Below are 288358 nucleotides of genomic sequence, written 5' to 3'. Positions count from 1 at the left end.
GGAACAGACTAGCCTATAAAAGACTGAAATGCTTTACTAAAAGTATATTGCATGTGTTGTATAGCATTAACAACAAACTGTTTCAGCTAATGTCTGCAAAGTAGGCATCATGAAATAACCTGGTGTATGCAATGGTTTTATTTTTGCCTTTTCTACAAGCCAATTAGAGTGGATGTTCTTCACAAATGAATGCAAATTGATATATATTTGATTCTACTTTGCCATGCACTTTCAGTAACAATTTATACCACAAGACAGGAATATTGTTACCATATCTATGATTTATTGCAAGCCTCTCAAAATTTCAGGTTCTTCTTAACATTCCAGGTCTCAGAATCAGATTTTCACCTAAGAATCACAGCCTGAAAATATTTTAGTTTATGTGGTTTCTTGAAAACCCTTGAGAGACAGGGATTTTACATGGTTCATTACCAATAGGCAGGGGGAAAATATATATATTTTTTGGTCATATGATTTTAAAATAAGTCTAAGACATTTAAAATAACAATTCCCATGTCATCAACTTGATTACTCTTAGGGCTCTGATACCACAGGAAAAAGAACACATTTAGGATGTGGAATTCAATGACATCTAACTACTAACTTGTAAAGATAATCAGGAATTTCCCAGTGGTCTTTTTCTCAAGGGAAAGTTTTAGTTCTGCAGTTTCACCTTCCATCATCTCCAGTACCTCCTCTCCAAAAGGCAGTTTTCAAGAAGGGGAAATACAAGTGACTTGGGAGGCGATGGAGAGAGAATATGTAAAACCCTGCAGGTCTCAGGCAGGCCTTCGGTTTTCTTCAGTGTCCACGGTTGACTCTTACTACATTTCAGAGCTGGACTGCTTGGACTGGAGCAGCTAGCCCCTTCCCCTAGCCTAGGGGGGCTCACTAACATATCCCACTTCCTTTCAGGACATAATGCTTAGACAAAGTATGTACTTAAAAAATTGTTTCTCCTACCCATTTTGAATGACTTTTTAAAAATCTCTTCAGTTCTCTTGTTCTTGAGCCCACCGTAGTCACCTCTACTTTTTTCCAGCTAACACACTATCCGATTTTGTGAGCAGCTGTCCCTTTTTCCAGTGTGTCTAATAAAAAAAAAATAGCAAGCTCTAAATTCTCTAGGTCATTAAGAGGCCAGCAGGCAGCCGATGAGCTAATTTTATCTGAATCTTAGCAGCACTTTCTGACATCATACTGAACTATTTGGTATTGAGAGCTCTTGGTGATATTCTGCACCTACTTACGATGCTGAAACATCTGATGAAAGTTACATTTGAAACCTGTTGTGGTTGAGAGGCTTCTTTGGTACATGAGAGTAATCAAAAATGATAATTTGGTACCTAATCTTTGGTATTCTTCATATAAAAAGACTGGCAAAATGAAGAAACAAAGGCATGAGATAACTGTGCTACCAATCATCAGACCAGGCAGGTACAGTTCAGTTTCAAAATGGCCATACCAAAATCCTTTCAGTTTGGGATTTTCAAAATACTAAATTTTTTTATATTTCAACTTTCTATTCTAAAACATTTGCTAAAGCATAAGACGCTTCAGGAGTGCTACAGTTCTGGCTTTCAACCTAACTCCTGTTGGGAATGTCTGCATTTTTACAATTGACATTTTACTTCAAGAAAAGCTGGTTTCACTGCATTGTACACAAAAGAATGAGTACAGAAGGGATAAAGAAATAGACAAAATCACTATACTATAATGTGCAGATTTTTTGAGCTATTCTACATAGATTAGATTCCACCATGAATGTGAAGCAACTGCTATATTGGAAGCAGAAAACAACATTTAGCTTGATCTGTTTAAAACCTACCTGCTTTAAAGGTTGATCAAAAACCCCACCCCTTGTATTCAGCCACTGAAATACAGGATCAGACCATGCACTGCTCCATCTCCTCCACTCTGCACTGAGGAATAGACCCTGCTTTCCTTTTGCACCAGATATAAACACACTGAATGCTATTGCTTTTGAGAAGTTAGGAAAAGCAGAATTTAAAACACCAAATGATTCTTTACAGGAAGGCCAAACATACTAGAACACAACTAGCCAGCAACATAACAATGCACTAATACTTGGAAATGGGAATCTCTTCCAAATGCCAATCACTATCTGCTATAGCCTGAAATACGGAGTTTGTTTACTCCAAATCAGAAATAATGCCTACAAACATTACCAGTCAGAAAATTATCTGGTCACTTGTGCTTGAGCCAGACCCAGTATTACTGGAAAGGGATGAAATTTCAGTTAAGTCAATGGATTTATGCCAGTGCTCAGTTTAGTGAGGTCACCCAGTGCTGTCTTATGCCTGTAAATTTAAAATCTGATGGAAGAATTTATTTCATGCTTTAAGTATGAATATGATTAACTTCATGAAGCCCCCCACGTCCTTTCTCCATTGACTTTGATTCCACAATAATTGCTGACACTAATTCTACAATATTTTTGGTGTGTAGTACAGACACAAAAATGTGTCTGTACTAAAATACTTCACTTTCTCTCTGCAGGGAGTAGTTCATGTCTGAAATGACTGGGTATTCTATACTGATGGAGAAAAATGCTGTTTAAAAGGACATTTCTAAACCCACACAGCACACCACCTGCGGATGTCTCCGAAGCAGCCCACTCCTTGTACAACCTAGTCACGCTGGCTAGCAGCCACCGTGGTACTGCTGGGAGCTTTGCAGTGTGAAGAACAGGCAGCCTGGCAAAACAATCTCTGGTTTTGTTATGCCTGAGACTGCAAAGCACAATTTGCTTCTATCTTGAGCTTCATATACTTCAGTCTTGTTACAGCATTCTCACATGAAACTGATAAACATATGTTAGCACACACTTTTTGAGACAAACCCAGTTCACCCAGAAAAGGTAGAAAATTACAGAAAAGCAAAAAGTGGACTGTACTATTTTGTGCTGACTACAGTGCCCATCAGGTTTTGTTTCACTAGACTGCAAACTTAGCATATGATATGCAAAATCCACCACCATATCCTTAGTGTTTTGCTGTTGACCTAAATTTAACACAGATGAGGATGTTTATTAAAAGTAACATTGAGATTCTGACTTGGCTGTAGAGTTCTCTGTCTAGTATTCTACTTATAACACATTTCTTTAGTGACCAAATTGATAGGGGAGGCTTTTTAGTAAACATGCAACTCAAACTTTGCTCATAGAAAAAACAACACAAGAAATACAGCTTGTAAGTGAGCATGTTACTTTAAATATTCATATGTAAAAGGAATATAAAAGTTTACATATTGCTGCTTAAATCTGGGGGACTGTCCCACTAATTTGGGAATTCCATGGTTTAAGAATTGCACATCAGTGTAGTGCACTGTTTTTCCATTCTAATTCAAGAAGGATAGCTGGTTAAATCAATTAAAATTGAATTGATGAACCATAAGACTAATTTTTTAGCTAATGTAGGACAATACTGTACAAAATGCTATATACTTTGACCATTTAGTTCTCAACGTTGCTGCCTTATGAGCTAATTATCAAATTGGAGAGATCAGCTAAAAATCCAGAACACAGGAACATCACAGCTTCCAAAGGAAGACTGATTGCCATTTATTCACAGGGCAAGGAGCTTTAACCACCCAAAAGAAATGCATTAACTGGAAGCGATAAATAACCTATGTAAAAGTTCAGAACTGGCTGTATCCTTACAAAACAATATTGTGAATATGCTCCCAATGTGAAAATTGCAAGGAGCACAAACTATACAGAAACAGGACACAGCAATCAATACAGGAAGCTAAAATAAATAGTAACAAATACACATCAAGAAAATGGAGAAAACAGTCATGCACAAGATTCCCATCAGGACTACTCCAGTGAATGCTCCATAAAGTCAAGTCATTCACGAAAGTCCTTGCTGGAAGGCACCTCTGAGCTTACGCTACTTGAGCCTTTCGTAATGTTGGCCCTGCTGGAATGCATTCCCAGCAGTTGCCGTGACAAGATCTTTACTCACCACAGCCGCTATGATAAAAAATAGAACTGAAAAACAAGAAAGACATCAAAAGGAAGCAGACAACTGCAATAAAGTATCTTTAAATGCATGCAAATATTACTTGTCTTTCACTTCTAGGTTCAAAGACGATTGCTGCAAGGATAAACTAACAAAATTTCACCTAAAAACATAAGAAAAATAGATATTTCTCACTGTATTATGGATGGAGGTCAAGAGCTAATTTAAAAAATGATAAACTGAATCATGTACTAAAATGATGCTAATGCCATTCTGCAAAAATTTGATATATTCATATATGTTTTTATTGCTTTCAGATATTACCAAATATGCAGGAAATAGATGTATAGAAGCATAAATATATGACCTCTGAAAGTTAAATCTAACAGATCTCTAAAATAATCTAAAAGATCTAAAACTCTAAAAGGATGTGACAATCCCTAAAAGTGGAACATAATCAAAAAATGTTCAGTGTCATATATCCTTGAGTTTATATATTTCAGTTTAAGTAGAACACATAGTCCCCTTACACAGAGATAAGAAAATTGAGCTGCGTAAAACAAAAACTACCAACCATTTTACTTAAGTCTATATTGAGCATTTGCTGCGTTGTGCTTTAATTACTGAAACTGCCTCTATAGAAGCATTAAAATATCACTAGAAAAAATGGTTTGTACTCATCATGTCCATTATGCCACTGGAGGCACATAAAAAGTTCAGGACAAAGCTTCACCTTGCAAGACTCCCAGATCATTTCTCAAGCACAGAAAAAGTTCTAACATTCAAATGAAATATCAACATTTTGTTTCTCTCAGTTGAGCCTCTTGAAGTTCACCATCATAAACAAAAGATGATCTATTACAAATTCAGATTTTGATGAACTGAAAATGTTTTTAGTTCTGTTTCTTCCTGAAAAACATTAGACAAATTAGTAAATGCAGTAGCATCCATTGGGCTAGTACTTAATTTGTCAGCTAAGCAGATCCAACTATCTAGTTTGAGAGACTATGAATTGGATCTCCCTAATATCTAATAAAGTACCTAGTTTTCCCTCACTGGAGTGTTTAATGTAATCTTTCAAATGTCATTTTTATGAAGTATATATAGGTACTTGACGGGCGAGTGAAGTGTTAACAGGACTGAAGTTTGTCAATTGATATGCAGAAGAACTGATAGCACAAGAGCTGATGTGCACAAAGCTGTTGAACAGAGGATTTAACAGGACTAAAGTTGTCTACCAACCGATATGCGCAAGGACTGATATGCACAAGGCTGCGGAATGATTAACAAGACTGGAGAAGTGAAGTCTGCCACCTGGAATCTGCACGGACCCCCGGGGAGGGGAGAAGCAATACGGAGGTGTTGTGGTCTTGCCTTGCTAGCAGGGTCCTCCCAGCAGACAAACAAACAGTCCTGTGGTTGTGAAACTCGCAAAAAGTCAGCAAAAGCAGTGTTTGCCCAGAGCCCCAGCCGTATAAAAAGAGACTTGGGAGCTAGGAGAGTTTGAGCAGGGACGGGAACGTGACCTGACAATCCTCTCCGGCTGGACCGTGAGTATTCCCCCCCACCTCCCCTTTTCCTGGGACGCTGGGTTAAGGTAACTCCTCGAGGTTGAGAGTCCTCTCACTAGGAGAGTGAACAAGAAAGCTTTCAAGTAGGGATAAGCAGTCCTTCCAATTAATAACGCAGTAATCGACGGTTTCAGGTTATCCTTTCTAAATTAGTAACTGATGGTTTTGTGTTATCCTTCCTAAATTAGTAATCGCATTATTTTAATGGATGTTACTAATCCAAGAACTTGTGTGAGGAAATAAACATCTTTTTATTATTATTATATTACTGTCTCAGTCATTGCTATCGAACCTTCATAGCATGACAGCGTGACAGTACTCAAACAGGACCATATGATAAGAGACTAGTTTTGTAAAAACTCGTTCATAAAATACAAACAAGCAGTCCCTGAAACGCCCTCTCCTGCATAGCACTGAGAGCAGTCTTGACCAACGTAATCTGCAGCTCCCCTCAAAACTCCCTTTTGCTCTCCACAGCAGGGATTGCAATAGAGCTTTTTACAGCCCCTAGCCCTCAGCCACTTCAAACATGTCCACGGCGCACAACGGAGGGGGCATATTGCAGATCTTCCCTTCATGATGGTAAATCCATACGGAGCGATACTATATTGACTTACAAGCTCCATGATGCTCTGTGGTCAGATTTACCCAAGAAGGGCAAGAGGCAGGAGTTAGTGGCGCACAACGGCGCAAAGGCTCGGGGCCTGGTGGCCCGGATCTACAGGAAGCTCTGCTGGAGGCACCTGCAGAGTCTCAGAATGCCCTTGAAAGGGCTTGAAAAGTAACCTGTCGCTTGATGTCCCCCAGCCACAACTCTCATGATCATATGTAGGAAGAAGCAGCATGTTAGGACCACAGAACAAACCATCCAATTAGTTGTCCAACTTAATCACATTGTTTACCATTCCAGAAGACCATGTTTTCCAAGGAACTCAGTGTCAGGTTTTCCAAAGTGCTCATCTCCCCATCTGGCAAGCTTTTTGCAAAATCTGCCTGAGAGAGAGTGGGACTGTTTGGCAAAAAGTAAAAGGCAGATTTCTGAGTGTGCTCCTCCTCCCCCATCCATCCTCATCAATTCTATTTTTAAGTACAAAACTAGCTCCATATAATTTCATGAGATTTGACACTCAGTCACGCTGTTACGGATTTAACAAAAGAGTGGCAGACTTGGTTGGGCTTACTTTCCAGTGCAGAAAGGAGACAAAACTGTCCCATCGCTCGGAGCGTGTCACAGCGTCAGACAGTAGCAACTGCTGGATGGGAAGCCAGTGTGGCGCAGGTCTGCTTCAGCTCAGCTGAGTGCAACACAAGCCTTTCATCACGTTTCATCTTTGATGCAGGCACTGGCCACAGCTTCAGTCCTTTTCAACTGCTATAAATGAGGAGTTAACTCATTTAGTGGATTACTAGCCTTTGCAGAAGTAAGCAACTGGCAAAGGCATTATAAGACAGGGTGTTCACAACAACAACTCCATTTAGATGTGTGTGTGTGTGTTGCAGGCTTTCAAAGGGATGGTGTAAAACATCTTCAGGTTTAAGGCTTCCCCGCTGGACTACACTAAATGTACTAATAACCTGTAGAATTGTCTATTCATAGCTTACTAAGCTGAGTTTTTATTAAAAGTTGATTATGCTGTAACAGTGATGTGATTATCACTAATCAGTTTTAAATCTACCACTTAAATTAAATACCTTCAAAATGCACAGGGAGAACCAAAACATTGCAATCACTTCTACACTGTGCGTAGCTATGAGAAAAAGTGACAGTGCACAAAATTTAAAACTGAAGTACTTTTAAAGAGAATCACTGTTTTCATAATACTTTTGAATACTGTTTTCTGAACACTTCAGTACTACATATATACAGTTGGCTAATATGGAAACACCAGAAACATAAGGAAAGAGGCTTTTACTAAAGGTGACTTTAATTATTCAAACACCACAGGTTTTTATTGGCTGGCAGAGTATCAGCTTGCCTGGTGAAAACTGTGTTTTCCCTTGGAAAGAAGAGAAGGGTATAAGATGTACCCAAGGAATGACAATTCCTCTTGGCTGACCTAAGCAGAAGTATTGGCTTATGTCTCTGAAAGGAGCTCTGTATTACTGCAGGGTAAGTTGTTCAGTAGCTGTACAGATGGGTTGTTTTTTTGTTGTGTGTTTTTTTTTTTATTTTTCCAACGAAAAGGAAAGAAAGGAAGTTGAAATTAGTAGTGAGCTCCTAACAGATTTTGAACTCTTAGCAGATGGTAAAAAACAAAGTCATGGGCAATACAGTAAAGAGGGAGATTTTCCACATGTGCAGAATAGGAATGATGGGAATTAAGAAGACAATTCTGAAATAACATTAACTTCCAAACCACAATTAAAGCATAGTTAACTTTTCAGAAATAAGGAACAGGCTCCTGGTAGGAGGCCCTGAATTTTCATTTGCCTCTTAAACAGCACAAAGTGCACTGTTGGTTCCTACTGACTAGCAACCATCAGATAAAATTTGCTGGATGCTTCAAAGAAACATATCTGTAATATCAAGTAATGCCTTTTTAGAAATTTGCTAAGATCAGCTTCTAGAGTTCTGTTCAAAAACTCCTTAGTTCAGGAACTATTCAGGCTTTCTTTGATGTAAAAGTTTTAGGTAGACAAACAAGAAGCAAGTAGACTGATGACCCTTTTGATTCTTATTTTCATGCAGTCAGTACTTAATCCCAACTTGGGGGTCCAATCCTGCTCCAAATTAAGCTGATGACAAAATTGTTAAACTCACAAAAGATCAAAAGGACCATATGCAAAACATACATTTAGATCATGAGTTCTCCTCGCACACTGGGCTTCAGAAAACAGTAAACAAAACATGAAGGTTATTTTTCCCATCCATAAGAATGTAGTGACTTTAGCAAGAAGGGGGGGGGGGGGAAGAGAGGGAAAGAGAGAGAGAGAAAGATCAAGCAAAAGAAGGAAGGAGGGAAGGAAGGAGGGAAGGAGGGAGGGAGGGAAGCAAGCAAGCTCTTTGATAATATGCTGTTTTAGAGAGACAATTTCTTCATTTTGGAGAGGGAGGGGGTAAGTTTGAAGAGTAGCATTATACTGATTCCTATTTGGAATAATTTATAAAATTGTATATGCAGATAAATTGTATACATATAACTAAAATCAGCCCAGACACCACAATAATCAGCAAACTGTAGAGACTCCAGAGGGCTCAGCTGCCCTTGTCTTTCAGAACACATCCTTGCTCAATGCTTTTTCAGTTTGCTTACAAGCTAATGGCTTTTTTGTCACAGTAAACAGACAAAGAGAAATTCAAACCAAGCAGCCCACTCTGATCACTGGCTATACATACAGTTTTCTAAGAAAGACGGAAAACAATCCCTGCTAGTCTGAAAGCAAAAGGACACTGCTTAAAGGCAATTTTTGCCCTCCTCCAACATTACCCTTCCTTGTAGTTGATTCATTGTTGAATGACAGAAAGATACAACAGAAAGCCAGGGAAAAAATGTAATCGACACATTTCCTTCTGGGCATTAAAATAATCATTCAAATAGCTACTTTAGTTATCTTGTTCATTATCTGCCATTGCTTCCATTAGGAAGCCACTTCCAGAGGTTTGCTACTCCAGTGATAGAGTCCCCCTCCATAGTGAAACAGTGTACACACACAATACATAAAATTTATTTTTAAGTGGCTAGATAGTACCTCTCGTTAACATTTTCCTTCTAAAGACCTAGATCCTACAAGTGAGAATCATGTCTTGGCTCTCTGCGTGATTCCATCTAAATTACTGCATGTTGGCATAAGAAACTGCTCACAGGAATAATCTCAGCTAAAATGAATCTCAGCAGAAGAGTAGGAACAAGTTAAGAAGGAGCTGCTTTAGCAGAACTGGATGAAGCTTTTCACTTAGTGATACCCAAGCATTACCTAGCTGTAGCTGAAAAGTTTTGTTATTGAGTTTTGATCCAAGACCCTCCTAAGGACCCTTCTAAGCAAGATGCAATTTGAATTTTTGGAGACTGAAAGCTGGATTCTGAATAAAGTCTAATGCTTCCTAGCGCTGCACCAACTACATCTAGAAAAGTTCAGACACATTGATTTTGATGAGTTTTGTTCAGGTTACTGTAGAAAAAGACAACCTGGTAAAACTGAGATCAGAAACCACATTCAAATTTTAATCTTTCTCATAATTGTCCAAAGCAATTTGGATTTAGAGTCCCTTTATAATTTGAAATAACAGGACAAAATTATCTTGAAGAGGAAGAATCATTAACATTTGCCCCATTGTCTTAGCTTTATTTTTTTCCAGTGACTGACTGTCAGTTCAGTCATAAATGAATGATTTTTTTGCCTTCCTCTTCTATTTTGTGGTGGCACTATACCACATGATGAGGTATCTTCATCTCTCTAGTATATTTACCAATATAAAGAGAACAAATGTTTCTGTTCTCTAGCTGGAGGCCTGTATGGAACAAAGTTTTCTGCGGTAATCCAATCAAGATGACATGTCCTGGTTTCTTAATGTAATGACGCAACACTGAAAGTACTGAACAGCAGTAAAACAAACACTTAGCAGCATTTAGGGTTTAAACACATTTAAACCAAAGATCCCAAAGTGCTTTACAAATATAAACTAAGCTTCATAACTAGCTTGCTAGAATTTTACATAGTGTCCATCACAAAGATTTTCCAGCTATAGATTACTTTTATTTCAAGTTTCAGCTAGGTAAACTAAAGCCTGTACAGAAGCTGAGAGTATATCCATGAAGCAGAGTCACTTAGTTTAAATTCTGTTTAGTATTTTCATGATTCAGGAAGTGATGTATGCGTAGATCTCCAGGGACAGTATGATGGTATTCACATCATCCTATAGATGAACAGTCCCACATGTTTATTCAGTGCAGGACTCGCTTACTTCAGTAGACTAGCACATATTAGCAAACTGAAAAGGAATGCAGCAGCTGATCGCCTATAAACACCACTTGGCTATTTAAGCCTACTCTACATTAGAAATAGACTTATATCTCACAAACACTACGAAATGTCAGAGCGTATCATTTATTCATTGCATGCTATATTATTTTTCAAATCAGATTATAGGTGTCCCTTACTATATAAAGCTGGAAAAATATTCTCATGCACATGAAACACTTCTGCACTCGTGAATTTATATAGCTTTTAAATCAATTTACAGGCTGTACAGCAAAGATCAGACTAGAAGGCAGAAGATTCAAATTTTGATTTGGTTCCACTCCTCCTTCAGTGACTGACCTCAAACACATTGCCTAACATTTCTTTTTAACTCTGCCTTGCATTGAGGCTTTGCTGGCCTCTGCTTTCTTACGTCCTATAGCATCTTCCCTTGCTGCCCCCCACATGCAAATAGTGAGGTAAGGAGGGCTCACAGGTAAAGCCACAGCCCATCTCCTGCTTGCTTAAACGTGATGTCTGGACCTGCTTGCTGAAGCATGATGTCTTGAATATGGTCTGCTCCAGGTTGGATAAGGACAAACAGCCCACTACAGTGGTTTCCCCAATCACTGTTCACTGATGTGAAGACCACATGTAATCAGGTTTGTAATCTGAAAACCTTCCTTCAAATACTGTCTTCTTTCGGTCAAGGAAGGACCATAATCATTTTTAGTGCCTAGACATGTAAAGATGGTTAAGGCAAAAAATAACATCTGCTGCAGGCAGACAATGAAGCCTTAGGATATAACCTTATCTAATCAGCCTATTTTGAATTGCCTGTGTGAGACATATTTTGGACTCTACAGTTTTGCACACAGAGGATGTGATCTGATCTTTTATGCCTCCTCCTCTAATTAAGCTAGGTTTTCACACCGACAGCAGAGCTATTGTGTGCATGACATTTACTGCTGGAAATGGATGCTGTGCCTTGGCAATGAATGGAAAATCTGAGCACAAGCAATGAAAAGATATCTTCACAGCATTCCGTGGTCTCTTGTTAGTTATTCAACGTAGAGGAATTCAGGACAGAGGAAACATACTGGGTGAATGTCAGTGCTCTCAGCTCTGGCTGGAAAAAAAAAAAAAAGCCCACTAAAACTGAGTATGTGCCCTGAGCACAACAGGCCCCAGATTTTCAGTGCCTGCCAATTAACACCTTGGTGACAGCAAATGAAGTCCCAACAAGCCACTTGGGTTTTATTTAGGAAACGTATAGTTTTCTGCATAGGAGAGCAAGCTTATTTTCAGGCTGTCTGGAAAAATCTGACTGCTTTGAGGGACTTGAATTTGGATGCAGATTTGCAGTCTGCAATAAGAAGACACAGCCTACAAGCTAGAAAGTAGAGTATCATCCAGATCAGCAGTTCTCCGACTTTTTGTAACATGACTTGAGAACAGTGACCATGGTCTATGCCTCACTGAATCCCACGGAGCCGACACAGGCTTAGCAAAACTTGTTTGTGCAAGCACAGATCTAAGGTGTTTGCCTTCACTGGTGAGGCTTACCCCTGGCTCAGACTGTGGAGAAGAGTTATGTTTCTGCTTTTATCATTTGCTCTGTATAGGAACTTGGACAAGTAACTAAGGTATTATGGGATGGACACAATTCTACTAGTCAATCAATAACCATGATATTTTTTGTGACAGTTAAATGCAAGAATAATAATCAGCTCCTCTGGTCTCAGTTCTTCCACACTGCAGGACACTGAATTTCATCCAAATGGTTTCTGGGTTTGATATCAGGCTTCTCTTACACTAAAACATCTCAGTCCTCAAAAAACTGACCTACAAAGAAAGAACAGGAGAAATCCTCATCCTAGTCATGACTGGGTCAAAGGCAGTGAATTGGTTAGGCATTTGGGTGATCTCAGATGCTTAAAGGTATCCCAGGTATCCCCTTATGGTACGCAAGATGGTGAAAACCCCCTTGGCACCTTCTTAATCTGGCCTCAGAAATAATTCCTACCTGAGCTCTCAAAATGTTGCGTATGATTCTGAGAGTGTAAGACACACAGCGAAAGGATCTAGGAAAGGTAATCCCAGAGTCACCCCAGAGCAGCAGCCCTCTCTGTCTAGGGTCTTATCTGCTGCCCTTTCCCCTCGCTAACAAATACTGAAAGAAAAAAAAGAGTTTAGCATAGATCTAGACAATTGTCTGTTTGTGAGTGGAGAAAATAAATCCTTCCTGACACTGGCAGATGACTGGCTAAAGCCCAAGATATGATTAGTTAATTATCAGTTAATTCTGATTTTGGTCAAACAGTATGTGTAGTAAAAATGTGGCTATGGTGCAAGCAGCCCTGTTTTCCTCAAGGCCTGTTAAGGAAAGGGACAAACGTGGAAATTCAGATTCAAAGATACCGAGCCCAGAAAGGATGATTACAGCTGTTTTTCTCCTGCCCCTGCAGTACCTATAGACTAAAGATAAATAATCACATCTCTATTAACATTTCTGTTCTTAAAAGAGATCTCACCTTGCCTTGACAAATCTAAGTGTGAGTTTACCACGCTTCCTAGTAAGCTGTTCTGGTGTTTAATTACCTCATAGCTAGGAAGTACATCTCACTTCAATGTTAGATTTGTCTAACAACAGCTTTGAGGCAGTGGTTCAGGTGAAGAAGCTCCCCTTGTCAGATATGTTTCTGCCATGGATGCCTTCATACACAATAGAAAGTCAAATCCTTTCAACCATTTTCAGCTGAGATAGTTGAGTTCCTTAAGCGGCACATTTTAAGGCCTGATATTCAGCTCTCAGACATCTCTGTGGCCCTTTTTTAAACTGTCTCCTGTGTTCACATGTTTCTTCTTGTCTGGCTGCTGGCAGTGGGCCCAACGTTTTTCATGCCATGAGAACTGCAAGGGGCTCTCTTCTACTTGATTTTCCCCTTCCATATATCTAAAATTTGCATCTGCCATTTTTCCTGATTGAGAACTGCACTGGAAACTTATACTGAAGGTATTCTCTGTACTACCAGGATCTCCTAATCTTTCTCAAAGTCCTTGTTTTATAGGCTGTGGTATCTGAGCCTATAGGTCTAACCTGGATATTTTTTCCAGATGTTTTATCTTGTATACAGCTGGACTAAAATACATGGTATTGGATTATGGCCAATTCACCAAGTGATTCTATTACACTGAAGAAGTTAATATATTCTCCAAATCACTATTTCACAAGTCTTTGTGTCACCTATAGACTTCACTAGAAAATGTGTCCTCTCGAGGGAGACAGTGAACCCTTTCCCAGCCGAAGGACCATGTAAACTCCTCACAAGTAATTTGCAGAGCACTTCACATCCCCAATGCTCTGTGTGTGCCCAGCAACTGTGCCTGCAGCCTGGCACTGTGATGAGAGGGGGCCAGTTCCTAGCTACGCCCACCACAGGCTGTCACAATCTGACAAGCCCATAGGAACATGCATATGTAGGGTTTACAGGGTTTTTCTTGAAATGGCTTTACAGATAATCATCTGATGACCTACAGAACATCAATAGTCCATAGTCCACAAGTCCTTTAAAACTAATCTAGATTACTCATAAAGACATGTAATAAATTGAATTTCTAATCCAGAATTTGTACCTCTTTCATGCCAGAGGCCAAATAAAAGGAGAGAAATTGGCCAGGGCACAAGGTGGTTGTTGTAATCTCCCTACCCTTAGCTATGAAGTGAGGATGATAATTTTCTGACTGGTAAGTGTTGTGTAATAATCATTTACATATCATTCCTCATGCAATTAGATGAAAGTTGCTGCATAAAAGATGTCAAGCATTTATTTTCTTATTTTCTTTGTATTTATATAATGAAAAATGGATAATGTAACCAGCCAACTAAGGTGACTAAAGTTTTGTTCTTTTTGCGATACCATCCATTATAAATGTTACTTACAGCCTCCATACCTAACTTTATCCTTGATGGTAAACTAGATTAAAAAAGGAATCACACTTCAGTTGTTTGCAGTTTCTAAAAAATATATATAACTATTTGGCTAGAGAAAAATGATCTGACATGTCTAAAAACTGCTTCATGCATGCTCCTAAGAAATCAGGGAACAGGAGGAAGGTATTTAGTACTTTTTTTTGCAGGTCTTACAGAAAACTGAACTTAAGCAGAAACTATCAAGGATTTGACTTCCAGAAATTGCTACTGTATTTCTTTTCAGAAAGAGGAAAAACTTCTTTCTTTCTTTATGTCATTATTGCTGGTTAGGATTACATATGAGATTTTTGTCTTAATAAAATATGTCTAGTAAATCATGATAGGTGCATCCTTGGTTCTTAAATGAAATCTAATTTTTTTCCATTTCCAAAAAATTTCCATTTTTTCCATTTCCATTACATTTGTACTAAATGTATTCTAGTGGTCACTGGACAATGTGTTTACTACATAATGCAATTTTAAGACATGCATAAAAACACTACTGCACACAAATATTTCTGTGGGAGAGTTAAAGATTCAGTAATTTGGTGTCACAACACCAGGGTGTGATGCACCTGGCAAGTTTTTATATTGGACAAGCATGAAAATGTAGTTATCTGGAAGAAATAACTTAAAGTTAGGGTCGATAAAGTAAAATACTTAAACAACCCCAAATCTAATCAAGCTGCTTGCTTCATGAAGCACTTTTACACCAGGGCTAGTATACTAAAAAGCACAAAGGAACTACATGAACATAAAACTGGACAAATGCATTTACAAATCAGGTTCCAGGTCACCGAACAAAAGTTGTTGCCATTAACATATAATCTCTGGTCTATAAAGAATAATGTATAATCTTAGTCTGATTTGCAGCAGGCAGATGACAGTATTTTGCAAAACCCTTTGCATCACAAGACCTTACCTCAAAATTGACATGTCAGTAAAGTAAGAAATATTTAATAGATAAGAGATGCCAGACTGTGATGGCTTTTTACCCCCAGAACTCTCTCCAAGAGAAGACAAAAGAGTATTAATGGAAAGCCAGCACTACCACCTTTTTTTGGAGAGCGCACTTCTATTCACTTAGCTACCAGTCAAGCGCAGCATGAATAGGCAGCTGCAGTGCAGCCCTCCAGGACATTACAGAGAGGGGGAGAGAGCTATCAGAGAAAATTACATCAGCTGATCTGCAGAGCATAAACGATAGCGGCAGCAGGGCCCAGCTTACCTTCCTTGATACTGTCAGGATGCCATGTGATGGAAACCAGCTGCTCTGTTCACGTTCTTCCCACTACACATGGCCATGCCAACAGAAAGTGCAGACAAGAGCCAAGTGTCTGAAGGTTTTATGAATTATTTTAAGTAAATTTCATATACTATGTAGATTGTGCATCTTACAATTAAAATGACAAACTACTATCAACAAATCTCTTTCACCCAGGAAGCTAATTTACACAAACTACATCAGCATTTCAAGTACAGTGTTAAGTCTAGGAAAATAAAAAGGTTTTTAAAAATATTCCTGCCCATTTCACAGGCTGAATTCACAATGTTGAATACATCTGTAATACATCTAATAAGTGGGTTGTCAAGGTAAGCATTACACACAGCACTAGACCAAGTCCAGAGAAGAGAGGCATGAATGTCAAACTCACATTCCTAGACTGGTGCTACCCCTGTTAGTGCCTAGAGCCAGTGGGAAAAGGGAATGTCAGGATTTTTTCATGGGAAGAATAAATCATGAATAGCTTAGATGTGGGCTTGCTCCCTGGCCAGATAGGCAGATCCCTGGCTGTCCAAACAGCTAACTTGTCCCCTGAGGTGCCCAGTGTCACAGGAAGCCCAGCTCCACAGGGGGTCTCCCAGCAAAGTCCCAGGCTCCGAAACCTCCCCACTGCTGCCTCTCTTGGCCTCACAATTCTGCGGGCAGTTGCCTCCTGGCCTGCCCGGAGAGCCCAAGAAGCTGGAGGTCTGGCAGCCCACCAGGCCACCAGGCAGCTAGCCAGGTCCTGTGTGAAGTCACCTCCGAGCCAGCCTGCCTCTCTGCTTGCTTCTTCCCCAAACTTGTAAGCAAAATGGACATACTGCTGCAGAAAGCCTCGATTCCATTGTAACAAGTGGTTTTCTGCCTAAAAATCCTTCCAAGAAACAGGTGAGCACCTCTCCTGCCACCTGGCAGGGAGCTGCCTCAAAGCAGCAAGGTGTCCTGCTGAAAGAGGTACAGACTGTACTCTGGGAGAGAGCAGGGGGCTTTCTGAAGGGAGACACACTCCCCGCGGGCCTGGAAACGCCCAGGAATGCTGTCCTTTCTTCCTGAGATGACGCAGCTCCACATTATCTTCCAAGCAAGACACAGTCTGCCCCCAAAAGAGGTCTTGGGTCATCACAATAAATTTTCTCCAGAGGAAGGGCATTTTTATTGTTATTTGCTTCAAGCATTAGGAAGAAAAAGCAAGCTTGGAAAGAGATGATATCTGTATGTTGGCCAAAATCAAGACTAGAGAGCAAATGGGAAATATTCAAACGTAAATCTGCAGCAAGCTCACACAACATACAAACAAAAGCTATTTGGCACAAACACATTTATGATTTTTTTTCTACAGCACTTAAAAAAGCTGTTGTATTTGGCAACAACTTTAACAGTCACTTGTGTTGTTCAGCTCTTTACCTTTAAATTAATTAGCTGCCAAGTTTTATCTGTCTTTCCATGATGCTTCTGCAGGAAAAATGACCAGAGGGTATGTTAACCTCCTCACACCATAGAAATTATCATTAGAAAAGAAACAGGAAAGCCCATCCTCTTTAACTTCGTACAGCCTAATACATTCCCCAAAACAGCAGCACTGAACCACACATCTGTCATTTTATCTTCCAGGGCCAGAGTCAGACCACTTTTTGCACACAAATTAAGGAAAAGAGTCTCAGCTGCAGAAAGTGCCCCAGCCCCAGCAGCAGACAATAGCTGCAGTCTGCTCAATAGGTTTCTATATCTATATCTACATCTATATCTATCTAATCAGTTTCTACAGGCCCTGTCTAGGAAAAAAAAAAAAAACAGACAGGAGACCCAGGAGACTTGATTTATTCTTTCAAAAGGACTATGTCTACCTTCCATCAGTATCTTTCTGGGTTTTTCCCCCCTGTTGTCCATTATACATCATTCCTGTTAGAACTGAAACAATGCAAAGCTTAGGATCTAAACCCAGGAAATTTAGTGAAAGTTTCGACCCAGGCCAGCATGTAAACCTTGAACCCAAATGTGATTTCCATTCTATTACTTTCCTTTTTTGTTTTTTCTTCTCTGTGGAAGTGTCTCACCTTTCCTGTAACCTTCCTAAGTAGTTATGCAGAAATGCAAGATTTGCTTTATAGGTTCACACACATTGCTCCACTGAACCTGACGTTTCACTTGATCACTCTCAGCTGCTTCAGAAAATGGGCAGACCAAAGTCTTCTCCACCCTGCTGCCTTTTACTTCCCCAAGACCATTTAATGTTGATTTACATCCTGAAGCAAAGGGCCCTATCAATTCCTCTGTGTGATCTGAGGTTGTGAACATGCTCCCCATTACCTAAGTGCCGAAAGAAACCCAGGAATCTAAACTAACCCAACAGGAACTCGGCAAACCAGACACCTCCTGAGAGCTTCTGGTTCTCCAGAAGATTTATGGCCTTACCTACAGATCCCCAAAAGATACAACACATCAAGCAGATAAACTCCACAAAGTGAGCAAGGTTGTATTTGTAAATCCTGGTCTGAAAGATCCTACATACAAAACTGGTCACTGTAATCCCTACATAAAGTATTCACTAGTTTTATAGTCTGTTTTAAGAAAGGAAACAAAACAAACATTTTGTATATTAAGCAATGTTTAACTTTTCACTTTTTGTCCTATAGCCATTATTTTATGTTTTTGCATACTGAGTCTTTTCTTTAAAATTATTCTGCTCAACTTACACAATTAAAAGCATGGAGCTATGTTCTAAACACACTTACTTGACTGTTAGTCCCAAGTAACTCTGCTGACCTCAATGGATATAAACTGGATTTACAATCAAATACAGAATTTGTCCTGTGGTTCCACTGATTAAGCTTGAGAAGCATTTATTTATGACCTTTTCTGAGTACAAAGACATTTTAAACACTGTGTTACATAACCTTCTTGGTAGCTACAGCATACGTGACTTCATTTAGAAACCAATGATGGCAACAATTACAGTTTCTCCTTCTTTGGTGTTCTTTAATATTGCTGGAAACAGAAGACAGATTTCCTTTTTTAAAAGCTGTAAATTATCATCTTTGTTTCTCATCCTGTTCTCTACTTCAAAGAATCATAAAGGTAGATCTAGAAGAAATTTAGTATGTGACATAGTTCACCTCCCTGCAAAATATCATAATTTTTCTTTATTTAACATTATTTTCTCCAGCATCCTCTCAGAAGTCCTAAACAATACAGTTTCTACCACTCCTCAGGAAACTATTCTACATTCTTGCCATGATCTCAGGAAAAATGAGTATGCTGTTCTTGGGATTGTGAAATAACACCTTACTCCAGAGTAATATCTGATGTGCATAAAAAAAAGTAGGAATGGAAGAAAAAAAAGTAGGAATGGAAGAAAAAAAGTACCCAAGTCAAGACCAGGCTCTTGACATGTACCTGAGATAACACTACCAAATATCTCAGAAATTTTAGCATTTTGTACTTTCCCAAAATTTTTCCCTTTAGAAAGCCCTCTCCATAGCCTCTGCAATGGAATATATACCTCTCACAACATCACTCAGTGACTGCAGCATTCCCAATACGTAAGATGGCTCCTCAAACCTGGCTTATTTTTGACACTATACCTGTACAAATTATTCACAACAGGAAGCAGCTATGATTTGGAGGTTTACAATGTCAACATAATTGTACTGGAATTGAACATTCAGAAAGAAGAAGTTGAGAACCATAGTACAATCTCTGTAACAAGGGTATAGGGAATAGAGGCAAGAAAAATCATGAGATCATATATGTAAATTCTGATTCTCATGTTCACTTTCTGGTCTGTTATCAGTAGCAATGTTCTAATCTGCATGGAGCAGATATTTTGAAGTTAGGAAGTCCTTTTGGCTACACTGAAGAGAAATTACTACCTTTGTTAAGCTTTCATTCATGCTACTTACTAAGTTGACTCACCAGAGTAACAGTAACACAGCTCTTCCATCAAAAAGTAGTCCCTCTAAAGAACAAATAACAGCATTAATTTTACTTAATCAAAGTAAAAGTCTAGATATTTTTGTAGGAAAGCTCCACCTTCCTGCATTAAAAAAGACCTCTATTATGTCTTATGGCACTGATTCTCAGTCTGCTGTACCTATGTAGTTGTTTACTCTATTAATCTTTATCCTATTTTCACATTTTGAAAATGTGAAATTTGAAAATGTGAATTTCACATGCATGTTTTGCACATGCTTTGACTGGATATGAATGACAAGAGAGTGGGGTATCTGACCCTACTTACTGAAGCATCTACACAGCTAGATTTTTAATAAGGCACTGCTTTGGCTTCCTCCCCATCAAATTTTGTAGGACTTTGTAAGATTATATTCATGTCTTATCATTACTCATATACAATGTTTACAGATTCATTGAACAAGAAACTGTGTCCTCACCACAAAGGTGAGGCTAGCACTCACATGTTTAGGAGAAATTCAGCCAAGACTCTTCCACACAAGAGAGTCCATTTAGAGTCAGTGAAGTTCAGTGTTAATTCAGAGAAAGCCAAGAATTGACCTAAAAAGCTTATGTCTCAGCATTTTTTTTCCTATTGAGTGACAGTAAGGCTGAGCATGCTTTCACTGGGCTGCCATGTAGCTTTGTATTGAGGAAGGGAATGAGTGAGTAGGAGTACATCCATTTTTGTCTAGCAATGGACAGGCAGACTGTGTAATGTACATTACAGTCCCATTGTCCCTGTTAGGAACTGGGTCCAAACACCCTCACACTTCCCAGTTTCCTCTCAGGACATCCAGGGAATAAAGCATGGTGTTGGTGGATGCCCAGATTTCACCTCAGAATGGAGCTGTCAGGTTCTCCTGGGTCCCACACTTTAGACATCAGCTCTAAGTGTCTCTTCCATGCAGAGCAACTGAGCCCCTTCCCCAAAGTATCCTTTTTTCACCCCAAAGGCCTGTGACAAGCAGTACCACAGGTAAAGAACAAGTCATCCTTATAAACCTTCTATTGCAAAGAAAAATTAGGCTTCCTGTTAATCTACAGCTAGTCAGAACTACTTATGTATAATGTATCACACATTATCAACTTGATTAAAACTGCATTTGGGACATGTATTACATTACCATCTATCATATTTAAAATCACAGGCAAATAAAAAAAAGTGTTAGATTATGTGATAAAAGCTCATCTCCACAAGCACAAAGGAGCACAGAGGTGGCAACTGGGGGCACCCAAATAATACCCTGCCCCAGCTACTCCCAGCCCCATCACAGGAGAGCCCTCAGCCCACCAAGGGCTCATCCCCACAAGCACAGAGGAGCAGAGGCAGAACAGCAGGCAGGGACCCCAGATCACCTGCTCAGCAAACGGGCACCGTTTCTGGCTCCTCCAGGGCTGTCCTGGGGCAGCATCAACCCCATGGGCCAGGGTGAAACCCAACACCATGGGTCAATAGGAACAGCTCTCCTGAGCCCCTTGCACACTCCTGGAAGTCACTGCCTCAGGGTATGGGACACACTGGGGGATACAGGGGAAGAGCATTTCAGGATTGCACTGGACTTATTATGGGGTGTTTAGGGGAAGAACCAAGGGCAGAGAAAGAGAGGGATCTAGGTGATTTTGGGAGAAACAAATATGAGAAACTAGAGGGATACAGGGATAAAAATGGGCTGGTCACATGTAAATGTGGCTGGTCAGTACACTTGCCTGGCCATGCCCTGTGCCTGGTCAGCAGAGTCTGTCCTATCTTCTCATTAAACTCCTTTTCTCAAGCAGAGAAAAATTGAGCAGACCAGTGAAAAGGACTAGGTCAAACAGAGATGCATTTTCGACAGCGATACAAATTAGAATTGGAAGCCAATACGGGAGCATATACATCAGGAGAAGGTACAGTGGCAGATACACTGTAAGGGATGGTGGTAGCAGGAAATCTGTTGTGTGCAGTTGTTGCCACTGCAGGTACAGAGTTATAAGGAGAGAACAATAGATTAGGTAGGGCAAAGTTCATTGAGGACTACAGCATCTTTAAATTATTCTTCTAGATATCTTTTTATTTTAACCAAACAGAAGAGCATCATTCAGAATGCAGATGGTTTATAGTGGCACAGAAAGCAATCGAGACTCAGCTTCACCAGCAGCTACTATATAAAAGGCCACATCTTCATTTATGCTAAGGTCATTCAGTAGGAGAAAGGAGACTGTATAAATGCAGACTTACCCCTAAGAGCTCAATCATGTATTACTTAAGAAATTATTTGATTATTTGCTCCAAACATAAACATGTTGTCTTTGCCTTGACATATATTCTTCCATAAATGTCTGATCATTTATGTATCTGCAAAGCACCATTGTCCTGTGAAAAGATCCACTTCCCTAATGCTACCTTGCAGTGATACCAAACAGAGTGTCTGCCTGCCTGCCAAGCTGCCAGACAGCTAGCATTACTTGCAAATAAAGTTCTTTTAAGACTAGCTCATTCTTAAACAAAAAAAGTTTTCTACAATTGTGAGGCTATAGAGAAGTAAATAGCCTTTTTCAAAAGAACTCAAAGTGTGGCACTTGAGTAATGATAGGGTGGTCAAGTGTCACCAGCAGAGATTTCTCTCCGATAATACTATTCAACCTCTTTCAGTCTTTTTTCCATGACAAAACCAAAATCATTCTACTACAAGTTCAAATATATTATGTACTGTGTGTTTGTACTCCTTGACCTCAGCATTTGCTTTTATCAAACTAGTTAATTTGGTCTTGGCATTTATACATGACAGGAAACTATTAACCCATGGAACATCCTTTTTCATAGATATGATCTCCTAATTAAACATGGAATTAATTATCTCTGCCTTTATAGCCTTGATTAATTACAACAAGTTAACTTTTTTTTCTCTTGCCTGTCCGATACAAGGAACTGTTTGGGGTGCTTGTTTATTCCATTGAAACTGCTCCTGCTGAACAAGCCTCCCAGTTACAGCTCTCATAGCCTTGGGGAAAGAGGGTCTTCACAGCATTATTCCTGACTTCTCATCTCCTGCATTTGCAAATAGCTCTACAAGTCCTGCAAATACTGGAATTTGGGCTGAACAGAGAATAGACTGAAGAATGATGCCTCTCATCTCATGCACTGGCTTCACAGTTCCTTCCTCAAGCCTCAGCTGCATGAGCCAAACCTGTGTAAAAGCTCTCTGACATGTAAGAAGCAGGCAGGGCTCAGGAAACGTGAATGGCAGATTCCTCCCGCCAAAATGCAAAATACTCCTTGAATGCCATGAAAGAATTGTACCTCACATGTGACAAGTCTGAAGTAAAAGAAATACTCATAACCACTCTCCCATGCATGAGGTTGGAAATTAAAGACTGGTACTGGACTTTTGTGTGTTTCCTTTTAACAGCTTGCAAATTAAGGGAATTCTTTAGCTCATCTGACAGCATGCCTACAATGACAGGACCAATTTATTCCATTTCAATTAGTTGCTATTATTCTGTTTCTATTATAAAACTACTTAGAGGCTCCAGCTGCAATTGATGCCTGATTGTATAGGAGCTACAAGCACAAGCAAATAAACCTCATCTACACAGAGAAGTGATATTGCTTTACACCAGGATTTGTCTATGCTTGGTAAGTTAGTGTGCAGTAGCCACAGTGTGAATTTACAGCTCACAGGCTAGTCTGCACTAGGCTATTGCATGGTCACTTTGAAAGTGGAAAAAGTTACTACAACATTTACTGTATATTAAGAACACCTATAGGGAATATAGCACAAAGTAGCTAATGAGCTGTATATTCACACCCTAGCTAAGTATGCACTAATTTTCATGCAACAGGGCACAAGCTAAGTTAGAAAGCATCTGAGTTGGTGCAACCCATCATTCCTTTTGTGCTTCAGCAAAATTAAAAATAAGAATGCTAAAAACCAAGGTAGGAACAGGAGGAGGGAACTGTATCTCAGAAACTGGTATGAGGATCAGAGTTCAGCTCTTCTCCAGTCTAGTTTCTCCACCTCACTCTCCTCCGCACAAAAACTCTGTGTCCTACCCTGCGGTCTGGTACTGAGCCCACTCCCTAGCCTGGTCTCCCTTTTTCGTACTTCTTCAGGGCTTTCTGCAGCCCAGCAACTGCCCCAGCCCCAGCACAGCAGTCTGTTTTCCATGTGTCCCCTGATTTTCCCTTGATCTGCCCCATGATCACAGTTAGAGAAATAATGGAATTTCCAGTTTAGCGAACTTAATTATCTTTGATTTAAGTCCTGTCAAATACTTTTTCCTCCTGATGTAACTACTGGGAAATTGCAGGAAATCATCAGTTAAAACAGGAGAGTCAGAATGGACCTTTGGTTTGGCTGGAGATACAGAGAGCGACAAGGCAGGACAGTCCTGGAAAACATTCCCAGCATGCTGCTAGAAGTTTTCAGAATATCCCAGCTTTTAACTCAGGCTATGCAATTTTCCCTGTCTCTCCTTACCAAATCATGGCCATGGGATCTGACCCATTCCTGGTGCTGTGGGAGGAGAACGAGGTTGCTGCCCCAGGCCGAGACACCTACCTCTATACAGGGATTAGCCATTGCTTGACGTCACACCGAGGATGTGTGCCCATGCCTGACAGCAGGGCTAGGTCATGGGGCCCAACATGGTGAGTGTGGCCCTCATGACACCAGCTCTGCTTCGCATTTTTTCAAGCAAACATCTTTAGATACAACATTAGATCCAGAGGATAAAAGCAAAAAGACAGCGATAAGAGCTACAATTATCCCGCAGTCTGTATCATGTTTATTTACCCTGCAAGTTTTTCAAAGCAGAATCTCTCTAGTATTCTGTGCTTGTATAACCCCTTGGTTAGGGCAACCTGAGTAGTAGTAACTGGAACACCAGTATAGCATTACTCATCCTCAACATTTCCAACAACAACTGTCATCAGAAAAATGTTTGGTTTATATATGTAAAATAGGTTTCCAAAGCAAATTATTTAAATATATATTGTTTTATTTTATTAATGCCATATCTATAAACTAAACAAAGTTTAGTTTTAAGTAGTAAAAATAATATAATAAATTCACACAGTTATGCTTTCAGAACTATCTGTTAGAAACTAAAGGAAATAACTACTAGAAATATACACATACATACCAGCAGTACTGTCATTCGGGCACACATTGTATGTTTTTTGGAGACTAACTCCCTTTGCTCATATTTTCTCTGCTCAGTTTCTCTGATGAGCCTCACTGTCATTTCCCTGAGCCTTTTCTTCTTCGAATAATCATTCATGTTCTTTTTGCTGCTCCCTTATCCCTTCTCATCCTACTTTTATGTCCTTTGTGGGGGTCATTCCTTCATTTTCTGGCTCACCTGCTCACAGCCCGCCTTGCTCTGGCATTACTCAGAACAGAACTGGCTTTGCTAACGCGCCCCGTTGCTAAGCGATTTCTGTGGTGGCATCGCGGCGTGCAGCCCTGGCGCCCGGCACCTCCCGGCCCCGCGCCCACCCTGCCAGGAAGGGCCTTTCCCTGCCCCCTGCCTCAGACCCGGGCACCGAGCCCCTCTCCCGCCTCGGGAACCCTCCGTACAGGGCTGAGCTGTGCCCACAGGAGCTTTGGGAAGCTGAAATAAGGAATGCGGACGGCATGTTTTTAAAAGGTGCGAGACAGTTTATATAAAATTGGAAGATGCGCGTTGGAAAGATTTCAGCCACCACTGAAATAAAGCCACCTCTCAGCCTGAAAGCAAAGCTCTTTCGAGACATTTTGGTGCCTAGCTGCTTATAATACTTTGTTTTGTAAATTAAAGTAAAAATAAATTCCATTATGTGAAACCGTAACACCCTCTTCATCACACAAGCTTAGAATTATGTGTTGAAAGCTCCAATTGCGACAACTTGAGTGACAGTATGGGACTACAGAGTCAGCTGGCAGCAGTAAGATGACTATTTTCGTTCTTGGAAGCAGCATAGTCATGTTAGCAGAGCGGCTGCCCAAGCTTCCTAGCTTTGCTGCTCAGCAGAGCAGATTAGCCAAGGCAGAGCTCTGCCCCGCGTCCTGGTTCCCACTGCAGAATTAGCTCGAGTATTTCTGGGGCACCTCGGCAGCACGGTACTCTCTGGAGGGGCACCCAGAGCTCACACAGTGATTGTACTTACTGCTAGGAACCTACTGCTAGGATGAGAATAAAAAAAAAAGGTATGAGAGAAAAGTGTATTCAAATAATGTAATTGCTCACACCCACACCAAAGAAAAAAATATTGATAAGCAGTTATTTATATTGTTTCCATGGTGTATTCTATCAGATTCCATCTGCATTTTCCCTAAGGTATTCTATCTCATGCTGCATTTATTCTCCACCTATAATTTTAATTAAATGTAATTTCATTCAGAGACTGAACAAAGTGGAAGTATGAAGAAATGTCACTTATCAAAGAAGACACATTTGGCTAATTTATTACATCAGATATTAGAAGGGATAAAAAAATGCAGAAAAAGTCAACAGTGACACAAAAGACCTTATGTCAATGCCATAATGTCCTGAGGTGCTGTTGTATCTGATAACGTCTCCTACTGGAACTTGACTGGGGCAATGGGGCTACTGTGCAGAAGAAGGTCAGGAAAAGTTAACCTACTTCACTCAATTTCCAAAGGAAATACTGCACTGCATTCCACAAGACTCAAACTGGTCCTATGCAGAAGAGGTTTTAGCTTCCTGCCCCTATTCTTGTACATGACATGCATTTTAGGTATAGGATAGTGCCTCTATCCACCCTTGAATCATAATTTCTACTGATTTGCATTGCTGCTGTGCAGGAAACAGTGACTGCAGTGCAGGGTGCTTTCTGGAGATTAATGGCTGGATGGGAGCAAATGGTCGTCCATAAGCAAGGTGAAGGATATTAACTAAGAACAGTCAATAAATAGGAAATGCCCTGACCTCTCTTGGTTATTGCTATAAAAAATGGAAAAAAAAAGGCATGCATTTTTTCTGTATGACATAGCCATGAATGGTATGTGTAATATATATTTTAGCAAGTCTTTTGGCTCTTTCTGTACTGTAGTCATCATAATTTGTTATTATGAGGGAAAAATGTGTGTATGTGGTGGGAGGAGTGGGTGAAGGAAACCATTTTTTCTTTGAAAGCCACAGTCAGAAATTAAGGTCCAGTTTTTCATTTTCTAAAACATCTTCACTTCCCTGTAGCATCAGTTTTTTTAATTCTTACTGTCATTTAAAGCTTTAGACTCCAATCTTCTGTGCCATTTACTTCATCTCTTCCCTCAGGTAGCTCCTATTCTTTTTTGTCTCAGAGGATTCACCAGAATACAACTCTATGACGCCTTTATGACATACATGTGTGTGCAGAGGAGGAAATGAGAAAGGAAATGCATAATCAGCATTTGAAAAAGGATAGTACAACCCTAAAACCCAAGAAGCAGTTATGAATGTGTGTCGTAATGGACTGAGCAGGCAAAACTAAATCTTTGCTAGAAGAGGGGGTTAAAAAAGGGAAAAGCTTAAAAGGAAGGTATTTATGTCTGCTTATTGCATAGAGCTTTTCCTGAGATCTTTGCCACACAAACTTTTCTCCCCTGTGCATTTCATCGCAGTATATGCTCCTCCTGTCCTTTACAGACACTTTCCTGACATGCTTTTAAGAACCTCTCAGAAAGCACTTTAGCTTATGCGAGGGCTAATAACGTTTCAACACCCTGTGTTCTTGTTCCTCACAAGATATCATCACACAAACTATTCCAAGGAATACTTAGAGGGGACACCATTCTGGTATCCTTTCTGAAAGATTTAATGACTCCTGGAATAGTGCCCAGAAGTCTAGGGAAAGCAGTTGGAAATATTAAACTATGAAAACACTAAGAGATACAAATTAATTAAACAAGGCAGAGGAATTTTTTAACAATTGCAATTCTGCCACACAGCCCACTAATATTTTAAAGATCATATTTCCATCAGAGTCAGCAGTAGATGCATTAATCTTTGGGTAAGACTCCGCCTCCTGGCAGACTGTAGAGGAGGATATGGAGACGTGACCAATGCCTGCAGCAACTGAGAGGATGATGAAGACAGTGTGTAGTCTAACCCCAATTTAGGTACTGATGATGCACACTGAAAAATATCTTCTCTTTAAAAGCTACTTTGGCAGCAACATTTTAGATTAATGGCAAGTGATAGGCCTGTATTATCAGAGCAGCTTTAGTTAAAGACCCAGGGAGAGCCGAAAGTTCTAACAGACCTGGTCCTGTCATTTATAGATGGGCCTAAACTGTAACATATTCCACTCTTTTTTCCTTTTCTCTAATGTTCTTCTCTGCCCCCTTAACATCATTTACAAATGTTAAGTCCACTGATGGTAAAGCTTGCATTTCGGCATTGTCTTGCATGGACTAAGTAGTCCACAGACTCCCAGGGATGTGTAAACCACAGACTAAAAACTATTTATCCCTTGCCTATCTATAGAGAGCTCACATAAGCCAAGACCACCTCTGTCAAGCAACTCCTCATGGTTCCCTTCAAACAGTTGCTGTCCTACATGATGCAACACCCCTGTTAATATCCAAGTAATTCTCTTTCTCTCTGTTGCAGAAAGCCACTGTCATTGCCATGCCTGATACAGACTGACATGCAGTTCAAATAATTCACTAGTCTGAGGAAGCTGTTGACTTCCCTCTTCAAATCTATATTCTCTGTGCTTACAAAATAAAGGAATCTTCTTGCTGTGACCCCTTCTATCATTATAACTCCATTAATCAGTTTCTCCAGGAGGGCTAAGAAAGTGCTGCGAGATAACAGATAGTCTATCTACAACCAGTTATCACCTTGAGCCAGTTGTGTAGCCCGTGCTGTTCACCAAGACCGCTGATCTCATTGCATCTTAGATATTTTTAGGAGCCAACCTTGTCTGTCTCCTGTGACTCCAGAACAGCACTTTGTGAACCACTAGGTAAAGTGCTTTATTAAAGCAGACCAAGCAGCTGATGACTTTCAAGTCTTGTCAGTTCCAGACACCAAGCAGTGGCCTGTTCCTCAGATACACTTCTCTGTACCATTAATCTTTTGAGCAGGACATAATTTCACTGATTATCCGTCTTATGGTGGCTTGTGCAGCTTAGCAGCTTGCCTTTCGTAGACACCATCAGCAGAATTGACTTTCCTCATTCTTTAAGAGTTTTTTTTTCTTTCCACATATTATACAGTACATGTGACTTCCTGAACAGACCATCTCCTCCTCCCATGGCTTATTTCTGCTTGGAGCCATCTACTTTTTGGACCTTGTTTTCCAGTGACTTCTGGTCAGCACTCTAACTTCCTCCAGCAGGATGCCGTCCTCCTCATCATCCTGCTTGTACAAGTCTACATTTTGAATATCATATTGTCTTTAGAATGCATTTTCCTGAGATCATCAAAGTCTCAGCCTTGATGATCTAGAGTCTGCCTGGTAGGTCTTCCTTCTCAGTCCTTATTATTTTGAATACCTCTCTCAACCTGGAAATCTGAAGATAATTCCATAATTTCAAAGTTCCCGGCAGATTGGTTTGTTTCCACCTTAGCTGTTCCCTTGAGTTTTCTGCAGAGTTTTTGATAATCTTCCCATTCATAGTGTATAGGCCTATTCATAGTGTCCCACTGCCTCTGGCTTTCCACAGGCCAGGGTAGCTTCTGATATTGAAGACATCTTAGCTACTTTCCTAGCATATCTAAGGCAGAATTTTTCAGGATTAATTTAATTACCTGTAGATACTTCTCAGTACTTTGTTCTGGATTGAGTCCCAAAAGCTGGTGGCTCACCATCTTTTCACAGTCCAGTTTTATCATAGGTCTTTCTGGTGTCTTGTGTTAATATCTTGTTTTGCCTTCACTGCTGCCGGGAAGCAACAGGAGATTTGCTGCAGGGAAGCTTTGTCACTGAGATAAACAATGGGCAAGTGAGCTTTTAGGGAAGAATCAGTCTTGATCTCGTCAATACCAGGTGGAATATCTTAAGTCAATTTTCTACTTAGCTTGAACACTATAATGCACATGTAGATGCTGCAGAAGCTCGTGAAGAGAAACAATCATTCATTTGTTAGTTTCTGGCTCCATATCTGCACTTACTCCTGACAAACCCTCCTGCAGTGCTATCATCAGTCTTGATATTCCAGTCATCAGTCAATACACAAACATTTCTCTCAAAGTGCTCTCTCGACCCTTGCCCTCATAATAGAATCACCTGATTTCCTGAAGCATACAGAAAATATAAACGGATTTCATGTATATGAAGTACACAATAGACAGAATAACTAGCCTCTGGGCTCCTCTAATATCTTCTGAAGGTCTTTAAAACAAAATTCATATGTCACAAAGTCACCAGCTTTTAGGATGACACTGCCTACCAACTCCAAACTTCACTGACTTGTAGCAATAATAAATTGAACGATAATAATAATATTATATAATATTGATATAACAATATAATAAAATATAATAATAATAAATTGTAACAATAATAAATTAATAACAAATCCACAACTAGAACTGCACAGAGAGCCATGATAAGGCTAAAAATAAAAAATTTGCTCTGTATAATATTCGTCTATATAATCATTTTGCAGAAGCATTCAGCTCAGAACAGTCATGAGTTTTATGAAAGATACAACAAAAAGCCAAATCCTCATTTACATCTCCTATCAGGAAAAAAAAAAAGCATTTTGTAAATTAGATGAACACTGCAGAGAGACAGGCACAGAATTGTATGGCTAACCAAATGCATTATTTATTATTTAGTGGGGCTTCTGTAATACAATTCTGTACATTGATTTATTTATGAAGTGCAGTAAGAAAGAAATGGAATTGGTCTATGAATAAAATAAGATTTTATATTCAGCTAAAATGCTAACTAAAATTGCAACTAACAAATATGAGCTGAAGAGATACCATAATGTTCTTATCCACACCTTGTGAAATATTAAGTACATTAAAGAAAATGAAGGAAGGCACATACAGTATCTATGAAAGATGACACCCAGCTTCTGGTTTCTCAGGCCACCAAAGAGCTTGTGCATTAGAAGCAGTAGGAATGAGAGCTACCCTTTACATGAAATTCATCATCATCCTGAGCATTCATGGCAAACCATTCACACCATTGCCAAGCTTGGCACTGACAGAGGTTTGGCTTGGCACCACCAACACTAAGCTTCAATAATCCTTAAAATAAAAGTTGTCACCAGACACAGGGAAGGTGACTTAGAACGCAAGATCCTGTTCTCCACATTTGTTTGGTCTTTAGACCCTGCTGGCACTGTCAATAGTGATGTCCCTTAGCACCAATGCTTATGGTGGTTTCCCTGACACAAAACCTTTTGCAGACTCATGGGAGGCAACGGAGACAAGGTGAGTAACAGTACTGAAAAACATCCTCTCTTTTCTTTAAATCAGAGTCAGAGTGTTGGTACAGTATCAGTGACTCTCCTGGAGAGCAGCTCTCTGGCTTCCTGCTGTCCGGAGTTGAATTTCTAATTCTGTAACTGAAGTGCGTTAGATTACCTCTCAGTTTACTGAAATCCAGTGTAAAGCCCAGGGGCTTTACTTTTCTCTCTACTTTATCTCAGAAATGGAAATTTATCCCAATTAGTGAGGCCACTGTCATAAGACTTTGGATGCTGTGGTTCTTCACACAAATTCCAGGAATCTTTTTGGGCCTTCACATGTCACTTCATAACCAGTTAATGATGTTTTAAGTTAGCTTAGCTGTATAGGAGAGTATTCTAGTTTGCTTATCCTTAAGCAGAGTTAACTGAATAAACCTATGAAGTGCAGATGCAGACAAAGAAACTGAAAAAGTGTCATTGATGGGCTTACAGGTAAATAATTTAATTTCCATATTATTCATTTCACACACTAAACTATAATAGTTTTTGGTCCCGTTTTTTACATTTACTACTTTTCAAGTTCACAGCTTTCTTTCATTTTCTAAATGGTTTCCCTAATGTTCAGATGCTGAGGAAAACTCAGAGTGCAAAGAAACTGCTAAGGCTTTTTACTGTTATGTGGCCTGAAAAGAACAGTCTTTATGACTTGCTCTACATTGGCTTAGTTCCCGAATTACCAGCAAAACAACTGCCTAGCAACCCAGATTTTCCCACAACATTTCCTCACACGCATAGTATGCCCAGAAAAAAGCATAGCACCTAATATTCTCTCTGGATAATCCCCTTATTTGAGAGCTATACTTAGTCCTCTGTGCACATTTGCGCTCTAACTACAGGGCAATTGCTGTTGTGACAGGAGCGCAGGCGAAGTCAAACCAGTCACGTCTGTGCTGCGAGCCATGCAGTAACTCTGTGCACCCAAAACAGGTTATCTGGGTATCAGACAGACGGCATACTTGCTGTTTCCCTCCACCATATTACCTCTAACAAAGGCAGGAAGCTGTAACTGTTAGCAAAAAGTTACAAATATCCTCTATATTAAAAAAGCTGTCTTGTGAATAGTAAGGGAGGTCTCTAGCTCACACTCCACAAGTGTCGGAAGAGTCTGTCTGAAGGCATAAACAATTCAGTAATTTTTAGAAACATGCTGGTCTGAACACGTGAAATTGCTTTTTCAGTTATTGCCTTTAAGGAACACTTATAGTAAATACAATAGATTTACTAATGACTATATATTCTTATCTGACATCCTAGCTGCAACAATATCTTGCAACTGAATATTTATGCTACTTTCCTCTCAGTTTCAGCATAAGTAAATGAAAAAGTCTCCTCAAATCTTCTGCAGCTGTTTTTGAGCAACATGCTGTGAGGACTACAGAATTTCTGAACCTGCCCATGTGTGTTATAGGGAAGCACAAGCCTTCTCATTGCTCCAAAAGATATCACAGTTTGAGAAGCACTGTAAATAAGCTTTAACTGGCACAATTAAGACAGCACTCTTAATCAAACACACAGAAATTAAGGCAGCAACTTACTTGCCCTCTTCATAGCTTCCTCAGGAACACTGTCTTTTCAAATGAGTGTAACAGGAAATTGTGGTAATTACGGGTAAGCTACGTGTCTGCAGCTCAAACCACTCACTGCAAAGTGCAAAGGCAGTCAGCACTGGCTCGTTAAGCTACGACTGACAGCCCCCTCCCCTTCTTCTTCTGCCTTACATGTAAATCTTCAACAGACGCCATGCAGAGGGAAGTTGCTTTAACTAAGACCCATGTGAAATATGTCTGCAAAAAGGCTTTATTACTCATGATAGTTCTATGCCTAGAATAACAATATTCATGAAAACTTTGAGACCTACAGGTGAAAAGCATCCTAGATGTGCTATCATTTGTTACTGATTTTTTCTGGAGATGTGTTCACTGTCTTTATTAAAGGCAATACTGACCTTCTACTGCCTGCTGGTCATATAGGAATGAACCTAGACCCTTCTTGCCCCGTCTTTTGCTGCAATCTGCTACAGAAGGTATGGAGGAGAGGTGTCTACACTCATGCGTTGAGGTTTATGACTGACAGTGAAGGGCTACAGAGCAGGTTCAAAACCATTTCACAAGCCTTTGCATTCTCAGCATGAGGGAACGCGGACAGATCAGGAGAAAAGGGGCAGGCTGAGGCAAAACTTTGTCCACAGTGAATCAGGATGCTGTTCCTGCTTCTTGCAACAGGGTTTCAGAGTAGGACAGACTGTTAGTTGAAACAATGCCAGTCTCCTACAGCCCTTAAGACAGGAACTACAATCTCTTTTTTTGTCTCTGAATTAGCACCTTACAGATGCAGAAGGCCACCATTAATATCTAGCTCAGAGAAATATGTATGTGTGACTCTGAACCCGTGGAAAAGTTCTGATAATATCAGATACTACAGGCAGTTTGTCATGTCTTTAACAACTGGATTGCCTCACCAAGGTTTAAACTTTCAAATCTGCATTTTTGTCAAACTGCATTAGCACCCACTGGATGGTTAGATAAGGTAGAGACTAGCAGCAGAGCAATGAAATATTCATGCAGGTGAATGAAATACTATTAACTAAGTTCTAGCTGTAAGATCAAATTCTTTCTCTTGTGACACCTGACAACACTTGAGGGGGTGGTGGGGCTGCACAAAATGGTAGAATTAGAGAAAAGAGCATTTGTGCAGGTTTACTGAAGGGCAATTCTTGGCTAAAGAAACTGAGTTTCTGGGCATGAGTCAAGAAACTTGCAGAAAGCCCTTAGGGTCGCAAGCTGACTCTGGAGGGTTAGTGATTAGGAAAAAGTATTTCTGTTTGTAAGCTGAGTCAACACCATGACATAGACCCTGGGAGGCCCTGCTTACGCAGCTACATATCAGACCAAAAAATCACTGGAGAGGCACATGTAAAAGGAAAAATCTGTGCCAGCAGCTAAAGCAAGTTAGCAAAGCCCTGTTGCATAACGCAAATACAAGAACTTAGAGAGTCCCAGAAGGAAAAGTTTTACCTAGCTTCAGTGAAACTGCATCTGGATTCTTCTTATTTCTCTCCATTAAATATTTTCAGTCTTTCCTCACTGCATCTGCAGATAGTCTGAGCAGTAGTAACTGGAAAAAAATAGTTTGAACTTCCCTAGAATACTTGGCTCCACCAAATGCACCTGCCATGCAGGTTATTTGATGCCATAGGTACTTTGCCACTTTTTGAGGAACCGATGAATCTAGACACAGTGGCATGCCCCCCACCTGCTGTCATCCTATCAGCAGGTATATGAGATTTAGGGGCTGTTTTCTCAGAAGAGGGAGGTATGATGCATGAAGCTGTCCTTGACGGTTGTGTGTGCGAACGTGTACACATGGATGTATGAGAGCACGGGAGAGGAGTGGGTGATAACTGCAACAGAAGATCTGACAAGAATGGAGGATGTAACTAGCTGACTGAAGCGAAAAGCCAGTCGCCTGAAAAGTCAGAAGTATTTCTGCAATTGATGTAGCACAAAAGGCCCTTTTGCCCTTAAGTTTCACCTTCTATTTCCTCCCTGGGTTCCTCTTATTGCCCTAACTCTTTTTACTGCTTCCCTATCAGGTGGCTCCTCACTTTTTAGCCTTCTAACTTACCTGTACTCCTCTGTTACTAGAAAGATTTTCTGATAAATAATGATACGAATGAAAACAAAACTAAAAGACCTTTAATGCCTTGATTGTTTCCCTTTCTCCTCCCTTTCCTCCCTTCAGTGCATACGGTTCTATGCAACCCTTTGAGACTGTGCTCTCTCCCTTTTATTTTTTACTCACAGCTTTTTTAGATGTAGCCACCATTTCTCTTCCTTCAGTTTAGTATTGCTAACTCCTTTGTGGAAGTTCATCCAGCCTTCCTGTTCTCTCTCTCCTAGTCCATCTCTCTGGCAAGAATCATAAATTATTTTCAGCCATACTGCATACATGTAACTGAACAACAGTATGAAAAGGAGAAGAGGCCCCATCAGCTACATGCTAGGGACCAGATTCACAAAAGTCTGTGTGTGCTGCAACAGCTACCTTTTAAGTGATCTGCTTTTTATTTGACTTGAGAGCCCTAATCCTTGCATGAAACCCACAACAGCTAGGGCTGGAAGGCATCTGAACTAACTAGTAGTAAATGCTTTAATGGTGAACTCTGTAAGGGACTCAAATGCAGGTTCTGGTGGTTATTTGGTTACCTAGCTGCCTTTGAGAAGCCGGGTGTTATGCACCTAACTCTTCACTACAGGCAAGCACTTCCATCCACTCTAACCTCTCAGACATGAAATCCCTCCTGAAACTAGGCATCTGTGCCAGTCCTTATTCAAAAAGTCATAGTCACTATCGTCAGAAGACTTCCAATTCTTAATAAGCCACTGCTCAGAGCTCCTATTGGTATATGGAAGGTCCAAATTCAATTTCTACCTCCTTGCAAAACATTGCAGACCTGTATTTTCCTATCTAGATGCTATAATTGTCAGACCATCAGACAAAGGTGGCCAATATTGCTGTCCTGAAATGCATATCAAAATTTTCATTTGATTGAAGCCACATATTAAGAACTTCACATAGCCACAAGCCACATATTAAGAACAACTCTGGAATCAGTTCATAGGGAAGAGAGGCCAACACAGCTCCAGAAGACCTATCAGCTTTGGCCTCAGCATCACCTGATGCCTCACTTTGTTCAGCAGCAGATTACCCAGCATCCCCAAAGTCATTTCACTTCTGCAGATACAGGTCACAACTATGTTAAGTGACCTGGAAGCTGCATCCTCTTATGGCTTAGGATTCACTCAGAATTCACTTAGGATTGGCTACTTTTACAACAAAATCTGATGGGATGGGGTTCTCTTGATTCCTCCTGTTGAAAGTATTTCACTTTGCAGTGAATATTTAGATATTCACAAAGTGTCTCTATAATCTTGAGGTTTAAGCATTCATCTAGCTTTGGGGAGACCCATTTATTGGTAGGATGCTTAATTTAATGTTCAGTTTTCACAAGAGTGGAGGGAAGAACCCAAGTCTTCTTTCCCTCCTCCAATCTAGACAAGTGGTCTGGTCAGGAAGTTATTGTCTTTCTCTAATTATTACATGAAGCTGTTCCATTTTGCAATAGAAAAGATTAAAGCTGCCTTATTCTCTAACATCCTATAGCTAATTTAAGCATTCATATGAGAGGTGAATTCAAAAACTCACAAACAGAGGGTGGACTTGGGCAAGTGTTTGAACTATCATTTAATGGGGAAAATATCTTGCCATTGAAGGAGATTCAGTGAACACTAAATGCACCTAGTCTTACACAAGAGCTCAGTGGATATTTGCTTATAATAAAAATCTCAATGTAGTTTAGCTACATAATAGGTAGCAACAGACTATACACAAAACATGCATTTAACTCCTGAGGGAACTTCACTGCTGGAAACTTGGCATACAGAAACTCCCATTTGGGTTGTGCAGAACTACTGCAGGGGATTGGGGTATATGAATTTTTAACTTAGATGCACAAATCTTTTTGTTTTTCTGACACAATACTCTTGAGACTAAATGAAACACTGAAGTTTTTTCCTTGCTAGCAGGTATATCTCCTCATGGGATTAGTGGGATTTACCCACTGCCATTTTCTCTTGGGATACAGACAAATGTTCCGGCATTGGTGAGGCAGATTCTTGCTACCACTGATTGATTGCCTTTGGATAATGCTAGGCCATTATCTGCCTACAGATTAATCCCTTCATTGAATTAATCCAACCTGTTTAACTTGAGTGAGACACCTTACTGTCCTCATCCAAGCAAAGATAACTGTAACTAGTCATTTTCTCTTCAGAACAAATTCTAAGAGTTCTCAGAATGATCAGATCTGCTAAACCAGAGTTCTGCTTTCTGTACTTTAGGCCTGAAAATGAAGACTGTAAAAGTTCACTGGGCTGATGACAAATACCTCTAGGCTAAATAATTATTCTCAACAGTCTGTTCTGATATACACTGCCTGAAAAATATAAAAATCAAGCGACAGTAATTAATATTAAAATCTTGGTTCTCTAGAGCTGATAGTGCCATGTGTAGTAAATATACACTTACATAAGCTTTTTGGGGGGGAATGAATAAAGAGCTATTTGGGAGTTCAGTCTTTTTGCTATGCAAGGCATCTTCACCTTGACTATTGGACACATCTTTGAGTAATATTTCTCAAATATGGTTACTGTTTCTTAATTTGTTTCTTCAGTTCAAATGATATGGCTTCACTGTGTGGGAACAGACAAGGATATGCTTAAAACCAAGAACGGCAGCAAATCCTCCTCTTAAAGAACCTTTTTAAGAGAGGGAAACATTTTCATGTCAAAGCACCCATTTTAAGAAAAAACTTGAAAAATATCTGAATCATGGAAATGTTCGATGGCTGTTCCTCCTCCACTCCGGGTGAAGATTTGTTCTCCACAGTATATTTGTTAGGTCTTTGCAAACTGTATATCTGAAATCAATATTAGACAGTTCCTTTTCAAATTCAAAATGGTGATTGATTTTATCAAATTAAAAGACAGCAATCAAACAATTCCTCATCATCTTTTCAGAAAATTTATTACCACAGCTGGAAATAATCACTCATTCAGCAGGAATCCTGCAGTGCATCTTGAAGAAAAAAAAGAAAAGAATATTCCTGCCCCACGAGATTGACTCAGACCATTGTAAAGAAATGGTTAGCAATCTAAGGTAAGTGTTAGAAATGTAGCAATACTAATATTGTGCATCAAAAATGTATACAATACATATTTTATCCAAGCAGATCCAGTTCCTTGATTTACCTCAATTATAACACAAAATATGTAAGCCCTGTCAAACTGCCATGTTCCCAGCATTTCCAGCTGTGGCCTCACATGGCTGGAATTGCTCTTAACATTCAGATTTTAACTGCAGAACACTTTTCTTTAATTTCACTTTTCCATCTCCATATCAGTTTATCTTGACTTTATGCAGCCTATGCCCAAGTTTAAAATCCATTGATTTAAAATGTATCTTTACTCAGAAAGTGGACAGGAAAGCTTACACTTTTGTGTTTTTTGTGTTTTCTCTTTGGAGGCTTTTTGTTAAGTTCACTGTTTTCACTGACAATATAAATTTTTGTATTCTAAATTCCTTGAGACCAGCAGAGACGACACTCTGAAGACAGAAGGAACTATGAATCCTACTCTGTGTTGGGTATCATGAAAAAATTCTAATTCACTTGCAATTTACAGAAACCAGTGCAAGTGATGGCACTCCACAGGTTTCCTTTGAGTGTAACTCCATTTGAAAAACATTTTTCATTTTTGGTTATGGGCAATTTGTTAAAAACTCAGCTAAAATTCAGATGCCCAATAGATTTTGCAAAGTTGGCAGCCCAACCTTGTTTTTATTCCTATAGGTACACCTAGAATTTCTGGTTCAGTGGAAAGAGCTCCCTTCTAGTGGGAGGCAAATGTAGAATCTAAAAATGAAGAGAATTCAGAGAAGAAATGCATTTTTAGCTGCATACTTTCATTCATGTAAGTGAAATTTTAAAAAGATGGGTCTCTTTAAAGACTTAAGGTACTGCATTGATACAACAAATACAACATCAGGCATCAACATCAACTATTATTTCACTTGGTACATCACGTATATTCACTTTGGTTTATGACAGAATACTACCTGTAAGACATATCTAGGTGCTGGAATCTCTGAACAGCGCAAGATACCACATGAAAATGTACATAAACTCTGTTATCAATATAGGAATAATTCTTTCTAGAAAATGCAGAATTTAATTTACATTCTAAACTGTGAAAAGCTTAGCCTCTTATGAAATCATTTCTCAATCCACTTCTTTTGTCAGAATTTAGGTCACTAAAGAGACATACAAAAATATTCACAATCATAGAGAATCTAAACAACAAGACTTATTTCAAAGTTAAAAAAATACATTTCATATTTTTAAATGCAGGCTTTTTCTATATTTCTCTTTGATATTTAAGGGTTACATGGCCTTTGTAGAATAAGGACTTCAGATACCAGTACCAGTCACAGAGATTTCCCTTTAACTAGTTTGCATTTGTAAGCCAAACCTTCTCCCACTGAAATCTGCAAGAATTTTTCTCTTAATGGGAGGAGGATTGAGCCGTGCACAAAAATGGCTTCTATATTCATGAAATGTTCATTCATGAACTTTAGAGCAGCTTCCTTAGAAAATGACTGTTCTCAGGGTACATGTATCATCCCCAAGTTCCCATGCTGATCTGTTCAATGACAACAGGTTTGCCAGTCAACAGTATCAGATAAAATTTCCTCACCTAAATGATACACTTCTAAACAACTATGACGTTTCTCTTGTTAACTTTAATCCCAGTTTCTCAGCCACAATCTTTTAATCGCTAGTTCTCAAGATTCTACTTAGCATTGGACAATACTGCTTCAGAACTGGGCATTTTGAGTGCTAACAAGTGATCACACCATGTATTTAGAGTACAGAAAATTAGAATTTGGGAATTAATAGGCTGCCTCCCTCATCCACTAACACACAATGGCAGTAATTTCTGATTTTTAAAGGTATACTTTGCATTTCAAACTCATGAAAATATGCTTCCAATGTAGTGAAAGTTATTAATTAAAATGATAAAAGGTTTTAGTAATACTAACCAACATAAAAATGACTGCATAAGTTGCTATGCATATGCACAGTTCTGCAATGACGAAGATGAAGCAATTAACTTAAAAAATAATCTTGCTGCAGACTGAAAGCATCTCTCTGCCAGTATCTCAGTACATGGTATGCCAGTATTGTTCACTGTGTCATTTTTTGCATAAATGAGAGAGTGACTTTTGTAATAATGACTCCCCTGGTATAAATGTAACCAAACACAGAAGCACCTATGCAGGCCAACTAATTTTGGACCCAACAGCTGACGTTGCTAGGTAGAAACCATCCATTCTGAAAGAAACACAGGGTCCTGTGACATCCACCGATAACTCCTATCGCTAGCACTTTGCTGTAGGGTCTTTTTGCAAGTAATGGGAAGGCTCTAGATTGGGAGCACATAAACTTTCTGTTGTCTCAGAGCCAATGTATTTTTTTTTTACCAACTGTAACCTATTGATCAAGTGGGAATGCCAATAAACAGAGAATTACAATAATTGACTGTTTAAGTTAGAGTGTTATTCCCAAACTTCTATTTATGCAGAATTCTCTGCTGGAAGTAAAATCAATTGTTAAGCAACAGGACATTACAAGAAAATAGAAAGTACAGGATATGAACACTATAAGAAATGTGTATGTGCAACTGCTAAATAGAGACCAGACATTCTGCCTGAAAATGGACAATTAAAGTCCTAAGAGACTCATTATACCTAGAAAAAAAGAGAGGAAAACTAACTACTTTCAGCATAGCTGGTATTAAATGGGCATTTTTTCTTGTTTTCTGTAGTCAGATTACTACAATATATTCATTTTTGGCATTTCCAAACAGACCCATTTATATGCTATGTAGCAGACCAAGGTAGACCACCAAACTAAAATGTAAGTAAATCCTAAAATGACAGTTGCCCCCTGATGAGCTCATTTTCTCTTTTACCATCTGGGTTAATAGCCAGAGGATAAAAAGCCCGCACCTATCAGCTAAAACAGCCATACTTACTGCTTAATGAATCAGCTGAGTTTGAGGTCCTTCTCTGTAAAAAGTTTCGCTAGCAGTATTATAAGCAAAATAGTGCCACTGGGAAACTCTTGTTCTACATTGACAAAGATTTGGTGGGACAAGATCTATGAAACAACTTACCAGAGATCATCTAGCAGGACAGTGACAAAAACATCTGTGACAGAGATCAAGTCTGCTGGTTCCTTTCCCTGTTTGTCTCCTAGAGCGCATGCACAGAAAGATTTATTACCAAAGATATTTGCTTGTATGCCAATTATTATCACTTCAGAAACTGGTGAATGAATGTTTACTATTACCTGTTTAACAATCGGTTTATATTAATACACTCTTTATTCCCGTTTAGAGCTCTACAGAACAACTGATAACTTAAATTTTGAAAAACTGCCAGAACCCATTAATTACATATATGGTAATACAGGCACAGCTTTTTTATATATATGTAAATGCTTCCAAATGTTCTCAAAAGATAAGAAACAATGACATACTTTAGTACTTATATGACACTCAAGAGGTATACACATTCTGACAAGCAGTGCTGGCTCTTTTAGAAAATGTATCATCTGTTTGAAATCTATTAACTCTGTACTACAGAAAATAAGAAAATCTGTATGACACAAAATAATACAAGAACATTATCTCCAGAGGCCATGGTAACAACTGCTCAGTTCTGCTCTTGTGTGCTACGTTGTCACTTCATACTATGAAAGGGCTCTGCAGTGCAATACTTCCTGTCCTGGGGGTTTCAGGGTAGGACACAGCTGTTGTACACGCAGAACTCCCCTCATTTACTTATGACAAAGAAGCACATTAAGCCTGCTGCAGTCAAAGGCATACTTTAAGCCAGATTTAGCTTTTGAGGCAAATTGGAGGCATGCACAGGGCATGCATTGGAGTGACTTAAACTAAGCATTGTAACCAGGAGCTTGGTTAAAATCACAGGTAGCCCGAAAAAAAATAGTGAGAGGAAGAGAGAGAAAGAGATGGGAAGGAAAGAAGGAGGGAAGGAAGGAGACAAACGTCAGGGAAAACTGGACATCATAACCCACATCTCTGAGAGTAGAAAACACTGGAGCCAGACATGGAAGCAACCAAAAAGGTAAGCTAGAAGCCAAATGCTCTTCCTGTAAAAAGGAGGAAAATATCCATTTAGAGCTTGGTGTGTTTGGGTCTTGCAGAGGCCAGCCTCCACTCAGGAAGAGCCCACTACCCCACCAACGCATGTAGTGGCAGCGGTTTGGCAGCACTGCTGGCAGGATTACCTACTGTATCAGGCTGCACAGTTTCACAATGGCTACCTTCCACACTTACTCTAGCAGCTCGAGATCAATGCTTCATTTCCACTTCAATATGGAGTGAGGGATTTCACTGAAACTATTCCAAGTACTTAAAGACATGAGGATAGCAGGATTTACCGTGAACAGCCTGGAAAGACCAAAACAACATTTGCTGTGTTTCTTTTAAAATGCTGTTGGTTTTTTTAGTTCCAAGAAAATTAAAGCCATGGCAAGGAATGTGATTGTACAGATTGCCTGAACTGGTGTTAATTACTTTTTAATCACTGAAAATTAAATTAGACTTGAAATATACATTATTTATGTCTTGTCTGTGTTTTCCAAAGATGGTGTAACACGCTAACAGATATTGAATTATAATTACAAGAATATATAATTATATCATTATTAGAGACTATAAGAAGGATATGCTGGTTGATGAATACAGAATTTGTCCAATTTACAGCACAATTTATTTAACCAAAAAAGAAAAATAGAAAATGGTGTAAAATATTATCTTTCATTCTAACTTATTTTGCTTATTTTTTTTATTTTTTAAATACCTTGGAGAAGCTGTTAACATGTTTTCAAGCACCATGACACTTTATTTTTCGGCCTGTTTTACAGTCCGATGGAATGTCTTTGGTCACAACCATCAGGAGAGAGTCATCCTCAGCTCTCCGGGTACTGATGAACGACGCCTAGGAAGCTTCAGGTAAGACAGCTTGTGAGGTTCTGTTCTGCTTCTGTAGCACCCTTCCATAGTCATAAGTCTTTCTGGAATACATGGATGCCTGGTATTTAGAAAATGGATCCCATTTTAATTAACATAATACCTTTCCTTTAATGGCATTTAATTTATTACATTTTGTGGGAGAGCATCAACAATCTGGGCCTGCTTCCACCAAAGTCAATGTCAGTATTATTATTAACTACAGGCCAAGAACTGGTCAGACCGAGGTAATTATTAAACGTTTCATTATATTACAGTCAAACAAAACTCAGAACAAATGACAAATTTAGAAGACTCAGTTCTTAATGTTATATGATCTTCCTCAAACAACCAGAGACTGAGAAAATGGAAAAAGAATAAAGGAGCTGTGACCGCTCCCAAGAACAGTGCCCTCTGACATTGCTTCTCATCCAGGCTAAACAAAAAGTCAAGCTTATTCTGTTGTGCAACACACAGCCATCTTGTACCAGATGCTTTTCTTGAAGTTCCACTGTCTTTTCCCAATCCAAGTTGCAGTAGAAACATCCGTCATCTGCTGAAGTGTTAAACCTGAGAAGTTTAGGAAGGTAGTTTGATAAATTATGGATGTTTACCAGGGCTTTATTTACATTGCTAAGGCCGTCTGGGGTTCTGAAATGAATCTCTCCTTTTGAATTGGAAGCTTGGCTCTGCTCTATCACTTGCTTTATTTCTTATTTTTAATGGTATGGTTTCTAGTTAAATTGAAAAGGTTTCATCCATTCTGTTATGTACTTGTTTGAAATTAATGAATTCTCCCATAGAAGTCCCACTGTGAGGTACATAACTGTTATTTTCATTTTTTATGAAAGCCTGAAGGCCTAGAGGGTCAGGAACTCTCTCCTTATATCTTTGGGTGAAGAGCAGAAAGGAGATCAGCCAACTCACATAAGCAGTGTACCTGTAATTCAGGCTGGATGGCTGAACTCTTCCTGCAACCATTTGTGCCTGGGAGTAGCATGACTGTAGAGAATATCGTCTAGATAGACTTCCTGGCCAGACTTTCTACAGTGATTCCCTGGGAGTCCTCCTCTTTTATACCCTAGGGTAACATAGCTGAACTTAGGGCAAAAGATAGTAAGGACACAGCAACAGCCTGGACTGCTGGATCCAGGGAAAGGGACAGCCTGTGGCTCTGCCACACTGACTGACTGGTTATGCCTCATGGCTGGCTAACTAGCCAGGCAGATGTGCAACAGCTGTCCCAGAGGCCTATGGGTGCTGAGGGGTCAGTCCATTAGGTGGGGACACAAGGATTGAGGTGGTGGTGGAAAAGGGCACGGGGGCTTTCGGGGAGCTATTGCAGGGTGGGAAGAGTTCAGATTGAGATGGGTGTTATCACAGTAGAAGATGGTTGCAGGTTAACATGAGGAGCTGGAGTCTTTTGTGGTCTGTTTGCTGATTTGAGTCAGGTAGCCCTGGGCTACTTGGAAGAACAGTTATGGAGACAGAACAGAAGAAAGACTGTCTCGAAGGTACTTCAGCCTCCTGGAGCTTGACTGACTGTATGCCTTGAATGGGGTTCAGCAAATGGGAATGGGATGTGGTAAAGGCCTGAAGATCTTTTGTATTAGTGGTTGAGGAACCAAGCTAGCAGTCTACTGAAACAAGGGGTTTTCTTTTCTCCTTAATAGAAAGGTCCTTGTTTCTTAACTATGACTGGTACTTTTGAGGAGGTAAGTATCACCAGCTAGAGGTTCCCAAGGAACATACTGAGTAGTCCCAGAAATACCAGATGATGATGGAGTTGGGGCATTTGTTAATTTCAGTTTAATATTTTGAACCCAGCCTTCTTGCTGCTGAAAACACCTAGCAAAATAAGTCATCCCTATAAATGGCAAAAACATGCTTTCAGGAGGCATCACACCATTTGTAACAAGCTACACGAAAAGCCAATGGCAATTCTGGGTCCCCTCTAACCTTTTCTGAAAAAGCAATTTGTTTGGTGAATTAAACCAAATTTCTACACTTATACCTACCCTTCCCTATTCAGTCCACACAACTTATTCATTTTGGCCCTCAATTCAAGACTGAATTATATATCAACCAAACTGTTCAGCAAGCAAGAAGTTATATGTAGAAAAGATCAGCAGAGAATTTGAAAGCTGATCCCTCTGGTGAGCCTTGCATCAGCTGGCAGTCAGCAAGTAGGACAGTGCTAAAGATCCTATTTCAAGCCTGAATCTCATGTTAAAGTAACAATAAACAGTTGGTGATGTTCAATGTCAAGTTTGTGACATGCTTTTCCTACAAATTGCTATTGTGATATGCCTACCATTTCCTTCCTGAACTTCTGGAGAGTCCCTCCATCAATTTCCTTCTCTGTAGAGGAGGACTACAGAGGATAAAAAGGAGTCATCTAGATTTCTGTAGATTACTTCCTATCCTCCAAATAGCAGCAATTTCACACAAGCCAAGATTCAAAGTGCTTTGGCAATATCTGGCAAATCTAGGTGGATACTTTGCAAAGACTTTTGTAGTCTCCAGACAATATGTATAAGCAGAAAAAAAGGGGGGGGGGAAGCTTCCTCCCTCCCACCACCACTCAAATATTATTGACAAACACCTTTAATATCTGAAGAATAAACCACAATAAACTGGGTATTTTGTGGAACAGGACTTGATCTGTAACAGGAAAGAAAAGAAATGCCCATCCTCCTCTGGAGTACCAAAATGCCAGAGGCATCATATATGATGGACTAAAGCACTAATCCACTCAGACAAATCCCTCTGCAATTGCTGCAATGCTGAGCAGAAGCTCGATGTAAATCTTGGAATTCTGCATATTTTCTGGTCATTATTGGTCTAATGAATAACAATTTAACAATTTACTTCATAGCTTTTAAAATCCAAAGGCTTCTGAATGCCTCACTAAAGGGTACAAGTGAATTCTCAAAAACCATGAAGAGGTAGCACTGATGTATAAGGAAAACAATATTGAAATAAATCCAGCACTAAACCCCGTTGGAAAAAGCAATAAATTCCCACAAAGAGGCATTAACTGGAAAAGAAACACTATTTTTTTATTTTTAGAAAGCCTCTAACTGCTGACCTCGAGCCATATCCTCAAGGGGGAGAGAAACTCTTGAAGATGAATGAAAGAAAGGAGAAGAACCTCTTTTAAATAAATATAAAAGTGATTTGCAGTCCATTTGTTGACAGCAATGTAACACTGTCTGGCAAACAGCTACCAATCTGGATAAGAAATCTGTTCAATTAGAGTGGAAAGATCAGTACAGATGGAAATGGTTGGACAGGAGGGAGCCAAGCCAGAGAGTGACAGGGTTGCTTTCCTCAGGAGTTCCAAAATCTGAAACAAAATGATGGGGCCAAAATTTTATTTCTCATCAAAGCATGACAGGATTTTCTGCCATCTGTGCCCCACTATTCTCTTGAGAGATACCAACCTTTGACACACCAGCTTTTACTAAAAGGAGGGGTTAATTTGATTTCTAAGCCATTAATATTAATCTTTTCACTGAAGTGACAGTAAGTGTGACCTGTCATCTTTGCTTCCCCTGCTGCTTTATATGTCTGTGTAAAACTGCAGTGTGGAATTGGTTGCTGCTGCTCAAACATCACTGTCATTATCTCCAAAGCCTCTGTGCAACCTGAGCTAATGAGATGACAGATCCAGAAATCTCAGGCCAAATAGGGATAGGGTTTACTTGTAGGTAAGCCCCTCCCCTGGTACCTTGTAAGGAGTCAAACATATTTACATGGGAGCCAAATTTGGTTTACAGTTTAAAAGTTTCTTTATGAGCACTATCTATTGTAATCTGCAGAGACCAAAAGTTGTTAATTATTTTTCTGTATAAGGGATTAGCAGGTTTTATGAATGAGGCTGTGTTAATAAACCCTGTTCCTCAGATAAAAAAAGATGCTAGTGATGCAAACTGTACTATAACTTTTATCTTTTAATGACTCAACCACATATGGTAATTGTATTATCAAGTTGCACTATTGGCCTTTTTTCTCCTGTTCAGTTTAGTGGGATAGACCAAGAATTGTTCATCCGCTGTGTGATGCTGGAGGCATCTATCAGCCCAGACTATTCAAGGGAAGTGCTATAAGTAATTTCAACCCACAAAAATGACTCCCTTTCTGCTCTTTCATTCTCTTCTTCAACTCATCATCCAAGCACAGTGCAGTGTCATCTACTGTTACACACACACAAAATAAAAGCATTTGGGAGGAGAAAAGATGCTATAATAGTGCAAGATCTATAGGTAAAATGCAGGGAACTGAGTTAAGCATTCTAATAACTCATGCATTTTTGTTAGAGAATTCCCAGATGGGTCTCACTGAAAAATGCCTGTTGCAGCAAAACTTTCCAGCATTTTGTGTGAATTACTTTGGGTGTACCAATTTAAGAATGGATTTTTAAGATGACATATCATTGTTAATAACATTTGGGGAGCTTGTAGTCTGAAAATTCCTCAGTGTAGATGATCACTCTACTGGCACGCCTGAAGTAAGCAGAAAAGTATGAACAAAGGAAGGGAAAATATAAACAAAAGAGAAAGAAAGGAGAAGAGGGGAATCAAGCCACCTGAGGGACCTTATGCCAGTGACGTAAATCAGTGCTGCTGTTCAGATTCATTGGTGGGAATTGTGGCAAAAACACTGGCTAATCATCTTGGAGCAAGGCTAGGGCTGCCTGAATATAAAATGTCAACAGCTGCCTGCATTTGGTCTCTGCTGAGGTTTCCACTGTGGCTATGCCCAGAATTGTAACAGGTGACAGTAACAGTGAAGAAATATCTCATGTGGCCAAGGATTATGTTTTCAGACAAGCCTGCAATGAGATGAGGATGGCAGCCAGGCCACTTGAAATCACTGAGACTACAGAGAAAAGGTTGGTTTCCCGTCCTGGAATAAAAATAGGAACTTCCACAGCATCAGCCCACAATCTAGTCTTTTTGCAAGCAAACTAAACCCCTCAAACTACAGGCCCTGCAGTAGTTTCAGAAAGGGAAGAGGTTCCCTGGTAGAAAGACAGAAAGTAGGTCTCCTTGTCACATGCCAAGCATTATCCACACATCCGTGAACAAGTATTTTATGATCTTTAGAAATAAAGTGTGATCCAAGGCTAGACTTACTGAACTGGAGGAATAGAGAAAGTGGAATTGGAGACATTCAGGAATGCTGTAGAGTCTGAGTGCACCCCTGGCCTTGATTCCCTGAACATCCACATAAGGAAGTTGGTCTCACCTTCACAGAGGACTAGGACAGGACTGAACGACAAGCTCTTTTAGCTGGGCTTTAGTATTACAAGCTTGAGCTTGTAATAGAAGGAAAGAAAGTGACACATCAGCATTGTGCCTAGCACGTCAAGAAGTGGCTATGACATCTCTGACATGGCAAGTGATGCGATGGTTATAAAAAGGGAACATGTAGTTCAGCTGGTAGGGAGCTCAGGAGAGAGCCAGAAACACTTCTGGTGGGAGCAGGAAGAGAGCCCACAGCCCTTTATGCATATTGATAGTAGCCTCTTTACAGCCCGAGCTGATCTGGGGTGCTGTGCTTCTGTTCTGGTAGCACAGAAACCAGTGCATGCTGCAATGCCTCCCCAAGAAGCTCAGTAAGTTAGCAAGCTGTTAGTTTAAAGATGCCTTTAGTATGCCTACATTAACTGAAACAACCTATTTTGACACAATCCTGCTTATTTACCTTTTGGCAGTACCCTGCTTATTTTCACAGAAAATAGAGTCCTATTTTCTTTACACAGCAGGAAGCAGAGTAATATTAGACATTTTCGTCAGCCAGCATTGGACAGTACAGCCCAATACATATTTAAACTTTGCTATGTTCCTTTGTTGTGAGTGGCGTTTTCTGCTGTCAGGGTTATACAGTTACTAAAAGGAGCTTGATTGCTTCTTAGGTTTGTCTCTTCTGCCCACCAGTCTCAGTTAGGATGTAGCTATTTCCCAGCTGAACAATGCTAATGACTTTGAGAGACAGTTAAATGGAAGATAAATTTCAATTACCAGGTTAAAAGCTTAAGGTAAGCTACGGTAGGGCGTATCTTTTTTTAGTTTGAATTACTCATACAAATTACTGCCTATATCTGTTCAGCGTACATATGACACATGCACTAGCCACCCCTCACCAAAAAGCAACCTCCACCGCCTTCCCAAGGTATTAATACAGAACTGAACAGAGAGAAAAAACATTAAAATGTGTCCTTGCGTAATATGTCATTGTTATTCCTAACTTGGTTGGCAAGTTCTATTGTGGTCCCCCAGCTCTGAATGCATGAGGGGGTAGCAAAATGAGTGCAAGTTATTATAGATAATGGATACAGTTCATGTGATCATAGCTGAAAGAGATTTATTAGAAGTGATGAACTGTATAACCAAGGTCAGTTAAGTCCTCCTATTTCCTTTATCGCATGATACAAGAGAAAGAGGTCAGCAAGTAAAACAGAAAAATGCATTCAGAAGTGATAAAATAAGTTGAGACACTAAGCATCTAAACAATATTCAGTTGGTAAAGCAGATAAGGATTGTTTTTTATATTTGTGTTGCTTGTAACTTCTTGTTTCTAGTCCAGGAACTAAAAGCCTGGCCTGAAATCTTACTTCAACGATCTTTTTGTTATTTTATCATTAAACTTATCTTTTGCTGTGAGGGAAAGATGTATTGGAGTGAAAAGGGCAAACTGATAGCTATGTAGCAGTAGCATTCCACAGCACACAGTGTTTACAGATATCCTGAGACATGATTATGAGACCCACCTGAGAAGCACTTTCTGAGAAGCCGGTGAGGGCCAGTGAACCTGTTGATTAAATCTGGCACCAAGTTTTAGCACCAGAAATTCCCTTTGACAGGAACAAATCATTTCAACACTTTACCTCCTGTGAGAATGGCAAAGTACTATTAAGTTCCAGGCAAACCCCAAATCACCACAGCATGGTAACAATTTTAGGCTAAAATCCTGATTTCCTTGCATTTTAGAACACAGTCCAACCCCTATATTCTGGGGATTGAGTGAACTTCCAGTGAAGATTTCATTATAGATCAGCATGAATGTTGCTTTTGTTGTTGGTTATTGTAATTTTTTTTAATTTTGTTTTTCTTATACTGGCCACAGAGTTAGTCACTGATCAGATGTTGGATATCGACTCCTATTTTCTGGTGTAGAATTATTTTCAAACCAAAGCTCGAGATTAGTGTATTGACCAAGAGAAGGTGAGGCAGCCATAAACATTTGCAAAGAGATGCCCAAAATGAATGAAGGGACATACCCAAAATTCCACTTGCGCTGAACAACAGTCTGTGATGCACTGCAGAAAGTAACTCTATGAACAACTCCACGGGGAAAAACCTTTAGTTTACTGAAGGGGGAGAACTTATAGTGGAGGAATTGTTTCTCTTCCCTTTCCCCCATCTCTTGTTGGATAAAGGAGTCATGAGGAACGTAAGACTATATTTGTATGAAGGGTTCTGTGTCCCGGCCCAAGGAATGATCAGAAAAGTAACAGGAGCGCTAAAAAAAGCATATTCTTAGAAACCGCGTCATCCGAACAGATGCAGCGCTGTTAAAGTTCACTGGATAAACTAGGTTTTATTTTCTACAGCATCTCTTTAAATACAGTAGAGAGAAGTCAGCAGGTTCACGGGTACATACCCAGTGGAATGTTTTGCTGAACGTTAATAACTGCACAGCATTAGGTTCCAGCTACACAGGCCAAAACAAACATAAAACAGTTTTTAGTTTCAATCCTGCACATAACCTCTGGGAATTACATTGAAACTTCCTGTTTTCTCTGCTACTTATGGTGCATTTCACAGGCTACAAATGCAAGCTGGTAAAGAGCTGTAAGAGAATCATACTGGGAAAGAAAACAAGGAACAAGAAAACAGCTTCAGAGTAATGCAAATGGGCTTGAATAACCCGCCTGTGAAATACTGGCGGTGAAAGGGTCTTGTGAAAAAGAAATCATTCATTCCAGATCCCATTTCAAAGTGACTGTCCCAGTCCAGCAAAGTACTCACAACTTCAACACAAAGCTGCATTCCAGCAGTCTACTGGCTCTTCGCGATCACCTCCACCATACTCTGTGTCTGTGCGCACTGAGAGGGAATGGAAACGTTGTCCCTGCTTTGCAGTTTTGAATGCAGTTGGAAACACTTGTTTCCCTGAACATTTAGTACTTCTCCGTATACAAACATGCACTTTGAATGGGCTTCAGATGCTGTTACTTTGCATCTTCTTTGCCTCTGCATGTTCTGTTACTCTCTCTGCCTCTACATCAGCACAGAAGACAGCCTGAAACACTGGGAATGCTGCTCGAGCATTACCATTACTGGTTTTGTAAAGAGTAGATTTCCACATTATAAAAAATTACAATAATGTTGAACAAAGCCATTGGTGGGCTACTAGTTCAAATCAATCCAGAGTCAGTAGTGAGAGATAGCAAAGTCCTGAAGAATTTAGTACTTCTCCATGTATAAAATTTCAGTTTGATTGGGCTTTGGAGGCTGTTACTTTACTGTGTGGCAGATATGTCCTGATGTAAGTGATGTCAGCTGAGGGCCTAGTGAGTACAGCCATACAACCAGCATAAAGGTTGGACCATTTTCACTCTATTTCCTTACTTTAAACAGGAGGGCACACAATTTTTAGCAGTTTCTTAGCACTGAAAACATCTCACTCACTAATAGGCACTTTAAGAAGGCTTTGATATGAAAAACAATAATCACCTTCTTTCCCTACAGTATATAAGCCTCATGAGTATCTTTAAATATGCTCCATTTTTTGGGGCTCTAATTCAGCAAAAAATGAGGACATTCATTTATGACCTATTTCCTATTATAAGGAATAAATCAGTTTGACATAGTAACAGATAATAAAGCCTGATGCTGTGATAACAGAAAAGACAACATATTGACATTTATTGCACTGAAAACAATAGGATAAGAATCTTTTATCTGGGTTCTGGGAAGCAGATGGTCTTTATGCCATTATAAGTAAATGCCAAAAGATATTTAGGTAGAAATTTTTCCACACATCATGGGTTGGGTTTTTTTTAATCCTTGCTCCAAGACTTCTTTTCATCACTAGGGCAATTAAATTTCTTGCACAGATTCTAAATGTAATGGACTTCTAAAAGGCAGCAACTAACAAGGCCAATAGAGAGTCCATATTACAAAATACTTTCAAAAGATACTGTTGACAAAAGCAGATCTGTGTTTTTTATAATAAATATTATCTAATTTATCATTCCAACCAATATTACAGGTGTAGGGGGTTAGGTGGTCTGATTTGCATCTCCTCCCCCCCCCAAAACCTTTTCTCACATTACTCAGTTTGGGCAAAGGGGAAAAAAAGCATACAATTGCAGTTCAATTTCTACTCTGACTCTTGGAGTTGCTGTGTCAGAGGCTGCGACCCAGACCGACCCTCTGACAGTAGATGCGGCTCTACAGGTCTCAGGCTGCAGGGAGTGCTTGGGGCCTCTCCGGGAGGCCTGGGCTGGCAGCCAGCTCTCCTGCAGGAGGTGTGCTGCTGTTGGCGAGTTGTGTCGTCAGGTAAGGGAGTTACGGGAGGAGGTCAGTAGGCTGCGCAGCATCCGAGAAGCAGAGCAGGAGATAGACAGGGTATTCTCGGAGACTGTACAGCTCCAGGAGTCCCAACCCCCTGCAGCAGTGGAGTTGCCAGAGGGCTCTGTGCCGTGTGAAACGGTACATCATAACATCATAGAAGAAGACTGGAAACTGGTCACTGCTCGTGGGAGGAGAAAGGCTCCTACTCCTCCTGAAGACCTGAAGCTGAAGAACAGGTTTAGTGCCCTCCAGGATGAGGAGGAGATGGGCATGGCTGCCAGGGAAGTACCTGGGACAACAGACCCTGTGCCCTGCCGGAACACCCGGAAAAAGCGGCGGGTGATTGTTGTGGGGGACTCCCTGCTACAGGGGACGGAGGCATCTATCTGCCGACCTGACCTCTTGTCTAGAGAGGTTTGTGGCCTGCCGGGGGCTCGTGTGAGAGATGTCATGCAAAGACTGCCTAGGCTCGTCCATTCTTCGGACTATTACCCACTGCTGCTCTTCCATGTGGGCGCCAATGACACCAAGGGCAAACTGGAGACCATCAAGCAGGATTTCAGAGCTCTGGGGATGGTGGTCAAGGGTCTGGGAGCCCAGGTCATCTTCTCCTCAGTCCTGCCAGTGAGGGGGATGGATGAGAGGAGGAGGAGACGGACTTTCCAGGTTAACGACTGGCTGCGCCGCTGGTGTTGGCAACAGGGTTTTGGTTTCTACGACCATGGGACCCTGTTTGAAGATCGACAACTGATGGCGAGAGATGGGATCCACCTCACGAGGCGGGGCACGCGGGTCTTTGCCAACAGGTTGGCCAACCTGGTAAGGAGGGCTTTAAACTAGGAAAGATGGGGGAAGGGGAGAGTTATAGTGGCAGGGTAGTTGGCAAAAGACTGCTCAAGTCAGGATGCCTCCAACAGGTGAATGCAGCCAGGGAAGTGCGCATGAGATGTGGCTATGGAGGACCCTCTTTTACCCCTCCTGGGAAACCTGCATGCTCGATCACCTCCCTGAAATGCCTGTACACCAATGCACGCAGCATGGGGAACAAACAGGAAGAACTAGAGATATGTGTGCGGTCGCAGGGCCATGATCTCATTGCCATTACAGAGACATGGTGGGATAGCTCGCATGACTGGAGTGCTGTCATGGATGGCTATGTGCTTTTTAGGAAAGACAGGCCAGGAAAGCGAGGTGGTGGAGTTGCTCTTTATGTGAGAGAGCAACTGGAATGTATTGAGCTGTGCCTAGGGGTGGATGAAGAGCGAGTCGAGAGCTTATGGGTAAGGATCAAAGGGCAGGCTAGCATGGGTGACACTGTAGTGGGTGTTTACTACAGGCCATGTGATCAGGAAGAGGAAGTCGATGAGGCCTTCTACAGACAGCTGGAAGTAGCCTCACGATCCCAGGCCCTGGTTCTCATGGGGGACTTCAACCACCCCGATATCTGCTGGAAAGACAACACAGCTAGGCACAAACAGTCCTGGAGGTTCCTGCAGAGCATTGGTGACAACTTCTTGACACAGGTGGTGGAGGAGCCAACAAGGAGAGGTGTGCTGCTGGACCTCGTACTAACAAACAAAGAAGGACTGGTGGAAGATGTGAAGGTCGGGGGCTGCCTTGGCTGCAGTGACCATGAGATGGTGGAGTTCAGTATCCTGTGAGGAGGCAGCAGGGCACCAAGTAGGATCGCAACCCTGGACTTCAGGAGAGCGAACTTTGGCCTCTTCAGGGACCTACTTGGAGGAATCCCATGGGTTAGGGCCCTAGAAGGAAGGAGTGTTCAAGAGAGCTGGTTAATATTCAAACATCACTTCCTCCAGGCTCAAGAGCGGTGCATCCCTATGAGTAGGAAGTCAAGCAAAGGAGGTAGGAGACCTGCATGGATGAGCAAGGAGCTCCTGGCAAAACTCAAGCAGAAGAAGGAAGTATACAGCAAGTGGAAAGGGGGACAGGCCACTTGGGAGGAATATAGGAACGTTGTCAGAGTATGCAGGGATGCGACGAGGAAGGCTAAGGCCCGTTTGGAATTAAATCTGGCTAGAGATGTCAAGGACAGCAAGAAGGGCTTCTTCAAATACATCAGCAGCAAGAGGAAGACTAGGGAAAATGTGGGCCCTTTGCTGAATGGGGTGGGTGCCCTGGTGACAAAGGATATAGAGAAGGCAGAGTTACTGAATGCCTTCTTTGCTTCAGTCTTTACTGCTCAGGCCAGCCCTCAGGAACCGCAGACCCTGGAGACAAGAGACAAAGTCTGGAGGAAGGAAGACTTTCCCTTGGTGGAGGAGGATCGGGTTAGAGATCATTTAAGCAGACCTGACACCCACAAATCCATGGGCCCCGATGGGATGCACCCACGAGTGCTGAGGGAGCTGGCGGACGTTATTGCTAAGCCACTCTCCATCATCTTTGAAAGGTCATGGAGAACAGGAGAGGTGCCTGAGGACTGGAAGAAAGCCAGTGTCACCCCAGTCTTCAAAAAGGGCAAGAAGGAGGACCCAGGGAGCTACAGGCCAGTCAGCCTCACCTGCATCCCTGGAAAGGTGATGGAGCAGCTCATCCTGGAGGCCATCTCCAAGCATGTGGAGGAAAAGAAGGTGATCAGGAGTAGTCAGCATGGCTTCACCAAGGGGAAATCATGCCTAACCAATCTGATAGCCTTCCATGATGGAATGACTGGCTGGGTAGATGAGGGGAGAGCAGTGGATGTTGTCTACCTAGACTTCAGCAAGGCTTTTGACACTGTCTCCCATAGCATCCTCATAGACAAGCTCAGGAAGTGTGGGTTAGATGAGTGGCCAGTGAGGTGGATTGAGAACTGGCTGAATGGCAGAGCTCAGAGGGCTGTGATCAGTGGCACAGAGTCTAGTTGGAGGCCTGTAGCTAGCGGTGTCCCCCAGGGGTCAGTACTGGGTCCAGTCTTGTTCAACTTCTTCATCAATGACCTGGATGAAGGGACAGAGTGCACCCTCAGCAAGTTTGCTGACGATACAAAACTGGGAGGAGTGGCGGATACACCAGAGGGCTGTGCTGCCATTCAAAGAGACTTGGACAGGCTGGAGAGGTGGGCAGAGAGGAACCTCATGAAGTTCAACAAAGGCAAGTGCAGGGTCCTGCACCTGGGGAGGAATAACCCCATGCACCAGTACAGGTTGGGGGTTGACCTGCTGGAAAGCAGCTCTGCGGAGAAAGACCTGGGAGTGCTGGTGGACACCAAGTTAAGCATGAGGCAGCAATGTGCCCTTGAGGCCAAGAAGGCCAATGGTATCCTGGGGTGCATCAGGAAGAGTGTTGCCAGCAGGTCAAGGGAGGTGATTCTCCCCCTCTACTCAGCCCTGGTGAGGCCACATCTGGAGTACTGTGTCCAGTTCTGGGCTCCCCAGTACAAGAGGGATGTGGCACTACTGGAGCAAGTCCAGCGAAGGGCTACAAAGATGATTAGGGGACTGGAGCATCTCTCTTATGAGGAAAGGCTGAGAGAGCTTGGCCTGTTTAGCTTGGAGAAGAGAAGGCTGAGAGGAGATCTTATCAACGTGTATAAGTATCTGAAGGGAGGGTGTCGAGAGGATGGGACCAGACTCTTTTCAGTGGTGCCCAGCGACAGGACGCGAGGCAACAGGCACAAACTGAAACACAGACACTTCCATCTGAACATGAGGAAAAACTTTTTCACTGTGAGGGTGACAGAGCACTGGAACAGGTTGCCCAGAGAGGTGGTGGAGTCTCCTTCTCTGGAGATATTCAAAACGCGCCTGGATGCGATCCTGTGCAACGTGCTCTAGGTGACCCTGCTTGAGCAGGGGGGTTGGACTAGATGATCTCCAGAGGTCCCTTCCAACCTCAGCGATTCTGTGATTCCGTGATTCTGTGAAGTATCATGGACACCTGACCTGTTGTCATACTCTTTCCTCTTCTCTTTTTTCCAAGCTTATTATCTTTATTAAATAAATAATTAGACAATTAGCAGGAATTTACACCTGCCATTGATGCCCTCCACCCCTCCAGCCACCAGCAGGGTGCATCTCAATGTGTTCTGGAGCTCCTGGAAGCTGGCTATCACCATGTCAGAGATACATGACACTACCTCTTTGGCCTGCATTTTCTCCTGGTTCCTTGGCATCTTCAACACCTGATAGTCTTCACTCCAGAATTTGCATTTGGTCCAGTCTCTTGTTTGAGAACTCAAGAAACTGTCATCTGCTTCTTTCCTGAGAAGCACCTTCAGTTTATCCACTTCTTGCCACAGCAAGACTCTCTCCTGGACTAAGCAGCACCTATTTTGGGGTCCATGCCCTTTCCACAGCACCTTAGCATCTGTCTTTGCATGCTGGAGCAAGCACTTCCACTGACAGACCTCTCCCAACAGCCTCATGACTTCTTTGCTCCTGTTGATGTTGCAATATTTTCTCCTCTTGCTGTTTTGCAGTTTCCTGCAGCATCTTCTCATTCTGTAATGGCCTTGTTCAGCTTGGTGATGTTCAAAATCTGGGCTGCATAGACCTTTGATCACATCCTGTATCACTTTTTATGCTTCTCTGGTCTGACCCTTCCATGTCCCTGCACTCCCCCCAACCCCTGTACTGAGTACAGAAAAGAAACTGTACAGAAGCTCTGGCCTTTGTTTCTCCAGTCTCTCCCAGCACATCTGTTAACAGCTGTCCTTCTCCTTGACACTCCTACAACCCTTTCTGGAAGTGGTGCTCTTGTGGTAGCTCCAGTTGGCTGCTCTTCCTCAGGAAGCAGGGATGTGAGCCAAGGAGCATGACTGGGAAAGGCTGAAAAACCTCAGTCTTCAACTTCTTTCATCTTTGCCGAGGACTCCAACGAGGGCCAAAACCATGTGACCAGCAGCCATGAATGCACTGCCATTACAAGAGGTTGAACCCAGAACACAGTAAGGAAATACTTCTCTGCCAATTAACACTAGTCAGATGGCTCTCTCCCAGAGAGTAAACCATCAGCTGACAGCGTCCAAGAGATTGATGCTCTGCTCGTATGTTTTTTAAAATCAACCATCCTTGTCTCTACTGAGGCATAAAGCAAAATCACATTCAAAATAGTACTGAGCCAACAGTTTCTAAAACTATAAGGCCCTGAAGAGACAAAAAAAGCTGAAGGTTAAATTAGGTAAAAGGAGCCCAGAATTCACAAACCAGAAATCTCAATGTTGTAAATTAGGGAGCCTACATAAGACTAGCCTTGTCTCTGGAGCAGCTCAATTAGGAAAGGTGTTTTACCTCTGCTACTAGTGAAAAGACAAGTGAGTAATTAATGGTGTTTTACTAGCATAAACTGTTTAACAAATATCCCCAATTTTTGGTAAAGCTTCAGGGAGCAACAAGAACAAGCTAACTAATTTCTGGCAGATCTTTTTGGAACAAAAGATGAAGTCTGCATTATTGGCTGTATTAATCCTTGCTACTTCTACCTGGAGAATCTCTTTGCCAGCTTGACTGAATTAAAATACAGTGCTCCCAAAAAATTTACAGATCCAAGGAAGCTGATTTACCTCTGTTTGCAAAAAAGAATGACCAAAACAAACAAAAAAGATTAAGTGCACACCACTGCCGTTTCTGTGACTGTATCTTTCCTTACCTAGATTAAAAGTTGCCAGCAGTCTAGTGTCAGCATCATAGACATGCAGAGTGCCACACTGATTAAAAACAGTGGCAGAAGTAAGGGTGAAGCTGTAAGACTACATCTATACCAGTAAATAAAACAGGCTAGACATTTTTCTGTGGCCTGAAGCCACGTGGCATGGCCTGGCTCATGTCCACAAAGCTAACCTCTTTCCCTTTGCCTCCAAATGTGTTGATCATATCTGAATCGTCCATTAAGAAAGGTCTGTGGAAAACTATCTCTTTTGTTTTCTGGGATATTGCTAGTTGGTGCGGACCAAACCTGTGCCATGGAGCATGGTAACAATTAAACAAGATGATTATGGGCCAGTGTGCTGGTCCTGTTTTATTTTCTAGTAGAGACATAGCCTATGGGCGCTGCCCTTCTAAAGCCTTTTAAAAGACTCTTTGGAGTCACTCTAGTTTATCAGCTTTAGTTGCTTACCCCAAAGGTTCCTCAGGCCTTGCATGAGAAAAATAGCAGTGCCCTGCACTTCACTCATAAATAGGTAAAGAGCTTCTTTTGCTTGAAAACATAGAGCCATGAGCATTTTTAATAGTGTCATAAATAAGCCGTGTCAGGAGAAGGGGGGGGGGCGAAATCAACAAACAACTTATGTTGAAAAACAAAACTAATAATCCTGGCTGCCTAGTTTGTGAGAGGTTTCGGAGAAGAGCCTGGAAGAGGTAAGTGGGGTAGTTTCGGAGAAGAGTCCCTTAGGGATCCTGGGGTGAGGGGACTGTGGTGACCTAGGCACCAGGGAGACTGGGAGGAATCTAAAGGTGAGTAGGCTGTTCCTGGAGATTTGGGGGACGGAGGGAACGGTGCAGAGACGACGAGGGTACTCATGAGAATGGTGGGGTGGCTGTACTCAGGGAGGAGGGCAGAAGAGACCAGGCAGCTCACTGCCCAGTTTTCTAGTGTTTGCTAATCTAACTGTTATATCAAAAACTCACCACAATTATAAGCTCCAACAGAGACACCCCATTCACCTGTTTCTGAGGATACTGCAGGAGCCTCCCCAACTGATTTGGTTAAACCCAACTGTGGTTAGGTTTAACATAGGCCAGATTTCTTCTCTGTGGTATTAGGTGATGTTGTTTGTGATCTGAGGGAAAAAAAAATGCACTAAAGTTGTTGCACACGTGTTATTTTATCACTTGGTATGATAGCATAATCCTATAAGACAAAAAAGTAATATACAAACCAAATAAAAAAACTGAAATATTTCTTCATTTCAGCTTTCTGTATTTCTCCAGATGAGAAATAAGTATGGATAAAACAGAGTTCTCTCATTCTCCTCATTTTATTGCTAACATATGCATTGCGGACTGGATCCAAAATTCGCTAAAATTTTAAAGGAACTTCAACATGAAGAAAATGGCCTCAGAGTCCTAACTATTGGAATGCACATTTTAAAAACCTCAACACCTATGAAGATTTGGACTTCTTTGACTTAGTGCTTAAAAATGGAAAGAGCAATAATACAAAAAACTATACATCAAATTGCATTTATTAAGGGCCAGCTCAGTTTTGAGTCTGCTTTTCGATTTCCGTTGGAAAAAAACTATACAATTCAATTAGGATGTAGATGATACCAATACCAATGCCACGGGCATAACCTGTATCCCCTTAGTAAGGGCAATCACTTTTCTATGGAAAGGCCTTATGCACATTAGCTCAGTGGTTTGTGGATTGCTGAAAGCTTTTAAACCACATAGCTTCTGAGTAAAAGGATATACAGGAAGAAAGGGAAATAAAAAAATAAAAGTAATCTGGAAAAGATTCCCATTGAAGCATATAGAATTTGATTTCAACATAGATGCCAACATTAAATCTGAATTAAATTTCAAGTTGCCCACTGGAATGGTACTCTGAACATGGTGATATCCTACAAATAGTGACCTCTGTCCCTCGCCGCACCCCAGCTCAAACCTCGGCAGCCCCTCAGGCCTTCCCTGAGCACTCCCTGCAAACCCAGCCTCTTCCTCCCCTCCTTTCTCCGGGACTCCTTTCATCAGGTTGCTGCTGCTCACACACCACATCTCAAGCTGACAACCAGGACACTCACAAGCACAACTTCAGCCACACTTACCAGGAGGTGACTCGCTACCACAAGCAGCTCACCATTAAGGGGCGGCCATTTTGTGGGCATCAGCTCCACAGGCGTGGGCAGAATGTGGCAGCCATTTTGAAGAACAAGATGGGGGCAAGCCAGCTGTGCACCTTTCTGTTGTCCTCAGGGTGGGTTAAAGCACCCTGCAGCTGAAGTATGTCAGGAGAGGGAAGTGAAGCGAAGTGCAGGTAAGCTAAATGATTTGTTTAAAATCACAGAGGCGCTTTACATTGTGCAGCAAACTGATCCTGTGTCTCTCAAAATTTCCCTAGCTCCTGCCACTCTGCCTCAGTTACTCAGACAAGCCTGAGGCGTGGGCAATTGCAGCACCTTCCCTGGGGCAGAAGCCTGTGGGGCCTGGCAAGGCTGGGGGCCTGGCAGTGTTTGGGGCTGGAGAGCAGGCCGGGGCTGTGCTCAGAGGCCCGGTGGCATTTGGAGAAACAGGGCTCCCATTCTGTGTGCCTGCCTGTGTGTAGGCTGAATGTGAAGCCTGCATTTGTCACGCATTGAGGTCAGGCCGTGGGAATGTAAAAGATGAGAGAAGCCCGATCAAAAGAAGGATTTCTTCTGTTTGTTTATTTCTCAGATCTCATCCTCATAGGGCAAGCTTGCTGGATATATCTTGAATAAACTGTATGTTTTAGACAGAGTGTGTTACAGGAGACTGGAAGATCCTGGAAGTTACACTAGTCCAGTTCAAGTGAGAGAGGGAATTAGGTGCAAAGCTCTAAACTGCTGAAAAAGAGGAACAAGAGAAGAAGAAAACCTAATGCAGTGAACAGATCTACCCTTTTAACACTGATCTTTAACTGACACTAGACTCTGCATGATGGAAGCAGGAGTGAGGGAAAACTTACAGGAAAAAAAATCCTAAGAATATTGCTATTTTTAAGAAAGAGAATATTTCTTTGGACAGACAAAATGTAAGAGAGTGAACTTGAGAAACTGATCACTGAAATTAACCTTGCTGAAAAGTACTTGAAGAGGAAATTCAGCTGTGGTTTGCGAGCACGAGGAGTTCCAGGAATTAATCTGATCTCCCGGCTCTGCTTGGCACCACATCAGAGGGAGAGGAGCTGGGATGTGACCAGGCTTCAGGCTGAAGGTATCAAATGGAAGTTTTGCTTCCCATCCTCTGTGAGGATGACTGACTCAGGAAAGCAGCATATTCATAAGGAATAGTTTGTGACACAACATTAACATTGTGCAAATAAATATGAACCTAAATATTTACTAACTATTCTTACAGTATGACAAATAGTCCTTCAATATTTGTATGTCCAGGCATCGGTAGACTTCTGAAAAAAACAAGCCTAAAGCACTGTTTTTGCACCTAAATTAGTGGCTAGCTTTTCAGAAATTCAAGGTGCCCAGCCACCCTCATTGACTCCAGAGGAAGCTCTTGGAAGCAAATCAAAAAAGGGGGGGGGGGGGGGGAGAAGGAACAAAACAGATTGTGGAGCCAGATTCATCTTTCTGATCGTTTGCACCCAGTGCAGCTACTACACTCCCAGAAGCTGGTGACGGGAAGCTTTGAATTGCATAAATGGTTTCCAGCTCTCTTCTGCCTGTAGAGCAGAGCACACAAAAATCAAGCAGCCAACAGCAAACTAACATAACTGCTTTATTGTCTGCAAAGTGAATAACCACAGACTCTCCTGTGTCTAGGGGCTGCTGCAGCATGATGAGAGATGGGGAGGAGTACATCATGACATTAATTCTTTTGCAGAGCAAAGAGTTGCATCCAAAGCAATGGCACACTGTTTCAGAAGGGCATTCATCCCACGCACAGCTATCCAGACATGCCATGCCCACAGAGCAGCTGCCAAAGGGCAGTTGTGATGCAGCTCTATATTGCTGCACCTCAAGCTTGTTCCCATTATGTTCTTTTCTCCTCTAAGCCAGAGAAAAAGATCCTGTAGGCTGGATATTTTAGTGGCATGACATGGCCAGGAGCCAAATGCCATATGTTTTCTGTCTTCATTTTAAGAAGAAAAGTTGAGGGCAACAGACATGTTTGTTACAAGTTACTTTGAGCCTCAAGAAATTTAAAAAGTTGTAAATGAGGCCAAAATAGAGAGCTAAGCACAGTTTTGCTTTCCACAATTCACTTGCTCAGCACTTCAGCCACTGGGCCAGTGAAGCCTGGGAGCCAGTTGTCCACAGAGACAAAGGTACTGTGAATAAGAGACAGGCAGTGTTGTTTTGTTGTTTTTTTTTTTCCAAGTTAACTTTATAAAGCATACTTACTAGATGTCCTATTTATTTGTGAGGGCAACAGCATAGGCAGATCACCCTTCACTTATTGCCTCAAATTAGATGAAGATCCATTTGATTAGTGGCAAAACATCAGAAGCGACAAAGTGGCCTCAGGATCTGCAGCCATTCTTTGATGAAGCTGAACAACGAGGGAAGAGCAGGTGCTGATGGTAGAGCAAGGTGTGTGCTTAATACTCACCAGGATCATTTGCCATCTATCATCTGCTTCATCTGGGATTGGCTCACTTGACCAGAAAATGAAGCATAGAGGCATCTATTTATATTTATATATAACGGAAATATCTTTGCTCATTTGCTGAACTGAAATAATTTGCATGTGGATTTACCTCCAATATGGATGTACAAAACTGATTTAGGAAAATGAGAATAAATAATTCCTATGCTATGATTGTTTCTAGCAAAGCTAAACAGAAGCATTTTAAATCAATGTTATGGAAGAAAATAAATGCTGCCTGCTAGATTAAAATTTAATTTGAAATTAACTTAAACATATAAATATTGTTTAAAAATTTTAAGATAGCCTAAAAAAATATCCCCATGTGTGGAAAAATTCTGATATCACTTTACTGTTGTGGACTATGAGAGAGGAAAACCGGGAATTTCTAACAGAAGGGAATGAAAATCATCAAAGGATTAATATGTTAACAGCATTCTACCAGAGATCATCTATTTCAAAGAAAAGTGCCATCTGTCACCCCCACAATAAAAAACAGATTTTGGAGCTCCCTCTGCTGGACTGCAGTTACTTTTGTTTTCCCAATCCTTGTCTACTAAAATGAACTTAAAAAAAATCAATAAAGTAATAGTAATAAATAATCTGCACATTTCACATGCATATGTTACAGCAGGGAAGAAGACAATTTTTCCCCCCCCCCCACTACAAACGAAGAGCATGTAAAACAGTACTGCTTGCTCTACAACTGGGAAACATTCAAAAGTGGGGATTACAGATTTACTATATTGCCTGTTAGATTTCTTTTGCTATTTGTCCTCTATTTTTGAGTTTGTAACTCACATTTACAAGTTTTTTTCTCTTACCAAATCAAATGGGAAAAACAAAAATTACTATTTAAAAAATAAAAGAGAGAATTCTCAGCAACACTGCTGCAGGAGTAGGACTTAAAACTAGAGCCAAATATTGCATTACTTAGGACATATGCAGCAGAGGTGATTCAGTTATGATAAATTTTCACCTACAGATGTATCTGTAAGTGTAATTGGGCACTGCCCCAAATGCCTGGTTTATTTCTTGGTGCCCTGCAACGCTGGCATTTTGGGAAGAGAGCTTAGAGCATGTCGGCAGTGTGTCAGCTCAGGTGGGTGCTGTTTTAGACAGCCATCTTAGAATGGGATCAAGCGTGTCGTAGAAGGAGACTTCTTTCTTTGCTGGGTCTTTTGTCATTTTTTGTCACCTCTGCCCCTTTATTTCTTAAGCCGTTTTTCTGCAGACAAGCAAGGATGCTGGCTTCAGCTACTCCAGTGTATCAGCTGTCCTGCTATAGTACGATCATTTCATTCAGTAAATGTCTGACCAGACTAATGTGGAAGATACTTGGCAAAGCTTTTTGGCATGGCTGGCTACATGCCCCTTCACAGAGGTATTTAAAAAAGGGTATGTTCATAATTCCATATTCAGCATTCACAAGTTGAGTAGAGTTTATATATGCATACATATTTATATGTTTTATATATATATATATATCCACTCTATTCATATATAATGGATATAACCTCATGGTAGAACAGATGAGAAGTGAAACAGCATCCTTTTGGAGGAAGGGAGCATGCTTTGAGAAGACTGAGACAAAGCAGTGAAAAAAGCTAGATAATAAGAGACTGAAGTTGCGAGACCAGCACTGAAGAAAGTAAAAAATGAGAAAAATGGGGCCAGTGAGAAGGAATAAGAGGTGGAAAAGCAAAGGAGGCAGGAAGTCTCAACATCACAGGCTGGGGAGAAGAACAATACTATAGTGGGGACAAAGGCAGAGTCTCACCATGTCTCTTTTTTTTTTTTTCTGAAACACCCCCTCTCCTCTTCCCCAGCATCAAACTACATGGAAAGAAACATTAGAAGTCACTTTTTTCTTTTTTCCCAACAGGCAAAAGTGTCTGATACTTTCTAGCTTCTCATTGCTTTTCATCTTTTAATCCCATAAATACAAGCCCTCCTATTTTAACATTACTTTTAAATACTTTGCTGAAAATCTTAAACTCTATATGATAAATTTTAGTCATTAAAACTATTCATTACTATGTTGTAAATATTGCTGAAGATTTAATGATATCAGCAGGGCTAACCCAATGCCAGTAGTAGCTCTGCTGCAAATAAAGAGAGAGTGGCTTAAATCGATAGGTTGCTAAACAGACCACATTCCTCTTTAATAATTGCGTTAGACTGTTGAATTTAGAGTGTTATTTTAGTGACATCAGTTCTTTGAATATGAGATCATGTCTGATAATTTCATTTAACTTTATTTAGTTTTCTCTGATCAAAATGAGTAGTAATAGGGATATAGTCTCCAGGACAGCTGTTAAGAGACTAATATTTATTTCCTGGGTCCAGTAACTTGACAGAGGATAAATTTACAGAAGGGTAATCCCACTGTTTAAGGTTAGAGGTCACCACCCACTATTCCAGGAGTTAGTCTTTCATCCTTCCTCCTTCTTTGATTTAAATATCAAATGCAAATGAAATATACAACTGTTAAAAATAGTGTGTTGAGAATTAATCACAGGAGTAGAGAGAGATCTAATAGGGAGAACAGGATAGATAAGCTGAGGCCCATGTCAGAAGAGAAGAAATTATTCTTCCCTTTCCTCAGTACCTAGTCTCCCTGGAGCTCACTGGCTTGCCGAGCAACAATTGTTTCATGTCTTCAGGGTATTATTTTCACGGCTGCTGGGCTAAGTCTGTTCTGGGGATCCTATGAGGTACAGCTGGTGGCTGCAGTTGTCAGCAGCTGCCTGGCAGGTCCTAGCTTGAGCACCCCAGTATGGTCAGGAGCACTACCTGAGAAACAGAAGGCCAGTGTTCTCAGATGTGCTCTTTTTCTGACTTGTCCCCCAGCTGTATTTCTGACATACACCTTGGGTTCAGAGTATGGCTTAGGAAGCACATTCCTTGCTGTTGCTGCTACTTTATTTGTTGCATGACCGTTTCCATTACATCTAGCTTTGTAGTTAATTTGCCCAGTTCAGTACAGCCCGTGGGTGGGATAGCACAGGAAATTGGCCCAGAGCTTTAATTGATGGCCTGGCCTTTAACCCCATCCAGTAGCCTGTTTATGAGTCTTTCTTATCATACTTTGCCTTTTTTAAGTTTTTGAGGGAATTCTTGATAGCTGCTTCTACTTTCTCATTAGTGAGTCTGTGATATGGGAAGGATGCCTCATGTTCAAGTTCTGCTGACGGGATTTTTCCTTCGTGCTATGAGGTAATGAGGGCAATGGTGCAGATATGTACTGTATTAAAAAGTTTGGCATATTATTTTATCAGTGGAATATCTTACTATTATACTGGGACCATTTTTTGCAAAGACAAACAATGGTACTACAAAGATCTTTTAAACTGTATTTTAAGCACATCAGAAGAGTACTCCCACCCAAAGAAGCATGACATCATTTTGCTATTGTGATTCTTGAGATAATGGCAGAATCAATGAAGATAGCCTTAGGGTTCAGTGGCCAATAAATGGTATTTTTCAGAACATTCATTTCAAAAGGATATTTCCATCTGCAAAAAAGAATTCAAATTTTGGAGCTCCCTCTGCTGGTTTAATATCAACTTTCACTCTCAGCTACTTCCCCTTCTCCTGAACTGCTGGTCAGCATTTAAATAAACAATAGATTTCATGTACTGTACTAAAAAAGAGAAAAGTTAATCCTTGCTTATCAGAGGATATCTCTATGATGTTACACTGGAGAAAAAGCTGACTTTCCTCTAAAAAGGAGAGAAAGAGTTTATTTTAAGTCTATTTTTCCGAACTTGCATGTGTGTAGTACATGCATGCAAATGTTTAATTTGCCAGTCAACATAGAAGCATATGTCCCTATCACGCCATTCTTCCATGAATTCCTAATATGTGTGCATTCATGTTATGTGACTACGTTAATATATGTTAGAGTCTGATTTACTAAGTATAGACAAAGTAAAACATGAAGGAATTGTGAAGATGCTGTGCAAAAAAGCATATGCGCATAACACCAAGAAACTACGTGTATGTTTTTGTAGTCATCCTTTACACAGCCTATTTATGTGGTCTAGAACTTTGCTCATTTTCATGTCAAGTATTTGCTTTTTGTCATGGATGTAGACGGCACTAGAGAGTTTAGGAATTTGCTGTTCTAAAATGTAACCAGTAACCTATAGGCTCAGCTTTCCACACAAGGGCAATCATACAGGTATTTGAGGTGCTGTGTTAAAAAAATGACCAAACAAATGAGAGAGAATAGAGTCATACCTACGAAGCAATATAAGTCCAAGCTATTGCTCAAGTTTCATTATCTTCATTATCTTCAAAGAGATATCAGGTTTTATAGTATAAATTGGTTCAATTTGACTTTGACTTTGACTTTAGGGGTGTTAATCCAAATTCTCTGAGATTAAAGTGAACTTTTCCATTCGATAGGCTGTGGCTCATGTCCTATTGATTTGCAACTGGCATGTCATCACAGGTATTTTTACAGAATAGCCTCCAAAGCACCGAAGATCAGATTTGAGACTAAAGCATTTCTGGGAGATGCTTTTGCTCTACATACAACAATCTCTGCCACAAAAATTGTAGTCTTCTGCTCCAAGTTTATTACAACTAATACCAAATAGCTTTAACTGAAAAATGTGAAATTCATATTGTTCAAGTAATTTCTGAATGGATTAAAGTTGTCTGAAAATAGATTATGAAACTTTTCTACCCCTTTTCTTGTAGCAAACCCACTATTTTCAAGTTAAGCTGCAATAACTTCCAACCAACCTGTGAGTTTGTACATCAAACTGCAGCCTATAAAAATTGTGGTAGTGGAGGTACACACCCCTCAATGGGGCTGATAAAATACTAATGGAGAGCCACAATGTAATTACAGGAGCAGCTGATTAAATCAAGATAGCACTTAACAGAACAAGAACATTTCAAATCTTATGATTACATTAAATTAGATTATATCATCAGTTAAGTGACAACACTTAGAGGTGATTAGAGATGGAACTTTGACTTTCAATTTTTGAACAATTTAATTTACATTTTTAATCACTAAAACAGAAAAAAAAAATCCCTTGTATTTTCTCTGTGTTCACTGAGAGAACAGTATGTTTTCAGTTCCAGTTTGACTGAATACAAGATTAGAAGGTTATTTAGTTCTGAATATTAGTAACTGGATAATGGACCCATAAATATACGTCACTGAGATGAATTAAAATAGCTGAATTAGAATATCCCACTGAAGTCACTGGAAATATTCCTTTTGATTCTTACAGGAACTGGACTGAAACAACAGTACTTAAAAATTTTCAATCTTCCTAGAATTTGATGGTATGTGTAAAACGATTTTGGCTCATGGTCTTTGATATTTATTTATTTAAGAAAGGAAAAGTCCTTTCAGTGTTGCTGTTAATATCCAGCTATATACTAGAGCAGAACAGTCAATCCTAAATATTCAGAAACTCTAAACCAGACACCATAAAAAGTATTTTTTACAAAAACTTAATATGCCATAGTTTAGGTAGACTTTATCCTACTTCTGGATACAAAAGTTGACTATATGACTCTCAGAATTTCCTTTGGTCCAATTTTCTAAGATTTTATTAATCATTTTATTTGCTTTCTAATTTTTAGCCCTCGTGTTTAATATCTGTGAGTTTTTTCCTGTGTTGTAATTAGCTCTAGCCACTGGTAAGAATGAAAGCTGAGACTGCTTGCATAAGGACAGCATTTGTGACTGTGATCCTGTATTGCTGTGAGCTGTATTGCTGTGATCCTCAGTACAGGTCTATGCATATCTACTCGCCTGGCAGTCCAGCGTTGATCTAGATCTACTAATTCAGCTGGAGCACATTGTTTAGTGTTATACTGATGTGTGAGGGAGTGTGTCAGCTGGCATCCCATTCTGCTTTGGGTTCCCCTCCACTGTGGGATGCTCACCCTGTGGAGCTGTCAGTGGGTAGCTCTCTCTCCTAGCAGTTGGCCTTCTGTTTCTGAGATCTGTGATCTGAAAGAATCTCTTAAAAAAACATTGCTGTCATCTGTGGACACCATTCACACCTCAGCACTCCAAGACAGATGGGCATTTTTACACTTCCACATCGCCACAAAAGAGAGGAATGGAGCGGAGGCAGCTGTACTACTAGTGGGAAGTACAGTGGCAGCGAAGCTATGTGCTTCCCTGAAGCAGACCACTGCTTCCAGACCACTGAGATGGACTAGAAGCAGAACTGCAGGTGCAGCTGCCTGAATTGCTAACTAGCCTCTCTGATGATGTTGATGTGCTGAGGACATCTACTTGGCAGTGAAGATGAGCAATGTAAAGGTGCCACTGAACACAGAAGATGACTACATCTGGGAATTTGCAGCTCCCACTGTTCTTAACCCCTACTTTCAGTTGCCAGTAAGTATGGAGTCGTAATGTTGACAGTGGCCACAGGGTGATCTGGGAGATGATATCTGCCATTCAGAAGGTGCCATACTCCCTGTGAGTGATGGCAGTCATGTAGGTTTTGCTTGTATGAGCTTCTCCGTTGGGGCCTTTGATGGCATACATGTTCTTCACTTCTGTCCTTTGCTCCAGGTTGGCATCCTGTGAACAGATGATCTTTTTACAGGAAACTGAGGACTGCCGCAGACCTTTTATTGCTGCTATCAGTTGGTGCTTGATGCATCTGTTTTCCATAATTCTTGGGCTCAGCCACATGAGCAGGCCTCACAAGCATTTGCACTTATGATGCAAAGCCTGCTGAGATCCACCATCACATCACATCCTTGGTACTTGACAGTAATACACCTTGAAACTTTGGCTGATGAGATGCTTCATTTTAAATTTTCACTATCACAAGGGCTTCTACAATTGTCTCTGGGGCATTTGGCTCCTGAAAGCAAGATAAGGTCTTTCTCCATCAGACTTTTCAGAAACTTCCTCTCCTTTGCCAGGACTGTGTTTGATTGCTCCATCCATCCTGCACAGCATTCATGAGAGCAAACAGGGAGGAGATGACAGAACACTGAGAGCAAAAAGCTTGGCCAGAACCATGGCCACCACTGGCAATTGTTGGAGTTCATCCACCTGTCTGTAAGAAAGGGGAGAAATTGTGAGGGATACTCTGGATTTTGTGCAGAATCCATGCCTGTCACATTTACTGCCTTGAAAGCCTTGTTTGACCTGAGACTCTGTTGGTGGTGGCATATCAATAGTCCTTGACTGACTTAGCCTATAACCTTTATTTTCCCCAGAATTATAGCTAGCAAATACAGTCAGTGAAGTCTACAGGACAATTCAGCTTACACTGGAGATGACACCCACATTCAAGCTGATGGAGGTGCTCTCTAGACTCCCTTAACTGTATTGACCTTGTCTTCATTGACTATACTGGGAACTTAGGTACCTGCTGTGCCTGCAGAGACTCAGGTTTAGTCGTCTGCATCTGGTGTTGAATCCCAGAAACCAGGGCTGCAGTTGTATGATTAAATTGAAAGAGTTCCCATAACACAGTTATGAGAAAATAGAAGTGACCACCCAGCTGGGCTAGCTCCCTCAGAAGGCAAAGCAATTCTTCTTACTGACTTCCAATCAATAATGAAGGAACCTAGATTACTTTTTATTATGCGCTCATTTGTTTCAAATAGCCCAATAATTTCTTCACTGTGACTTGTTCTGTTGCTGCTGTGGAGACCCACCAGCACTTGCCCTTCAGGTTGGCCATCATAGGGTGGGCCTGTGAGACATCTGCTCTCCCTGAGTGCTGGTCATAGAATATGATGGCTCACATCAGTGCTCCATTCAGTTGAAGCCTAACATGAAGTAGTGTGAACACAATGTAAAGCAACAAGAATAAATGGGATCCGCCCAAATGGGACTAATTTACAACTTTTGTATGAGGTACACAACCTGTAGGGTCAATACTGAATTCGGTTGAAACTTTAAGAGGGTGCATAATATTTCTTAGTTAATTTGAAAAGAAATGGTTAAGTATCAATGATGTCAAGCAAGCTGCAAAAACATCAGAATGTGCAGAGGAATAACAGTAGTGTCTACAGTCTTTAAAAAATGAAACCATCATTTAAAGTCCTGAATCCTTTTACTTTGCTTGCTTTCTTACATGATCTTACTGTTACTATCTCATGGTATTGAATGGAAGTTAGGAAAAGTTTGTGACTAAAATGTCATTGCTCCGAAGGATCTATTTTCCTAAGTTACATTGCAGTAATGCATTGTACTTGTATAATAATATTTACATTATTATACAAAATAAGTATAAATACTATACAATATGTATATTACATATATATTATTGCAGATATACAATTATCCAATTAAACATATAATTATTATATTTACAATTGTAGTTATACATACAGTATTTGTTCAGCAATTAAAACTTGACAATAAACGTACTTTCATCGTCTTTTCTAAAGTGGCTGTGCTTTTCTCACAACAAAGAACAATGGTATTCCTTGGAACTATTAACTGTCTTCTGCCTAACAGGAAGGAAAGTATTGATAAACCAGGGAATATCAGATGCCTAAGGGAGATGACATAATTAGCATTTATTATTAATGAAGCTATTGTCTCATCCTCATGAAATACTGAGCACTTAATACTCTGTTTACCTCATCTGCCCATCAGTAAATACATTCCCTCTAGAATGTGATGTTATTTGGCCTCACTTGGGAGATCTGTTCATGTTGAATCCATTAATTAAAGGTTCCAGTTCTGCTTTGACTTTGTCTTACTTTTGGCTTTAGCTCACAAATTTTTGTAACGCTGGTAAACTTCATATTACAAAACTTAACACATTTATATATATATTTGATAAGAATAATGAAATTCACACTAATGTTTTGAGAATAACATGAGCAACAAGCAAACACAGTCATGTAGGGTTATTTAATAGTTATTTAGAACAAAAAGCAGCATATAAACTGGAATAAGACTAGCTGGCGGTGAGCACAAGAATTTCTTAGCAGAGCTGCTTATACACATGGCACATACTTTTTCAGTTTGTCTTCTGCCACATTTTTTGTGTCATGTTTAGTATTTTTGTAATGCTGGGTATGAACTGAACGCTGGTTTTGTAGATGTTTATGTGGCAAGTGATTCCTGTTATAGGTGTTTTACAAGCTAGGGATCAACTGGGTATTTACTAGGTATTCACTCACTAGGTATCAGTCCCAGAAGTGCTTAAAATAACAGGGGGAGTACTGGGGAGGGCTCCACTGACATTGCTGGACCAGGCAGTGACAGCAGTCCTACGCTGCAGAGGAAGGAGGCAACGTGGGCCAGGGAGTGGGTGAGTCAAGGAGGCAGCTACGCAGATGGTAGGTGACAGAGGGGAGGGTAAGGAACAAGTGGCAGCAGTCACAGGCCACATCCCTTTGAAGCTTTATCTGGCAGAGCATTGCCAACTTTCTCAAGTGAGACTGGCCTACGAGAAGGTCATGAACCACAGCTTTGTACCTAAATGTTGAAAGCTACTAAATACCCACACATTCTCCTGTCTCTAGACAGAATTTCAGGTGATCCTGAAGGATCAGAACTGATTATTAGCCTTAAGTTAAAGAGGTCAAAACCATTAGAAAAAAAAATTGAATAGAAAAACAGCTGCTTTCTCCTATGCTGCCTTTACATGCAGGAGAATTTTTACATAAAAGTCTAAGGATTGCAATGCTGTTTGCCTTGAATGTCACTTTTTCAGTGACGCCTGCAAAGAACAGGTGACAAATACTGTGTTGCTGATATGTGATACGCTGAGACTCCTCTGCAAGTGATGTAATCAATAAATGAGTGAAGGTGCAATTAAAGGTATCATTATAAAGATAAGAAAAAATGAAGATATGAAAAACCTTGATAAAGTCCCCAACAGAGTTCTAGAAATAACTTGTGGTGGTGTAACCAAGCACAGCTTTTCAGTTTGCCTTTACCTTAAGAAGACTGCTGTCAATACCATCTAAACTGGATAATAAGTCCTGGGCATGACCAACAGTCTTTTTCTGTAAATGGGGAGCAGAGAGGAAGACTCTTAAAAAAGCCTCCTGCAACGGGAGCTTTCAGCTAGGACGGAGAGAAGTGAGAAGACTGTCACAGAGGTCTATAAAGCAACCACTTATGTACATAAGAATAGAGAATGATTACTCACAGTTCTTCCTTCACAAGTACTGACAAACAGGGAGTGATTCAGGTGCCTAAAGATAGCTACCTAGTGACATTTTAGACCACATAGACTATCATCTTATCTGGCTTCCTGTTCCAGAGGGGCATGGGTCTCACAAAGGTCCTGTGTCATATCAGCCAAGGCTGTGCCAATGTCTCATATGCCCAAGGCTATCTCAGCTGGCACTGAACACTCATGGCTGGGCACCTGAGGGCCTTCCCCAGCAAAAGTGCCATGCAGGAGGTTTTAAAGAAATACGGTGAAGCACTTTTACACAAAAATATAATTAAATTGTTGGGCTTATCGCTCTCTTCCTCCCTGTGACTCATCAACATGTCTACATAGGCCATTCAGGAGAATGCTATTACGGGACAATGGCCAGTAAAAACCTGATCCCGTCCCATTACTAATATTACATAATAAACTGCTTTCAGTTAAGGCAATGGAGTCTGGCCACTGAATATCTAACAATGGTATTTTACAGCTGTTCATAAATAAGGACCTGACCAACATGCTGCTAGAATCAGTGACTTCTAAGGTTTGGTGCAACTGGATTTTATGACAGAAACATATATTCATTTTTATGAATCAGATTCATAAAGATAAAACCCAGCTTAAAAAAATACCAGCATATTCAACCTTAATAATTGGTTTGATATATATTTGTATATAATCACTCTAAGAAGATACATTAGGCACATTTTTAGAGACTCCTAGATCATAAACTCAGAGAGGCAAGTGTTAAAATGTGAAGGAGAGAACAGCTCTGTGCCTCACCAGGAAGGCAGGCTGACAGGAAGTGACTCATCTGCCCATTGACTGCGTAAAGTACTCGAAGGGGAAATTCATCTTTAGTTTAGCCCAGCACAGTGTCATTGCCATAATGGATTAAATCTTCCTATCACTGGGCCATTGTGATACTCAAAAACATTAAAACATATGATTGTTTGTGGGGGAAGTTGTTTTAAAAACGGAAAGGAGTTAGCAATGTTCCCTGCCAAGGCACTGAAAAATGTGTTCTGCAGCAATGGCAACAGTAAGGGAGAAAGTAAATCAGCAGCAGGTATCATTTTCGTGTTACTATGTGCTTCTCATTTATCTTAAGCGCTCTGAATTCATGCTACAAATCAGAAGCAATACTATAATAACATTTTAACTGGTCTGGCAGAGAAAGATCTCAGCTGTATCTGCTCTTCCAAATCTAGTCTTCAGGTACTTACCCAATATACTTGGGTCACTAAGCTCCTCTTTACAGACAGGGTTTAAATGAGCAACAACTCCTTTTCTGCTAAAAAAAGCTGGACCCTTCTGAAAGCTGAACAGAAAGACCCTGTACCTCCTCTTCTTTGCTTCAAACTGGACAACAGAACTGCAAAAGTGTCCTTCCAGGCAGAGTGACCTCAGAGCAGTCAGAGTTTGCAGCATCTTTCCTTGATTCCTTTTTGCTTTCTTTCCCAGTTTCTCAGATTATAATAAGCAAGGGAGAAGCAGATCCCTCAGGAATCAAAACCTCTGCCCTTCTTTATAGGGCAGAGGAAGCATAGTTCCATTTCACAAAGTAACAGACTGACTACTTCTAATCAGGGGAATCTGAAGGGACAACTTTCTTTACTGATGTACTATCTAAAACATTATCCTTCAAAAATGATTAACCATTAAAGAACTACAAAGCCTGATAGGATCCACTCTGCCTGAATTCTAGAGTATGTGTTTGAATTTAGATATCAAAAACATACCTAAGTGCTGGATAGCAACCCAGTTATGCTCTTTGCAGGACTGCCTAACTCTGCAGACAATTAAAATGTCTTATTTATCTGAGAAAGTCTCCTTGGCATTCTCAAATTTGTCCTGATGTGCTCAAAGGTGTTGTTTTGAGAGCCACAAACTCTACTGCAATCCAGTAAAGACAGCTGCTAAAATGTGGGAGCCTTTGGTTCTCAGATGTCCTTATCACCTTCTTCACTTCTTTATCCCCAGGACACAAGTTACCTTAAGTGAGAGCACTCACTACCTCTTGAAGAGGCCATTTCACAACTAAGAATAAGAGAGAGAGAGATGAAGACAGAAGAGCAGAATTAGAATTACACTTTACACATGTCTCATTGACTTAAGCTTCAGCTGCAAGTAGTCAGGATATCTGCAAATCAGGCCTTCCTTTTGGCACCCATAAAAAATGAATGTACAGAGATAGCACTCACTGGTGAATACCTTGGTTTAAGTGGGCAACTTTGTCCATCTGGTAAGCACGAGCTGAGATATCAAGGTATTTCTTTATTCTGCCTGATTTTATTCTCTCCAAGATATCAGCAACCCTTTCTAGGCACACTGCAATGGAAGCTGCTGCAACTTTTATCTTGCTATTAGAGAATTTCAGCCTGCTGAAGAGCACTTTTATGAGTGTTAAATCACTCCTCCTCTAAGTACAAATATTTCAGTACACCTATCTTGTTGGTTGTACTGCTCTAAGGCAAAAGAATGGATGTATCAAAAAGGTCTGGCAGCAAACTGAACTGGTAGGGTCAGTCAGGCTCTGGGCATGTGAGCTGGCCTATCCAAAGATACCTAGTTTCCAGCAAGCTGCCAGCTTGTTCATGATGCTGATGGTTGTGCATAAAGAGTTAATCTGTAGTTTTCAACTCAAAATGGATTAATAAAAAAAGCATCTAGCAATATTTTGTCAGCCAGACTGCTGAACAGGACTGCAAATGTGATTAGCATTGTATCACTGGAGAAGCTTTTGGACACAATTCTCCATTACGCCAGCCTGAATTTTACTGAATCAGAGGAAACATTTTTCATCTGTGAAAAATACACTTGGTGTAATTATTTTCCATTTATTCATTTGCAATGATCTATGAACAGGTTTAAGGACACCAAGGGAATCTGGATGCCCAGTGCATCTCACAGTTCTTGCTAATTGGGAATCCCCTTACTTCAGGAGGCTTTGCATGTCTCATTAGTAAGGACGATGGCTGTCTGCATTACAGGGCATTTCAGCTTTCTTGAAATACAGTCACACTGCTTCCCTGTGCAGTCTTCCTGGCCCTCAGGCAGATCTTACAGTGCAATAGCTTTGAGATAGGCAGAATATAAAAACCAGAACCTTCTCAAACACAAGTATGGAGAATATGAAGGAAATTTTGAGCTTGAGTTTTACCTCAATTTTGTGCCACTGTGACCACTGATTTCAAAAGAGTTCTAATTTTGACGGGGCAGAGGGAGGAAAGTCAACCAGACTCCCACAGAGCTATGTTTAGGAGAAGGTCTTGCAGTTCCTGGGAGCAGCTCCTCACATAAGTTTACATAGCAAATTACATCGGATGAGGCTGATGATCACATAGGGAAGTGATGAGAGAAACAATACTTCAAGCATGAGAGGATGAAATTTCTTTTATCATTTTGCATGGTAAAAAAATGATAGCGGTGCTTGACTATGGGGATCCAATAGCAATTCTGGGTTTGCACTGGCCAGCTAGTAACATCTGTCAAAAGATGCAGCTAGCAAGGAAGATTTTTGGTTGTAAATGACATGAGCATGCAAGGGGTTGACACAGCTGCAATGATAATGAAAAAACTATGCTTTTAGTTGTCCTTTGAAAATTCAACCAGGAAGACCATTATGAATGTTAACAGCTTCAGGATTCTTGACTTGACCCTTCCCCAGCTGCAATATGGATACAGCATCCCACAGGAAACTTCTAGCTTCTGAGGACAGTAGGAGTGCAACGAGTGCAGGCCACCCTCACCCTGGAGCAGGGCTCTGTGGAGGAACAGGAAGGGGAGGCTCTGGGCTCTGGGAGGGAGGTGGAAAAATTCCACCTGATTGAAGTCATGCTTGCAGTGGGGGAACTGGCCCTGTGACTACCACACAAACCATCTGCACAGTAACTTCTTGCTGTCATAACTGTTTCTCATGATTTCACTATCTCACACTGAAGTTACTTTGGCCTGGTCACTCCATCACTCCCTCAAATTTCACACTATTTTAACTTACCTGCTTTCAAGGGAGCTACTTTTAAATTTAAACAAATTAAGAGAGATTCAGACTTTCTCTCTGCTGGCAAGCCTCTCAAAGGATTTACTGTACCCTAAGCAACTGCTTCATTCTCAGTTTACCTTGCAGGTAATAACAAGAATATTCTGTGGAGAATTCAGATACAGAAGGAACATACCAGGCAAGTCACTGAAGGAGACTTAAGGCTTACCATTATCTGTAAACATGTAATGCATTAGTAGATTAATTTCCCATTGGACAAATGAAAGACAAAGGATGCAGCATGCCATAAAAAATGAACTGCATATCAGATATAGTGAAACACTAATCATAATTGAAATAGTCAAGTAAATATTATCTGAGCCAGAACCAAGCTACACTATGTGAGCTTTTGACCATGCTGTTAGGTTTTAAGGGTAACTTTAATGCCAGCGCTTAATGCCTGCATTGAAGTTACCTTGACTACTGAGGATTCCTGCTCAATCACCTGAAATTTGTTCTCTCTTTCTGCAGTGAAGAACTGTATATTTATTATAGAGTTGGGTTTTGATAAAGCAACCAGAATACAGACACAGATACCTGAACCAGTGTATTTAAAATCAAAAACAGAATCAAAAAACAGAAACAAAAAGCCCTAGATCCATGTCTTCAACATCAACAGTGTGATGAGGAACACAGTAATAGGAGATGCTGCAAAATTCTCATGATATTGATAATACAGGAATACTTACCACAGCATGATGAAAAATCACAGGTTTGCTTACTGCACTAAGAGAAAAGGCATATATAAACAAAATATAATGACATAGCTTCAGCTACATTGTTTTTCTGAAGTGGCACAGTCCCTTGGAAGGCCAATCTCAATCAGGTATAGTTCTAACTGCTATATGAAATCAAGGATAACAGTCAAATAAACGTGCTCTTCTGCAAGCCTTGCCATACTCTGGATATGTGAACATAAACGTGTGAGTCTTTGGGTTACATCAGGTCAATCAAAACAGTCAACTGACAGTAGGTTAGAAAACTAAAAGCACATTAGGCTTGCAGTGTATACAGTCCTTAGTTGATGTAAAATATATGGCCTTTAAAGGAAGCATGTTCATTTATATACACAGAGGTCCTAGATGATTATTTTTAAATGCTTTGTAAACTATTGATGCTGTTGATACAATTGACAGAAGGATAGAAGTACAGAAGAACTACATGTTATGTAATTCAGAGAAAATATATGTTACGATCTTGGATTTTTCCTAATCTCTTCATCCCAATCAAAATCTAATGTAGCATCATCTAGCTCTGCTATTGAGAAGAGAGATTTCCGTGTGACCACACTGGCATTACTGGCATTTCCCAACGCAAAACTCTTCCTTTTGCTAGGATTGCTCATGTGCACCTTCAGCAATGGGCTATGGCTTCCCTTGTTGTTACTGTCAATCTTAACTGCAGGTGCATTTTCTGATTTTGACTCAGGACGTGACGCAAAGGAGAACCTGGACAGTTTTGCTAATGTGCTGGAGCACACCTTCTCTGTGCTTGGGCCACCAACCTGCTCCTCTCCCTCCCTCTTCTTTTCAGGGGGTGGAAGTGATGCAGCATCAAAACTGACATCTGAGTGTATTATTGCACTTCCTCTGATCTCTTTTCCTAAGGCCTCACACTGCTGCCCTCCTTTCCCAGTATTATCAGTAGGTCCCTTTTCTGAATTACTTTTTCCTAAGCAAGTCGACTTTGCTTTGCATTTCTCAGGGGGGCAATGCTCTTCCAGCAGATGCTCTCCTTGGAGCTGCTCTCCAGGCTTAATAATAGTTTCACTCTGTAAAAGAGAGAACTCCTTCTCAGAGGAATGATCAAGTTTTGTCCTTGGTCTGAAAGAAAATTTAGCTAGTTTAGCTGCTGGAGGTCCTACACTGTCAATGATTTCTGGCTCACAAGAACTTACTACCTTTGCTTCCTTCACTACTTGACCTTTATTTCGTTTTCTCAGGGAAATTATTGCCTTTTCTGCTGTTACAGATTTGCTATTCTTTTCCTCCCCTAACACAGGATCCATATCACCTGAAAGATCTAGCAGGCCAGATGCAGATAATACTGAAGGAAGTGCCTTTGCCTCGGGGTCCTGTGTGCTTGTAAAGAATCCACATGATCTCTCTGTGTGCAGTCTCTGACAGCTCTTAGAAACCCGCTGTGTAATAACCGAGTCCTGCACACTAGCCCTGGGAGATGCTGGGTCTTGAATACTTGTTTCTGAAGAAAAATATTCACGTTCTTCAGTCCTTTTCCTGCTTATCTTAGAAACTTTGTCCTGTTCCAAAGGAGCATGAATATTCACAGTTGTTAGTGATTCTCTCATTTCATCTCCATTGCTTGGTATTGAAGCACCTCTTTCTCCAGAGCAGGATTTTTTACTCAGGGTTTTTGAAGCTAAGTCATCTGGAGCTATCTTGGGCACTGGAGACTTTTTCTGAAAAGTTTCTTCGGCATTGGTGTTGTTCTCTTCCAAGCTGTCAAACCATGCCAAGCTACCATCATCACTGCTTTTACTATATTTAATCAAGTGTTTTGTACTTCTGTTATTACCAGATGCTGGGTTGCATAAGGGTTCTAGATGTGTATCACCTTCACAATTGCCTCTGGCCAAGGAAGACTGTGGCTTGGAATTATTCTCTTGCTGATTTGAAGGTTCTGACTGAGACATTTGCTTTGGCTGCCCAAATGCATCCTTGTTCAAGGATCTTGGAGTAGTACTGAAACTTGTCTCTTCAGGCTGTAGCTGGCATGAGTCTTCCTTCTGTAATCTACGGAATGAAAAAAAATCAAAAAATAGTATTTTGTTTTTCCTTTTTTTCTTCTTTTATTGCCATAGTGATGCTTAATGTATATGAATGGAGAAAAGCCACAAATTACTTAGGTCACATAGTTGAATTATTAAGACTCTCATACAGCTGTGAAAGCTGGTGTAGCAAATTCTGACCTCATTTTGATCTTTCAGCACCTTTTATAGTAAGTGGCAGAATTCAGTGTCCCCAGTAGAAGACAGGTATATGGACAGAGACAGCAACTACATAAACTTCATTTCTTTGGGAAACCAAGCTAAAAAAACAGCATTATATTAATGACAGCCATTGTTAGAGTCCCATAGAGACTACATATTCTGTAAACATATCTTCTAGAATAGGGGACCTCATAGATTTACCCTGAGCAGGGCCAAGCCTCAGATGAGCTACCACAATGGAAAGCCTATGTATTACCCGGAAGAGTGATTATTGATGGTTTTCTCTCAAAATCACTATGGAGCCAGCGTGTCAAAACCCCCATGTGATAGAGGGAAAGCATCCCAGATCACCTACAGAACTTAATTATCACTGTCCATTCCCATTAATATTCTTGGGGCTCTCCAAAACAACAAATGTGTTAGAACAAAGAGTTCCCTCCAATCTTGGTATGGATTATATTCTGTCTACTGTACCTAAACATACCCATTTCCAAAGGATATTGCATTCTTCTGTGTTTGCTGAATAGTGATTCTAACCATGAATGAAAAGCAGCCACATTCCATCCTGGAAGTGACTGCATTTCAGTGTGTGTGAAATGATTCTCATGTATTTCTTTATTATATGAGAAAGAAAACACTATATTGACATATACCTCTTAGAATCATTACCTTCATTATTTATTTCTAAATTTATTCAAATAGAAAACACCTAAAATTATGATGGAAAGTAACAGGAATAATCTGACTCATGAAGAAGGGCTGAAAGATATATGCTTGTTTTACGAAAATATTGAAGACTAAAGTTTGAGGGGAATGCACGTGACAAGTCTAATACAGAATAGGTTGTTTTACAGAGGACAATCAAGTATTCTCTAAGCTGTTTAGGAAGGTGGAAGAAGAAATCAGCTTCATTTGCAGCACAGGGGGATACTGGGAAAACCTTTCTGAGTATTAGGATGGAGCAATAATGGAAGGACTATCCAATGGCAATGGGAAACCTCCTTCACTAATTAGAGGGCCTTAGGAGCAGATAAGACAAGCCCCTGCCAGGAAGGTCAAAGACAGACTTGATCCTGTCTTTGTATTTGATCTTCCTTCCCACCCTACATTTTTATGATCCTTTATGAACATACCTCTATTTTAAAACTAGCTTTGGTCTTTCTGTTGGAGATATCTGACTTTCATCTGCCTTTTTTGCCTCTATGCTTATTTAGGATGTCCTTACTGTGAATTACGAAACAGGCCTGAAAAAATATTTCAAGGAAAAAACATTTTCCCAGTGGTTCTCATTCCTTTAGCTCCAATAACATCAATCTTTTATCTTCCTTTAACAATAAGAAAGTATGAGTTTCTTTAGAGCTTAATCTCATTTCAGGAAACAAATGTTATTTTTGTATCTTATTTCCTTCCAATCCTAGTGTTCTCCTCTCAGCCTCAGTAAGTTAAAAGAAGTTTTCTATTAACAGCAAATAGACTTTCCAAAGATTATAGGAGTGACCTGAAACTAGAGAAGAGATAGTGAAAATTCCAGCATGTAAAGATGAAAAATCACCCATAAGAACAGAACTTTGATTCAGGCTTATATTTTCCATTAACGGAAAGGCAAGGATACTGACAAGCCCAATGCAAAAGGCGGCTTAAAAATATAAAGCAGATCTGCTCTATTTTACCAAGCAAGTAATGAAAGAATATACAAAATTATGTGCTCAGCCACAGAACCTGGCATTTTGGCCCTAATAAGCTCAGCTGAAACTTATCTGGGCGCAGAATTGAGACATGAGTTGGGAATTCATTAAAATGTTCTTCAGTTGTTTGTAAATTCTATAACCCAGAGTGAAAAATGATCTTGTCATGATCTCAGAGTACTACTTCAAAACAATCTCCCTGCTTATTCATGTTCTCTAAAGGATAAGCCCTTTCCCAATGTCAGATTCTATTTTTAGACTCTCTCCAGATATTATTGTCAAACAATTCTTTTTCTCTATTGAATTATTTTGTTACTGTGCATATTATAACCTGTCAAGTCTTTGTAACTCTTTGTGCAGAAGATTCTGCAGCTCCAGTTGCTCCAGTATGAGTTCACACTGTGTTCGGTACTGAGCCATTGGATTTTCTGGAAATGAAGTGTGCAAGGCATTGATGCCTCCAAGAAGTGCACCTCCCTATGCCATCCGAAGAGAGAGAAGAAAAGAAACTTTGTTATTCAGAATCAGATTAAACAGCAGAGACAGTTTATACAAAACTTACCCTTAGATATTTTAAAACTTAGGGTAGCAAATATTTATTCAGTAACTGTACCACCTAAGTAATCCCATTAGGTCTGCTTGCATGGGCAAAACTGGTCATACACATAAAGCAACTACATGATCAAACCTGCAGTTTATTGTTATTTTTTTTAGGTTTATACAAAAAATAGGAACTCCACCTAAGGCTTGAGAACATCATTTAGAAACTGGATATTAGGAGTAAAGGAGGCTTCCAAATACCTTGTAAAAATTCTGCTATTTAAGTAAATTCTTTAACAGAAGTGGTTGTGACTGCTACAATTTTTCATCAGCTTCTTCTAATTATTTAAATGGAAGGATCTGAGTATCAGGGCTGTCAACACTGGGGAAATTGACCTGCAAAAATATTTCTGAATACCTCTTTAGGAGTAACTCTAACTATTCAGGAACAATTCCAGAGTGCCAGTGATTTTAATCTGGGACAGTTTCTCTGCCCTTTGTGAGAAATTTTGGAACAGAATTTTTTATTTGGAACAGAGCATCTCCATAATATGATTTGTTCCACAACAAATATTCTAGAATAGCTCTGTAGTTAATTGCTCTTATGAAAAAACAAAAGCTTTATTCTGTCACTGATTTGCTGTCACTTATTATTCCCAGCTCAATATAACTAATGAACAAGATGCATATCAAGTGCCATGAGAAAAGCAAAGGTGCACAGAATCTTTAGGTCTGTCCCTGTTGGCAACATGTGCCCTATGTGATGCCATATGTGGAAATTTCTGCTTTTTCCATTTTTCAATTTTAAAATTTCATATTAAAAAATCTCACATTGAAAGAATATCATTCAGATGGCTAAGTCTAGCCTTCTAAAACTACTTAGTGCTAAAATTAAGGCTGCCTATGTAACTATGCAGCCCATTTAAATCATCACGTGTTTTTTTTCCACATGATTGTGTCGTTCAGGGATGTGACAGACCTGTTCCACGTCTTAGAAGCATTAATCTGTAGTGACAGAAAGGGTTGTTGTAGGACCCCTCTGCCTTATTTGTTTCAGGAAATGGAAAGTGCATAGTTAATGAGGCAGAGACTGTAGAAAATTTGGTCTCTTGGTTAGGATAGTTAAATGCTGCCAAGGAGAATTACATTTTATCTCTGACACTTGTGCTCCAGAGCAAGCCAATTAAACAAAGGTTTTCAAAGGTAATAAACTTGTAACTGAGAGCATGATGTGGTATGGGAACTGAAGGGTAACTGCAGGCAATAGGAAATGTGCTCAGCACTCAAAGTGCTACTACTTTGAAACTGAGGTCCTAAACATCTCTCATGAGGTACGCTCCAGTGGACAATTTCTTCTGGACTTAATCTTGCATATGACAGCTTTAAAACATAGAACAGGAATAATACCATCCCATCACTTCATAAGGACTATGTGAAGATATATTAATTAATATTTCTGATACACTCAGATACAATGGAGATGCCATAGAAAACCATATGAAAGCATGATAATTCTATCTTTAGAACAGCATTTCAACAGCAGGTAATAAATAAAACATTCAGCAAAACACTGACAAGGAATAGTTGCTTTTGGATTGAATACTGCCACCCTGTGAGGTAAGGATCCAGTGCAAAAAAAAAAGGAACATATGATTATGTATCTTGAGGCATCTTGAGAATCTTAAGGGGTACAATTATGTCTTGCTCTCCCTGATGTTTTAGTGCTTTACTTTACCATCACAATTAGTTTCATTTATATGTTCTTGTGTGCATGTGCATGCACGTGCATGCTGCATGTCTGAAATTCTACATGGGGTGGGACTGAACTTAAGATAACTATCTGTGACATTTCATTCCTGTGCTGGTGCTTAAGTCTCTGAAATATCCACCCCTCTGAAATATCATTTTGAGTAGAGGTAAGGTAGCCACATGACAAACCCACAGGTTCACCATTTCTAATCATCTTCATAGTCAAGAAGGTACAACAAAAAGGAAAACACCATCAGATAGTGCATCTGTAGACTTAGAGGAATTAAAAGTATTCCCAGAAAGGCACACTGAGGAACTGTGAGTGCAGAAGATCCAGAACAAAGATAATTAAAATTAAAAAAAGTATGATAGGGAAAGTTAGCAGAAAGGAAGGATGTAAAAGTGCATAAGGAGGGGAAAACATGGAATGGGAAAAAGGAATAAAAGGAGAGGGAGCAGAAGGGGAATAAAACAAGGATGAAAATATGACCAGGAGAAGAAGGGAGACAAGAGTTAACAAAGAGGATATGGGGCAAAGAAAAGATCAAATGAGGGGGATTAGAATATGCTCAATAAGTAGGAAAGAGAATACAAGGTGAATTATAGGACAAAACCAAACGAAAATCAATTAACTAGGTCAGTGATGAGAATGTCAACTTCCAAAGAGGACTCACAAGAATTGGTTGAACACTGATCTGAGAACTGCAAGCTTTCATTTTGCATTGGCAAGAGGATATTTTGTAGAAGTTACAAAGTCAGGCTTTAAGACAGAGTTCGCTCAGCTGAAGGGTAGCAGGCAGCCTTTCCAGGATGACACTGGTACTTCCTCATGTCCATCCTCATTTTAATGGCAAAGAAGAGAAACTGAACCATACAGCTCTCTACAACCTCAAGGAACCAAAGTGAAAAAAATGAAAGGAAATTCTAGACAAAAGGAGGCTGAAAATGTTGCACTTAAGAAAAAATAAAAATTTGGAGGCAGAGTATAAAATATGAAGGAAGGTAGGTATTTCAGCTTCTAGTGCAGTGGGCAGTGTAAATTCTAAGCCACTGTAACTGGGAGAGTTTTAAAGCGTTTTAGGTCCAGAACAAAAAATGAATCTATCTAGGGCTCGGTCTCTCTCTAAATACATACATACATAAATACATACATACATACAGATAGATCGATCAATCGATCAATACACACAGAGGATGTATCTAGATATAAAAGGATTTTTTTTCTAGGGAAGGAATCATTTTCCTAAAATAAACTTTTGCATGTTACTTCTATTTTTTAATAAAACAAATAAATTACTTCCTTCAAAAAGAAACTGTTTCAGGGATTCATTTATACTTTGCAGTAGTTAAATATCATTTGGCCTTAAACACCAAACCTCAAGTTTGCAGATTCTTAGCAAAGATAAACACGTTTGCCTACGTGCTCATACAAAGTGAACAGTGGAGTAAATACGGTACTTCTGCAGTCATAATTCAGGCAAATTTCTAGCTGACTTTTATTAGATAGATGCTCATCATACAAATTACTGTCTTTGATGGTAGGGCTGTACAAATATGAAAAAGTGACCCACAATTAAAACAACAACCATTTTACATTTACTAATGCTTATGAGGTAGGGACACACAGAAGATAATATACATTCATTAGCCTCCACTGATCTGTTATGAAAAAATCAAGTATTTCAGATTTCTTATAGCCAAAACCATACTGCTTTGAGACCTGTGTCCCATCAAATTCCAATCCAGTTATTTAAGGCTAACATTTCTGCAATGTCTTCTGCTGTTTCAGTGGGACATATTATTTGTTGTAGCTTCTTATTTCAACTTAGATGCAGCGCTGTCACTGAAAAGCTTAGCTCTTTCAAACAGGGCAAGATGAACTGCAGCAGACAGTGAAACAATCTGTAGTATTTCTGAGACAAATTCCATCTGCAGCACTGTGCAGTAGATTATCAGTGGCACATGCTGCAACTAGTCTCTCAACCTTTACTGAAAGAAAAAGGCAGATCCTATGGCCTATGTGCCATTTGTGACTTTGTAAGTCTATCCTGAAGAGCTTTGTCTCAGAGAAAAGAGCAGTATCTGCTCCTGCAAAGTCTTTAACGTCCTTCAAGGTAACAAGCACTAAATGAAATTGCTTTAATTTGAATACATTCATATCAATCTCTACAGAAACATAGGAAATGACATTTTGGATCAGACCAGTTATATGTTCAATGGAGTACACAATCTCTGACAGAGCCAAAACCAAATACTTCAGCAGTGCTAAAAGCCCCCTGCAGAAAACTCTGGATAATCTGCTTATGATAATTTCTTTTCTACTCTGAAGCATGAAGACTTATTTCCCTTAAAAATATTCTATCTAAAGTAGTAGTGTCTACATTATTTTCAACATTTCTATTAAAAAAAACTCTACCAGATCCATTTCTGTTTATTCATTCTAAGTGTGTTGCTCTTTCTTTCTCGTCAACATCCAAATGACTTTACAGAAAACTAATCCAGCCTTCCCTATTGTTTCAATGTCTTTCTACATGGAAACATTCTGCAAATTTGTGTGACAATTGGTATACATGATTTTCAGTGTATGGCAACCAGTGTTTTAAACTTTCAAGGTTTCAAAAGTAAAATTATCCTTCTAAAAGTTCTTAGAGTTTCAGTACTACTATTAATATATTTTAAAATGATCTAATGGCAAAATAAAGTGTAGCACTTAGCAACTACTCTGAAACTTTCTAAAAAAAAAATTATTTGGTTCTCTCATACCTAATTAATAAGTGACAAGGTAATGTTATGGGAGAAAAATCCATTAGAGGCTATTAAACACAGTGACAGAGACACAATTTCTGGGTCAAAAGGTCTTTAAAATGCAGACTGAAAAAAGCTGAGAATACACCAAAACTTCACCTAGACCAAAAAGTGGTGCCCATCCTTTATCTACCACCTATCCAGATTTCTCAGTATAATCTGTATTTAAGGATCTTAATAATCAAGATGGTCTAAAAATGACTTATTAAGGTCTACGATAGCTCATTTTCTATGATTTCATGAAATTATCATCGAAGAGATGAAGGGAGCTGGCATATATCTACATGATGAACTGAATCCTTAAACCTGGTTCTGCAGCAATTTCTACAAGCAGCCTTACCTGCATAGAAGATTCCATCACCGATACCACAGTTACAGCATCTTCCAAAGTCACAGTATCTCTAAACATCAACCGGGCATGAGCTGGCAAAAATAAATGGGCATTGAAAGCAAGCATTACCAAAGTTGAAAAACTTTTTTTTTGTACTAGAAAGAAGAGGATATTTCTTCAGATTTCTTCAGCTCATCAGACACTTATGCATGGGACTAATTTAAACATTAATATAATCCTCCTCATTTTAGTGTCAATTTTCCACAGGAATTGGAAGACCTAGTTTTACCAATAAAGTATGTAATGTGACTTCTGGATTATAGTTACAGTGACAGTTTCACAGGGCTTGAATAAAGATACTCAAAATGCAAGAGTTAAAGAGTGTAAAGTGTTGGATACTGCAGTAAAGAGTGCTACATAAAACACATCTACCTATATAGGTAGATTTAATGACAATAAGTCAAAAATTAAGTCCATTTTTCATCATAGGTCAGAAAAGATTTGAATTCCATTAATCGCTTTGTGTCACAAATTCAGTACTATTTAAACATGTTTTTCTCTAGAAAAATTTTGTCTTTCTTACTTCCCTAAGTCACCAAGATAAAATTGATGTTTGTAAATGGAGATCATGCTAATAATTTACCACATGAAGTTATCCTAATTGGCTGCAGAAACACATAGAGTTCTTTTACCAGAAGAGAAAGGCAGCTTAATTAATACCTTTTATATAATATTTGAAAAAACAAAATGCTGCTGAAAACTCCAGTCATGTAAACACATATGAATGGAAGAAACTTTAACATATGAATAGCATGTGAATACCTAAAGGCATGGAATGTCTTTTATCTAAGTGATTTCCTTCCCAAAATGGAGACCAAAACATAAACAGCTGATGCAGGAAGCATTAAATCACTGATTAGCATAAAAAAGCATGAAGACCATTTATAATTTGTTATACATAAATACAGTACATTCTTTTAAATTCATAGTGAAAATACTTGATATGCCATTTTAGAACACAAAACCATGCTAAGATATTGTACCATACAGACCAGGTTATTGATATTAAAGGAAACAAAAATGTGTTATTTTTGAAATTATATTAATTTTAGGATGGAATAAAATACTTAACACCTTTCCTCAGGCTGAGCAGGATGGCAACCCTGGAATCAAATGAAGCAAAATAAATCCTGAGATTTGTTTTTAATAAAGACATATAACTTATGAGACTTTTTTTTCAAATCTGATTTCTTCCAGTGGCTTTAGTTTGTATAATGGGTGTGAGAACTTCAAAATTAAAACTGATCATCCAAAAATTACACCCTTTCCCACATTCAAAATCTCCAACCCCAAGCCTCTTTACAAAGATAAAACAATACAAGGTTCATCTATCCCTACCTCTATGGAAAAGATGTTACTCCGCTTACTGGCTATAATTATACTCTTAATCAATTCATTTTATAAAGGTTAATTGTTAGCCTAAAAATAAAATTGTCAAGGCCTTACCTTCTGCAAGGCGTATCAAACTCTCTAATAAGCGAATGGTAGTTCGGGCAGCATTTCTGCAGTCACTCTGACGCTGCATTTGGTAATAGCGTACAAGGATCAGGTTGCTCTCATCAGACAGTTTTGGCTGTATACTCTTTATAAGGCAGAAGTAGGTTTTCATCTTTTCCATGCTCCAGAGCTTTTCTGATTTGCTTGGAAAACCTGCATAACAACTTGCCTAGTCAGTAATATTGTAACAATGACAGACATGAAGCTTTTTCCCAAGAATTTCTGTTAAATAGATGGGTGAATATAAAAAGGTGTTTTACTATATTTTTGGGGTGTACTGGGTTGTCTGTCCATTAGTCCTCAAGGACTCGGGTCAAATCCCAGTGTGGAATCTTACATCCAGTCCCTCTCGCAGCAAAATCCAGAGTAAAGCCTCCAGTAATTTCTGCAGAACTGCTGTCAGATTCACTGCCCACCAGATGCTACAGTCAGTGAAGTGCTCTAGTATTCTTTGAGATATAAAATACCACATGAATTCATGTACCTCCTCTAACTGTTTTATCTACATTGTAGGAACCAAAAGCTACGTGCCATATTCTGAAAATTTTTTGCAGGGGAACATTCTGGAAAGGGGAGGGGGCTACCTGAAGAAGTTTCCCCTAACTGCTTCTTCTCTAGTGGGGAACAAAGCCACAATCCTAAAAGAAATGGAGAAGGGGCTGGTTAAAATCAAATTGCGCTGCTCTCCCTATTTCCAGAGCACACACCTCCACATATGGAACCCTGATCTAATATGTACTTTTCAAACCCTGCAGCATATATGGCTCAGATTTTTTTTTCTGTTTGAATTATCTAAGTTTCCCATTACCAGAGTGTAAAACTGTATTGTGTAGGATCTACACATCAAGCAACGTAAAGGTGTAAGATGGAAACCATCCACTTACTGAACACTCTGGGCTGAAACCTCTTGCACATGATCAGAGAGTAAAGGTATAGTGTTCACAGCTCACCCCTACTAATTAATTAGTGACCTCTATCTTATTCCTGCTGGAAAGACAATCATGTCACAGGCAACTACCACAGTAAGCATGCAAATACTGATTAATGTGAAAGACTGAACAGTAATGAACTAAACTCAAAGTGGGCAAAATTAAAAATATATATATAATTTAAAAAGATCGCTCTTACCTTTATTTTCCAAGATGAAAGAAGAAATGATGCGGTCCCATTCTTCATTCTTTGTATCTAACAGTACTAAAACCAGGTCAAATCTGCTCAGCAGAGGACTGCCAAGAGCTATGTTGATGGAGACAGATTCATTAGGGTCATAATGGCCTTTTGGATTTGTTGCTGCCAATATAGTTGTCCTTGTATTAAGCTTGCACACCAAGCTAGAGAAAAGTATGACAGACATTACAGTTGAATTAAACGGGGTAGAGGAAATGATTTTGAAGCATAACCACAATTATCACTTGTGTTTTAGAGAGCACATCTTATCTTGAAAAGCCATAAAGAGCTAAACAATATATGCAATTATTAATATATATTACATGTGAAGTATTTCTCAGTTGAGGAATAGCAACTAGACAGAAAGACCATGATCAGGACACCAAAAGTAACAAAACAGGTAATATGTCCATGAGTAATCTATATATACAGCTAGGTCCTCAGCTGGTGCAAAACCAAAGTAGTATTTCAGAAATAAATGTTATTTTGCCGATTTATATAGTATGAAAACATTTTTTTTAATGATGGAAGGTAACATTTTAGCTTAATTCACATTTTAAGAAAACAAAATAAATTGTAGTGTACATGTACGTTTTATTCCTATGTCTAAGCATGTTATGGACATTAGCACAACTAAACAATGATGGCAGCCATATCAACTGCTTTTTAGGGAAATAGTTATTTTCCTCTCTTAATTATGCTATCTTGATGTGTGTTTTTAGATGTAGGGAGATATTTTTGTTCTAGCAGTCCAAATGTAATATTTCCAGTTATGGCAGCAGGAAGAGTATTCTAACTTTGGTTTGTCATTGAGCTATTTCTAGTCACCTCCCTAGTAACTGTTACCTCATGTCCAGAGCTCTTCTGTAATTGAGAGGAAGGACCACAGTTTTTCTGTTAGAGTATATCCGATGGGAAAATAACCTTAACTCCCATACAATAAAATAAGAGCTTCAATTAACAAAGTAATTAACCCTTCTATGTTAAGTTATGACTTAACCTCAGTTGCTCACTTTTAAGGACTACATATAGTAAGGATTTTTTAAGTTATCTGTGCAAGATAGCAAAACTGGGTTTTGGGGTCTACAAAACCCAAGCCACTGCAACAAGGAATCCAGCTAAAGTATGTCTCTATCTAACAGTGTAGATAGGACCAAGTCATTTCCAAGTATTTGGCCCCAACTGCATTACTGGCAAAGGTTAGTAACCTCTGAGGTGAGAGGGACACTACTTGTCCAGTTTATGCCTAGCATATTTATAGGGGATGTATTAGTAGTGAGTTGGCATGCTGGAGGTACCATGATGCTACTATTCTTTCAAATTATCCAAAGAAATTAACAAAAAAGCTGCAAAACTGGAAGAGGAAATTTTATCTGAAAAGATTTGTGACAGGCACATGAATTAAAATAATTCTGAAAAAACGCAGTCATTTTGATTGATTGTCCTCATCAGCTCCGAGAAAAATACCAACAGTATCTTGTCATGTCTCTGTACCCTTCAGCATTTCACAGACCAAACTAGAAGGAAGTGTAACAAGACCTGCACAAAGCCAGCAGCAGGCCTGTCCCAAAAAAGACAACTGCAGAAATTCCATGATGCCTAGATGGAACTGCTCACACAGAATATGGAAATGATTCAAACTATGCCCTTATTTTATGTAGTATAACTGTCAATTACATTGTATTTTACTTTTCTCCTGTATTTTTCTCCTTTAATTTCACATTCTTGAAGCTACAGATTTTTGCACTGACAGCACACAGTCACTTTTCAGAAGCTGTCAGGACAGAAGAAAAAGTCTTAGAGGCTGCACACAGGGTATGTGACATATGGGTAAACTCAGGCAAGATTTAGGAAGACCATCTTCAACATAGAGCATAGTATGGCTAAAATTCTTGATACAACACAGGGAAAAGAAGATGCATTAGATCTGTCTTACAGGCAGTAGCAGAACGTTCAATAAAATCCTGCAGGAGAAAGAGGCAGGTAAGAGGGAAGGAGGAGCAGAGCTTAAAAAAAAAAAAAGAAACCCAAATGGCATAAAACCTAAGAGGATGAAGATAGGGATTCAGTGGAGGTAGTCAAAATAAAGAAATGACATGATCAGGAAGAAGAGCTAAAAATATGAGATTTGGGCAAGAGCTGGACGGAAGGCAACAAGGCAGAATGTGAAAAAGGTGATACTTTTGAGCAGCTGGGCCTGGACCAGAGCTGTATATGACTGGAGAGAATGAGAAGGTTCAAGCTAAAAGACCAAACTGGCAGGAGAAAAAAAAAAAAAAGTAGATTTGAACACACACATTGGTTTGAAAAGGAAAGCAAGAAGCTGAAAGTTGGCGTTTACATCCACAGCACACCCAGCAGATAAAAGCGAGCAGCCTGGAAATCTTTTGGTCTTCTTTTGTTACCATTCAGTATTTCTGATTTTTGGGCAAACAAAAGTCCTTGCTTCTGAGTTTCACAAAGTTCTGCATTTCACTTATGACTATTATGACAACTCCCACTAAAAGACAAGCAAAAACCACAAAGTCTTCTTAGGAACGTGCCTTTGCCTGCAGTGGTAGATTGAAAACAAAACAGTGCAGAGGGTATGTATTTATTCTGGTCGTGTGCAACCCCTGGTCCATTGCACTGCCCTTTGAAATGTTGGCTCACCTAGTTTAAGAATACCATCAAAACCAAAACTATACAGTACAACAAACAAAGCAGCTACATTTAATCAGCATGGCAAACCTGCCTCCAACATACTTGATTTCTGAGTACAAGAGAAACATCCTATGCTATTTTGTCACTTACAGTAATACTCCACTTACCCTGCCTTAGCTACACTGATGGTTTGTTGCTCCATTGCTTCATGGATACTGGTTCTGTCATGCTCTTTGATACTGTTGAACTCATCAATACAGCAAAGGCCTCCATCTGCAAGCACCAGGGCTCCAGCCTCCAAGTTCCACTCCCCGAAGTCCTTCACAGCAGTCACTGTCAAACCTGAAGAAGCAATTACTTCAGTCAGCCTTTTCCTTAAAATGCAGGAGTGCACTTGAGTGAAAGGCACTCAGCACACTGGCTTGTACCACAGACAGAAGGCAAGACAGCAGGTTAGCTTCACCACATAACTCTACCATGTAATTCAGTTTAAACCTACCAGTTAGAAATCCCACTATTATTATGCAGGTCAGCCTGGATCTGCTGAACAGACTCTGTTAAGCTTCCCAGGTTTGGTAATAACTTGTTTTAGGACACTGATAAACATACAAAAGTGATTACGGTTAAAAGACTAAATCTGTTAAGTCAAATTGCAATTTGGGGTAAATGCAAAGATAGCAAAATTACAGAATGGATACACATAGCTCCTCCTCCCCATCAACTATTAAAACAGACAAAGATTCCAGAGCTGCAAAATGAAGCTTGGAAAAATAAATTATTTCAAATATTCTGGCCCCAGGAAGCTGAGACAGATTCTCACTTTGAACTAAGACAATAAGGTCTCTTTTTGAGATTTGGTTCCTTTGAGCATTAAGCTAAAATGAAAAGCCAAAGATGCTCCAAGATGAAATGAAAAAAAGAGTTCCCAGCAGGCGTCTGTAAACCTATGCGTGACACAACACCGTGTGCATCACAGGCCAGAAAAGCTTCCTGATACGTCTTCTGGTTACAGATCTACACATTCAGTTTTACATTTCCTTCAGTAATAATGTCTATGATGCAATGCTGACACAGTTCTGAATGTGGGTTAAGAGCCTCAGGACAACTCTACTACTAGGCACTAAACAACATTTAAAACTGGGGTTGTATTTGGGGCTGTAACTAAACCTGTGAGAATGGCCATTCATTATCAAATATGTGCAGCTCCTTTTGAACTTTGTATTCCCTATTTCCCAGCCTTTTCTCTATCTTTAGCCCTTCTTTGTCACTCTGCAGCATTCAGCTCAAAATATCCTAGTAGCTGACAAGCTGCAACCAGCCTAAAATCTCCTGAAATGCTAGGGCAAAACTAACCAAAGGATCCTCCCACTAAAACTTCAGTGGGTCCGGAGAGGAGAGGCTGCTGCCTTCTCATCACTGTGTAGATGACCACAGTAGCTGTTGACTCCCAAATGGCCAGTGAAAAGTTATTGGAAATATATGTTTCCTGTTAAGATATCATATATTTTAGCTTGTTAAGAAGAATCTCTTTCATTGTGTCCCATTTTTCCTGGTTTCCTGGATTCTATGGCCCAATACTAACCACACAACAACCTGGGCAGTCAATTACAAAGCAAAATTATGAAAACCAAAGTAATCTCCAGTCGTTTGACAGATACATGGAGAAAGTTACAAAAAAAGTATAGCGAGCAATAGATCAGGCAAGCATGCAGACAATGACATGTCTTTGTAAATACAAACCAAAAGTGTCATCTCCTTTCAAAACTTTGCACAAGGTCGGCGGTTTGCTGAAGGACCCTGTGCCTCATGCTCTGACCCACCACAAACCCGCTCGGCTTCTGCCAGCGCAGCTCAGGCTTTCCATGCAGGTGGGAAGATGGCTCCAACACACCTTCCTGCTGTGCAAAGCCCCCTGCATCCAAGGGCTCCCTGCAGGCAGGACAGCCTGCCTGGGTATTGACTTCCACAGACTCTCCATTTGGGGTTAGGAGGAAAAACCACCACCTGGCCCTGGGCACTTCCGCACCTCTGCTCCCCGCCGTCCCAAGCCCCAGTCCCCACAGAGGCAGCAGGCATGTGAGTGGCTGCTGGGGCGACATGTTGCTGCTCCCTATCTATCCCCTGTGCACAGAAGGCCTAAGATGGCCGCCTCTGTGGACTTGCTGCTGCAGCACAGGGCTGCGCTTCACTTCCTCATTTATTATTTCACCTAAGGCCTTCTCTAGAAGATAGAGTATGGCTTCTTGAAAACACTGCTGTTTAAAGCATAACTCCTGATCCCTCAACAAGCTCTCTGTGCATTGATCTCTCTAGATCAATCTAGATCAAACATGGGTTCGCCACAGGCCCGGGGCCCACACAGAGCAGCCCGGGAACCCCACATCCCACGGGCAAAACCCCGGTTATTCAGCAAGTGCTGCATGCACACGAGACGCTTCCTGCTGCGCGGCCTCCTCAGGTGCGCCAGCGGTGGTGGGAGGTTGGGGCGCCGGGGGCCTGCGGGGTGACGGGCGAGCTCGGCTGCTACTGCACCGGGCCACGCTGACGCCGTTAACGCCAAGCCCTAACGGCCGCAGCTCCGCACGCCACCTGGACGCCTAAAGAAAAAACAGAAACGGCCCGGGGGGGGGGGGGCAGGGAGAAGGAAACCGGGCCGAAATGGCAGCACATGGCGAACGGCCGGGAGCGAGGAGGGGCCAGCGCGGCGCCCGGCCCCGCCCCGCCCCGCCCCGCGCGGCGCCGCCGTTGCCCGCCGGTTTCCGCGCGGTGCCGGGCGGGGGCGCCGCGGCGAGCGGTGAGGCGCGAGCGGCAGCGCCGGGGCCCATCTTGTTGCCGCTCGGCGCCGCGGCTCAGGGAGGAGGGCCCTAGCCCAGCGTGCGGCCAATCCGGGCGGGTGCTGGCGGCGAGCAGGGCAGAATGGGCTGTAGTTTAGTGAAATAGGAAAGCTGCAAACAGTGTGGAGTGTTCCCGGTGTAAATAAAAGGGGGGAAAAAAAAAGTTTCTTCAAGTCACAGCTCTACGGCCTCGCTCAGACAGTGGCACTGGGGTTTGTGCGTGGCAAAAAACCAACACACTGGACTTTATTGTGCTGCATTAACACGCTCTTCCTATTGTTTGTGTTTTTTTCAAAATATGGCAAAGGTTCAGGTGAACAATGTAGTGGTGTTGGATAATCCTTCTCCTTTCTACAATCCTTTTCAATTCGAAATCACATTTGAGTGCATAGAGGACCTGTCTGAAGGTGAGTAGATTTTTTCCCAATACGGATTTTGTAACCCAGGGCTGTTAGTTCCAGGGTTTTTAAGGTTTAAACTTTGTAAAGGCCTGGTTCTACAATTTAACAGTTTCTCCTTCACTGCATCGCTGTGCCTAGATGAAAGGATGTGTTTGCAGGCAGCTGAAACGCCGGTTTAAAATCGCTCTCGCCGAGCCCGCCGGGGAAAGTTGATGGCTTATTTCGCCCTCGCCGCCGCGCCGGGGGGCTGCGTTGCCCGGCCGGGCCGTGCATTTGGTAACGCAGGCTTTAAGTTGCGAGGAACTTGTTTGAGTGGTGGTAGCCATGTTGCCAGCTTTGTGTGTGTGGGGGAGAGTGTGCGTGAGAGGGAGAGGGTTAACCGAGCCCGGCTCGCAGGCAGCCCTGCGCCGGAGGGGAGTTGAACTGTTGCTGAGCGAGTAGCGATACACCGGGACGTTACCGGACGCGGGCGAAACATTTCGGTGCAAACGTTTCATTGGGCTCGTGTTCAATTTTAATACTTTAAAAAAAAAAAAAAGGGAAGGAAGGCTGCTTTCGGAGGCCGGGGCGGACTGGCTCACGCCGGTTTCGGGGCCCGGCCGCGGCGGGGAGCAGGCGGGATGGCGGTACGTTAACTCTGCGGGCGCCGCGCCGGTGGGGGAGGGGGTCGGCGGCAGACACTATTTTTGGAAGTCACTCGAAAGTTACCGGCTGCCGCCGGCAGCGGGGCAGCCCCGGCGGCGGCGCCGCGGCCCCCGCCGCCCCGCGGGGACCCCCTGCCTCAGCCGGGGGCCCCCGGGCCGTGCGCCCCGGGCCCCGACGGAGGGGCGCGCAGCGCCGCTGCCGGCGGGCTCCCGCCTTCTTCTAAGCCGGGCGGGCCCGCACCGCCCTCGCCGCCGCCGCGCCGCAGCGCCTCCCCGCGGGCCGCTGCGGCGGCAGCGCGCCGCTCGGCGGGAGTCGCCCCGAAACGCCCGGCGGCCGCGGGGGGCGCGGGCTCGGCTCGGGCGGCGGCCGTTAGGCGCCCGCTCGGAGGGGCCAGCGGCCAGACGAGGGGCTATCGCCTCCGCGGGGCCAGCGCAGCCCGCGGCTCGAGGGAAGGGGAAAGAACTAAGTTCAGAGGTGGTAATATCGGGGGGGAGGGAGGGGGGTGTTTCTGTTTTTAAATCGGTTTCGTCCCGCCGCTTCTGTGACAGTGCTTGTTCGCGCGCGCCGGCGGCCGGTGCCCGGTGCAGCGCGGCTAGTGCTGGACGGACTCACCCGGCCCCAGCCCCGGCGGGCCCGCGCTTCTGGCGGGAAGGCGGCGCGAGCCCTGCCCCGCCGCCCTGCCCCGCGCTGAGGCTCGCGGGGGCGCCAGCTTGGGCCGGCTGCCGCCGCCTGGGGCAGCGCTCGCCCCCGGCCCGGCCCGGCCCGGCCCGGCCCGCACCCCTCGCCTGCAAGCGGGGTGGCGCAGCAGCCCCCTCGGGAGGGGGCCGGGCGCCAGGCAGCCTGCCTTGCCTTCCAGTTGTGCCCAGCTGTGCGTCACGTGCCGCTTCTCGCTGTGTGGATTTACATCGCAGTTAATCCACGACAGTCGGGATGAGAAGAGTTAGACTCTCCACCGCAAAATTCTCCATTCCCTTCCCCCATCTAAATGCAAGGTAGACTATAAGATAATTCAGGAGAAGTGCTGTTCTCTTTCACATAGAAAGCTAAAATTAAACATAACCTTCCTATAGTTTATGAAAAAATTGCTGTCGTTATCTTAGCTTTCATATGCAAATATATCTATTGTCCTTTTCAGTCAGTCCTGTGCGCTAGTGGTCTAAAAGTAAATTCATAAAGTCCAACCCCCTCTCCTACCCCTCCCCCCCTTTTAAAGTTATCCTTCCATATCAGGAATCCTAAAAAGCATTGGATCAACCTATTAAACATGTAATTTAACATTTGATTTATTTTTTAAAAGTCTGTTTTTCAGTACTAAATATTACTGGTCTAGAAGGAGTTTCATATGCTCCTCCTGGAATATAGCACATGATGGCATGATAATCTTAAATAACTTAGCCTAAAAGTACTCACTTGTTGTGTATGGTAACTTGCACTGACGTTGACAAAACACGTCACTAATTTACCTGCATTAGTAGCCTGCGTGCAGTATTGGCAGTAGCTAATAGTAGATGCTTACAAGGTAAATAAAACCCCAGATGCAGTACCTGGCTAGCTGTGTGTACAAAAAAATAAAATCACTTCCTAAACCCTAAGTCTGTTACTTAAAAACTGAAAACTTGTATTAATGCTAAGTGTGATAAGCGGAAGGACTGCATTAATGAAGAAAAATAGTTGACTGCAATCCTAAAGCAGTCAAATTTTGTTAAAGTGCTATTTTTTTCTTTGCTTAAGTTCCAGTCCTGCATCAAGAAACCATAACATAGACCTTTGGATTTTGTGGAGAATGCAAATAAAGTAAATGGAATAGGATACAGATTAGTGTTTCTGCATACATAATAAGGGCATTACTCATACAGTAAAAATATAAAATATACCATGTCCATTTTGAAGGCACTGTTTTGAAGGAACAGTTTCATTACAAAAAATACTGACTTTTTAGTCACATTCTTCCATGATGGTGACCTTCTTGTTTTCTTATTTAAAAAAAAAAAAAATTAGGATTAGTTTTATATGCATGTATCTATATATGTGTTCTTAAATCAGAAAGTGAAAGTGAACTGCTGGCCCAGAAAAAGCTAATGAATGCTAATTTGCTGTTTCAGTTTTCAAACACCTGTGGTGGAGAGGGTAAGTTAGAAAAACCTGTGACCTGTAAGAAATACTTGATTTTGTTGCATCGTGTTAAGAAGCAAAATGCTACTTTTAATGTTTTTGCCTGTAATTCCAGTTCAGGATGCGGACAAAATTCTAACACCAGTATCTTCAAAGAGAGTATGATCTAATCACAGTTTTGTATACCAGGTCACACAAGTTGTGTGTGAAAGAATGGGGGCATACACTTAGCACATCTGGTGCTTGCACAGTGGATGCTCTTATTCAATTAACTACCTTACTGGATCTGTATGGTATAAGCTATGAGATATATATATAGAGAGAGATATATAGATATATATATGAAAAGTGAAATTTCTTTTTGGGAAGTGAGTCAATGTTTAGGGCATGCCACACTGAGGCACATAGGCTTCATTGTTATGCTGGGGCCATTCAGACAGGTTTTGATAAAATTCTTGATGCATCTGCTAACCAATAAGTGGGCCCTGTTCTCTCTATAAAATTTGAAAATTAACCTGACTATGGAAATAGAGGGGTTCCTCCAGTACTGACTAAACAGAGAAGGATGGTGGGATGGTCCAGTTCATGGGAACTGGAACAGACATAGATAAACTCCTCCATGAAGACAGGTCCTTATTCCTTTAGGCCAGTTGCTATAGAAGCAATCTTAGGTGAAACAGAACAGTAGAGGCAAGAGTGGAAGACCCTTGACTGTAATGATAAGTATTTTTTTTTTCTTTTTTTACTCTTTCTTTTACTGTAGATTTGGAATGGAAAATAATTTACGTGGGTTCAGCTGAAAGTGAAGAGTATGATCAAGTGTTAGACTCTGTTTTAGTAGGACCTGTTCCTGCAGGCAGACACATGTTTGTATTTCAGGTAAGTTTGTTGATTCGTCTGTTTCTGAAAGAGGTATGTTTATTTGATATTTAAAGATGACTGTATAAAACTAAGTGGCACTTGAAAAAATAATGGTTAGTTAGAAAAGTATTTCAGTCATCTCTTCAGGTCTGATGCACCTTACTCTAAAGTCTGTTCATGAACTGATGTTTTTTGCCCCTGATATTTCCATCGTAATACCTTCACTTGTGGGATCAATAATTAGAGATATTAGTATAAGCACTGTTCCTGTAGCTACTGCTAATTTTGACCAGTCTGGTGTATAAACATACTGCAGGCCACTCAATACTTGAGAGTGTCCATTCCCTGGTTTATGCTAGCATGATCAGCTTAGTTCCACTGCAGTTGGTGGCAGTTGCAGGCAACCCGAAGAATTAGGTTAGTGTAGACAACATGTTCAGAAGATGTAAACTGTACGTTGTAAAACTTGGGCAGAACAATCATGCATTCAGTTCTATTTGGCAGGATAAATGTTCAACTGTGACATTTGACTAAGCAGGCTAAATTGCAACACAATATAGTAATTTGTAAAATAAGATAGAATTTCAATGGTAGATAGCAGAGATTTAGGAGGCAAGTATTTAAAATCAAGACTGTCCCACAAATTCTGGAGTTTGTGACAATCCTATGAAATACTGCTGTTAAAGCCAGAAGTTACTAAGAAGGAGTAATTGAGGAAAGGCAGATGGAGAAAGAGCAGCACTAAGGTGGCTTAATATCCTAGTCTGTTTCCATTTTAGGTCAGTGAGAGGGGAAAAAAAATAAAGTAGACTTAAGTCTTAGACAAGCTTTTATATCAAAACTATAATTTAGCTCACTTTTTCTCTATTTATTCAGTACTAGTATTTTGTCTTGTAAACTGGCAGTAAAATCCATCAACTGGAAAATCAGACTTAAACAGAGAGCAGCTTACTGTATAGGAACCATGCTAGCTTCCCAAGTACTAGAAACTCATGTAACTATTTAAGGGCAAACACACACTGGAGTACAAACATTTTTCAAGAAGAACTCTAATGAATAAGCCTGTCTTATTCCCCACAGTCATTACAACTGTTTTAAAAAATATTGTCGAGGTTGGTGAGTCAAATGTGTAAGGCATCTTGATTAAACATGTAAGCCCTAATTACTTGAAGGCTTCAGGGTACATCTGAAACTAACAAATAAAGGGAAGTTTTCTTACAGGGCAGGCTAAAGGAACAGCTATTCAGATGAGGCTGGAGGTTACACTTACCAACCACATATGTGCAAATCAATCTTGAAAAATCCCTGTTTGGTTTTGGAGCTGAGTGTCATTTCTCCTCACAATAAATAAAGCAGATGTTTAACAAACTCATCCTTTATTAACAATTCTTCCATTTTTCAAGCTGCTTTAGCTTATGGCATTAGTTGATCCGAAGCAGGTGATCCTCTAGTAGCCTTGAAAGGGGCTACCCTGTAGCACTTTATCCAGAGAAATTAGCTGGCATTTATAGTTCTGATTTAAAAGATGCACTAATCTCAGTTAAGTTAAAAAGATTCATTGCTGATGGTGATGGGAAGGAGTGGGGGAAGGTGCTCTCATAAAGGCATATTTTAGTGGTGTCACATAGGAAAGCCTTGAAAATGAAATGTATGGGGTTTGCAGTTTCTAGCCTGGTTATAAATGATAAATGACACTACAGTTAAATTTGGAGTAGGTGCATAAACATTTTGCTTAGATTGGAATAGGTACTGTAAGAGATTCAGTACACCTTATGTTATGATAAATTTTCCCTTTTATTTCTAATGGAAGTAACTGTGATCTAAGTACATTAGACTTCAAGAGCACTAGAATGTAGGTGAGGGTAGGACGCTGCTAATGTGTACATAGGAGGCTACCAAAAAAACAAGTGCTGTAAAAAGCATTTGCTGATGACAGAAGCTACTTTACCCACCAAACTGAAGCTGCCTGGGAGATGAAGAGAACTAGTGAGGGAATGCCAGAATGGGGGCAAAGTGTAGAACTGCAGGAAGTGCATAATGTAAAGAAGAGAGATTATATTCACTAGAGACAGCATAGAGGAAGGACCTTTGCAGAGATCTAAAAATCTTCAGATATAATCAGCTGTAGTTTTTTCTAAATAGAAAAATGGCTGAAACTGCTAATAAAATGGAGTACTACACAGCAAAAATACCAAGAATGATAAAACTGCCTTTGTGAAACAAAAACTATGTGCATCAGTTGGGAAGTCAGCCTTATATACAGAAGATAGAGAATACTGTGCTTCTCAGACTTACACAATCAGCTCTTTTAACATTTAGAAAGTTTTTCAATATTAAAGTCTCACAGCCTGGCCTATTTGGATATAAATACCAAGATATAAGTAGTGAAACCTGATTCCTCCTCTCTAATCAAGCACACTTGAGGATTTGTAATAAATTCTCAGAAACTTTGTTTTGAAGCTATGGATATGTAAATAATTTACTGTCTTTACGTAGGAATATGACCTTACACTAAGTTAGCTACTCTGCAGTAACGGCTGTCTGTATACATATACCATGTGGAAAAGCAAGGTAGTTCAAGACAACGAATACTGCGAGTGATTACATAAATTCCTAAATAATTTCTAACATAAGAATGGCATATTAAGATAGTGATTTTTATGCAGAAGTTAATTGTACTTCCTCCTTTTGCCTACCAAAATACCTGTTTGCAGCTGCTTGCTTGTCACTTGCTTATACCTGTGTTCTATCTTCCTCTTCATTTTTTTTCACCTGTTTATGATCATCTGTTTCCTGGGGAATGAAGAGGTTTGACATCCAAGGCATGAAGTTCAAAATCTGTGAAAACTATTTTTTAAACAGTGTTCAGTTTCTCTTTGACACTCAGCAAAACAAGGTTTGTGTGTTAAGCAGGATTGAGAAAGAATATTTCTGTGGGTTCACAGCTGTATCATAGGATATTATGGGACATAAGATGACAATGGGAGCCTGGAAGAGCTAAAATCCCAGGGCATGAGTCCAGTTTCATGGAGGTTAAATGAAACAGTATCCTTTTGCAATATATTGTTTTATAATTGCCCACTGTGGAATTAAGTAACCGTGTGGTTCTGGGCACTGATAGAACAAGTCTACTGAATTAAAATAGTAATTTCATCTGTACTGGCAGTTCTTGTGTTTTCTTGGAGGCTCTACACTTCTCCTACTCCTTGGTCATCTTTTCCATTCCTCTATACAAGTTATGAAGCCATTTGGTCATTTTCTGTTCCCTTCAGAACTGGAGGAAGGTCTGTTCCACTTGATTCCCTTGTTGTTTCTCCCACCTCTGGTGGATTTGTACCTGAGGGGTCCAATTCATTTAATTCTTCTGCAAAGTACCTACAGCTGCTTTTGAAAAGCTAGACTGGTTTGAAGGCTCAGAATTGAAGTAACAAAGAGCAGAAGCCAATGATGCATAGCCACTAGGTCCCAAATTTCACAGTGCTAGAGAACATATATACTAGAGAAAAACAGCAATGAGAGGGACAGCAAGAATTAATCCCATTCATCCTCTGTCCTCAGGCAGGATTCATTACACTTGAACTGTTCTAACATGCTTTGTTAATACTAACTTATCACAACACAGGTGTTCATTGCTGGCTTCAGATTTCATGCAAAATTGTAAATATGAGGCAGTTTTATTAATGCTTAGATTGCTGTTACCTTTAATCTTAGACCAAAATGAAGCATCATATTTTATCAATAAATGTTTATCTAGAAAGCGTCCTAAAAGACTGATCTAAGCCACATTTTGTGAGGCAAATTTCGGTGATTATTAATAACTGCAGTGCCGTGGTAAGTAAAGACAATGAGGGAGATCAGAACTGTCTATGAATTAGAATTGCATACTGGTTGCAAATATGTCAAGTGTCTCAGAGCGAAGATGCATTTAACTGCATACATTTTAACAAAACTAGGCATGTGAAAGGAGGCAAGAGACAAAGTAGTTTATTCCTTTCCTGAAGAATCTGTGGGACATCTCAGACCTCATTGTGGTCTGTCCCTTCTCTTCTTGCTGAAGTATAAGTTGCAGTCTATTTTTTAAGGGTTTAGTCTTGTTATATACATGCATACAGATCAATCCAACTTCAAAGGTATGAAAAATTTTTTTTTACTGTACTAAGTTACCAAGATGGGCTGGAGAGCAATGGCACTGTAGAACTGGAGAGATGTTAGTACACTTGCTCAAGCAACAGTTCAGCTGATCAGACATTTAAAAGCAGTTTTATATCAAAACTGTCTAATCACCCTTGAGAAGACTCGGCACACAATATTACTGCATTCTAAGTAATTCTGTCTCTAGAGGATAATGTCCTAAATTCAGGGTTGATGTTGTTGAAAAAGCAGGTATAGTTTCTTATTAACATGAAGAAAAACTTAAAGCTTGCATATAGTCTACTTAGCTGCTAAGACATACTATTCCAGAGTCCCCTGCTAGATAGACATATGGTATTGATTTTTATTTTAATCAACCTTTTCCTTTCACATTTAGGCTGATGCACCTAACCCAGGGCTTATTCCAGATGCAGATGCAGTAGGTGTAACAGTTGTGTTAATTACATGCACCTATCGAGGTCAAGAATTTATTAGAGTTGGCTACTATGTAAACAACGAATATACTGAAACAGAACTGAGAGAGAATCCACCAGTAAAACCAGATTTTTCTAAGGTAAGACATATTCTGTTTTAGTCATATCTCAAAGGTATGAAGAGGTTTTCTTAAACAAAACCAAGCCCCAAATGATTCTATGAAGTACATGAAACCAGACATCAAATAATGGAAAAAGACTTGGGAAAACAAATTAGAAGTGCTGTGTAGTTGTCATTAATTTGGAAGACATTCAGAAACCAGTGACACAGTTTCTGCTAGCTTGAAATCTTGACTGGACTTTATTACTATTTTACACCAACTATGTGAAATAAACTGCTGGGTTCCTTCCCATTGCTGAGAAGATGGTTCTGTTCTGTGGAAAAACTGAGAATTATGTTTTTTTCTAGGACTGTCAACCTGGAACTAGGTTTTAAACATTAATTTAACACAGTTCCTACCCACCTGTACTACTGTTAGAGCTGCAGTTTCTGTATGCCACTAACAAACAAAGTGAAAAACAACTTATGGATAAAATGAGGTGAGAATATTGGTAACCTGGTAAGAGCAGGTTGGATGACTAGACAATCAATGGACAATTTGACCAAGGAAGTATTAAGTTTAAAAAAAAAAATAATAAAAAAAACCCAAAACTTTCAGGGTAAAAACTGAACTAGGACTAGAATTAAAATGAGGTGTGCAATAGAATTATTTGGAACCTAATGCCTTGAGCACTTAACAGAGAGCACTTAAACATTAGTCAAAATCCTGTGAAATACTCTATACAGACAGATTCCTACAGAAACCAGCAAGGTTCTACATGGCATCTTGTTTTGCTTCCGTGGAACAATTGTGTGGGGCTGGGGGGTTTCTCCCTATGAAAACTGATGTATACATAAACACACTCATGTGCAGAAGTTGTGTGAGGGTGAAAATAAATTTGGTAAAATTATTTCTCAAGTTTGCATGAATTATATGATTGCATATTTGAAAAATGACTGGGATAATGTATATACTGTAATGACTGGCACAGAGATAATCCACAGAGTCCCTAAAACTGATCTTCAAACGTAACTAAACTAAATTGGTAGATAAATTAGTTTTCAAAAGTCACTAATGCTTTTCTATGCTTAATTTTCATGGATCAGATGCTCAGTACCTTTGTAAAAATACTGTTAATTTGGGGGACTCTCAGACTTATCTGTTCCTTCCCCCCCCCCCCAGAAATTATATACTTATTTGTATACTTTTTTTTGGTTTGAATGGTGGAATGTTGACTTCCTTTACTTGAACTTAGAAAGCCCTACAACTACTTGTCTTAATTCTGTTTTGTCTATATAAACAGTTAGCTTGCTCCTATGAAAAAGAACAGCAAAAACTGTCATGCATTTTTTAGAAGGTTATTAATTTAACCTTGGGACAGAACTTATACAAGCAGAAGATACAGTTATTAAACATATTTAATTGTAATTTATGGAAAATAGATCTATTAGGTTGAAAAATAAATGATCTTCTTGGTTTGCATAAGGGGAGGAATATTTTAATATGAGAGCACTTCTTTGGGGAATAAAATCAGTATTACTACCATGGCAAACTTCTTCTGTGACCAGTCTTAACTTTCATAATGAGTTGCCAATGGCTATAACTTGCTAACCTAGAGTTAACTGTATTATTTTGAAAACGGTGAAAGATTCAGTGAAAATTAGCATTTTCTTTTTTGCTGTACTCATACATGTAACACCTTTTCAAAGGAAAATGAGGGTCATCCATGAGAATCCAATACATGAGTAGTGTCTAGGTGTGTCCACTGCCATTACACTAATGTCTTCCAAATCTAAGGAATGTTTTCATTTTTTAAAAAGAAAACTTTAGTTAAAATTAAGTTAGTGAAAACAATCTGAAACATGCTAATATAAGGAAAGGTTGTAATCTCAGATGAGAAAAGACAGTTGATGGAATTGATACAATTATTTCAAACACAAAATTGATGTAGAATTAAACGAAGTACTAAAAGCCAGCAAGCTTTTTTGGGGTGGTTGGCTGGTTTATTAAAGGCTGGCTAAAATGATAAGCACACTCTTCTTGCAAAGCTGTGACAGTCTTGAACTCAGGAGGAACAGTTTAAAAATGTCTTCAGGAAAGGTATTTTTTCCTCAGACAGGATATTAGCTTAAATGAACTATAGGTGTGTTTCTGTAAGTGTGTTTCTGATGCATATATTATCTATAGATCCACATTTTGTATGTATTATCTTTTTAAATAAATTGTTTTACACATACAAGGCTATGGGGAGTAAAAGGAAAAAAACATCTTCTATATGCATATAAACTCCAATTTGAGATGTGCACAAGTATAATCCATGTATTTTCTTCCCTCTCAGCTTCAAAGAAATATTCTGGCATCTAATCCCAGAGTCACAAGATTCCACATTAACTGGGAGGACAACACTGAAAAATTGGAAGATGCAGAGAGCAGTAACCCAAACCTACAGTCACTGCTTTCTACAGATGCATTACCTTCAGCATCAAAGGGGTGGTCAACATCAGAAAATTCATTAAATGTTATGTTAGAATCTCATATGGACTGCATGTGACTAACCACCATCATTTTGGTACTGCACATGTGTTAAACTGTAAAAACAACCAGAACTATTTCCCTCAAATTCCATAAGTACATAGTTGACAAGCAATGTGAAGAACTTGTTTTAAAACATCCTGTAGAAAGTTTATAAAAAAACAGTATTTGAGCAAATTGTGGAATATAAATACAACTATTTTTAAGTAATTGCTTTTTTTCTCTAATGTGTTATTCTATTTGGTCTAAACTGAACTTGATTAAAGTATACATATTCTCCCCCCTCCCCTTCACTTTGTAAGCACTATTAAAAGCTAAAAGACTGAAAGTTAAAACGTTCAGGCAAAATGAAGCAATAATGACTTGTCCTCATCTCTGATACCCAGATTGCCAAATATAAAGTGCCCTTTAATAGCAGTTTAAGAACAAAGCTGTCATTAGATGGAAGTTCAAAGAAAAAAGTGCTCTCAAAAAAAAAAAATATATATATATATATCTCCAAAAATGTCCTCTCACTGTGAAAGCAGACTATACAGTATAATTTTAGGTGCAAGCTTCTTTTCCTTTCAAGGCACATACTTGTTACTTAAAGCATGCAATTTGAGATTTACCATCTGCTATCTCAGATTTTAGGACTTTCTTTTTTAAATCTCTTGCTGCTTGCTGTTTAGTCAAATTGTGGTTTAAGGACAATGTTTCATTTGGATTTAGGTGGGTACCTCAGCAAAGAACCATTTTTCAGCCACTCTAATAGTACACACAATTGGTTGGAAGGCTTCAAGCAATTATTAGAAAATTTAAACATCAAAAAGAATGGCATAAATACTTAAAAATGTTCTTCTGCAAGATTATGTACAATTGCTGGTTGGTACTTTTTTTTTAAGTATGCTTTATTCTTACTAGTAATAAGGAGTTTAAATGTCTTGTTCTTTTTCAGTTTTCTAAAACATCTGGAATTTAACACATTTTGGTTTTCTCTCTATCCTTTAAGGCACTGTGCACTGGTACAAATCAAGATTAAGACCCTGCTGTGGCAGGCACTGCACACTTAAGAATACAATGCCTGCCCTGAAGGTCTTACAGTGCAGCATCCCTATTACCTGAGGCATCCGTGAAGATAGAAGAACTAGGTAGTAAATTGTAAAGACTTAAGACATTATTATGACACTTAACAATTTAGTTATTCCTTCCAATCCTCATCAACTTTACCATAAATATATATTATATGTGACTACATATGCACTTAAAATTGTAATATGTCATATCAGATTACAAGAGTATAGTTCACTAGTTACTGATAACCACAGACACTGTGAACCTTTGTAGGCTCCAGGCCCTTTAAAGAAAGTAAATTCCATGACGACTGACAGAAGTATTGCTCTGAATAAAAAAAGAACACTTTCTTTTTCTGCATTGTCTGAGAGGGATGAGGATGTCCTAAGTAGTTAGTATTTGTCTTTCACGTCATTAGTGAAATTGTCTTCTTTTATAACACATACATACATATATATTTTAAAATCAGATTTTCACTGAGAGGCTCAAAGGAATAACTTGATCTAAATGTACATGAACATGTTTTTTATATGGAAACTCAGCAGTGTATATGGTAGCTGAATAACCAACTTGTACTGAAAGCCATTAATATTTGGAAGCCTAAGTGTAATGTATACTCTTGAAAATCTCCCTGTAATTGTTAAAATGATGACTAGCAACTTAAAAATATTAACACTTTAATAGCTGCATGACTTAACTGGTACCCAAACCAAGCCATTGCTTCACTTGAAAGTTGAAATTATGTGAACTTTCTAAGAAGACATATCTTTTGCCTTTCACTTATATTAACACTTCAAAATCTACAGGGACATTTCAATTTTTTCATACACCCTGTTCTATTTAAGATATCTCTTAAATGTAAGCATTGTAAATAACTTAGTAATCTGCTTAAAGGCTGGCAGGCTAATGAAGACAAACTTGATTTAAAGCTATCATAATAGTATTTCAAACCCTTGTACCTATTAATGTTAATGATTTAAATGAAAGCATGAACAAATACAAGTATAACCAGAATCCATCCACCAGTAGCATGCAGGCTTCTTAGAAGCAAATGCTGCAAAGTGAGGGAAGCAAACCACATTACAGCCATTGCAGAATCAACCACAAAATAGTCAGCAACACTACTTCACCCAGCAAACCACTTAACTTAGAGAAACCAGAAAGACCTATTGCTCTGTTTAAGAGAGAAAAAAAAATCCAGCTGTGCACAAGTGAACTTGGGGGGCACTAAACTTCAAACTAGACCAGATGGCATTATGCTGCAATAGAATTTGGCACCACCTTACCTGATACACATACTAGTTGTAGCTGACCCACCACTTACAGGAGGAAAAAATAAATAAAAAATCACCCTACTGTGCTTGATGAAAACTAGAAAAGAGCAAACATGCCCACTATGAAAGAGCCTCACAATCTTTGTAAGAGAAACAGTCTTGTTAGGCTCTTTGAGAGACTGGATGCCTCTAAGGTCTTCAACAGTTCTGTCCAGATCTTAGCACTCCATACACATTGTCTTCCAAACATCATATTCCCTGGCAAAATCAAATTCCACAGATTTCAAATTTAAGAAACCAAATTCCAGTACTGCAGACCTGATCATCAGGCAACATCACAGCACAAACTCAGTGGTATTAAAAGATATAATGAATTTAAGCCATCTCTATACAGACTGTTCCTGCTGATGTCTCTGAAGCTTTCAAAACAGCAGACTTTTTAATGTGACATACAGACAGCATAGCATTACAGTTTCAAGGTCCAAGATGAGTTAATCTTCCCACAAACCTTTACTTGTAGAGACCACCAGTGAGACAAGAAAATGCTACAGATTCTATTGACAACACTATAGTGATTAACTGCACGAATTTTACTCTAGATAGATAGACTCAATTCCATTAGATGATTGTCATAATGCTTATCAGAGGTTATCCATGTAAGAAGTAGATGGATCAGACACACCAACATTACTGATGAAAAACATGTTTTTTTATGTCTAGGTTGGGGGGAAAAAAGGACCCTTTCTCTTACAGTCACTGTGATTCATTCATGTATCATCTTCCATCTAAATCAGTGTGATGCTCTGTTTAAGTAAGTAAGTAAGTTTGAAGGGGGCAAAAAGATAGACACCAGCTCCATCATAATGGAGACTGGTGAAATTTAACTTCTCCAGCAGCTTTGAAAAGCTCCACTGAAAATGCCAAACTTTAGTCCTGACCTTCAAGGCTGCAGTAGCTCAGAACTTTGCTACAATAACCACAATGACTTAGTTCATAGCCCATCAGACAGTTTGTATCCTTGAGACCGTCACAAAGTCCAGGACAGAGCTGACAATATCTAGTCCATTATTTTCCTTTGTAGGACCTGAGCTGCTGATTTTCCTGAAGTCAACTCAGATGGGAGGCTAGCCACTTTCCTCTATACAAAAATTGCCCACTGTCATGTGAAAATGGTAGCAGGAAGAAAAAGGAAAAAAACTCGTGCATGCACACTGCAGGCAAATCTTCATTTACCAGAGAAGGAAAAAGCAGAAGCTACTAAATCTCGTGGCTTCTATCTGGGCAGCTACAGGATATCTTTTACATACTTACCTAACAACCCTGCCACTTATCTGTAACACAGTGGTCTGCAAGCTTGTTGGGTCAGATTCTTCCATTTTGTTGAGAGTCATAGGAGTTACATCAGCAGTTGTGTGGAGGATTGCTTGCATTAGGCCTTCCAATTTGTATTTATGTTTCCAGCTAAAGTTCTGCTTCTTGAGATCTGGTCTTGTAATGTGCAATATGAGGTAGGCTACAGAAGACAGATGAAGGGAATTTTGCTTGACTTTTGGTCTTCTCAGCAAAGAATATCTAAGGAGGAGGAACCAGCTGGAATCAGTAGGGAGGCTATGCTAAAGGCAAAAAACAGGTTTGTATCTGGAAAGCAAAGGCCTTCAAAGGGAGGGAGGACACACTTCAACATTTCCAACTTTTGGTAATGCTCTCAGAGGCACGACGGGGCACTCATGGACCATAGCCTGAGTGATGTGACTAGCCTTCCTGCAGACAGAGAAAACCAGAGGAGGGAGATCCTTTTGCTGCAGAAGGGGTAGAGCAGATGGAAGAGACACCAGCAAAGTGTAAACAGCAATGTTAAGAACTAATTTAAATGCTATGAACTTAAGTAGTTCTTGAGTCTCCCTCCAGAAACCCCTTGGATCATGAGATGATAAGGAGGGCTACCTTTTAATGTAGCAGGGTCCTCTGGTTTGTTCTCATCTCACTGGAAAGATGTGGCAAACCTACACTGGTACAAATTGGGAAGAAGCAGAAGGCTTTATGGTGTGGCAAAGGAAATCTTGAAGATATCTAACATCACTCTCAAAATCAACTGATTGAAATGCCTGCCATTTCAACAGCAGGAGAAAAGAGTCTCTGGAAGGCCTGTCTGAATGTATTATACCAGAAGTGCATAAGACCAAAGCATTTCCTCCAGCCCGCATGACCAAGATGTTGGACCTGTGTATTTCCTGTCCCTCTTTAACTAGAGATCTTTAGGTATAGATATATGAACAGACCAAAACCTCTGAAGACAGCTGTCTACTTGGCTAAATAAACTGTTGCATGCAGGTAACCAGGGTAAGCTCTGTCTCAGGGCAAGATCATCTTGAAACAGCATTAGTGAGGGGAAATTAAGGGAATTTAAGGATCTGCAAAAGATGAAACATTGTTACAGATGTGACATATCTCCCAGGAGCTTTGATTACAACCTCAAAATTCATTCCTCAAAGAAGTCTAGCAGTTTTCCTAGAGAGTTAAGATCTCTTCAACTTGAGGCCCAACTGTTTAAGGAAAAGCCAGTGAAATCATACTCTCAGGAAAATATTTTTGAGGCATTTACTGATAGAAAATGGCTTCAAGTTCACCTACAGTTATGAATATTCATGAAGACAATGAAGAATCCTGTGGCAGAAGTGAAGATCTGAAAAGACTGACCTAAAGCTGCATCTCTGCAATTGCAAAGGCTGCAGTAGACTGATCAGGGCCAGGGCATGGTCCAAATGCTGTCATCCATAGTGGTGAATTGTTAGTATGCTGCCTGGCACTGCCTTGGCCTGTACCAACTAGCACTCTCCCAGGGAATTCCCAGAGGTAGTCTGGGGATTAGCACAGACCAGGGACCACTACAGGTAGGCAGTTACGTTCAGGGAAAAATCTCTCCAGCTTTTAGTGTCTCGAGTACCTGTTCAAAAGAGAGAGAACTGTTACCACCATCTGAAGCCTGCTCAGCAGGAAGAAGCTTACTAAGAAAAAGAAAAATGGTTGTTTCCACTTCAGTTACTTTTAATGGACAGTATCAGAGTGCTGTTGGCATCAATATACACAATGACAGACATTGCAAATTGTCATCAAAAAGGCAGTACTCCCAAGGCTCTGTAGAGGCTCTGAGAAGAGAGGACAGAAAGCTGTATTTCATACAGCTCCAGAAGGGGGTACTGTACAGAACTGGAAAGTAGGAGAAACAGTAGGTAGTCTCCCAGATTTTTAGACAAGTTTTGCCAAAGATAATTCACAAGATTCTTTAAGCAGTCCATCTGCGAAAGGACACAACACTGAACAAAACTTTGGAGAGGTCTCAGTGGCCAAATATCCATCAGGAAGTGGCAGAATGACTGGCCACAATGCCCAATAGCCCCAGACTCGCCAAGAGCAGGCATGTGTTGGTTCCAATCCTGATAGGGTGTGACACACCACTCAAATCAATTGCTGCGGATATCAAGCTCCAGGGGAAAATGAAATATTTTCTTATTAGTGATTATCTTATCCAATATGCAGAAGCAGCATTATGGCTATAGGCACATGACTATGACTGCAAAATAGTTGTTTAAACTCAGTAGTAAGGTTGGAACCCAGGAAGAGATTTTGTTAAATCCCAGTAAGTCTTTCCCTCTTGAAAGCTATGTATCATCTTCTAGGGAATAAAGGCATATGAATGACTCCTTGACATTCTCAGATGAGGCATTAAATAGGAAGAATTAATCAGGCCACTTAGAATTGGTTTCCAAAGGATAGTGAGACCTAGATTCGTGGTCAAAAATGCTAATATACTCACGGGGCGATACAAAAACTGAATCAAGAGATTTTCAAAGTAAGATCTGATAAGGAACTACCAATTGACAGCTCCCTAAAAGAATTATGAACCCTCCTTGTATTGTCAAATTATTTTTAGATCTCATTCCTTCATTTTCTAAGATTACTGCCCCATTATCCAACTTGCAGAAAGAGTCCAAAAGGAAAGGTACATTGGATAGAAGAAGGTAAAAATGCTTTTAACACTTTAAAACACTAGACCTATTACAGATAGGCTTTCAAAAAACAATTTATAGGACAAATGATGCATCTTAAGTAGGACAAAGAGCAAGGATGCATTCATTGCTCAGCAGCATCTGGCCTTACAAGTGTAAGGATCTGAAGTGAGGTACAAAGAAAGTCACTGCTTGAATGCTGACCAAAAGACATAGGAAGCTGCAGAGGGAAACAAAAGTTCCCTTCAAGGAAAGAGGTATGTGACTGGGAGGTCCACTGTTGGTCCAAGCTTCTTTTGTTTTGCTGGAGGGATTCAGCTAAGTTATGTTAGCAGTTGACTTAGAGGTCAAGTGCCCCCATCCTCCCACTCGGGCCAGCTGTAGTGACTGGGAGCAGCAGTGATTAGGAGGGGACAGTGAGAGTGGGAAGGAGCCGAAGGGAGAAATGAGGCTGTGGAGCCTCTGGGCTTGCTCTTTCAGCCTGCATTCCTGACTTAACTTCTGCTTTGAAACAGAACCTCTTGTAACTTCTCTAAAAGCACTGCTGTTTATAACCAAAGCTCACTGTGTAACATGCTCTATGATAATTTCTCAATGCAATGGTGAATTTTCTTAATATTATTTCTTAATAATATTAGTCTGAAGAGAATTAACCAGAGCCAGTAATTTAGCTGCACTGCAGGCTGCATTTTATATAAGATAAGCAACTAGTCAAAACTCGAATTTATGGATTTAGTCTTTTTACATTGGAAAAAAAAAGTTTCTTCTCACAGGAAAGCAGAAACTGTTAATTCAAAGTATGCCATTATAACAAGGAAAGCAGAACAACTTAATAGTTCTCTAAACTCACCATTTGGAGCTTCTGCATGAAGAACAAGTTCACAAAATCGGTGTGTTAGGTACAGTTACAAACATTTTGATAAGCAGGATACTTCTCGTACAGGGATGGCAAAGAAAAGGATTCAAGCTACATCCAAACTCCAGGGCTAGAGATTAAAGCTGTAGTCCAGCAATTCTAGCCATGGAAAGGTTCCCTGAAGCTAAACTAGGGTTAATTAGATTTCCAGCTAGGATCCAAGTTTCATTTATGATAAGGCTCCTTAAGAATTTCAAGGTGGAAATTTGGGGCACATGCTGTAAAATCTGGGAAAAGTGAGGGGGAGAGAGTGCTTTTTTAAAATATAAAGATTATTTAAGTGGTTCTAAAGACTTGAGAGGACCCTTTCACAAATGAAACTCCATCTCCACACATCAGGAGAGCTGATTCTATAGCACACATACCACAATAAACTAGTAACCTACAATACTGCATTTCAGAGAAATGTCTTTGAACCTAGCTGTCCTGGCTGAGCTGGAAAACAGATCATATGGAAAATAAAGCAGAGTGGGAGATGTGGTGAAGAAGGCAACATCAACACTGGACAACAGCAACATCCAAGAGCAGCGGACGCAGGGGGATAACTACTGACAAAAGTGGGCAAAGTCACATTGAAATGCATAGCAAAATTTCACTCCAGGTTACTGCCGGTCCCTTGGCAAAAATTTAAATTATCTAGCCTGTCCTCAGTTCTTAACACAGAACAAAAGGTGGAGAAAAGGTTATGCTGAGCTAAAATACTCTCTCTGGCTTCTCTCCAGACATATTTGTCAACAGTTTGAATGGAAAACTAGAGGCATATGTATTTCATAATAAATTTCCTGCACACAAGAGTATAAGTTCAACATCACGTTTCACCATCACCGAAATAAGTTGTTGCACTTACACAGCTATGAAAACCTAGTACACACATGTACACATAGCTAGAACTGTGAAAGATTTATTTTCTGGTTTTCCCAGGTATTAACAATGCTGTTTCCCAGACATAAAATGAAGAGCAACACTGTCTGAAAAACACTCAAGTTAGATGTGCTAGCTGAGACCGTTGTTTTTTTTGTCCCTAATTATTTCAAGATGTTTAATGCAACAGTCACATGCTCAAGTAGAGTAATTTATAGAGGTGATGTAAGCCTGTATATTGTTCCCAGAAAGAGTTTGTAAAGATACCTGGCATTTTCAGCCAGCTGGGACATATCTAAAGTTAAAAAAAGAAAAAAAGAAAAAACAACTCAAAACACCTTTGCTCTCCAAACCCATCTTTATGAGTCAAAGATAATGCCTCACCACAGGGGTGCATTTTCAGAAAGTAAGCAGAAATCAAACTGGCATTCAGCCAGAATATATAAAAGCATGGAAGAGAGGAGAATATCTGTTCAGGAGAAACCAAACAATTCTACCCCATCACACAGTGTGAGCTCTGGAAAGACGTCAGATTTGTCATAGCTGGGAAGAACACTAAAAATATAGGTCCAGATCATCCTCTGCTAGAAAAGCAGCGAGAGGTGCCTCTGGATGATGCTTCGCAAGCTTCCCTATTAGGAGCTCATCATACAGCTCCACTGATACAGAAGAAGGGGCAGGACTGCCCTTCTGCAGACAGTCACACCAAACCCCACTTGTCTCCATGGCAGTTTTCCACTTAGACTGCATTCATACAATCTTAAATCCAGTTTTTGGTCATATATACAAATGCCTTTATATAACCATACTCCAGTGAAAAAAACCAAAGTGTTCCAACTGAAGAAGCACATACCTGCACTTGTAGATCCAATTCCTGCAGTAAGCACAGACCGTGGTGTAATCTTTACTGCATACTTGAGAAACTGAGATTTCCCCGTACCCGGGTCTCCAACCAACAAAAGATGTGATTCACCTTGGGGAAAAATGTTCATGTAGGAGTACATGGTACATACACAGAGAAAGATACGCGCAGAATACTTTGAATTAAGTAATATTTCTCATTCTTTATCTAACATTAGCACTACATATACAGTATGATAAATAATTCTGTTCAAGACTGTGCTATTTATTGGGTGCCATAAAGGTATTATTTAATAAAAGCATCCAGTCATATTGCTGCACCCAGACCAAATACTTATAATAAAATATGAGTTCTTACATTTTAGAATATTTGTTTCACAGATTCAACTCGCTCTTGAACAGGAAACAAAAGGCTACCAGGGTTTAATAATGATTACACTATTCAGTTACTTTAATTAATGCAAAAAGGAATAATAAAACCAGCAGGTTGTTTTTCTTTACTTACACCGTTTCATTTCCAACAGTCACACAATGTAGTAATTTCAGATACAATGCAATTACAAGTAGATAGTTTAGCTACTACTAACTCACTAAAGGGTTCTAAAATTATTTCATTGTCTTATACAAAATATTAATACAACTTCAATTTAAATATAAAGTCTCTAACTTTTTTTAACTGCTGGAGCATTAACAAAATATTGTATTTGTATACACACACATATTATTTTAGAATTATTATGACCTACCTAGATTATGACCTGCATACCACCTGGCACATGGCATATTTGCCATCTAATAACAACAGAAGGAGAATCAGCAGGCAGATAACTTACAGTAACAGATCTAAGTGAGATGTGCTGACAATCACAGATGGAAAAATCTGGCACTAGGAAGTAGAATGAATCCTTTCATTTTCCTTTCAATTTACTATAGTGATCCATATTAAGGAAACATTAATATTCCATCCTTTGATGCCAAATACTGCTATTTGGGAAAAATTAATATAAAAAGAGGAAGCCTAGACATTAACTTTATTTGTCTGAGATTCTGGAAGAATACTCAGCATTGATTAAAAATTGCTCTCAGTCAAGACAATGGGATGATTATGCTTCTGAAACTGTACCTGTTTGATTTTGGAGGGGGGAGGGATGCGGGTGAAGAGAGGGATGAGAACAACTGCTAGAAAAGAGAAGAATGTGATACTATTACAAACAATACTAACCTCTTATTCGAGTTCCAGTAGCATCAGTCCTCTGTACACCACCAGCAAGCACCATGGCCACAGCTAACTTCACCAGGTACAATCCAAAAACTTGAGGACACAAACTAGCCAAAATTTCATTCCTCCCTAGAACAGGAACAAAAAAATGACACTCAGCATTACCCTAAGAGTAAAACTTGGTGTAAATCAGCAAATTTGTCTGATTGATTGACTGAACTGTACACTGAAAGTCCCTGCACCGACAAACAATTTGGGCCTGGTTCCTGAACGAGAGGAATAGGCCAGGGAGGAGAACATTTATTTTTGTTTTTAAATGAGACCCAAAGCAGTTGCTTGATCCAAACTTCCTTCATTACAAAGAAATTAAATACTCCACTGCCATAAACAGCAATGCAAATCCTATACCATTTTAAGGAATGGATGGTCTGGATATCAGGAAAATAGGCACTAGTAATGGGCCTTCATACAAATTCTTTTGCTTCCAAGTAAATGTACAGGGGCTGTGAAGAATAAAACTTAAAAACTTTGTAAACTTGCATATATTACTTCAAAATATCCCCTTGAAAACTGGTGTGTTTCACATTTAAGAAAACTAAGTCACATCTAAAACTTAAAGTATTTTGGCCTAAATCTGTGCACCATATTTTTGTGCAGACATGGTGTGGCTCATTTTCTCATTATTGTCTTGAATCTCCTTCTCCTTTGACCCTTATGTACTCTCCCTCTCCTCCTCCCTCCCATATTCTCTTTCCAGCAACAAAATGTTTCAATCTGCTATGATAATTTTGTTGGCTTGGAAGGCGTGTAACAGAATTAATTCTGTCCTTTGAAATTCTGATACTAACAGCACATAAGGGATCACAGTTTTAATACCATAAATTACCTTCACTGCTAGGGCATAGAACAGAGCAACCAATTTTGAGTTCTTAACATAATGTTTAAAATTTGAATGCAAGTACATGAAAACCATAAGATAGATCTGGTAAAATATGTAGAGACTAATAGATGACTTGAGGCATATGTGTCTCTTGTGTAGGTATTTTGAGGGAATTAACACTTCTTTGTCCAAAACTGAAATTTTCAAAACCTTGGTCAGCTGCTGCATAACCCAGGATTTAATTCCACAGTCACCTCTGAGCTGAGCTGCTCAGCAGTTCTGCCTCTTCCCATTTCTTATTCAGAAAAAAAAAAAGTCACTTGTCTACATGACTAAGCTTGCTCTCTCGGAGAGCTGCCATGATAATCTTGTTGTGACTTAGACTCCTCGGTCAAGTTTGATCCTGCCCTCACCTGAGGGGTTCTAATTCAGAGAAACAGTGTGGAAAGGACAGGCCAGGTGGTCAGGGTTCTTCTAATTTCAACCCCATTTCTCTTGTAGCCACTTCACATCCATTTATTTGTTCTGAGTAGGTAATATTGCATAAAACCACACTGCTCACTCCAGGTTTTCAGAAGTCATTCCCAGAACAAAGGGTTAATTGGGACCTTCGAAATGGATCCTGAATTACTGTCTGAACAGTTCTAACAAGGGTGGTGGGAAATGTTCTCAATCCAAACAGCAGCAGGCTAGCAGTTAAATTGCTTTCTAGGAAATGCAGTCCTGAAGAATCTCTTTGCTTTTGAAGATCTCCAACTTCTTATCGGTACTCTAACTTTTGTGCTAATACGGGCAACTTTGTCACCTGCTTTTCCTCCCTGCTGATATTTTAAGAAGAAAGACTAGACCCTTTTCAGAGTTCTGAAAAGATGGAGAATACTGGTATGAGACAGTTCAATGACATAAGTCCTAAATAGTCCATTGAGCTTTCCTGCAGTTCAGAAGGAGGCATTCAGATATTGGAGAGGAACAGAGTTCCAGATACAACCCTTGGCATCTATTAGCTGGTTCGCTGTAGAGCACGGTAAGTTTAGGAACCAGCCTGCTAAACACTCTGGCTGTTCTGGAAGCTCCTGTGAATTGGCAGATTCTCCCCATTCATGATACGAGGCTCCCCAGCACCTAAATCATGGGACTATGCATCTACGCGTTAGGTTAAAGGCGAGACACACTAAGCTCTGTGGCAAAGATTCAGAGCTTGATTTTGGATGCAAAGACAGAGAGTCAGATCTCTAGCCTCAGAGTCAACAATTATCCACACAATTTCTTCTAAGTGGTATGCTTTTTCTTCTTGATTATAAAACACCTTTCTCTTTTTTTCCCTGATACTTACATTATTTCTCATTTCTTATTAATAAATGTTCCATAAAACATTTGAAGAAAATGCTCAAAAGAAGAAAGATCAAGGCAGCATGCTTGGTACTGTTTCTTCAGTAATTTTTAAGTAAGAATTTCATATTTCTATACTGGGAAAAAATTGTTACTTTATTAGGTGGTGGGATAGGATAATGGGGAAAAAATGTGGTCAGCTGCAGTATTTTCACTCCTGATTTCATCTACATCTGAACATGAGTCCTACTTTAAAACTTTCAACTACTAACCTGCTAAGGGATCATTCCTATGCTTTTCCCAGAAGTCTTCAAATTCCTTGCGGACTGCTTCATCAATCATAACCCCTGCTAGCTGCTCATTGTTTACTTTAACATAGTTGGCTTTCAAAACAAGCTCCAAGTCACAGCGTGCATCCTCGTGGAAAGGCTTCCATCTCTGCATTACTACTCCATACACTGTGATGTCATCTCCTGGGGGTAGGAACAAAAATTGATAAAACAGTATCTGTCTTAAGGTATGCAGTTGTGTCAGTTAGCTGTAATGTACAATAGTGCAGCTTAGATCCTGTGTTACAGTTACTAAGGTTAAAAAAAAAAAGAAAAAACACAAGAAGAAGCCTCCTGCAGTTATTGAAAGTCTAAAACAAACATTATCTGGATTGCTTATGTCTGGGGTAGAAAGTTACTATGTCTTTCCACTTCTGATTAAGGTAGGTGCATTCTTAGAGGTGTAGCCATGCTTGTTTCCTCCGTTAGGAAAGGGAAATTCTCATTAAACTGTAGAAGCTCTTCTTTCTATTAGATTTACTAACCAAAAAATTTAGTCAGAACTTATACAGTATGACTTCTGATAATTTTAGTGACTAATTCCAGTATCACTTGTGAACATTCTGGCCACAGCATTGTCCTGAGATAGTGCAATCAGCAATGAACACCGAGTTTCTTGTGGGGATGTGCCATAAGTTTAGATAAATATAACAATTATATTCGAGAGAATTTTCAGTCCATTCTTCATACATCCTCCCACCAATTAGCTTCCTTTTTGAAGGCCAAGTAGCTTTTTCTATCTGCAGCCTTCCTTAGACAGCAGGTTAGGTTACACAGCTTTCTGAACCTATAGAGAGGCATCACACTCTCTGCTTCAGTCCCTTCCAGGTGGACCAATTTCCTCAAAAGACTTGGGATTCTGACACTAACAAGTCTTAGCATACTTTCTGTATGCCACAGCACATCACATTACTCATTAAAACTGATCTATCAAACACTCAAGATGTAACATGTGGATGTATGATATTTTCTACAGTAGTCTTCAACTGCCATGCTAACTTCCAAGTTGAAACTCCAACATGACAGATGAACATATCTCATTAGACAAGCCCTCAGCATTGACACCTGCTTGGCAAAGAGTCATCTCAAATGGAAAAACAAAAATGTTTATGGTACAAATACATGCAATATATGCTGTGTCCTCACCAGACTTGCAACTGTCCACTAAGTCATCCTCCAGAACAACCACCATGCAGCGAGGGATGCTTCCAACAGACAGCCTTTGAACCTAGGAGAGGGAAAGGAAAAGCACTTAAGAACAGCACCTTTTAAAAGCCATTTAGAGTTGCTCTGTTTGAGGATCTGTGTTTCTTTCCTGGAACTGAGGTCAATCCTTCTTTTTCTCACAAAACTTATATGTGCCATATGCCAGTAAACACGCCACTACCACCATGAACTTCATAAGGGCACTTTAATGCTGATAACAATGGAAACAGAACTGGGCATTAAATTAGCTGGAGGTGCTCAAGCCTGGGAGGTGCTCAAGCCTGGGAGGTGCTGTGTGATTTCAATATCTTGCAGGAGAAAGCTCACTGAAAGAGGTCATTTGAAAGAGTTGAACTTTTTTGTCATGATTTGAGATTTCAGGGTTGTGATCTGCAGTGCAGAGTCTAGTTGGAGGCCTGTAGCTAGCGGTGTCCCCCAGGGGTCAGTACTGCGTCCAGCCCTGTTTAACTTCTTCATCAATGACCTGGATGAAGGGACAGAGTGCACCCTCAGCAAGTTTGCTAATGATACAAAACTGGGAGGAGTGGCGGATACACCAGAGGGCTGTGCTGCCATTCAGAGAGACCTGGACAGGCTGGAGAGGTGGGCGGAGAGGAACCTCATGAAGTTCAACAAAGGCAAGTGCAGGGTCCTGCACCTGGGGAGGAATAACCCCCTGCACCAGTACAGGTTGGGGGTTGGCCTGCTGGAAAGCAGCTCTGCGGAGAAGGACCTGGGAGTGCTGGTGGACACCAAGTTAAGCATGAGGCAGCAATGTGCCCTTGTGGCCAAGAAGGCCAATGGTATCCTGGGGTGCATCAGGAAGAGTGTTGCCAGCAGGCCGAGGGAGGTGATCCTCCTCCTCTACTCAGCCCTGGGGAGGCCACATCCGGAGTACTGTGTCCAAGTCTGGGCTCCCCAGTACAAGAGGGAAGTGGCACTACTGGAGCAAGTCCAGCGAAGGGCTACAAAGATGATTAGGGGACTGGAGCATCTCTCTTATGAGGAAAGGCTGAGAGAGCTGGGCCTGTTCAGCCAGGAGAAGACAAGGCTGAGAGGAGATCTTATCAATGTGTACAAATATCTAAAGGGAGGGTGTCAAGAGGATGGAGCCAGACTGTTTCAGTGGTGCCCAGCGACAGGACAAGAGGCAACGGGCACAAACTGAAACACAGGTTCCATCTGAACATGAGGAAAAACTTTTTCCCTGTGAGGGTGACAGAGCACTGGAACAGGTTGCCCAGAGAGGTTGTGGAGTCTCCTTCTCTGGAGATATTCAAAACCCGCCTGGACAGGATCCTGTGCAATGTGCTCTAGGTGACCCTGCTTGAGCAGAGGGGTTGGACTAGATGATCTCCAGAGGTCCCTTCCAACCTCAACCATTCTGTGATTCTGTGAGATATTCTTCACTTCTTTTATAAACAAAGCTGACTTTGGGTATTGAAGCATGTCCACGAGTTGGATAGAGTTAGATAACTCTTCATTGAATTATATACTGAAAGATTATTCTATATGTTATTCCAGTATTCAACCACAATTTGACAAGTTGGGAAACAAGTTTGCACCTAAGTGTCATGGATTAAATCAACAACAGAAGAAAACAAATCACAACAAGAAGAATGTATATTGACAAGTGTGCCAGTTACTGTTGTAATTCTTTTTCTTTTCTCCAGGGCAAGGCCTATGCAAGCTTGTCACAGTCATTTCCATCTGGAAATCTTTTCACTTGTACAAAAAAGCCTGTAAGTGTTAAAACATACACTGCACAAAGAACAACAATCGGAAGTACCTTTTCATTTTGTGGCACAGGGTCATACATGCTAGAAATCTAGGTTCATTCACTCTCTACTTTCTAGAAAGGTTACTTTATCCTTGTGTATTATCTGAACAGCCGCAGGCAGTTTGCATCACTGTCAGTATTAGAGGTGCATACACAGTTACTGGTGGCACTAAGTAGGAAATACAGGTGAAATTCATTTCATTATTGTGTTTAATAGGCCCATGCTGCTGAAAATCTGTCCCATCATAGAGATTTTTGTGCCATACAGTTAAAAAAAAGTCTAGTATAAACCATATGTCAAAAATAATCATAACACAAACATGCAACACCAGGTTTATCTCCTAGAAATAGCTTTATTCCCTTACTTTTTTGCTACTCTGGACTTCAAAATGCTTCATCTCTAATTTCATAAATTTCTGTTTTCATAGTGCTAAGATGGAGATTGGCACCACTATCCTCTTAACTTATAAAATCAAACCCCTCAACCAACTGAAGACATCTAAGACATTGAACATACAAATAATCATAGAAACACTGGCTACTTATTCTCAATACCCTACTTATTCTCAATTTTCATTAAGTGTAGATTTCCTTTTGTCAGTTTTGCCTTAGTTATGTGCTGCTGGAAAAAAAAGATGCCCAATTGTTTCTTACTCCTCCAGCTTAATAGTACTTGAGGTCATTCACCTAGGGCTGACTTCAGAAAAATGAACACAAATTCTGTGAGGTGCAGCTGTTCAATAATTACTGAATATATTGAATCATCGGTGTGATTGTTGGCTGACGGGAACAGACCTTAATAGGTATAGTGTATTGACAATACCACACCCCTACAGCTGGCCTTGGCCACCACTGGGCTGGCTTTTGCCCTTAGAAGCAATGTTGAACATCAGCATCATGTATTGTAAGTGCTTAGACAAACAACACACACTTGGTATTATAAGGGTTGAACACTAGAATTTAATCTATACACTGACCCAAAGGGTTTCTTACAATAGTGAATGCAATAACCTAGTAAGGGAACTCTAGTCAACACATGCCTAACTTTTTAATTCTTTGACTGCAAATCTCTGACTGACAGGGTAAAGTCAGTTCTCTGGCATCTTCTAGTCTGCTCAGGCATTTGTTTTTAAGTAATAGTAGAATCTGTAGAACTTTCCCCCTTATTTTAGCATGTAAAACATAAACAACAATGGGATAAACTTAATTCTGACATAAGCATGAGCAATCTCACTAAAATTTGTGGAGTTATAACACGTTATTCCAGCAGGAAATTAAGCCCCCAAATGCCTCCTTTAATAATTAATTCTTTTTTTTCTTTTCTTTCTTTTTTTTTTTGTATTTGAGACATTTATACCTTTATACCCTCCCCTTTCTCTGCATATTTTTTCACCTGTTCCTGAATTTTGATTTCTTGATAGTCTCTGCAGCTGGTAGGAGAAGAGGACGTTCCTGAGAGGCAAGTGAACTTGGTTGAGTTGCAGCCTTCTTCATTAAGACAGGCTGTTGGACGACAGAAAGCATAGTACTGTTCAAAGTCAGCCTTAACCACAAACACGTGCTTGCACTTATTGCACATATAACTCCGTTCAAACTCCAAGACTTTCACCAAACTGGTACGTATGACAGTCCCAGTAATGGATAAAAAGTGACCCACATCTCTGGTTTTAGGAATGTGCTCTCGGGTCAGCTCTGGGCAAACAGGCAAACCTGTTAATTGAAAATATGTACAGCATAAGACCATGCACATAAAACACACAATGCAGTGAAGCAGCAAGACTAGAAAAAACATCAGACATATATTAGCAGTATCTATTATTATTACTGTTTCATAAATATGATTCAACAATTCAGCTGTTGCATCATTAATCTGATTCAATGGCTTCAGATACTGAAAAACATCATAAGGTGATCGATAACAGAAAATATAGCCATTTTACTCTCCTACTCTTGCCGGGGGCTGAGTAGTCATGAACAGTGTGAAGTATTTTGCTTCTTCCATTCATGGAAATAGAACCTGATATTCTCAGATCTCTTTGTTAATTTAAATGATCTTTTGGCAAATGTCACTTATTCTACAACTGGTTTATCTGAATTACAAAATTTTACTTATGCTGCTTAGTTGTGGTTCAATGTTTTTTCCTTGGTTAAACAAGCATAATTCATAATCTTGTGCGAGTGCTGAAGTCTAAGCAAATTTAAAATTCACAGTCTATGAGCATTTGACCTTAAATCCACATTCCATATCAGTAAACCTCAATCACAAGGAAGATGACAGAAAAGGAATATAAAGGGGTTATGAACACAAACAAAGCAAATTCACTTGTAAGTTCAAATTAATAGTGACAGAACATTTTCATGGTACTTCCTCTGCTTTAATTCCACCCCAACAGCCAGTTCTGTCGTGTGCTGATCCCGCTTCTGTGTTCGTCTGTATGGCTGTCACTTAGCACCATCCTGGTTGAAATCCTTAGGAAGATTAATCTAACTCAACAGCCTACAAAACCTTTATAAAAATAAATGGACTTTGCAATACACAGCTGAGGATAACATCAAAATAATTGCCTCTTCAGAAGTTATTATATGAACTATGGGAAACTGTAAAGTTAATAATTATCAACTTAAAAAGAAATTACCTTCTCTTAAAATATTTTCTTACAATTTTACTTCTGAAATAGAGCTAGGAAATGGAGAGGCAAATAATAAATATGCTGGAAAATGATGTTTCTAAGGGAACCAAAACTATTTGTGCATTTAGGTCAAATCTGCTTAGTAGCTTTGGCTGGCAAAAAAAGAAAAGACATCACAAATTTATTTCAGTATTTTTAAAGGTAATTTTTTGTTTCAGACATGCTAAAACTTTCTGTCTTGATGCTTTTGAGAAAAGCGTTCAACCTTTTATTTTTGTTTAAAGAAAATATTTTAAAATATTGAGCTATTTTAAGAAGATAAAAGGCTAGAGTATTGAAGAAAAATATAATCTGAAAAGGAAATAAACTATTAGGTACAACTGCAAACAAACCATTTTTTCTCGTTTACTGTAACAAATCTATTTAGATATTTTATCAAGTCTGTTGAAAATTCTTATTCTCCCAGAGGTTTCTGGTTTTCTTCAGTTTAGGCCAAAAAAAAAGAATCCATTATTTTCCAGCTGTTTTGGCTTCTTTTTTTTCCAACTCAGTATTTGATGTGGCTCGACGACATTTGCAAAACACAACACATCTTACACTAGAGAGAGCTGCAGCACTTTTGGCAGGATATGTGATATTATCGTCTCTGTGCATATCAAAGAGACAGAGTCTGGACCAGGAAAAAGAAAGCCTCCATTCTCATCATATTAGACTGACAAACTCTTTACTTGAGCTCTGAATGAGCTTTAGTGTGTTAGTAATAATGTGTAAAACTGAACTATCAGCAGCAGCTTGGCTATCAAGAACTCAGTGACACGGTGGTGCTCAGGGTAATGGTAAGTAACCAAAAGCTTTCAGCGGATTTGTAGTGAAAGGGTAAGTTATGCACTCAAGTTTCTACAATACTAAAATTCATATAAAGAACTTTATCTTTTAATTTCTTCTATGAAGCAGGGGTAATCATCCATTTTTAATCACTGCATAATCCCACTCTCTCATTCCTTCTTTGTATTCCTAGATATCCTTTCCGTATCAGGATATCCTTATCCTAACAGGGTACTGAGATTGCTTTCTTACACCTAGCATAAACCAAATCACTTTTCCGCACTTCAGTCGAAGCCTGACGTGCAGATCCCCTTGGAGCCATCCCATCTACATCTCTGCCGCTTCCACCGAGAAGAGCGCACCGTTCCCTTCTCTCGATTTCCCATTCGATGTGGCAATGGGAAGGGGCACTCAAAACCAGCCTCCCAGAGGTAATCAGAACTCAGCACCCCTTCAAAAGGTGACAGTTTCAAGGGAAAATTGAAAAAGCCTTCACATAATTTAGCTCATTGCTTTTGTTTCTTCAGTAGCAGCCTTTCTGCAGTACAGAGCATAAAACAAATTACAGGGACAGATGCTCTTTTGACGCAGCTGGACCACGTGAGGATGACCACCACCCTTTGCCGTTTGCCATCTTCCCTCCAGTTCTACCGATGGAGTGATTTGTGAGACTGCTTGACCAATTTCTGCCATCAATGACCAGTCAGATTTGCTTTTATCACTTAGCAAAACTATTTCATCAAACCTGGCTAATTTTGCCTGAAGTTGATTAAGGAATATTCAGACAAAACATCCCCGTGGGACGAACAGTCAGTGCTGGCAGTGGGCTGATAACAGGAACAGGAATGTCCTAAACAGATGCAGCTACTCATGCAGCAAACTTCTGCCTGCTGCTTTACTCTTTCTAATACTTTCCGGTAGCTTATAAAATAACAATAGCTTTTCAGTAAAAACAACCCTATTCTCATGCTGAAGCACGAATTTCAGAACACTGTGGAAAAAGTTTTAATTCACTCCTATTTTTACAGGTACAGGGAGATGCACTACATTTCAAACTTTTGTACAAAATTTTGTTTGTGGCCATCCTTTTATACTATAGTCTGCAGATGCATACAAGCTGCATACACCGCTTAGATAGGCAGCAAACTCTTTTTTTCTTCTTCCCTAAAAAATCTGACACAACGGCACTATGATAGTCACAAGGTTCTGATATTACTGATGTATGTATTTTAATTACAATATTCTTAATGAAATTTACTGGGGTGAAACACAGGTATACTTAGCAACTGTGATTCATCCAAGTTCAAGCTACTAAAAGACTACATGATCATAAACCACTCAAACACGGGGCAGGGAAGGGAAACACAGGTCGCTAATTTTTGGCTTTGCAGGCTAGCCATCTTCAAACAGTTACAAACAACTAGAAGAAACTACACCACCACCGAACCCCGTTCCCCACAACAGGCAAAACAGATGTTTTAACCAAGAGGGTTCCCTGAACCTCTACATATGCCCACACTTTGGAGGCTACCAAAAAAAAAAAAAAAAATTCTATACTAAGAAATAATAGCTCATCAAATCACAGTGAAAAAAGGACAAAACTCCCTATTAATGATCATTCCTTCCATCGGTTCATTCTGATTTTGTAACAAGTAACTTAATTAAGCAGAAATTCCAACTTTTTTTGGGGGGGAGAAAAGTGTTATAAGACAAGTACCTCAAAAATTAGACTTTGGCTGTTCTTGGAGATGGCTGGAATCAACAAATATTGCAAGTCAATTCATGCTATAAGGAATTCAATCAACAGGAAAAACTAGGAATTATGCATCTTCTTCTAAAACAGTTATTTCCACAAATGACTCTCTTGTTAGACCTTCTGCCTTGCAAGAGAACTAATCTGAGACCGACCGCTGATTTGAGGAGTCCTAAAAAGGCCTTGGTTTATGTCCTGAACCAGTCATGAACTCCAACCATAGGGAACATATACCAGAAGAGACAACCATAACTTTCTTTTTTTCCATACTGGTCTTCTGAATTCCATGTATTTCTGATTTTTTTTCCCTCTATTCTTTTCTATTTGACAAACATCAGCAAATCTCTGCTGGTTTAAACACTGAGATTGCGGGGTTAATTAAATCAGGCAGGTGCCGGTTCTCACCCCTGGCCTCACGACAGAGCAAGGTACGCTGGAGGCACTGAAAACGAGGCACAAATCTGCAGCCCCTCGCGGCACTTGGCCCCCGCGTGACTCACCCAAGATCCTGGCATGCAGGTTCGGCTTCACGCTGAGACGAGGTGCCTCAGCAGCAGCCTGCAGGGCCGCCGCCGCGGCCCGGCGTAGCGCACTGTCGAAAATGGGGAGCACCTCGCTGGGAAAGGCGTTGAAGTACTCCCCGATCTCCATGTTGGTCTCAAAGAGCGTCAAGGCGTCGATGACGACTGGGTAATGCGCCTCATCGTCGCCTTCCTTTAGGATACTCAGGATGTCGTCTTTGTGGTGCTCCAAAACGTAGGATTCAAACACCTGCCCAATGAGGCTCACCTGCTCCGCACTGAGCACCATCATGAGCCTAACACACACAGAAGCGAGGCAAAGTAATTAAGGATTGGTTTTCCTTTTATTTTTTATTTTTTTAATAACATTACATGTGAATCGGGAGATTTATTTTCACTCGCAAAAGTGTGTCACAAAGCCAGTCAAAAACAGGACTGGCCCGGCGTAGGAGCGGCCGTAACCCGAGGAACGGCCCTTCCTCGCAACGCGCCTTGAGTTTCGGAGCGAGACGCGGGAGGGCGGCGGCAGCCGCCAGCCTCGCCCCGCCCCCGCCCGCCCTCGCGCGCCGCTTCACGCGGGCTCCCGCCAATGCGCGCCCCGCCCCCGGCCCGGCGGGCAGCCACTCACCGCCTCGCTCCCGCCAGTCACTCAGCGAGTCAGCCTGTGGTCAGTCAGTCATCCGTCAGTCACCGCCCCCGTCAGTCAGTCAGTCAGTCAGTCAGTCGCTGCCGGGTCCCGCCCCCCGGGGCAGCCGCACGGGCCGCGCTCCCCGCCCCCGCCCGCGCGGCGGCAGGCGCGGCGCTGCCGTTTCCGGGGGGGGGAGGGGGAGGGGTTGCTCCAAGTTAACGCCAAAAGTGCGGGAGGGGGAAGGAAGGAGGCCGTCTCGCGCCCTGCCCGCCTGGAGGGCGATGAGCTGGCGCGGCCGCGGCCCCGGGCGCGGCGCGGCCTCCCCGGGGCCTCGGTGCTCCCGCCCGCCGCCAGCGCGGCAAGTTTTGAACGCGGCGCGGGCGGGCGCCGTGAGGCGGGGCCGGGGGCGGCCGCGCGCGGGCAGCGGGGCCGCTCCGCGCCGCCGCCGGGCCGAGGTGGGCAGCGCGCCGCGGCCGCCCCCCTCCCGCCCCCTCGCCGCCCGGCCGCCGCGCTCGGTACCTGCCGCCCCCGGCCGCGCCGGCGCCGCCACCGCCGCTGCCGCCGCCTCACGCGGCGGAGGCGCGGTGCGTCCCGCCCCCTGCGCTCCGCGGCCGCGCCGCCGGCGGGGGCAGCCGCGAGGCCGCCGGGCGCCAGCCGCCGCCGAAGAGCCGCCGAGGGCCCCGGGGGCTGGGAGGTTATCGTTTTCCTGGGTGTCTTTGTGAGGGTCCTCCCCCCGGGGAGGGAGGCGGCTCCCCGCGTGCTCGGGAGGGCTGCGAGCCTTGGGAGGACCGAGGAAAGGAGCAGGGCGGCGGGTGCCTCGCGGAGGGGCAGCCGCGGGCTGAGGGGCCGAGGGAAGGGCCGGGCTCTCGTTCCCTGCCCCGTGCTGCTCCCCGCGGGTGTGCAAACCCGTACGAAGTCCGAGCTTGGCTTCATCAGAGCTCGCTGTCTGACAAACCGGCCGGTTCCTCTTGCTCCGTAAGGAAGACCGGTCATATCCACAAGTCTGAGGGCGGTTTAAATGTTGCTTTTAATATAGCCGGAAAGCGGGATTTGGTGGAGGCACCAAAGCTTTCACTTTTGTTCAACATCTACAGTGTATTATTTTGAATTACTTAGTATCTGTACATTGTTTTCTCCCTGCATGTATTACATCCCAGTGACATGTTTTAACTATTTGAGATATGTTATCTTTTAAACTGTTACTTCTGTTTTAAAATTGAGTTCCAGGTGTAAGGTGTACAGCTTAGTCCTGGTTTGTCAGGCAGTAAGCCTCTCTTCTGCCTCTTTAGCTACTTTCCAGTGTGTGTGCACTTTTCTGATAGGTAAAATGCTGTGCTCTCACCTATGAATTCTGCTCCTCTTGATTTCAATGTAAGAATAAGTACACTGTCTTCTGAATTATTACATGCATCATTTCAATACATGTAATAATGAATTCATGTATCATTTTCATGTATACTTTCAAGTCTTATGATACCACAGTGAATAATCTAATGCCCCATTAACTTCAAAGTGTTTGAAGGATCTTAAACTTCTTTACTGAGCTCCTTACTATCAGGACATCCCATTGTTGGCTTATACTAATGATAAATTACTCATGTGTGATTGAAACAAAAATTACTGTCCGTATAAGGTCTTAGCCAAAAAGTGTACTATACTATCGCCAAGTATCAGAACTGTGTGAATAATTCTATAATAAAAATTATCAGAAGAAATGTACAAAATTCATACTTCAGTGTCACTTAGAGTTGGGGGGAGGGAAATCAACACATTTCAAACAAAACAAGGTCCTTTATATTCTTTATTTTCCAGTTATCATATATGGCTTGAATATATAAAACAACTGTCTTACCTACCTTAATTATACTAATATAATTAATTTGAATGTCTAATATGTTTTTTTCCCCACACATCTCAGAAATACAATGATCTTAATAAATATGAAAGGTACAGAGGTTACTTCACCTCTGGTAACTGTATTGAGCATCTGTTTACGCATGAGGTTATACCAGAAAAGTTTGATTGGTGGAAAAGGGAATGCTCTTGGAGTATTTGGACAAAAGCTGCTTGGTGGAGTTACAGTTACTTTTAATCACTTACTCCTTTTTCCAGAATGTGTCTATGTGGCTTTTGCTGAATTGCTACTTGACAAGCTGTCAGAAGAGGATTCCTGCATATAAGACTCATGTCTGGTAAATCAGTGAATAGACCTCGAAGTATCTGTCCTGCATGGCTTGAAATTACAGACTTCCTTAGAGTATTGGTAGGTGTTGCCTAAATCCTAATCTGAAGGAAATGGAGTTTACAGTAAAAGTCTAAGCCTGCTTCAGGAGCCTGTAAAGAGGAAATATTTTAACCCTTAACTCTGGAGGCACAAAATGTCTTGATTTATAAAATGGTCTTATTCTAGCTAGTTGAATGGATATGGCTACAAAAGTACTGCTGAGCTCTGCAACACAGTATATAAATTGATCACTTTAACATTCAAAACTATCTCTGGTAAAGATTGAGTGGAGTGTGAGACTAACCTTGGGTCCGTACAGTCTGCTTTTGGTGTGAACTTTACTCAGTTTATGATGCTGTCTTGCAAGGTACCAAAAACAGGTTGCTTTTTTTCTAATGGCGAGATATAGATATTTCTACAAATTTGTTAGATCAGCACAGTTACCTATTTTCCTATATGGCAGAGCTGTTATCTTTGTGATTTCCTGGAGATGTTCTTCTCTGCGTCCTCAAATTCTGCTTTTTCTAGCCTAGATCCCTAGAGCAACAGGAGGAAGAATGATTCACCAGCCTGCAACTGGAGGAGCTAATTACAACTACAGAGTAAGTAACAGGTATTGTGTAAATGCTGCAATTAGGTAGTGGTTCCTACAATAAAAAAACTCAAATATTTATCATTTTATTATTATGCAATAATAAAAAAACTAGTAACAGTTACATGCTTAGCTGAGTGATGAAAGAACGCTGTGCTGTTCCAGCTGGAACAGTTCCTTGAAAGAACCATGACCATAATCTCAGGTTGAGCACCTGAAACACAACAAGCAAAAATCCACCCAAATCAGTTTATAAAATAAACTGGTGGATCTAAAGAATCTTATCCTTAAATACTACTCAATAACAAAAAAGTCACATTTCAGCTGTGCTAGAAAAGTGCATCTTTCCCATTTGAAAATCCACAAGGCAGTCCCTTTCGAAATCTTAGTGCAAAATGGGGCAAGAAAACAGGTGGATGGATACAGTGATGGCAGTTACCAGTCTGAAAAGCTCTCTTGTACTTGGTTCTGAATGCTTTCCTAGTTCATGTCTACTTTACACTCTAAATGGCTCTCTTGCATAAGCCAATGTTACTATTTTTAGCTTTCAAATCAGTTCTGATCTGTTGTTTGTGTTTGTGAAGAAAAATGTAAAGCTTTAAAACTCCTCTGTTTTTCAGTTTTACAGAATATAGTTTGTGTTCTTAATCTGGAAATGTACAAGGGTGCAAGCACTGTCCACTAATGCAGTGGTAGGAGTGGTACGTGTCACCTTCCAGCATGCAGCTGGGACACAGCCAGCAAGGATGCACAACTGCTGAGAAGGGCTCTTGGATCCCACAGATTAGGTAAAGGTACAGATTTACCAGGAGGAATACAGTTTAGTGTTTATTTAACCGTGACGCTTGGGCTTAAGTCTCTGGCTTAGTTTCATTTTCATTGCCAGCTGCAACTGAGGCTGCCTATATATAATACTTACATTGTAAAGTGTGACAACTCTTTCGTCATTGTGCTCAGCCATGATAGCTGATGGTCGGGGATATAGTTAATGACTCAGTTGCTCTCTGAATTTTTCTATTAGTCTGTCAGGTTGAACTTGGAAGGCCTGATTATTTCTAGGAGTACTCACTATTATAATGAGGCCAAATTTTGGCAATCATTATGGAATTATGCTTTTATTTTCTCAGGCTTAGCTTTTGCTTGTTTCCTAGCAACAACACTGCTATCAATATTTTTGGCAGCAGCTGCTTCTAATTGTGTTCAGCCTGCTATTCATTGTGAATAGGCTTCTATACCATGCTTAACACTGAAAATAACTATGAGTTGCCTTAGTGACAGGCACTATATAAACTCATCTTTAAGACTGCACAGGACTCCAGAAAGGATCAGTAGTTTGCCTGCATAGATCTCGTTGTTAACATAGGAACTTACAGTGCAATTTGTACAGTCCACAAAGTTTGAACTGACTAATTGTGTGTATATTTTAAAATGCTAATATTAACCCAGTTGTGCAGTTAAAGAGCCCGAGGCTAAGCCATGCAAATAACAAGTTCTGTTCTTAAGAGAAGTTGAGTTAAACAGTCAGGTCAAAGAGGGAAGTTCTGTCTCTGCTTGGCTCCCTGATGGTAGGTAGAAGGCCAACACGAGATTCCTGCCCTTGCAGCTCTCTGACTTTTCAGCTAATTAACTTACCATGTGAGATGCTTGTAGATTTTCCCCTCACCTCCACCTGTCCAGTACACAGCAGTTAACCCCGTTCCCAGACCCTCCTGTGTACCTGCTTTATTTCTATTCATTTTCCTCCTTTCTCCCTTCAGTCTCACCTCTTATCCTTATGACATTCTTCTCTCTCCCCTATTGCCTGCTCTCCTCCTCCTTGTAGCTGCAGGAGAGTTCACTTCTGCCTGTTTTGTTCGTTCATTCTGTTTTTCCATGTCCTCACTCCAGGTCTTTTCAGGCATCAACATCTTTTTTTTACTACAGACTGCATCTATTATGTCAAGTGCGTGTTCTTTGGTTTTAATCACTTAGGATTGCTCTCTCAGTGCCTTCTGACAAAAAAAGGTACAGGTTTATACTAAACACTGAATTTGCTGAAATAGCTGAAATCAGTTGATCGTTATACATTCTTATTCTATTAAATAAGTAGGTATTTATAAACCTCAACTGATGACCCTGGTTCCAAGTGGCTTTCATCTGCATTCTCAATATATCCTCTTTATTCTGTTTTGGGGTTGTGAAATGATCTGTGCCTCAGTTGGCTGAGGTAGGGAAATTCTAAACAACTATACAAGCAGAACTCAGGTGCCTCATGTTATGAGAACATGAGAACACAGGATTGTAAAGAAACCTATAGGAAATGAAATCCAGCTATGGTCTAGTCCAGTAGACATAATTACAGCAGGTGTTTTACAACTCCTTTTTGACTAACATGTTCCTTCTATCACAGACTGCAAAATACTTTTCAGTTCCTTATGGATCAGAAGCCATAGTTATTGGGCACCATAGGAAAAGCACAGGAGAGAGGAAAGGAATTAACATCCCCATCCTTGCAGCATCTGAGAATCCACTGTGCAAAACTGCGCATATCATATGTTTATGGGAGGCAAAATATTTAAATGGCCCATAGTAGTCTGACCTAACAGGGTGGTTCTTTATCTCCAAATCTAGTTACCAGTCTCATCCCAATCGTTTGAAAAAATACAGCAATTGGGCATTTGAAGTGTTGGTGGAGGAAAATCCCATTTGGGTCTTCCAGTTAATCTATGGAAACCTTGACACATAGGATTAATAAAATATAAGTAAAGGACCTTTTGCAACTTCAGTGAATCAAGCCATCTCCCTGCACATTGCTATTTTGTAGTTGAGGAGTCATTAGGTATATGCAAGATAGACAACTTTCTGCCTTTCAGTGTGGGTGCCTTGTCCCACCTCAGGGGCACGGAGATTTGGCCATCACAGTAATGAGCTGACCTGCTGCAGATGGGCAGAAGTTGGCTCAGGCATATCCTGAACATAATGTTCATGACTTGGCAAATGCCATTCCCATTTTCTGCTCCAAAGCATGGGGACAATCAGAGCTGCTGAAGAAAAGACTGCATGCATTTAAGGCTAAAAACATATAATTTATGTCAAGAAACTTTGAAGAACACCCAGCAAAAGAAATACACTAACAAAGAAAATTTCAACCACATGAGGTTAGGCAAGTCAGTACTTGAAGGGCGATTCAGGGATACATCATTAAGGATGTAAACCTGAGGATGGATATGTTCTTATCATAGGTGCTATCAGATACCCGATTTTCAAATGATGCAGTTTTATGCACAAATACATGCAGTTATGTAATTATTACTTCCAATTACTGTAAAGTATGCAAAGAAATGGATATGTATTTGCATGACCAAAATATACTGCAAAATGGATTAGCTTTAGAACTGCAAACTGATTCTTCTATGTAGTTACACATGCATACATATGGAAATGAAGTCCTATTTCCATTTAAAGATTTTGCTGGGGAGTATATAGATAAATAGAATGGATACAATGCCCAACTTCCAAGGGTATCTAAAGAACAATACCAGAAATTAAAGATTTATCTTCATTATAGTAAAAAAAGGTTTAACATTTGACCAGGAAAAGTATTAACGGTACTGTATTGGACTACATTGAACATACCAGGAAAAACCATGTTTCCTGTAAGGAAAAACACTTTGCTTTTTTTCCAAGCTGCTACATTTTTGCAGACATTAGTAAAAGATAAATAGATAAATAAGTCTAAATTTAGGCTTCCAAGGCACTTAAAGTAGTTGTTGTTGCTCTACAGTCTTTATCCAATCAAGAGCAATTAAGTGGGCTGATTCACCCTGGAAGCTGCCTCTTTCTGTTGACTGCAAAGGAGGCTGAAGAACACTATTTTTCTAAGCTAGGTGGCTCAGTCAGCTTCCTTCTGAGGGAAGTAAATTACAGCAGAAAAGCAAAATTTGAGATCTAATTATCTCAATGCAGAATCAGTGAAATTTACCTTGGGATAGCACTAGGATCATGTAACAAGATACATGTAAATTTTAAAATAAGCCTTCCAACGAGTGAAGGGCCGCACTGACCTCCTGAACAGGTCTGGCTTCTATCTAATATTATAAGTAAATTCTCCTGATCTTCAAAAGGAATTGCTCATATCCAGTAGTGTTTAAAGAGATCTTCACAGTAAGATTAAAACTGGAGAAAAGGGAATGACTGTTAGTCAAAAGTTAATATTGGGATTTTCTAGTTATGTAATTGGAATAGTACATTTGTTAACAATTTAGGGAAAAGAAAGGACAGCTAGATGCCAAATTTTTCCACTGCCAGGGCAGAAAGACAAGTGCTGCAACATGTTCTATAGCTCATAATCCCTCCAGTTCCAGGAGCAGAAGCTTTTATCCAAAACATGCTTCTTTTGATTTTCAAGTGCAGCTCATAAAAAACAGTCCCTCATGAAAAGAATTTTTAGTCTCAAAAGGCAGCAAGACAGAGTTTCAAATACTACATCACGAGTGACAAAAATTATTATTATGCTTTAAGAATGAGAAAAAAGATTTTACAGCATTATATAAAGCATTTAGACAAGACTGGTATATCCTAGTCTTAAAAAAAGACTAACTGTTCTATATTCTTCAGTGTTACAATACATAGATTTTCTTACTGTTTAAAGGGATCAAAGATTATTACAAGTTTAAGTTGTTTAATTTTAAATGATTACATTAAATGTAGAACTACCCAAACCAGATTAGCGTAAAATAATCCAATTTTCAGTTTAGTTTTCAGTTAGCTTTGGGCCTTTTTTCAAGTATACTTTCTGCGTAGAAGCCCTGCTGCAAAATAAAGCAATGTGGTTCTTGTGATATAGTTCCTCCTTGTGCTATCAGATCATATAAAATGGGGTCAGCTAGAAAAATTTTCTACTAATCTGGAAAATTCACTGGCCTTCAAACTCATACCACAGAAGTAAATAGAGCAGTACAGACTGAAAGACAGGACCATTCCCTAAGGCTGATTATTACAATGATATTCCAATTAAGCATAGGATTCCTTAGTATTTTGCACTGTATCAATTATAGCTTGGTATTTCCTTCTTCCATAGAGATGTATAATAATGATTAAAATACTAAATTCTTTTGTGTTTGCTCTTTGACTTTTTATTGTTAATTTCTTTGTGAATAAAATTGTAAAGAGTGGGAGGGAAATAGTTTTGTTAAGTACTGATAGTCAATAGTTAACACTTTAATGTGTCAGAATACAAAAAGATAGCTTCTGAGGGCCAAAAGATTTTCCTACTCCTGTAAACAACACAGGCAATTTCACATTAATTCGGCACCTCCTTATTCAGAGCTGTCTATTAAACTACTAGAAGTTTTATATAATGAAACATCAAAAGGAAAGACAACATTTGTGAGTTGAGACTTTGCAGAATTGGACTCATGGCTATGCACACTTTTAGCTTTTTCTAAAACATAAGATACTGCAAAAACAGGAATGTAAGGGTATCATGGGATAATGCAAATTCCTATATTAATCCAAAATGATTACATCAGTCACATTTTTTAGGAATATATTTTACAGAGTTCTCAATGCCATTTTATAGAAACTGTTTTTGCTAGTGTATTCAGTTTGGTTTTGTGTTTTGTTTTGTTTTTTTTTTATATAAAAGACTGATTTGATACTGCAATGGCTGCCGAGTTTGACAGACATGGAGCGCAATGTTTCCTAACCTCCTCCTCCCTTTCACAAGACCAATGCCCACTAGCAACAACTAGTGTGTACACAACTTACTGAAGTCTTTAAAAATATATGAACAAGAAAACTGAATGCAAATATTATTGACTCTTACTTGCTGTTTAGAGCTATTAATTACATACATAAAGATGTGCAAATAAAGGAAGTAGAGGAAGGAGAAAAGCTGAGTCTGTTAAATAACTTCCAGAGCATGCAAGAAAAAAATACACAAGACTCACTTCAGAACATTGTAACAAAATGATCTAGTGTATTTTATTTGGGTAACAGCCAAGAAATCTGTCATTTTGCCTAATATGGCTTTCTTCTAAAATTAAAAAGTTGCATATATCTATATTTGAGTCCACCAAGTACAGAAAATCTGGTGTATACATCCTTAATCCATGTCAACATCACCAGAATACAGCTTTCAATGGAGTTTTCAAGCTGAATTACAAGATATAAGTTTTAAAATGTTCATTTAGAATATTTTATATTGTTTATATGAAAACATACAAATTTTTCATTTATACATATACTACATATAAAACTCATTTTAATTAGCAAGTATCTTCATTTGGGTATTTACCTCTGTGCATATGGGGAAAAAGGCTATAGTTAGGGCTTCAGAAGAAATAATAAGGTTCAATATCTTTGTATATGCCAACTAAAACCTTATTCAAATAATAGCTCAAACAATTTTTGCTGCTTTTAAAATATAAGAGATTCAGCTTAAAAATACATTCATAAAACAAAGAGACAATTTTCTCCCTGAGACTACCAGTGTGAGTTACTTTGTGGTAATCTTTGAATGAAAAAATATAAATATTAAAGACAGTAGGCTTTATTTTTCTATATGCTGCCTTAAATTTCTGGAGTAACACTGGCATCATAAAATGTGTAGACTGGAGAATCATGCTCGCTAGCTGAAAAAAGCATGTGGTTCACAGATTAGTTTCAGGAGAAGAAAAAAACTTTAATATAGACAACGGACTGTAAGTAAGTTTTAATGAAAGATCTATATCTTGTAGTGTACATGAATGGATAAAGTTTTTTCTGTTTGTTTTTGCATTTCAGGCATGAATTTTATCCAAAGCAGGACAGTAAGATCAAAATCTGGAGTCTTGATTTATGCAGAGATACTTAGCACAGTATTCCAGGTTTTCCAAGCATTTGTCTTTGTTGGTATTCATAAAATAAATACATAATTTGTGAGAACAGCTTCTGGTTAAATTCAAGGTTAAAATGTTAAGTTATAACTAGAGGGCAAAGGCTGATGAGCAGTAGGTAAGAAGTCACAACCTCCCAATGAACATTTTCCTTTTTGTTAGCTCTTGTCAAAATCACTCAGCTCTGAAGGCTAGCAGCTATACTAGTCTTGATTTACTTCACATGCTTCCTTCTAATTGTTAGAAAGAGGTCAGCTTTTACAGTGCTACAAAGTAACAGAGTAGAATTGGGATGGAATAAATATATCCTGTCCTAATTGGAGAGAGAAATATATTATATGCTTTTTTTCCTTTTACAATTTTAATCATATTTATAATAACCATGCAATTATATTAATTTTTTTTGGGGGGGGAAGCCTTACCTGAAATGAAAGAAAACACATATTCATAGGAAAAAGGGGGAAAGCATTATGTTTGTTCTACCAAAATTTATTACGTGGTAATTACAAAGTTTAAAGATTCTTCCATTTTAAATAAAAATAATAGTTATAATTACACACATTATACAGTACCATGTCAAGTGATTCCAACAAATATCACGTGAAATACAGTGCATTTTCAAATCAGAAAGACAAATACTTTCTCATTCACAGTGTTTGACAAATTACAGGAAAGCTTGTTCACATAAGGGTTTACTTAAGGTCATGCTCTTATAAAAAGTCCACACCACGCTGTGCCACAAAAACAAATCATCTCTCAGAATGTGAAGTATCGGGCAAACCACTCCTGGCGCTGTGGATCTGGTGAAGCCACTGGTGAAGCTTCAGTCTGAGGAGGGCTAAATTCATAGAAAGAAAAAAAATGTAACCCACATCTAAATAAAGAGTGCGAAAGTTAAGGAGAAGAAATCACAGAGAATACAGTAAAGAACACAGTCTATTTTTCCATGGATTAATTATCAATGTGCCTTAGGATATGGTTTAATGTCCCCCTACAGAATCTGTGATCATCCACTCCATTGGAGAGCATCAGCAGCACAGACAGGCCAGTCTGGAAGCCACATTACCAGGTGGGCAAATAATATTTTGGGAAACCTTATTTAAAAATCTCATTAACAGCTATAAGTTTTTGGGGAGAATAAAAAGTTTTCTTGGAAAAGCGTGACTGTAGAAGGTCCTCTTTTAGCATCCTTTTCCTGTGGTAAAGTTAATTTTCAGAAATATGATGCAAGCATCATACTCTTAGACATGTGCTCACAAGACTGGTTGGCAACTGAACAAAAATACACACTATTTTAATACTTTACACTAATCACACTGAAATATCACTTGCATTGTTTCATGCACACATTTAAAATATATTAATAGACCAGGAAAAAAGAAACTCGTGCACTGCAAACAAGATTTTTTCCCCCTTGAGCACTCCCAATTCTCATGATATAGCAAGAGAAAATACTGAAGTTTAAATTAAATTTAATGACACAACTAAGTTCCTTTGTCAATAAAAATCAGTAATAAAATAATCCCTACTGTATTACTGGATAATACAAGGCACAAAACAATTTGGAATGGAAATTCCAGCATCACAGTTCATGAGTTCATGCACATGCATGTTACAGGTATTGGAACACACTCATGCACGTCACATGCAAAGGAAAAAATAAGCAACACAATATATTTAACAAAAGATTGTTTAGTTGAAATAGACTATTTTTATTTATCTATTTTATATTCTACTACTTGTTTCCCTTTAAAATTAGCAGTCGCTAGGTATGTGGCCTTTCACATCTAAACCAGATGAGCGGATAAGCAACCAACTGTGGAACTGGTAATTACAAATTACTTTAAATTGCCAACTTAGAGGTAAGATACCAGTACCTACTAAATACAGAGCATAGCATTTCTTCAGTGCATTCAATATGTAGGCACATAAAGCCAAAATATTTAAATCCTCTCTCGTAAATACTTTCTAAAGTTAATAATTCAATTCACTACACCAATCCCTGAGAAAATTAACTGAGACTTTAATGCTGATTTTAATTATTGGAAGCTCAGCATTAAATATCCAAGCATGCACATTTCTTGTTTTTGTGGTAAAGCTATGCTTATGAAACAATTTGATATAGGTAAAGAAAGGGGAAACACAAAATTCATTCATGTAGCACAGAAAATAGTTTTCTTACATAAAAACCATTATCACACAATACTGAATAAAAGAAATCCTGTGCTAGTATCAGTTCTTAAATGACAATCAGTAACAAACATTTAAAACAATTGTTCATATATGTAAACAATTGGAAGCACATGAATTAAATTAAGGTATCTACAGAGTTTTTCAAAGTTGAGTATTCAAGACTTATGAAAAGTGAGAGAAGACTTCACATTTCAACAAGGTCTATGATAAAAAGGAATACTGTAAAGAGGTTACAAGTATAGTGTAAAAATTAAAAATTTCATAATAGTATTTGTATTTCAGAAAGGTTCATAAATAAGTGGGATTCAGCTAAATAGGAATGCAAAATTTTTCTGAGTTAAGAAAACAAAAAAAGATTGGTGAGGCAGTGCTCACCTCAAAAACGTCTTGGGCTCTTTGGGTGGTATTGGCTGTGGTAGTGGTTTGCTGCTGTTGAACTCAATATCGTGGATGGGTGAGTTAGGAATGGGGTCCAGGCGGTTAGGATGTCCATTGCCCACTCCGCTAGATTCCAGAGCACTTAGATTGGGGACACTCACAAACCTGTTTGTCGATTTATCGTTCTTCTTCTTTTGCTGCATTAAAAATAACAAATGTAAGGAAGGCTCCTTCCACCAAGACAGCTGAGGAGATTTTCAGATTTAAAGTTTTGTTGGTGGTTGTTTTCATCTTTTGGAAGGGGAGCAACTGAGACGGAGTGGGATATTTTTCTATTTATACTTTTACTATTTGCTTCAAGCAGAACTGAGCAGCACAAATTTTCACAGAAAAATCAAATGTCTGAGAAGGTGATTAAATTAAGAACTAGTTTAATAATCAATGAGTGTATAATTTTAAAAGATTTTCCAGTATAAAATCTTGCTCTATTCTAAGACATTGGAGATAGCAAGTTTTCAACAAAATTATCATTCAGTCTGTTAAACTTTTCATTTTTACTTAAATTCTTTCTTAGTATTAATGACACAGCTCTCCTGTCAAATGTAATTACAGCAAATTTCAGTGAAGAAAAAAGTAAATCTCTCCAATATGTTTCACCTCGTTACTTAAGCACATTTTGATAAGTGAAACACGGAACCTAGAAAACCAACTACATTTCTCTTCTTAAAGCAACGATGCCCTTCTAGTTAGCAAACGTTATAGCAATAATGTTAAAGATAAAAAGAATCTTATACCATAGTTCAGTTTCCTGCACACAGAAGAAAAAAGGCCAGACTTCTAACTCTACTACAGCTAATACTTCTAGACACCAGATGGCACAACTGAACTTTTTCTTTTTTTAATACTCTCCATACTCCTACTGACAGTATACCGTGGGACTCAAAAATACTGAAGAATTATTCTGATATTACTGTTTTACTATCCATAACACATCATACGAAGAAATGAGTACTTATCCTCTCCACTGGCATAGATATTTTAGGGTGGAAGGATGATTCAAATAATTCTCTAGTTCTTCAATAGCCTTATTATGGACTGCCATGTGTATTTTGTGGTTTCTACTGAATATCCCATGTACAATTATTAAAAAAAAATCTCCATTTCCCAAAATAAAACTGGATTCATATATTCTCATGAACTGTATATTAACTGAGTATATAATAAATGCTTTCCTTCAATTACACACATAAAACCCTAACAAAGCAATTAGAAAGAAACTGCTAAGAATTTATAAATCATTTAAATTTGAATCAAAGAAAATGAAAGACAAGTCAAATGTCATGTTGTTTTTATATAATAATTTCCAAGCAGAATTGCATTTGAAAGAGAAGAGCTGCTCTGGTTCAAGGGTGGGCAACAGTTCAATCGAAGATGGACACGGAGTCCTACTGTCTGTACTCTCTGCCACTGAGCTATCTGCTAGCTTTGATTTCAGTGCCTAATCTCTCCAGGGCTGGCACATGCAAATGCTGCTAACATAGCCACAGTGGTACATGCATTTGTTTTTAGCAAAATAAAACCAACAATTTAACACAAAGTTGTAATAGAAAAAAGTCATTAGCTGCAAAGGATTAAAATAGGATCTTCCCATACACTTTACTTCTTCAAGCTGAATAAGCAAGAAATAACATCACAGTGAGAAAATAGTTTAGTAGAAGTAACCAAGCATGTAAAACACATCAGGTAATATACACTGTAATTAAAACTGTGTACTTCATAGGTGGCTTATTTCTGGAAAGTTATTCTCAAGCATTCCAAATTTTCCTGAATGTACTATCCATATAAACACTTAGAAAAATATTACAGTTTATATCTTATTCTATATAAAACAATCTACGCTTCTGAAGAAGTCAAATCTGGAGAGACAGAATTATATGTGTAGTTTCCATGAAATTCATGCAAAGTATTATGAAACTTGAGATCTAATAATATAATACTAAACAGATCCATTGCACAAATTTGAGAAGCTTTAATATATACCACAATGGTTCTAATTATGTGCTAATATGCAAAGCCCGCAGTAACTCATAATTTCTGTCTTTTTCTTATTACAAAAAAGCAAAAAGAATGAGATTTTCACTTTCTTTGTAACTCATTCTCCAATAACACAGTATGTGCTTTGACAAAATAAAGTAACATAGTCCACAATTCATGAAATGAGATCAAAATGTTTTGGCATACAAGACAGTATTAAAATCTTAACAATTTTAAGTGATAGAAACATATGATAAAAATAAATGAATTATCACTGTGGAAATCTGATGCTAAAGTAATTCTTACAAATGCTTCAGATTTCACGCAAAACACAAGCTGATGCACTTGACAGCTAAATTTCATAGTTTTCAAAATGAGTGGTCCAGACAAACTTCCAAAATTTTGAAACAATCTGTATCACATAAAGACAAAGCATTCAAATTGTATCTGGCAGTCCTGATATTGTCTCTGCTGGGCCCAAGCTAAGCTTGCTATGCAGTTATGTATGAGGCATCAGCAGATGAGCTTGTCAGAGCTGCTGGGCTCCTGGAAAATGTAGAAGAGTGCTGACAATTTGCAGCAGAATTTGTGTATTCAATGCCTGACCTGACATGAAACCATAATAAGGCATAGATAAATAAATAACACAGCCTGATCTATTAAGTAACTTAGCCAGACCTCCTTTTATACAGAGACATGTTACTTGTTCAGATCCAATTGCTTACTTGCTAACCAAACAGCTGGATCCTAGGTAAAATTATTGCAATGTCAAAGAACCCTGAATTATGCAAGATTATATTGCTTTCTTTTGTAAGCCTTGATTTTTTTAAACTCACCCCAAACTTGTCTCTACCTGTGGCAATTTGAGCATCTACATATAATCTGCATAACTGATGGAGATATGATCAATACAACCAAGAGAACTCAGGAGCGATTCACCTCACCCTAAACTAGACACCTAGTGGCTGCTCAAGTCAACCATGCTCTAAGCTTCATTGACAATTAATTAGATATCCCTTAACTGTAATGGATGCTCAGATACACAGTGCACATGTGGACACTGTCATGCAGATGTCTAAACTTAGGCATTGATACTGAACTGAATCTTGACTGGATTTTCAGTGTTACCAACTTCTCAAATGCATAAAGGATGTTTTGAGTCCAACTATTCTCCGAGATCTGTGTGAGCTGTTTATCTCCAAGCCAATGGGGGCCTCTCAACCCATGTTAATCTTGATAACCGAAGCTCTAGGTCATCTCAGCTGCTTACACTGTGCCCTTTGGATTACCTCCTGCTTCAGCACCTTCCCACACTATTCTACCTCTACTGCTGGGAAAAATCTCTTCCCTTTTCATGCAGGTGTAACAGCCTAGGAGTTACTAAACTCATGCATTACATGTTAAAGGACTCATTCTTACTGCTGAAGTGGTGAAAAGAAATGGAGTACAGATAGCCTACTGCATGACTCTCTGGGTTCCTCCTGTAGGAACGCTGCTGGCTTTTGAAGTGACAGAGAGGGTACCATGCCTTTTTGTACAGTAGCCTTCACTGGCTGCTGTTCACCAGGGTGGAGCAAATTGGAAAAGGCTGCTACTAAGTGTTTTCACTCATATAGGACTAGACATTTACTGAGAAGGCCGAAGGCCTGCTTTTATCTCCTGCTACCCTCACAGTCCATGTCTGGTTTGTCACTCCAATCCTCCATTATCACTCCATCTTTCTCCATTCAGTCTCATTCCATGCCCTTCTCATAGTCTTTCCCTTCCTCTTTTACCCTTATTCCTTTTTTTTTTTTTAAAGCGTCCCCTCCCCTTCAGTTTTTCTAATGGTCTTCCATACTAAGCACCACCTGAAAAATAAAATTGCCCTTCCACTTTCCAAAGTAACCAAGAAAAATGATGAAAACAAAATAGTGCTTACAGATTTTACTGTTCTCTATTTATATGCTACAACCCTGCCTTCTGTAGCCTGTCTTTCACTTTTCTACCCAGATTTTAGTTTTGTGTCATCCGTGCCTAGCAAACTAGGGCAACAATATCAGTGGATCCCTAAACAACATAATAGAAACAAACACATCTACACAAAGAGACAAATAATAAACTATGCTCCTTGTTTTGAACGTTTCTTTAAATAAAGAGTGAGTGATATATGTACACACACACATACATACATATATTTCTTCTTTTTATTATATTCTAAGTTAGATTTCTTTTTCTTCACTTTAGCAATGAAGTCCATGGAACATACCTTCACCAACGGATTAATAACACCAACATTAGGGCTTGCATTAAACACTTTGTTGTAGTTAGTCTCCCTGTTAACTAGTTCCAGCTGATAGAACTTTTTGTCCTCCTAAAAGAAGAACAAATAGAAACTTCTTTTTATGCATTTTCAATTAGTTAGTGGCCAAATCTATCTATAAAATGATTTGAAATAAATTTGATGTTTTACATTTTACATTTTAAAGAAACCTAAATTTCTATCAATTGCTTCATATTTAATATGTTTTATATTATATGTAATACTAAATCATTTCTATTTCTGCAGTTCTGTTGTATGTTTTACCCTTGAGAATGAGCATAGACTAATGGATTATGCATTGGGAAAGATTCAGTATAGTTAACTTCTAATCTTCAATTAATTTGAGCTTCCTCATTCCTACTTGGTTCTGAATAAATAACTAATCAGACTAATCTGTCAGGCTGCTTGGGGTCTGAGTTTGGGAAGCTCAATGCATCAGGAAATTTGAAACCTTCTTAGAAACCTCCTAGAACAGACTATTTCTTATGTGGCTTGCATGGCTTACTTCTTATTCCAGGATTGCAGATAGGATACATCTGGTAAAGATCATACTGCAATTTTTTTTAACTGATATTTTAACATATATTTGTAATAATGTATTATGTTTGATTTTGCGAGAAAACCTCTGCATCTAATTAATTTTACTATTATAAGTCACCGAATCCACAGGACTAAAATGTGAAAGCATATGAGGATATGCTAGCAGAATTGGTACTTTAAATACATTTTAAACGCTCTGAATTAGATTAACATTTATATCTGTCAAGATACTAAACCAAAAGAGCATAAAAAGCCTTACAATCAATTTCTTTATGAGTTGGTCCCTCTCTGCAATTAGGTCTTTCAGCTCTGAGATAAGCTGCAAATCTTCTGGTCTTGATTCTCTGGTTTTATATTTTTCTTCCATTTCTTCTAAACTTTATAGGAAAGAAAAATAGTCCTTTTAGCCTGATCCAGTATTAAATGATGAGTGAATAAAGTCAGATCTTTGATTAGTACAAAAGACAGTTCAAGGAGTAAAAATAGAAACAACTTGCATTTCACTTCAAAGTAAAATTTCAATGTTATTATCATTCAGCTTTAGTTAAAAATTCAGTAAAAACGGTTTCTTTACTACAGAAAATAATAATCTGGACAAAATTCTAAAACCTTAATATCCTTTCCATGCATGCAGTACTAGGTGTTTGGAAAAAAGGCCTCTTGGAAGCCAGACTGAAAATAAGGCACTCGAAATTAAAAAAAAATATGGACAATAGAATTACAGAATATGTAGACAACACGGATTCTTATGTATAATGCAGGGCCTACATTGTATTGTATTTAATATTCATATAAATTTTGAAAAGCTGGCAACTGAATTGCTGAATGAGCAAAGCAGTATCATTTTATTTAATAGATATCTACACTGAATGAAGATGCATGCTTGTGATACTGGAGAAACAGGACAGACAGACAAGGCTGGCACCATCTTCCTCAGCTCATGAGGAGCATAGTGAGACACAGATATCCAAGAATAGTGAAGACTAATATGTAGCTAATTCCTCTCCGCAAATCAACTTAGTACCATTAGAGATGGAAATAAAGGAATAAGCTGTAAAAGAAAAGCAATAAACACCCAGATATTAGAATATTGGGATTAAGAGGAAAGTAACAATTGAGAAACACTTGAAATAATATGAGGATATTTGAAATGCTTGGTAGGAAAGCATTAAAGGAGAGAACTGAAATAAGCCAACAGAGATAGGAAATGCAGAAGTAACAGCATACAGCTCCTTGTTGTTTCTTCACAAAGAAACAAGTTTTGAAGACAAAAGACAGTTCCAAATGACTGTTTGTCTCTAAAACATAACACTCATAATGCTAAATATTGTTCAAAAGGAAACTACTGAAGTACTTGTCTACCGTATTCAGCCTTCATGTAGATTAGCATACTAAGTTTCAGAATAGGAAATTTAAAAAGCTTAGAAAAAAAAACTGAAAAAAACCCTATAAATCTAAGGTGTCTAGTCAACTCAAACTTAATTCCATAAGACATCCTGAAGCAGACACCATTTCTGATGTTAAAGAAGTATTTTCTCTTCAGAAGCAGCTGTGTAATTTTGACTTTGTGTTGCACTTGAGAAAACAGTGCATATTAAATTATTTATAACCTTCAAATAACCTGTGTATAACTTGAGGAGATTATATAATGTATTTATATAAAACATTATGAATATGAACAACATGACTGTTTTTATTTGCAGAAAAAGTGTTTGACTCAGCAGAATATAAATATGCTCAGCTGGCTTAATTTTGTGTATACATTTTATGCTGGATTAAGCTATTGTATACAAATCCCCAGAGACAGTTATGCACAGCTGTCATTTTATTTTCAGATATGTCAGAGAACTGTTTTCTCTGTTTCAAAGAGATAATATGTAATTTAAAGAATCTAGTTGGAGAACCTAATTAATGATACCCGCTCTAAATTACTATGACCTAGATTCTCCATTTCATACAAGTTCACAAGGCCATGTTTTAGGTAATGCAGACACTGGAAATTGTTAGCAAAGAAATGTTTGCATAGAACACTCCTTTTTTCAACATAGTTTCCTCCTTTGACAGCTCATTGCTGCAATGTAAGTAGAGATAACATACTGGAAGCAGGGTCAAGGCACAGGGCATGGATCTGTTTGCTGCCCTGACACCACTGATATTAGAGCTACTTCCCTGCAGCTCCAAGCTGAGCAAGAACCAAGTATAGGAAGCAAACTCAGAGCATTTCAGGACATGGAAAAACAAACAGCTTAGGGTAAAAGTTAGGGTATACAGTTCCAGCACCTATTTGTGGGGGCTGCCCATAGACCTGTTATTCATACAAGATAAATGCAGTAAACAGGAGGTAGTTTACACCTGACTTACTGAATGGCAAGTTACCACCATTTATCATGGCACAAGAGTGTGTATGTGGATGAGTACAAAGCAATACGAACTAGAATTTTATACTCATCTTACCTAAAAAGAATTTTTGGGTGCTCATATTTTTAAGACAAAATTAGATGCTGTCAAGAATCCTAAGTCCTATGAGGACATTTGTGATTTATTGTCCATTAAGAATTGATATTTACTCAGAAAAGTTATGTATCATACACTTGCAACCAATTCTTTTCTCTGCCATAAATATTTTACGCTGCCAATACAAATCCCTTCGCGAAGACTCTGTCAGGAAACTCTGAGTGGGTTACGTCGTAAACAGGGTTAAGAAAGAAGTATGTGGAAGATAGGAAAACACTGGCTGAACAACATACCACTACTGCACTTCTGCCCAGAGGTGGTCTAACCCCAGGTGGCATTTTGACTCAGAGGCACTGTAAGCATTCTGCTATTGGTATGCCCTTACAATTAATTTCAGACACTTACTGAGAATACCGGTAGAAGTTTTTAATTTTTCTTATGTCAGCAAATCTGAAAATGTTTGTACCACTCAGTTCACTTGGTATAATCAGCCACTTTTATAATAGGTAGTGTACTATTTATAAACTTACTGAAGAAACTTTTGTGTTCTCAAAAAGGATAAATTGTTTGAGGAAAAACATTTGAAATCATGCTTTCTCAAAGTTTCTAAAAATTGCACAGATTTAATATTTTTTCTACTTGAAATTTTTTAGTGTCAAATCCATAATAATTTATCTTGGTAAATCCCCCTGAAGCTTCCAGGAGCTGTGTTGTCCAAAGAATGCAAGACTAGGTCCCATATTTGAGTGAGGTTTTTGCATATCTATATCTCTGCAATATTTTTGGTAATTCATGGGCACCAGAATAAACTATTATTCACTGAAATGCAGCTATATATGAACTTTTTTATGCAATAAAACTTACGAAATTTGTAAAGCTGAATTAATTTCCTTGAGCAGCTCTTGGGTCTTATTAAAATCTGCCAGCATGCTTTGTTTCTCTCTGATGTGATCTGCTGTCAAGACATCCAGCTCTTTCTCATGTTTCTTGCTTAAATCTTGCTCATGCATCCTGTTTAATTTATTTTCGTTGAGAAAAGAGTTATTCTAAAATCAGACTGTTTCTTCATCATGATTTTCTGCCAGGCTTTTACTGACTGTTATGCAATATCAGACAATACAGAAAGGAATTACTGAATCATCAAAACCTACTACTTACTGTCCCCTCTAATCTTCTAGCTTATTTCATAGAAAACACTGCTCCTTTAATGCTTTTTAAAATAAACAAACATAATGAATTTTTAAAAACCACTTGAGAGGACTGTAACTAAAATAAGCCAAAATATGTTATTGAAATGCAGCTTAATTGTATGGCAATATTCACTAACTTTACTAGTAATGGACATCGCTTTTTCTAAAGAAGATTAAGCGATATATAACACCACTTGATTAAGAGCTTAAACTGAAAGCCACAAATGGTAAAATATCTTAAGCAAAACAATACATGAGAGAACATTTAAGCTTAGAGTAGAAAAAAAATCATACCTGATCTGTTGGTTGGATTCACTGCGTATTCTAAGAACTTCTTTCCCTTTAAACTCTAGTTCCTTGGTCAGTGCACTTATATTCTCATGAAGATGCAGAATCTCTTTATCCAGTTCAGCTATATGATGGTCTCGGTGTCTTAGTTCATCTTGCAGATCTGATATTCGGCATAAAAATTCTTTCTCCTATGATATAAGCAGTAGCAGCAAAAAATATTTTAATAAAGTTGTCTCTCAGAAGCATAGTACTTGCTGTTGAAAGATAGTAACCAAGTAGAATTTTCTATTCATTTGACAATTTTTTTTCAGTTTTTGGATGTAGACACAAATTATAATCAAAACCGAGAGACTTTATTTTTTATTGTGTGGAAATACAAATAATGAAGAAATCAAAGTTATGTAACAAATTCAATTTGTGAGAGAATATAAAAGGTATCATTGTGTTCGAGGCAAAAAGGAATATGTAACAAACTACACAAACTTTAACAGGAAATGACAGTGCTTCATTCACTGGATATACTTCGTTCTGCACAGTAAACCAGATACATATCTTACAAAGAGAAAGACCAATTTTTCTTTGATCTGGACAGTACTATGTCAATCTGAGTGCTCTCCATTTTCCAGATGGATAGTATTTTTGTAATTTTTGCAGTAATTCCGATTGTTTAATAAAAGGAGAGGCAACACCCAGCCCCACTGCTGTCCTTGTGGAGCTGGTGTTGACACCTACTAGAAAGGTTCTATCAGTTTGAATAAAAATAAGTGTTGATGTGGGAATTGGTGTTGAAATGTTAGAAGCAGCAACCTAAGTGTTGATGTTAGTAAGTTCATATTACATTTCCTAAAATATCCTTCAAAAATACTGTATACAGAATACACATAAATCATGGCTAAAGATCTTCAGCACTTTCATCTTTAGTGTCATGGCAGGGCAAACTGGTGGATGGAGTTAAATTACAAGAGAGAATGCTGAAGAAGAAAAAAGCTGGAAAACAAAGTTTTTCCTTGGCATGATGCTCCAGTTGATGAAGCAATAAGGACTGCATCAATTTTATCAACCGGAATTGAAGGCTTGGTTTGTTATATGGGACTGTTATATAAATCCCAAAGAAGCCTTTGAGCCTTAAAGAGTTCATTATGTTCTCCCTTTAACTGTTCATAAAATAACTCCTTCAAAAGGTACAGATTTCTGATTTTGGGTGCCCTAAGGATTCCCAATGCCTTGAGCATTCCTGTCTGTCACATCCATGGCTGTCATCACATCCACGGCCTGTCACATCTATCTGGCTGTTGCTTCACAGATATTTATTGTCATTCAAAAAGGCTGCATTAGCCATTTTCCTCAAAATTGCTCCATGCTGTAAGGGAATTTTGACAGAAAGGCCTATACTTAAGGTAATGTCAGTGTCACAGGTGACTAGTATTAAGCAATGCATAATTCAAGATCATAGAGAAGCAGGAGAGTACCTTCTTTTTTTTTTTTTTTTTTTTTTAAAAGCAAGTTGAACCTCCTCAAACCTTTGTCACTTGATCATTTTTTATTTATACTCCTGCTGCACTGCAGAGACAAGTCACGAATCCAAGTTGGATTATTATGGAAGTACTTGGCATCCTCTGTGATGGACCCTGGTCACATGGATTCATGGATGGATCCACTTTCCAGCGAATTTTACTATGGCTGGTACCTGTCACTGGGTCAGCAGTTGCATGAAATGATCCTTCATTTTGGAATGATGATTCTAACTGTCTGGGAAATGTCAGAAGAGCAAATAGTTGTAAAATTGCTCAAATGTAAGCAATGTCATCAGTCGCAGAATCACAGAATGGTTGAGGTTGGAAGGGACCTCTGGAGATCATCTAGTCCAACCCCTCTGCTCAAGCAGGGTCACCTAGAGCACATTGCACAGGATCCTGTCCAGGCGGGTTTTGAATATCTCCAGAGAAGGAGACTCCACAACCTCTCTGGGCAACCTGTTCCAGTGCTCTGTCACCCTCACAGTAAAGACATTTTTCCTCATATTCAGATGGAACTTCCCGTGTTTCGGTTTGTGCCCGTTGCCTCTTGTCCTGTCGCTGGGCACCACTGAAAACAGTCTGGCTCCATCCTCTTGACACCCTTCCTTTAGATATTTGTATACATTGATAAGATCCCCTCTCAGCCTTCTCTTCTCCTGGCTGAACAGGCCCAGCTCTCTCAGTCTTTCCTCATCAGAGAGATGCTCCAGTCCCCTAATCATCTTTGTAGCCCTTTGCTGGACTTGCTCCAGTAGCGCCACATCCCTCTTGTACTGGGGAGCCCAGAACTGGACACAGTACTCCAGATGGGGCCTCACCAGGGCTGAGTAGAGGGGGAGAATCACCTCCCTCGACCTGCTGGCAACACTCTTCCTGATGCACCCCAGGATACCATTGGCCTTCTTGGCCACAAGGGCACATTGCTGCCTCATGCTTAACTTGGTGTCCACCAGCACTCCCAGGTCCTTCTCCGCAGAGCTGCTTTCCAGCAGGTCAACCCCCAACCTGTACTGGTGCATGGGGTTATTCCTCCCCAGGTGCAGGACCCTGCACTTGCCTTTGTTGAACTTCAGGAGGTCCCTCTCCGCCCACCTCTCCAGCCTGTCCAGGTCTCTCTGAATGGCAGCACAGCCCTCTGGCGTATCAGCCACTGCTCCCAGTTTTGTATCATCAGCAAACTTGCTGAGGGTGCACTCTGTCCCTTCATCCAGGTCATTGATGAAGAAGTTAAACAGGGCTGGACCCAGTACTGACCCCTGGGGGACACCGCTAGCTACAGGCCTCCAACTAGACTCTGCACCGCGGATCAAAACCCTCTGAGCTCTGCCATTCAGCCAGTTCTCAATCCACCTCACTGGCCACTCATCCTGCCCACACTTCCTGAGCTTGCCTATGAGGATGTTGTGGGAGACAGTGTCGAAAGCCTTGCTGAAGTCAAGGTAGACAACATCCTCTGCTCTCCCCTCATGTCCCAGGCAGTCGCTCCATCATAGAAGGCTATTAGGTTGGATAAGCATGATTTCCCCTTGGTGAATCCATGCTGACTACTCCTGATCACCTTTTTATCCTCCACATGCTTAGAGATGACATCCAGGATGAGCTGCTCCATCACGTGGGGTCACCTTTTACTATATTCTTTGTTTGTGTACATAATAAAGGCTGTATTCAATTATACCCATTTCCTTTATCAATATACTTCTAAAAGTATTACACCTCTTTGGTACCAGACTATTTGTAAAGCAGTCCTGAAAAGCCTCTTCTATATAAAAATAAAGAAATAATTTTCTGCTCCTCTTATTTCCATGAGTCTGGCTTCCTTTCAATAGAGATGAAGCTTTGAGTTTTTAGTTACTACTTGCAAAACTGATTCTGCATAAAGTGAAAGATAGAAGTGAAAGAATCAGTTTGCTTCTGAAAGCAAAGGTAGTCCATGTTGCCTTTGGGTTTTTGAAATATTATTTTTAAAAAAAGAAAAAGAAATATTTGAAAGCTGTTAGGTCTCCCTCTCTGCTTTCTTTAGAAGCTAATTTTATTTTTCCCAATTTAGCTCCTGAAAATAAGAGATTTTAAATTTGAAGTAATCATTTGGTTTTAAGTAATCACTTCTTAACCACACCACCTGTCTTAAAAGGAAAAAAAAATGTTTCTCTCTAAGTCCTATTAGCAGTTGAGAACCAGTAGAATTCTGTGAGAAACAGCACTTCCCTCCCAAGGAAAGCCAGCATGCTCCGAGATGGCTGGGCAATCCTGAAAGGAAACTGCCTTGACCTGCGATATTTTATAAGACTCCTGAAGAATTTTGCTGAAGGAAGAAAAAGCTAAGCAGGAAAGTTTACCTAAGTGGTAAGCAGGCAGAATCTGCTGGTGCTGGCTGACTCTGAAGGATTAAATTCCTCCTTGCATGTTCATAACAGTTATTGCCTCCAGCTAACAGAAAACCAATACTGATTATGCAGTTTTACAATAAGTTACCAGAAAAACCTCCTACCTGTCGTCTGCCAAGTTCTATGCTCCTTTCAAGTTCCAGTCTGGCAGCTACCAACTCTTGCTGATGATTGCGCCTTAGCTGGTCGATTGCTGCCGCATGTTGATGGTTTAGCTCTGAGCGCAGGGAAGCTAGTTATTGTGAATAAAAGGAGAAGTTTATTTTGCAAATGTTTACTGCCAATTAACTGTAACAGACCAGCTCCTTCAAGTATTGCTGCTCACCTGACACACACGCACTGTTTATGGTAACCATGGGTTAAATTTCAGTTTAATAGGTTGAACTTATTGGACGCCTGCAGCCACACTATTTAGAAAGAATCAGATTTGTTCAACGTTAAAATAGAAATTAGAATAAAACTCAGAATGATGGCTTCTGCATTCCTGCTCCAAAAACATGTTCTATTATGTAAAAGTATTCATGGCCAGATTTGAAAATAGGACCTAATTTTCCAAATGCGTATACTTGAGTGCATTATTCAAGCTCTATTACTTAGGCATAGGCAACAGAACAAACATACAATTTCACTTCTGCAAATGGGTTATTTATGTGCATATTCAACCATCTGTACATACGATATTAGAACTTGAAAAAGCATCTGCAAAAGGAAACTGGTGAAGACCCTTTAAAGAACAAGTCTCTAAACGCAGTCTATACTGAATTCTTATTTGTGTGCGTCAGTTTGCTTTCTCCATGTATTTTAATGAAAACTCCACAACTACAGTACATAGGGAATCTCACAATCTTAACTACATTTGTTCTCCTGAAAATAATTAAGGTAGGGAATGCCTTATGCATATTCCCATTTTACAAAGGGGGAAAGAAAGAAAATAGAGATGAAGTGACCTCCCTTAGAAGAAGTCTGTTGCAGAAGAGGGGTTCCCCCTGCATCTCTTGAGGTTAAATGAAGCACTTTACTCAACAGATTATTCTTCTACCTTTGACCTATATTTCACTTATATTTTTCTCCTCATATTTAGCATTTCAATTTGGGCTGAAAATTAATGACTAAATAACAATACATTGATTGAGTTTTATAACAAGTTCATCATTATAAAGATGAAAGAGCTTTTCTCCATTTTGATTTTATTAGCTCTGATACTGACATTCAATATACCAGATTATTAAATACTCCTGCATTAAAAATTTCCTACACCTTATGTCATTTGCTCTCATGCTACATGTTAATTGTGATTGATTTATATTTTCTGAATAATTCATGATTCTGGAATATTTTCTTATGTCTTTATGATAATCATTCTCCACTTCTTTTTATACTTTCAGTGGTCTTGTTCACTGGATCTCATGATCTGGATTTTCACTGTCACAGGTTAAGTAGATGAAAGAGAGATTTAGATTTCCTTTTTCTGGATTTTCTGGATTCTTTACTATAGTGATATCCTTGCCTAGATGCATGCTAAACTTCTACCGATAATCACAAGCAAGGATGAAATGTTACTTTTCACTTGCAGCACTTGCCTCTCTAATTATGAATTGTTCTGTTTTGAAAAATTATTTAGTGTCATCTTCCTCTGTACTATATAGAATTTGGACGTAATCCTCAACTCAATCTTCTCATTCAATGCGCATATTGATTTTACCACTAAGATGCATGTCAGCTGCATTTTTAAAACATTTTGAGACTCTGTGCTTACTTAACAGATGACCCAGCTAACTCTCTAGTGCTTACTTTGGTTGTTTCCCCAACTTAATTTCTATAAAGGTATCTTTGTTGGTGTCAGCTTATTCCATATTAACCACACTCTGTCAGGACTTACAAGATTTGCTCTTTTGTTAACCACACTGACCTCATTGAAATAAATGGCACTGGTTACAGTTGGCTCTGAAAAAAGCCCCAAAACGATAAACAGTTACCAGGATAGCATCGAAGCTGGAATTAGGCAGAATTTGGACTAAAGTTGCCTTTATTTAGCTTGCATTTCCATTTTGAATTTTTGAACCGTATATTTTTTTCTATGCACCTAAACCAACTGCCAAGTCAGAAGCACACAAACAATTCAAAGACATGCAGGAGGCACTCAGACTCCACCTAAACTCCTGCATGAGCCTGATCCACCAGACATCCAGGACGCCAACAATTTGCAGTCCAGAAAATTCCCAAATCAAAGGTTTATCTTAGCTTCCAAGGATTTTTTTCTTTTTTCCATAAACTTGTCCAGTTTCTTTCTGAAATCACTTAAAATTTTATCATCTACACCATCCTCTGGTACAGAATTCTACAGTTCAGCTCCACATTGTGTGAAAAATCACATTCTTTCATTTTCAGTCTTACGCTTGCTAGGTTTATTTAGTAATTCCAGCTCTCAGTTGAGAGAATCAAAAGATTAAGACAGAGAATGGTCACTCTTCATTTGCATTACTCACTGAAAATTGTGTGCAGTTCAACAAAACAGATATATGGTGTGTAGCCATCCAGTAATGACCTAAACCAAGAAGCAACATGCTCTGCCCAATAAACTATTATACATGAGATGGGTGTCAGCACCATCACCCTGAATAGAACTGGCTGTGGCTTCTGCAGTTTCTGAATGATACCTATGTACGTAAATTATAATAGGAACATATATATCAAAATGGGGTGGGGTTGGTGGTCTTGCAGTTTGGCTGCAGGTATTTCATAATGGATCCTTTCTTTTCCCTTTTTTTAAACATATCAGTAAGGCCTTAGGGTACACAAAGTTATGCTTTTATGACTGCAAAGAATGTCAGTAGAAACACTGATGAAGAAACTATATATCATCTAGATAAAAACAATTCCTATTTTGGTGGGAGATCATTTGAACGTAAGTTCTTTAGAATTCTTCTCCTGCTGGCAATATAACGTTAAATGATCAAAACTAACCATGGCATAAGAGCAAAAATAGATGAGGGAATCCAAGTTTGATGAGTTGCAATGTCTAGCTGAAACTTGTTTAACTATAGGATCTTTCCTTTGATTTTTATGGTGGAAAGACTGAGCTAATCAAAGTGGAAAAGATGCTGAGCTGATAAGAGAGTTAAGGGAACAGAGACAACCTCTCTTGACAGGACTGAAAATTTTATTCTGATGTGCACCTTACAAGATGTGCATGCATTTCTCAGAGGAGAATGTTCTACCCTAACCACAAAAAAAACCCCACAGCATTTTCAGTGATAACCAGTTGATATATAACATACAGGAAGAAAGCAGTGGTTAGAGAGAAAGTGTCAATGAAAGGTACTTGCAAAATTTTATCTTTCTGTAGGTACTTAAGTCTTTGTTTTGAGGCTTGCATGTTTTTGGCTGACTTCAACAAATAAAAAAAGCCACTCATGTCATTTATGCTGCATTTTGTCTGTATGGTGCTTCTAAAAGTTGACTTTTCCTTTCTGTCCCCAAAAGGCAAATCACTTCTATGCACTCACTCCTCTTGCTTGCAGTGATGCAGTCTTCTCTTCACATTCTTTTTATACTACCATTGTCATTTCTACATTCCAGACTGGCAAAAAGCTAAAGCAGATGGCCCCTTGGTCTTTTCTTCTGCATTTCCTGCCAAAAAGCTACAGCAGATGCCTGCCTTGTCTTTTCTTCCACATTTTGTGCTTTGTTACTACCTTGCACTGAAGTCTTTTTGTCTTTGCCATTGACGCTCAATATTGGGCCAACCTTTCCACTTCCTTGAAGCATGCTTGTTTGTGCACCCCACCCTTAACGTTTTATCAATTTTAATGACATCAGCTCCCTTTAATCTTTACCTTTCATAAATGTCACTGTTTTCCTCCATAAAACCCTTTTTTACATGTAAAGCTCCTACTATTTTGTCTACATGCATCTCAGTTGTCTCACTCCAGTTCTGTTCCAAAACTGACTTTTGCTGTTTTGTCAGTAGAACAAGTAAGAGGGGGGAAGACTGCTTAAATTTTAGATCCAGCAAAAATCCAAGACTATCAAGAAGTATCAAAGTGTTGTGGAGTAAACAGCATGACATTGTTGTGACCTTGTCCTTCTGTTCATTATCCTATTTCATTATCTCATCAATTTATAAACCTTTCTTACATTAGATTGAGATTATGTTTTGGGGGGCAAGGATCACAACTTAATTTATTTGTGAGAAATCTGGCTCATTTCTTGGAACACAAAACATTAATTAAATTTCCATCTATATTATTAAAAAAAACCCAAGTAACAAACACTTTTCCTATGTTTTTGTCTTATTTATTATTCCATACTGGCTAAACTGGCAGAAGCACTGTACCTTTCTAAGCACAGTTCAAATCCTGACTGTACTACAAAGTTCAAACTAATTTGTAATTAATATATCAACAAAATTAGTAATTGTGCTTCCCAACTCTTTGCTGTAGAGATAGAGTGCTAGGACTCACACTTCTAAAATCACTTTATGTATAAAGGCAAACAACTGTCCAGTTGTTTTATTCCTGTCACTTTCTGAAATATTCTCCATCATTAAATCTGGTCACTTACTCATTCTGAAGAACTTAAGGGTAAGATTTTCAAAGGCGACCAGTTTTGACTTGTCTGTTAAAGCTTATATTGATTTTAACAGGAAAAATTAGGTCAATTTTGAATGCTTTTGAGATGCACTGCGGTGTTTTAGCTGTTTCAGTTATTGATTGTCTATGTTTATATTACCATATTTAGTTTCAATTTATTTTTCATTTACAGTTTTAATGCTGTTTGGGGAAAATGCAGTAAGTTTGTGTGTGTGCGCACATGCACACACATATATACATATTTATGTGGGTGTGTGCGCATGTATATTTGTATGAGTAGAAATAATGCTTTCAAACCTATTTGCAAATTTGAAAATGGCATACCTAACATAGCTTTTCCTTCATCCTCCAGCTCAAATCGAAGAGTCTGAAGTTCCTGTTCCATCTCCAATTTGAAACCTTCCATGGCTTGTTTATGTGTTTCTTTCAGTGCCTGAAGTTCTTCTGAATGCTTTTGTTGTAAACGTTCTTCTAACTCCTATGAAATCCAAATAGAGAAGATTAATTATATACCAGCTAAGGGAATTTATAAAATATTAACCAATAGTTTAACCGACAACAAAAATTAGGCATTAACATACTCTAGAAATCATTAAAAATGCATTTATATTACTCACATTTTCTTCACTCCCTAGATTATCATACTACTGTATTTTTTCTTTTTCATGGCTGACGGTTATCAAGATAACCTGAGTACAGAAAAATTAGGAATGTGTTCTGCTCACAGATGGAAAATAGAAAAAAAACCCAAAACAATCTATGGCTATGTTTACAGTAGCAAGCAATGTAGCTCAACAAGAGCAGATCCATAGAGGGGCCTAGTGTATGATACATACATTTGGTGGGGGGGTTATTCTCCATTCAAGTGCATTAAGCTTAATGCTGCTGGAGCACATCATCTGATTCCATTTCACACAAAGCAAATGCAACTTGTGTGCCCCAAGACCACCCTTTGATGTGAACCAAAGCACAGTAAGTGGGGACAGCTGGGAAATTCATTGCAAAAGTAACCTCTCGATCTTAACTAAAAATTTACACACCCTATGAAGTATCATGCACTGCCAGAATTTCAATTTCGAAGCAGGTTTAGTCAAGGTTTGAACAAAATATCTTCTGGACATGAAAATTACTTTGCAGGTTGCAAAACAGTTTATAAGATTTTAAACATAATGAAAATGTAAAATACATTACAAAAGTAGTCAGTTGACAGGAAACATTGGAAAACATGATAAATTAGGTAAATATAATCAAAAATACAAAGAAACCTATTTCAGATCAATCTTAGAATTGATGTTATAGATAACAATCTCAAGCTATTGTAAAGAAATGTGCATGTGTGTTGATAATCATTACATATATCAACACAATAATAGAGTATAAAGCAAGATGCTAATTAATGCCAGTATTAGAGATGACTTTCAATATATCTTAAACAGATTTAACTGAACATCATTAAAAACACATAATCTGAAAAGGAAATGTAGTAGTTATGCAAATACTTTTCTTTATTAATTTTCACTGTGTACATAATGGCTAAAATTGTGACATTCTCTACATAATTTGCATAATTTGGAATATTCATACGAACATGCCTTTTGCTCTTGTTCTTTTGTTTCTTCCATATTTTGAAACGCAAGGATGTGGGCTTCTTGGAGAGACTTATGCCTTTGCTGATGCTCTTCTTCTAATTCCTGGATCTCCTGAGTCAGTCTTTGTCGTTCCTGACTGAACTGAGCTTGTAGCTGTTGCAAAGAGCTCTGAGACTGGGAAAGTTGCATCTCCAGATTCTGCTTCAGCAATGAGATCTAACCCACGGAACAGCAAATATCAATTAGTCATTAACACTAACATCAACTCTGAAAAGAAGGAAAGATTTGAAATTCTAAATCCAGCATATTAACTATGAGGGACAAGCAATGTTGTCCATCTACTGAATTGGTTTTTAATGTTATATCTCAGGGATACAATCATTACATTGTAATAATTTTGTAAGAGTTTTCATATCTATAAGTTCATAGTATAGTACTACCTTTAACATTGTTGGTATTTCATGGCCAAATTAAGTTATCAAAATTTACTTCTAGGTCTTGGATAAAAACAATAAAAATGACACTATCAAGGGCTAAGGTCTAACATTTGATTTGTTAAAATAAACTATTATTCAGGAGAAGATCATGTCAATTCTGCACAGAAAATGCTGCACTTGTTAAGGGAGATAGAAAAATTCTTCAGTCTAGATGTTGCAGGCTATCTGTTGATATGTTATGGGCCTTTCTTACTGGTAACTTTCTGATTTAAAAAGAATAGCAAAACATACTATATCACAAATAAAATATAACACTTTATGAAGCCTTTTTGTTAGCTCATGGGAGTGATTTTTCTGCTGACTTTCAACTAACACCAAAGCAATTCCAGTCACAAATACTCATTTTCTTAGAAATACTTGATATTACCAATGACGCTTATAGTCCAACAAACATTTTAATATATTAGAGTACACCGTACTCCTTGAAAGAGTCCTGTTTTCATTTTATTATATTCCAAACTCTGTTCTTCGCATCAGATAGCATCTTTTCAGACAGAAGATACTAAGCATGTATTCCCTTTGGATCCAAACAAGAAAGAGGTACCTTCCAACTCTGGAAACAAGATTTTACCAAAAAAAAAATAAAAATAAAAATAAAAAAAATTACAGTGACTCACCGGAAGAAAAAATGAAATTGCCATGGGACAAAGGATTTGAATCAGAGTATTTTTCAAGCCTCAGAACATTACATACAATTGAATCATAAAAGAAAGTTTGATAGTGTCATCTGATTTAGTAAATCTTACAATTAATTATGACAAATTAATAAAGACATTGCACATCAGTATATTGAATTATAAAACGTTACATCTCACCACTTAACAAAAAATTGACAGCAGCATATCAAGGACAACTTGCAGCATAAGCACTATTGTTGAACATATTTTTTTCAGAAGGACACAGCTTAAGCAGTTTTGAAAGGAAAGAAGCTACATTTAAAGTAAAATTAGCATTAAAACAAAACAAGCAAATTAAGTTGAATGAAATGACCATGGCCAGTTGCATTTAGAATTCGCCAGGTTTATGTGTTTGTACACATATACACTACCTTCTAAGAATACTATAACAACAGCACCTTACTTCAAGCACCTTTGAAGGAGATTTAACTATAACTGAAGGATTTTAGTGAAGACTTGTACTATATTCTACGATCTGAACTATACATGGAAAACCTTTTACTGAGTACATTTAATATTCATGTCACATACAAATTGTACAATGTCAGACCAAAGGTTTGTTTAATGTAGTATTCTGCCTCCAGAAATGGCCAACATTTCCCAACCGGGATGTTGACTCTAAAGTCTACTAGCACCCAGCAACCTTTCTTAAACCAGAAGAGGTATTTTTGGAAGAATTCATGGAAGAAAAATCCATTAAATACTATCACTATTTGAATCCACCTAAACTTTTAGCATCCACAACATCTTTGTCAAGTCCCACAGCTTCAATACACATGCCAGCTTCGTAGGATGCCCTCCACTACTTCTAATGGAAGAGTCAGAAGTTCCCTTTTCATTTACTCCATTCTACTCACGTATCTGTAGATCTCCATCATACCTCACCTCACTCTTCCAAACTGACCAGTTTTGGCCTGCTAAGTCACTCCTTGTATAGAAGTCATTTCATATCTATCATCATCAGCCTTCTCCTAGTTTTTCTCCCTTTTCTACTATTTCCTTTTAAAGATTAGGGGATCAGAACAGCGCACAGCATTCAAGATGAGGATAAACTGTGGTTTTATACAGCGGCATGGTATCAGGTATTATGTTCTCCATTCTTCTTTATTCCTAACATGTTATTTACTTTTGTGACTGCTACTGAGCACTGAGTTATGTTTTCATGGAATTATACACATAATCCCCAAATCTAATCTCTTTAGTTGTAATGGTCAAGTCAAAGCCTGTCATTTATACAAGAAGTTAGAATTTTTTTTCCTTGTATATCACTTAATATTTATCTACACTGAATTTCATCTGCCATTTTATTGCCTAGTCCCTTTGTTTTTCACAGCTTTCTACAATTCTTCAACCAGTCTTTGTCCTTCCTACCCTGAATATCTTAGTATAAACTACAAGTTTTCCCACCTTACTTACTCACAAACAACCTGCAAAAAAGTATGTTGCACATCAGTAGACCTCCACTGATGATCTACCTTCACTGTGGTAACACTGTACTTAATTCCTATCTTTCAACCAGTTACTTATCTATGCAAAAATTTCTCTCCCATATCATGGAGTTTTAATTTCCTCCAAAGCTTCAGAGGGATGACTTTGGCAAAAGTCTTTTGGAAAACCAAGTAGATTATATCAACTGCACCACCCTTACCCAGATTTTTATTTATCCCTTCAAAAGAATTGCAGTAAATTCTAAGGCAGGGTTTCCCTTCTCAAAATCTATTTTAAGTCTTCCCAAATAGATCACGGTGCCCACAAATTCTATCTTCATTACAGCTTCTGTGAGTTTATCTTGCAAAGACATTTGGCTTACAGGCCTGTCATTCCTCAGATCTCCTTTGGAGCCTTTAGAAAGATTGTCATCCTATTTGCTCACACATCAATCCTTATGAATCAATGCAGATGTGAGTAACTACATACTGGTGTTTGTGTTCAAAAGGATTGTCAGAATGAAATTCTTGGGTGAACAGACAAGTACTGACTATTTGTTGTGGTTCATTTTGTCAGTTCGTTCTACACCATCTTTTACATTCTCTCTTAATTTCACAGGAGTCCTGTAATGGGTACAATGAAGGGCTCCAGTGTGGAAAATGCTCCATTTTTTTCTACCCTAAATACCAATGCAAAAGGATTCATTTAGCTTCTCTGCAGTGGTACTATCATCTAGCAGTGCTCCTTTTATACCCTGTTCATTTACTGCCCTACAGATCCTCTGTCAGGCTTCCCTGATCTGAATGTGTTTGAATAAAGTATTAAATACTTTGGACACTTTTTGCTAGCTGTTTCTCAAATGTTTTTAGTCTCTTTTGTATTTTTACACTTAACCTAATACAGCTTCTGATCCTTTCTAGGTTCTTTAAGCACACACTGCTTGAGTTTTCTTAAACTGTTTCTTATTTCTAACCCTTACCTTGCTGTTTAGCAATGCCAACTCCCTGATGCCATTTCTCAAGCCTGTTTTTAGCATGGTGCTTCTGATTTGATATCTTTAAGTAGCTCCTATGCCACTGATAAGGAATACATTTTCTAACCTGCCCCTTTTATCTAAAATAAATAAATAAAATAAAATAAAATAAAATATCATCCCATCCCAGATTTTTCTTTTTACATAACTCCTCACTTCTCTTTCAGAAACCAAGCACAATTTTGGTGGATATTTGTTTTTTCAAACAAACAAATAAATAAACAACAACAACAAAAAAAGCAGGGGCAAGTACATCAAGGTTGCTTAAGGCTTGTCAAGGTAAGAAACCAGATCCTTCAAGCTACTCGGAACCAATTCAAGGGTTTCAGAATGCCTGGTGAGATCCCAAGGCAGGTGCTCCCCCCAAAATAATCCACAGTCTCAAAAATTTGGTCTCTAGGGTGTATCTTGATGTAGTTAGTATTTGTTTACTCTAGTGTGGGTAACTGAATTTCTCTATCACTACTGTATTTCCTATCCACACTATCCCTTTCAGCATACCATGGCTATAGTTGTCATTCTGGTCAGACAAGCCAATAACACAACTGCATATTTTATTCTTCTCTTCCTCTTCAACCCTGTAATTTCAATCCATTGATGAGGTCAGTTTGCAGCATACCACTGCCAGCATGACCAACCATGTATTTTCATGTATATTTTGTAATCTGGTATTACAATGTACTATTGATTGTCCTTCTCCAGAAGAAATATATCTTATTTAAACTCACCTGCGATCTCCTCTCATTCCCATCTACTCTTATGCACCCTGCATTCACTGTTGGGCCCTTGTCTTTTTCCCCATATTTTTGTAACCTCATACCTACGTGGGTCCTTTTCATCTGTAAGCCTCACCTTATCCCTGATTTCCTGTTTTGCTGCCACACTGCACCTACTAAAAAAAGCAGACTCTGCCTGGAGGTCTGTTTTTTTTCCTTCCCCCTTCTGCGCCTTTACGTAATTCTTATGCTTCTTTAGATTACCTCTGCTCCTGTTTAACCACCATCCATAAACTCCCAATATATCTTTTGTTTCCCTAAGGTCACTATTGCAACTTGGCTCTTGCCGTTCTACTCCTTCTCTTAGCTCCATCCCATATTCCAGTATCTCTCCTCCTTTTCCTCCCCTCTTTTGCTCTTTTTCTTCTTCCTGACACCATTTGTAGCATCATAGGAAAGTATAGCTAAGATAAGGTTATGAGATTTAGTCCAGTTCTTTGCACTAGGTCGGACCAATTACAAATTATTGCTTAAAAAAACTCATATGAAGGAAATTCCACAATTTCCACTGAGACCCTCTTCCTCCTCTCCACTGAGTGCCTGTGACAGAAACACCAAACAAGTGGACAGATGTTCTGTCCACTCTCGCTTGTCCTTCACATTTCTCACCACTGTTCTGCCTCTCCCATCACCACGAGCAGTAACAGCTCCAGAGAAAATCCTGCTCAGTTACTGCAGAGCCTCAGGCAATGTAATCATCATACCCTAAAAAGCCTTTCATGACAATATTCAAACAGAGTTGACCAGAGTTTGGTATCTTAGCCAAATTCGCATGGATTTATGAAGATGACAGAAAAGCGTGTTTTTTTTTTTTTTGCCTTGAAGTTAAATCTCTTTCACTTAAGTTCCTGTTCTAAATTCTAATAATTCTCACTGTATCATTTATAAATATTTTTAGCATGGGTAAAACAATTCTCTTTTATATAACTCTTGGAAATGTAGAAAACACTAACTGAGGTGCTTTTTAGAAGTCTGACATCTAGCCAGGCAGCCATCTTAGAAGATGACAAAGATCAGGAATACCCTTTTCAAGAGCAGCTCAGACTTCCACCAGATTAAAGTGACTGAAAAAAACATAGCCTGAAATAAGTCAATCTCTGGAGAGGTCTGTTTGCATCAATAGACTATACAGCAAGCATGGCATGATGAGGCTTAAATGACCTCAACAACCAAGTCAGACATCTAATCTCCCATTCTAATGAGGATTTTTTTTTTGCTGAAAGTACATCATGTATAAAAAAATTGACAAAGTTATTTTTAAAGGGACAACAAAATTCTAAGTATTAATTTGATTATTCAATATGTATATTCATACTCTCAAGAGGACGTTTTCGAAAATATTCATGCCTCCCTTTGCATGTCTTTGGAGCTTCCCTTCTCAACACTCCTATATTGAGGACTTAAAAGAAAACACCTAGCTCCAAATGCTATCCTCTGAACCTTCAGTACTCTTATCTAAGGTATTCAGCAGATTAAAAATATTAGCATTAAAAAAAAGAGTATTTCAGCTGCACTGCAAAACAGCAAATTATAACACAGCATCAATCTCATGCTTTGTAGAAAGCTCTGCAACACACATTTGCACTGCCCACAAGCTTGCTTTAACAATGACATAAAAATGTTGTTTATGTTATGACCATGTATGTAGTGCTTGATGTCCAGTGATACATACATTTACACAGATGAATGGATGCAGTACAAAAGCTTTTGAGAAATAGTGGCAAACGTTCTCTTGAATATTATCATGTATTTGATTTTATAGGCTAAAGCTTTAAAGCGGTATTACAGGATATGCAGATTTAGTAGTGCAAACATGCCCTTTACAAGCTGTAAGTGCAAATCACTTACATTGCTGATAGATTTATGCAAAGCTTCACCGAGACAGTGCCGCTATGAAGAAAAGATCACAGGAATAAAGGGAAACATTCAGAAATCAACTAAGTAAAAGAAAAAGGGATAAGGAAGGGAGAGTAAAACATAGAACATTAATTATAATTTGACCAGGAAAAAATAAGTTGAAGACTATCTGGATAAAATATTAAATGAATACTTTGCTTCGACTTAGTATATAAACTACTGAACACAGAACAGAATGAAGCATTTTCTTGTGTTATATTTTGAATGTACAGGATAGCAATATTTCTTCAATATAATATTATAATATACTTCTATATTATGCAACCAAACATTTTTTAAATTATCCAACTGTTTCCTCTTCATCTTTATGGCAAATAATTTTGTGGAAAAGTCATTAAGTACACCAATTTGCATTACTATTAGAAAAGCCATACATAAAAGAATAATTGATCAGCTGTGTCTCTGAAATATCACAAGCATATTAAACACTTAAAATACTAAAGATCAGGTTTCACTGATAAAAAGAAAAGATGAAGTTTAGTCTCAAATAAAGTAAAATTTATATTAAAATACTTAATTTTTTTTTAAGATTTCAGAATGACATGGGAACATAAAAGACTTTCTGCAATTCCCTACCAAAAAATTAGGTATTGTACCACCTTATACTAGTGTTGATTGCTAATGAAAAGCAAAAATAAAAACAAATTGCCAAGTACATGCTCTATATCAAGTATTACTGACCATATATAAAATTCATATAGCTAGACAGATAGATATAGGCTCACACACATGCACGCACAGAGTCATCAGAAATGAAGTGAGAGTAATTTAAAATCCAGCATGACCAATTTCCACTTTTGGCACACATTAGTCAAGAAGATGGCTTTCTCAGGCAGACAGCAGGTATTCTTACACCATCTTGGAAGACTTCACCTGAGAATTTTTAAAATCATTCTTTGTCAAAATACAAAAAGAAGAAAATAGTATTGCTCCTCCTGAATTTACAAAACGATTAACATAAAAATAAATTATAGTGGAAAATCCCAAATTATCCTATTAAAATTGTAGGAGAGTTAACAAGCAACAATTTTCTACTCATGAGAGTAACACTAGGAGGCACCATACTGCAGCAGACAAGAGACTAGACTAGCACCTAACAGCTCTAATTTCTACACCTAATTTTGCCAGTGCCAACCTGAGCAAATCCATCTGCTTTTCCATGATTCCTTTCCAATCTGTCTTGGTTGGAAGCTACTAAGAGCATGAACGATCTCTTACTAAATAAATGTTCTGCTTCTAGAATGGCTGGGACTTAATTTTGACTGATATACTTAGGCACTACTGCAGTACGACAAACAAATATTTATTAAATGTATTTAGATTTACAATCTCAAATAGAAAGGTCAGTAATGTCCTACAATGAAAAGAAATTCCAAATAAAAATACTTTTTGGAAGCTGTATTCTGAGCTGTAGGAGTTGCCCCTTGCTGCTTGCAGAACAATGCAGATTTCTTTCCCCAAGGCACAGTATAGAAATAAGGAAAGAACAGTAGCTGCTGTCAAACCAGTCTTATGACTGACAGAACTAAGATGGGCCAACCATTTTAATCTGTGCGATTCCACCAAGTTTAAAAGTTTTCCAGAGATACCGAAAACAGAAGGAACCTATATGAACTTTTGATTAAGGTTCTTGACTACAACTCTGCAGTAAAGTTCAATTTTTAGATTTGTCACGGATTTCTTATGCTACCTGACTCAAAGCAATTTTTCTGCAGCCCATGCTTCCTGATTATGAAATGAGAATAATAATTATCTTTTGGAAAAAAAATTAACTATGAGATGCTCATATATTACAGTGGTGAAAAGACAACTGACATGGACCCCCCCCAAAGTAATTTTTTAATAAAGTTGAGCTTATATATTTAACATTCCTAGGTGTTCATGCACAAATATTGAGCATTACAGTAAACGTAGCTTATTGATTTTTAACAAAACTTCAAATACATGTGTAGTTTATAAATCTAGAAGTCCCAGCATCATACCACTATTCAAAGGCATTTAATTATAGGACAGCTAGCCAAACATTAGTACTTGGAAAAGAATGGAAAAGATGATACAGGATTCAATCAAGAAAGACTTCAAGTGTGAAAATAACATGATTTTCAGTCAGCATGACAATAGAAAAGAGCCAAGCTAAACAAAATTTGATTTCTTGCTTTGACAAGACTAGTCTTGAGCAATAAATGCTACTGTACAGAAATAACACCTAAGACTTGTTAATGGAATTTATTATCACATGAGATTTTGATTTAAATATGTGTACTCATACAATTTTAGTAAAGTATACTTTAAAAGATTAAAATCTACCTATTTACAAATCTCAAAAATTGCTGGTGGTGAGTCACAGGGATTTTTCAGGATCAATACTAAACCTGACAACAATTGATATTTTCATCCATTATTAGGAAGTAAATAAAAGATTTTGACAGAATATGTGCATGATAAATTAGTAAACTATAATTATGTAGTGCAGTCAATTGGCATGGGGGGGGCCCGATTTCAACAAAATATGTAGCAACATAATCAGATGCAGCTCCTTATTAAAAAGGATGCAGGACACATTCAGAATGGAGAACTCCAAAATAAGCTAGTCTATTTGAAATTATTAAGATATAGAGGAAGACTTGTTTTCCTCCTTCATATTTTAAAGTCTCTACTAAAAGAGCTGAGTTTTCTTTACTTAAAAAAAAAAATTGGGCTAGTCTGCATCATAATAAAACAGATCCAGAGATTTTAAACTTATTCATGCTTTGGAGTTGCTTATTTTAATACAGTTGCTGGTAGACCCATCACAATGACTGTCACAGGGATCATACTTACTTATGATCATATTACAGTATTTTCCTTAAGAAGGGAGACAACAGTACCACTGATATTTTCACTCAGCTGCATTGTTTCCTGCAAGATGTTAGGTTATTTGACACATGGATAGTTTTATCATTTCATTTTTTCTCTTGGCTAAAAGTTACCTTCGATCACATTAAAGAGGCTTCACACTAAAGTTCAGCATAAATCTTCACATCACTCATAAATCAGTTACATAACTCTCTTTCTCACTGTGCTTCCCACAGATATTTCAATGTCATATTGTTTCAAGACCTGACTTTGGTACACTGCTTACTGAGTTTTCAAAACATCGTCAGCAGCAGAGATTCTTGTGCTAAGCCCCGAGACCCTAGGTGGGGAAGAGCAATCTGTGGTATCAAGAGCAGATCTAGATTACTACGCAGTCTTTGTCTTATTTTAAGAGTCAACTCCAACAGATGCTGCAAACCTTTCTGAAGGGGAAAACCTATGTGTATCCATCAGATGTTAGTAAAATAAGTCAGTTTAAAATGTTTACTGAAGAAACTGAAGGGACCTTTGGCATATGTCCATTTTACCCAGCTGAAAATAATAATAAAAAAGCAAACAAAGTAAACCACCCTCAGGATATTTCTTTGGTTTGAAGAGAAAGACTGATTTGTCAGCAGATTCACCATCTCTGACCGGTGCTTACACAGCTGATGACTATGCAAAGATTTGGAAAGCAGCTGTTTGCTACCACAATGTTTTGTATTTGCTTGAGGCTTGTGACATACTAGGAATGGAAGAGCTGCACCAAGGGCTGCCCTGACCGACTGATAAGGAAAAGCAGCATTCAGAGCCCCTTCCATTTCCCTTTCTTCTCTGTCAAAGCCCAACAGGCTTCTGCTGGGGAAAATCAGAGTATATGAAGCATTCTAAAATTTATAAATATCTCTGAGATCTAATTGGTCCTGACCAATTCTGTTTTTGTAGCAACAGTGTGAGTGTGGGTGCTGTGTCCTGGCTATCTCAAGGTACCAATTATTCTGGTGCCTTAAAAAGATCTAGCTCTTCTCATTTTAAATTACAAGATTCTTATCCAACTCCTAAGTAAAATGGCTGAGGTATTCTGCCCTATTCTTACCTGTTACACTTTGGATTACTTGCTATTAATCTGACAAACTGCAAATTCAATGGTCAGGGGAAAAGTTTTAATAGTGATGATCATTAGAATCTATTGATAATTTTAAGTATTTGCAATGGTACTAGGGCTTCATTTCTTTTAAATACTTGTTAATAATGCTTTCAGTATTTTAAGGATTATACGTGAATCTTTGCTAATACATCCTAGAACACAGGCAGAGAAAAATATAGGATGACTTTGTGTGGAAGAGGTGAGGAGAAAATTGAGGTTCAAGTTCAGAAACACATGGACCATGGCATGGAAGGAGGAGTGGAAAACATGCCCATCTCTAAGTTTTAGATTTGGACATCACTGTAGGAAGCTCAAACAATTTTAATAGGAAGTTGTGGTTAAAAAAGTAAGCAAAAATGCTAAGAAACGTACTGAACAGAACGGATGGTAACACGGACAGCATAAATGAATTTCTTTCATAAGGAGCACTGTGTATAGGTAATGCTTGGTATTTCTTTACAAAATTACTGAGGATCTGAGGAGACTTAGATTTAGGTTGCCTAAATTCTGCTTACATACTTAACCAAGTTTACCTGTGAAACTCAGAGGGCAGCTATTGACAAGACCGATCCACACTTCCTGGAACCAAGAGCACTAGCAACCTGTTGCATCAGAACCCATGACTCTCCATTCTTATCTTCTCTGACCCTGTAACTCCTGCCTTAAAAAAAAAAAAAAAAAAAAAAAAAAAAGAAGCATACAACAGTCCAGCTTCTGTAAGAAAGATGGAAAGTCGAAAGGTGTTCCAGCTCAACACTGGGCTGTGACACCCCTGAGAATTGAGAACAGAGGACTCAAACTCACTTGAGATGAGGTACACTTAAAACTCCAGTTCTCTACTTCCTGTGCGAGTTCTCTAGACCACTAGACTATTCTGCAAAAAAAGTGTCTATCCCTTTGTCCAAAAGGGGGTCAGTATTCCGAATCCTGATCAAATGGTCTCATCTGGCCTTTGGCTCTGGATTACATGATTATTCATAAACTCATGTATAGCAGTTTTTGATTTTCTGAAAATACAGGTTCCCCACTCAGAATATGGGAACACAGACTAGATTTCCTCTAAATCATTAGCAAACGGTAGGATGCTTAAGACATTGGATCACAGGTCTTAAGGAGAAACTCCCAAAGCTCCCCTGGTTCTCAGCAAGTCCCTAAGGAGTTGCAGCATAGTTCCATTGAGATCACAATATTAAGAGCTGCAGTCACTTCTGAGACATTCTCATATAACATTCTCATAGGCAAGCTCAGGAAGTGTGGGCTAGATGAGTGGACAGTGAGGTGGATTGAGAACTGGCTGAATGGCAGAGCTCAGAGGGTTTTGATCCGCGGTGCAGAGTCTAGTTGGAGGCCTGTAGCTAGCGGTGTCCCCCAGGGGTCAGTACTGCGTCCAGTCTTGTTCAACTTCTTCATCAATGACCTGGCTGAAGGGACAGAGTGCACCCTCAGCAAGTTTGCTGATGATACAAAACTGGGAGGAGTGGCTGATACACCAGAGGGCTGTGCTGCCATTCAGAGAGACCTGGACAGGCTGGAGAGGTGGGCGGAGAGGAACCTCATGAAGTTCAACAAAGGCAAGTGCAGGGTCCTGCACGTGGGGAGGAATAACCCCATGCACCAGTACAGGTTGGGGGTTGGCCTGCTGGAAAGCAGCTCTGCGGAGAAGGACCTGGGAGTGCTGGTGGACACCAAGTTAAGCATAAGGCAGCAATGTGCCCTTGTGGCCAAGAAGGCCAATGGTATCCTGGGGTGCATCAGGAAGAGTGTTGCCAGCAGGTGGAGGGAGGTGATTCTCCCCCTCTACTCAGCCCTGGGGAGGCCCCATCTGGAGTACTGCGTCCAGTTCTGGGCTCCCCAGTACAAGAGGGAAGTGGCACTACTGGAGCAAGTCCAGCAAAGGGCTACAAAGATGATTAGGGGACTGGAGCATCTCTCTTATGAGGAAAGACTGAGAGAGCTGGGCCTGTTCAGCCAGGAGAAGACAAGGCTGAGAGGAGATCTTATCAATGTGTACAAATATCTAAAGGGAGGGTGTCAAGAGGATGGAGCCAGACTGTTTCAGTGGTGCCCAGCGACAGGACAAGAGGCAACGGGCACAAACTGAAACACAGGTTCCATCTGAACATGAGGAAAAACTTTTTCCCTGTGAGGGTGACAGAGCACTGGAACAGGTTGCCCAGAGAGGTTGTGGAGTCTCCTTCTCTGGAGATATTCAAAACCTGCCTGGACAGGATCCTGTGCAATGTGCTCTAGGTGACCCTGCTTGAGCAGAGGGGTTGGACTAGATGATCTCCAGAGGTCCCTTTCAACCTCAACCATTCTGTGATTCTGTGAAGTTCCCAAGAGCTGCAGAAAGTGGTGTCCCTTTGGAAAAAGAACAAATATCTAAAGATGGAAAAAGATAATATAACCTTATCTTTAACTCCTTGTCCAGGTGCCATTTGTTTGCTCTCTCCTTAATAGCATTTTTTTTTTAATTCTTTTGCATTTCAGCATTTTAGATTTGTAAGTGCTTTTTAAATCTTGCCCCAAATCCCTGTGAGGAGACGCTTATCATCCACTAAACATCATGTTAGACTTACCAGTATTATTTGAATACAAGAAAGCCCAAACAGGGAACTAGCATGGAGAAGCAGGTTACTTGAAGTTTACATTCTATCTGATTTCGATCAGACAAGCCTTTACTGTGCTTATGGCAAGATCAAGTGAAAGGAGACAGAGTAAAACAATGGTATTCTAAGAGTTGATTTCCCTTCCTTTGGGAAAGGGATATAGAGCATATGCAGGTCTTCTCTTGTAGAAATTTCCAGCAACCATTCAACAGCAAATCTTCTAAACCAATGGTTACCCAGACCGTGGAACATGCCACTAATCCTTGTGCTGAGAAAGTGGTATATCCTGATTCTGCTTGTGTGGATGCAGGTCAGCTCTGTGGTAACCACCCCACCCAGGCAAATAATGACCTAGCAATAACTGTCAGATGCACCTCAGGTAGAAGACTGATCAACAGCCATTTTCAGACATGCATAATAGCTTCATGACTTTTCTACAATACTCCACTTCATCAGCAAGGGTACAGTCAGTGGCCAGGACTTGCAATTGCAAATCAGAATATGAGAGAAGGACAAGGCAAGCTGCACATGACAGGAAAAAAAGTTCACTGGTGACCTGGGCTGCAGCAATAGGGAAGAAAATAAGAAGCCTTGGGTCCTACTTTGTTATGTAAGGCGTACCAGGAGGGAAAGGTATGCAGTCCCCTGAATATGCATACAGCATTTCAAACCAGCTAAGCTTGGAAACATATGTTCTAAAACCATGTAAACCAGAACTTGTTTGCTAGAGGTGGGAGACAGATATTTTAATTCACAATAAAGAGGAAGACAATACTGGTAGATTTTAGAGAATGCAAAATTCCTCCTCAGCATTTCCTTAAAATTAGCATCCTTTAGCTGGTTTTTACCAATCTAATTGCACTTTTGAACCAAATGAAGTTCTGAGAGACCCAAGGGTGGACAGTGACTCTAGAGTTCCTTTTGTTGATCCCTGCTATCCCCAACCCTCCCTCCCAATCCAATCTCTAATGTTTCACTTCTTAGATCGAACTGCATTAATTACCTGGATCCCCAAGAAATGACCTCTAAAGAAATGAAGATCTACTAATTACTTCTCATTTATTTTTAAGACCCTATGAATGAGTTGTAAATCTTCTGAAAACTACAGATTTGAATAATCTATATCAGAAGGAAATATTTTTATATTTTCATGTGTGTACATATACATAAAATATATATATATATTTTACAAAAGGTTCTCATATCCACTTTCAAGATGTTTTAAAAGGAAAAGACTCCACCATAGAACCAAACTCTTTGAATAGAAATCTTCTACCATCTTTTTCAAAATAGGAGAAAACCTTTGGAGGAGAAAAAATAAACAGTATACTTTTGTCCATTCTCACTGTAATACTTCTAGTATTTCCATTAATACAAGATGGTACTTACAGTGTGGAAAAAACTGACAAAGTTAGAAAGACAACTGTCACTACTACTTAGTAATATAATGGTAAGTAAAGCAAAAAAGCTGACAAAAACATTTCTTTCATTTTAGTGCGATATGTGTTTGATAAGTAAAGAAGACACCAACATTTGCTCAAATTGAGAAAAACTCATCAGCAATCAGGGCACCTGAAATTTTACAGAAAGAAACATTTATGAGAACAAGAGATAGATAAGAAGATGCATGTCTTAAATGCATGAGTTAAGTTCTCCTCAAAGTTGAAGTTTGCACTACACAAATAAGGAGAACAGAGAACACATTGTATTTTAAAAAAGAAAATTCTATTTTGTTCATGACTGAAGCTTTCTCAGCAGTAAAATATTTTTTAAGAAAAATGTTAAAAGTGCATTCCACAGCTAAAAGAAAAAGAGCAAGAAGCTAATGCATCTGAATTCTCTGCATATTTCATGAAGAAACTCTCACATGGATTGATATTTTGTAAAATTTACAAGGAAAAAAGGAAAAGCACTTTCTTTTTAAGACTTGGTCTCTAGATACTGATCCACTTAACCTACCAACCACATTAACTGTAGATGGTAAATGATTCTTTACAACTGGCAAAAATGTGTTTAAGCACTTGATTGGCCAAATAGCATTTTTTCTTGCAGAAGTTACTTTACTCATAACATACTGTTATAACAATAATCCTGCATGCATTCTATGAGGGACCACTTAATATTAATGGTATAAAAGAAAAATACTATCTTGCTTTACATCAGAGCTAAATGTCATTTACCAAAAGTGCAGCAACCCATAGAAGGCAAAAATTTGTCAATTAGTATAACACACACAAAAATCTTAAATACTTCATGGCCATAAATCAGTTGGAATCAGCAGTCTTTCTTCTCTTTTTTTTTCTGGCACTAATCAGCAGGATACCAAATGGGCATACCCTATACTATACTTTTCTTCAGTTTATATAACTATGCTGTCTCACTTTACTCCTCTCTACTTATCTAAGCCAACTTTTTAAACTCTCCGCTTACATAACCATTCCTTTACTTCAGGTCAGTTGTTACACTTCTCTAAATTGATTTTTTTTTTTTTTTTACAATCAAATATGAGATGCATTAATACATATTGGAATATAACACATCAGTAGAAGTGAAAGTATATGATCAATTTATAAAGCAACACAATATTTTCCATATTAAAAAGAAGTTAGATTATGATAATGAAGTCAAGCATGTCATTTTCACTATTTTGCACTGGACATAGTACTTTTTCAATCTGCCAAAAATCATGCTTAAGTCCTTTAAATTTAAGTTACATCATTCCAATATGTTTCATCTTCCTTTTCTCTAGAAATAATTTCTTATGACATTGCTTTATTTGAATAATTCACATTTATTAGCTCCTTCTGGATCTGATATTTATACTGCAACATTCTGATGATCAATTCATTTCTGAACAGAATTTATATGACAAAAGGGTCTAGCTCCAGATACTTTCTCCACGTAAAGCAGCACATAAACAACATTTTCTGTCAAGTTAAGAGTTTACAGATGAATGTGCAGAAATGCAAATGCTCTTATATAATTCTGACAAATCATTATATAGTACTGTTGGTATAGACCAGAGTAATGCTTCAAGTGTAAACAACTGAATTGCAAAAAGATGTGTCAGATCTCTGCTCTCTTCCTAATTCTTACATAGACTTCCTGCCTCTCAAATGGGTTTTAAATGCATCTCCCCACTAAAGACGACTGGGGCTGGGTGTAACAAATTCACATCTTTTTAATTCTACTACAGTATCTTGGGCTGTTCTACTTAAGTGTAGTTAGGTGGAGATAGAGATGAACAGACATCCTTGCAACAGACTCAGATTGAAAAATGTGGATTCATCCCAGGGCTGCTAACTTTTTTTTTTTTTTAATTATACAATAACAGCAGAACAATCTTATTTTTGTCTATCTCCAGACTGTTTAAACTAAACTGTGAACCCTTTGGGTTACGCAGCCTTTTTACACATTTACAGACTGCCAAGCAGAGCTAGCCTTATTGGATTAGTTCCTGAAGTGTCAAAGCAGGCCCAATGCAGTTTCCACTCAGAATACCATCATTCCAGACCAATGCATCAGAAGTCTGTAAGTCATCTTTGTTTTATAAAACACTCATACCACAAATCTCCCACTCTCCTCCGTAACAAAAATGCTACCTCTAATTTTCTTCTCTACTGAAATGACAAGATTTGCGGAGAAGGGGAGGAGAAATGGCTGTTATCCACTTTGACTTCAGCAAGGCTTTTAACAGCCTTGTATCTGAGTTGTGACATTATGATTTAGATGTGAGGACTACCAGATGGGTGAAACCTGGCTGGATTATCAGGCTCAAAGGATAGTAGCTAATGGTTCACACTCTACCTGAGGTCCTATTACAAGTAGAGCTCCTAAGGGGTCTATACCAGGACCTATCTTTTTCAATATCATTATCAATGATCTGAAGGAAGAAACCAAATTTACCCTCATTGAGTTTGTGGATGACATCAAACTGGGGTAGGGAGAGGTGGAGCAGACAATACATTTAAGGACAAGGCTGTCATACACAGGGACTTATACATGTTAGAAGAATGGACCAGCAGGAACCTATGAAATTCAACCAAGAGAAATGCAAAGTCCTGCACCTGGGATGGACTAATCCCCAGCACTAGTACAGACTGGGGTCTGACTGGCTGCATAGCAGCTCTGCAGAAAAGAGTCTGGAGTTCCTGGTTGACAGTAGGGCTAAACATGAGTCAACAGTTTGCCCCAGCAAACGTACTGGCTGTACAGAAGCATATGTAGCCAGTAGGTCGAGGGAAACAATTAGTCCCCTTGACTTGGCACTTGTTAAGACTGTGGATCTGGAACACTTCATCCAGCTTTGGTTGCCCCAGTACAAGATGCATGTTGATAAACTTGAACAAGTTCAGTGGAGAGCCACCACTGAGATGGCTGGGGGCTGGAGCACATGTTCTGCGAGGAGAGGCTGAGGGGACTGGGTTAGTTCAGTCTGAAGAGAAGGTGGTTTTGGAGGGACTTAATAGCTTCCCAATACCTATTAGGAGGTTACCATGAAGACAGATCCAGGTTCTTTACAGCAGTGCACAATGTGACAATGAAAGACAATGGTCATAAACCAAAGCAGAGGAGGTTCTGATTGGATACAAGGAAAAAAAAAAAATTCACCATGAGGATAATTAAGCACTAGAAGAGATTATGCAGAGATGCTGTGGAATCTCTGTCCTTTAATGCTATCAAGACCTGACTGGACAAAGCCCTAAGCAATCTGGTTTAAACTCAGTGCCAGCTCGGCTTTGAGCAGGAGGCTGAACTAGATGACTTCCTGAGGTCTCTTTCAACCTACATAAGTCTATGAATCATTTCAGTACAACTCTTAGAGGTTACCCTTTGTGTATTGCCATCAGGAGAAAACTATTACTACATAAAGATTTTCCATTCTGAAACCATAGATTAGTTTTACTATGGAAGTTTTAAAAGGAAAAAAGAAATAAGCAAAGTATTTTAGAAGTACATTAAAACTACATAAAGATTAACATTTTTGTTGTCGTATCACTTTTGAATTGTACTTTACTAGAGAAAATGCTATCTATAGATTGAAGTAAAGAGAATAAATGAAGCTTGGGTAAAGGCAATAAATGAAACTTAAAAAACTTAAATGAGTCCAAGTCTTTTATTATGTTCACATCATAAAAAGTAACAGACCAAGAACTTCGAAAGCCTCCAGATTTTATGAGCCTAAGTTACAGAATTTTACAAGCTTAAATCTCCTTGGTGGCAAAACACAGGAAATATGTTCCTATAGGAACCTTTAATCAAGTGCAGGTTCAGTTATTTGAATTCTCGAAGTAGACAGAAAGTTTTAAGCCATCCTACAATAATACATTGAAATCACATACATTTAATGATTTCCAAAATCTGTTTCTCTTATTTTAAAATATACTTGTTCATATTCAGCTATTCTTTCAAGCTGTAGTCAACAAAATCAGTGCTACAGCACTTTGGAAAAAGTACAAACACAGTAATTTCTGTGAATTATCTAGCTGGTATTATTCTAAATATCAGTTGCAATTAAAAATCAATATTTATCAAAAACTATCCCAAAATAATGTTTGAAGTTACTCAAGAGAGGACACAGGTGTATTAAATGTGTTGTAGAAACTAAGAGATGTTCTGACTTTTCAGTGCTTTGTACAGTATTGTTTTTGTAAAGATAAGGGTCATCAGCAAACAATTAGCATTGGTAAACATTTGCAATCGAGTATGTAAGCAAACAGAGAATCAAAAAAAAAATCTTACAGTGAAGAGATAAGACTGTAAACTCCTCCCACCACCTCCAATCCCCAATCCCCCCAAAAACCAACCAACCAACAGAATCCACACCATTACTCAAAACTTTCAGTAGTGATTAGGCTTAAAAAGTATCATGTTAACCCACTTCATTCTAAAGACAAGTGTCACAACGAGTTTCATGTAGTTAGTAGGTAATAAAACACCAGCAACCAAATTGTAATGGCCTTCCAACCCTCAAAGAGGCATCATAGTTACCTGGTCTAAAAGGTCTTCAACTTTTTTTTGCCATCCATCCCTGGCTGCATTTTTTTCACGTTCTTTCAGCTGTAATAGCTGAGTCATGGCTGCCTTTTTATCTTCTTCATGCTGAAGCCTCAGCTCTTCACGAAGCTTATTACATTCCTGTCTAAAAGCAAAGGCCAAATAATTAAAATACCTTGTATATATAAGTATATATATTATAAGCTTGTATGTATAATACCTTGACCTTGTATAAAAAGGGAAAAATAAATAAGACAAACTAAGTAGTAGTTTGAAAAGCTCAGACAGTAACAAAACCCTTTGATTTATGTTTCACTTGCTATAACATTTGTATATACTTTCTTTCTTACTGAAAGAATAAGAGACAAAAATTAACACTTGCCGAAGATTTTCTGTCCATTTTATTTCCAAGTCATGGGCCATTCTGTCAACTTTGAACTTTTCCTCTTCTCTCATGGCAGCAATCATTGCCTCATGTTGTTGTCTCTCCTGATCTAGTTCTCCCTGCAAACACAAACTTCACAATAGAGACTGATCAGCAGCAAAAAAGTATTTCAAACCTCAAATGAATGCATTTATAATAAAATGTCAGTTACAGTTGACTTACAAGCCTTGAACTATAACTTTCACAGTGTAATTCATAATTATACCAGCTAATGCCTTTATTTATGCTGATATTTCTTACTTAGGGAACATAATTCTGCATTCCTACAAAAAGCAAGTTTACAGTAAGTCACTTTGGAAGTAATCATCGCAAAACCGTTACATTGAATCACATAATAACTTAGGTTGGAAAGAACCTCAGAGATCTCGAATACCTGTTTAACACAGGACTAATTTTAGAGCAGACTGTTCAGTGTCTTGTCCAGTCAAGAGTTTTTTCGATTTTTTTTTTTTTAACCTGTGAATGTTCAGTGCTTGAAATTCAAAGCTTGAGCTATTTGATTAGATACAAAATTCATACATCTTCTGTCAATTTCTTGACTGTACAAGCCTGGAAGAAACACAGTTTTAGTCTGAACAGAGAAAAAACCTGTAGAATTCATATATCAATTACTGTTTAAATTTTACAGTATTAAAATAATACTAGGTACTACTTAAAATTCATACTTACATGAATATGTCAGTGGTGCTTGCTTTATTCATGAAAAGCATGCATGACCAGCATCTAAATTTAATTAGAGCTTTTCAAGTGAGAGAGTCTTTGTAGGCTTTTTTTCCATATATACTTTAAAATCTGCTAAGATAATTGCCATTGCCAGTAATCTGCTCTATATGAATATTTAGATATTATAATAGTTGAAAAGAGAACAATCCAGCAAGTCACATGGAAGTTTTAGAGAAATTATAAAAAATACAGGGGAAGCTAAACTATAACAGGGTGCATACCCGAATACCACTTCTGAAAAAAATTGGAAAAAAAAATATTATATATATACATACACACCAATATCCTGCTTTAAGCTATTTTTATTAAGAAAACAACACCAGCACAATAACAGATTTAGGGATATTTTTCTTGAATATTTGCTGCTCTACTTCAAATATTTAATGTGATCTTATAAATGTGCATTGTGTTTTGAGGAAAGAAAAAGAAAAGGTTATACTTAGTATTAAAGTCGATGAGCTACTAGCAGATTAACTGACAGTTCCAGAACTTTACATTCCTGTCATTGCTTTTCTCTTTTAAAATTTAATAAAAATAAAAACATACAATGAAATACTATATCCCATTCTTATGGGATTTTGGTGAGGTATAGTGTAGGTGAAGGCAGCCACAGTATTCTAGAGTTCAGAATGCCGGATTTCCCCACCCCTCAAAAAAACTTTAGAGGTTTATGTATTTTAAATGATCAGTTCTGAGACTTGTCTTGTGTGTGTAGAAGCTTTACACCTTCCATACTTTGTGCCTAAAGCATGGGAAAACATATACAATGTACTACAGTTTAAATTCTGCTAGATAAACTACATTTTTTCCTGTTCTTTCACTGGAAATAAAAGGGGAACTAATTTTTAATTATTAAGCAGCATAATTGATTAATTTTTCCCATTAAGCATGGGAAAAAATCATATTTACTCCTAAACATATCTCAGATGTGCAAGACACCACACAGGGCTGACAAACAACAGGACTTATAAAAGACCTGCGCCTTTCTGGAACAAAAGCCGGAGGCCGTTCAATATAGCTAACACATCTAAAATGGCAATATGCAGCTATGCTTAGACAAATGAATTGTTTCAATTGTGTAAGGTATTCTAACTTTCTGGATGAAAGTCTGCCATCTTTCAAAGTATCATATCCTACATCTTTAAACTGTTTTCAAGGATCATCTAAAATTCTAAATTTAGGCCCAAAATGACTGTGGCCATTATTTGAGGAAAATATGGTATGATGTTAAGCCTACATTAATAAATAAATAAATAAAAATAAAAAATAAAAAAGGTTTTAGTGGATTCTAGAGCTAATAAGCTCTAGAACTTTTGTTCTGCACAAAGACATAAAACTGCCTGGAATAGCACTGGTGTAATACGTATCCCTTTTACCTTCTCATGAAATTCTGTTAACTCAAGTCTCTGAAAAATCTGATTCTGGATATATTTTGTAGGGACATACTGTACTTTGGCAGCTAAAGTTTCTATTAACCAGAGAGATGTATTTGTAGCTATAACCGTTTAATAACAGACTTGTTACAAAAACCCCCCAAACCCCCTCAAACCCCCACTTTTTTTTTTCCAGGTTTTTGACCTCTACTTGAAAATGAAATGGGAAATGCCTCTTTTTAGTGAAGCCACATGAAATTCCCTTTATAATAGGTACATTATAACACGTCTTGCCATTCTGAAAACAAGACCAAAATCACTATGACATTATTTTGCATAATTTATTCTCCAACATTATGGTTACCTCAACATTATACAATGAATCTGTAGTTTCTCGCAGTCTTGCTCTAGTTAACTCTAGTTCTTTTTGGAGTATTTCCTGAGCTTCTTGAAGACTGGAGATATGTCCTTCTGCAGTACCAAGGCCTTGTTCACTTTTTCTTACTAGGTCTTGTAGACGACACACCTACAACATGCAAAATAAATAAATAAATAAATAAATAAGCAAACAAACATAATTACTACTAATGGCAGCCAAAAATCATCGTGGTTTCATTTTCTTCTAGAGATTTCTAATTCCATCCTAAACTATTTATTTTCATTGCACAGTCCCTTCTCCTTTTATATCACTTAATGATCATGAATTAGAAAATGAAATTCTGTAATATTATAAATTCAAACATAAAGATTCAGATTAAAGGATTTTACAAAAAAATCCAACCTATATTTGAAGCACTTTGCAAGGAACTAGGTTATGTAAAAGTTTTGAAATTACCTGTAGTTTTATTGGAAGAAAGCATGTTGTATACAAATTAAAATCATAAGAACCACTATTTTGAAATGCATAAACTCTAATCTGCCAGCTCAGATACCTGTGTTCGGGTAAATTAACTTGTGCTAGGATACATTCTTCTTTGTCTTCAGATTGCTACCTGCCTGTGAATTAGCCCATTTAAAGCTCAAATATCTGTAGAACATAATGCGATCATTTTCGTAACTGCTATGTAACATTGCACTTATCTCTGCCTATTTGTGCTTCAGCTCCCCATTTCTCAAACAATAAGAATATTAGAGTGAACATTGTTCACCACCCATTGGGAAGTAAAAACTATTTAAATATACAGGCTGGAAAAACAGAACAGCAGCAGGAGGGGAAATGACAGGGGGAAGGCACCAAAAAATAGCAGCTAGTAGGAAATGAAGTTTCTGCAGAAGTCTAGGTCATTGCCTTTGTATGTTAAGCATATGTCAGAAAAAGATTAAATCCTGAGCACTTGTCTATGCTCCTTTGCATTATATGCAACTACAACTAGTAATTTCCTATGAAATATTATTACCTGAATGAGAATTCCTACCTGAAAAATGAAAAACTCAAAAAACTGCCCTGAAAACTGAGTGATACCTTCAAGCTGCATCATTCTAGCTGGTGCCTTTGATATCAACAGCATATGTTTCTAGGGTATTCATTCATTAATCATTTTTCTGAGACTAGTTTAAAAACACGTACATTACAGCCAAGCGAAAGCTTGAATTCATCAATTTCTCAAATTATGTATTCAGAAATAAAACTATACTGAGACAGAGTAGAATTAAAACAGACTGCATATATCAGTATATTGATACACAGCAAATACTTTTAGAACAAATAAGCATTACATGTCATCTTTTGTTGGAAATATTTAAAGACCATCTGCAAGTTAAGAAGCTAACCAGGATTTACAATACATTAATAATGAACAAATATGTGTTTAAAATATGGGTTAATTTTTCTCTGTCTCTCAAAATACTGTGTGTGTAGAGATCCGAGTATTTAATATGAAGATAAGCAGAGTTAAAATAAACAAGACTGTTTACACTGGTTCCTTTTTTACTTAAATCTCTTTTGCTTCATTATTTTTGTAAGAGACAAAATCATTGCTCAGAAGCAGTCCACTAGCTTATCATATTTGAAGGATATTTCACTTTAAACAGACACAATGCGCTGAACAGGCTGAACATTACAAGCCTGGCCTAGTACTGGACTCTAAACATCAATGGAGTATGAGAACACCATTGATTAAATGTGTTCTAATGCACATGACTGTCAGCTGATACGATTAAGTTAATTCTTGCCTCCTGATTGGCTGAAGTCAGTTTGGTTGTCAGTTCTTCCCGCAGGTTTTCCAGCTGCTGTCGAAGCTGACTCTTATCCTCCTCCAGGTGCAGTTTTTCCTTCTCAAACTGCTGCTCCAACTCCTTCAGAAATGAGAAGGATGGAAGAAACATCAAACACCTGCCACAAGGTCATCATGTAGTACAGGGGTACCACACTAAAATTCTTCTTGATATAAATCACATTCCTGACCTCAAGAAAGAAATGTCCTTTCCTTAAAGGGTTATAATATGAACAATTATTTCATGTTACATTGGAGGTCTTAATTTTTCAGTTTATTTTCTAATTTAACATCCTTGATTAATCATGAAATAAAGAAATATAGGACTTCTTTCTCTATTACTAGCTTCACTTTGCACTGTATTAGCAAAGCCCATTAAAACTATATCTACTTTCACATTCCCGCAAAACCTTCAATTCTTAAAAAATTGCGCTGATGATATGCGTCTCTTTCAGCCTTTATGCATCTACATTTTAGTATAATCCCCAAACAGTAGAACTTAAAATCCATATTGAGCTTTGGGAAATTTTTTATGCTGTTACTATAAACTAAAAGAAAAAAAAAAAGCATATTGTAAAGCTTACATAGTTTACAGATAGAATCCAACAAAAGCAACAGTCTATGTAAGTTCAGCTATGATGAAAGAATCAAATAACACCTCTGTTTTCACTCAATTTCTGTGAAGTAATATTAATCAAATTCTGAAAGCAATTTTACTGGGTAAATTGTATTTCTCTTACCTAAGCCTGTGTCATATGTTGGAATTTTTGTTTGGAATTTTTTCTTAAGAAAACCATAAACTTGTCTCAGCTTCAATTTATTAATACTCAAAATATAAAGTGTTTTTATATGAGCAACTTCTTTCATATAAATAGTTAACATGAAACACATGAAAAAATTAAGAGCATTATTGCATATTTTGGTGGAATATACCCTAAGATATATTATACCACGAAGTTACCTTTAAAGAAAATTAAGGTTTCAAGTAAGGTGCTCCAAAGCTAGGTAATGAAAGATTTCTAAGTTTCTATGCAGCTACAGGCTCCGTTATTAACTCCCTCCTAGAAATTCAGCTGCAATGCAAGGCCTCGCTTTGATTCAGTGCATCTCTGTAGTCCTTGGCTCAGACTTCTGAGAAATCAATAATGTCTTAGAAATGGCTATGAGAAAGTATGCAGGCTAGAGCCATGCAAGATACAACAGGTACAGCTGCAGACATCGGTAAGATTGCTGAGACAGGCAGAGTTAACAGCTCAAGAATTCAAGAGGAAAACCAGGGAATTAGAAGACAGCAACTCAAGTGTCACTGAAGACCAGCCCTTTCCAAGAAGCAATGGAGGCCAACCCTTCCCCATCTGATTAACAATTGCCTGGCCAGCAAAGACACATCAGGTGTTTCACTGGGAGTGGTAAGCACATTAAGCCTAGCAGCTCATTAGTTCTAGCTATCATGTGCAATAGGCAATAAATACTTTAAGTTGCATATATCCTGCTTGCATAATGTTTTTGTGCATAGTAGAAGTTGCTTCCATGAAGTGACCAAAGATGAGGGTTACAATTTGTATAATACATTACCATACAACATAATTCGACAAGCACACGCTTTCTTCACTGGACCCAGATCATTCACCACATGGGACAAATGATTCTCATTAAGTGACACTTGCTCAATTTCTACTTGCTCTCATTGTGAAATCTGCAGTATGGAAAACTTCACTGGTGTTATTCACACCCTATTCTGATAGCTGAATAATCGGTTCTTTTATACCTGTCAGTACAGCTGTGCAATGAAAAATTATTAGCAGCTCTATTTTCATAATTCTCCTATGAACGGATGCCATTTTTACAGTTCATTTTATAGATGGAAAAAGTGAAGCTACAAGATATTAAAGCCATTTCTTCACACTGAGACTGCTTCTAGTCCTTTAGAATTCTCTTCATGTCCCAGTCTTTCCAAAGATTTCCATACCCCAGAAGCCTTTCCTAGTCTTTCAGTCCCAATAAATTCTCATGTCCTCTGTCCCACAGCTCCTTCTACCATGATTCTTCCTCATACCAGGTTCAACTCTTTTCACCATTTGACGCAGCCTGTTTCTTGAATTACTCAAACACCACAAGATGTGCTGAGAATGGCAGAAAAGACAAATGACACTGATTATTAGAAAATGGCAGAATCCAGAACTCAGTAACATTATCTTTTCCCTTACTAGAATCATATTTCACTTTTCTCACATTTATAGAGATGTCTCCTGTTTCAACTAACTTAATGACTTGAGAACAAATATTTTCTGATCCCTTTTGTTTTATTCTCTAAATTGCTTTCAACGTCTCACTCAAAAAAAAAAAAAAAAAAAATTAAGGTAGCCAGAACACAATTAACTGAGTAAATTGATAAAAACATCACTGCTACAATAACCACCTGAAAAACATCAAATATTTCCATCAGTTATAGTCCGTCTTTTTGCCTATGTATTGAAAACCACTGGAATTAATTACAGAGGGCAATAATGGCTCTTAGTAAATTACTTTCCCTAAGCCATCAGTGTCTAGAGCAAAAGTATTTTAACAGAACAACCATATAACAAGAAAAATCTCTTTAGTCTGGAGTTCAACTATCTATGACTAAGCCTGTCATGGACATTTCCTTCCATTGGGTCCCTAATGGTCAATATCAAGAGTCTGATCCAAGGCTCACTGGGCCCCAGAAAGATTCTCCTAACTTCAGTGAACTTTGACAAGGGTTCCCAAACATAGTTTGTCTGAGTACCAGGATCAGCAGCAGCTTTAATAGGCCCCTGCTGGATGTCTGACACATATTCAGCTGTTCAGGGAACTTCCACTTACTTCACTTTAATAAGTATATCGCTATTGGTACCCAAAAACAGTTTGGGAAACTGATCTAGAGTATAAGCTTAAAATTCTTCTTTTCAGCACTCATGTAATGGCAAGTAGGACTGAAATCAAACCCATATCAAACCCAAAGGAGTATGGATAATTCTTCTGTACCATAAATGTGATGTTCTCTTCTACAGCCTTCTTGGTTATGACTGTTCTAACACCTTCAGCTTGCTCAGATCTTGCTTACAAATTGCAAGCCGCACAGGTCTATAGAAAGGGAGTCAACAGAACTGCAGTTTCCTCTGCTGCATATCTCAAATACAAATGTAACACAGAATAAGCCTACTTGAGACATGTAACAACAAAGGGAAATAATTCACAATATTCTACAGTATTCTATACTAATCATGATTCTAACAAGAACTGCCATTAGTTAAATAACATCTGTAAAAACGAAAATTCCCTGTCCTTGTAACCTCAAAGTTTTACTGTATTTGCTCGCATTCCAATGTTATTATTCCCATAACATCCAAATACTTGAATTGAAAGTACATTGGATGGTTCTACACAGATAATTACTCCAGAGCAGAACAAGCAGTGAGCAGAATTTTAATCTGAACCATCATTTCTGCCAATACCTTCATCTCTCTTATTACTCTTTTGTATCCACTTAATGTTCATGTCTTAAAAATTACATTTTATGTCAATAATTTACAGTAGCAGATTTCTTCCAGTTGCTGTACAAGACCAAATTAAACAAGTATTTATAACCACCGTGTTCAACTAATTTGAAATATGAACTACCTCAACTTGGAGACAGTCTCCTTTTCAGGCAGTAAAAAGACATTACAAGTTAGCAACAGATTTTTGTTGGACTAAAAATGGGTAAGTTTTTACTTCAGAACTTGATGAAATAGCAAAACATTCACCACTGAACCATTTCTTTAAGTATACGGGACATCATGCTTCTTCTGCATTTGACTTTTTCTTCAAATGGAAAATCCTCAGAGCGAGGGCAGTTTCAGGAGTTAATGAAGTTATTCTCTTGCTCTCTGACCCATTCTAGATATTAGTGAGTCCTACACTGAACACTGAGAAAATAAGATTTCAAAAGTTAAAGCTAGTGCTCAAGACTGCACAAATAGGAATTTTCATCTGTTCAAGTACGCCATATTTCAGGACCAATTTATACTAATCAGTACTGCTTAGAGTAGCACAGAGAATTACCTACACGTTTTACTACGAACAATTCATTTCCCCTTTCTTAAGAAAAGATGGAAAACTATTTATTATAGTTAAAAACTAATTCTTCTACAGATAAATATTTGTTTACTGAACCCACAACTAATGTTCCTGCAGACAAGTTTTCTTTTACAAAAGAGTAAAGACCAGGAATGAGAACATGCAGGCATCAGTCCAAAGACGACAAAGCAAAGTTGTGAACAATTACCACGCTTTTCTTTCCTTTTCTGCTCATGCATTTAATTTTTAAAACACTAATTAAGTTCCTAAAGTAACTTGATATTACTTTTACAAAAGCTCAAGAAGTAAGGCAAAAAACAGATGTCATGCATCGAAGTAAAAAGCTCAAAGGTGGAAGCTGCCTGAACATAATGCTTTTTTAGACAGAGAAACTTCTAGATTTTTTTCTAAGTACTATGCATTTTCTTGGTCTTTAATAATGATAATGATAAATTTATTGTTGCTGCTAAATATCATGGATGATTAAATGTTTCTTACTGACAACCATAAACAGCTCTGGTTACACAGGATTTACACGATCCATTTAAAAAAATACAGTCCTGACTCAGGCTCCAGTGACTTTGAAGAAGCATCTTTCAAGCTTCCAAGATCTCTGTAGACAGTACTGGGTAGCATGACAGGCTTGGCTTTTTGTGTGTGTGTGGGGGGGGGGGTGGTGGTGGAGGGGGCTGTTTGTTTTTTTTTCTCCTGTAAACGGTATTTTTTCTGGAGATTGCAGCAGATCACGAATCAACCATGGTATAACAATAATAGGAATAACTCACAAGACAAAGGAGCTCTAGAATTACAAAGTCTGGGAAGAAAAATGTGCCTAGAGTTTGCAATAAATTCTTTCGTTAAAACAAAACTGAACTTCATCTCCTTCCTAGGAACTAAGGCCTTATGTTAAGCATATGCACGTCTTTTCAGGCAAGAGAGGAAAGTCACTTCCTCACTAGCAGTGTACTATTGAGCAAGTAATGCACACGCACTCAGTTGAAAGAAAAGATAGGATCAAGAAGCTTAAATGAATCAACAGAACATTGTCACTAAAAAGAGTGTGCACAGATCAGTATTCTTCACCTATTGTGTACCATAAGGGATTTTATAGGAAGAGCTGAACAAATGGAGGTTAAAACCTCAGCAAACCATTTCTGTAAGAAAAGGTAATGCCACAGAAAGTTTAAATGTTTTGCAAACTCGTATTGATTTCACTGAAGTTTAGTTTAATTTTTTTAAGGAGGAAGAAAAACACAGTATGCACTATCAAAGTTCCCATGTTATATTTTGCAAACAAAATATTTCATATTATTGTTCTGAAATGGTTTTGAACTTCCAGGTAGAAAGTTGAAGTACGTATCATACATGTTTCATCTAAATCCAAGTATGTAACATTTCCTGTAAAAAGTGGGATAAAGTAGTACATGCTCAGTTCCAGAAGCAAGACTTTTTGCAACACCTAAGCAAGTTCAGGGATCTTCACAATTTACTGTAACAAGAGAGTCACGAAAAAAGCCTCTGAAATTGCTGATCAAGTTGGGAGTAGGTGGGAGCCTGTGGTACTTAGGAAAGAAAGGATACTAAAGTTGGCAAAGTAGCTTAATCTAGCAAAATAAAAGTTGAAAAAGAGAGAGAATAGGGCACTACTTGTGAAAGTAACTGTCCATTTTAGCCTAAGAATGTATTGGCTGAGAGTTGAAAGAAAAATATTCTCAGAAACCCTTAAAGAGAGACTGTTATTATAGCAAGTACTTTAAAAGTCACACACACACACACAATATATGCATCTGATTTTTCCATTATCTTCTCTAAGAGCTATTATTATTCCTGAAAGACATTAAAAACTCCTTGGGATTTATTCCAAATAAAATTAAAAAAAGCAACACTCTAGTAAAATAAAAATTAAAAAAAAAAATCAGTTTAAGATGTGTATCACTGCCTATTACTACATTTCTTGGTATATTTCAAGTGGACACCCCCCAAAGGAGCATAACAAAAGCATAAATTAAACAATTAGTACTTACCCTGTATCTACTGTATGCAGCAGAATTTGTGTATAATGTATATACAATCAGAATAGGGAATAATATTCCAAAATTGGTCCTCTCATTTATCCCAAGAAAGAAAAGGCCAACTTTGTGAAACAAGAAAGCCCATCAGTTTCAGGATTCCACTTAAAGGTAAATTTATAGTTGACACACAGTTGCATAGTTTTACAATACAAGTTATGCACAGCTGTTGCCTCCTCCTGAGTATGCATAAAGTCAAGTACTAAGATATTACCTTTCTGAACCTCTGAACTGTTTATGAAAATTTTAAATAAATATTAGAGTAACAAAATCTTTCAGCTCCTTCAGTAGAACTGACTTTGAGCAATAAAACCACCATTCTGAATATGGGTTACAAAGACTGGAAAAACCACCTACCAAGCTCAAAAGTAGTAGTCTTCACTGCAAAGAAAGTTGTAATGAGTTTAAGAATCTCTCCTCTCTATGCAGGCAAATAAGAGTACGAATGTTCTTTTTTTCCTCAACCATTAATGAATTCAGATAGGGTATATCTTATAGTGTCTTCAAAAAGGCTCAGCACATTTCCAGATAGGTCCAAATGAAACTTGCCATACAATAAAAATGATCCAGTACAAGGTTCAAATTATATCATTTTCTTTCTGGAACATATTTTATTATTCAGGAAAAGAGACCTACCATCTGCAGTTTTTTCTTATCCTTGTTAGCATTAGTGTGAGCAGCCTCAATTGCAGTATGGTGTTTCCATGCCAATTCTTCCAAGGTCTTAGAGTGAGCCTCCTTTAACTGTGCAGCCTCTCCTTCCAATCTTGCCTGCAATTTTACCAGCTCCTTCTCATAATATTCCCGTTGTGTCTCCCTTGCTTCATTTACTTTCTATAAGAAACAGGCAAAATAATTTTTTAACCTTTTATCTCAGATCCAAATTATTTCTAATAAAGAGTAAAAGACCCAAACTCCACTCCTATAAGAGGAAAAAAAAATACAGAAAGTGTACTTATGTCTACAAATATTAACCCTCATATAAAATACAGTGCTTAGTGTTTGCCCAGTTTATCTGACTAAATCATTCAACAACCAGAAAAGTAGCTTCAGTATACCTGCGCATTAGATATTAGATCTATTATTAAAATCTATCTTTTGCTTTATTTACTCTGTGGAAATAGCCAACAGGTACCAAACCTACTGAAAATTTCAGTTCATCATTTTCAAACGTTCAGTGCATTTTCAGAACATTGCTTTCTCATTTTTATTTGACTTCTTTTTCTTTCTTCCTACCGAGACACTTCAGAGATTAGGCATCTAAGCACGTCATAATCTAAATGAAATTGTTTAAAAGATGCCCCAAATAGTTTGAGTAACATCTAACCTGTCTTCCCTCTGCCTTCACTTTAGTTGAAACAGATAACACCAGACCTGCCATACACAATCTACATTAGCCATTCTATGATGTTACACGAGGTACACTTGGAACATACTACTACTGTTTCTACTCCAGTCACTTCAGACTCAAAAATAAAACAAATCAAATTTCTACTTAGAATTCTATGCCTTCTGTTTTTACTCATTTAAAGCCAATAAGTTGTTTAACCTTCTCCAATGCCAAAATCTGCTGCCTTTGTCGCTCATCTAGGCTCTGTGTTTTGCTTTGCAATAAGTTTCTTTCCTCTTCCAGTTGGGATAGTTTTTCTTTCAGTCTAGACTTTTCTGATTCCAAATCTCTGATTGTAACTTCTTGAGTCATTTGAGTAGCTTGAAGCATCCCAATGTGACCTAAAAACAAAACAATTCTTTAAAACCTCACAGCATTAGTCTCATGTACCAAAGTACACATTAATACTTCAGGGATTTCTGGAAATACAGCTTTAGTAGAAACTTTCATGTGGATCTCTATCATCTTCACTGGAATGCTTACCTTCCCCTCTGCTTCCCTCTTTTTTAGTTTTACTGTAAAAAATCTAGAAATAGTAGAGGGCTTGGTGCTGAGGCTCCTTAGTTTCGTCTTTTAATTTTTTTTTGTTCAAAGTTGCAAATTGGTCTCCAAGAGAATGTAGAGGTAGGCAAGAATATTTTGAAGAACTCATCCCTGCTGAAACAATACTTTAAGCTTTCTGAACAGCTACTGTGCATTTTTACCACAGGATAAATTGTACAACAGAAAGTGGAACACTGAATCTTAACAGGGTAAAGATGTGTTTTATCAAACTAGGAATTTAACTAGCATGATAGGTGTAGAAGCTGAAGCTCTGTAAAACTGTTATTGGATTACATTTGTTTGTTGTTCTACTACCAGGATATGACCAAAAGATACAAAAAAAAAAAAAACAAAAAACAACTCTGTAGTAAAGTATGATATAAATCTTTGTAGGATAGAAGCTTGCTTGTAGTATCTTTATATGAAAATCTACCAATCCAGACAATGTAATAATAAGTCCTTCTCTGTTATCATCTCCAGTGTAAAAAAGGTTCATGACTTCTGAAAATTTTGTCCCTTTTTGCTTAATTTATATATGAATGCTGGAAAAGAATCCAACTAGGGTAACTAGCACAGTGAAACTCCTGCTATTTTGTGAAAGGTTTAAGGTGGCATAAAAGCCTGCTTTGAAAAAGAGAATACAACTGTTGTTAGGTTGGTTTGACTGAAAGACAAAATACAGGCCTTAGCTCAACCGGCGTTCCATGTTGAAATGGACAATATTATTAGCCCTTTCCTAAATTGCATGACCTTTGATTACATGCATCTTTGAAACATGCCTTTTACAAATTAACACATTAAAAAATGAAGTGGTGGTTAAACAGACTTTTAAGGATTGTACAGAGATCCTTAAGTGCTTCACATAAAGAAAGCAGTCAGATAAGAATTAAGGGAAGATCTATTTGAATTAGTATTATTTATTCAGAACAAGTTTCTTGTTGTAGTCACAACTCCTGGGAGTTACTTTTTTTTTTTCCTCTCCATTTTATTACAGTATGCAACTTCAAAGTGACAGATGACATGAGTTTTAATAAAGGGATTTTTCTTTTAAATTTAAGTTAGAAATAGCTAAGAAAGTGAACCTTGTGTCAGTGTTTCTCACAAGACAGAATCCACTCTGGCTCCCAATTCATTTCCATCTATAGTTAAAACAAGGAAAGAGCCAAATAGGAAACCTTTTTAGCCTTTGTTGTCTGTGGATATTTTGATGTGAAGAATAGTGGGATATACAAAAATATTTCTACAAGGACTGCTATAAGGAAAGTTCAAACAGAGCTCGGTCACTGGCACATCCAGTGCAATAGTCTTGAAAAGAGCAATTAAAGCAGCTCTGGAAAAATGGGAGCAAGAAAGACAGAATCACAGAATCGCTGAGGTTGGAAGGGACCTCTGGAGATCATCTAGTCCAACCCCCCTGCCCAAGCAGCGTCACCTAGAGCATATTGCACAGGATCAAGCCCAGGCGGGTTTTGAATATCTCCAGAGAAGGAGACTCCACAACCTCTCTGGGCAACCTGTTCCAGTGCTCTGTCACCCTCACAGGGAAAAAGTTTTTCCTCATGTTCAGATGGAAGTGTCTGTGTTTCAGTTTGTGCCCGTTGCCTCGCGTCCTGTCGCTGGGCACCACTGAAAAGAGTCTGGTCCCATCCTCTCGACACCCTCCCTTCAGATACTTGTACACGTTGATAAGATCTCCTCTCAGCCTTCTCTTCTCCAGGCTAAACAGGCCAAGCTCTCTCAGCCTTTCCTCATAAGAGAGATGCTCCAGTCCCCTAATCATCTTTGTAGCCCTTTGCTGGACTTGCTCCAGTAGTGCCACTTCCCTCTTGTACTGGGGAGCCCAGAACTGGACGCAGTACTCCAGATGTGGCCTCCCCAGGGCTGAGTAGAGGGGGAAAATCACCTCCCTCCACCTGCTGGCAACACTCTTCCTGATGCACCCCAGGATACCACTGGCCTTCTTGGCCTCAAGGGCACATTGCTGCCTCATGCTTAACTTGGTGTCCACCAGCACTCCCAGGTCCTTCTCCGCAGAGCTGCTTTCCAGCAGGTCAACCCCCAACCTGTACTGGTGCAGGGGGTTATTCCTCCCCACGTGCAGGACCCTGCACTTGCCTTGGTTGAACTTCATGAGGTTCCTCTCCGCCCACCTCTCCAGCCTGTCCAGGTCTCTCTGAATGGCAGCACAGCCCTCTGGTGTATCAGCCACTCCTCCCAGTTTTGTATCATCAGCAAACTTGCTGAGGGTGCACTCTGTCCCTTCATCCAGGTCATTGATGAAGAAGTTAAACAGGGCTGGACGCAGTACTGACCCCTGGGGGACACCGCTAGCTACAGGCCTCCAACTAGACTCTGTGCCACTGATCACAACCCTCTGAGCTCTGCCATTCAGCCAGTTCTCAATCTACCTCACTGTCCACTCATCCTGCCCACACTTCCTGAGCTTACCTATGAGGATGTTATGGGAGACAGTGTCAAAAGCCTTGCTGAAGTCAAGGTAGACAACATCCACTGCTCTCCCCTCATCTACCCAGCCAGTCATTCCATCACAGAAGGCTATCAGATTGGTTAGGCATGATTTCCCCTTGGTGAAGCCATGCTGACTACTCCTGATCACCTTCTTTTCCTCCACATGCTTGGAGATGGCCTCCAGGATGAGCTGCTCCATCACCTTTCCAGGGATGCAGGTGAGGCTGACTGGCCTGTAGCTCCCTGGGTCCTCCTTCTTGCCCTTTTTGAAGACTGGGGTGACATTGGCTTTCTTCCAGTCCTCAGGCACCTCTCCTGTTCTCCATGACCTTTCAAAGATGATGGAGAGTGGCTTAGCAATGACATCCGCCAGCTCCCTCAGCACTCATGGGTGCATCCCATCAAGGCCCATGGATTTGTGGGTGTCAAGTTTGCTTAAATGATCTCTAACCCAATCCTCCTCCACCAAGGGAAAATCTTCCTTTCTCCAGACTTTCTCTCTTGCCTCCAGGGTCTGGGGTTCCTGAGGGCTGGCCTGAGCAGTAAAGACTGAAGCAAAGAAGGCATTCAGTAACTCTGCCTTCTCTGTATCCTTTGTCACCAGGGCACCCACCCCATTCAGCAAAGGGCCCACATTTTCCCTAGTCTTCCTCTTGCTACTGATGTTTTTGAAGAAGCCCTTCTTGCTGTCCTTGACATCTCTCGCCAGATTTAATTCCAAACGGGCCTTAGCCTTCCTTGTCGCATCCCTACATACTCTGACAACGTTCCTATATTCCTCCCAAGTGGCCTGTCCCCCTTTCCACTTGCTGTATACTTCCTTCTTCTGCTTGAGTTTTGCCAGGAGCTCCTTGCTCATCCATGCAGGTCTCCTGCCTCCTTTGCTTGACTTCCTACTCATAGGGATGCACCGCTCTTGAGCCTGGAAAAAGTGATGTTTGAATATTAACCAGCTCTCTTGAACACCCCTTCCTTCTAGGGCCCTAACCCATGGGATTCCTCCAAGTAGGTCCCTGAAGAGGCCAAAGTTTGCTCTCCTGAAGTCCAGGGTTGCGATCCTACTTGGTGCCCTGCTGCCTCCTCGCAGGATCCTGAACTCCACCATCTCATGGTCACTGCAGCCAAGGCAGCCCCCGACCTTCACATCTTCCACCAGTCCTTCTTTGTTTGTTAGTACGAGGTCCAGCAGCACACCTCTCCTTGTTGGCTCCTCCACCACCTGTGTCAAGAAGTTGTCACCAATGCTCTGCAGGAACCTCCAGGACTGTTTGTGCCTAGCTGTGTTGTCTTTCCAGCAGATATCGGGGTGGTTGAAGTCCCCCATGAGAACCAGGGCCTGGGATTGTGAGGCTACTTCCAGCTGTCTGTAGAAGGCCTCATCGACTTCCTCTTCCTGATCAGGTGGCCTGTAGTAAACACCCACAACAGTGTCACCCATGCTAGCCTGCCCTTTAATCCTTACCCATAAGCTCTCGACTCGCTCTTCATCCACCCCTAGGCACAGCTCAATACATTCCAGTTGCTCTCTCACATGAAGAGCAACTCCACCACCTCGCTTTCCTGGCCTGTCTTTCCTAAAAAGCACGTAGCCATCCATGACAGCACTCCAGTCATGCGAGCTATCCCACCATGTCTCTGTAATGGCAATGAGATCATGGCCCTGCAACTGCACACATATCTCTAGTTCTTCCTGTTTGTTCCCCATGCTGCGTGCATTGGTGTACAGGCATTTCAGGGAGGTGATCAAGCATGCAGGTTTCCCAGGAGGGGTAAAAGAGGGTCCTCCATAGCCACATCCCGTGCGCACTTCCCTGGCTGCATTCACCTGTTGGAGGCGTCCTGACTTGAGCTGTCTTTTGCCAGCTACCCTGGCACTATAACTCTCCCCTTCCCCCATCTTTCCTAGTTTAAAGCCCTCCTTACCAGGTTGGCAAAGACCCGCGTGCCCCGCCTCGTGAGGTGGATCCCATCTCTTGCCATCAGTTGTCGATCTTCAAACAGGGTCCCATGGTCATAGAAACCAAAACCCTGTTGCCAACACCAGCGGCGCAGCCAGTCGTTAACCTGGAAAGTCCATCTCCTCCTCCTCTCATCCATCCCCCTCACTGGCAGGATTGAGGAGATGACCTGGGCTCCCAGACCCTTGACCACCATCCCCAGAGCTCTGAAATCCTGCTTGATGGTCTCCAGTTTGCCCTTGGTGTCATTGGCGCCCACATGGAAGAGCAGCAGTGGGTAATAGTCCGAAGAATGGACGAGCCTAGGCAGTCTTTGCATGACATCTCTCACACGAGCCCCCGGCAGGCCACAAACCTCTCTAGACAAGAGGTCAGGTCAGCAGACAGATGCCTCTGTCCCCTGCAGCAGGGAGTCCCCCACAACAATCACCCGCCGCTTTTTCCGGGCGTTCCGGCAGGGCACAGGGTCTGTTGTCCCAGGTACTTCCCTGGCAGCCATGCCCATCTCCTCCTCATCCTGGAGGGCACTAAACCTGTTCTTCAGCTTCAGGTCTTCAGGAGGAGTAGGAGCCTTTCTCCTCCCACGAGCAGTGACCAGTTTCCAGTCTTCTTCTAGGATGTTATGATGTACCGTTTCACACGGCACAGAGCCCTCTGGCAACTCCACTGCTGCAGGGGGTTGGGACTCCTGGAGCTGTACAGTCTCTGAGAATACCCTGTCTATCTCTTGCTCTGCTTCTCGGATGCTGCGCAGCCTACTGACCTCCTCCCGTAACTCCCTTACCTGACCACACAGCTCGCCAACAGCAGCACACCTCCTGCAGGAGAGCTGGCTGCCAGCCCAGGCCTCCCGGAGAGGCCCCAAGCACTCCCTGCAGCCTGAGACCTGTAGAGCCGCATCTACTGTCAGAGGGTCGGTCTGGGTCCCAGCCTCTGACACAGCAACTCCAACAGCTACTGGGGAACGCGCTCTGCGGCGTGTCACAACCATACCTGAGGAAACCTACACCACAGGGAACAGAAACAAAGGTTCCTTCGCGCGCCCTTCTGCGCGAACTGCTGCACAAACTGCTGCGTCTGTTCGCTGCCTCTGTTAGCTGCGCTCTGGGAGCTGCGCTCTGGGCCTGGCTCTTAAGACATTCACACTTGAAAACTTAAATAGGAAATAAACACAGTCAGTACTTTAGAATCGATATAGAAGACACCATTCTGACACTCAGGTCCAAAGCCATGGAGTCCATCCACTACACTTAAGTGATAAAGGAAAACACAAGGGGATGTTTCCCATGGCTTCTGTCTTTATTACAGAAAAATCTGGAAATTAGAGGATCCTTTAGAAAGCCCCCCTCAAACTAGTCAGATGCACATCATCTTGTTTTGTTAAACAGTTTCACAGAGGAAACAATGATTTCTAGAAGAGATTTCATCACAAATCAACATTTAATAGAAAAGCGCATTTTGGCTAAATATCAACTATTTCTTATTATGGAAGTCTATATTAAAAACATGGCTAGATGTAACTGGCAGAACAGGTTTTGAATTTTGTGATTAAAAATACTTCAAAATTAGTTATATTTTCATAAACAATGCACCCCTCTAATTGTATTGAGCCCTGAAGAATTCAAAGAATCATTTTGTCTTGAAAAAATTAAAAACTGAAGAGAAAAAAAAAATTAGATAAGTGATAGGCCTAACTTCCTTAACATTTCAAAAATGACCACTTCTGAAGAGTTAAGCCATTTATAAAAAAAGTATATTCGCAAATCCAGATTTTAGTATAAAACAAGGAGAACAGCCACACAGGAATTTGAAGTTCCTCGGGAAGTATTATGCACATGCATATTTTATTGTAAGCACACATACTCACTAATCTAGAGCTTTTGTCTTAGCAATACTGACATACTATACAGGTGTCCCATTCCTCCTACTCTGCACAGCAGGCTGGGAACACAGCAATTCCCTTTCAAGTTTGGAATCTCAGGATGAATGCAAGAAGAATACATGAGCTTCCCGTAACAGGCACAGCAGAGCGTTCTTTACTGCACTGCATGGCATGCAGTGTTTAAAACTTTCAGTTATCTTTTTCTATCACTATTAACTATGAGAATCAAACTTCTTTGGGACAGTTTTTTCAACTCCCAGGTGTAAGCTGATGTCAGAAGCAGTTTCTGAACAGGCAGGTAACTGATTATCTCACATGATAACAGCTTGGTGGCACTACCAAAAACAGGGCTCTTGCTGCACAATGAGGTGCTGTAAAGCAAAGATGGACCACTGACAGTGCCACTGAGCTCGGCAACAGTGTGGACACACTGAATTTCTGGTAAAGCTATAGAGCTCAGTGCCAGAGGAGACCAGTGCTGGACTGATAGTTTGGTTCACTCCATGCTATTAGTAATACTGAAAAATGGACTGGATACTTAGGTTCGTTTCCCCTAAATATGGGGCTGGATGCCTAGTCATTCCCATTTTCCTGCCTACGAAAAGAAACAGGAGAGGTGAAGGAGTGGATGACGACAAGTTTTTCAGGGGATCTCGCTGGGAATTGTACAGCAAGTGACTCGGATGTTGGTTTATAGGAAGGTCAGATTAACACCAGAGATCCCTGATGAGTTCTCTTTACAGGAAGCACATTACTTTTAGCATTTGCATCCAGTAGGACTTGCAGTCTTGGATTCCAGCTTACCATCTATATTATCTAAACACACAGCATACACTATTCCTAGTCCTAGCATAGACTGTTCCTAGTCCTTACCTTAGTTAGCTCATATATTCCACTTTTTCTAAGCATGAAGCTCTTGCAGGCAGCAGACACGTTCAGTTCATCTGTAGGGACTGCTTTATTATTTGAGGGACAGAAAGAAAGCCCTGAGACAGGCCACCCTCACATACACAGTTTGAGAGCTGTCATCTATGACAGTAAACTACATTAATATTAGCAAGTTAATGCCAGGGAGTATTTTCTGGCCCTAAGGCCAACTGGAACAGTCTGGCAACATTCTATCCTTCAAAAAAAAGGTGACCTTATCCAAACTGACTTTTGGGAAGTCTCTGGCTTGTGCTAGCTTCTGAAAAATAATCAGTTATTTCTGTGATAGGTCTAGTTGAACAGGGCCAAAAGACTATTTTTAGTCTACAGTCCTCCCTACAGTATAGTTTACTGAGTTCTAGTATATAGCCCATGTCCTACCACTATTTAGTTTACCAGACAGACAATGTCAACGAGGTAGAAAATGGAATCTCACTAAGTCAGTAAAAATCAAATGTCTACACCAAATTTTATATCATTTCCTATGCTTTTCCACATGCCAACAAGCATAGAGAAGTCAGGAAAATAGCTATAAAGAAAACCCTAACAACTTACTAACCGATAAGCTGAAAGTATTTTTGAAAGTAAGTGTAAAGGAAAAAAATGCATTCTAAGCAGAGAAAGAAAGCTCTTCCTTCAAGCTAAAAGACAACTGAAAAAAGTACAGAGGAACGGGAAGCATATGTTTCAATCCAAATAATGATAACGTAGAGAACAAACAGAAGTAGGGCAGAAGCACACTGTACACTTAAGTAGAGTTAAGGCTCTTAGTTTCCAGGACTGAGAACATGATATGCACAGGGCATCCAAAGTAGAACACTTGTACAAATAAGCAAGCAAAAAAGAATCTTAAATACAATGCATGCAATATCAAAACAGTTAAAAAACTTGTCTAAAACTTCTATGCACAGTATTAAACACTTCTTAGGCACTCTAAATCTGCACAAGGTTAACAGCAAAAGGAGAGACTAGTAATTTTGTGAATTAATAGATGAAGCTCATTTCCAGATTAAGTTACTGACATACATACTGGCTTTGAGAACAAGATCAGCAGCCTGCTGCTGTAAGCGTTCCCTAGCAGCTGCTAGCTCACTTTCCACTTCTTTGTGTTTGCTTAACAATGACATCTCCTCCTCTTTCACATCATCTAGTTGTTTTTGAAGAACCTAAGGAAGCATAATATAATACTTGTTAACATTATACAGAATCATGTTTAAATTTAAATGAGTATTAAGTTAAAATGTACAGAAGAGCCCTTTGAGCAAACAAATTTTATTTATACACAAACTGAAACTTCATAGTATTACCATAATATTCATTTTATATTTTGTATTTTTCCAAAAACACTGCTGAAACATTACAACATATTGGCTATATGGCATGATAAAGATGCATTCATGAAGAGTGTGAAGAAATGTGACAATATACAAAAAGGTATATGAAGGTAACATGGAAAAAAGGTAACAGTCCATAGATTGAGGAATAATTTGAGAAACTTAGTATCTGATTTCTCAGAATTCTTTAAATTGAAAAACACATTATATGTTCACAGCAGTTTTCATTGTCCTTAATTGCAGCTGTGTTTACTACTAGCACAAATCAAGCTTCACATGGGAGATACATTAAATGAGAGCTAGGCCATTAGTTAAGAACATATTAAAAATTTGACTTAAGTCACCTGCACTGATTCACAATAGGAGCTCTATGGTGATGTAATGATAGTGTATTCCCAGCCATCCAGGAAGGGAAAGGGAATGTGTGTTCTCTTTTAAAAGGAAAACTAGATCTCTCATCATTCAAGTTACAAGAATAGCAAATGGTCATTCCAGAAACTAAAGCTAAACTAAACTAAAAGGGGGAAAACATTGGAAAGGAAGTGTAACATAACATGGGCACCAAGAGTGGTGATAGTACCTCTTTCACCATCTCATCTATGGTGATCAGAGTAGGACCTGACTTTACAATCTGCTGTGACTACTATACTAGACTAGACTCTTCTTCTTTAGAGCCAAGAACAGCTCTCTCCTTCACTGCAGGAATGTTTGAGATATGGTGGGTTTCCTCTTCTTGCCGGCAGCATCTCAGAAACCCACCTCCTCGATGTAGTCAATTGAAAGGTAAGAGTTCTGCTTACTTAATTATTCAGAGTTGGAAATGGACTTGTGAAAGGTCCCTTTGAAAACTGGAAAAAGGGCTTCTGAATTCAACATCTGATATATAAAGAAGGCTGTCTTCTTTCCCTATAGCCTGTAACCTATACACAAGAAGACAGAATAGTCCAGAAGGTGGGCTGGAATCAGATTGTAAAATGAGAAAAGCTGATGGTCCATCTCAGCACTATGCAATATTTCAAAAATTTCCAAAATCTACAGCCATCATAATTATGGTACTTCTGGCTTTGTCATTTGAGAGCTATTATGAGTGCAAAAGACAAGATACTTAAGTTCCGCCACAGAGATTATTGCTCAAGTCCTCAACAAAGCTACCAAAAAGCAAGCAGTATTTCACAGAATCTTCTTCCTCAGGCCCAGCATAACCAGTACTATTTTTCTGGCCATTAAAAAAACAAAACAATAAAAAAACAAAAAAAAACCCAGTCTTTGCATTTCTGGGATATCCTGTCCTTCTTTAAGGACAGGACTTACCTTGAAACTTTAGCATCAAAAACAACCTGAACATAACACTTAATATGTGCACAGAGTCTCAGTTACTGCTTGTGAAACCTTAATTTAAAATTTGTATTAAAAAAGAAAGGTTAAAACATTCACAAAGTTGTCTTTTTGTTTGTTTTTTTGCCTTCCACAGACAGATTTACTTTTCTTAACACTACCCAGCCTGTTTTAGCAAAGCAGCCACTAATGACCTCTACAAACAAAACTGCAGCAACAGGATGGAAATAAGCAGTCTGGTAGGCCAGGCAAACATTAAAAATCAGAACATTCACTGCATTCATAGTTTCATTTGTGTGACATTCCTGTCACATACACACTTCTGCAATAAACTGTACAGTTTAGATAAGTGGTTTCTCAACTTTTCTATCAAGTGTTTGAGTTTACCAGCATAACATCTCAAATGGTACCTGTCACCAACAACCTCAGTCCCCTCAAATCTTTTTTTTTTTCTTTTTGAGATGAATTTATGTGGAGACCTGATGCAAAGGCATTTCTCAGAGCTTTTTTTCCTGTTACCTAGTTAGCAACATAGGTTTGAGTATTGTATTGACTAAAGATCAGGTAGTATGACTGGAACAACCAAGTTCCATTCATGTTCAGCTGAATGGAAGGAGACCTTCCCTGAGCAAGGTGACCAAAACCTGGGGTAGGGGCTTCTAGATTCTAATGGAATACAAAAAATTGCCCAGCTAAGTAACTAAAAAGTGGATGATAACCAAGTAGAAGTGACAGAAGATTAAAGTTCACATGTTGAAATCACTTCTAGCTATCAGCCTTGCAGAAAGCCAGCCTTTAAAAAAACCACACACGCACACACAGCGAGTCTTGGGAATAATGTATCAGTCTCACCTGTACATTGTTTTCTGCTGTACCAAGAGCTACCTGAAGTTTTTGGCATTTTTCCCGTAGACTGGCAGCTTCATCCTGGACCATTTGCAATTCAGTTTTAAGCTTTCCCAGGTTCTTCCGTAAAATACTTTCTTGGTTTTGAAATTCTTTTCTTAGCTCCACTTCTTTTTCTTTGCAAGCATGCAGACTTTCAGCTGTAAAAAGCTGAGATCTTTTCAAAGAATCAAGTTCATGTTCATAAAAGGACTGAGCTTTGCTGAGTTTGCCTTCATAGTCCTCAATGAGTTTTTTTCTTTCTAGTTTTAACTCTTCAACTTTACTGTTTAAGTCTTCCAGCTCCAGTCTATGCAGTTCCTCTAGCTTTTCTTGCCCCTTACTTAATGTAGCATTCTGACTCTGCTGAGTCTTCAGAAGCTCTTGAATCTCAAGTCTATGTGCAGCTCTCAAGTCTTCCAGAGCTGAACGCTTATCCTTCTCATACTGCACTTGCAACTGTATGAAACTTCGTAGTCTTTCTTCAAATTTCTTTCTAATCTCTTCTACTTCTCTTGACATGGTCACTACACGTTGGACATGCTGAGCTTCTGCACAAAGCTGCATGTCTTCAACTCTATCCTTATAGGCTTCAAATTCTGTTAAGGCCTGATGTTTCATCTTTTTATGATCTTCCAGTGACTCTTCTAAAACCTGGATCTTTTTCTTAAGATCCATTTCTTCTGCAACTTTACTTTTATACTGCAAGATCTTCTCCCTGGTTTCTGCAAGAATTTGTTGAATTTCTTCTTCATGAGCATCCTTGAGGGCTTGGATAGCAGCTTCATGTTCATCGTTTTTAGTGTTCAAAGCATATACTACCTACAAATATGAAACAATGTTATATTAAATAAAGGCATTCTGTTTTTCTGCTAAATCCAAAAAATAGCATTCTGAAAGTTATTTTGACAATTTAGCATGTTTTTAGGATACAAACAAGACACCACATATTCTTATGAATGGGACTGCACAAACTCTGTATTAATCATTACAATAGCTTTTAAACATTTTGAGGAATGGGATTTCTATACTTATTAAACCTATAATTTTGCTAATGAAATTCTTGCATTTATATGCAATAAATTGCTGCAAATAAAAATTGCTGGTGTTGTTAACACCACTGGAAAAAGAAAAGCATATTCAACAATTCTGGGAAAAAAACAAAAAACAAAAACAGATATCTGTTCAAAAGACTTAAAAAGAAACCTAAAAAGAACTCTGAACAAAATTTTTCTGTCAGAGAGTAACACACACAGAGTATATATTACAAGTGGACATGCAATCTAATTGGAACAAAGTCCAAATTTTGAATTCCTCCTTTCTAAAGGCTAATTATTCTTAAATATTTCATTTTAGAAACACTTAAACATCAGCACTGGTTGCCCTGGTCTATAGCCTGCTGCTTGCCCAGATAAAATCTAGTTTTTTGATAGCTTATCTAGTAGGCAGCCTGTGTATGTGGATCTCTTAAGATTTGAGGTCCCTAGTTACAGAAGCCTGCCAATTTTCCAGCTAGTAAGTCAGCCAAACAGGAAGGTAGCTGGCAGGCCAGCCAAAAATTTGGAGAGCCCAGGGAGCTAAGCAGCTCAAGAAGGCTGTGAAACCAGCAAAGCTGCCCAACATTCAATGAAAGTTTTAAATTGACCAGATATACCCTATGGGATGTTTCAATTGCACCAGAATGTGGTAGGTAGGTCGCACTTCTGTTTAAGTAGTAAGGATTCTCACTGATGTATAGATACAAATGTGTGCATGTACCTATCTCAGTGAAGAAACTATTCATGCTGCAGTAAGTGGTTAAATGTTTAACACAGTATTTTCTGCTCCAAGAACTCTAGCAAAGCCACACATTTCTCAGATATACTACAACCAGAAGAGCTATAAAACACATCTGAAGAGAAAAAATAGTCTTTTGATCAGTATATTTTGTATATCTTAAAAATGAACTAAAACCATCAAAAAGAGAAGACAAGGAAGAATCAGAGAATTCAGGGGAAAAAAGCTGTCCGTGTTTTCTGTGAGGACAGAACCTGCACCAGTCCTCAACTGGCATTCAACTAGGTAACAGAAGAATGTCTTGATTTGGTCAGAGGGCCAGAAAATATTGGGCTCAGTATAGCTCTCCGAGCACCAAGCACAGAGCCTTTACCTTCTGGACTGGAGAAGATGTCTACAGTTCAAGAGTTCAGCCAAGTCAAAGTTTAAAACAGAGTCTTCAGAAGTGAAAGAGTACATATAAGATTTTGTCCTTGTAATATAACAAGCTTTATTTTCTGGGTTTTATGAGTCCAGACATTATATTCTGAATATTATTGTTTGAAATCACAAATACCCAGCATTCTATCACCAGTGCCAAAAAACCCGAGAACCTTTTTTTTAAAAAATATAGAAAATAAGAGTTCTTAAATAGTATCAGATACAAAGGGAAAAAATAAACAGCCTCACTCCTCCTCATATAGTAGGGAAATGTCTTTCAAAAAAAATTTGTTACCTTAACGTCATACTAATTAATTTTTTTCTAACATATGTACACGTTATTTAATGAAAGAGGAAAAAGTCTCAGACATTGTTTCCAAAAGGTTAGTTTCTCTGTTAAATGGTATCCGATGTCTGCCTACTTTGTTCATAGCACAAGTCCTTGGAGAACTGAGTTTGTTTTGTTTTAATGTACATGCAGTGTTTTGCACGCAAAGACCCTAATTCTGGTTAGAGAAGCTAGAGGATACAGTTAAAAAAAGGATTATCAAGAAATATCACACTTAGGATCATGTGGTTATAATGAGCATTTGCAGAACACTAGGTCAAATGCCATGCTCAAAATATTGCACAAATCTTAGAAAGGACAAACACTTATTGATTAGCATAGTTATCAATGACGGCAGCTTACTGTAAAATCAGAAAAAAGAATAATGAATTAAAGATTCCTCAGAAGAAGGAAAAACATACAACTAAGTCACACATATCTTTTCAAAAACCATTACAGAAAGAAAAATAGAAATAAGATCTCTCCTCCACATTTCTTTTCTGGTTTGTAAGATTGTCAGATACCCCAGCAAATGTGTCATAACACACAGCAGAACTCTCCAGCCCCACCTTTTAGAAACACTATAGGAAAAACTACTTTGTATTTGGTCTTTGTGATACCCATTCCATGACCAGGTATGCTACTGTTAACAGATTAAGCAGTGCTGATCAAATGTCACCTTCTGTTCTTTCTAAACTAAGTTCTGTAAGAGACAAGAGGATGAAAGGAAACACAAACAAAAAAAAGGAATCAGAATTTATCCATAACTGGATATTGTTTGTCAGCCATGGTTGCCCCCTCCCTTCCCTTCAGAGCTGCTTTTAAGCTGAGACTTACTGGGTTCCACTTGAGCTACAGTGGCATCGCAGCCATGCCTATATCCAGCCCTGGACCCCGCTGATCCAGATCCTGATAAATAGGCTGACTCTCTGGCTTGATCTCAAGACCAGTCTCATCACTATGGTCTGTGCCTGGCTCTGGTTATCATCTGCGGAGCTGATCCTCACTCTGACTTGCTGACTCATGTTCCTGGCTTGACCTTGGACTGCATCATCACCACAGACTTGAGGTGCACAGGGCAAAATGAAGCTGACTACATTAGTTCTTTTCACCTGGAAAAATCTACCTCTTTGTAAAATCCTAGACAGTCGGGGGAAATAGGTTTATGAAATTGTTCTTAAGCACATATACTTTGAAGTACTTCTTATTAATAGCAGTGATTTTTCTTTCAACTTCTAGTTGTTGTCTTTACTGTATTGTACTTCCACTACCAGTGACAACATACAAAAGTACTCCTCAATCAGCACACATTATCTGGAACAGTGTCTTAGCTGTAAGGTGCTTAATGACTGGACACTTGCTCTATGCAAGCATAGGGAAGTCTCTGCAATGGTGTAGTATTGGCAAAAGCCACACCTACAGCTCTAGATCATTGCTCTACTGAAAGCTAGAGTTAAGACAGTCTTCAAGACTGCCATCATCACTTACCCAACATCCCGTGTTGTACCTCTTTGCTACATCTTATACACTGATAGCAGGTCCTGACACAATCTATCTGATACAGTAGAGAATTCTAGAGGGCAGTTTGTTGTATTTCCAGTAATCATTTTTCCTCTACTAGCTTAGTCTAAAGAAAAGACAGAGCATGCTTGATGTATAGAGTAATGAAATTTTTGAATTTAGGGTTAAATACAGTCCTGTGTTAAGAGGGAATTTGGAGGACCTGGAGGATAACTGTGACATCGATCAGTCTTACAAGGACTTGAATCTTTTTCACTGCCACAACAGAGATGACAGACATCAATGAGACCATATTTCTTGAGATGAAATGGCAGTCATATAGCCTTAGACTCTAAACATCCCAGAAGAGAACAGGACCTGTAACACAGGAAAAGCCTTAACCATGTCCCAAGCAATCTCAAGGTAGCTGGTTGAAAAGACAAAGGTCCTTTAACAGTGGATACAGGGGGAGAAAACTAATAGTCAACATTCGATGAGTGGCAGAGATGTCTCTATACTTGAGATTAAGGAAATAATTCACGACAGAAAGAACCTGGCCGTACATCACTAGAAAAATTTGTCCTACTTGGCTCTGTAAATTCTACTAACACATTTATTTCTGCTACCAATTGTAAGATCTCTTACTAAAGAGAAGCAGGTATATCTTAATTTGAAAGCCAACCAGAATCTAACCTACAAAGCACAGACCACTAAGGTTCATATTCAGATGCTGATCTGAATCTTGTAAGAGTAGGTCTGGAGTCTGAGGCAGAAACAAAAAAGTTTCCTCATCAAGGCCAAGACAATCATATCTGCTTTCACTCACCCCATTTTTCTAGAGCTTTTCAGAAACAGTGTACATGAGACCTCAAGAACAGAATCACAAATAGAGATCCAGGCACCAGACCTGCCTTACAGGAAAAGAACTAGGCACCCACAAAAGCAATAAGGCAAAGGAGATCAGTCTCAGGGCAATCTCAATTCTGGAAGGCAGCTTTCATTTTCTACTCACAGTTCGCCCATCTCAAAACAATTCAAGTCACCCAGCAATATGTTCAGAGGTACTAGAGAATCAAGAGCTCTCAAACACATCAGCTCCTGAAGTTGGCACTTTCTTGATACATGGAAGGAGACTTCCTACTATCCAGTGACCTGCAGTCACAATTATTTGTCAATATTTGAATGTGACAGCAACTAGGTAGCTTAGTAAATGATTTTGCCATGACTAATAAAAAGACAAAGGCATTGTACTGACCTGACAACACAGTCTCACAACTTGTCTTGACCTGAGCAGTGTTGCATATGTTACATGTTATTATAAATAAAGTAACAATAAAAATAATGACTTTTTAAATGCCAAGAACTGAGTATTGGAGTGTTTAGTTATATTGTTTGTGGTAATAAAAAAAGTCTCTGCTGCATTAGCTTTGGTGTCTTGCGACATATGGAATACAAACAACAATCAGCATTCAACACTGCTTTTAGCTGAAAGCCTTTTGTTTGACTATTTGGCTGAGAAAAATTTTTGACTCCAAACCAGATGTTATACTCTTGCACGGTTGGCTGTAGTTGGGTCATCTGCTCCTGCTAGCAATTCTGTGATGACACAATGTCTTTCTGATTAAAAATGCATAATTCAGGTTAATACTAGTATTAGGTGCCAAATATATTTTACCGCACAGAAAATATTTCCAAAAATGCATGTGGTTCATTCTCTTTAAATTTACATGAAAACAGGACTGACAGCTATGAGAACAACCATCATTACATTTCCTACACAAAAATCAATTTATGTCTCCAGTAAACCTTAGTTTTTAGGCTTAACATGTAGACACCCACATCAGAGTACAAAGTTCCCAGTGTGACCGCTGCTGTCAGTGAGTACTGCTGCTATATCCACTAACCTGAAACACCAGAGCTTCTAGAGATACCCCAAGACTCAGTTAGTGCTGCACACCTATTAAGTGAACTACAACTACAGGGCAAGCAAGGAACTGTTGATGCATCATCTATTAATGACTGGGAAGAGACAAACCAACAAGCCTAACTTCTCCTTTCTATTGATGGGTCCAGTAAATAAACATTGAGTTACTAGATGCAAGAAGATGATAGATATACAGGAAAACAATAACATGGCTTTTCTAGAGACAAGACACACCTCACAGATACACAGGGATGCAAACAGAAAGGTTTAAATCTACACTATTAACAAAAGAGCATCAAAAATCTTCCAGGCAAAGTTATGAATTAATTTTATATAGTACTAAAAGACAAATGTATCATATACTATAGTGATGAAGAGTCACACTCTTCGTAACAATGGATATTGGATTCATTTTTTCCCCTTGGTGTACCATCTGTTGACTAAATAAGGGGTAGTCAGTTATATTTATGCAATTAAAATTTATTGACCACTAATAATTGACTGCTAATAAGTCAATTAAGACATAACAAAAAAATCAATCAGTTTCAAATCCAGAAAAAGTCTGTTTTTACTAGACAATTTTCTGTTGCTTAGTACCTTACAAAAACAGTATGGGAATATTCTCCAAATTTATTTAAAGCAATATTTCAGAAAAGTAGTCCACAACTACTGAGTACATTCTTACAAATGCATTTCTAACAGATATATGGAGTAGACTGCTGATTATGCTGTAACATTTCATTCCTTTACATGCATTGTTACTAGAAAGACACTAAATGCCACAAGATAAATTCTGAACATTTTTCCTAAATTACTCTTTGAAGTTGCATTTTTGACAGGAACATTTTTAAAATTGTAATCAAAAGACAACTCTGCAAAGAACTTGCAACGGGAAAACCAAGTTATTGCTAAATTTTTAGACCTCCCTCTTTAAAAAGCCATGTTATGTATGTATGTTGAGGGGCCCTGGTGACAAAGGACACAGAAATGCTCTCCCCTCTGATATTTATAGACATTGACGATTCTTTTGCCTGAGCCTTCTCTTCTCCAGGCTGAACAGTCCCAGCTCTCTCAGCCTCTCCTCCTATGAGGAATGCTCCAGTTTCTTAATCTTTATGGCCCTTTGCTCCAAAAAGTCCGTGTTGCTCGTACTGGGGAGCCCAGAACTGGACACAGCACTCCAGCTCAGCAGGTCTCACCAGTGCTGAGCAGAAGGGAAGAATCACCTCCCTCAACCTGCTGGCAATGTCCTTCCTAATGCAGCCTAGGATACTGTGGCTTTCTTTGCTGCAGTGGCACATTACTGGCTCATGTCCACCAAGACAACCAGGTCCTTCTCTGCAGAGCTGCTCTTCAGCAGCTCAGCCCCCAGCCTGTACTGGTGAGTAGGGTTATTCCTCCCCACGTGAAGAATTCTGCACTTCCCTTTGATGAACTTCATGAGATCCCTCTTGGCCCATCTCTCCAGCCTGTCGAGGTCCCTCTGAATGGTAGTACAACACTGGTGGATCAGTCACTCCTCCCAGTTTTGTATTGTCTGAAAACTTGCTGAAGGTGCACTCTGTCCCACCATCTGGATCATTAATGATGAGTTTAAACAGTACTGGCCCCAGTACTGACCCCTGCACTGCCTCAGTCAGTGACTGGCCTCCAGATGGACTTTGTGCTGCTGATCATAACCCTCCGAGTCTAGCAGTTCAGCCAGTTTTCAAACCTATCTCACTGTCTATTTATCTAGCATACACCTACAGAAAACACACTGGCACATGACAAAGAGCAAAGACAAACGTCTAATTTTAAATTTCCTGGAAGCAAAGCTCAATTTCAAATTCAGCTAGCAAAATGCTTTTATGCATTGTTGCTTAGTTTTATATTACAGAATTCTTTCAAATACCTGTAACACAAGAACCTCCAGCAATTAGCACACTACTCCTCCCCTACCACAGTCAGGTAAGGTTTTAATAAGGACAAAAAATTTTGATACCTACCTTTTTTTTGGGGCAGACGCTTACCCTAATTCCAGTCTATTCTTAAGGAGGACTTCAATTGCTTTCTACCAACAGTTTAAGGGTCAGAGAGACTATGTACAATACAGCTTCCAAAACAATAATTTCTCTTCCATGAAAGCATTTATCATAAGAAACATTAAATATGATCAAGCTTAATGTGTACTAACCGAGCTATTTACATTTCAAAAATATCTCCTTTTACAGATAAAACCTCCATAAAACGCTTGCACTTGTTGGTTTGCCATAAGGTTTTCATTAAGTTTCTAATATACATCCTGTATTTTGTACACTCTTCAATCACAGAACCAGGGCATAAAACGCACTAGAACACAATGAATTGAAGAATTCCTTAAAATGTCTTTAAAGTGGATCATTAGTGACATCAGTATATCATTAAGAAAGACCAATTCAAGACAGACATTTGAAAAAGCAGCAAAAAAGCAGTAATTAATGGTCTGATTACCAGCACTAAGTAAACACAAATCCCTTTGCAGTTACCAGGAATTAAGAGTTACTTTCTACTCCATTTCAAAGAACAAACAAAATCAACCAAAAAAACCACACCAAGAACCAAAATAAGCTAAAGAAACCTGATCGTCTGCATTTCTCAGGCCATGTGAAAAAGGAAGACTAAAGTACCAGTGCTTTGTGAACATGTGCAAAAAAAGAAGCCATATAAGCTGCCTTATGAAGATCTTAACCTTCTTTACACCAAAAATTCACATCTGGTACTACTAAACTATACTTCAGGATGCAAGATGCAAAATAAGCTGCCAAAGTCACCGCCCTCTAAGCCATACCCACCCTGTATCCTATGGATGAAATGTTGAGAAGTGGAATCTGCATAGCATCTTCAGCTTCCTCCCTTTCCCAATTACCTACAAATAGACAAAAATTATCTAAAATAAACTATGCAAGCTACTGTACTACATGGTTACTGTTCAAAAGTAATATAGTTCTCTTCAGAAAAGAAGCGTTAGGAAGGTATAAACTGAGGTGAAGGTGTATCTGCCAGGAGAATCATCTGTTTCAACATCTGCTACAGCCTGCTGGGACTTTTAGATAGCAGGTAAGCCACCATTTAAAGGCAAACACAACAGTACAAGAAAGACTGGTTATGAGTTAGCCTCCCTGAGTTGTCATGCAATAAATTAGTGACTTGAATTAAAAAGTCAAAACAATTAAATGATATTAAGCATGCTTACCTTCACAGCAGAGGAGTCTATCAAAAAGGATAGATCTCTTAAATTCCATTATGATAAAAACAGGCCTGCAGAAACAGCTCTTCCATAACCCTCTAATGGACAGGATTAGCTGAAATACCCATTCTGCATACAACTTAAATCAACTACATCCTCCTGTTACAAACTATATGTTAATATATACTGGCATCTGCAACTCTGTGCCCTCATGCTGAGTGAGGCATGGCAGTATTGCCACCAATGACAGATCAAAACCCCTTTTCAGTTCTGGGATGTTAAGACCTACCAATCAGATAATGTCAGAAGCAACCATCATGAATCCGTGGCACAATAAGCTTCAGGCAATTTGCTAGGACAGTTAAATCTTGGGAAGCAAACTGCAACAAAAAAGATTTAGTGACAGATGCGCAAATTTCCCAATCTGCCTTCTGATGAGAAAAAAAAAACAAATGAGTGGATTTTGGTTTTTTTGTTTGTTTGTTTTATATGCTTCTCATCTATCTAGAGTATAGTTAACATGTCTGCTATATGATTAGACCTTAAAAAAAAAAAAAAAAATTACTGCAAGGAAAACAGTACAGGCCAAAGGACTATCCAAATTCTGTTTTGATCATAGAGCTGTGTTTTCTTACAGATTTCTTCAATATTTGCATATTTGATTGAAGTCTTTCAGGTATAAAGAGTTCCAGAGGAATTTATGCCAGTACGTCTGTATTGCATCTGCTTGTGGGTATTTAGACTCTGTAAAACAAGGATACCCAGGAAAGTTCTCAAACCTGAGCAACTGACTTTGGGTTGAAGGGATAACATTAGTCTGCCCTTTGCAAAAAACAAAACACACACACACACACACACACAAACTGTAGCAGAGATCTTCACTCCACAAGAATTGTTCCGTATACAAACTAAAGAATTTACTCTCAGCAGAGTGATACTATAAAGTCCAAAGCTTCCCAAAATAAGAAGCAATGACATCTAACTGGAAAAAAAAGGCTGAAAAGGATAGTCATCTTACAGACCTGTATCACTGTTTTTGATTAACCATCAAAATAACTGCTTTTTGGTAGTAGAGACAGTATTTCCTTTTCTTTTGAGAACTATAGGGGCTTCTGAATTCTAAGGTACTTAAGGCAATATTCAGCATACATACAAATAGCATACATACTTCTAATAGATCTGATGACAAGACAACTGTGTTTCTAAGTCTTCAAAATCCTTAAAAGGCAAGAATGCAACTCTTTCAGGACAGACTTAAACCAAGCATCAACCCTCAAGAAAACTGGCAAGTATTGTATATTTCCTAAGTCAGCTTTAGGAAATCAAAACTTGAATACCTCCTTTACAGTTCTGCCAATGTCGCTGCTCATTAAAATATCTGCTAACATTGCTTAATTTGCTAACTGAAAGAACTTCCTGACAAATAACAGAGGTTGATTTTATTTTTATTTCTTTTGTTGTTTTGTCAGTCTTTTGGGAAGCCACTGTCATGGTACTTGTTTTCAGATAATTCTCTGCACATATCTTCATAGAGTTCAATGCAATTAATGTTAAACCTTGCCACAATGACTGCACAAAAGGTTTGGGCATTTGAGTTGATACAAGAAGGAGGATGTTAGGCCCCTAAAGAGATCTTGCTTTGCATAACAAGAAGTTAAAAAAAAAAAAAAGCCTTTAACGTCAGTGCCAATGAAGCTAAAACCTCAACGCCGCTCTATGTTCAGCACCATGGATAGCAACACGCTGTTCCTTAGTCATTATTCAAGGCGGGGGGGGGGGGGGAACAACACACATCCAAAAGAAAAAATAAATAAACGTAGTTCCAACACTATCAATAGGCAGAGTGTCAAATGCGATTCCAGTTCTTAACTCTTCTAGGAGAAGTTCTCTCTACTTCTTTCTGTACCCTTAAACAAATGCCTCCTTTTGCTATAAGAATCTGCAGTGAAAACAGAAGAAGCTCAAGAATTAGTAACATGGGACCAGATTTACCAAATTTAAGGGACCATGTTCACCAAAATGTGATGTAGGCACATTAAAAAAAGCTATAGCTTTTGATCAGCCTTTAACTTCTTCAATACTCTCTAGTGAAAAGCTACATGTTACCTTATCTAATGCATCTTGTCCCTCTGTCTCCAACTTTGCTATACTGTTTTCTGAAACTGTCAGTAGTTACATAACAAAAACAACAACAACAACAACAAAAACCCAAACAAAGCTCTAGCGTTTTCATTAGAGAAAAAAGGTCTGTTACACACACAGATATCCCTTCTCCTCCTCACCCCCCCCAATCAGTCTGGGATTTGGAATGTAGTTTTTCCCGGAGTATCAACTCGCAGCTATTGAAAATAAAGCAAATCAACAGAAGAAAAACTTGCTTCAAGCTTTTTGCTTGTACAGAAAGTGCAAGGGTATAGAGAATACTGATGCCTGCTCAAACACAACTGAAAAAAAGTACAATCTCATGCATTAGGTACTTGTAGGTAAGGCAGAATGCATCCATACACAATATTATGAATGGTTGTCTACACTGAAGGTTGTAAGGGTACACATGACAAGGTATGAAGCAGAACATGAAAATAAATTAATAAAGGCAAGAATCCTGGGAGTAGAGCAAATAGCCAAAAAAGAAAAGTTCCAAGACTAGTTTGAAGAACAAGTAAACAGATCATCATGTCATTCCAGTTTTTTAGAACTACAGTATTTTTGCACTTAAAAATAAACAACTTTTAGCTCAGCATAAAACAAACAACCATATGCTTTTTAGAGTTGACTGATATTTATAGCATTAACTTATAGTTCCATTACATTCCTGTGCTATAATGTTAGATATAATATGGGAGAGCTAGTGAGCAATTCAACCAAAAAGATGATTCAAAAACTTCAAATAAAGTTTTACCACTCAGTGGCACAACATTTACATAAATATTTTTTTTTAAGTAATTTACATTAATTTGTTGGAAATACAGGTTATGCTGGAGAGAAAGACAGAAGTAGAATTTCAAAAAATATATATATTTTTTAAATTTGTAGACATATTCTAGAAAGCTTACTACCCAGTACAAATAAACTGTATTTTTAAAAATGTGAAACCTACATTTCATATTACACAAAGTGAACAAATATAAAGAAAGCGCCATTTGAATTCTTTTCCCTTAATCTTCATTACAGAAATTATTTATCAGCATCTTCATTTGTCAAATTTTAAAATGCCAAAGATACTCATGGAAGATTACTGAAATACATTTTAGTACAAGCTATCCAAACATATCAGCATTCATACTGCAAAATACTGCATCTGAGAAGGCAGTGAGAGACATACACTTTGATAGAAGATATAGCTTTTGGTCATGTTGTGAGCAAAAACATTGCTCAATTAAAATCTCTGGATTACAGCACACCTGTTTTCTAAACACATTACAGTTTAGCCCTCTAGAAAGTTATTTTTCCAGCCATTTTTCTAAAAATTTTTAGTCTCATAAAAATGAAAAGAAAAAATTAAATATTTTTCATAGCCACATGTGACGGTGTGCTCCTTCCCCTCCACTGATGTGCTCTCTCCCCCTCAACCTGGCCTCCCTGTAAACAGCACGTATGTAGGGGCTGGTTGAGCATGCGCCAACTAAGGCCCGTCTAGTATGCAAATATGACTATAAGTTAATCATCTCCTCCCCATAAATAGGGGGCAGCCCAGAGCCCCTTGAGCTCTCCTGCATGGCAGTGGGCTGCACTGCAGAACCTCCCCTTGCGCAGGGACGCCTCTCAAGGTTACTCCTCAAGGTTGAGAGATTCCTTACCCACCACAGATCCTCGGTAAGTGATTAATAGCATGCTGAACTTTTGCAAACTTCATGAAACTTTGCTGAGATATATCTCTGACTAATTGCGCACATAATCCCTTAGACATAAACTGTTGACCAAGTCTGAGACTAGGATCGGATCCAGCCACACCTAGGCTCCTCTCCGAAGGAGTTTAGAAAGCAAGGGAGTCCAGTCTGAACCTCGTGACTCAATGGGAGGGTCTCCCTTGCACACGCATCTGACCCTGTCCTTCATGCAGTAAATAACTGAGTGAACCTTGCCAATCAAACCTCATTAAATTGTTCTTATTTACGATTGAACTTTGTTAAGTTGCTGTCTTACTGCAATAAACGTAGTGCTGCTTCCCTCTTAGGAGTGAAGTGCATCACTCCTTTCGCGACACCACATCATACTCCTTATTTCAGCTAAAAGGTAAACTTTCACTTAAGAGCACCTTTAAAAAGTAGGACTGCATGAACTTTTTAAACCGCACCTAGTTTTTAAAGGCTATCATTTTGAGCCTAACCAAGTGACAACCTCAGCAAAAGGTTGTTCTTCCTCAGAGTGTTCTATGTTCAGTTAAAAAAGCTTGACCAAGGGAACAGAACCAGGGTAACACGCATTAAGTAGGACAAGATGGTGAACAGCTTTTTGTGTTGAGCTGTTTTTTGTTTCTTCTAGCTATTTTTGGAATGTAACGCCTTTGGTTATCGTTATGATATCAGTCATTAGAAAAATATATAGAAACCTGGCTTACTACTGCTAAACTTGAATCAGCCAAGAGATAGACACATCGCTTTTGATTTCATACCATTATGTAGAGATTTGCTGGATTCATTCAGTAGCAAATCTGCAAACAATAAGAAACGGTTAGTGACTATTTAAGGTAATGCCTACCTCCACCCCCCCCCCCCCCCGCCATGTAGTTAATAGGATGCAAAGTCTTCAATGTAGCTTCACAGGAGACTTCAAGGGGAAGGAGGGGAACAGTAGTACCACTGACAAAATTGCTATTCTAATTAAAGCCAAAGTCTGAGTTTGGAGAATGAGATACGAAAAGAATTTCTATGACTAGAAGTTTCTTAAGGCTGAAAGCTAATGTTCCCAATATAATGGCTTATGGTAAACAATGTTTCCAGGGCCTGCATCTAACACGTGTATCTAGTTTGTATTTTATGACATTTACAAAATTAAAGTATGTGACACCACTAAGGTCGCGTGACAATACAGAAATACTTGAATATGAACAATGCCTTATAGCCATAGTTATCGAATATAGTTATACAGTATTTGAAGAAAGTACAGAGCCACCTTGACTAAGATTAAATTGCAATCTGACTTTTTCTAAACAAGTGGTATAAAGTGAGAATGAAAGATTCATCACTTTGAAGCAACTTCCTTCCACTTTCATGGTGGGACACAAAAACACAAAAAGAGAGCAACTTTTACCTATACATTTTTATAAGACTTAACAAATCAGAAGTTCTTGTAAGATTAAGAACTTTTGCTAAGTTCTTTGTACGTGACAATTTATAAGTATTCAAACAGATGAATGTATGAATACTTTACACAATTACATAGGGTTTTTTCATTAATTTTGTTTGTCAAAAATATATGTAAAAGAATCTCCTATTTAAAATATTCACATATGGAGCAAAGTGTTTCAAAATTATATTTTTAACTGTGAACTGGAACTTTCTTGATTTTATCTAAAACAGACAATAATAGCAAAAGACTTTCATAATGCAGTACTTATCCGGAAACTCTGAAAAGATCAAACTAAACTTCAGGTATTTCTTAATTTTTCCATATGATTTCTATCATCATATGGAAAAAAGCAGCTAAAGCTTGACAGATTTTAAACTTCACAACATTTAATTTTTTACTATAAATCCTAAAATAACTAGTCTGTTAGTTTTCTTCAAATATCCTTAAGATACTGATTTATCAGATGTAACAGCTGAAGTACATGTGAGCCGTAACATCTAACAGTTTTTCAGCTCCTTGTAATTCTATATCATCTAGCTTTACCAACAAATGAGAACAAGGATACAGTAAAATGAAGTGTATTATTCACCCTGTTTCTAAACTTACTTGGCTCTTCATTTTGATTATTCTTTTCTGTGGCTTTGTTTTCACATTTTACTATCCTAGGGAAGCTAATAAACGCCCAAACATACTAAAGAAGCATTTCAGACTATGAGTTTATGTGAATGTGTGATCAGACAGCGTTTCAGCAACATCACACTTTTAATTACATACATACAAAAACCATCCTTAGAATAGTACGGTGTCAGTAATCTCAGAAGAACTCAGACTCAGTGGTCAACCATTAAGACTATGCAGGTAGAGAGGAAAGGAATTTCATTTGACATCTTTTTTCTCCCCCTCTCTAATTCTTGTCCTACTTTCCTCTTCCTTCTTGACACTTGGTGACAAAAGGCTGTAAAGTCACTGACCTAATTCAACACCGAGCTCTGAAACATACCCATATCATGTCTATATACCTGTAGTCTCACTTGATAGGTACACAGTGATAAAGGTCAGAAAAAGCACTTCAGGGATACATAGTCCTGAGGTCTTCAAAGTATCAGAGTAACTAATTTCTTTTCAGCTTCCCGATTAGCATTAAGTAAGAGCTATCAGACTTTACATCAGGACTGTCAAATATATTTTCATTCTTCAGCTCCCATTTCAGAGATGGATAGCATTTAAACTTTTTAGAAGGTGACCAGATCTCTACTCTGCGCATAGAAGATCCTGTTTCAAGTAAGAAAACTTTTGCATTTCACTGTCTCCATTCTGCTGCCAGATGATACGAACTCCGTCATTCACTGATCCATAAGGATCAGTGAGAGAAGCACAAGCACCATCAGTCCAGAACTTAGAATCCTGTAATTTTTGTCCTACAAAAATACAGAAGGCAAGAAAGCCCTTCTTCAGGTCTAAATTAGAAGCAACAGCTGCTTTAAAACACTTCTAATTACTTCAGCCAGTAACTACTTAGATAAAGTTAGTAATTGCTGCTTTTACTTAAAGCCTGAAGAAGGGTTTGAGAGTCCAAAAGCTTGACTTATTTTTTCAACTATACCAAATGGTATTAAAGACATTCCATCTTTACTCAGTTCTATCTTTTTCACTATACCATCATGGCTACAGAAAGCTCCTTTTTTAGTGAATATCCCTTGCTAAGCCTAACTGCTGCAGAATAAGGACCTAATCTAACCCAAGCTCTCTCTAAAACTTTTCTGATCAAAAGCTTACTGTAAATTCACAAAATGTGTTTGAGTATATCTCTAAGTCGCAATCAAAGAGCAATTTTTAAGACACATCTTGAGAGGGTATAAGTAACATAAAAAAAAAAGAAAGAATATTCAAAACTATCTTTTGTATCAGAACTCTTATATTAGTTAAATATAAAAGCTTATATTCTTATATACAAGAAAATAATATGGAAGAATTATCTTCTGGAAAAAATTCCCACTTAAGGTAAACTTCCCTCTGTCCATCATTTGCTCTTAGTGCTTGTTTTTAAACCTACTATCCTAATTTATTTTAAGTAGGCTGCAAATTTGTTCTTTAGGCACGTTGTCTAACACCCTTCTTGACCTTTCAGTACATGAAATGATGGAATCCAAAATCTATTATAACACATCAAAGCAGGTAGTGAGGCTCTTCTGGTATCCAATAAATCTCAAATACATAGAATTTCTTTAGGATCTCTGAGAACATCCTAATTAACTATCTCTACAGCAATTAAAGTCCATAAACTTGTACTTTTAAAAAAAAACTTAAGTTTTTATTCAATATTATTGCTGAATTCATTAGCACACAAAAAAGTATTTTGAAACTGCTTCTGTGTATATGCAGTAAGTATGAACTTGATGAGATCTTACGCACATGCAAGGTTCAAGCTATATTACCTATAGCTCTTTTACACAGTGGTGGCATATTCAGTGGCATCAAACTCAGCAGTTGCAAGAAAAATCTGTAAGAGCACACACAGCAAACAGCTCGAAACCATGTGGAGACAGACAGTCAGAAAGGGCAGGTAAAAAGAATAAACTAGCATGATTAACAAGAAATAACTTAAGAAGTCTGCTTCAGAAACACCATCTCTGTAAAGTTTTCAATTCCTCCCTTCAGTGTCTCTCTTCTTAGAGGATTTACTTCACCTATCTTTGGAATAACCAACATCAAATCACAATTAAATGTCTCTAAAGAAATGGTTTTTTAATAAGTTCTATATGTAATACTACATTTTCAGGTCTTCTAGTTCTGAAAAACCGCTATTTTTGATATAATTACAAAACATAGCATTTATTTCCATCTTACAACTCACAAACATATGCAAAAATTTTGACATTCCAATATGTACTCAAATCACACTGTCTGTGAAATTTCAGTACTTTTCATGCAATCCTAGAAGTGTAAGCAAATACTGGCCTACTGCCAATGTTAACACACTGGAGTAATCACATAAGGTTGCTTAAAAAATAAAAAACAAGTTTTTCCAGAACTGTTAATGGCATCAAATACCACAGAATGATAGCTAACATTGGAACATTTCTAATGGTTCTTTAGATTCTCATTTCTTCCCTCTTTTTAAGGGCTCTTTTAAGTTCTCTAATAATCCTATACACAATGAACCTTCTGCAGGTAGTTGAGCCATTCTGGAGGCAGAATACTTCCAAATAAAAACTGACGAAGTTGAACTGGAAATAACATTTTGTTAAGAATGATAACTGCATTCTGTGATAGCTTTAACCAGTCCAGCAAAAAAGTCCACACAAGAGGAGGAGTAAGCATCAAGATTATCAAACTTGCTATTTATTCTTTGAAATAAATGTACTCTCTACTGCCCAAAGACAGCTCACTGTGCTAACTACTACATTGAAGTTTGTTCTCCAAGAACTTCTCTCAAAGCCAGGAAGACAGAAAGGAAAACACTAAGCACAGTACTAAGGGAAAACATCACCAGAGTTTTAGAGAGGATTTTTCCTCTTTTTATGTAATAGATCAAAGTAATAGATTCTATCACTTTAAGGCATGTGTCTACTCTATGGCCCTTACAGACTTTGCTTCAGGTAATGTATCATTTCTGCAATTAGTATCTTGCAGCCAAATCAATGCTGAAAGTTCTCAGAGTACAATCCCATGTAGTTATCCCACAAAAGCTGAAGATCTATGCCGATGCCACAAAGCTTGCACAACAGACTTGAGACACATTTAGAATATGAATTTCTCAATCACAAATGCTCAAGCTGCAGACATAAGCATAAAGAGGATATGTCAAAAAACAATTTATACTTGTACTCCTCTGGCAACCATAAAAGCAAATCCCATTCTCCTCTACAGATATACACACAGTAACAACCTTTTTTGTTTTCTATTCGTTGTCTTAATAAAATATATATGCATATTTTCATCTGCAGTAGGCATAATTCAGCACTGCATTAGCACTCCAGCATGCAGTAATACAAACACATATATGCAATCTCATAACCACAGCTTATTTTTTTCCTGGCTTTAACCTTGATGTCAGATGCTACTTCACCCCCAAACTGGTACACAGATCTTTTGAAATGCCTAAAAATAAGGAGCTTATACTAAAGAGGAAGACCTGAAATTGCTTCAGCTACAGTTTACTGCAGTCTTTCAACATTACATGGAACAACATTTTAGTTTTAAAAACTGTATTTCTAACTACTGACTTGCCATACTTCTCCCTGTGAATTAAGCATATTAAAGTTAGATCAAGTAAGTCATTTTTTTTCCAATGCAACAGAAAAATAAACTATAATTAAGCACTTCTGAAATACTGTGCTTAGTGAAATGGACTTCTCTTTTATTTTGCCTTATTCTGAATTACTGATTAAACACAGTTATTAAAGAAACGTCTCCTTTTTTTCTTGTGTTCCTGTATTGTTTTGACTGAATCGGATTCTCTTGAAGTAACTTGAAAACATGATAAACAAATCCTAGCTTTAGAATTTTACAGTTACTTCATGAGTTACCTGCATCTCCTGTGAGGAAAGCATTTTCTTCTGCTGCTATTCACAGTTTGTGACACAAACTGTACAAGGATAAGAAAAAATAAGCTACAGAGTCACATTTCTTTTGTCAGAAGACATAAGCTTTCTGGATAACTTACCTATGTGTATCCCTTTGGCAGTGCCCCATGTATATTTAATTTTCTTTTTAGTACACTACATTAGAGGGTTTGTTTTGATCTGATAAAGCACCTAACTTCAACTTAATATGACAGCCTTAAAGAAAAGTTGGAAGACAAAAGGGTTTGTGAAAAGTGTTTTATAAAAAAGACATTAGACAATTTGAGAAGTACACTCGTAGTAAGAAGTTCCTAGATTGTTCAAGAGGAATTCTACACACAGATCAGCAGGATTTGGGCCAAATATCTTTGCAGGAATACTCTATTATCTATTTAGCATCAGTCATTCAACTTATTTCCAGAAAGTCTGTAAAGTGAGGTTAGTTCTTCTTTGAAAGTTAACTCCTACTAAGAAACTAAGTATCATGTTTCCTTTTTTCTCTGTATCTTGAGTCATCTCTCAAAAATTAGTTTCTTCAGCCATCTATCAAATAAAACTTCAGATTCTAGAGCAAGTTAGAAAGTTCAAATTAGACTCCATCCCAAAGATGTTTCTATACTTAAAAAAAAAAAAAAAAATCCTGTTCATTTATTGACCATTCAGAAAAGGAATTTATGGCCCAAGCCCTCCAACTACAAAAAATGTCAAGATTTGCACCTCTATCTCAATGAAGTCAATGCAATAGAATAAGATATTAAAGATTAAGATAAAAACAATTTTAATGTTGCAATAGATGCAAGAGAAGTATTTTTTATTATAAATCTTGTTTCAATTCTAAAAACACTGTTTTACAGTCTAGACCTTCAGTTCACCACAAAGCTCAGTTAAATCTCAAGCCTTCTGCCTAAAGCTGGATGCTTGAGAAAAGAAATCAGAAAACACACACAAGGTAAAATATCACCAGAATCTGCAAGTCACTGGGAAACAAATGCAAGATTCCAATCCTGCAAAAGTCTAATTCATGTTTAAAATCCTAGTACAATCACAACTAACTTACAGTTATTTTAAATACACAGTCTGAAGACAATTGATAGCTTTTATTCGCAAAATATTTTGAAATCCTTGGCAGAACAGACATGCACACAACTTTTCAGAATTTTAGAACAGTATCATGAAGCATAAAATAGTTTATGAAAAAACACAGAACTTACTTTTCTTTTCATATCTTTCAATACAGAAGTTCAAAATATTCCAACACAATGTGTAAATCAATAGTTAACCCATATCCATCTGAAGATATCTGATATGTAGTAACTCAAAAGACACAGGACACATGTCCAGTGATGTGGAACTCATGGGTAAACACATATAATTGCACAGCACAAATGGAGCAGTCTTTCTGAGCTCAACTATTACTTAGTAAACTGCTGGGTAAGGTTCTTGAGAAAGAAAGGGAAGTAGACCACAGGACACACAAACAGTAATTAGTCTTTGAAAGTATTACCTTGCATATCTATTAGCCCTAAGGTAAATCTAAAGTACATGTGCTTTTTGCACCTTTTAAGGAGGACAAATCTGCAGCAATATCTTTAAAACTTTAATCTAGAATTTGCATGCATAGGAAGTTAAACCAAAGTGATTCTTCAGCTGGTTTAATTCTATTTTCTCCTTATGAAATTTCAATTCAGCTGAAGTTAACTATGAAGAAATCAAACTCTGAATTCAAAAACGAGACAAAATACCCCTCCGTTTGCTGAAGTCATCAGTTTTCCAATAGAGGTTACACACCGTGTTCCATGATAAATACTGTTATTTAATCAGCTCTGCTTCAGTTGTGCAGAAACATGAACTATGCCTCCAATGTGAGACTGCCACCAGCTTTCATTCTCTTCATTCTTACTTCCAATGAAACGTCACCTTCGTCCATTTTAGCATACATTTGAAGAAGGCCAGCAGTTGCTCCCTCAGGGCTTTTAAATTACCTTTAAAATGTTTTAGCTATATAATCCTTGATGGAAATTCTTTTTTCTGTTTTCTCTTTAACAAACATTATCTGCCCTTCATTCCTAAACAAAACTAGTCGCATATGGCTTGAGCACCATGTGAGAGGTATTACAGCACCAAAGCATTTTTTTTTTTAGTTATTCTGATTAAATAAATGATAGCTACCATCCAGTCTGAAACATGGGGCCTACGAGTCTTGACTATATGCTTTTAAAACACATTGTAATTTCACCGCAGCCTTTAACAAGGAGTCAATATATTTTTTATACTGGAATGACATCATGAGAACTGTTAAATCAGCATGACAAGGCCAAAGGTATTCTAGCATTTCACCCTCACCATCTAAGGCATTTAAGACATTATCAAACACCTTAAAAAAAAAAAAGTACCTCTCTTCAACAAAAGGAAGCATCACTTGAATTTCTCTATTTTAAAAAGACTCCAAAAATGACTTATTAAAGAAGAAAAAGTATAATTTCCATAAAATAAATAGCAAGTATAAGCCTATCAACAGGGATCATATCCCACATATTCAGATTCCTGTCTATGCAAAACTGAATCCGGGCATAACTTCCCTAACTAGAAAGTGATACTACAGCACTTTCTGTGAATGTTTCATCTCTCCCTTCTTACACTCTCTTTTCTAGGTGTTCACGTTTACAGTATGCTTGAGCTTTTCACTACAAGACTGATAAAGGCTGTGCTGTGATTCCCCCGGGGGACTGAGGTAGCTCCGAGAAACGGGGCAAAGAAGCCGTTGCAGACGCGGCCTTCAGGGTAGAAACCTGCCAGACCTCACCCGCTGAAGAGCAGACATCCTCCTGGACTTAAAAAAAAAAAAAAAAAAAAAAAAAAAAATCAACCCCCAGAGACAACCCTTCTTAAGCAAGACTCATTTTGCCTGGGTGAGGGAAAGAAACGAAAAGAAGCGCCTCTCCCTTTCACGTGGGTGACAACCAAAGGAGAAGGGAAAAAAAGAAGAGAGGACCCGGCCGGCCTCCACCCCCTCAGAGGCCGGAGGGGCAGCGGGGGGAGGGCGCCCTCCTACCTTAGTGAGCTGGGCAATCTTCTTGCTCATCTTGAAATGCAGGTCCGGGCTGTGCTCGGCGCCGAGTCCCGCCTGGGCAGCGGCCGAGGCGAATTTTCCCGCGCCCGGCGCGGAGCTGCCGCCGTAACCGTGCTGCTGCTGCCAGCCCATCCCCGGGGTCGCCATCTTCACCGCCCGGCCCCCGCCGCCGCCGCCCTAGCTCCGCCGGCGGCAGCCCCGCGGGGAAGCCGAGCAGGGGGCGACCCGCTCCCCCCCCGCCGCCTCTACTGCCGCCCTCCCCAGCGGCCGCGCGGGCGGGGGGCCGCGCCGGGCTGCGGCATCCGCCCCGCGGCGCCGCTGAGCCGAGCGAAGCGGCACCGGCCTCTCCGCGCCCGCAGCGAGCCCCGAGGCGGCGCGGGGGCGGCGCGGGGGGCCGGCGGCCGTTGCTGGCGAGCGGCGCCGTTACCGGGCTATCACCAGACTGTTTACACCGGGCGCCCGACGTCACTCGCCAGCCCCGCCCGGAGCCTCCCAGCGTTCGGAGCAGCCGGGGCCGCGCGCGGCAGCCGGCGCGCGCCCTGCGGCGCGAGGCACCTCGCCTCCCCTTGCCCTCAGCGGCGGGTGCGCGCGCGGGCTGCTTTCCCCTCCCCCCTCCCGCCTCGCTCTGAGGACGGGGGCGTGGCCTGCGCGCACTGCCCCTTTACCCCCGCGCTGCTCTCGGTACCCCTCCCTCCGCCGCCGAGCGCTCGGGCGGGTAACGGCCCGCTCGCTCTTTACCCGCCCCCCGCACATCCTCCGGGCACGGCTGAGGGGGCCCCTTCTGCGCAGGGTCCGCGCGGGGGAAGGGGAGACGGGCCTTAGGCAGGGCCGCCCCGCCGTGGCAAGGCTGGGGGCCTACACGCCAGCTGCACAAACCTTTCCTCATGGAGAGCCCTGAAAATGCCGTGGGTGTCAGCTGGGCGCTAGGTCCGAGCCCCTCCTCACTGGATGGGCTCCAGTGGTGCTACAGCCCGCTGCACATAGGTAGACCGAGCCTTGCTGGCCCCTGGATATGTGCTGGTCTGCGATGGTGTAAGTGCTGTTTTCTCACAACGGTATCTGGTGGGGAGAAGTATCTTAAGACTGAAATAGGTACTAAATTAGATAAGCACTTGACTGCACAATTTCTTCTTCAGGTTTTGGGGGAAAGAGCAACATAGTTCTCACAGGCCGTGGAGTGACCCGGCTAGGTGAAAGGGGGAAGCATCCACTTGAGCTGGTCAGTCCTTTCTGTAACCTCTGCAAACCATAGTTACAGACACATGATCTGACTGGATAAGTACAGAGCAAGAGTCCCTGCCAGAAGGAATTCACAGCCTAATTTAGTACATCATCTAGCTTGGATTAGACTGCTCTCTTTTTCTGTTGCTATCCTCTGCAACTCCAGAGAGCAGCCATCCTCTAACAATTTAATGTCTCTTTGCTAGGCTCTGGCCTTTTGAGAATATACATACATATATATATATTAATGTGGTTGAACACATATATGATTTCCTGATTAAGAGCATCTGCACTGATCTTTTAAGAGTCTTTGATATTCTCTGTTGTGGTAGTTTATCTTTGTTACTACTTTATTTTTTTCTTGCTCTAAAAACCTCTTTTTTGTCTGGATTCTTTGTAGGCAGACAAATATCAAAGAGGTAAACTACAAAAATACATAGCTAAATCTTTTGTTCTCAACAAGGGTATGGAGAAAAAATTACTTAGTATTTGAAAATGACAGAAATGGGAATAGGAAATGATAAGAATGGATCCATTTTACAAAGCAATGTCTCACTTGCTAATAGAAATCCATGCTTGTATATTGGCCTTCTGGAAATAAATGTTTCTGAAAATATTATGATAAATAACCAATTCAACGTGAACTCCCAGTGCAAACTTGAGGGCATTGGGCAAATGAGATTCTTTGATGTATAAACAGGACCCTAACTGGAAGATACAGTTAGATGTTGCTACTTTTGTATACAGTGCTTATGAGAGCATATGGGTCTGTAATTCCCATGTGCCAACACACTGAAAAGGTGTTCAAAAAGAGCCAGAAAAATATAGAAGTTCTGGAAGAGGAATCTTACCTTGAAAGACTTAAACCCAAACTATTTTGAATAGTGGGAAGTCTAAAAAGTGATTTAATTCCAATGTTTAAATAATTCTGTTGCCATAGGCTCAGAATTTGTGGTGTTCAGGAAATTCTGATGCTGATTTCCATTTTTTCATTCTGAAGTGGCCCATTCTGGCAACAGAGAACAAAGGACAGATGGTATCTACCCAGGCAGTGATTCATACAGATGAAATATAAGGGGAAGAAAGAATATTAGGAGCATCTATATCAAATCTGTGTCCATAGATGACATCCATGAATAGCACATACTATTAATTTAGTTTTATTAAATTAAAAAATAAGTCAGTGGCAGCAGTGGCTGTGATTTGTTATGTCTAAGATCAGACTACTGATTCTGAAGACTTGATTTCAATTAATGGTTGTGTCTGACTTATTGTGTGACTATAGGCATACTCTAATTCCTGTGTGAAAGGACACTTTTTCTTAGTGTACCTAATAATACCTGTGGTATTACAGAATGGCTGTCCTAATTTATTATAGCTTATGAAACTCCTAGAAGCCTCAAAAGTTACAGAAACTGTTGTCATTTTAATTTTATCTATACATTTGAAATATTTTGAATAGACTTATTTTTCAAATAAATTAGAGTGGTTTGGATTGATCAAAATCTCTTCTGAAACAGTAAACCTTACTGTGTTTCATTTTTCAGTTTCCTCTGAGAAGCGTATACATTTGTTGTGATTCACATTGGCCCAAAATCATTGTTTTGACCCATTTTGAAATTACTTATTCTACTAGGACAAAACAGTCAAATATGTTTAATTTTTGACTTCCTCTGATATTTGAGTTGTTGAATACTAAGTTCTGTCTAGGCCCTTTTAAATTGAAAAAGAATATTAAATATTTTTACTTTATATTTTATATGTCTTTTAGTAACAGTTTTCATACTTAAATTGTTTTCAAACATCTCTTTATACATGTTATGCCCTTAGAACTCAGATGTTGACCACTAAGAACCTCTTCTCCAGTCAGGTCCACACTTGTAGCATACAGGCTGTTTTCTTTAAGGTTACTGCTGAAGAGAGGCTTTATGCAGCAAAATAGTCAGGGCCCTAATGCTTGTTTCCTTGATGGGATTTCATGAGAACATCCATATAGTAGGGGCTGTAGATCCAGAGGTCTCCCAGGGTTTGGGCTGAGACTGTGCAAAGGCAAATTCAGAGACCGTGCTCTGGGTTTGCTGGAGGGTGCAAGGAGCAGTGGAATGAGGTAGGGCTCTTTTAATGTATATCACTGCTGTAAAAGCTCAACAGTGAAATCTTGAGCATCTCCATTACCGTTGGCTTATGTAAGAGACATAATTTGTATCTATCCAGTGTCCATAAGTGAGTACAGACAGTGCATAGGAATGCCCTTACTGTATGTATATAGAAGATATTTATAAAACTGAAATATTGTTAGTAAAAAATATGCTTTAAGATTGCATTTTCATGTATATGCTATGCGTGCATACTGGCATGTGTGCTATGACTTAATAATTTTGCTTTTCTAGGGTAAAATCAACAACTCCAGCTCTGTGGAAATTTACCTGTGCTTTTTGTGTTCTACCACATATCTATTTAACTGCATCTGCATGCTTGATGTTTGTATGTCTGTGTGTATGTTTTCTAAAATAATGGAATATTAATATTGAGGTGTGCAAGACTAGGAAAGAATTTCATTTACATTCAGTCTGCTGGGAATACTGTGGATTACATTTTTTTCCATGTGTACAAAACCTTTATTTATCCCATTACAGCTTTGAATAAGATAAATGTTTGCAATCACTGCATGCCTTATTTTCAAGCTGTAGGCATAAAACTCCCTCTCTGATTCTTTATAGACAAAAAGTGTTACAAAGACTAAGCTTACTTTGTCATAATGTCTTTTGACAACTCTGAAGACACCAGAAAGTCAGCAGCTTTTACTGAAAGGACAGTTAACAAGACATTTGACTTAGTGGTATTTGCAGGTTTCTGCCATTTAATTTGTTAGCTAGCAGCCACAACTCAGAACAGTGAATTTTCAAATTCTGTGCAAATGCGTATGAACAAAGGTGTTTATATCACAATTCTCATTTTCATTATCATCGTATGTTTGAATTATGCAAGCAATGTAGTAATAAATACCTAAAATATGAAGACTTAAAAGAAGGATTTCTATTTATTCTACCTGAATGCTAAGTTAACTATTCATTACATACATAGCTTAAGTTTATGTACAAGTTTAATTATTTTCATAAAATGATACTTCACCACTTAAAAGAATAACATAAAATACTCAAAATAACATCAAAGCTCAAACATTTCTTTCATTCCTACTTTAATTTTCTGGTCCAAACAAACCTGGTAGAATATCTGAATAAGCCATGATGTCCTCCTTTAACATAAAGACCTCATTGCTGAGGCTGAGGTTAATCTATGGTGCTGAGATTATAGATTCCTTTCTGTATAAGAAATCATACAAAGTAATTTATTTCTGAAAGTGTACAAGTAACATGGGCTTCTTCTGTTAGCTGTAGATAATGATATAAAGAGGAGTGTATTTACTTTCAGATCTGTAAAGGACAAACCAGGAGCCAAAACTGCCTTGCTATGGTTGCAAATATAATCATGAAGGATGATTTCCACTCTGAAAAATGGCAGACTAAATCCTGATCTTAATGTTTCAAATTAATCTTTCTAGATTTATGCTACAGGTAAATTTAGGGATACAAAGAAAACTCATTTTATTTCTCTGTTCAAACTCAAGCTGTGGACATGTTTCTGCACAGGAAAACACAATTTTATCAATATATGCTAAATTTACTCTAATAATGTTGACTTTTCTACTGCAGAGGGGAGATCCAGACTTATTTTCCACACTGGAATGTAAACTTAATCAGCTGCCTAGGATACTTTTATCCAAGGATGTTAGAAAGGGTGTTAGTGTTTTTGTTTTTAAACATGGGGAAAATGGCAGGTAGGACAAAAATTGATGTATTAAGTAACATTTGAATTTAAGACCTTTATCTTTTTGATAAGACTTTTGATCTTTTCCATTTTTATACTTCCCCTCCCTACAATAACTCAGAAAGTAACTATTCAGAGCCAAAAAAAAATACATTTCAGTTAATTCAATTAGTACATTTTTATCTTCATTAGGATGAAAGCATTCCTAGTGAAAGGAACAGTGAGCTTTGGCATATTATCTTAGCTTTTTCCAGGGATGTATTGAGTAACCTTACTAACTTCTGTAATGTGTTTTCTTAATCTTCCTCTAAGGACAAAATTATATGCAAGGGAGTGCTCAGGGGTGTGGGTGGGGTAGGGAGTTGATTTTAATGCAAATGTTAAAATATACTGATACAGGAGACAAAGTAAAGGAAATCTGCCATGTCCTTTTAGTAACAACTGGTAAAGATTATTTTGTACATTTTATTACTATGTAATCTAATGTAACTTGCTTAGCTGAATCCTGACATTATTTAAAAATGCTGAATTTGTGTATACATAACTGTAATGCACTTTATTTTTGTTTTGGAAGAAATGCAGCTTTATAGGCTAAAATACAAAAAATATATGTGAATTATGATATTATTCAGAACGTTAATTAATGATAAACAATACTAAACACTAGTGATTGAATAAAAGACTTCCAACACTGACCTTCTTGGAAAAGTCTAGCTGGATGATGATGTTTGATTAGTTTTGGTATAGTTATTGCCAGCTGGTATTTATCACATATATTATGAGTCTTCAGGAAAAGAAATCATCAGAAGGGAAAAGTGGCTGCAGGCAGCAGCATCCACTTTAAATGTTGCTGCTCCAGCATCTAACATCATATATCTGTTCATTATAGGAGCACTGGAATAGAATTAAGCTGGGATATAATTTAATTTACTGTTTTCTATGCTGGTATTCATGTTGTCCCTTGTATGTACTCATTCTGACTTCAGGGTGCCTGTAAAATCTTTTTACTCTTGCAGCAGGCACAATGGATGAAGTGTAGGGTTTTTTTGTCCTTGAGGTTGTCAGTGTAAGGTCAGATGGGATAGCTGAAAGCTGCATGGAGTGGCACATCTCATCTACAATGCAGGTAAAGGCACCATAAGCACCAGGACTGCTCAGGGTTTCCTTCTCCCTCAGTGCTAGAATGATCTCTTAGAATCAGTGACAAAAATGCTCCAATAGAAAAGTAGTTTAAACAGATGGCTGGTGTAGCTTTGGTTGTGCCCTCAGGGCTGTTCTGTAAAGCAACACAGACAGCATTTGCAAGCTATGTTCCTCAGTATGATGGTATTGGAAATGAAGAGATTGGTTGCTTGAAGGGTTTTATTTTGTATGTGGATAATTAATCTCTTAACATTGGTTCAGGATTTTCTGGTCCACATAACTATCACGGGTCTCCTCCCTGACACTTATTAGTTCAGCTCACTGTATCTTACCCATGTATTTTAGAGGGATTTGAACATACAGATTTGGAAACTAGGAAGAATTTTGGTTTATACTTCAAGAAGGAAGAAGGATAGACTGGTGTCTTTATAGAAAATTTAACAGTGGTAGTTTTCTGGGTTTGCTAAAATTATGCCAGGGCCCCAAAAGCTTTGTACAAGTGTCAGTATTCAAATAAAAATGGCTTTTGTGACGTTTTCGTTTGGTTTTGAAAATGATTACCTTCAAACAGATTAAGACTCTTCTGAAGTTAAATGTATCGGAAACTACAGTATTTAAGATGAATTTGCATATGCAGGTTGTTGACTGAAAGTTCAGTTTTATACAAATGTTTCATTAAAACTGTGGTAAAGGGGGATTACGAAGAGCACTGAGTTTTTTACTGATCTTCAATTATCCTGTCAGAATCAATGGGCATCCCTTGTACTTCTTGCACTTTTACATAATGTAATCTACTAAAACTGACACAGTAACTAAAAATATGGGGAAGAGGGAGGGAAGGTGATACAGGGACCAAAGTTTTGTTTGCCCTGAACAAGGTAACTTGTTATAATTCTAAATTCTGGTGACAGTACTTATATTGTTATTATTAATAGAGATTATGTCTTTGAAACATGCTTACCAGACATCCAGATTTGACTTGAATAATCAAGGCTACAGGGTGGTCAGCTATCTGGATTAAAGTGCATCAGGTCTGAAAAGGTCTCATTATGCTCAGCTCAAAGCAGTTGCAACACAACTTGTACTCAGCAGGATGTTCCAGTGATGGGTTTCCAGCTCTCTAGTCCTTTCCATACTGAACCAGACATGCTCCTACCAGAGACTTGACGCGAGCCCACCTCACTACAGCAATACCTACAGATTTGGAAGGTATCAGAATTAGTGTTATACAGGTCTGGTTCTTGACAGAGGTAACAGACTGACTTTGAGAGAGGCCAACCCTTGAAAACCAAAATACATTCTTCCCCAAATCAATATCAACTTGTGTCTCAGTATATCATACATATATTTTCATTAAGGACTAAAAATCCTGTTGGTACATAATCAAACTAGTTTATGAATACAGAAGTGTGAGTACTTTTAACCAAGTTCTATGGAAAAAAAGTTTGTTATTCAGACAAACCTATTTAAAAATGGTCTCGAGACCAAGAAATAGTACAGATTATTAATATGACCAGAACAATTTTTAGATTTACAAATTTTTGCCTATAAAATTTAATAGCATGTCTTTTAGACAAAGCACATAGGAAAACAGCTGTTTTCAAACACATAACATATAAAACTCCTAAGCATCTTTTGAAATGTACAAAGACTGAGGCAAGATTGTAAAGACTAAATTTCATTGATAGTCATTTTTACATCTGTGTTCATTTTACTTTACTCCTTAATTATAACTCCCTGTAATTACTACAGTAATATGTAAACAAGCAAATAAACTAGATTTTAAGAGAATAATTTTGGAATGATTATTACCACACTTTATATACTGAGATAGTTGTTCTCAATAGACTACCAATTTTCACATGAATCTGTACATTTCTAACATTTAAAGTTTCCTGATTGATAAGATTAGAATTAGATAAAACTAAATAGAATATGTATTCCACTTATCAAGGAAAATAATACAATCTAACATTTGGGTACCAAGAGTTACTGCAAAAAGAATTTGTAAAGTCAAAGATTCTGATGAAGGGATGTGGAGTCTCCAAAATAAGAAACCTGAAGGGCAAGACAAAGGATTGACTCCAAGGCTTCACCCCGTTTGAGTAATATTGCTGATTAGACCATCAGTCCAGCAATTATGCATTTAACTTTCAGTATTCAAGTAATCTGAGTTCATCTTTAGCCCAATAAAAATCTTGCCACTGATAACTGCCAGACAACTGTAGAAATTCACCTCTACTGTGTATTTTAATACCTGTACTTTTTAAAGCCTACTATGACATTCAGAGAACTTTAGAATGGAAATTAGTCAGGGAAAGCAAAAGTAATTCATTATCTTAGTTACAAGGAGCCCTCTTCCCAGCTGCTTTTTTTAAACAGAAGAGATCCATTTCATCAACCATTTACAGAAGACGACTAAAAGCTTTTTTTTTTTTTTGTATGAACGTTATTACTCCACAGTTTAGTTATCCATGGCTTTCTCTAACATCCTTCAGGTATGACATTCATAGGGATCAATCTTAAAGGTGATTTTTTTTCTTGCCAAGCTTGTCAGAACCAATTGAATTATTTGAGACAAAATCCAAAAAGCAGAATATAAAATATAAAGCTATTATAATTATGCATTATTCCTTCCAAGTTTAAGATCTGCAGACTTGAAAAAATATATATTTCCTTCAAACTTAATATTCAAACCAAACCTTGAAAAAAATCCAGTAAATTCTAAAGTTTATGACAGCCCAGTTTGTATTTAAAACTTCTTAAATTCTTTTAAAGTGCCTTATGAATTAAGTCTGTGTAATTTCAAGTGCCAGACTTCTGCTTATAGTAAGGATCCTTTAGGTTTTAAAGCTGAAAATATGATGCCTTTGCAATGGTAATTGAGGACAGCCTTTCATTCATTAACTGAAATAGAGCCATCTAACTATTTTAAAGATGTTCTATGACAAATAAACTCCACATCTGTGGAAAGCTCCATCTTCACATACTTAAGCCAGCTGTGTAGTGTATTTGCCACAAAAGTTTTTTGATGCCGGAGTACACTTACTACTTTAATGACTTGCTAGATAGGATCCTGGGAGATTACATGGGAAAAAGATGATGTATGGTAGCTTCACATATTTATAAATCATACCAACCCTTAGAAAGGGCCCTTAAATCTCCAACATTTGGTTTAATCCAGGGCAAAAACATTTGCTTTTTAGAAGCTTTTTTCTCAGCCAGGGCTTCTGCTACAGCACAAATGGGTCCATCATGGAAGCAAGTAGCTCTCAATTTGTCATCCACCCAAAACAGAGAGCAAGGCTGAGTAGATATTGAAAAGTAAAGGACTGATTCTGCTCCATGTAGCTGTCATACAGTGTGTACTCTGGAGAGATGTACAATTTTCCAGAGCAGGAATTGTAATAAAAATAGGCTCAGATCAACTCCTGCAGAAATGGGGGGGAGGGGAGGGCAGGGAGGGGAACCCACAAAACTTTGCTTCTAAAAGATAAATGTCAATTCTATCCTAGTGTTACAGAAGACCTTCAGGGCCACGTGTAGTCTATGGGGGAACAATACTAACTCTTGATTGCCCAGGCTCATGACAATTTTTTGTGTAGGCCCACTTCAACAAAAACAGTAGTTTTTATTATTGCTCATAACTGCACAGTGTAAATACATAGGTAAATGCAGATTTCTAGTTTTTATAATAACCTACACCATGCACTGGAATCAGATACTCATATTCTAAAATCAAATTCTTGCACTAAAAAGACTGTGGCATAACCCTTATTCTGTCTTTGAGAAATTGGAAGACTCCTGGAACATCTAAGTCTACTAACGGATGTAATTCATATTTGGAGAAAAAATACACAGTTCATCATTCAGCAGACAGTATGAAAACTACTGGAAGACATGTACACAGATGTCTTTTAATTAAAAGAGTATTTTAATTCTTCATGCAATATATTAATATTTATTTGCAAATAATATATAATTCAGCTGCTCAACTCTCATTTAACATCACTCAGGGATAAAGGTATACACCTTTATTATTCAGAAATGGTACCCACCATTCAAACCTCAATTTTCATCAGAGAACAGTTCTTTCAGAATTATCAGTCCGCCTTACAAGATTATCACACTTTTCATTGTCTTTGCTTTGTGAATTACCTTCCATTCACTTTCCTTTTCAGTGATGAATGAGGCAAACTGTACCACTACCTATGTTAATCCTAGTCCTCAATTAATTCAGTTAGTCCATAAATAAGTAGTTAAATGGGGTATTTCTTGTTGGTTGGTTGTAAATATTGTGGTGTAATTCAAAGAGCGACACAATAGCTGATAAAGTCCAAATTAAACAGTGTGCAGCTGCACCCCCTTAGTGATGGGAACACAAAATTCCATTTCAATGGGATTACATCATGGAATTTTCTCCCATGCTAAACTTCCCCTAGAAGAAAGAAAATTCTAATTTCAGATTTGCTTAGCCATGTCAGATCAAGCATTTAGGAAATGGGTCAATGAACTTTAACTACAACAGAGAGTATAACAATACTTATTTTCAGCCGCTTGTATTATGAAAGTATGATGGCTGGAAAAAAAGTTAGCAAAATTTGTATTATGTCATCGAAGGGCTATTGATACCTTCAATTAGGAGCTGAATTTAATTTATTTCTTTTTTGATAATAAGGCTTACAGATAATCAAATATTTGCACTTGTACATATATGCATAAAAATGAATTTGTATTTACCTTTGAATTCCTGAAATGTGCTATCTAGCACACTTACATCTTTCTCAGTATCTGATAAAACATCCATGCTAAAGAAATGAATGTTACACCAAACACTAAGTAATTTTAAAATTCCATTTATAGAAAATTACTTTAAATATTTTATGTAATATACTGTTGAAAACGTGTTCTTATGTCAAGCCATTTTGATAAAAGAGAGGAGAAAGCCATATGCAAAAATGATGCCTGTTTACTCAGGAGAGATGATTATTTCTGCAGCTCCAATTATTTCCATATTTGAGAAAAATGAAGTATAAAAATGGAATGGGTTTAACGTGATTGAAAATAATACTACTAACCTCTGTCTGAATTCCTGCAGCTTCTGCATTTTATTCCTCCTCTGTGAGCACAGTGGTGAGGCTGGATTCACCAGATATTAGTCCAAAAATCTGAAGATCCAAACCTAGCCAAAACATCGTTTCTTACTAGAGAAAGAACAAATACTCTATCAGCATTGTTTTAGATGCAGAGCTGAGGTACAGTAGCACTGGGAAATCCCTTCCACCATACCCATAACACAAAGAATAAATAGTTCTAATAGTGTAGAGCTAATTTAGAATAAGGGTGGCAAGTTGTTTGTTTGTTTGTTTGTTTTTAAACTTTGCAGGAAAACAGAATAGCTGGTAGGTCTGAACATTCTTGTCTTTAAAAGATAGTTTCAGATCTTCAGTTCAACAATCTTTATCATCTAGAGAAAACTTTTTGCAACACTGTTAGAAGTTCTTTCTATCAGTTTCATGTTATGATCCTGAGACAAGTGTCTAGAAGAAAAAACAGATCTAGGAGACTAATTACATAATACTAATTTAATCAAGATTTGACATTTTAACAAGTGAGAAATCACTATAATAATTTTACGTTATTTATTCACCAAGCATTACTTCACTATTACATAATGAAGCTATATTTCTCTCTTTTCTTTGGTCCTTTCATTCTCTTTATTTTGTGTATTTGCTGAACACCTCAGGTATGTTCTTGTAGAGGATACACCTGTATTTAAAATATATATATTTTTTTTTTACAGTGGTAACCAAACACTTTTCCATCATTTTCTTTTAAAAATATTTCTCTAAACACTATTTCCTTTGTAAGCTATTTTTCTCCTCTGCAACTTTTCTTCCTTAGTGCCACTGTCTCCACTTGACAACTAAAATATTTCACACAAATACTACAAATTCAAACTTAAAGTTAGAGCATATAGACATTCAAAGTTATATTCTGAATCACTAAGAAATTATACTTTTTCAGTAAAATGACTGCTAAAAAGCAGGATTATCTGTCATTCATAAAAAATGATACATGTCCAAGTTATGCTAAAATGGGTTAAGATATTCTTCCATAATTCTTTTATTAAGGCAATAAACAAGTCTAAGTAACAAAGCAATTTCACATATTATTATATGCAAGCCTTGTTTCATGGATTTTACTTCCTCATACCACTGGCAAAGAAAATGAAGTCAGGATTTCACCTGGAAGGTCAGGTATTAGAGCAAACTCCTTTTTGGCTGAAGGGAATTCTGCTCTTCTAATAGCTCTTACAATGTCTTGTGAAATCTTAATATTAGACTTTAACTCAATACATCACATCATATCAGCAAGTCAACTAAAAATTTCTTTATTAAACCAAAAGACAATTTACTTCAAGCACATTTCTGTTACCATACCAAGTAATCATATCCGGCCAGGTCTAAAACTTTAAGTATTTATAGAATAATTCAGGTTAGAAGGGACCTCAGGAGGTCTCTAGCCCAACATCCTGCCCAAAGCAGGATCAGCTGTGAGGTCAGACCAGGCTGCTCAGAGCTTTTCCAGACCTTGCTCAGTAAAGCCTTAAGGATGGAGGCTGCCCAATGTCTCTGGGCAGCTTGCTCCACTGCCTCACTGTCCTCATGGGGAAAAAGTTCTTTCTTATACCCAGTATGAACCTCTCTTTTTCAGTTTATGGCATTGTCTCTCATCCTTCTGCCATGCTCCGCTACAAAGCCCCTGACTCCATCTTCTTGATAAACTCCTCCTGGTATCAGAAGGCTGCTATTAGATCCCCTCTAAGCCTTCCCTTCTCCAGGCTGAACAAGCTCCAACAACAGTTGCAAATCCATTCTGACTGGCTTCCAAAGAAAACATTAGCAACAGGCTCTAGCTTGCATTATTTATGGATTTTTTTTTTTTTTTAAGTGTTATCTAACATGTATCCCTCCCTCTGGTTCCTTGCTTTTGTCAGAACTGGTTGAACCCCACTTTTGGCAAGTAGCTATTAGCTGAACCAGCTGTATAGATGGTATTTATCCTGCAACCTTTAACACATCTTATATGACATGACTCATCCTACTAAGTGGTAAACATTCCATTTTCCCAGCAAAGGACAATGTCTGAAACAACAGATGATATTCTTAAAACAATAATTTAACAAAACACAACTATTTAAAGCCTAAATATGTTGATACTTTTCTGTGCTTTTTCTTCTCTCAATTCAAGAAATGGGGTCATTCTACTGCGAGGGTTCGTGGAGCAAGAGGAGGAGGAAAGCACAGGGGAAAAAATGGATTTCTTTCAATGGATCAAAATTTATGGGGAGCTTTTTTCCTTTCATGCTAAGGCCATCTGTGTGGGAGATGGGAAAATACAGGATAGGATTTTCTTTATTGTGAAAATAGGCTCACATTCCTATTATGAAAGTCTGAGGTGGAGAAGTATTGGCATATGAAATACAGTAGCATATGCACTGCACATCATGCAGTGACAGTTAAGAATTACCACACTACCAGTATGCATTACTGCCCTGAGATACTTACCTCTACTCAACTGCCAAAACATGACAGTGACCATCCTGTAGCATATGTAACACTGTTGCAGCTTTTCATGTAATTGGGCACTCTCAAGAAGTCACTACATAATCTACCAGTAAATAGACCCTAGTATGACTTCTGAGAGTTCAAAGCAAAAAAAATATCAACCTTCCAGTGCCACTTGGACTAACAAATCCTGGAGAATCAGATCTTTTTACTCTCTAATTATCCTTCTGAGCTTCACTCCTGCTGTTAAGTCAGTGGAAGAACTACTGGTGGTCAAAATACTACAATGCCAACTAAAATAACAACAATCCACAAGATATTATTATCAATGTCTTGCACAAGCAAGCAAGCAAGCAAATAATCCGACTACAATAGGTCCCTGTACTGAACTGCCTCCCTATCAGACTTCTTTACTGTAAGGAAAGGTACAAACCAAAACTGATACTCACCAAATAATCAAAATCAGGGACTATAAAGAGGTGGACAATTAGGAAGCACAAAATATTATCAAAATAAAAAGAAAAGAAATATAGGAACCGATGTGACAGATGATAGATTAATAGTTAATTCATACCCTTTGCACATAGATTCCTGTGTGAGTCCATTTCTAGATTTTCTGGGGGGCGGGGGGGAGGAAAAAAGAGAAATCAGCATGAAATTATGCATGAACTTGATGAGGAGGGGTAGGGAAGGCAGGAGAAATAAGTGATAATGCATCAGTTAGCAGCCTGCCACCAAAATAAGCATGAAAAGAACAATTGCCGAACTCTATACAGAACTACACTGAAGATGGAAACTCCATGTAATGAAAGATTTCGATTACTGTTTTTGTTCCAGTCTTGAATTTCTTTATGAAAGTTCTGACAAAGCTTGTATTTAACATATCATTTTTGCCTTATTTGTAGCTATAATGAAGTCTTTTGAAAGTCACTTAAAAAAGAAAAATCAAAAGTAGGTTTGAGAAATATTTCAAATCCCATCTTCTCTAAATAACAAAAAGAGCACTTTCTAAGTGCAAAATGTTTATGTTAAAGTTCTTCCATTCAGCTCAACCTGCACATCAGTAGTTCCAATGAACTGGACTGTCTGCCAAACCATCAAAGACATGAAATGTGTCTAAGATAGTAAAGAATTAACCTGCAAATCATTACAGAGAGGCTGTCCTACTTCTTTCTTATGCATTATTTTCTTTCTCACTCATCTCTTATTGACATAGGTAATAAGTTTAAATGAGAATCAAGAAAGTTGGTAAAAAGAATGTAAATGCTCAGCTCATATTTCAAATGATGAAGAAACAGGTCATGAAGTGAATAAACACCAACAGAGGAGCCAGAAAGCCTAACTTTCCCTAGTAACAATTTCTATCTCCAAAACAGTAGAGAAATCGCTTGCCATCAGTGGAGACTGAACTAAAGAAATAAAATATTAAAGAGAAGACACATATTGTACCTTATTATTCAAGAGGAACCATTTCTTCTCTCATTTTGACATCGTCCTACTAAGATAACAGCTGGAGCTCTTTAAATCCATTACAAAAAGACATACCAAGTAAATCAGCATCCAAAAGCAGCAACAGATCTCCATAAACAAAAAGTATAACTCCATTTTATTTTGTATTTGTAACATGAAAGCAGAATCCACCTCTGTAGAGATCTTGCCTCATGGCCCTTGATGACATTTGCTAGAAAGCCCAGAATCTATCAGATTGAACCAAGTCTTTAAATGAAGGTTTCTAGTATACAACCTTTCTCATTACAAAATTCTTTTAAACAATCCATTACAACAGAGGAACTGGGAAAGTCACTTGCTGTACTCTCTCTCAGAAACAGAATAGTATAGGACAAAATGAAAAGAAGGCTTCTCTCTGGAAGCTCACCTCTATACAATCATGAAGCAAGTCAACTAAGGTCAGAGTTATGCCAAAAACATCTCTAGTTTAAAGCCATGAGGACAGTAGTGTTACTATTAGACAGAAACTTGGGCAAAAGATATTTTTCAGGTTGCCCCAAATGATATCACTAGTTGTGTTTTTAAAGTGTATTAAATATGTTGGTGATACACTATACAAATGGTTTCAGCTTGAAGTAAGTTTGCTTTTTTTTTGGGGGGGGTATGTTTTTTGCAATAGAGGCTTACAATAGAAATATTGACACAAACTAGCAGGGATCTCTCTAATAACATTGGTTGAGGCACCATGTCTGTCTCACATTCACGATTCCCAAGCAAGCAAGAGGTAATTCATTTCAGGATGTCAAGAAATTATTATTTATCAATGAACTGTTCACTGCAAACATTTGCAGTGACAAGAACTATGCAAGTTTGTTCAAGGTAGTATACTACAATAATTTAATTTTTTAAACCTGTGTTATTTCACTGGCTTTTTCTACTGTAAACCTTCCTATTTACCACTTTCAAATTCCAGTCTTTCTTTGACTTGTCAGAGAATTAATACTGCTCTGTAGCGAATGTATAGGATGAAACTAGGTCACTTCAGTAACCTGGGGCTGTCTTTGCTCTGTCTCAGTGAACATTGCTGGGCCATGATGAATGAATTATTTCTTTCCTTGACAGACAATAGACGGAATTATTTTAGGAAGTTTTATGCCCATTTCAGGCTGGTTAAATGTTAATATGTAATCCACTAGGATTAGAGACAAGAGCAGAATACAGCTGGCATTTCACAACAAAGACTACCTGGAAGAGTCCCAGAAAGATCAGTCATTGCTCTAGTTCTGTTCAGTCTCTACTCTTGTGTTATTTTTGTGTGAACAGATAGAAAGATCTGGGACCTAAGTATCACAAAGATGCAGAAAACACTTGGATCCATCTACCTTCACCACAAAAGCTGTATGCCTGGCAAAAGGATAGTAATTACACAAGATCAACTCACATATGGAAGACCAGCAAGGCAGTGCTTAAATTTGAACAAAAGCAAGCAAATGGAATGAGTTTTTAGCCATAGTGAATTCTTTGCACTTGACACTCAAGAATAGCATTTTCTAGTCTCTTTAGAGGAAATCATGGCATCCTGGGATATGGGACTGACTTTCACCTACAAACATTTTTATTACATCCTGCAAGGACTGCAGTTCTGCATCACACCTGAACCATCAATTTAGGAATCAGCCTAATTTGAAGCACATATCTACAGCAGTGGTGACAATGAGCAACTCTAACCTGTCTTTGTTCCTCATGGTGGCTTCCTTCATGAAGCCACACTTTGGACTTCAGTCCTTGTTTTCAAGGTGCTCAACACTTGAGCACACAACGCGTAGATATCCATGAGATACTTGCGATGAGGAAAGCTAACAAACAGTTCTCACCCACAGCTACAATGAACTTTCAGTGAAACTTTCTATCACCATGGTGAACATTTAATGCTCTCTCCTGCCTATTTCTTACAGGCTGACAATGGAAAAGCTTCTACACAGGTGTTAAGCCCCTAACAAACATTGTCAGCTTTCACTCTAGGCACAGATCATTTCACCTGACTGTGGTAAAATGAAAAATTACCTTCAAAAACACCTCTCTGGAGATGCCACACTGAATCTTATCAGCTTTGATTACATGAAATTCACATTATCATTAAATCTCATTCAAGCCATAGTCTCATTGCACAAAATATAACTCTAAAACAGTTTTAGATAAGCCCTTTATTGTCAGCTTTCACATTTTCCGTGCTGTTTGCTTCCTCTGGATCCTTTTCTAATGCAACCCTCTCTTAAAAAGGGGTTCAAGCAGGACTATCTGTCTTCCCCAAAACAGAGAAGCTTCCCTAAGGTGAGGGGAGCGGGCAGTCTTCGCAGCCTGTCACCCCTGCTACATGCTGGACTCTCACACGGCCCCGGCCCACCGGGGTGCTGCCGCCTCCTCACCCCCGCCATCTTCCCCACCGCCGCTCCCGCGCCGCCGGCACCAGCCCGCCTCGGCCCGGCCGGGCCCGTTGCTAGGGTCAGCCTCTGCTTGCTCGGCTCCCTTTGTGCCCCCCCCACCCCCGAGTCAGGCGCATGCGCATCGGCGCCAGCCGCAGGCGCCCGCCTGCGTCCGCCCCGCGGCTCAGCGCGCGCCGGAGCGCCTACGCGGAGGGTGGCGGGCCGCGCCGCTGCTCGCGCCGCAGGGCGCCCCCGCCGCGGCAGGGCGGAGCCGTTGGAGGACAACGGGTGGCCGCGCGGTGTCGCCCACAGCGCAGCGTCGCCTGGGGGAGCGCGCGGGCGCTGCCGAGCCGAGCCGAGCCTTGGCACGCATGGCTAGCGGGGGAGTCTGCTTCCCCGAGTGTTATTAAAACTTGATGAAAGTACTTGGAGAGCTTTCCTTCCCCGATTAAGGTACTCTTGTCCAATTCGAGGTCTCCTGTGTGCTGCTCCGTCTATTCAGCCTTTCTAAATGGCTTTCAGAATAATGGGTCTTTCACTTGCTCTCTGTGGAAAACAGACCATCTTTGCCTTAGAGACAGTACCTTTTGGTTATAGTTTGCTGTTTGTTATTAGTATATACTCAAGACTTTTGTGGAGGCCTCAGAAGCATTCAGGGACTGTTGGAATACTCTGATATATCCATATTTATCAGTTATTGAATTTTTTTTTCCCCCCACGTAAAACCATGATTGGAGTTCAAATGCTGTAAACTAAGGATCAACATCCTGAGAATGACTGTGATGATACACACAACGCTTTTTAGTGAGATAGCTGAAAGGGCTGAAATGAAGCCCCCATATGGTTTACTTATTCTGACTCTGGATATAGCCAGTCTTTTCCAACACATGCTGTTTCTAAAAATGGTTTATGTCAGACCTCATCACTGGCAGGTCCATCTTAAATATGAAAGAAGTGATCAAACAGAGAAAAGAAATGAAGAGATAGAAAGAGATTTTTTATGAATTCAAGTCTATTTCTCTCCCCAGTATGAGGCAGCCCACACAATTTTCACACAAACAATTGGAGGCTTCCTAAATTTGCTCTTTGATTGCTCACCATTGTACCATACTACAAATTTATATGTTCAGTCATGGCTCCAGCTATGCATCTACCCACTTACAGTTATTTTTTCCTATACAAAATTACTTCCTTTTCCACTGACGCACATAATCTGTGCCTTCCCATGATTGTAGATCTGATATATATAGAGAAGACAATAATGGATAAGTATTTCAACTTGATTTCTGACATATTATTGGAAAAAAGAAACAATGGCTTATGTGTGTGTACATTTTGCCTGAACAATAAATAAATAAATAAATAAATAGAAAGCTTCAGTCACACTATTCAGTAATATGTCAGTAATTATCTGAATTTTGTGAATGATTAAAATGACATCAAGTGGACATAAATATACAATCATATCTATAATGATTATGACCACAACTAAGTTATGGTTATGATATATAACACATGGAAGGCATATATTATCACCCCACCTACCACTCTTCCTGCCGTGGTAAGAATCTCATTTTTCTGAGTCTGGCTCCTCCAACTTCATCTGACCCCCTGTTCTTGTGATGGAAAAGGTAGAGATTATCAATTCTTATCTACCCTTTCCATGTGTCTCATGATTTTGTAAACTTCTATCGTGTATGTATCTTCTCTTTTCCTGAAAAGTCCAAGCTTTTAATTGGTTGTTCAGCTGTTCTATACTTTTAATATCTCTGTTGACCTTGTCTGAACCTTTTTCAATTCTACAACATACTTTTTGAGACAGAGATCCTGGAAGTGCACACAAGTTGAGATGGGAATGAATAATTGATTTATGAAGTGTAGTATACATTCCATAGGTTACAGCTGTGGAATGAAGACAGTTGAAATCTGCTTCTGTTCCTTTTTGGTCAAAGTGACATATCGATATATGGAATACTGGCAGTAAAATACTGTAATTATATCAATCGATTATGTGGGAAAATGAGACATTGAAAAGCATTAAGACCATGAAAAATGTGTTGAATAATGATTTTTTTTAAAGATACCATATGAACTAAAGAAAATGCTTTCACTGTACTACAGTAAACACAACCTGATTTTTTGGGGTAACATTAAAGGTGGCACATATTCATCTTTTTTACTACCTATTGTTGAAGTAAAAACTACAATCTATGATGTTAACAGTTTAGCTAAAAATGAAATTGAAATGATTATGTTGACATAAATATACAAACTATTTATTTCCTTCATTTTGAAGATCTAGGCTTGCAGTATTAGAAACAACTTTAACTATAATTATACTTACTGTCTTTTGAAAGTATATTTATGTGGTATATGTTTATTTGTGTAATTCATCCTTTAAAAGTCCTTTAAAATAAAAATTATGTAATTTAAATATTTTTATTTTTCTTAAAAAAAAAGTGTTTCTCTGAGGGAGGCTAAACCACTAAATTGTCTATAATGGTGTGTCTAATTGGTTTGAAAAAAGTTAATTTTGAAAATATTCTTCCTTAGACCAATATGTTAATCACATACACCAGGAAAAAGTCTGAATTTAAGATTATATGCAAAAATCTTAAGTAAAATCTTTCAATTTCAAGATGAAAGATCTGGGTTAACTATATCCCATGTCTTTTTACCAAACTTCCATTTTATATAAGCAGAGGACCTGATACTTTAAATGATTCTTTCAATGAATTCTGAACTCTTGTTTTACAAGGGACACCTCTTTTATGTTTTGCTGAGTTAGTCTGCATGTAAGATCTGACATCCTGTAATTCAGTTTGCATATTTTGTACATTCAGCTTATCTGATATCAATCAGTTACAATTTTCTAGTAAACTCTCTTCTGAGGCCGGTTTGGAAGACATTTGATAATAATTTTAGGAAAAGACAGCATTACTGGTTTTAAAATGAAAAATGGAAAAATATACTTCTCCTAGAACAAAAATGTTGCAGCTTTTTAAAGCTGAATGTTTAAAAGCCCATGAACCCTACAGATGCAGTCAAAGTGCCCAAACTGCATAGTAAAATATGACATGGAATATTTCTAATGAATGTCTTTTCTTGTTAAACAGAACATTTATCTGGATTTGATAATACTGTGAGACTTCAAAAATTACATGTTACTTAGGCAGTTTACCTGTTTATTCAAACCTAATAGAACATACAGCTTAAAAAAGGATTCACTGGTCATGTATTTGGAGTTCAGATGGTTAGTGAAAGCATGGGCAAACATATAGCCATAAATCATAGAAGATATGAGGCTTGGAAGAATTTTCAGAGGACTTTAGGAAGTATCTAGCAAGTTGAACAAAGTATATTGGAAATCTGAGGATCTGAGAGACAGAACTTCAAAGTAAAATTCTGTATTTATAGAACTATATATCTATCTATATCAAAGTGAGTGAAGTTCTGTATTCTTTTATATCCTGCAAAAAGAGTGGTCTGTGAAGTGGCTGAAGATAAAGTGTGCTCTGCCTCCTGTCCATCCACACAGCTGCCTGAGAGCCAGCTTGTGGCTTGCTTGTGGGCTGGTTGTGGGCAGACTCATCAGGTGTGCCTGATACTGTGCTCATCTGTCAGGTGTGCTGAGGTGACTTCAGTTCCCGCAGGTGCCAGGTATGCTCTAGCCATACTGAGTTCATGCATAAAAGTCTGAGGTTTACAGAGCTCTTTCTCAGAGTTGCCCTCAGCAGCAGAAAAAAATCCCCTCAGAAAATCCCTTGCATCAGTAAATATAAGGATGTATATGTTAAGAAAAGCACATCCTATTGTCAGTGTGTACAATCATGCATCTTTTGGTTTATTCATGTTCTATTTAGTAATATCGTGTATTTTTTCTCATATTTTAGACAGAAAGTATAGTATTTCATAGTACTATGTATGACTGTTTCCCACACAGTGTTCAAGACAGTCATACAAACAGAAGGTACAGAACATGTTAAAATTAACTGAAAGAAGAGCAATGAACGTTTGCTGGGAAATGTAGGTCACCTATTTGTGCAAGTTAGTTTCACAGTTCACTGCCTAACCTCCTGCTTTCTTACCTAAGGATGGTTGTATTGCTAAGACAAAATAAATATGTAGTACGTAGAGAGTGTTAATATTATTTAAATACATTCCTGAGGAGTGAAATTGAGATAAGCTAAGTAATAAGCTAAGTAATAAGAAGTGTACTGGAGTATTAACACAGTGAAATTAGTGTAAGTATAAAGGATAAAATAATCAGTATAAGATTCCACAAATGTGCTTGCAGTTATAACAAATATGTAGTTGTATTGTATTATTTGATAAATGTCATGCAGTCGTATCTTTAAATATTACATTGTAATGTAGGAGCACAAATGAATTTTTTTTGTTAAATTACAGGAAACGGACATTGAACAATCTTTTAAGAATATTCCTTGCACATGACGGTAAGATACTACTTTTGTAGCTGGTGCTGTTATCAGCCTCAGTCACAAAAATGCAAGCTTTTTGTTGTGGAAACCATTTACAATGTACACATTTTCATCTGTTTATAGACATATTTCAAAATTAGAGAGGTACCGAAAAGTCCACAGCATAGTGCTGAATTTGCACTAATTTATGAAAAATATAGCACATCCTCTTCAAAATTGCTGCTCTTAATCTTGAGTAGAAAATAATTTTTCTCAAAATTTGCAAGCCTGATCAGATCCAGCTGAAAACTAATCCAACCAAAAGATGGCTTTTTTAACCTGGATCAGCTCTCTGATCTGACTCACTGGAGGGCAGCACAAGTGGCTGTGCCAGCATGAGGGCAGGGGCTGGATGGTAGCTTTTGGTAGCAGTGCCAATTTCTGATGGCTTAAAGTGTTCATTCAGCAATAGCCTGGGTGTGCAAGTCCACAGTGACTTAAGTCAGCCTAAGTTGGTACTATCATGATTCCATGACATTCCATTCCTTCCCTCAGCTGCATGTTCTCACCTTTCCTTTATGGTGGTACAGGATTTTGTCTTACTCCATGGTGAACCAGTTTGGGTAGTGAAACTCGCAGAGAACTGTGCATTTTTTTTTCTAGTTTAGTTTTCTGCTAATTGAGTCCTCCAGATTAACTCCTCAGAAGGTCAATACAAACACCATGGCATACAGTAAGAGAGCACAATACACAGTTACGGGCAGAATGGCAGCAGCTGACTTACATTGGCGCTAATTAGCATGGAGTTATAACTGTTTTGTGGCAGCGAAAGCTCACCTAGGCCAAGCTGCTGCAATCCTGCCTTCTCTTTCCTTGCTGCATGTTCCTGCCCCTTCTTCCTACAGACACTCATATCCATGGAAATTGCATAGGAAGCCGATGCAAGGATCAGCCACAATTTTTTTTTGTTAAGTAAGGTTGTTTTTTAACTGTGCCAGCTTCTGAACCAGCTCCCTGCCTGGTCACATAGCCACCAGTCCTGGCACTGGGTGAAGACTGGACTGCAACGCATTGGGAGGTATAGGGGAGATCCCCAATTTAGGTTGGCTAAAGCTGCCAAAGAACTGTGTCTTCAGAGTGATGGGAAGTGATTTAGTCGCCTAAAGATCTTCTCTGTTGAATGAAAGAGTGAAAGTGAAGTGAAAGCTGCAGAGACAAGAGCTCTGCAATGTGTGAATTGCTCTGTTCCTCCTGCTGGACCCTCTCTTCCCAAGGGCAGTGCCTGGGGGCCTCTGATATGTGTCCACTGTGCTTGAGAGAGAACCCAAGAGAAACAGGTTCCCTCTGTTGCCTCCTGAAATGAGTAAGCAGAAAGAGGAGTGAAGTCTGTATATGAGTTAATGTTCACGCCAAAACCTCCCAGCATGTTTCTGCCTTTCCAAGCCCCCATCACCCCAGTTTGTGAGACATTAATTCTGTCAGCCACTGAGCAATGTGACAGGAAAAGGAGAGGTTGTGTTGTTATGGGAAGAAAAGTGCTCTGTGACCTGTGTACCTTGCTCGTGGACTGCAGGCCTGACTATAATTCTAATTCACTGTCTATAGGCAAAAACTAGATGCAATCTTGTACATACAAATGCTGACAGCTTTAAATAAGTCAGAAAGCAAGCCAGGTTTTTCTGAAAATCTATCTTGTAAGCAATGTGGCTTCCTGGTACTGTAAAACCTCCTTTTAAAAACTGCCAACAGATATGCATAAACATGCTTATGCTAATCATAGATAAATAAATTACATATACAATAAGTAAACAGTAAATAAGCCCAAAATGGAAAGAAAAGGAAAGGGAAAATCCTTCCCTTTTATATATGTTTCTGGTATAAAATAATGCCAAAATGTGAATCTGATGTGTGTGTGTGTGTCTATTTAAGAGTTACGCATTTTATTGAAAAAGCATTTAAGATATACTGAATCTTAAGAGAAAACATTTTCTTTGTATTTAGTCTCACACATACTAAAATTCAGCTTTCCTTAAGGCTGTTTTATTTATAAATTCATATTTATAAATAATTTCCATAGAATTACTCTGAAAAAATTGCAAATGCGGTAACAATAATAAAAACATTACTTTCATTTTTACAGAGAATACTGTAAAATAAAATCTGCATTTGGCTTTCAAGCTATGTATGTAGAATATAAAATAATACTGAAATTACAAGCATGAGAATATCTAAATTGATTTTTTCAAAGCCCTGCATGTTGCCTGGGGAAGGCATGTGCAGCCCTTCTCTTGCTCTTCAGAGCCGGTAATACCTGTGTCATACCCATGAATTTGTGCTGTAATGAGGAGTTTCTGCCTGATGAAGGCTGTGAAGGCTTCAGAAGGAACCAGCTGGGTATTTTTCAAGGAACTTTTTTCAGAAGTCTGAGGCAACTTAAAAAAAAAAGTCATTCTGTTTTGAATCTCTGAATCTGTAACTGGGAACCTATTTTATATATCCAGAATCTGGTTACATGTAACAAACATGTGACAGATCTGACATCTGTATGAGTCATACTTGTGTCATGAGTCTTTCCTTCATCAGTTCTAGGGTTGTCACTCTTTAATGGTCATGTCTGGGATGACAGTAAATGAGATGACTGAGGAGGAAAGACAAAACGGGCAAGGGCTGACCCAATAAAAACAAGATTGTAGTTTTTAACAGCATTTCAAGTTTATTATCATTTTTGAGGCATAGTTGTTTCCTTTGATGTTAGTTCCGGTTAGCTGGGGTGCTCACTGCTTTGCTTTGCACTAATAAGTTAGACTGTGGGTCAGGGCAGTAGAGACAGACACCCATTTCCTTCTACCACTGCTCTTCCAGCAGCAGTAACCCTGGCACAGGGACAGTGCAAACATCTGAGAATTTAAATCTCTCTGCAAGATTTGCCAGAGGACATCTGTCAGAGCCCAAAGAGGTAACAGCTGCACAGGGCAGGGTGGAAAAATTTGAAAGAGAGCAAGTACTGATAGGAGAGAGGACAGCAATTTTTATCTGCCTACGGCAGCAAAAAACCTTGCATCAGCTCTGCTCAGTTTTAATACATATTTTATTCAGGTTTAGTTTAGTTTTCCCAGGGAATATTCTGACATGCATTTGGGTTGCATTATTCTTTATGTTATTATTGGCTTACCTAGTTCAGTTTAGGGAAAGGCACTCTAAGCAGAATACATTTGAGATTTACTTTTCAAAATGCAAAGCACATCAACCTAATAAATACCCCCGGAAGAGTCTTACATCCAAGAAGCCACATTGTTTTATGCGCTGGCCCCTAGCAGTTTGAAGGCAATATTTAGAGATGTAGAAAAGGTCATTGCTGCTAAAGCATATACCATGGGAAGAGAAGGAAAGATAAAAACTTATGACCATGATAGATTGTAGGAAAGTGACGTGTCTGAAGATTTACCAGCATTCATTGTGAAATTTTGACAATAGATATAATATGTGCTTTTCTTTCCTGAAAGAGCCTTGGGTATTACTGAAAAAGCTCAAGCCTGTATCTTGCAGTATCATAAAGCCTGTAAAATAAGATAATGAAAGGTCAATGTAGAGCCAATAGTGTTAATGATCCTGAAGAAGCTGTAGTCTCACAGTACCATTCAGTGAGTATAAACAATCCAGTCATTTGTCCCTTTTCTGCAGTTCAATGAAGTTGTACAAGTCTACATGTGCATATATAAATAAAATCAGGTTTTCCCCAGTGAGTCTTTATGGTATTCAAGATGCAGATTCGGTTGTTCCTAGAATGTGCCAATATCAAACAGTGACAACTGAAGACTGGATTATGTACAAAGATGCCAATGAAAATTCAGACCTTCTTGTTCCCATTCACTATAAGTCTTTCCTGCATCATCCTTGCCACTCCAAGGCTAGGGGTATGCTCTCCTTCCCTTCTAGAGGTCATAAGGAAGCAGCATTGCTAGCTCCTCTTGATCAAATATGAAAAGTTTTCCTGCTTTTTTTCCTATCAGGGAGCAGCAAAGGCCAGCTGCTCCCTAAGGGATGATGAGCCAGGAGCTGAGGGGGGACCCCAGCACCAGCTGTGCACTCAACAGTGGGGGCCATTCCACAGGGTCTGACCACAGCGGACAGACCTGGGGCTGGTAATGAGGTCCATCAACAGCCCAGGACGCAGCAAGTGATGATCCAGGGCCAGAGGCTCTTGTCAGGAGCAAAAGGAGATGGGGCCAGGGTCAGGGCTGGGGACAAGCTACAACATCTGACCGAGGGGCCCACCCAGGAGACCAGCTACCTACAGCACAGAGTCAGGTCCACCCAGGATGCAGGGCTGGAGACCAGCACTGCTGCGGCATCACTGGGCTGATAGCCCCGGGCTGAGCTGAAATAAGGTCCTGGGCCCATGAGTGGCATAGAGGGGGGCTCCAGGTGAGGCTGGCCAGGGTCAGTAAGGCCTATTAGTGTCCTCAGGGCCCTGACCTTTCCAAAGGAAGCTTTTTTGAACTGCACTTCCCATCACTCCTAGAGAAAATAATACTAAACCCCAATAATCATTTCCAATGGTCATGGCTACTCTGGCTTTCAACCTCCTCCTCTTACAGAAGCAGCACTGAAATGTTATGTTTGCTGTTGGGAGAGCCCTGGCTCACAGCCTGGTCAGAGAGATCAAGGGTGTCCATTCCTGCTGGACTCCATCCTCACCAGAAGCTGGATACGCTGCTCGCACAGTGACAAGATACCAATGAGAAGTGGATTGAAAGCAGAAAACTTCTTTAGGAGGCAGCAACTCCTGAGTCCTCCTGAGTTTCTACCAGCATGTTTTCCTTTCATTTTGGAAAGAAAAAAATGTAATCTATTATACCAACCATTAGAGGGTTGTTGGGTTGCAGATTTGGTATGAAGATCTGGCTCCAATAAATTCAGTGGAAATTTTGGCTTTGATTTCAATGTTTTTTTCAACCATTGTCTTATGCATAATGGAGTGTGTTGCTGCTGAGGAACCTACAATGAACCCATGCAAAAGTGCTAAGAATCAGCCCATGGACCTGTTTCCCAGATGATGGATTAAAATAATGTTTCAGATGAGAAAAAATGGAAATTAGATTGTTTTCCTGGCCAAAGGAAGGCAGAGGTTTCTTTAAACTGTCCTGTTTCTTTTCTTTGTATGTGAAATAAAATGTGGACTGACAGGAGGCAAGTTCAGCACACAGTGTTGATATGCAATCAGCGGAACAAAACTTAGTATTCATGAAGTGTTTTTGATATCCTTGTGATATACATGGTATATAATGCCACTTCAGAGGTATGTCTACAGTTGCCTGTATTATTTCTCTTTTGCAGTTGTCATGTGTATTTGCAAAGACGTAGCTACTGAAGTGAACCAGTCTTGTCCCCTTCCACAAGACCTGAAAAGAGATTTTTCATCTTGCAGTGACTAGCCGGGTCAGTTTCCCACTAAATATGGCCATCTGAGACTACTGCTTTTGTGGGACTTACCACGTATGGTACTGTTAGAATTTTTTTGTCCTCAAACTCCATCAGGAGTGTAATTCTTTCAAACTATTCTAAATTCATTTTTTTCCGTAATATTCCAGCCACATGTTGCCAGCCTCTGGATATAAGGCTTTCTAGCAGGGCACTACATAACTGTTAAAGGAATTTGGAATGCATAGATGCTAATCATAATGTAGGATATTCAAAAGTTATTCTTTATATTTTGTTGTTGTTCTTCTTCTTCTTACAGTCATAGGTGCAGATAAAAGGCAGTGAGAATGTACAGTTCTTAATTCCCCAAAGGCCAAATTTCATGTGGATAGTAGCAGTTTTTTATTCTTTTTTGGAAATTCTTTCTAGAAACATATAACTAGACACCAATATCTAACTTCACCTCCAGTATGGTCTAATGGTCTTTTTTGGGAGGCAATAGACATATTGCAAATGGAGGTTGAGGGAAGATGATAAATTAAATAGTCCATGTGTATGATTTAATTTCTCGCTCTCTTCATATGATTACTATGTAAATATTCTGTCCCAGCTCTTTGCTTTTCTCTGTAAGAAGGCACTTAGATGAACATAAAACATCTGTAAGGCTGCAAAGGGATGTGTCATTATTAATACATGTACAATATTAGCTCCTCTTTGTCATATCTACAACTATCTCACAGGAGCTGTGAGACTACGCTGAAGGAAGAATCCTAGATTTCAAGGTCTTCCACATGTCAGGGATGCTGAAGTGTTGCCTTGCAAATTTATTTTGGATTTGGGACATGCAAATGCTTATACTTGCACTCAAGGGCTTCATTTGTATGTCATAACTGACTTTTTGAAAATCTTAATAGTATTTTCTGTTCCCATTTAAAGGTTGTTACATATTGTTTACTATTATCTTTTCGGGGCAAACCATTATCAGAAGTAGATCGTTGTTAGTTCATAGGTATCTGTAACAGAGAAGAGGGTCAGATTCTCCATTAATTTATATCTTGGACAAAAATGACAATGCCTCCTGTTTCAGCAATGATGGAAGTTGTGATGCAGATAATTAATGCATATTTTATCTAACCATGCTCTGTGCCACTACAGTGAAGAAAATACTGCTTTTCTGCACTTTGATTTCAGCAAACACACTTTTGTGCAATCTTGAGTTTGCTCTTATTGTCTCCCTTCCTCTTTCTCCCTTGATTATTAAGATCCTGGCCACTGACTTGTATGTTTTGGTGGCCTATATACTTACAAAATTACGACTTGCTCTTCACCACCCTCTAGCCAGAGGCATAGCTGCATTGAACACTGGTATGCACCAAGCAATAAGCACTACTGCTTGAAAGGAATTAGGTGCAAGGATAATAAAAATGAACCCTAATTTCCCCTCATGTGGGTTAATATATGAGACCTGATCTGCTCACTGTCTACAACTACATTGTCTAAAAGCTTTTTGTTTCAGTGATGAACTGTATGTCAGCTTTTTGCTACTGTAAGTTGTTTCAGAAAAGGACAGGAATAAAGAGCCAGATGTTTAACCAAGGACACCAGCTTGTTCCCATAGCCCAAGGCCAGTAAACAATTGCAGGCTTCCTGAAAAGACAGTCTAGAAAAGCACCATTTAGGCTGTATCCTACAATGGATCTTTTCCTTTTCTTCAAATTCACCTTTTACCTAATGTATCCCCTAAGCTACTGGGCTCGGATACATGCAGAAAATCATCCTCCCACATGGTTTTCAGAATCCTGCCAGTGCTACTTGTAGCACACCCCTGATTCAGTATTTTAATTATAAGCCCATCCCTTACTAGGGTTCATGTGCTCTGTCACATCATCTGTTTCCTCTGTGACGGCAGATGTTCATAACCTTTCTAGTTTTTGCTCTTTTAATTTCCATACCTTCCTTTTCACTGAGCCACCCTTTGCATTTGGCATTTGTCAGTGTGTAGGTGCTCAGGACAGTTTTCTAGCGGGAAAATTTTCTGGCTCCATTTTTACTGTTAGCTGTCTCAATAATAATGTCCTTAGTGGGTGCCCCCTGATTATTTTGAATTAATTTATAAGGCAAGGACATGTAAGTGTCCTCTTTCCCGGACTTTCTTCCTCCTGCTACTAACTGCAGAACTGCAGGGACTGCTAGAGGGCCTGACAACAGGCAGGCAGAATTTACATGCAGCGCTCGCTGTCATTTATTTGGGGACTTTTTCTGCAAGTGATTGGCACTTATACTGGAGGAGCTGTCATCTCTCATCATCCACTGGCAGTTGGATGTTTCTAAAAAATCTATCCTGCATGGTTCTATGAACTATATCACTCTCCAATTTAGCAAATGTGTTGTCATTTTTTTAATACAGTTTTGTATATTTCTGATACGGTAAAGTATGCTCTTCCTTGTGTATGGGTCAAAGATTGCCTGAGTGAGTTCACAGACATATTTGGGGGTTTGCTGCCATCTGCAGTTGAAACCGCAGTTTGCAAATTAATCCCAGTTTATATGAGTGATCCTTTCATCCTAGTATCTTCAAGGATTTTCAAATCTCAGACAAGTAACATGACAAGCTGGCTTTAATGAATATAATTTTACCTTGACTACCAAATTCTTATTCTAGCAGAATGGAGGACCCAGAAGTGCTCCACAACATTATTCTGTCTGTAAAGTTCATTGATAATCCAGATAGGAAACCTTATCTGTTCAGTCAACTTTTTGGTTGGTTTGTTTTGTTTCCAGTGTATAAACACTCATGACACAAACCACCCTGTTTAAATTTTGAGCATGAAATTTTCATAGACTTTCCAACCTTCATGCAGAGCTTGAGTGGTCTGGGAGTGGGAGTTAACACCTGCATTTTCCGAACTGGACTATCTCCTGTTTCATCACTAAATGGAAGTAGGAGAACAGCCTGAGATGTAAATTACCTCTTCCAGTACTACCGTAGTGGGTTTTCTCATTGAGGTATGCAGTGGATCCTAGTACACAAGAAGGCCTTAAAATCTGCGTGCATCAGTCTGGCACAGAACAGAATAACAAGAGTTTTCTCTAAGTAATTTTAATAAGATTTACCTCTACAGTACTGCAGTCATTCTAGACACCAAAATATCCAGAAAAAATGTAGATGCATAGAAGGATCTTTGGGAAAATTTACAAAAAAATACAGTTTATAATTTTAATGTATTTTTACCAATGTATAGATAATTCATATAAAGCAGTAGGGGAGAAATTCATACAGCAGTTATTCACATATCCTGCAAATGAATACAGAAATAAGTACATAATAAAAGAATGAGAAGGCCACAAGGGAAGTGAATACAAATAGTTATACTGTTGGGATAAGAACCTTTTCTAGCTATGGCCAGATACTTTTGTTTTTTTTTTCAAATAGGTTTAGTCAAACAACTTTACTGAGGTGTTATGGAAAGAAATTATATATGGCCATCTGCAAAAGAAAGCAAAATACTAGTTTCTACTATATTTAAAAGAATATCTTGCACTTTAGAAAAGGAACTGCAAGAGCCGCTTCACAGGTAGTGGCACTAACTGCTCTAATGCAGCACATTTACAAGCTAATAATCTCTGTACCTGAAAAGATCTAATATGAAAATCTCTTTTGATTTTCAGATCTCTGCAAATCATAGCCAAATGAAAATGTATTGTAAATCTGATCCTCGAGGACTCTAAATCACTGTTTCTTCACTGAGGCCAAAGGAGCAGCTGAGATTTGTGGAAACAGAGGATATGGCCCTACATTTTAAATGTTTCATAAACACTTCACTCACACTGAGAAACATACATGGTGATTCAAATAACAGTTTGTTTTCTGCATATTATAGTTTATGCTCTTTTGCCCAATTTGGAGTACTTAAAGTATCAACAAGTATGATAAAAGTACAATATAACAGTGATCAGCATGAAGTGCATCAATTTACTATAGTTTAATCACTATGTAAAATGCCAGCTCATTTTTGCAGTCACACAAAAACAATGTCATAATTTCTTCTGACAAATGGAGATTGTTACTTGTGCAGATGGTGCATAGATGAAATAAGAGTGCTTAAATTTTTCCGGCTCATCTTTTTTCAGAGAATGCTTAACACAGCAATACTAAAGTTTACATAGTAAGAAACTGTTTCAGTGCTAAGTTCAAGGTCAAAAATTGTTAGCCACTGTCAATCCAGTTTTAAGAGACTGTCTGTGGGATCCAGTATTTGTCAAAAGGCATTGCATGGAATCTGGGAGTGTTTCTGTTTGCTAGGGAAATGGACATAATCTTGTTTGTTAGAATTTATTTTCTCTCCTTCCTGTTCATGGGGAGACTTTACAATCCTCAGATATGCAAAGGTGCCCAGGCTTGCTGTTCAGCATCAAGGAATCAGGGAGCTCTATTTTTGGCTTTTTTACTGTGGAAACTTGAGCAAGTTTAGTTCTAGGTGTTTGCATTAGAAGGACAGTAATACCTCGATGACAAGTGTATTACAAGTTTTAGTTGATTGCTGTCTGTAAAATATTCTGAGACTTTTTGACTTGCTGTCCTTTAAAAGCTCTTATTATGTATTATGTGATTTGGCTAATGATGAGCACATTCAGAATTCATAAAAACATAAAACTATATTAGTAAATTAAAATATTTTTATTGTAATGCATTGAAATTGTGTCTTGAGAAAAGGATGGTACAAATTATTTTCCCCATAACATATTAGTAAAGAATATAACCAAAACAAATACTGAAAGAAACTTTAGCTTGTTTGTTTCTTAAATTACTGGTATACTTTAGAGTGCCCTGCAACAACCCACCAATAAAAGAAAAACAGAAAGAAATAGCTTATGTTCTGTATTAGACTTCTTAATGACTAAAGCTGACCTTGTTTTAGCTGCTCCTGTACTACAAAATATGAATTATGAACTTTCTGAGAGATCAAAAAGATCTGTGACTTGGTTCAATTTATTACACCAGCCATAAGCTTAGTGTTTGAGTTTTGGAAATTCAGCTTCGCTTAGATCCAAGTTTCAGGTTTTGGCCATATTCTCTAATTTTGACAGAGGAAAAATTCTTCCTTTTAGGAGAGCTCAAAGACTTCTTTCATGTAGGAAAAAAATACTTTGAGGAAAATAATTTTTCTGTCCAACACATTAACGTCAATTAAAAAGACACAATCAGCCAGAATAGCATGAGAATGTGTTGCAGGCCTGGGCATTACAGTCTGAAAGTTTAACAGCAGCTTAAAACTAAAGCCTATCTGAATTTGTCTGCCACCACTTGCAACTTAGAATAGACAGTTTCCGGAAAAAAACCTTGAGGCTTTGTAGACTGCATTGCAGGCTTAAGTGACTTTTTGCAAGTGATAGGTGATAGGATTTTGCCCAGAGCTGAGCACAGGGCTCATGCTGGCACTGGAAGCTCTTCCTCCTGAGAATCTCGGGCTGGCCTAGAAGGAGGTACTCTCTGAGCTTCCACTTGACCCCACTTGCTTTTCTTTTGGGAAGGGAATAAAAGATCTTATCAGCTCACTTGTTTGTGAAATAGGTGAGTTTGCTGCCACTCCTTTAATATTACCACATTTCACAGAATCACAGTCACAGAATGGCTGAGGTTGGAAGGCAGCTCTGGAGATCATTTAGTTCAACCTCCCTGCTCAAGCAGGGTCAGCTAGAACAGGTTGCCCAGGACCATGTCCAGTCAGGGTTTTGAATATATCTGAGAATGGAGTCCCCACAGTTTCTCTGGGCAGCCTGTTCCAATGGTCAACTGCCCTCACAGTAAAAAAGTGTTTCCTTATGTTTAAAGGGGATTTCCTATGTTTCGGTGTGTGCCTGTTGCCTCTCATCCTGTTGCTGGGCACCACTGAAAAGAGTCTGGCCCCATCTTCTTTACACATCTTCCCTTCAGATACTTATACACATTGATAAGATCCCCCCTCAGTCTTCTCTTCTCAAGGCTGAAGAGTCCCATCTCTCTCAGCCTTTTCTCATAGGAGAGATGCTCCAGTCCCTTCATCATCTTAGTAGCCCTTTGGTGGACTGGCTCCAGTAGCTCCATGTCTCTCTTGTATTGGGGAGCCCAGAACTGGACACAGTACTCCAGATGTGGCCTCACCAGGGCTGAGCAGAGGGGAAGGATCACCTGCCTTGATCTGCTGGCAATGCGCTGCCTAATGCAGCCCAGGATGCTGTTGGCCATCTTAGCTGCAAGGGCGCATTCCTGGCTCATGTTCAGCTTGGACGCCCAGATCCTTCTCTTGACCAGGGAAAAGGAAGGAGGAGGGGAGAGGAAGAAAAAAAGCTCCTTAAGTGTTGTCTAACTTACAATATTAGGAAGGAAAGGTAGCGGCAGCTGTTAAAACTATCTACTAGGTCTGGGGAAAAAGTTGTAAGTTGGTGTAAACAGGAGTAAGAGCTGGGAGGAGCATTAGACACTATTGGAGATTAAGGGGAACTGAAAAGCCCTGTAACACAAGTTATGGTGGGAACTTTTGTGTGGAGGGTCAAAGCACTTTATTCAATGTCTCTGGGAATTTTAACAATACTAGTTGTCATAGAGCTGGGGAGCAAGGGGAGTTCAAAAAGCAAGAGACAAAAAATGTAACAATTTTGTGTGAATAATCTCATGTTTTCTGCAGGGAGGAGCGGGGTCTGACATAAGGCCATCACATATTTGTTTCCTTGGACATTTCTAGAAAGTGTGTCCAAGTGGAGTCTAAAGACTCCACATGTAGCCCAGGTTTTCTTGAAACCGGTAGCTCTTTGGAACAGCAGCTCTGACTGTGTTACGGGATATCTGGAAACATTTCCTGTGCATGCAACTCTATAGTGAGTGCTCACCCAGTCTAATGCTCCCGGAGGCCAGTGTGTTTACTGTACATGTGCTGCGTAATTGTCTTACGCACACAATGTAGGACTCAGTGCGTGCTCGGTAAGTTCAACATTTTTTGGAAGCACCAAACTCACTGTGAATCCTAGAAACAGTGATGGGTGTATTTTCACAGAGATATGCGAAAGAGAATTGTAGCAACGATGTTGTGAAGCGGTGGGTAGTTGTCAATGCCGTCAGGCCTGGAAGGGGCACCGATGCCATGATACTGGGATGCGTGATCCATCTGTCTGGATGCTTCCTGGGAAAGCACCCACCCGCCCTCCTGACCTCAGGAGCAAGCACCACCTCATGATATGGTCAGAACAAGGGGTTTGCCTTACTGTTAACTGCAGTTATCTATGAAGTCTGGTACTCCTGCTTAGCTACCTGTGAGGCCCAGCCACCCATTACTATATTCTCTGCAACGTGCATCAGCTTCCCGCACCATGACATCCGGCAGCAGCGCACGTGGGGTTCTGCACCTTCCCATGTCCCCCTTAGCTAGTTGAGGCCTCGATGTGGCCCAGCTTGCCGGCAGCCCCAACTGCTGCTGGCTGCATGCATCTCGGAGCTTGTCTGATGATTCATTGCCTAGTTTTCCTTCGAAAGGGAGGTGGGCACCAGTTTCAGAGGGAAGGGCTTTCCCATAGCTACATGATGAGTCCGGGGAGCAGGGACATTCCTGCACCCAGGGCCACCCTTCCTGTAGTGGCAGCGGCTCACCCTTGCTGTACAGCTCTGTTCCAAGGCTTCCCTCCTTACTATCATCCTGGCACTCACTGCCCTTTACAGCAAACAAGGCCTAGGAAAGCTGACAGACAAGCGGTGTTAAGCCAGGGAATTTGTCTGAGGCTTGTACAGGGTAAGAAAAGAGCAATCCTGGTTACTCTGGGTGAAGACAATTTGCTTGTTTATTGCAGGTTTGATTGCAATTTAATGCCCTTTTGGGAGCTGTGTGTTATGAACAAACTAATAACCTTGTAGCTGACATTAGGAGACTCCCTACTTTTGATTATAGCTCTGAGCTAACTGCTGAGGGTAAATGGGGCAGGGCCAGCTAAGGAAAAAGCTTTAGAAAGGCAAACAGCTGGTGGTTACTTGGGAGACTAAGGAACAGAAAGCAGTAAATAAGGATGTCTAAATGAAGCTTATTCTTGATGAAGAAGGAATTCTGTCTTCTAGAGGGTACATTAATTTATCTGTGTGATTTTTGGTCGTTTGGTGGTAATTTGCACATCATTTGGGAGCAGGGCATTGATCTTGAGATGGAGGCTTTGCAGCTGAAGGTTTCTGAAAGTATTTTATCTTCAACAGTAGTTGTCTGACCTACTGGGTAAAAAGAAGCAGCAGTGCTGAGCTAGGTATTTACAGCAAACTGTAGATAACTAATAGAACTTAGTTAGAAGTGGACTGAGAGTTGGCTAAAATTTGCTGGAGCTAACTTGCTTTGAAGGAATAGTAAATAAAGACAATGAGGAAATGATATAGTGATAACTGTGCATTAGAGATGGGCTAGCAATAAAAGGTAATGTTAATATGGCACCAAAATAAGGGAACAGTTTTCCATAGCTTTCAGTAAAGTAATGCAGTTAAACATGAGGCTAAAATCAAAATTTTTGATGAGAATGTTTGGAATTGGAAGTTCCTCACATGAGCTCGAAATAAAAATCTCAGATGCTATCCTAAGATAATGGGAAAATAGCAAATATGCTACTAAACAAAGAACATGTGATCTAGATAGCTACAGGCCTGTTTAACCCTCAAAATATGGAAACTTTTATAATCAGCTTTGAAAATTAGACTATGTGGAGACTTGCACATAAGTGCAAAATGAGATGAAATATCATGTGTGTGTTTACTGACAGGAGATTGTGTCAGACTAACATGTTTTTTTTATTCAGTTCAGTAAAGCACTTGATATAATGTAACAGAGTAACTCATTACCTGAGAGACATGAATTAATAGAAAAACAGGCAACTGCTGAAAGGTGAGGTTAAGGTGGAGCTATACTCTTTGCAGAGGTGCACAATGGTAGACCAAAAAGCAAAGGACACATGTTGCAACAAGGGCAATTCTAGTTAGAAGTTATGAAGAGATTTTTTTGTGATGAGCAGTGTCACCATGGATCAAACTGTCCAGAGACATTCCATTCTTGAAGACACTGAGAGCTCCACTGGGAATGAACCTGAGCAATCTGATCTAACATCCTGCTTTGAGCAAGAGGTGGGACCAAGTGGTCTCCAAAGATCCCTTCTGAATTAAATTATTCTACGATTATGTGACAGGTTATGTTTGAAGGCAAAATTTGGGGTTGAAAGGAGGTTATTAGTACATTTTTGTAAGAATGGATTTTTGGGACTCTTAAAATATTTTTACTTATTTCAGTTGGAACATGCTGAGAAAATTTGGGAAATATTGATGATGTGCAGTAGGATAAATGTATGCTTCAGGAAGAAATAAGACTGGTTATAGCAGTGAAACAATTTTGTATATTGCAAAAGGTTACATAAGCACCTGGGGACAACAAACATTTTGAGAGGAATAAACTAATCAACTGAGGGCATATTAGCTGGTTGCCACATGACCAGGCCACTAATGTAAAAAGCCATGGGAAAGGCAGATACAGTTCTAAGATGACTAACAGTCACTTCCAGTCAAGGGAGGATATAAACAAACACTGCTATACAGAACTGCAGTGAAGCATCATCTGGAATAACAGATAGTCCTGGTTGGTCATTATCAGGAAAAACGAGAATAAATCCATGAGGAATTGGGGGAATGGAGACCTTATTTTCTTGAAAGGACTTGACTTGTTTAGCTTAGGAAGATTGAGATTGAAAAGCAATGTTTAATGATTTTAAGTACATCAAGGTAGTAAACATCATGATAGAAGACAGGCTTTTTAAGATACAGGATGATGTTACCAAAACAATTCGGGTATAAGGCTGGTTTACACTGAAGAAAATCACAAACCACCACAGCAATAAAGTTCTGAAGTAGCTTGCCAGCAGGAGTAATGGGGCTTAAAAGTTATCTAGGCCTCAGCTGGTGCCTGATCTATTGTTAAAATAAATAATTTTTTTTAGAGACAGCAGAGGACAAGAGTTGCTGGCTTTGGAACATAAGGCCTGGAAAGGACCTTCTCTTTCTAGGAATATAAGCAGAGAAGTTTGCTGAGAAGCTACAGTAAATCACTCCCGTTCTTAAGTGCCATTAATATTAAAGAGTTGTTATTTATCCAAAGGGTCTAGGACATCTTGATACCCTGGATGAAGTACAAGGTATTCAGTAGCAGAAAGGCTTAGATTCAGGAACTGTCTACACCAGAGTCCATACAGCTGTCATGGCCTTCTGCCATGAGGAGTTGCAAGGTAAATGGTTATATTCTGCCTTAGCCTAAGGGAAGTTTTGCTATATATCTGGATCAACCTTCAGCTGAAAAATTGCTCTGGTTGCTGGTTTTCACAGAAGACAGACAAGTCTGTCTACAGGGATCCCTTTATCTGAAGGACAGACTATATCTGAAATAGAAAATCTGTTTCAATAGTTGAGTCAGCCTTTTCCAGTTAAAGCCATTAAAAGAGTCCCATCCTACTGAGACAGTAAGGTCTGTTGTGTGTGTGTTCCTGCATGTAAGGAGAGCAAAGGCACAACTTTGGTTCACTCTGTTGGGCCTTTATCAACAACACTTGGCTCACTCTGTTGAACCTTCAAAGCAAATCTTGTCTGAGTACTTTCCTATGTGTCTTTTAAGCCTTAGGATGGTGGGTTTCTGAACAGGACGAAAAAATTGTCTGTATTTGGCTTGTTTTCATTTAGTCTAAGCTTTGGGCATCTATCAGAAGTCATTCTAAATACCTACTGCATTCCCTAAACTTAAACAAAATGCTCTGCAGTACTTATGATCTTGTATACGTCTCTTGATTGCAAAGAAAACCTTCACTTTTCCTGAAGTAAAATCTCAGTTGTGTTTCTCAACACACAAGGAATTCTTATTTTGATATAAAATAAACTATACTTGTATCATGGCTGACTGAAATAAGGAACTATGCTGTTTTTGAAGCATCAGTCACATGGGTAGAAACCAAAAAACCTTGTTTATGGAAAATACTACAATAATAGTCCTAAAATAATAATTTAAAATAGCTCTGCTTAAAAGTTTGTAGCCACTGCTGTGAAATACTTTTTTTTTTTTTATGCATATGCTATTTGTAGGTGGTAGCACTGGAGCCATCTTTAAAAGAGGCAAGCACAGAATACAAATATGTACAAAGAGTTAATCTGACGCTGATGTTTGAAGTGCCGTCTGAATAAAACAGTGTAATACATAAATTTGGTAAGGGATGTGGTGATGTATTCCACAGGATTAAATTATATTTATTTTCCTTTCAGAATAAACTACAAATGTCACAGTTCAGCACAGCTGAAAAGACTGATTTAATTAGCCTGTCACCTGAGAGCTTTCGCCCTTTCTGCGGGGAATGAAGTGCTTTGAAAGAGCACTAGAAAGGGCCCTCGTCCTACTTGACCTTTCCAGAGATGTGGCAGATGGCAGACTGCAACAAGCTGATGCCTTGCAGAGAGGGTATACTTTGGGAGGCAGGAGTGCCTAAATAGGTTATAAAAACATGGGTGTCTTCTGCTTTGTTTTATGAAGAAGCTTTGCTATCTTGGTTAAGGCTGAGGTAATTTCTAGCCTGTCTGTCCCTTGACTTTTAAAAATTGTCTATATCTTCATCAAAATCAAACTGTTCTTTCTGAAACATCAGTGATGTGAGTCTATGATAGTTAATCTTGGGGGGAAGCCTGAGAAAACTGAAAATGGCTCTCTGAGGTAGAAGTTTTAAAGATAAAATGGACTTTCTGTGGTTGTTTTCCTTTTTTTTTTTTTGGGGGGGGGGGGCTTATAATCAAAGAGAAACACATCAGAAACCCCAAATGTGTCCTCACTGGTGTTGGGAAGAATTGGTGATGGCTGCTAGCACATGCAGTCAGAGCAGTTTATATCACTGCTGCAAAGTTTGTACTCTCTGTGGGATGTTGACACAGTAGTTTGTTCCTGTGCTCCTCAGTCAGCTGTGTCCTTGCAGGTGAAGGAGTCTGGGCCAAGGAATATTTGCAGTTGAAAGTGTATGTATTAGATGCCTAGTTTGAGGGTGAATTCCACCAAATAAATCCTCTTAATGTGATCTATTATGTAACACTTACCTTTTAATGTTGAAGCTCGGTTATAAGGAATGACACAAAATGGTAAAGAATATCTAGGTTGAGAGAGAGCTGCCTAAGGTAGTCTCTAAGGCTGACAAATGCTCCTGAATTCCCTCTGACAAGCTTTCATTGAGACTGGGGCTTTCAGTATTTGAGTGGGGGAGAGGAAATACTATTTTCAGTGCCTGTCCTGTCTTCCTTGCTGGTTTCCCAATAACAGAATTTGTATATAATGTTTTGCTGTAACTTTTTGCTTATATCCAGTAGGCTCTCAGTAGCTACCTAGTGAAACAAAAAAGCATCGAGAGCTACCTGGAGAAGCTAAGTAATTATGTTGATGTCAGCAGCCAAACCAAGTGCGTTTCTTGTAATCACTCTAAAGAAGGACACAGATACAACAAATGGCTCAAAAAGGAACCTTTAAAATGTTTCTTGGGTTGCTGCTCAATAGCAGAAATGCCTAACATGTAGTGGCTGTGTTTCTAAAATTTAGTCTTCCAGCAGCTCAGGAGCATGCACCTGTGCGCCACATTGGAGACGGTGCTGAACTGCTCAGTGCCACTTTATATCTGAGTGGTAGCGAAGTGAGTGAACATGATTCCTAAATTGTGTCTGTACCAGTAAATAGAGTGGTGCCTGGGCACTAGAACCTGATTAACAATGCTGTTAAATTATTAGTATGGTTCCTGACTCCTTGTGCGGATCAAGAAGTGCTCTCCCAGATAACTCTTGAGCATGCAGAGAACAGGCTCTGTTATGTTTTATTTTTTTGTGTAGAAGTAGCCATCATCTCTGGTCAAAACTCTCTTCTAGAAAACAGGAGACAAGCTGAAGCCTATTGCAGTAACAAACTCTTTCAGCTGTTGCCTTATGTGCATAGTCATGAGATCATTCACCTGCAAGGTGATGCTCCACACTTTGGTCCTTGCCTTGAGGATTGTTCTGTATTGAAATTAAATGATTTGCAGAGAAAATGAAGAAAACAAATCCTTACCCCCAACAGGCTGTAGCTTACAGTCAATGTAGACTCATACTGTTTTATGCTCTTATTCTGGCTCAATTAATCTTAATTTCCCTTTATTATACACTGACATGGCTTGAAAAGGAATTGGACTGTGTCTTTATACCCATCCCCCTACACTGGTGATTAGGATACTTGCATGAAAGGTGAGAAACAAGGATTTATAATTTATTTGAACTTGGGGATCTAACCCTGACAAATTTCCTTGAGGGGTAAGATGAAGGATAAGGCTGAAATTACTGGGTGCTTAAGCCGAGATTATATCAATCTGTTTAAAAGTTCAGTATTCTGTGATTTGATTTAGAGCAGAAGGCTGGATACAGACCCATGAATTATTTGTATAAGACAGTACCTTGTGAATGTCATTTGTTAAGGCAAATTCCACTTCTGGTGTAAGGCTGAGAGGAGTTGTAGGTCTTGTCTGTTGAGAAATATTGGTTGATGGCTGCTGCCTTTCCAGACATCAACTACTCCAAGGAAAAGAGTGTTCATACTCAGAATATGGGTACTGAAGGAAAAAGTTTCCTTGCTTTGTTCCCTCTACGTACCCTCCTTGAGCATTTCATGTAAAAGCTGCAGTGGTGTGTTGCTGGGGTTTTTCACCTCTCCTGCCTCCCACTTTGCTTTCTAAATAATCACTATAACTTTGACATCAGCTGAAGGAAGTTTTGTGGGTGCAGCTGTCAAAGAACTTGTCCAACTAATTCATTGCTGTGTTTTGTGCAAAGCTCTTGCCCTCTTAGCAGGATTGTTCTGAGGGTGAGGAGGTTAGTGCTGAATGACTTCTTAATCTTCAATTCCTCTCTCTCTCTTTTATTTATTTAATTTAATTTTTTTTTATGATTGCTGCAAAGGATTCTGAGAATTTGTGATGTTCTTATCAGCCAGTCTTTCTATTTTGAGATCTCTTTGGCTAGGGTCTATATTTTTCTGAGTGCTTTGACACCATTTGTTATCTTTTTTGCATTAAAACTGAATCTTTACAAAGGAGTTAAACTTTTTCCTGCTGTTCTATCTTTGATGGAGATAGTTTTCTCTTTAGTGATCTCTGAAAATTCTTCTGCAGTAGCTAGATAGACTACTGGAGCCCTTAAAGTCCAAGTCATTGCCTAAAAGGGGTCTTGGCAAAGAAGAGCACTTGATCTTCAGTGTGAAGGCCATTAATCTGCTGCATGAAAGTTGCTAAGTACTTGAAAATTCTTATTCTAGAGGTTCTTGTCTTGATCAGGCAAAATGGAAAACAATCTGAACAGCTGTTTTAAGAGCAAAATAGCTTGAAGTGCTGTTTAAACTGCAAAGTAAACATGCATTGATACTTCCTGACCTGCTAGAGAAGAAACACTTTATTTTGATTTTCCTTTATGACTTGGCACAGTGAAACACATTTTCCAATAAAGTGTGAATTAGTCCTCCTGGGTAAAATGTAACCAACCTAAAAATCTAAAAGTACTGTATGGCTACCGCACAAATCAATCAACTGTACTTCAAATGGATGCATTTTTAACAGCATCTTCTGTATATGGTATTCCAGCTTGGTCTTTGAACTATCCTAGTTTCAATAGTCTCCAGGAATAAAAACAAACTCTTGATAAACTGTAGCTTGTCAGAGCTATGCTAAGAGACTAGTAGGATTTGGCTCAGATAATCCAACGTGTTCAGAGGCTGCTGTCACAATATATTAGTGACCTTTTTTTGGTGGGGGGGGGGGGGAGGAATGTTCAACCTAGAGTTAGGTTCCTGGGATTTCCAGATAATCCATGATGGATAGATGCTTAAGAAAGGGATTCTTGTACACTACTTGAGTCAGAGTTGGATAAGCAAAGCATTAGGAAGTGCCAAAGATAAACACGCAACTCACAGCTATAGACTCTCTCCAGGAGAGAAGGCTGGCTTGTCTCTCAAACATGGCAAGAGGAAATTGGGATTCATTGCAGAGAATTTGGCAATGGTCAGAGCTTTCCCCAATGGTACAGGAAACCTGCTAGAGAGAATTCCTGGACAATGTGAATTCACACATCAGATACTTGCCTGTCCTCTGGATTTATGGGCTTGTATGAATAACTTCAGTAAGTGACACCCTCTCATTTTTGTCATGTCAGAAAACATGCCTAAAGCACTGGACAATAAAGGAACTTATATGGCTCAGTCTGTATGGATGAGCTTTACAAAGGGAGAAATTGAGAGAAACTGAAGCTGGAGACATCCCCTGATTGGTGAGACACAAGGTCTGAACCCAGGTCTTCTGAACTGTATGTGAGTAAACACAGGCTAGGCTCAACTGGAGAGCAAATACTAGAAGATCAGGCCTGACTTGTGAAGTCTCATGTGTGGGCCCAAACTGCTGTCCTGCACAATCTTGCTGTTTCTTATCATGTTGTGGGTATTTTAGGTGCTACTTATTAGTCCCAGCTTGAGTCTGCCATGCATGTTTCCTCACGCAAGTCCCTGTAGTGGCACTTGTGGAGCAGATGGTGACTGTGGGGAAAATGGAGTTCTTGGGAGACTCATGAAATAACCTCTGTGGGCTTGGAAAGCTTCTTTATTTATGGCGAAAGGCTTCTGCAAATTATCTGCAGTCTAAGTGCTCTTTTTGTGTCCAGTCTCTTATCTGGGAGCCAATTAGCAGGTGTGATTCCTACCTCTGAAAATAGAGAAGTGCTGTGGACTCCATGGAGTTGGCTGGAGCTACTGACTTTATGTGGAAAGCACTTTGATCCTGGTGAATACTAAAAGATAACTTCCTTGAATGTCTCCAAATCCTGTAACAGCTAAAGCTCTGTGACAAAACTAACTTGTCCCTTTTTATGAAATGAAAAAATTAAACTCAGGAAATACTGGCTAACACCACGTTAAGGCGTTTAACATAGCTGACTGGTAGCATTATCTAACAAAGCTGGGGGTCTGCCACAGATATACGTTTAGGTATGGAACATATTCAAATGGTTTTGAAGATGAATGCCTGGCCTATATGCTTGTTTACAAGTGATTAACAAAGCCAACAAAATGTTTAAATTGGATGTACAGCATCTTTCAGTTTTATCTACCTGAAATGTTTAGACTGTTATGAGTGAATATCTACTGAGATAGCTCCAGGAGCCTGACAGGCAACCTGCTTTTGCTGTGGCTTTAGATTGAGTATTGTTTATTCATTTGTTAGACTAGAGACCCGATTTTAAAAACTGTTCTATAAATCATTTTGCTAATAAAACCAGGATTTTTTTCTTAATCTCTAAACTGTCTTTCTTGACCTTGTCTGTTCATGAACCAAACTTCAACAGCCTGCAGTGTCAATTCTATTAAGCGTTTGGTAACAAAGTAGGCAGTGCTCTATATATGAAAGCTGTTTTCTCAGACAGATAAATTACCAGGCTAAAGTGCAAGTACGCTTGTTCTGACAATGAATTTAAATTATTGCCTCTAAGAATGGTGCATCTGTCCAAGGCTGTGAAGCATCTGTATTCTTTTTTGCAAATGCTCATGGGCAAAATAAGTCATGTATAACTATAGTATTACATAAATCTATGTTGGCTTGCTAATTTTTGCATTATCCCACAAGAAATTCCAGGTAATTCTTCACCTTCTTTTCAGCAACATAAAAGAAAAATATTTAAAGATCTTTTAGTATAAGAGGCTAAAAGGAATAAGCTTGTGGGTTAAGCACTGCTCTGAGAATTCTTCCCTTGGTTGTAGCCTTTCTGTGTTACCATGGGTGAATTAAACAAATTAAACACTTTTTTTCAGTTGGAATTTCATTTCTGCATCTGGAAAGTAAATGTAATATTGCTTCCTTTCTATCTTTCCCATGTAAACTGTAACTAGTTTGAGACAAAGACCATCTCTTACAGGCTCTATATAAAATATACTGATGCCAGCTTCTAGGCAGGCTGCGATCTGGCCTGTTTCTGCTGCTGTTCCTGTTCTTGTATTTTTGCAACTGCTCAGAGTTTAAGAGTCCTTTAAGTAAAACCTTTTGAACTTATGGTCATGGTGCAGCCTGTTTGTAGAGTATTGTCGTTCCCTTTTCTCTCACCAGTCCCCACTTGGCATTGTTGCCTTTTTGCTGGGGAGCTGCTTTGCCTAAGTCTGGAGAACACACTTGTGCAAATAGTGGAAAACTATGTCATTTTGCTGTTGTGGCATGGTCTTCCCTCTGGGAGAAGTTATTCTCACTAGGGAAACTATTTCCAGGTAATAGTGCTCTGAGATCAGTATGGAAATTGGTGCTGAATTTAAGTGATTTTTTTCTATTGCTTCTTCTTTTTTTTTTTAATCCCTTGTCTATAGAAAAATGTGTGATTTCCTATCTAAACAGTGTAATTCAGAATAAAGAAAATATGTTATTTCTACAGTGATTGCCTTGACATCCTCAACTTTTTTGGTTTTTTGAATGTAAACCTAAAAATGTAAATGATCATGAATTAAAAATGATGCATACAGGCAGATTTCCCCATCTCTGGAAGTGCAGTTTATAGAACCTTCCATTTAATTTTGTCTGAAATTGAAACTTTCTTTTGGCTTCATCTGATATGAAAATGATCAGCCAGACTTTGGGATCTTGAAAATGTTTCTGTTGGGAGTTTGGCAGTCGTAGGGACCTTAGAGAAAACCCTATTTCTTGGCAACCAGAGGAAGAAATAGGAAATATTTCCTCTGCTTAGAACTGAAATACCTACCCCATGGGACTTTGCACAAAAAAAAACCCTTTCTTTGTTCACTCTAAGGTAATAGTATCAGGTGCCTTCCCTCTATTTCTTTTCCTGTTATATTTCTTCTTTTTTTTTTTCACTCCCTCTCAAGCAAACACATATTAAAAATCAGAACAAAAATCGATCCAGAATCTCCTTTCAAACTATTCACGTGAGACTCGCTGACACAACTGTGCCATAGCTGCCTTTAGGATGCCATTGGTTCATTTACAGACCTTTTAAGTGAAGAGCAGCAGTTGTGAATTGGAGCTGCTGCCCAATTTGTATCAGTTCTAAATTTTCCTTCAGCCCTTTTATAACAAGGGTATAACCTCAGCAGTGCCTTTCTGCAGCTCATGTTTTTTTTCTGAAGACTGCCTACACCAATTTCCCTGCTATTTTCATCAGAAGTAAGAAGCCTCTTTAAGAGTACCAGCACTTGTAATTTGCTTCTGCCCGTTTAAATGCAGAGGTCCTTCTGGGTTTCTATAGGCTTAAGGGGAAATGCAATTACTCCACTCTGATTCAGGTTTGCGGCGTGAAACCATCCACTCCACTTATACCCTCCTCGCATTGCATTTTACAGCCATTGTCTTGATTGCTAAGCTGCAATTGATTCACTAGACAGCAAATTGAAAAATTATCTCCAGGCTTCTCCGTAAAATTACCTCTGATAGCAGGTGCATTAGACAGTGCTTTAGTACTAACAGATGGCTGTCTGGCTGTCGTCTTCTCTACCGGCTAGCACTGACTGCTAGGAGAAAATTAAAGCTGTGAAAATGTACTTAGAAACTACAGCTGCTGACAGATTCCCTCCAAACCAAGGCAAAGTATGGCATGGCAGATCGGGAAGGTGGGAGGGAAACTGTCATGTTACTATATTAAAGCAGCCTGTTGCTTAATTGGCCTTATGAATAATGGTGATCAAAGACATCTCATGTCAAAGTTTGTTAGAGGCTAATGTCCTTTGTTTATGTGGATTGTATGTATATCTGCTGTAGTGGACTGTTAGCAACTCGTGTGCCTCTGTCATCTTCTTCAGGAGTAAAGGGAACTCCATAAAACTCAGATAGTAAGTTCAGAGCAGAGGAGATAGTACTCTTTCATGCAGCGTATGATGGAGATGGAGAGCTTATTGCCACAGCTGTTGCAGAAGCTAAAAGTACAGATAAGTTTGCATGTGTCTATTTTTTTTTATCTGTTCATGGAAGATAGAAGGGGGTTGAGGACAGATCTTCGAACTGCAGGGAACAATGCACTCAACTGTCACAGCCAGATCTGTCCTAGAGGTCTGAGAATGCAGACTTTCAGAGAAGCGAAGTTTTATGGTTTTTGGTTTTGGACTTTTGTTTTTTTGTGAATAGGAACATAACTCTATCAAAAAATTGAGACAAGGTGAAATAAAGTGTAACAATACAAAGTTTACTAAGAAAGATGCCATCTCGAATTTCTGGAGGATTTTGGTGCTGGAAAGGATGAAAGCTGAGCTGGAGAAAATTAGGTATTGTGTGATAGGAAAATGGAGTTGAGGCAGTGGATGCACATAGGAGATGAATAGGGTGTTACTACTTTTGGTTCACTCTCTAATAAGACCTTTTTGAGAACAGTGGGGCCCCAAGCGTGTGTCTGCTGAGAGCCAGAGGGGAAGGACTATAAGGTCAAGAGGCTATCTTAATGCTTGTGGTATGCTTTTTGGGTTGATTTTGAAAAGAAATATATTTGCAAGGAGGAAAAATGAAGGAGCAGTTCTGGGTCAGAACTGGGCAGAGGGCCAGAAAGTTCTTGTCTTCTAAGAGCCGTTTTGCAGTTCCTGTTGAGCAACAGGAGGAGAAAAGCAATGTTTCCCTTCTTTCTTGGGATCAATGAATAGAGGCTATTTTTATACAAGGGTGTTTTTTTTCTCTAGGAAGAAGTCTGTCATTGATGTAAGTAAAATGGTTGGTTCTTTTCTGCAGTAAATTCTGTGTTCCAGTGGGAACTCGTGAATACATGCATTACTCGCATTTCATGGGGGTTTCTAAAGACTGTGTTTTTATGGTCGCCAAGTGGAGTCACACTTACTATAGTTTCTGTAGCATGCTTTTACCCTCAGAAGTAGTTGCACAGCTAGAGCACCTTTCTTTAGGAGCTGTTTCCTTCCCCTGTGTATGTGCGTGTGTGCATGCATGTACAGAGCAGCCTACTGCTCTGCTGTTGTCCTTATGGCTTGTGACAAAGCCACAAGCACCAGCAGAAGTGACCCTCCTAAATTTAAGATGACAATGTTTTTATTCCTTTGCTTGGCATGTCTGGGAGCTGTAACTTTAAAATAGAGGAATGTCGGCTTTTCTCTGTCCTTCCCTTGCACTGCCCCCCCCCCCCCCAGCTTAGCAGTTGGCTAAGGGCATTTTGGCATTAGCAATCGTGTAGTGACCCCTGGCCAATTTATGAACTCTCCCCTGCCCTGGGAAGGAGGGCTGATACATGCCCCCATGTTTTCCTTGTGCTCATGCTGTGCTTTCTTTTCTTGCTGGGCACTTTGACACCCTGACTTATTTTGTACTTACAACAACTTTCTGCTGAGAGCTTAATGAGTGCAAAAGGGCACTTATGACTTCCAAACATCACAAGGCAAAATAGCATGGGGGGGGGGAGACAATCTAAAAGTGAACAAAAATGGCAGAAAAGGGTGGGCAGGGAGGTTAAAAGCCATCTTCCAGAAATATCTACATGTCCTGGAATGACTTTGCCTCACCCTGAAAATCTAGAGGGTTTCTTTCTCTGTAGTTTGTGGGCCTTCACAAGGGTGTTTCTAGTGTGCCTAATTCTAGGCTTAACAAGGTGCTGGTGTGTTGCTAGCACAGTGTGAAATCCTTTCAGTGTAAGCTCGCTGCTGTACAGGAGAATACTGTTAATGCTTGGCAGCCTCTTGAGAAATACTCGGCTTTCTCTAGACTCCAGCTCATTTTAGGAGATTAAGGTCCGTATTTTTCATTTCCCATGGGAAAAGCGCACAGAACAGAAGGTGTTATTGGCATTTATCCTTGTTTTCAGCTCCACATTCTGCTTTGTGCTCTCCTTTCAGAGCAGACAAGCACTCAAAAACAATATTGGCAGTTCTTATGGACAGCTGAGATTAACAGACTGAGGACATTTGGGGGCTGTCCACGTTCTGTTCAGGTCTCCCATGTCACCAGCCACACAGCTATTTTACTTGTTGTTATATCGCTAGGTAGAATGGTGTGTATTTGACATAACTACTGCTCAGATTTTATTAATCTGGTTTCTCTGTCATAACTCTTGATTTCTTGATGGAACTTGTCTAAATGTGGGACTGGACAGTTACTTGGCATTGAATTTAAGGACTAGAGCCAAGCCCACACTGGCTGGTAAGGTTGAAGTTAGTTCACCAAACATTGCTTTCCAATTGATTGCTAAGATATTGCTCCTCTGACTTTATGGCTGAGGGTCTGTGTGGATTTTTAGTTCTCTGGCTACATTAAGTGATCTTCTGTGCCTTATAAAGGGACAGCTGATATGTCCACAGAAAGCCAGTCTGGAAAAAGATTCTGTGGACAAAATAATCCTGGTTTTCAACTCGGAGAAAACTTCCTGTGCTGGTCAATGCTCCTCAGTGTGGGAGAGATGTTGAGTCTCTCTTTACCCTGACAGGCCTTGCAAAACAGTGGTCTTTTACCCTGTGAAGGAAAGCACTTTCCTCCAGTTGTTTCAAACATGAGTAATACTGTTTGCCTCTGAAGAAACACACTGTGAATCTTCTGAAATGTTGGAAGTGCATGTATGTAACAAAGCTTCACTTTATTTGTTTCTAAAGACTATCGTAGAGTAAATGTGTACTACTGAGATAGACCTTAAAAACTAAAACAAAATCCCCAGAGCAGAAGTAGTCAAACCCATGTGAACATGGGGGCAGCTTCAGGTTTTCTTCCTTTCTCGACATGCTAAGCGCAGCTGCAGGTATGTACAAGCCTGCTTCGCTAAGGCTCTTCCTCTAAGCCAACACCTCTTACCCCAAGGGCTTCCCGAATGGTCCCATGAATAACCCCAATGTTACGGCTACCACTGGAGGTTCAGCAAGGCTTAATGTGCTTGGGAAGCAAAACAAGCTCTCTTTTATCCTCTGGTAACTCATCAACTGCTTGTATGTAGACTGCAACCTTTGCAGGTTTTCAGAGTGAAGAGAATTTAGTATTATCCCAATATTACTTGCTGATGTTTAAGAAAGCTCAGAAGGACAGAGGGTGGCAGTACAGCGCTGTCAGAGCTCACCCTTGCAAATTGTACCAGCTACAGCAGTGCTGTGTGGCTGTAAAACATTTCACACACAATTGCTTCTAATTAAATGTACATATTTTTTGTTTTGTTTCACAACAGGGCAGAAATAACTTCTGTGTGCCTGGTGTGTTTTTATTTTTGTTTTATTTTTTAACCTGTATCTTATTGTTTGACTTAAGCTTAGTCAGTAAATTTAAAACCTATTAAACCATTAGTTATGCACATGGTATATACATGCAGAGACAAAAGTTGCCTTTAAGAGGACAATCGCGAGTCTTTGATTTATTAAATGCTATAAATTACTGCTTGTTCTGACAACAACGAACACCTCTTAGCATAAAGAGGTGTAAACAGGTGTCTATGGTACTGAGGCTATAACAGGTCTAACTTGGGGGAGGAATGAAAAATCTATGGTACCAAAAATAGTAGGGAGGAAGTGACCATGCCCTAAGATGCATGAGTTTGCATTTTGCCCCTGTGGAGAAACTGAGATAGCAAATTGTTTAATGTGTTACTGGAAGAGGTTGGAATTTTATGGTGTTCAGTGCAGTACTAAAACTTGCAAAAACAAACAAAGAAGCAAACAAAACCCACCAACCCCCCAAACCCTAAAACAAACCCAGATCTACATCCCTCTTTGAAAAACTGGTACAATCTTTATCCCTCTCTTACATTGCCCATTAAGTGAAACGAAGGTGCTAGGCTGTTGATAACATGCTATAAGAATATTCAAGTGTCCAAAACGGTATCCATGAACTCTTTTCTTTGTTCTTTGAGGAAAACAATGAGGGGAATTATGGAATTACTCAAGAAGCATCCAGAATACCAATAAAAGGCTTCCTGAATGAGTTTCTAAAAACAGCTTCTTTGAAAGCAGCTAGCTTACCTTTGAGAGGGAGCCTTGCCTGTTTCCCCTGTAAACAGGAATATAATCTTTGCCTTCTGTGTTTTGAATGAGAGTTCAGGTTTCAGATGACAGACCAAAGTTTCTGGACCACTTTGATTAAAGCTCAAACAGAAAAGTTTTTTGTGTTTATCGGTTTTATACTGTTGCAAATTGGTGATGTGGTTTGGACCTGTATAATTCATTCATGATGAAGGGTGAAAAATCACTGTAATTTTGAGATAACAAACTTAACTACCAAATGGAGCTTGCTGGAATGCCATGGGAGTAAAATACCATGGCTTGTGCTATAATAAGAGCTTCTTTACAAAACAGAAACTGTGCACACAAACCATGGGCGACTTTTACAAATGTCTTTTTCCTGATTCATTTTCTTTAGTACCTCAACACTTCACTCAAATGAGAAGTTATAGCTTGCTTTTATGTCCACTGCCTTACTTAATCTTGTCTTGCTGTGCTTTTTAACTAATTAGGAAATGCATCACAATCTGTTTATCTGTGCAGATTAAATTATTTTATGCCTGGTAATCCCAGGAGAGATTTTCGGTTCTGAATTGTCTCCACAAGACTAAGTAGCTTTACAGGAAACAGGACTGACATATATACCTACTTTGTATGAGTCATGATTTTTAGATCAGAACAATGCAAAAGAACATTCCTGACCTGAAGACGTGGTATTCTGGAAAGACTTGTGGGTGTGGAAGAATTATTCACACATTTAAACAGTACTAGAACTTGGTAGACTAACTCCAGTGAAGTTCAGTATGATTTAGAAGAATGGAGAGAAAAAATTTCCTCTTCTAGTTGACTCTCACTTCTATTTCTGATTTCAGTCAGTCTTTAGAAGTTGTTTGTAGCGTTATTACTTATCTAGTTTAAAAAAAATAAAAGTCCTTTTCTCAGCTGACCATGCTTTTGAATGCAAAAGACAGGAGGGCACCTTCTACCTCAACTCCTTTTGGATGGCAGCTCTCTAGATCTTCTCATGAAGGCATTAAACATCCTTGAAAGGACAAAGGTCAGCTCTGAACTGACTAATTCACACTATTAAAAAAATTATATTAGGCAATCAAGACCTGACAGACAGAAGTCACAGCACACATTTTCAATGGAACTGTGCTTTGTTTGTGAAAAAAATCTGAAATATTACTGAGTCCGTAGTTATCCTTTTAACAGCAATTTGATAATCTCCTGCAGTTATGCTAACGTTATTGCCAGAACTTTATGTAGTTTATTTATGTGACATCACATTTCTTATTAAGTACAGTCTGGTCTCCACAAAACAGACAAGATGTTGAAAGAAATATATACAATGCACCATTTTCTGCAAATGAAGTATTATGCCACATACAAATCATTGTTTTAGAAAAGCTTTGTCTGCCAGAGGTTTGGTGGCAGGGAGGAGAGTGTTTCTCCAAAACATACAGAAAACTGTAAATTGCATATAATGACGCTTCCATTTCTGCCGGAAGGGGTTACACTAGGGTAACTAGGGAAAACTAGGAAAGTACCTGATTTTTGGCATGTTTGCTTTGTAACAATCTGGTGGCACTAGCATTGCCCTGGCTTGAAAGGTGTGATTTCCTCACCTTGAGAAGCCTTTGGGATGGAAAGGAATGTAAACGACACTGCCATGGGCTGCGGCGTGATGGTGTTCGCGGGGTGGGGCAGATGGATGAATGCAGCAGTAGCCACCTGTGTTTCTTTGCTGCAAATAAGATTAGTTCTTCGGTGGGTTCAATTTGTGCTAGGAGCCAGAGCAGCTCCTCAGAATTTAGGGAAGTGATTTGAGCCAAGCTCAGGAAGACTCAAAAATTATGCCCTTAGGTTCTGAAGACCAAGAGATATTTTGAAATAATTATTCCTAGTGGACACTGTAATGAGGTTAGGTTAGACAGACTGAATAATTCTAATTCCTTATTGTCTAATGACACAATTTAAAATAGTATTTTAGATTTGGGCCTCTCAGGTAACCGGGTTAGATCAGTAATCTCCTGCTCTGATAGAAACTCCTCTATTCATTCCTGAAACTGTTCTGTTCAAGGGAGGAAGATCTTTATGAGCTGCTGTATCAAAAACTAGACAGAATAATTGCAGCATCCTAGCATATTGTCAGTAATGACCTGGTGGCTGAATCTTTTTTTTTTCCCCTTTACCAACCCTTTGAAACCTTTTTACTTCAATTAGTCTCTGAAGGCAGATCAATAAAATAGTTTTCTCTTCCAAGATTAAAGATATGTCTAGACTGTACAATGGAGAAAGTAAGTTTGTCCACAGCAAGGATGAAATCTTCACTCTAACTACCTGTGTGTGTATATATATGTACCTGTATGTGTGTGTGTGTATATATATATGTGTATACACACACACACACACATATCTATATATAGGGTTCCCAGCATGACTGGATCTTCATTATGCAAGGTGCTTATATCTACACAAAAAAAAGCAAATTTCTGTCCTAAAACACTTGAGAGCAAACTAAAGATGACTGGTAAGAGTGATGGTGTTAGGGAGAAATATTTTAATATCTCCAATCCCAAGACAAGGGTAAATTCTTATGTTTGGAAAAGTGTTTTCAAATGTGTTTGAAAGTGTTTTCAAATAAGCAAACCTATTTTTTTTGCAGGTGTGTTCTTTTGCTTTCACCCAGCCCTAAAGTTCTGTGAAATTAGTCAGTGAAGTTGTTAAAATCCTGAGACCTCTGCTGTTTTGCTGATGTTTATAATGAACAGTAAGCCCGTGTCCATGAGAGAGGAATTAGGTTATGAATCCAGTTTCCTCCTTCATATGTACTTGCTGGGGCAATAGTCAGATCTTCTTGTTCCTCATTGCTCAGCAGGGAAGGGCTGACTCACAGCATTAGGTAGGCTAAAACTACAAAGAAAAGCTGAGGTGGTAGTAGTACTTTCCTCTTTGACAGAAAATGATTAAGAAACAGCTTAGGCACCTGGAGTGCAGATACAGCTGTCTCATTAGTAAATGCACAGACTGATGGCTTGACCTGTACTTGTTAAGTACTTCTTTAGAGACAAATGATGTCCCTCAAAACAGAATCCAGCTTTAAGGTGAGCAGGGCTCATACTAGTCCCCGCTGGGCTGGATCTACCTCCCCTAACCTTGAAGATAGCATAAGGGTTGTAAAGTAAGAGGGCTCTTTGTGTGGATAGTGAAAAGGACTTTCAGACTGTCTGTTGCCCCAAACACTCAGGTACTCATCTGTAACAGAAGTTACAGGCAAAATTCAGCCAGGTCCAGTACAACATAGCTGTATAATAACAGACAGGCCTGGCTCCCAGAAGGGCCAGGAGGAGCTTAGCAATGAGACCTCTCTTCTGCTGCCTTGCAGGTAAAGAAAAGTCCTTGAGAACTGTAGCGAGCTGCCTGAAGTCATACGTCAGATATATTGCACAGCAAAGAATGATACCTCTTCCACTTGCAGCAGTGGAATTGGAATTAAGTAGAATTACTAATATATTAAAGCAAATACTCTTTGGCAATCTCCCCATGGGGCTCATCTGGATTTGTATCTGTCACAGCTGTAATAATCAGCTTGTGGTTAAAGCAGATGACTGATTTAGGCTGCTTAATGGTGTCAGAGTTGTAAAAAGATTTTGGCTGTCATTATATCTCTCTCTTTGCCTTGGCTTTCTTAGATTTGCATGGGAGATAACAGCAATGTTGAGACAGCCAAATGTTTGTTCTTATAAGTACATTTCTTAGCTAGAAAAGTTCTTTGTAAAACTGTCTGTGTTAATACTCCAACAGCAAAAGGAATCCATCATGATATAAAAAGCCAGGAATATTTCCTCCAGCGTTTAGTCACCTCTCAAGATGGAGCCACTAATTTCTCCTCCTCCCTCTTTAACACACACATTATGTAAATAATCCTAACAATAAGCTGTCTGGAGTATTTTATTGCTTAATTAATGTAGTTTCAATATTATGAATAAATAAGATTGTATTCAAATTGTGAGTATGGTAAAGTTGAGGGGATATGATCCAAGAAGGAGTTTCAACTCCCTTCGCATCTGTTCCTCTATTTTGTTGGATTAATTTTATGTTCTAAATTAAATTATTCTTATGAATCTGTTCCCTCCCTTGTTCTGCCCTCCTCCCCTGCCTTTTCATCGCCTCTCAGCTCGACGCCTTTGCTGCTCTCTCGCATGGGGAAATGAAAGTAACTTGACAGCCCAGCTGGCTGCGCGGGTCTGTGCTGTCGCCTGTGTCCCGCATAGGGCTACTGGATGTGATGGTTTTGGAAAGCTCTGGACTGGTCTCGCTTTTCAGTTAAATGCAGGCTTTCCAATTGGCATTTGCTGTTACTTTGATCCATGTTTTAATTAAAAGCTTGGGAATTCAAAGTCCACTGCACTGTAGTGGACTTGCATTTTTTACTAAAACACCCTTCTCTTCCTCCCCTCCCTGCCTTAAAATAAAGCTCAAACCCAAACACCTCCAAAGGCCTTCCTCAATTCTGTTCAGTGAAGGAGAAGCAGTGGTTAAAGGTTCATCTTCTCTACATGGTTTTCACCAGGATTTTGTTAACTTCTGGCTACAGAAATGCTGATGTGGCCACTTGTGACTGTTTCTAAGACTCCAGAAGAAAATTTAACTTCAGAAAAAGGCCACAAGGCAGGAAAACAGAATTCTTACAGGCATATAAGAGGCTTGTTTAGTAGCTGAGCTTTTGTTTTTATTTTCCTAAACTGTAAACTTTTGCTGGAAGGAATTGCTGCTCCCTCTGGTTAGGGAAAAGCACCCAGCACATTTTGGGCACTTGCCCACGCTGAAAAGAACTGGGTTGCATGTAGGGACACCGAGGAGCTCCCTGTCCTCTCTTTGGCGTCAGGAAGGCCTGGCCTCTGCCGCATGCCCCCACGCTGCCTGCCAGGGCCGGGCTCCAGCTGATGTGTGGAGCAGGTATGGGGCTCTTTGGACCCTGTTTTTGCTAAAAGAAGAGTAGCTCCATGTTCCCAGCTGTTACCACCACCCCCAGCTGGAGTAGGCCAGTTTTGGCTTCTGGACTACCTGTTTGAACACGCCAGATAATTTTTGTTCTGGCATGCCCCAACTAATGTAGTTACACATCTCTGTCTGCTTGACTTCATTTTGTCTTCACAGTTTTCTTCCTGCAAAGTGTTTGGCAGTGATAGGCAACCTGTTGCATTTGACTGTAATAAAAAATATATATATACCATCTGATAGAATCAAAAGTTTGTAGCTATTGTAAATGGGCTCTCCTTTTCTAAAACATGTATTTTTTAGGACTTACAAGCATGTAATTGTTAGTTGTACTTGAGTGCTTCATCCTTGGAGAAAGGCTTGGCTGAAATCAGCCTGGTGAGTTAGAAAGCCCTGGGAGAGGAACAAACTAACACAGATGGACTAAATGACTGTATCATATGGGTCATATCTAAAAATTCACTCCACTTTTAAGGAGCATTGTCAGGACTTGATCACTTAAATGCCTCCCTGTCTCATGGTGCATGGTCCTGGGTTGCTCAGCAGTGGCAGGTCTGAAATGCATCTCGGATGCATTAAAAAGTATTAAAACCAAATGAAAGATGAACATGAAATACCTCATAGTATCCCTTGGAGTGTTTGTTTACACCTTTCAAATTATTTAATTATTTGATCCTTAGGCTCCCATTAGGTTGTAGACTCCTGATTGCTCCACGTGCAGCTGTGTGCTGTCTGTATGGCTGCTGGGTATCCTGTCTCCTCGCTTCACTGGTAGGAAAAAAGGGACAGGTGCAGAAGGCATCCTGACTCTGCTCCCACATGTTGAGAGAAGTGTTCTACTGCTATTACTCCATGGTGATACCTCTCTGAATCTACCTCCTGAAACTGAAAATACTTTTCTCTTATTTATGGAGTATTAGTCATAATCTCTACAGTTTAAAAATTATTATTATTTTTTACTACTTATGCTCATCTCTTTCCCTACAGTAAAAGAAACAGCAACTTAATGCGAAGGAAATCATACCTAATTTATTCATGCTTGTATAAACAGCATGTATTTCTTCACATACAGGTAAATGGAATTACAAAGACAAGACTCTGAATAAAATTTTGAGAAATGAGAGAATTCACTAGTAACTCATTTACTGTGACAGGAGATGAATAGAGGTAATTTAGTCTCATAAAAGTAAAATTGGCTCATGTCTTACATGGGGGTGGGCGGAAGAATATATTTTAGTGGCTGGAAAGCAGAGTGGAGCTGAGAGTTGGCAGCTGGGCTGGGGGGTTTGACTGCCTGGCTGTGTAACCTTGGGTGAGTTATTTTGTGTGCCTGGTATAAATGCTCCCTTTGGTGAATACGGACCTATTTTTGGGCTGGTTTGTAAAGGGTTTTGTTCTCCCCACGTGAAGCACCAGTGGATAGGACTCCAGTGTGGTGCTGGTCTAGTGCCATGCTTGAATAAGAGCTTTGCTCTTGGTTCTGCTCCTGTGGCTGCTGTATTTGCTCCACCAGTGTATTTCAGCCTCCAGATCTGTCCTGGGGACAGAGAGAGTAGGAAAGAGGTTGAATGTAATCTTGAAGGAAAAGCAAATATTCCTTGTTTTTAAAGCTACATAATAGTAAGATAAAAAGATTAGGGCCTGTGGGACTAGGCATTACAAGACTCATGAATACAAGATCCTCTGAGGTGCCTCCTTGGACAAATAAGCTGGACTGAAAGTACCAGTGAAGTGTGCCTGGGAGCACTTTCTTCCTTATTAAAAACGCAAAGCAAAGAGGAGGCTGAGGAAAACTATGCAAGAAAAAATTCCCCCTGTTACTAGTGCAAATCTTTGGAAAGTCCCTGAGTGCAAGGATGAGCAGGGCTGTCCTGTGGCACCAGGTGAACAGTGGCTATGTATGAACTTTTGAGGGCTAGAGATAGCATGAAATGAGAGAGAGAGACAGACACCTGGCAAGGGTGAGGAGCGGGTACAAAAAATGTGTGAAATAGCTAAAGGATTTGCATAAATTGGTTTTGGAGCAATTTGCTTCTCACTGTGAAGGAGAGAAGCAAAGGTTTTTTTTGTTGTTATTTTTTGTTGTCTTTTAAGGCAGGGAAGAGAGAGGAGGTTTAAGGATGAACTGGATCAGCTGTGACTCATCCTCTGTTTTCAGCAAGTTCAAGAGGATGCTTTATAGAAATTCTGTGGGATTATCAAAAAATTCAGTGGTTCCACAGTGCTGGGAATGTTTCTTTAATGGTGTGAACAGATTAAAAAGCAAAAATGTCCATCTTCTGCCTAACCATACAGCTTTCAGAGTTTTTTCCACTCTTCTAAGAGTGCTAAAAAATATGGCTGACTTATTTCTACTGGCATTCTGCTTCATAAGAAATCTTTACTGTTACTTTGAAGTTGGGATATTATAGTGTATCTGGAGCTGCTAAACCTTACAGCATTCATCAAAATGACAAAATTTAATTATTTTGTATTATCAGTAATTAATATAGTGGTCATCTTGTTTATGATTTCATTTTTGTGGGGTTTCTGGTTCCCTAAATTACTCTAAAGAGATTGATGTGGCTTCTTCTGTGCTTTTAATCAGTTTATTATATTTCAAATCTGTGAATGATCTTGTTCACAATAGTTTTTGTGGGCTCTTCACTAAGCACTAGAAACAACTTTGGCCTGGGACTTTGCAACAGGCTGGATTGTGATATTCTGTTCAGATTTAAAAAGCATATGCCAATGTATGTAACAGTACAAATGCTCTGAGGCAGGTCTGGGTAGGCAGGAAACAGCTGCATGGGCTTGGGGAAATCTTTATCCATTGTAACCTTTAAAAGGTTTGTGTGCATCTGTCTAGATTTACTTGAAGGAAGTCTATAGATACCTAACTGCAAAAGGGCAAATCCAGTGAGGGATTCAAGCAGGCTGTGAAGTGTATAAGGCTGAGCAGACAGTCAGAGAGATCAGTAGAAACTGCTAAGTGATATCTATATTGGTGAGCAAACGACAACCTGCAACTGCCATCTCTGCAGTGGGGAAAACAATTTTATTAATGCATTAGTTTTTGTTTGTTTCTCTAGTTGTTTTAACGCATTGTAAAAACAAAAGTTTGTGTAAAATGCAAAATAATAAGGAAAGCTATGCAAGAATAGTTTCAGCTTTCCCCAGCAACCGGGTCCTTTTGGGCAGACAGCATCTGCATGTGCCATGGAGAAGGAGAGACCCCATGGACACACTGCAGCAAGGGAGGTTGATCTTGGAGGAGCACCTGCCTATAGACAGACACAGGGCTATATCGGAGTAACAGTTTTTTTCTGGCTGTAGTAAGGAGGTCATGTGTCCAGTAGCTGACTCGCATGCTACATTTCCAAAATTAGGGCCACCCAGAGATGCAGGGACATCAAGCTGGCCTCCCTGCTCAGCTTGCCCACTCTGCACCACTCAGCCCTGAAAAGGAGGCAGCATCTCTGAGAGTTGTGCCACTTTCACCATAACTCAGTTCTTGACCTGTCTGAAGATCTCTCTTTCTCTCTCTTTCAACACACCAGTTTTGGCTTGGGGACACTTACACCCCTTAGATCTCTCTCCTTGTTATTCTGCCTACTAGAGTATTTCATTTTTTTAACATATCACTTTACCCCGTTTTGTGCCTTCTGGCTGTAAAAGTCACATTGTTGTCTCTTCACCACCTTCCTTGCAACCCACTGCTTTCAGAAATGCATTGTCTTTTCACCACAAATTTCCCTACGCCCTTTTCTTGTTTGAATGATTGTCCAATGACTTATGTTTATCTTATATTGTAAAAAATTTCAGGAAGAAAACATATAGAGCCTGTATAACTTGCTTTACATTTATGGTATTATAGAGCATAAATAGTTGTTATTAATAATGCATCTCAAAATGGTCTCTTATTTGACAAGTGTACTTTTATTTTAATATGTAATATTTATAGCATGCTTGTAAGTATTCTGCAGTGTATTTTTCAAAATTAATGTAGTCTCACAAAATGGGAAGTCACTACTGTACTTGGCTGTTAAATCTTTGCTGAGAAATAGAAAGAGGCTGCAGGATTCTGTATGAAAATTATGAAAGGTGGAGACTGCTTTATGTTGGCAGTCAGTGTTGTGAGAGGCAGAGCAAGGGAGCTGGAGATGTGATATACACAGGCATTTGTGAGTGATAGAGACAAGACAGCTTCAAATTTTGTTGAAGCCATTCGAGTTAAGACATGCGCACTTTAATTAAAGAAGCCAAACATTGGCTGAATCTAAGTCACTGATCTGTTTTCACTAGGTACAACATAACTTTGAATGATAAGAAAATGGATAGTTGGCTCGGAGAGAATAAATCCAGACATAGTGTTTACCTCCTGCAATAACAGCATTTGAAAAATAGATCACCCATAGGATATAAAGAAGACAGAGGACCTATGCTTTCTTTTCATAGAGTGTTCCTTCGGATATATCTGCTTCATAAATCTCCATGTAAAATTCTATGAAATCATTTTCTCTGGGTGAAAAATTGACTTCTCTAAAATAAAGGGGAGTTTTGCTGTTGACTTAAATGGAGCTGGTTTTCTGTCTGTATAAATTATTTTAGAAAGAAAAATGCTTGTTGATGCGAGAAATTTTCCAGTTAGCCCACCTTGATGATCATGTGGGTATAGAGATAGAAGATTTAGTGCACCAAACAAGTTGTGGCCATGGACAGCCAATTAACTCTCTAGTCAGAAAATGTTCATATGCTTCAGTGTGAGACTGTGTTTCCTCCTTTTTTCCTTGGAATAGAAGGAAATGGGGAATTATAAGCTAAGATCTATGGTAGAAGATCTATGGTAGTGGACAGCTAAAGGATTGTTTATATCTGTAAATATGTCTTAGTATAAAACACTAATAGAATCTATAAGTGCAGTCACTTTTTTCTTTTTTTTTTTATTGAGAAATGTTCAGTTTTTGAAAGTAAGAAAGACATGGACAGAAGCACTTTTCTGGACAAATGTCTTCAATTTCTGACCTAAGGAAAAATCAAAGAATACTAGATTGGTTATTCAGTCAGAGAGAAGCATTGGATAAGAACGTCAGATTCAAAAACAGGATTGTTTTTCTGTGTAGCCTCAGTTTTCTGTAATAACTTAATATCTTGGTGTCATCCTTCATCACTGGGCTGAGCTTATTACAGTTGAAATGAGCTCAGCATTGCCTATATTGGAGTGTGATGGTGGTGGTAGGAGAGGAACCTAAAAAAGGATCCACTTTCTTTAAGCAGAATAAAACACTTTCTATTTGAAAGGAGAAATGCCTTGCTCGGTCACTGGTTTTGAGTTCTTGGCCAAACAGCATGGTGGAAGAATGCACATAGAGTCACGGTCTGGTTGCTCACGCTGTTGGTGATAATCGGGGATTTATATATTTATTTAAGAGGCTTTAAAAGATTGTACCAACAGAAATGCATGGCACCTCCATTCCCAAAGGAGATTTTAGAAAGCAGACTTAAAGCCAAACAAACGGCAAAACAACCTTCCAGTCCTCTCCCTCCCTGGGCCTGCAAGCTTGTGCTCATGATGTGGGCTGCTGTCAGGGACACATGGGACAGATCGGGAACTTTTGGAATAGTTGGACTGTAGTTTTTTAGATGTTATATAAGAGTGCAACTCCAACTGCTTTCACTCATAAACTTATTTTCTTTGGAACTATCACTGCAGAAACCTTGCAATCGTAGTCAAGAGCCCTTACAGAAATCAGGAGAAACCCTCTTGCCTTGCTCTGTTCCTTTCTTGCTGAGAGACCTTGGGGAAGCCTGGCAAATAACTGTTCATTATGTAGGTCCTGTTTTATCTTCGCCCGCTTGTTTGTGTCTGTGAGTGTCGGCAGAGAGGTGATCAGTAAGATAATAAACTCCTTTTTCAGTCTCTATCCCACTGGACTAGGAAGGTGTATTTTAATTAGTTTTCTGTCTATCCATATTCTTACAATGACACTTATAGTATTAAGGTGCTTCATGAGGGAAGGAGGAAATAACAAGTCTCTTATTCTTTAGAGGGTCTCAGGTTTTCTTCTAGCATCTTCTTTTATGTTCTTACTCTTCTAGCCTGCTAATTACTTTCCTCCTTTCCTTTACATTCTCCTGCTGGCATTAGTTGCGCTACAACTAAGTCACCAAAATTAGTTTGCAATAACAGAGCCTGTGCTTTGCTGCTGAGAAATCAGGGCTCCTGCTTCTGTGAATCTGACTCTTACGCTTGTCTACTCTGCCACTCCTAGTCCTGAAGGGAGTTTGTCACTGAGGAGGGGGGAGCGCTCTGGTCCCAGCTCTGATGGGCGTTTAATTAGCGCTCAGCCCATATATTATAGGGAGTCATCAGAGCAGCTATTTGCTAGTGAGCTTCACTTTGCTTGGTCTTACTTAAATTTTGACTTCTTGGTGCTTGTTTCTAGTTTGTGTGCTCTGTACCGTAACTCCCAAACCCAGGCATCACCGTAGTTAGAGGTGGTTTTACGCTGTAAATGGCAGCGGAAAGAGCATGTTTGAAGCTACTGCTTGGCAATTTGCCACTTAATGTTAAACTACTGAAACAAAACAAAATAGCAGTTTCTCAGGCTTGAGAAATGACTTGATACCAGCACGCCTTATGGTAGGCTTGCTTTCCATGGGGCACTGGTGGCTCTCAGCTCTGTAGCATTTACTGGCTATTGTGCGTGATACAGAGCCGTACCCGACTTCGTTCTAGCCGAGCACTTCCAAGCATCCTACTGCCATTGCTGTGTCTGCTGTGTCAAGTGGCGCTTCAGGGGGACCGAGGGGACACGGGAGCACAAGAAGAGCTCAGTGACTCCGCAGGACTGTGTTTGGGGCTTTGTGCAACTTCAGCCAGAGACTTGACCTGCATCTCTTGCTGCCTAAGGGAGTACTTGAGCTTCTGGCTGTTCTCGATGGGCAAAAGAAGACAACATTGGTTAGAAAAAACTTATCACTGAAAGTTGCACAGAAGTGAGCTATGAGTTTTTCATGTAACAGCAGGGAACAGAGGCTTCTCCCTTATCACGCTTGTGTTACATGCCTGGGTAGATTTCAGTTCGCTCCAGAAAGTGCAGAGGGCATTCAGTCTTGAGTATAAGGCAGGCAGCCTTAAATTCAATGGGGAAGACTCCAGAGTAGTTAAAACCTTTGGTTGTGTGATGCTGAACTAAAAAGCTACAGCATTAGAGTCAGCGCTCTGCTGGGTTACAAGCGAGAGGCTGCGCACAGAGGTGGGTGGCTACCGATCAGCGGCATTGCTGGGGACAGCCCAAGGGGACACGGGTCTGCCCCACAGCAGTGACACACGGGCAGGCAGGAAGGGCCGCAGGGGCACCCGCGCTGCTGGACACCTGGCGATGCGCTTGGACAGCAAAGCAGACAGGTGGCAAACAGCCTCTTGCGTGGGCAAAACATCAGGGAATAGTGCGCTGGTTACTGAATTGCAAAGAAGGGAGCACTGTGACACTTGAGCTGGTTGTTTGAGTTTCCTCTCCGTCTCCTTCCATGGAAATGGAATATTAAACACTTTTGCAGTATTTTGTGTCATTATGTACCACTTTAAGTTTCTCCTGCGATCTGGTGTTCTTCAGTTCCTGCCCAGAATGGCGATGGAGGGTTGTAGGATTAATTTGCTGCTCCTGCCCTTGCTAGTTCTGGGTGGTGCTTTTAAGGAGAGCTGGGACAAATCCTGTTACTCTTGTGCAACTGTAGATTAGAAGGTGTTGTATAAACTGTGATGTCTGGAACTGCACGTGAAAAATATATTTTTAGAGTAAGTTCTGCTTCTGTTTACTTATGTACCATGGAATTGTTGGTCAATATTTAAAGTAATATAAACAAAGTGTTTTTTTGCTTTTTTAAAAATTGTATGGCTAGTTGTTAACATTGGCAAGTTCAGTGCAAATTTCTAAGGAAAGGCATTTGAAACACACCAGTGCCCGTACAAGATGAAGTGGGGATTGCATGAAAACCAGAAGCAAATGGAACAGAAAGTAACTGTGGCTGAACATTTCAAAAGCTGTAGTCAAAAGCTAATCAAATTATTAAAACAAACAAACAACAAAACCCTTGGAAGTACAGCTTTTGGTATAGTTTTGTTCATCCATTACTTTGCCCCCATGTTATGCAGTTTTTTGCACTGTACTCTTGAAAAGAGTATTGTAAATTGAGGGAAAGGGACAAAGCTTAAGGATATAGTTCTTCTTTGTGCATAGCAACAATTTTTCACATAAGGTTGAATATACAATTGGATGTAGAAAATGTGAAAGAAGCAAGGATATGATCCTACTTTTATTCTGAGGTTTTTGACGGTGAGGGGTTTAAAGTGCTGGGAGAGAGCAGCACTGACGTGTAAGATTCAAGCAGAACAAGAGCTAAGTCTGAGAATGTGCCTCTCTGGCAATGGTCAGCTTTCGCCCTTGTGAGTGGCCTGCAGGGACTTCCAATACTTAGAACTGAGCGAATCAGCTGTGACCCCAGTAGCAAACATAAAACGCTGGATTAAGAAAAGCAAGACTAAAGCACAGAAATGTTTTATGCCAACTGGGGTACCTCACAGACCAAACATCAAAATAGAAGGTTGGTTAGGAGGAAATGTAGTGGTTATTAAAGAGGGAGTGTTTAACAGCTAGAAGTTATTAGTAGGCTCTGACTAGAGATAAAAGATGGATTATAACATCTGAACTGCTAGCTAAGAGGGGTAGGATCACAGCTGTGAGATCCTAAGAACAACAAAAGAAAGCTGAAAAACTTTGACTGTGTAGTTTATGATGTCCGTGACCATGCTTGAAGGTTGATGCCAGATGAGAGCTCAGCCAGTGCCACAGCTGACCACTCCACCGAAAGCCTGGCCTTTTCCACAGCTGGAGGGCTGTATTGTAGGATCAGTATTGCAGCACCAGAATCCTTTAACTATCC

General features: G+C 39.1%; 3 protein-coding genes and 2 long non-coding RNA genes across 10 annotated transcripts; 3 read left to right on the top strand and 2 right to left on the bottom strand.

Moving 5' to 3' along the window:
- Positions 1–75506: 75506 nt before the first annotated feature.
- Positions 75507–128832, bottom strand: MCM9 (minichromosome maintenance 9 homologous recombination repair factor). Of its 2 annotated transcripts, XM_067293797.1 has the most exons (13): positions 128761–128832; positions 127593–127909; positions 123278–123594; positions 120045–120126; positions 118842–119042; positions 116364–116489; positions 115134–115253; positions 92286–92460; positions 89437–89639; positions 88258–88461; positions 86761–86843; positions 81658–81803; positions 75507–79444 (listed from the first exon to the last, which is right to left on the bottom strand). In XM_067293797.1, the coding sequence occupies exons 2-13, from the start codon at positions 127903–127905 to the stop codon at positions 77881–77883; spliced, it is 3534 nt and encodes a 1177-aa protein (XP_067149898.1). In that variant the 5' UTR covers positions 127906–127909; positions 128761–128832; the 3' UTR covers positions 75507–77880. The 2 variants fall into 2 exon arrangements, with proteins under 2 accessions (XP_067149898.1, XP_013814460.2); XM_013959006.2 differs by lacking the exon at positions 128761–128832 and having other exon boundaries at positions 127593–127931.
- ASF1A (anti-silencing function 1A histone chaperone) lies at positions 94976–108065 on the top strand. 4 transcript variants are annotated; one of them, XR_001294872.2, is made up of 6 exons: positions 94976–95359; positions 98874–98989; positions 101778–101867; positions 103500–103676; positions 105976–106375; positions 107161–108065. XR_001294872.2 is itself a non-coding variant. In XM_013959009.2 (5 exons), the coding sequence occupies exons 1-5, from the start codon at positions 95251–95253 to the stop codon at positions 106186–106188; spliced, it is 705 nt and encodes a 234-aa protein (XP_013814463.1). In that variant the 5' UTR covers positions 94976–95250; the 3' UTR covers positions 106189–106379. The 4 variants fall into 4 exon arrangements, 3 of the variants coding, with proteins under 3 accessions (XP_013814463.1, XP_013814464.1, XP_013814465.1); XM_013959009.2 differs by lacking the exon at positions 107161–108065 and having other exon boundaries at positions 105976–106379; XM_013959011.2 differs by lacking the exons at positions 94976–95359; positions 107161–108065 and adding an exon at positions 96850–96990 and having other exon boundaries at positions 105976–106379.
- Positions 128657–158219, top strand: LOC106497987 (uncharacterized). Of its 2 annotated transcripts, XR_010883764.1 has the most exons (6): positions 128657–128696; positions 130354–130504; positions 130994–131067; positions 138912–138983; positions 154583–154628; positions 158142–158219. It is a non-coding gene; the product is annotated as an uncharacterized lncRNA (long non-coding RNA). The 2 variants fall into 2 exon arrangements; XR_001294877.1 differs by lacking the exon at positions 128657–128696 and having other exon boundaries at positions 130187–130504.
- On the bottom strand, positions 137018–224147 carry FAM184A (family with sequence similarity 184 member A). Its single transcript, XM_067293798.1, has 18 exons — positions 223983–224147; positions 201888–202742; positions 199397–199532; positions 190747–190928; positions 189834–190031; positions 183008–183130; positions 181200–181361; positions 178673–178798; positions 178289–178435; positions 159382–159594; positions 158114–158267; positions 153302–153429; positions 149300–149484; positions 148680–148826; positions 145621–145738; positions 144768–144872; positions 140483–140682; positions 137018–138752 (listed from the first exon to the last, which is right to left on the bottom strand). Exons 1-18 carry the CDS (start codon positions 224145–224147, stop codon positions 138671–138673), a joined length of 3426 nt encoding a protein of 1141 aa, XP_067149899.1. The 3' UTR covers positions 137018–138670.
- A 547-nt stretch (positions 224148–224694) lies between these two features.
- LOC136991583 (uncharacterized) lies at positions 224695–250994 on the top strand. Its single transcript, XR_010883763.1, has 3 exons — positions 224695–225032; positions 246046–246092; positions 250655–250994. It is a non-coding gene; the product is annotated as an uncharacterized lncRNA (long non-coding RNA).
- Positions 250995–288358: the final 37364 nt, after the last annotated feature.

This window comes from Apteryx mantelli, chromosome 3 (assembly GCF_036417845.1).
Source record: "Apteryx mantelli isolate bAptMan1 chromosome 3, bAptMan1.hap1, whole genome shotgun sequence".
Taxonomy (NCBI): Eukaryota; Metazoa; Chordata; class Aves; order Apterygiformes; family Apterygidae; genus Apteryx; species Apteryx mantelli.
This window is presented reverse-complemented; position numbering and strand designations above follow the sequence as displayed.

Bases quoted from the DNA above. Each gene is read 5' to 3' on its own strand.
- ASF1A (XM_013959009.2), top strand. From the start codon at position 95,251: ATGGCAAAGGTTCAGGTGAACAATGTAGTGGTGTTGGATAATCCTTCT. The intron at 95,360-98,873 runs GTGAGTAGATTT...CTTTTACTGTAG, and splicing joins CATAGAGGACCTGTCTGAAG to ATTTGGAATGGAAAATAATT. The intron at 98,990-101,777 runs GTAAGTTTGTTG...TGGGGAATGAAG, and splicing joins GACACATGTTTGTATTTCAG to AGGTTTGACATCCAAGGCAT.
- MCM9 (XM_067293797.1), bottom strand. From the start codon at position 127,905: ATGATGGTGCTCAGTGCGGAGCAGGTGAGCCTCATTGGGCAGGTGTTT. The intron at 92,461-115,133 runs GTATGTGCTTCT...TTGCTTCTTCAG, and splicing joins AATTGGATCTACAAGTGCAG to GTTTGACAGTGACTGCTGTG. The intron at 89,640-92,285 runs GTAAGTGGAGTA...ACTTTTCTCTAG, and splicing joins ATCAGTGTAGCTAAGGCAGG to CTTGGTGTGCAAGCTTAATA.
- FAM184A (XM_067293798.1), bottom strand. From the start codon at position 224,147: ATGGCGACCCCGGGGATGGGCTGGCAGCAGCAGCACGGTTACGGCGGC. The intron at 202,743-223,982 runs GTAGGAGGGCGC...TCATATTTGTAG, and splicing joins AGATTGCCCAGCTCACTAAG to GTAGTATATGCTTTGAACAC. The intron at 153,430-158,113 runs GTATGCCATTTT...CACAATAACTAG, and splicing joins TGAAGGAAAAGCTATGTTAG to CTTCCCTGCGCTCAGAGCTA.